This window comes from Fringilla coelebs (genome assembly GCF_963513975.1).
Source record: "Fringilla coelebs genome assembly, chromosome: 5".
Taxonomy (NCBI): Eukaryota; Metazoa; Chordata; class Aves; order Passeriformes; family Fringillidae; genus Fringilla; species Fringilla coelebs.
Window position 1 is genome coordinate 6,291,628 of NC_140033.1, and position 210,823 is coordinate 6,502,450.

General features: G+C 41.3%; 6 protein-coding genes across 9 annotated transcripts; 4 read left to right on the top strand and 2 right to left on the bottom strand.

Moving 5' to 3' along the window:
- Positions 1-9,231: 9,231 nt before the first annotated feature.
- PROSER2 (proline and serine rich 2) lies at positions 9,232-32,657 on the top strand. The gene is made up of 4 exons (XM_084206238.1): positions 9,232-9,350; positions 18,672-18,887; positions 28,701-28,953; positions 29,864-32,657. The coding sequence occupies exons 2-4, from the start codon at positions 18,708-18,710 to the stop codon at positions 30,847-30,849; spliced, it is 1,419 nt and encodes a 472-aa protein (XP_084062364.1). The 5' UTR covers positions 9,232-9,350; positions 18,672-18,707; the 3' UTR covers positions 30,850-32,657.
- Positions 32,658-42,641: 9,984 nt separating this feature from the next.
- Positions 42,642-96,324, bottom strand: UPF2 (UPF2 regulator of nonsense mediated mRNA decay; the record flags this gene model as incomplete). 3 transcript variants are annotated; one of them, XM_084206057.1, is made up of 22 exons in its annotated part: positions 96,218-96,324; positions 91,105-91,484; positions 88,758-89,537; positions 84,821-84,981; positions 83,627-83,824; positions 82,250-82,399; positions 81,741-81,844; positions 81,343-81,428; positions 74,808-74,916; positions 73,505-73,618; positions 72,160-72,276; positions 67,089-67,274; positions 66,345-66,548; positions 65,367-65,642; positions 63,790-63,973; positions 61,611-61,750; positions 60,483-60,587; positions 59,480-59,578; positions 58,628-58,795; positions 54,068-54,209; positions 50,355-50,475; positions 42,642-43,861 (listed from the first exon to the last, which is right to left on the bottom strand). In XM_084206057.1, the coding sequence occupies exons 2-22, from the start codon at positions 91,464-91,466 to the stop codon at positions 43,852-43,854; spliced, it is 3,816 nt and encodes a 1,271-aa protein (XP_084062183.1). In that variant the 5' UTR covers positions 91,467-91,484; positions 96,218-96,324. The 3 variants fall into 3 exon arrangements, with proteins under 3 accessions (XP_084062183.1, XP_084062184.1, XP_084062185.1); XM_084206058.1 differs by lacking the exon at positions 96,218-96,324 and adding an exon at positions 95,615-95,720; XM_084206059.1 differs by lacking the exon at positions 42,642-43,861 and having other exon boundaries at positions 50,351-50,475.
- Positions 96,325-101,405: 5,081 nt separating this feature from the next.
- On the top strand, positions 101,406-120,128 carry DHTKD1 (dehydrogenase E1 and transketolase domain containing 1). The gene is made up of 17 exons (XM_084205697.1): positions 101,406-101,568; positions 103,252-103,407; positions 103,846-104,057; positions 105,681-105,875; positions 106,871-107,140; positions 109,925-110,096; positions 111,628-111,826; positions 112,656-112,968; positions 114,034-114,118; positions 114,729-114,868; positions 115,237-115,387; positions 116,302-116,408; positions 116,682-116,846; positions 117,221-117,303; positions 118,788-118,957; positions 119,475-119,560; positions 119,911-120,128. Exons 1-17 carry the CDS (start codon positions 101,409-101,411, stop codon positions 120,010-120,012), a joined length of 2,766 nt encoding a protein of 921 aa, XP_084061823.1. The 5' UTR covers positions 101,406-101,408; the 3' UTR covers positions 120,013-120,128.
- Positions 120,129-123,767: 3,639 nt separating this feature from the next.
- Positions 123,768-138,191, top strand: SEC61A2 (SEC61 translocon subunit alpha 2). Its single transcript, XM_084205709.1, has 12 exons — positions 123,768-124,012; positions 125,605-125,672; positions 129,448-129,513; positions 130,960-131,038; positions 132,669-132,800; positions 132,940-133,049; positions 133,663-133,816; positions 134,834-134,994; positions 136,009-136,206; positions 136,419-136,610; positions 136,750-136,826; positions 137,131-138,191. The coding sequence occupies exons 1-12, from the start codon at positions 124,006-124,008 to the stop codon at positions 137,315-137,317; spliced, it is 1,431 nt and encodes a 476-aa protein (XP_084061835.1). The 5' UTR covers positions 123,768-124,005; the 3' UTR covers positions 137,318-138,191.
- A 1,982-nt stretch (positions 138,192-140,173) lies between these two features.
- Positions 140,174-150,388, bottom strand: NUDT5 (nudix hydrolase 5; the record flags this gene model as incomplete). Of its 2 annotated transcripts, XM_084205494.1 has the most annotated exons (9): positions 140,174-140,491; positions 140,746-140,799; positions 141,920-142,021; positions 142,965-143,060; positions 143,600-143,707; positions 144,344-144,396; positions 145,195-145,262; positions 147,276-147,365; positions 150,329-150,388. In XM_084205494.1, 9 exons carry the CDS (start codon positions 150,386-150,388, stop codon positions 140,382-140,384), a joined length of 741 nt encoding a protein of 246 aa, XP_084061620.1. In that variant the 3' UTR covers positions 140,174-140,381. The 2 variants fall into 2 exon arrangements, with proteins under 2 accessions (XP_084061620.1, XP_084061619.1); XM_084205493.1 differs by lacking the exons at positions 140,174-140,491; positions 140,746-140,799 and adding an exon at positions 141,405-141,528.
- A 1,462-nt stretch (positions 150,389-151,850) lies between these two features.
- On the top strand, positions 151,851-183,128 carry CDC123 (cell division cycle 123). The gene is made up of 13 exons (XM_084205492.1): positions 151,851-152,112; positions 153,953-154,024; positions 155,832-155,886; positions 156,696-156,728; positions 159,148-159,243; positions 160,165-160,271; positions 166,453-166,501; positions 168,115-168,190; positions 171,025-171,147; positions 173,978-174,006; positions 179,068-179,196; positions 180,984-181,121; positions 181,935-183,128. Exons 1-13 carry the CDS (start codon positions 152,039-152,041, stop codon positions 181,959-181,961), a joined length of 1,008 nt encoding a protein of 335 aa, XP_084061618.1. The 5' UTR covers positions 151,851-152,038; the 3' UTR covers positions 181,962-183,128.
- The last annotated feature ends 27,695 nt before the right edge of the window (positions 183,129-210,823 follow it).

The window sequence follows — 210,823 nt, forward strand, 5'->3', positions numbered from 1 at the left end:
AATATCAGTTTAAAGCAAAGGGGTTTTTTTCCTTCTTAATTACAAACAAATTTTAAAAGGTTTAAATGAAAGTTTATGCAAGTATTTCCATATAAATTAAAAAAAAACAAAAAAAAAACAAAAAAACAAAAAAAAAACAAAAGAAAAACCTCCACTAAAACACTCTTTCATGTGGACAGAGAGTTCCTGTTAAGGCGGTGGTTGGTTGCATGGAGGATACAAAAATAGCTGGTAATTTAAGTTTATACGGGATGCCATTAAGAAATCAGGGGCTAATGAGGCTGCTGGGACTGAATCACAACTGCCTGTGGCTATTCCATGACAGTTCTTCCAGGAGGTGTCTCCAGCAGCCATGAGTCAGATTCCTGCCTCTGCAGGAAACTCCCTACAGAGAAGCTGCCAGGTATGTCCTTAAAGGCAAAGGAACCAGGGTTTTCTCAGGCTTTAGCACTTCCAACTGCAAGAACAGGTCACAGAGGCAGCTTGGAGTGAGCGTGGATAACAGCAGCCTGAGAAGTCTCTGTGCACTGGCATGAGCAGGAACCAGCAGCACTGCAAAGGTACAACAGATGGCTGAGAGCCAGGTGTGTTCCTGTTGGTCCTTGAATTGATGTTGGCTCTGCCACTCTTGTGATCTTGAACACAGGCCTAGAGGACAGACTCTTCACTGCCTGAATTAAAATCTTACCCTCAGTTACCCTAGGCAAGGTTAATGACTATAATTTATTAAAAGGTCTATAATGACTTGTTAAATGGTGTTGAAAATGGTAGTTGCATGAAAACAAGTTACAAAGTGTCCTGACAAACAAAGCATTTGCCCTGTACTTTCTTTTTAATGGAACATAGCAGTTAAAAGAAATCCATTTGTCACTTTTGGGGATCAAGAACATATATTAACTCTATAGATTTGCATCTACTATACACATCCAGGTGCCCTATACTGTTCTGTTTGTTGGTACCTCAAATGCCACTGCGTGATGGTTTCCTTCCCATCATCTGCATTCCACGGACTTGACAAGAACAGCACGCACAGCAGAGTCTGCATGGAAAGCACCAAGTGAACCACCTCTCTCATTGCTGTGGCTCTCTGGCAATGTGCTCCCAGTGAAGCAGCACCCTTCCCTGTGAGAACCAGGAAAGGATCCATAGGCAGTGCCTCCCAAGAGGCAGGCAGGAGAGGAAGGTACACAGGTGATCTCATCTCTTCTGTCTGTACTGATGTTGTTCATAAAACAGTTTCATAGCTATTGAAGAAAAACTTGGTATGACAGACTGGCAATGTTTCTTTGGTATTTAGCATTTGCAAAGGCCCTGCATGACTGGGACTCTAAAAAGCCTCCAATGTTCAAATTATTTCTCCTGTTCCCAGGGTCATTCTCTCTCCCTACCCTGTTGCAAATCTCCTGATATCCTGTGTCTGAAGCTCATGTTGCCAGCCAAAAATGATATCCAAGTCCAGAGCTAATTGTCTAAGCTCCTTCTATAGTTATAAAGAGAAAGAAAAGCTTCAAAAGATCAAAATCCCCGAAATGGTGGGAGGTACAGATCTGCCTACCTGCAGCTGGTAGGGAATGGATATCTCAGAGCACTTGACCTTCATCAGGGAACTACTCAGGAGCTGAAGCCTGACATATTGTCCTAAGAATAGGAATATTTTCAAGAGTAGAACAGGGAGACTGTTGAAATCCATAGAAGTTTTTAGAATATTTTTTCTTCATGTTATTTGCATTTATATATAGTGACTTTGCACTAACTTAAGGGTCTGAATATTGCTTTTATCTTGATAAAAGTCTTATTTGAATACTTCTTTTTTTCCTAATTTGGGAAGGCCTCTCCCATTCCAGTCTGAGAGGTGCACGTGGTAGCAGTGTCCTGACCTCAGAACAGACCTGTTAGAGAAGGATCTGGTACTGGTTGTCCCACTGCCTCTTCCTCTGTCTTTGCACAGCATCAAGGAAGAAAAGGGACAAAAACCCAGCAGTAAAAAATGTGCTTTCATTCCTCACTTTTAAGGGTTTCCTTTTTATGGAGAGATCTCTCAAGTTATTTACTATTGCAGCCTGATATTTTTAATGGTACCTTCTTCCACCAAAAGAACAAGTTATTCTGTAAAAAAGCCAGTTCTTTGCTTCTGCCAACTGCATGCAAGTACAAAATTACAAAGCACTCACTTAGATGAAGTGAATACTTCATTAAACAATTAAGCAATAAGGCAGAACAAAGGCTGTGGTTTCCAGGCCTTGTTCTGTAATTGTATCCTGGAGCATTAGGAGAACCAGTACTCAAACACAGGGTTGCAATTTACGTTAGGATTATCCTCTAATAGCCTTGTCCTGTGGGATTAGGGGCTTGCCACGATGGGAAGTTATTTTATCCATCAATGGCAATGTAAAATACATTATTTGTCCCTGAAGATCTGGAAGTGAGGATTTCCATCCCTCTTTCTTCCTTTCACCTTCTTGTTGTAGTGCCTTGAGTAGAAGTAGAAGCTTTTATCTCTGCTTTTACTTTCTGAGCCATGATGAGTATCCTCCAATCCAGTTTTTATGGAGGTACAGTCACAGAACCCAAGTTCACAAGTAAATACCCCTGAGTGTCCCCAGACACACTGTGGATACTCTTGAGGGACACTTGAGGATGGAAAATGTGTGAGCCACTGTGTTGGACAAGGTTAAGCTTGTGCTGAAGTCTTCTGTTCACCTCATACAGCATGTGCAGCCACTGGACTGCCACAGAAAACTGAGATGCTCATGAAGAGATAAGGCAGAAATGGGTTTCGATGGCTGATAAGCAGAGACTGTTTGGATTGCAGATGAAATTTAAATGTCTAAAGTCCATCCACATTCTGTTACAGAAGTCTAAACCCCTTTCCTGATCTAGTAAAGGCCTGATTCAGCTCCTAATGAAATTACTGGGATTTATTGCACTGACTTGAAGTTGACCCTGGGCAGAGTCCACAAGCCCACCAGAATTCCTTTCCAGAATGACAGTGGCAAGTCCTTCCCTCAAACATTATCTACAGGGAACCCCTCCATCCTGCTCTCCTCCTCCATAAACCATTCAGTCCTGCTGAAACAGAAAACACAGCTCAGAAAAAATGCAAAATACAGCTTGCTGTATCGCAGGACACCCTGTCCTTGGGAACTGCAATTAAGATCATTCAGGCACATATCATGGGCCAATAGAATACCATTAGAAGAATTAACTTTCAGTTCTAAAAGAAATCAAATCAGAAATTAAAATTTTTTAAAAGGAAAAAACAAAGAGTAAATAAAAGAAAAAGAAAAAAAGCACAAACCTCAATACCCCACAGCAATTTAAAAATACAGGTTTATTTCCAAGTATATATATTTTGTGCTCTCTTGGAACAAAGAGTTTTCTATATTTCTTTGATTCTAGTTGCACTTCTCCCTTTTGGAAATAATACTATTAATATTTAATTCAATTCAGTGACATATGTCCCTGTTCCCCACAGGAAAATAAGCTGCATTAATTCAAACTCACTGACACTGGAAAAAAAACAGTTGTTCATAGTCATTGGGACTTATGGGAGAACAAACATCATTAAATGTCAGAAAACATATGTTTTAAATAGCAGAAGCCAAGGAACAGCTATTAAAATCGGGCCACCTTTAACCAGATACTGCAACACCAGGAGAAAACTGTTCCATCCCCCTATAAACAAAACACAGGCAAAGGGAAGTATTTGCTCTCAGAGTAGGATCTGCTGAAGGAAAAGATGATAGATTAGATCTAATAGAAGATTTAGGAGCCAAAACTAGAATTTAAATGAAAGTGAGATACTAAGTGCCAAAAATACAACCCAGCTCTCCTTTCTCCCCCCCCCAAGTGAACTGCAGACAAAGCCTGAAGGCAGCACAACTCCTTAGGGAATTTCCTCTTCCTCTGCAGCCTTCTCCTCGTACCTGCAAATCTTGTCTCACCAGTGACGTGCACTAACACCAGAAGCAAGAAGAGGAGAGAAATTAGGCCTGAGTTTCTAGATAACTCACTAGTATGCCAGTGAGATCAGGCAACAAAGAAGGACATGGCTTCATGGAGAGGGAGAAGCAGTAAGAAAGCACAGCAGCAATAGAGAGAGTTCTGGGGAACGAGAGTAGGTCCCAAGGCATGGATGGGGTGGGGGTGCTGGCAGAGGGGACTGGGGACAGTGAGCTGGCCACCACAGTGCAGGGAGGAGATAAGGTACTGAAGAGGGAAGGGACAGTGGGCAATCTGCATATCCAGAGGGCAGAAGGAAGACTGTGGAGGTTGGCTGGAGAGATGTTAATAAATACAGCCCACAATGCCTCCAGCTCTCCTTCTGTACAAGCAAAGAACCACAGCTGCCTCAGGGCCATTTCTCAATTAACTTATAACATAACCTGGAAATTAGATATTCTTCTGGCTTAATCACAAACAGGGCTAAACTTAAAGGCGTTCCTAAAGAGTACCAAATAAATACTGACTGTATCTGATCTCCATAGATGCTATCTTGACTGTTTTTCACAGCAAGTGATGGTATCTCAAGTACTTGTCTAGGAAGGGCCCATCTAGAAGACTCTGTTGCCTCTGAACCACCAGACTGTTCAAACTCATCTCCCATTCTCCACACACGTACCCTGATCATCAAGGGGAGGGATGGATATTGCTCTGTGCAGCTCAAAGATATTCCTGTCCCTACAGCAGTGGATCTGGTTTCAGATCTGTCTCCCTCATCCTAACGTTTTTGTCCCACAGCAGTCAGTCCAAATCAAATGCAAAAACATCTGGGTAAAAAAAAAGATATGAACACTTCCCCAAAATAATCACTGAATCATAGAACAGCCCAGGTTGGAAGTGACCTCAAAACATCATCAAGTCAAGTCTTTCATGGAGAAGGGAACCTTGATGAGATTATGCAGCACCCTGTCCAGGCACATCTTGAAAACCTCCAGCTTTACTTGGTTCCTTGGGGAGTTTGTTCCACTGAGTGACTGTTCTCACCATAAAAAATATTTTTCATATAAAGATGAAACCTCTCCTTGAGCAATTTGTACTTATTGCCACTTCTTTTCTCCATGTGGCTCCTTGAGAAGAGAGAGCCTCCACTCTCTTTGTAGTCACCCTTTAAGTGCTGGAATACTCTGATAAGGTCTCCCCAAAATCTTCTCCAGGCAGAAAAGACCTAACTGGTTCTGTCTTTCTTCACAGGGCAGGCTCTCCAGCCTTTTGATCATCTTGGTGGCCCTTCTTTGGACCCTCTCCAATCTGTGTGTTGAATTGCATAGACCAGGACCAAACACAGTACTCCAGATGTGGCCTGGCCTCTAATGGGTTCTTGGGTTATGTTGTCCCAGGTGCAGGACCTTGCCTCTTGTCTTGCTAAATAAATCTCACACAGCTCTTGCTAGTCCACTCTTCCAGCCCTTCCAGGTGTCTTTGCAAGACTGCTGTCACTTCCCACATGTTCACCTCACTACCCAGTTTAGTGTCATCAGCAAACTTGGGGAGGGAGCTTTCAATCTTGTCTTGTTTGTTTTAAGCTGTTTCACTACACGAACCTGCCTGACCACAAAACAAAAGCCACAGAGCTGGCAAGAGGGAGGCAGTAGTGACATCTGGGCTGGGATATTTGACTGCTACTGAGTCACAGGCCAAGCACCAAGTTTTGGTTACTCTAAGTTTATCTCATTGCTTGGAAATGTATTCTGCCAGCTGGGCACTGAAAAGCAAGCACTGCTGTGACACTGAAGCCTACCTTTGGCTCTGGCTGTAAGTGCCAAGCCAAAAAAAAGGAAGTGGTCATTCAAGGGGAAAAGTTGTATGAATCAGTCCTGGAGCACATTTCATGTGGGATTACTGATTGTAAACAATAATAGTGACCTGCTGTTGGTACAGTACTTTGTACAACAAGCCATGCTCTTGTCTGGAGGTTTCCTATGGCCACTCTTAGGCAAATAACAAGTCATGATAATACCATGTTTATCACAACACTAAGTCAACCATAATGACTGTAAATGTAACCTGACCTTCACTTTGGCTAAACCCTGTTTCTTTCATGGTTATCTCATATCTCAGTACATATTTATTTCCCTATTTTGTCTATCTGTTGCTGTTATTTTACTTTGCATACACTGCCTCATACAAGGGGCTCTGAACTTTAACCATGGGGATTTCTAAGCCTACTGAAATTCAAGTAAAAACCAGATAGCTTCCCATCAGTCTGTTTTCTTTCCGACTGCTCCATTCTATCAATTCTTATCAAATCCAGGTCACATACAGAGAAAAAGAAAAGAGAGACCCAAAATGAAAACTGTTTGTGAAAAAAGTCCAAACCAGGTGAATAACATCCTCTTTGATCACAGTTGCTTAGTTCAATGTGTCTGCTCTCAGCTATTTGCAGTAGCAAATACAATAAGCACATTCTGTGCAAAGAAACACAAATTTTGGACTGTAACACGAGGCAAAGGAGTCAGATTGGCAAGAGGAGTTTTATGAGCATGGGCTTGTTCTTGTTGCTCTGTTTTGGGCAGCATTAGCAGCGTAGTGACACTGACAGCTGCATGTGTCACCCTCCACTGAGGCTGCAGGATGATAGAAGAAATTAGAAACGCACATAAAATACTGTTTTGCTACATTAAGTAGCAACCAGAAATGTCAGTATCACATGTTAATTAATGATTAATGCTGGAGGAAGGAGAGGCATACCTGACATATTTTTGAACTGGTATAACGAGTTTTTACCAAGCAGAGGAGGGAAGTTCTCTATAATACACAGTAATGGGCTGTGTACTTGGAACTGTGCTCCATAAATTTCCCCACCTTCAGGACAGAATGTGTCAACACACAGCTGGTCTCCTAGAATAAACTCAGTGCCAGGACTAGTAATCAGTAATGCTGAAGAACGAGGAAAGAGGGGAAAAAAACATACAAATGATGATCAAAAGCACAAAAAAACTCTTTTGGACTCACCTGGGGTAGAAAAATGTTGACAGGGTACATTTTTAATGTGAGACTACACCTGATATTACAAGGTGATGAGAGTAAATCAAGAAATAAAGAAAATTTCTCCACAGAAACACTGTGGAGCTGATAAAGCCATGGAACAGTAAAATCTTCCTCAGAATGATGTCCTACTTACTAAGGAGAACTTTAGCTCAGGCAGGTTGAATTAGCATATAATACATTGCAAAAATAATACATTGAAGTTATCTAACATTCCACCTTGATGAATCTCAAAGCACTCTCCCTCTGTGTATTGATGCTCCCTCACTGGAAATCTGTAAAGTACATGCTTGCCTTTAAGTATATTCTTGAATTAAATGTTCCCAGAACAGAGATGCTCTCCTTAGCTGGGGTGTCCATGCTGTATGCAATAGACACCACTCCCATTTTGCTCCTTGATGAAATAAGGAGCTTTCCTCTACTGTGCTGTTGTGTAACAGGTATTACACAGGACAGGCATATGATCCTGTACAGCGAGCTGCTGCCTGAGCCAAGAATAAAAGAGAATAAAAGAGAAAGATGGGACTCATTTAGTCTATCATCAGCAAGCTCTGAACTGGGTCCTCAGTCAAGAGAGACACACAGGACTGTGGTCAGGCTTCACCACTACAACTACTAGAGACAGGTTTCCTCTCAATGTGATTTGTCCAGCCTCTCCAACTGGTGGAAAGTCTCTCTCTCTCAGCTGTAGAATGACCAAACAGCTTAGATTAGACATCAGTTTTAACATAACCAAAATTACATAACTAGAGTCTTAATCATTTGCTTTCCTCCTGGACACTGCTCCTGTAGCTTTGGAGAACACTTGGAAAAAGAAGTTACAGACTGGGAATGGTCTTACCTTGTCAACCTTCACTGACCCACACTGTACAGCTCCCCTTTGCTATTCTGTAATGTCATTTATTTGGGTAAGCCCACATCTTTTTGAAACATTTCCATCTTCCACACTTTGAGGTGCTTCTTGCGTTAGGAATATTCCAGCCACCACAGCATGGGTGAAAAATAATGACTTCTGAAAGCAGCTTGAAATTTTTACAGTGTAATATAAGTCAAACTGTTAATTTGCTGGCTGCCATGGCCTTGCACAATGAAGACAAGAGAGGGCACAATCACCTGATAAACACCTGTGACTGTGACAATATATTAGTAATAAATAAGAGCACAAATAGGCAATATTTGTTATTGAGCTCTTAAATATATGGGTGGCACAGATTAACAAGTCATGTAAACCTTTTCCCCACTGAGGAGGCAGATTCAGGCAGTTGTGACAGTGATTTTCTCTTTTACCTTCACCATTTCCCAGTAGTTTAGTGGAGGGAAAAGCCCCTCAGACACCAGATCCAACACAATTTATGCCTCACAGAATCATAGAATGGGTTGGAAGGAAGTCTTGAAGATCATCCAGTTCCAACTCCCTGCCACAGGCAGGGACACCTTCAACTAGACCAGGTTGCTCAGAGTCCCATCCAGCCTGGCCTTGAACGCTTCCAGGGATGGGGCTTCCACAACCTCCCTGAGCATGAGCGGGGCAGGTTTCACCTCAGGGTTCTCTGAGGCAGCCAAAGGTGTCCCTGTCCCCTCTCCCACTGTCCCCACCATGGCTCCCAGCTCTCTGCCCTCACAGGGCGGCTCTGGAGACCCACATCCCCCACACACAGGAGGGGGACACAATCACAGAATCGTCCAGGTCGGGAGCAACCTCAGCAGTGAAGCACCAGGCTTTGTCCAGACAGTTCTGGAATATCTCCGGTGAGGGAGACTCCACACCCTCTCTGGGCAACCTGTTCCAGTGCTTGGTCACTGCACAGGACAGAAATTCTTCCTCATGTTCAGGTGGAACTTCCAGGGAATCAGTTTCTGCCCTTTGCTCTACTGGGTGGCACTACCGAGCAGAGCCTGATCCATCGTCTGACACCCTCCCTTTAGATGCTGATACACATTGATGAGGTCCCATCTGAATCAGCTCTTCCCGAAGCTGATCAGGCCCATCTCCCTCTTTCCTCACAAGTGAGATTCTCCAGACCCTTGACGAACTTCGTAGCTTCAACAGACTGGCTCCACTCCAGGGACAGCACAGCCCCAACCACACGACAGCCGCCTTTCGGGAGGGCAGACTCCCTCCCTCACGCCCTGCCCCGAGCGCCGGGACAAAGGCGGCGGTCCCGCCCGGGCGAGGCGGAGCCGGGCTGGGCTGAGCCACCGCCCGGCCGCTTTATCCGCCCGCCGTGGGTGGCGGCCGGCGCAGTGCGCATGAGTTCGGGGCGGCAGCTTGGCGGAGCCCGCGGCGCTGCTCCGACCACCTGCCCGTCCTTTGCCGGGACTCGTTCCGCCCTCGGCTGGGAGAGGCGCGGACCCCAAAGCCGGTGAGTGCCGCCCCTCCTCGGGGGGGCTCCCCTGGCACTGCGCGGGTCCCTGGCTGAGGGGGTCGTCGCTCCCCCGGGCTCGTTCCCGCCGGCTCTCGGGTCGCTGGCGTGAGGGGGCGAGCTCGCGCCGCTCCGCCTGCCCCCCGCTCGGTCTCGCTGCGGGGAGAGGCCGCGGAGCTACGAGCCCCTGCCAGCCCGCCGCGGGAATGGTTCGGCGTTGCTCTTATTACTCACTAATGGATTTTTAATTATTCTTTCCTCCTGTTCCAAGAGCAGCGGCGGCCGGGACGCCGGGTGCTCCGTGCGCTGCGCGGGCTCTGGGCGGCGGGCGGGACCGGGGACAGGGACCGGCACAGCCCCGTAGAGCAGCTTTGGGTTTGGGTTAGTTTTGGTACACAGGCGGGAAGGAGAAAAACTATCAGCAAACTGCTGCCCTGCCGTGTGTGAGGCTTGGCTTCCCACTGCTGAGCTTGTAAGAATTTTTTACCCTTGTGGATTTCTTGTTCTTCCCTAGCATAACATCAAATTTGCTTCTATTATCGGCAACTTAAAGAAAATATGTTGAAGTGCAGGTTTCATACCTGTAAAACTTTGATGTGTGCTGTTCCTGCCTGACTAAGGGTGATGAGGAACAGCTGCCTTGTGCCTCCTCTTTGCTTTCCGACTGTCTGCAGTTTAGGATTTCCATTGGAAAAGCTGTTGGTGTAAACAGTCGCAGATTCTCAGGATACTTTTTTTCCCCTTCCGCCTGTCAGGTGCCTTTTCCATCTGGAGGAGGTAAGCATGAGAAGGCTGGTGCTTCTTAAGATCTTAATCTTAGGTGGTTCGGGTGAGGTTTAGTGCGTGTAAAGAGAAAGCACAGCCTTAAAAACACTCTTGGGATTTTCAGTAATCCAGGATCTCAAGGGCATGTTTCCTGAATAGTTTTTGTTTTAGTGTGGCAGTGAGAGGAGGTTGCTGCAAGTGGAGCTCTCTTGTGCTTGGTCTTGTGCATGGGTGTAGCAAGAGATGATTCCTGTGGTAACAAGCATGCAGATGAAATCGGAAAAAGATAAGACAGACTCTTCCGAATTTTTCTAAACATTTCCCAAGGATTTTAAGCTGTAGCAAGTATCAGAAATATAACAGTTACTTCCTTTCCCCTCCCTTTTTATGAAAGACTTCTTTCTAAACCCTAAAGCATAAGTCTTAGCTTTAAAAGCTTTTGCAATTTCTGGCTTATGCTAATAAAAAGGTATTATTTTAAGACTTTGATACAGATCCTTGACCAATGCAGCATTGTAGATGGCCTTCCTTGTACAGGCACTACTTTAAAAAATATAATTGTGGCTTTCCTCCTTCCTTTGCAGGAATTACTGTTGTATAAGGGGGGGGCTAATGTTTCAACAATAAAAGGGGGAAAAAATGCTGCTTGCTTGGGTCTCTAAGAAATGAAGATATTACTTATTTCTCAGAAATTGAATAGATTTTCCCAGCAGTGTCTTTCTTATCAAGGATTTGTTTGGGGGCTTTACTATAGGGAGTGAACGAGTAGAATTAAGTTTTATGACTAGAAGTGCAAGTAATGCCTGGCATTAGAAAGGAGCAAGGAGATTTCTATATTGCATCTCTGTTTTGTCAGTAGTAAAACTCCTCTCATCCTGTTAGTTATAGCTGCTTTTTCTCTGCATGCCTCTGAGAGAAATATTAACCAAGAATGTTGGCAGACGGATTGCTGGTTGGATATAGTAACTGGAACAACTTAACTCCTGAGCAGTTGACAAGTCTCAGGCTTACTGACCTTCTGAAATACTGGAGCATGAAAATAAATGAGCATATGAATGTGGCTTTCAAAGCCGGCCAGACAGGCTGTTACTGTTACCAAATCCTACCTCCTCCTTTTTTTTAATTAAAAAATAAAAGCAGGTGATTTTAATTTCCAGTATAACTAACTGCTTAAATATATTCTTTTCAATTGGGTGTGTATGGATGATCCCTGTACCAAGTAAAGTCCAGGGCCAAGACTCTACTGCTCTTTTTTTTGCCAGTGCTGTTTTCAGCTTTGTTTACCTTGGGCAGGCAGACCTTTATGTACTTACATAGGAATGAAACGTCCAAAATTAGTTAATTTTTAAAGTAAACACCCATGCTTTGTGCTTCAGACGTCCTCTGCTTTCTTCCCCACACCAGCACAGCAGTCACAAAAAGAAACATAGGAGAACAGCCTAAAATCCAGTTGCGAGACTGTGACTCTGCTGTACTGAGGCTGAAAATTGTCTTGCTATCCTAAATACTGTGTAAAACAGGATTTGCCTCACCATTGCTATGACTGTAGCAGCAGTTACATAATGAAACCCTAAACCCCAGCAATGCTGCACCTGTAACAAGACAGAAGTTGACTAATTACAGAGGCGTCTGTGCTTGAAATTGTTTATGTACACTTCATGGTTCTAAAGTGTTGGCTGTCACAGATAGCACCACCCTGATGTTAACAGGGGAGATTTAAAAAGAGTAACTTGAAAAGAATGGGATGCTTTCCTTGTTGAAATTTGCATAAGGCAAATTGAAATCAGAGGAGAGCTCAGCCATCACCTGGATGTGTTCAAAGGCCCATATAGGAGTGGAGAGGCACTCTGGGTATCACATGTAGTTCTCCCACTGAGCAGCTGCTGGTCATCAAATCTCAACTGGAGAGTCCCAGTGAGACCCTTATCGTTATCCTTAGGTAAAACCTTAATCTACAGAAAAGTAACTGCTTGTCACTGGCTGTAGTTTTATTTTCAGTTGGGGCAGGAAGCAATGCTGTCACTCTAAATGAGTGGGAAGTGTGAGCAATTCAGGGATCTTTGGTGGTTTAATCCACAGTGTTGTGTAGGAGCCGTTGCCGCTGGCCTTCATTTTGGGCAGCAAGATTCAGCTGATGTTGTTGCTGATGTAGTGAACTGAACAGAGTTTATTTGCAAGGGAAAAGGCAAAGATGTGTGGGCACACCTTTTCCCATCTTGAGGGTGGACCAACGTGCTTAGCATCATCAAAGCCTGCCCTGGTATTTCACTACCTTAAAAGGAGGAGCATTTCCCAAATACTGCGGAGAGCAGTATGAAGTAGCAATGAGCTGTGCTCTTGTGCTGGCTTGGTTCTATGTAACAAAGTCTCTGAACTATATGGTCTCAAAGCAGTAAAAAGGATGCTCTTGAAAATCTAGAAGGACCAGTTAAGAATGAAGCACAGTATGGATTCCTCATTTTCTGGTATCATCAGGCTTGGATTAATGTGGTCAAAGGTGTGACCTTAGGCGTTGTTTCTGAGCAAAGCATGATTTGGAGAATTCAGTGTAGTAATTGAATTATTACTTGGGTGATGAAAATGTTGGTTTGTGATTGTTTCCTTTCTTTTTAAGTGGTTGCTACATTTAATTTGAGATCCAATTCACAGAACCATTTAAGCGTGTGATGGAATGTCCTAGTGAAGTCAGACAGATTTAAGTTTACTGAATTGGTGCCTTGCCCATCTAGTTCTTTCAAAAGTGTATGTACACAGGATTAGTTATTTCACTGTTGGCAGCTCTCACAAATTCTGGTGCGAGTTGTATGAATGACATTCAGTGTGTTTCTTGAGGCTCCAACTTCCAGATTTAGAAGACTGAGAGAATCTTTGTTTTTAGCTCCAAAACTAACGGATTTTTTAGCTCCCCAGCCTGTAAAGGAAAGTTTGAATTGTTACAAGTGTGCCACAGAAACCAGAAAGTTTAAAACAAAATATTGGGGTTACATACATTGAATTCTGGGAGACTTGCATGGTGGTTGTCACTCTATAATTACTTCGATGTAGTTGTTTATCTGTCATGGGCTGCCATGAGAGCCCCCTGTGTTCACACTTGGCTAAACATTGTTCAGTCCTACTTGTCACTTGTTCTGCAAATCAATATTGATGTCCAAGGAAGTGTCTATAAAAATGCTGTTGGCCTCGCTGTCATTTAGTAGAGTTTACTGTCATGGATTCTTTGTATGTGTATTTTCTTTTTCTTTTCTTTTTCCATTAATGGTCAGCATTTCTATTTGTCTGGCCATACTGTGGTGACAGTCCCCTTCTAAACAAGGGCAGGAATGTTTCCGGGTTACTGGATGTGAAATAGCCATGACTGTTTCCAACACATGGGACTTTTCATGAGCAGATCAAGACTGTGAATCATACTCAGTCTTACCACAAGCTTCTACGCTTATGAATGGAGAAGAAAAGTCCGAATTTAACCATGTTGGCCAGTTTTGGTTTACCCTGGTTCCTAAACATCAGCTGTTGTTTGTTGTTACTTCTGTTTTGTTTTGTTTCTTTCTGTAAGAACAGCTTATAAATTTACTGTCTGATTCTGTGGGATTTTTGTGTGTTCAGCAAAACCTCATCAGTTTATCCTGTGTACTCCTGGAATAGTCAGCTTGCCTGTGAGGTTTGGTGTCTGTAGGCAGTGCTGTTACTTAGTCTATTCTTTTACCAGAAAGCTTCAGTCCTACTGTATATCCCAAGAGTGGGGTTGCCCCTAAAGCTCAAGGATTTACTCAGTATTTCACATCCTGAAGGAGGTAAGAAGAATTCAGTTGCTGATAGCCCCGTTCAGGAGGAGGAAATGTGTCCACTGTAACTAACCATCAGTTAGTTTTGAGGAGTTTGGAACAGCAGGGGCTCAGTGAAGACATGTTATGGGTCAGCTGGTTTTGTTCAGCTCTGGTCTTGTACAGCTGGTTCAGAGGTATGTTGCAGGAGCACTTAATACAAGGAAAAATTCATGAGGTTATTAGACACAAATACCTGACCTGTTTTGGGAAGCCCTGTGGTCTCCTGACCACAGCAGGCAGGAATCTGAATAAATTCCTGCTCTCCTTTGCCTTGTTTTACTGCTCTGTTGCCAACTGTCAGAGGCTGATAAAGGTCTCCAGTCTGCTCCTGTACCATCATTTTTATAAAACCCATCCCATGGTAACACTTCTAATGACCACAGAGTGTTTCCAGATGTTTTTTTCCAGATGCTTAGCTCTCCAAACTCAACTACCACCATGGAGCGCAAGGTGACTGACAGTGTGTGCCTTGCTATGTCTGTGCACAGCTGACAGATTAAACCAACCTTGAAGTTCACTGGCCACTTCTTCTGTTTCAGTTGAATCACTGAGAAAGAGGTGGTTAAGAACAAAGGCAAAAGTCTGTGTGATGCTCCGAGTGCAACAAGGCTTAGAAATCTATCTTCAGAAATGTTTCATGCAGAGAGTGTTCTAGAAATTGTATGTATAGGGAAAGGGACAGACTGATCTTGTGCCCTTTTAAAAATGCATGATAATTTTCTAAAAATTGTCAACTCACCTTAAGTATATTGTGCAGTTAATGGCCTGGTGCTGTCTGCTGACTTTTGGCTCCTGGCTTATGTAGCGGTTGATTTTTAGCATTTAAATGTCTTGCACTTTTGTGGGATTGATCTTTTTGCCTATTAAGCTAGTCTTCAAACAGGATTGTTAATAAAAAATTCTTTCAATCTCCTGCTACTATAGAAACAGTCCCTTGTAAATGCTAACATTGAGCTTCAGTGAAGAAGCAACCTTAGTCAGCAAAACTGTAAAAATATCCTTTTTGAAAGGACAGACCACACCTTATCTTTGATGGGAACTTAATACATTCTGTCTGAATTATTTGCCTCTGTCAAAGCAAAATTAAATCTTTGGAGGTGAAATTCAGTGCTAACTTCAGAATCTTTCAATTTCCTCCTTCTACTCTCTGAAAAATGTGCATGATATGTGACTTATATTGTTTTAAATATCTCGTGAAAGCTATCTCTAGTGTAACCAAGAAGTGATCACTTCAGATGATAAAATCACATCTGCCCTAAGATGCATTTCTGGTTTAATATCTGGGATCCTCTCTCCAAATAGTACTGTTCCAGTCATGCTTCTGTGCTCCTGTGTCAAGATCTGATTTTTTTATTATTAATCCCTAATGGTACAGGCACACATCTCTTAAGCCAAGCTAAAAAATACTCAGCTACAATGACTGAACAACAAATCCCATTGTGAGCAACTTTCATATTTAATGCATCTCTGAAGGTCAGGAGGAACAGCTGCCTGTCATCCTGCTGTTCCTTCTCCCTGAGCAAGGTTACCTTAATTTTGAACCCTGCTTGTTACCTTAGCAATCCTACTGAAACAGTGGGGTTGAAAAAATTCACTAGGTTCTTGACTATTTCTACCTTAAACTTATAAAGTCTTTCCCTTAATAGAGATGACATACAGAAGGTGAAGGGACTTTAGTCTTAAGCATGATTAGGAGCAGAATTTGTCTTTAAAACATGCTGTATGTATTGCAGCGGTGCCAGGCAGCCTCACGTCAGCTCTAACTGCTCTAGACGCTGTACAAATGTGGAGGAGTTTCTCAAAGCATAAAGAACACAGCAAAGGGGAGAAGAAATAATGTATATGAGTGGATTATGATTTTATTGACATGTACCTTTGATGTGGTAAAGATGGTGTAAAAGGTAGAAGAGGAAAAAATCTTCCCCCACACCTTTTCTGCAGGCTCACAGACCATTCATTGCACAGCTCCCCAGCTTTTCTGAAATGAGTAAAACTCCCAAAGAAGCCGGAGCTTCTAACACAAAAGCAGGACCAGTGCTGTAATGTTTGGTACTGGCTCTTGTGTGGGCGGCTCTCTGAACCAGTTGCACTCACTGCCTTCAGTCATTGTTCAGGAGCTTTGTGAAACATCTGAACTGCAGCCCCAGAATGAGTAATGGGAGCTTGCTGGGAGCAGAGGTATTTGTTGTTATTTATAATTCGTGGCTTTAATGTTTATTGCTGCTGAATCTGGGTGTTCCCCCTGTCCTGAATACAGATAGCCTACCATGAACTTAGTCCTGGTTAAACTGAGGTATTGCTGTTGGAGAAAGCATGAAAATACTCTTAAGTACTTCTCCCTCAAAATCTGGCCCTCTTGATTTGTTTCTTGGTCACATCAGTAATATCTTCTCCTGGTTAGTCTTTAATTGTGGGTTTTATTTGTAATATCTATTGTAATCTGTAATTGTAATTTGATAGCTATTGTAATTTGCAGCAGTGACCTCTCATAATACAGTCCATAAAATGTTCATAGTTTTGAGTGTAGTTCTAGAAATCTCACAGTTGTCTATAGCATCACTGAGGGACTGAACAAACATGGCCTATTCAGTTTATATTGGGGACACCTGGATAAAAAATTTGATGCTGCAACTTAAAATTGCTGAAAAGAAATAACATTTGCCTTGTGTTGAATGTCAGTAGAAGTATTCACCTTCAGTAGAAGTACTCACGTCTTGCTAGTCTCGCTTTTCCATCTGAACATCATCTTGACAGTCATAGGATGGAATCTGAAGTCAGTGGGAGTTTTCTGTGAATTTCAGTGATGTCAAGATGCTCTGATTAGACCTGCCTTCTAAAAATTTGGTATGTATTTGTGTGTGTTGTTCAGGTGTAGGTTTTCAGAGGAGTCAAGATTTTCAAGATTGATAACGTTGGCTTCCAAAAATTGCATATGCTTTCCTGTGTGGATGTGTTTGTGTGTGGCTTTTCAGCACCATGGGGTTTGTTGTAGATGGAGCTGCTGTTGTTCCGCGCTTGGGCTGTTGCTGTTTTCCTGTTTAGCTTTCTGCAGCAGCCATAAGTACAGCAGCTGCCTCAGTGCTCCTGTGCCTGCCTGTCCTGAGAGTTTGAAAACCAGGACTGTGAGCGTGCTTCTACCTCTCTGGGCATCACTTAAAGCCCACTATCCTGAGGATGCAGTGTATCATTGATAGCTAAAGTTCTTAATAGAAAAAAAGGAAGAATGTTCTTTTCGTGTAAAAGTAAGGCTAAATTTGATTGTTAGACCTAGTGTTCATGAGAAGGGCTATGAGATGTTTTTGTTGAGGCAACCCAGTGCTCTGGATTGTGGATGTGCTTCCAAGACTTGCTGGACTGCAGCCTAACTGCATTGTGTGGGAGCTTTCCCACAGGACACGTTGGTGCTGCGGCACAGGCGAGGCACCTCTGGTAATGTCATAGCCCTCTCCTGGGAGGAGGGATCAGCGGGATGGAATTGTTGCTCAGTATTGGCAGATGTTATCTCCCTGCTATGAAACACTAATCAGCTTACCAGAAGGCTCTGGTTTCTCAGCCCTCAGCCCACAGCTGTGGGGAGCAAGGAGAAGTAAGCCGATTGAATTGGAAATGCAGGCTTGACTTTGCTTCTCGTGTCGCCTCTTGTGCCATAATAAAGGGAGAAGCACTTGGGAAGCAGGAGCATCTCATTTAATTTGTGCAGTGTCAGGGGAATGGTGTCCATTTCCCAGCTGGCTGCATAAAACATGGCACCTCAGAACCAGCTGTTTTGAGGAATGTGTCACTGCTGTCCACGGGTCATAGGCTGGGTGAAAGGATGGACTGTTAGCAAGCAAGGCAATTTCTCATTGCAAAGGGTGCTTTAATGTATCACATCCAGAAATGAGCTAGGTTCTATGTTTTGCCTACCCCCTGCTCATGCTGTTAGTGCTCTAAGATGACTTTTTTGTTTGTGTCCTTGAGAATCAAAGAAAAAGTTCTGCCAGAGTGTTTTGGGAGATGACGACAATTCAATTACAGAACTGGGCATTGGGAAAGCTTAAAAAACTGGGGACTTTTCCTCTAGTGAGTGCTGGTGCATATGTCTGTTTCAGTAAGCGTCTTCCAAATGTACAAGTACTGTTTCTTCATGGCTGAGTGAAATAAAAGCTCTTGAAGCTTTAAAACACAATTTGTAATGTGTTGATGCAAAAATGGCACCAAGTTCTGCTCATGGATCTTTCACCAGAGGCAGGTGGCATAGAGCTGCTTCAGTAGCACGAGTTAACTGCAGCAGTGTTAGGAAATGAATGGGGTTCTGTTTCCCCATTCTGTGATCCCATAAATAGAATTCTTGTTTAAAACCAAATAAAGATAAAAGTACTTGAGCTGTGCCAGTTGGTATCTCAGCCAGTGGGATTTTATTACTGTTAATGATCTGCCATAATGGAAAACACAAACTGAATTTGTAGGACAAGGATATATGCAGGATCCTTGCTTCTAACTGTCCATAGACATCTGGTTTGGAAGCACAAGAGATGGGGTACAGAACCTTTCTAATTTGAATTTTAGTCATCTTTTTGAACAAAACCAGTGTTTTAAAAGATGCCCATAATGCAATAGATGTGTTTCAGGACATAAAGATATGCCCTTTATTAACTTGTGTGGGATCTTTTTTTGCCATTTATTTTCCATTCCTTTTCAGATGCTTTAACCAGCAGATTTAACCCCGTACCACATTGTTCTCTATTTCCAGACATGAATCAAGTGAACAGCCCCACGTAATACACTGATGGCATTCTGTGCTGCGTCGGGATCAATAGGTCAAGAAGGTGTGATGCCTAGGAATCTCCTGGTGGGTTCTCCTGAAATGGCATCTGAAATCTCTCCAGAGCACACACATGGGAGCATGGAAAGGGCTGGCAATGTGGAGAACCATGGCAGCCAAGCTAGGTGCAGAAATCTTGCCTTGGTAAGTGTTTAATGAGCCTTGTGCTTAGTGATACAGATTACATTAATAGCTCTATGCCACATCACACGATTTTTGTTTTATTAAGATTGATTTCTGCCATTTCTAATCCTAAGTGGTTGCTGGTGTTGTCTCAGTTTTTAAACTTAAAGGCCAGAAATAACTTCTCAGCTTTTGTGTAACAGCTTGTTATTCTGGTCTGATTGTCTCTGAGAGCTTGGAGAGTGCTTCTCTCCAGCCCTTCCTCTCAGAGAGCCAGGAATGGCAGTAAGGGCTGCTCTGCCCTTGCTTTGTTAAATAGCTCATAAAGAAACTTAAGGATAGTGGTGGCTCTACACACTGCTTTTGCTTAATCTCTTTGTTGACGCTCCTGAATAAAGGTCTCAGCTTATTCCACCTTAATTAGATGAGTAACAAATATGTCACCATAAACAAAGCTGTGCTCGCATTAGTGAGCATGAGTGTGTGGCCATTTAAATTGTGAGTGAGTAACTGAGGGAGTAGGATGCACTTCTGCATTCTTCCCAATTAGCAGGGTGAATCAGGCAGTGAACTCAACAGTACGCTTTGTACTGTGACAGGCTAAGCCTAGAAAGCACAGGTATGGTTCCTTCCATATTTTTTTTATCATCCCAACCGTTTGAAAAGCATCCATTTTTAATTGAGGAAAGAGCACACTGGTGAACGTGCTTGCTTGGAAATCTAAATCTCTGTCTTGCCTTAAATATGGAATTAGGCTTTCTGTCTCCTTCCCTCTGCTCTCCCTGATAATTTCCTTTTAATGTGGTAGTTTTCTGTGAAAGAGTAAGTGGCAAACCCTGTATTTATCTATATACCTCAGACACACTCATGGTTTTGTGCTACTTTGTGAGCTTTCTGGCACCTGGAGGCAATTCAAATGCAGGTCCTTTTTTTGTTGTTTCTACTGAAAATACTTACTGTTAATATGACGCTGCATCCTTCAGCTTGTGTTGCTAGTTAAAACACAAAACAAGCATGGTGAAATTTAGTTCCTTAACTGTTTCTGATCTGCTCTAGAAAAAAGTTGTAAAGGGTCAGAGTGGGAGAGGTTAAGTACATCATTTGGACTCAGGAAGTTAGTGTATGTTGTTTTCTGAAAGTTGGCTGAATTTTAGAGAATTATGGTGGAAGTAGTACTTTGCTAAAGAATTACAACTTAATTTTACACAGAATTGTAAGTTAATTTTGCTTAGTACTCTACCACTAGTTTCCAGGTTAACAATAATAATAGTCAATCACATTTCCTTGGGTTTTATTCTTAGCTGCAGTAGCAGGCATAAGACTAGACATTTGAAAAAATCAGTATTGAATAATAAAGCTATGTATAAATCAGTCTGTACAGTCTCATCCTGGGTCTGCTGTGTCAGTAAATTCCCTTAGTCCAACGAGATCCTGCCATGTGATAACCCATATGATGATGCATCAGCTAGAATTGGAATCCCTTCCTACTCTGTAATGCAGTAATTTATAGATGGAGTAAAAGTTAGCTGCAGGCTTAGGCAATTCCCATCAGACCCGGGAATTAGCAGTTCACAGAGCCTTTCATTTGTCTTGTTTGAGTTTGTGCATGAAGACAGTGAATTGTGTACCAGCAAATTCGATTGGGATGCCACAGATCCCCTTCCATGATTTTTCTTCCAGCAGTGTAGTAGGTGGCATGTCCAGTAAGGCTGACAACTTGCATGTGTGGAGTAACAGGCTGGACAATATAAACTCTTCAATACAGGCATAGTTTCAGTTTCTGAATTTGAGAAGGGGTCTCTGTTAAACTGAACATGAAGGAAATTCTGCCTAATTGCTGGAACATGCTCCTGGAGAAATTATCTTCTTGCTTCAGTAGTTTTGCTATAAAAGTTCAGAAGATGCAGAAGCTTTGATGGCCTAATGAGAAGAAAGGGGTAGATAACTTTGTGTAGACAAAGAATTTCTATTATGCCAGTTCTTAGAAAAGTGGGGAAGTATTTTCAGGCATGCTGGACCTTCACTGGATCCTGAAACAGAAGCAACTAAAGACCTAACTGCCTCTTCATTTATCACTTTCCTGGGTCTGTTCACCTAGAGACATGGCAAGAAAGATCAGGGTTGGCTTTGATATTTTGGGTTTTTGTAATGGCATTGCAGAAGGACAGAAGTGTTACAGTGCTTCTTATGACATAGTGCTGAAGGTTTCTTCCTACTTGATTGTGAAAAAAGCAGGCTCTTAAGCTTCTCAGTGTCAAACTGCATTACTTACTAAATACAACCTTTGTATTGCATCTGTGGAATTCAAACAAACCCAGGGATGTGATAATAGGGACAAACACTTGGACTGGCTTTAGCCTTTGCTGACTGCTCACAGCTGGTTTAGCTGACTCCTGGCTGGTCCTGCATCCTGTGTGTCTGTGCTGGCACTGCTTGCTGGGAACTGGTTGTCAGTTTAGGAATGACTAGGAGATGGACATCAATTACCATGTGCTAAAAAGGTCTTAAAATTCTGTATGTGGGATCCTTCCCACAGCTGTTGTCACTTCAGTTTAATTTTGCCAAATTTCTCAGCTTCTCTTACTTATATAGTGATGCTTCCGGTTATCTTTGACAGCTGCCTCTAAGGCCTCTAAGCCAAATTAATTTTTTTAAATGGAAAGCAAGGTGCTGCCTTGATTTTATGAGTATTTCCATAGAAATTATAAATGTTCAGGTCTGGACTTATTCTGCCAAATCTGTCATAGCAGATTGAGTTGAGATGGGAGAAATGTATGCCTTGATATCTTCATCTCACATGAACGCTAGTAGCCATAAAAGCTGTTATATATGAGGACTAACTTGCACATATATTTTGGTTTCTTTGTTAAAAGAGGTGTCCATACATCTGCTTGAGAGATGTGTATTCTCTCAATGCATGGAATCAGTTGCACTTACCCAAGGGTGAGGGCAAACAAAAACACTCTGTTCTTGGCAATTCTAGCTTCCAAAACCAAGTCTGTAATGACACTGCCAGACATGTGGTATAAGAATTAACTTCCCATGAAATACAGTTGCAGCAATTTAAGGACACTTAATTCAAAGATAAAACTAGGTCTTGGAGGTTTTTTTGAAGCAATTTGCCTTGTTCCATTGACTGAATAGGCACAGACCAGCTTCTTAAAGCCAATCCTTCTTTCAGTGCTTGTCTCTGGTAATTGGACTGGGTATCTATTCTCAGCCATGAGTAACTGCTTTAGTTTCTAAGTGTGAATAATGTGCTAGGACAATTGTGCTACCTGTGAAAACTGTGGCAGAGGTGCTGGTTGTACCTGAAGTGAGCTGTGCTAATTGGAACTGCACTAATAATAAACTGTGTCAGTGCCTCAGATCTGTTGCTACAGCTTCAGTACTTTACCTTCTGTATCTGAACATGTTTAACTGAGTGGTAGCTTTGAGGGATAGTGAGTTCTTGTTATTCTTGGTTGATCACACTGTGTTTTTTATTTTTTGCCGTCGGATCAGACAGATCTTTGGTTAATGCCACAGTTCACCACCACTCTTTTTGGGGCAGTGGTGACCTCTAGAATTTGTTCAAGTGACTGTTTCATTTGATCACTAATCGAATGGCTTAAAGTGGGAGAGGCCATGACTCTGAAGAGATTTTGCTTGTTCTGATTGTTATTTCTTCAAACAAGCTTCCTCTCTGGCTCTAACAAGACTTCATAGCCAGTCACTGAAGATGGTTTGTCACTCCTGGATCCCTTGTATAGTACAGGTGACATTCTGAACATAGACATGAAGAGCAGCTATGCTGTGACTCGTCTGAGCTGGCTCAGTGTTTTGTTTCACACACTCAGCCATTTAACTCAGGGGTGATGTGGTTGTTTTGTAGTTATGGTGTCTCTTGTAGCCTAAAAATTTTTTGTTATGATCTTTGTCCTTTTTTGGATTAGTACAGATAATTCAGATGCAATAGATCTGGTATTCTAAGTGCACCATGTTGGTATGTCTTTACCTCAACCTCCCTAAACAGAATCCACTGGGAATCCAGTGTGGATTTTAGGGGTTCTGGAAAAGGATAGATCATGTGTCTGTTAGCCCACTCCCACCTTTTTTCCTCACAATTTGAATGAGTCTTGTGATGCTGAGCTGCACTTCAGGTACATTCAAGGGAAAGTCCTGAGAAAGACACCTGTTGTTAAAATTGTGGCTTTCCCCCTTGACGCTGATACTCCACAGGCTTTACTGTACTACAAGACCTTTCACTGTGTCCAAGGGCTTTGCCAAATAACAATACACAAAAAATGAGAAGAATTTTTGACTGTTTGCTTTGTATGGATACAGCTGCCTTGGGGCAGGTGGAAGCCATTCCTTACAGGGTGTGGAGAGAGCTATGCTATGCTTCATCCACTTTAAGCTGGTGTTAGTATGACCTGGAAGCAGTGTGCCTTGGGAAAATAAGAGCCTGACTCCTCCCAAGGAATGATCTTGCTGTAAAATGTGCTAGTGAGAATACAGATCCTGAAGGCAGTTTGGGCTCTGTGCACAAACTGTATCATTGTGCTTAAAAAGCAGGATCTGGTAGATAGAGATTATTCCAGCAGGTGAGCGAATCTGCTTTTTAAACCTTTCTGATAGACGTTCCTGAACTTCCAGAGTGTATTCATCGTATATTCCACTACTTTTCACTGAATACTTGCATTAAAGTTTCTGTAACGTGAAAGCTAACTTCTACTTTTCTCACCTTCAGTGCATGTAGAGATCTGTTGCAATTAGGTGGGTGGTCAACTTTCTATATCTTAAAATACACTCAGGGACACAGGGCTGCATCTGCCCACCCCCCATTCATTCTCCCCTGTTTTGAATGTAATGTGTTCCATTATTTGAGCCTTCCTGTGCAGCTAAGCTCACAGCACTCCGTGCTTTGTTCTGGACTCTGTCCAGCTTGGCTGCATCCTTTCCAAAGTTCAGCAACTGAATCTGAACTCTGTGTTCCGAATGAGGATGTGCTGTCATGTCATCACCCTGGTTAATATATCCCAGAATGAGATCTGCATCCCTGAACAGCAGATTTTTTCCCTATCTATGGCACTTAAACTGACAGAATCACAGATTGCACAGGTACCTTGCAGTAACTTCATCTCAGCATCATTTTTTGTTCATCTGTGAGTTCATTTTGTGGGGCCATGTCATAAAGGCTTCAAATGTCATAAAGGTTTCAAATCAAGGTATGTGACATCTTGTGCTTGCACCTATTGGTCAAGTCAAGAACCCTCTCATGAGAAGTGAGCTTGATGTGAAATTACTTGATGTTTTTATAAAAATTATTTAGTGGCTTTTGCCTGAAATGTCTCCCTGTTTTTCTCAATGTTGTTCTAACAATTTCTTTTTCCCTTTAATTTCTATAGGCTGATCAGCCTAATTTTGTTTATCAAAGAGATGTCTTCAGAGTTTAAGTAGATATTCAGCTTGCTTTCTTTAAAAGTAGGTTAGGAGTAATTTAGTCAGTTTATGACTTTAACTCATCTAATTTATCTTTTAAGTACTTGCAGATAATTTGTTTCCTCACTTAGGACCTATTGATTATATGCTTTGCTACCTCTTATGAAGCACACAGTACAATTATGCTCATAAACTGAAGAAAACAACACTCAATATTATAGTCTTCTTCACCAAATGAAATGGTATTATCAAAACCTTCAGATAGTGGGTTATAGAGGAAGCACTTTTTGACACAGCACACAATTACACTCTGGAACTCCCTGCTACAGAATGCTCTGCATGCCTGTCATTTCCATGGCTCAAACAATAAGACAAATTCATGCTAGAAAAGCTCATTAAGGGCTATTAAATACACAGATGCCAATGCATCTGGGAAATCTTTAAGCCATGTGTTACTGGAAACTGGAAGGATTTAGGGGAGGAAAAAATATACCCATCCAATATACAGCAACACCTCCCACATCCTCTGATGCTCCTGTGTGTTCATAGCTGCTGGAGGCTACTGAGCTAAATGGGTTTTTTGTGATCCTGTGTAGTAGTTCATGTTCTTAGCTGTAATTCACATGCTTCCAGCTTCAGGAGCACAGCAGTACAATCCATTCCATTTCCCTTTCCTGTAAATCAGAGGTACTTGACTTCTTCTGTGCTAAAGCTTTTATGTGTGTTCTGATACAGTTCCTGCACACAGGGCTTTCCTTTTCACCCCTTCTAACAAGTAGAACTGCCTTGTTACAACAGGCTGTGGCCCAAGTGGTGCTACAATGACCTTTGAACTACACCTTAGAATAGTTTGCTCCCTTCATGGTTCTTTTGAGAAGCACCCAGTCACTTCTTTCTCATGGAATTGTGCCTGTTAATTCTTCAGTGCTGTCAAGTGATTGATAAATCAGTTGAGTCTGGCATTTTCCTGGTATTTTGCTAATTGAAGTGTGGTTCCTTAGCAAGTTTTAGAAGATTTTTTTTAAGCACTGCAGATGTCTTGGGGTTTCCTGTGGTGTTCTGTTTCTGTCAAAGCTGTGCTTGTCTTAGGATTTTAGATCTGGATGTGATGTTCAGAATTTCTTCAGATGTGTATGAAACATTGTGGGCCTCTGGATATTAAGTCATTATATTAAACAGGTAGGAAAGGAATCAACGAATCTTTTCTGTAAAATAGATCCTATTAGTCTTTTCTTTCTCTTATTTCTTTATTTTTCCTCTTTTATACCAAACAGTGTTAACAGACTCTTTCCTGTTTGGTGTAAGCAGGAAATGTTTGGCTGCATAGGGATCTAAAATATTAATGCCAGCTGAGCATACTCAGCTATTTCAGCTGTTTTCATCCCTAATTTCTTCTGTCTGAGCAGTCTTTTTAATCCTCCTAATTTAATGTAATTTTAAGCTGAAGCACAATATTCAAGTTTCAAATTCAGGCTGACCTTTGACAGTAGTTTTAAAGTTTGTAGTGTTAGGTGTATGTGAGATTTAGTTTAGGGAGATGTGTTTGTGTATCAAGAGCAGGGAGTAGATGGAAACTATGAGGTAAATAACTCAAGTAGCTGAAAAGACTTTTCATCTATTAAAAAGCACAGCTTCATTTAGAAAAAAGGAGGCCTGGAAAGAATATTAACTGTTCCAGTACTTGGAATATATGGAAAATTGCAAATAGACTTGGTAGCCTTAGTTAAAACTGGCACCTTTAAGTTACAAAAATTCCTCCCATCTTTCTGAAGGCTTTGCTATAATACAGGTAATACAGGTGGGAATAAAGCAAGTCAGTGCCTGCTTTACATCTGAGTTCCTTTGGTTTGACCAGCCTGAGTAGGTTTTTTTTTTTTTCCACTGTGATTGTGTGTCTAAAATGGGATTGTTTCCTTGGCTGGCAAACTGAAACATATCTGGCCTGAGGGAGTTTCTATCCAGACTGGATGCCTTGCATCTCAGTACAGTGCCCTGACCTAACACTGCCTATTCTCCAGAGCTGTTGGTTTTGGTTTTTTTTTTGTTTTTCCTGATGAAATGTGACATTGATCATCTTGAAGGGAAGCTGCATGAGGAAACAGATTGAAGTGCTAACAGATGAAGTTGGCCTTTCACATCTTGGTATGCTATTTATTACAAATGTATTTGCAAAGGGATGGTTACTCAACTTAGATCCTTTACCTAAAGGGACACAGCAAGATCCATGAGAGATGGTTAAATCAGGTAAAACTCTCCTGCAAATCTAACCTGTCATGGAAAAATGCTCAGTCTTGCAGCACAGAAAAAGATGCAAGGAAGTGCATTTGGAAGTCTTTGCTTCCTTGCTTTATTCTTTGCTCAGCTCTTAATCAAACAAGTTAAGCTAATGTGGGAGCAGTTTTTTTTAGGTGCATACAGTAATTCCTGTACCACACTCTGGATTTGTTGCCTCTATGAATTTCTTAAACACAACCCCCTCTTCTTTTCCTTTGCCTTGTAAGTCTGGCTCTTGCAATGAGCTCACCCTCAACAAAAGGCTCTTGGAGCCCCGTTCAGCTCCAGCTCAGGGCTACCTAACAAGGGCTCCTTTCCTGTCATTCTCTCGCCTACTAGACATAGCAGCCCTATGAGTATTTGGGTGGGGAAGGAAGGAGATTGCAACATCCATTAAGGAAAAAAAAACACACACAAAAAAATAAAAAAATAAAAAAAAAAAAAAAAAAGGAAGGCTTGTCTGTCTCTTGCTTTTCAAGTGCAGCTGTAAAACTTTCCTTGGCCTTTGAAAACTGACATGTGATGGGTGCGAGCTGTGGACTACGTCAGCCTTTGAAGTTCATCTTTTAAACCAGCACTGGCAAATAGCATCCAAATTTTAGCTTTTGTAGCAGCTTTGCTGCAAGCTGAAATAAGTTACTTATTCTGACAGTACACTGTGGACATTAAGACTAAGTTAGAAATAACCACACTTCTGTACATCTTTCCCTCCCACCAAATGTTCTATTGGCCACACAGGCGAAGAGCCTCAAACCATTTATTTTCTCATCTGTTACCTTCTGAGTGCTTGGAGATCAACTGCCACTGGGTACAAAGCAGCACATTATATTTCTTAATCTATAGGCATTATTTTGGTACAGAGCTATGTCATTCTTATTTTTAGTTCTGAGAATGGGGATAAAAGCTTTGTTTGTGCAAGGAGTTAACAGGTAGAGCTGCACACAGGTTTTTTTAGTCTAATCTAATGTAAGATGATCTGAACAGGCAAGGTGAGTTTGAAGCAAGTTGTGCTGCCCTAGCAAGAACGTGCTACCTCTTGAATATTTGTACTGCATACCTTTATGTATTTACCTAAATTCTCCCAGCCCTCCACTGAGAAGTAGCCTTTTTACCCTGTCTGCACGTGCAGTGAGGTGTCCTTGGTGCTTCTTGTTGAGTTACTGACAGCAAGGTTTCCAGTATGTGTTTGGCAGGGGAGAAATTCAATCCAGAAAAGGGAAAACCTCACTTGCTTTTCAACAATATATACTTGCATTCCAGAACTTACACAGGTCTCTTGGGAAATGTCTTTCCTGTATCCATTGTCTTAATGCAGTGGCTTTCTTAATCATTCTTTGTCATCTCCAAGCTTCTGGAAAAGTGAGTGTTTCCCAGGGTGGAGGGAAAAGAGTTAGAGCATTGCTGCCCAGCTTTGCATAGTGATAATGTGTTAATCAAGTTAATTAAGAGCAATGACTCAGAGAAAATGAAGACTGGATAATCCAAGTGATTATTTATCACTTCTGTGGTCTACAGGATTATTTCCTGCTGAAGAAAATAGCCTAAGGCACTATACTGCTAAGGAACAGGTCTTCATATTTGTTCTTGGGTTTTCCTTTCTGTAACTCAAAGGTAAAATCTTTAGAAGTCCTCTCCCTCCTTACTGTTACCTCTTTGTAATCTCTTATGTACCTCTGGATAATTTATAGTTTGTAGTGGCAGAGACACTTCTCAGTCCAGCTTTGCTTCTGGAAGTTAAGTCACCCTTTGGACTTGAGCAAAAAGAGAATCAAGCCGTTTCTGGGGCTGTCCTGAGTGCACCCTTTCCCTCCCATGTTTGTTCCCCAAGTCCCTGAATCTGACACAGAACACAGTTTGCCCCAGTTTGGAAATCATAAGAAGCCATCCTAACAAAGGCACAGGTGGTGTAGGGCTTTTTATTTTGGCCTTTTATTTTTTTAGTAGCTCTTATGGCTTTTATGATCTTTTAGTAATTTGCTCTGTACAGCTCAAACGAAGACTTCTTTGCTAAACTAAAGGTTGTAATACCAATTGATGTTTTTTCGATTTTTAAATTTTTTTTGTCCTCTAACATTGTAATGTCTAAATGTCTCTTTGGGAAGGCATCAATCTTTGTTTTTTCTTTTTTCCCCATAGGATGATGAAAGTTTGAAATACTTAACTCATGAAGAACAGGATGTTCTCATGTTCTTTGAGGAAACCATAGATGCCTTAGAAGATGACTTGGAGGAGATGGCCCTACGTGACAGTGGCATCCACTGTCAGTCCCCAAGGTCAACAGAAGAAAATGTGTCCAGTCATTCAGAGACTGAAGATATCATTGACTTAGTGCAGTCAACACCTGAGGGCAGTGACCATGAGGGCCCTTCCAGCAGAGATACAGAACCAGGTATTTGGGTTTCTTGCAAGTGTGGGTTTTCCCTTTGATCCAGCCCTGACCTACTCCAGTTCTCTGTAGAAACTGCTGAAGAAATTCTGTACCTTCCTTACTACCTCAAGATAAATTTGTTACTCATAAGGAGCTCTAAAGACTGTGATTTTAATTTGCCGTGGGGTTTTTGAAATTCTTGCTGTTACTGTAACTTTTTTTTTTATTTTCCTTTTCCCTCATGGGAATCATGCATCTGATGAAGTTGTTGGTTTGCTGTCTCAGTCCTCTGCCTGGAGACTGAGTTGCCACTGTTGTGCCACTGTGTTGTCACAGTCATTGCAACAAGGCTGTATTCACCAACTTGTTCATGCTCTGCTCTTCCCCAAGACTTTTTAAGATTTTTCCCAGGAGTTTTAAGAGAGCAGATTGTTTTCAGTGTTACTCTGTGGGACTGAAAGGCATACGATCCTGTCAGTGAGTTTGTGACAAGATAGCATATGGCATGTTGTTTTTGTCACCCCTAGAGTGTGTTCTCTCTGTGTTTGGACAATGAATCTATCAGCTAGTACCCACAGTGGGACATAATGTGTCCTCTCCTGGCTGTTTTAATAAAAAATAAGAACTGCAAAACTCTTATGAAAGAGCAGCCATTGAAGCACAGTGAAGCAACACGCAGACTATGAGTGAAAGGCAGAGAGAGGGCTGTGATAGTGGCACATTGCAGACATGGTGATTTGAGCTATAGCATTGCCTGAGAGATGCCATTGCTGGGACTTCTCTTACAGTTTCTTCTGGCTGTGTGGGCTGAGGTTGAGTTACAAAAGGTAGGGAGAGGGGAGAGATGCTGCTAAAAGGAAAAAGAAGCATTTTAGCTTGCATTCTGCTCTGTGGGAAGAGTTAATGACATCTCTGCTGCTTTGCCTTTTAGTGTTGGACGTCCCTCGGAGAGCTGAGAGCCCTCAGCTGGCTGTACCTGCTGACCTTCCCTCACACCCCCCTGCACCGCCACCAACGGTGTCTGAGCCACTCCCCCCTCCACCCCCTCCTCCAGTGCAGCATCCCAAGTTGCTCCGCTCTGTCCCCACTCCTCTCATCATGGCACAGAAGATCTCGGAGCAGCAGGTGGAGAGCCGGGCGCGCTTCCCCGGCGCCCTCAAGGAAGGGAATTCCGACAGGAAGAAAGCCCTGGTAGCCAACGGTGATTATTCCACAGCACCCAAGCACCCTCCTGCCCCCGCCCCCAAACTGCACCGGTTCCCAAGCAACATCAACATAACAAATGTCAGTGGCAAGGAATTCAGCGAGACCATTTCCAAAGCAGCGGTTAACGTCCAGGAGCGGCGGGCTCAGGTGCTGGCCAACATCAATGGGGGAGCTCTTCTGGCAGCTGAACTGGAGGAGAAGCTGCACAAAAACGATTTCTTGTCACGTAGCAGAAGTTCTTCCTTACGGGATCTCTCCTCTGAGCAAACACGCTATGAAGCCCTGACAAAACTCGGCCTAGTTAAGGGAAAGCCAGCTCAGGACCAAGTGGACCATGCCCCAAGCACTCAGCAGCCTGATGTGCAGCCCAAGCAGTCAGAGGCTGTTACCAATGGACACCAAAACATCCATGAGATTTTAAAAAGTGAGCCCAGCCCTTTCCTTCCTATGGGCAAAACTGTAACAATCAGACCAGAGGTGGCTCTTCCCACTAACAAAGCCAGCAGCCCACAGCAGAGCACAGAAAAAAGTTGCAGTGATTATAAACAAGCTGGTGTAGGCCTGGACATGAGGAGGAGGTCGGGTTCTCTGCCTAGACCTTCAGGGTTTCGATCCCAAGGGATAACAGTGAAGTTTTCTGGCCGTGGCTCAACTGAAGAAGCCAGGAGAGAGGCACTCCGGAAATTGGGACTGCTGAAAGAGACTGCCTAACTTGGATGGGAATGTTGTGGCAGTAGGGGGAAAGTCAAAGCATGGCTTTGTGCTGGAACAGTCCCAACAGGTGGATTGGAAGAAAAAAGGGAAAGTTCTCTGCTTGGGACAAGCCAGGAAGGTATTAGACACTGTGGAATGGCCACTTGTGTTTATCCCAGAAGGACTGGCACACGTAGGGTCATGTACAGCAGTGGGGTTTGGCTGTCCTTCCCCCAGAGATACTCATCTGTTGCTCTTTGTGACTAAGAGGAATTTTATTTAATTAATGCTGGACTATAGCAGGCAGCATCTTGTTAATGAAGTGTACAGTGCAGTATTGTTGTACATAGCAAATTGAATGGCAAATCTTGCTTTTGCTCTTTCTGAAGCCAAAACAAAGAGCTCTGTCTGTCCTGCCCATATGTCTGTCTGTCCGTCCATGGGAGCTCGAGAAAATGTCACAGCTGAAATTTCTGACAGTGTGACACCCTTCTGTGACTTTTTGTTGTCTGTGTTATCTGGCTTGGCTTCTTTCCCTGCCAGTAGTGGAGTCTTCTGCTCCCTTACTTTCCCCTTGACTCAAAACTGTGCACAGGATGGCTTCTGCTTCAACCTTCTCCTGGGCAGAGCAGCCCAAGGTTTGACTGGGTGACTGCCTCACTCTGCTGCTGCACCTGGAGTCTGCCCTCCCCTCCCACCACCTGCTTCTCTGTCACGCCCCAGGGGCCCACGTGTCCAGGGAAAGGCACCTGGAGAGCCTCAAGGAAATTCACTGACAGCCAAAGAGTCTCCTGACAATCTGTGACCCCAACTGCTCTGTCCCAGGGAGGATCTCACAGCAGAGAAGCCATAGGAACAAGTTAACGTTGTACCAAAAGCGAGACCTGTATGTTAAAAGTCTTCTCTTTTACGTTGGGGTTCCTGGGAAGGAGCTGCTACTCTTTGAACAGTAGCTATACTACACAAATTATAAGTTCTGTTACTTCTAAAACTGTCATTTGGTCTTCCTGTAGTTTGACAGCCCTAATAATTCTCTGTTCACAGCCTTATTTGATTCTGCCCTGCCAATGCATAACAGAAGTTACAGCCAAAATTCTTGCAGGCTATGTGGAGTTTCAGGAGAGCTGCACCTTTCCTGAATGGTCCAAGTTGGTGGTATTTTGCCTTTGTTCAGTAGACAAACTGGTAAAGATGGTCCTAAAATATATTTTGTGTGTTATGTTTTTGGAGTTTTTTTAATATGGCAAAGCTGCCCTTCCACATTGAAACTCCTTCCCTTTTTGTATTACCTGAAAACATCAAGAATAGCCACTTTAAAATCAAATGCCAAACTCTCCATTTTTTTTGTTGTTATTCCTTCACGTTTGATTTCTCAGTGTTTTGGATTTTTTTCTAAAGGGAAAAACTGACTTAACTCTGCACTTTCTGAAGCCTCGACCAAGGCACTCCCTCTCCAGAGTAGCTGAGCAATAAACCTTGGAGAAGAGGAGGGGTGGCTACAGCAGAAACTGACACACCCTTTGGCGAGGAGCTCTGACATAACTGTGATAAACAAGTTTGTAGTTCTTGTGATAAAGTATTTCAAACTTGCTGAGCTGTACTTGTAAACGAAGCTGTTGTGAAGGAAAAACCTTTGTGTCATTCTCAACCTGCCTCATAAGTTAAGGGGTTTTTTGGGGGTTTTTTTTGTTTGTTTTTTTTTTTTTCCTTAATTATCTGCTTGCTGCTTAAATTTTTAATTGCGTTGTTACGGTATCTGGCTGGTTCTGTTATGTAGTTATTCTTTTCAGCGTTTTCACTGGGTAAGTGATCATGTTCCTCATTGTGACACTCTTGCTATACATAAGCAATCAGTAATTAAAATATGTGGCCGTTCCTGGGCTGGCAGAGCACTTGGGCATGCATAATCAAACGTGAGAGGTGCTGCTGAAGCAAAAAAGGCTGCTTGTGTGCTGCAAGTAAAGCACAGGCTTGTTCTGCTGGGCTCTGAGTCTGCAGTGCTAAATCAGAAAGACTGGGGAACACAGAAAATACACCCAAGCACGTGCTGCAGTGCAGGCTGGAATGCAGGCTGACATGTGAATGATGCATAATAATTTATTAACATAACCTGATAAGTACATTTAAATGTTTCATGGCCTTTGTGCTTTTAAATCCTGGTAAAGCAAATTCTTCATTATGAATGTGAAGTGTGTATGAAGCAATCTCCACATCTAATCATTTCTTGCCAGCTCTTCAAGTTGTTTACAGCTGAGAGTCCTTGCTAAGCAAACGAGGGGGAAAAAACCCTGACACTGTTTCATTGAAATTCAGTCTAGTTCAATAACTCTGTAATGTCACCCTACTTAAAAATACCCCAGATATTTAATATCTAAAGTTGCTGTATGCTGAATTAGCTGGATCATGTTCTCTTATCCTTTGTGCAGGGCTGTGTCCTCAACTGGTTGGAAGTGAGAGGTAGATCTTCATTAGGTAAAGCAGTTTCTGCCCAGGGAGGACTTGGAACGAGGTATTCATTGTGGCCCTTCATCATAGCAGTTAAATTCTTCTCTGTGCCTAAAACTGTAGTGAGTAAAGCCATGTACTAAATGAAGTTAAGTCTAGCTGCTAATAACCTGTATATAAATTTAGCTCTATTTTGTGTATCTTGTTTTGTGTGTATATGTTGCTGTGATTTTACTTTCTTTCCCTCTGTGCTAGAGGTAACTGTCTTGCACATATCTGATAAATCATCTATTAAACTAGAATAAACCAAATGAAATGATGGCTCATGGGAGGTGCCATTGTGTTCTTTGCCACCAGTAGCATGACTCTTTTTTGGAGAAGGGAGGTGACTTTTTTTCTTAATGGCTAATACTGATTTAATAACCTTTCATTTTGCAACTGTGGATATGTGTGAGCCAGAGCCCAACCCTGTCATGGCAGGTGCTGGAGGAGGGACAAAAAAAAGGCTGTGTCTGACAAGAGCAGCATATTCTCACTGCTGGGCTCCAGCAGCTGTGATCAGTGTCCTTGCCAGAGTGAAGTTCATCCTGAACAGTGTTTGAATTAGACAAAAGCCTCTCTCTCACAATGTTTTGCATTATTAAAATGACCTTTCCAAGAGGAAAATTTTATATTTGAAAGAAGAATAACATCTTTGTTTCTAAGGCTGTTAACCATAAGTGAGTATGGTCCTGTTGAGTGTTGAAGTCTTCCTTGTTGCACAGGTCAAAGTTCCCTGTCAGAGAACATTCCTACCCATCACTTCTACATCTGTTTGCTGCTTTTCTGTCTTTTGAAGGAGGATTTCTATGTAAGTATTCAGGTGTTGTTGAGCATTTGTCCAAACATCGTGTGTCATAAAAGAGAGAATAGAAATCACTTCAGAAAAAAAAATACTTCCATTTGCTTGAGCTACTTTTTTTATCCCTGAGGCTGGTTGTGGTGGTAGCCAGAAAGCAGCAGCAGGTGCAGCAGCCTTGTCTCCAAGCTCTGCAGGGCTGCCTCGGGGCTCAGCTCCATGTCTCAGTCATGGCAGGGCAGGTGGCCTTTTGTAATTGTGTCCAGCTCCAGCCTGGAGCCAGAGGCAGAGAATTTAACTTGGCTGGATCTGTAATGAAACTTAAAAGGAGGTTCCAGTGCCTCACCCGTGCTGGAGGTGAAGCCTCACAGCTGCCCCAGCACCTGCAGCCTTTCAAGTGGCTGCAGCCTGGGGAGAAGCTTTTGATATTTTGACTCCTGTTTTATACACACATATATGGAATTTAGTTTCTCCCTTTAGAACAGACATCTTCAGGAAGTGTTATCTATAGAGGGATCAGGGGAGGCAGGAGGCTGAGGGGAGGTGATGGTTTTAACCCAGCAGCTTGGGCAGGTTTTCAGTCTTGTTTGTGCCTCAGCAGAGAGTAACTTCCAGCTCTGCTGAGCTCAGAGTGTTGTGTAGCTGAACCCACCAAAGTAAAAATCACAGCCCTTCCTTAGCTGGCTGCTCACTGTCCTTCCTGGCACAGGGGCAGCCAGGGAAGCACAGCTCAGGCACAGCAGCACCTGCTCCAGTGGGATTGCTCTGGAGGCAGCTACAAAGGAAGGGCCTTGGAGCAGGGAGGCAGCACTGGGACAGTTCAGAGCCCATCCCAGGCACCCCCAGCTGCCTTTCTACTGGCCACTTTTCCAGTCACTCATCCCCCAGCCTGGAGGGATCCATGGGGTTGTTGTGACCCAAGGGCAGGACCTGGCACTTGGTGGTGTTGAACCTCCTTCCCTTGGCCCATGGATCCAGCCTGTCCCAACTCTTGTGCAAAGCCTTCCTGCTGATCAACACTCCAGGGCACCAGCAGACTCCTTGATTCCCCCTCTCCAGTTCATCAGTAATGATGTTAACCAGGGCTGGCCCAGCACGGAGCCCTGGGGGACACCACAGTGACCCGATGCCACCTGGGTGCAGCAGCATTCCCCACCCCTCCCTGGGCCCTGCCCTGGCAGGATTAACCCAGCCACAAGAGCCACTGCCCAGCCCTGGGCTGACAGCTTTTCCAGGAGAGTGATGTGGGAGATGGTGTCAGAGGCTTGCTGGAGTGCAGGGAGCCACGTCCACAGCCTTGCCCTCATCCCCAGGTGGGCACAGAAGGAGATCAGGTTGGTCAGGCAGCACCTGCCTGTCACGAGGCCCTGCTGGCTGGGCCTGATCCCGGGGTTGTCCTGCATGGGCTGTGTGTGGCACTGGGGATGATCTGCTCTGTGACCTTCCCTGGCACTGAGGTCAGGCTGACCAGCCTCTACTTCCATGGATTTTGCTTCCAGCTCTTCTGGTAGAGGGGTGTCACATTGGCCAATTTACAACCCAGACCTTGCCAGGACGGGTGGTGTAAAGGATGATGGAAGGGGGCTTGGGGAGCACTTCAGTGGCACCCACAAGGACAATGGGTGATGGATCCCACCTGCCCCATGGACTGCTGTGTGTCCAAGTGCTGTAGCAGCTCACTGACCATTTCCACTTGGATTATGAGGTCTCTCTGCTTCCCATCCCTCTCTCTGGAGATGTGTACCCAGAGAACAACTGCTCTTGCCATTATACACTGAAGCAAAGAGGGCAGGAAGTACCTCAGCCTCTCCTCATCCTTTGTCACTGTGCTTCCCCCTGCATCCTTCTCAGCCATCCTGTTGTTCCTGCTGTATTTATAGAAATTTTTTTTTTTTGGCTTTTACAGCAGTAGCCAGATTAAATTCCAGTTAAGCTTTAGTCCTGCATAACCCTGGTAACTCAGAAGAAATTCAAGGGTATCTGCCCCTTTTTCCAAAGGTCACATGCTCTTTTTTCCCCCTGAGCTCCAGCCAAAGCTCTCTGTTCAGCCAGGCTGGTCTCCTTCCTTGCTGGAACATTTTTCAGCTTGTGGGATCATCTGCTCCTGTGCCTTTAAAATTTCCTTCTTAGAAGCACATCCAGCCTTCCTGAACTCCTTTGCCTTCCAGTGTTGCCTCCCAAGAGACTCTGACAACCTTTTTAATGAGAGGAGGCCTTTAATTCATCAGCCCTCCTCCACCTGCTCTTGCTTTCAGAGAATTCCTGCATCCCATAGAGGCAAAGGGAGACAAGTCTTCATCCCAATGCTGATTTCCAAACTATAAATATCTTTTCCTCTGTAGTAAGGAGGGTCCTTAGACTGGATGGAGCCAACCCTTCCAAGGGACCACACCCTTGTCTTGTGTGTTTTGTTTTTATTTGGTCTTTTTTCTTCCCCAGAACAGGGCTTCTCTTCCCATGTTAGGTGACTCCTCCCAGATGAGGAAATGCCTTCCCTGAAAAGTCCTTGGTGCATCCCTGACTACATCACCAAATGTAGAGATGTGTTCTTACTTCAAGGGAACTGCCAGGAAAGATTATTTTCCACTGGGCCATAATTACCTGCTGCTACTTCCAACTGGCCAAAAAAAGAACACCAGGAGAGGCTTCAGTACCTTTGGGATTAAACTGAGCAGGCACAAGGAGTGGTAGATAAACCAGCTGGCAGGCTTGAAGGAGCGACTCAGCTTCATTTTCTCCTTTGTTCATGGTTCTTTGCACCTGGCCCTGAGCTTTAATGAATGTTTCACAGAGCCCCAGGAACCACAAACTAATTCTGAGTGGTTCCCAAAGCTGCTGAGACACTCTTACCCAGGCCCATTATTTTCCTCTCAGAGGGGTGTCTCTGTATCATAAAGAAATGCAGCTGCTACACTATCCTCACCTGAAGGGCAAAGTTTTTTGGGTTTGGGGGGTTTCCCCCTGTCATTAAAAAAAAAAAAAAAATCCAACAACACCAACAAAAAAACTACATTGAAGGTTTGAATTTAAAAGAAAATAAATACATAAAATCCTTTGCTTGACCACTGAGCTGCTGCTCCAGGTCTGTCAGAGATCCCACAGCAGTGTCACCCTGTCCAGCCTCCCCACCAGCTCAGCCCCTGCCACGTGCCCCAGCAGCCACCTGAGCATGGAACCTGCAGCAGGCCCAAGGGAAGGGTTCTCTCACCTCATCTATTGCAGAATCCTCCTGCTTTGTTTGCTGTCAGCCCCGTGTGGAGCTCGGAGGCAGCTGGAGCAGGTGGGGCTGGGAAGTGCAGCTCAGCAGTGCCTTTCATCCCACTGAAGAGTGAATCCAGCAGGACATCCTTCCTCTCCCTTTCCTGCTTTGCAAATGGAAGATCACAGGAGTTACTGGAAAAGCATCTGGGCACAGGGCTGGGGCAGCCAAGGGAAGTTCACCCAGCACCAGCCAGAGCCAGGGGAAGGCTGCCTCAGTGGTGACTGCTGAACATCACACAGAACCGTGTCCCTGCTCTCCCAGTAATGCACACCCCCCTCCCAGCGTCCCCACTCTCCCTGCCAAAGCCCCACACAGACCTTGGGAGGTCCCATGGCCTTGAGCCGGGGCTTTGTCCAGCCCAGGAGGGATTCAGGAGCTCAGTGCAGCTGTGGCAGCATCCATGAGCATCCTCCCAGAGCCTGGAGAGCCAGCACAGAGCCCTGGAGCCCCCAGCCCTTGCTGGGCACAGCCCAACTGGTGCCCAGGGCAGCTGTGACAGCATCCCCCTCTCACTGCTGGCTGGGGCTTCTCGTGCAAGTCCCTTCCCTGCCTGATTCAGCCTCAGAGCTCTCTGTTAGGAAAGGATTGCTCATTTCCTTACAGGGTTGGGGAGGTCAACTTCACCCTCAAAAGTTCATGATGGTTTTTTTCCCATAATTTCAAAGGAAGCTCTTAATTCCCTAAGATTCTGTTATTGTCTGCATCAGAATATGGTGTAACTTTTTTATCTGTTCTCTGTGTGCTTATCCATTCCTACAAGGAAGGGCAAGGGCTGCATTTCTCAGCTGGGAAACAAGGGCAGTGACGTTAAGCCAAGGAAAAAGAGCAGAGATGAGCCTGACCTTCAGGTTTCCAGGCTTATGGAGTAATCCTGAATCACCCTTCCTCTCCCACCACCACACCTGCCCCTTTGGTAGCATTCCCTTGGCAGCCCAGGAGAAAATCCAGGAGCCTGGAAGCTCAGCCTCACATGTGCCAGGAGTTGTTCATACTCTGATTAATGAAGATAAGTCACCCATTGTACCGATGCTCAGAGGGTGGAATGACACCAAAAGGAAAACAGGATCCCTACAAGCTGCTGTGGCAGGAGGGGAGACAACTTCTTCATACTTAAACATCTATTAGGAAACAGTTATCAGCACATTTCTATTTCCAATATCCAGCCCTGCACAAGAGCAGAGGATCCACAGGGTCTTCAGGCTTCACAACACAAACTTCATTACTGTGGAACATTTCCTGCCTCCTAAATGGATCTTAGTTTGCCTGATCAGGTTTAATTTTTATTTATGGCATGAGTTTTCCAGTGAGCTCAAGCCCAGGAAATGGGCACTGTGTGCAATTCCTGGTGCATCCTGTAACAAAGCCCTCAGCCCTGTGCTGAGAGCAGAGACTTTTCTCTGCAGTTTGTCACCCTGCAGCAACAGTGAGGCCCTCTCTGGAACCAAAAGCTGCTCTGATTTTATATTAGCTAAGACTCACAGCTAGTAATAAGCCCCTGGTTTTCATGGGTGTGGGATTTGGGACCAACCTGAATAATAAACTTGGCTTTATTTACCCCTCTCAGGCATTTCAGTAGGAAAGGGAGGGTTAGACTGTGTAAGTTCTGCTGCTGTGTCCATCTTTCTCCTGGAGAAAGAGAGTCTGCCACGGGAGGGGTGAGGAACGGTGTCTGCTGGGAACAGCTCAGCTGGATTCCCGGACAGGAGTGGACTGAAGCTGTGTCTTCCTCCAGGAAAAGGCTCTTCCTGCCCTGAGCCCAAAGAGGAAGCCAAGCTCCCATCAGCACTTGAAAAACCGCTCAGAGCAGAGACAAGAACAGCCAAAGCTGCCTCTGAGCTCCCTCTCAGGACTTGGTTATCTTCACTTCCATCACCCCAGGGAGGCAACTCCCAGCAACTTGTAGAATTCAATTTGGGGTCAATACAGCAGCGAGCCCAAAGCTCCCTCCAGGTGGGTTCTCCAAGCCTCACTGACACATTCAAGTCTTGCTTCCCAGGAGAGCTTCTGATTTTTAGTTCACCATGAACAGATAGATGTGTGTGCATACGTACATAATACATAAATAGTGTAAATAAATTAAAAATTGAAAAAAAACCACCCCCGAAACAATTAAGGGGTAAATACAGCTAAGTTTTCAAGCTCTTGGGCAGTTAACTGACTCATTCTCAACAGCAAACATCAGTCCCCTTTATCCCCTGCACAACAGAGACTTTCTTCCTGCAGGTAAATGTCAAAGAACAAATAAACATTAGCAATAGCTAAATGTCTTCCTCCTTTTTAAGTGTCCCAACCATTTTTTTATTTGCCTGACCACTTGGATCCAGGTAATGGAGGGCAGGAAGGAGGGAGGGAGAGAGGCTTTTTGCAGAACACTGTTTGCTCTTCTAACAAGGATCATAAACACAAAGTGTTTTAAGGGCACAATCACACCCCAACAATAATAACTTAAAAGCAAAGTTTATAGTTCAAACAATGCAAGTAAATATTTTGACATTTGCTCATTTGTTTGATTCCTGCTCAAATAGTTTCCTGTTCCCAGTAGACTGGGATTTCCTTAGGGGTAGCTGGAAAAAACCCTATTTATAGTGGACCTCTGAGAAGAGACAGCAAAGTGTCACCTCAGAGGAGCACTTTCAACAGGGCAGAAAATGCATGGCTGAGGAAAACCTCAGCGTGAAGCAAATTAGTGATGAAGCTCAAAGAAAGGAAAAAATGGGGAAAAAATGGATGTATTTATCAGGGGGTAACAGCAGGCTCGTGGTATCATTATGGATGGAGTGAGTTTGAAAACATCCACTCAACCTGGTGAGGATACACGGCGCCTGAGCTCCTCACAGCCCATCCTGCTGCCCTGCCAAGCACACAGTGACTGCTCTGCTGGAACAGCCAAAGGAAAAATGCTGAGAGCTTGAGGAAAGCAGGCAGACTCCACAATAGAAGTGGTTTTCTAAGCCTGAATTTACATGAAATTGTGTGTGCTGTAGCACATGTGCATGGATGTGCTTTATATTTGTATCTACATAACAGAAACAGCCCAAGAGCTTTCTTAGGCTGAAGGCCTGGGAAGCTGAGATTACAGCAAGTCTGCAAACTCAGCAATTAATGAAAAAAGATTTATAGCTTTTTTTATCACATTACATTATTGTGGGTAGAGAAAGATGCCCCATACCATCAGCTGGAGTTCAAGGTGCTGCCTGTGAGTACTGACATTCCTGGGTCAAATTCCAATTTCAGAGCTTCCCAGACACCCTGGCTCCATCCTAGAGCAAGGGCCAACACAGCACCTCGGCCCCAACAGGCTTTCGAGTGATGCACCATAAATCATGGAATGGTTTGGGTTGGAAGGACCTTAAAAGCTCATCCAGTTCCACCCCTGCCATGGGCAGGGAGCCCTTCCACCAGGCCAGGTTGCTCAGAGTCCCCTCACAGGAGCCTGGGGTGGCCTCAGACCCTCCTGCCAGGTCAAGTGGACTCAGGCACATTCAGATTCCTCAGGTAGTCACAAACCTGTCCCCCTATGAAAAGGACTTCATTCCCCCACGTCCCTGGCTTGGGCTTTGGAGGCTTGAGAGATGTGGGAAGAAAAGCTACCATCAAAACTGAGGCACAATTGTTGAGTGCAAACCTACACAAACAAAAGTACACTTTGTACAAACCTTTGCACAGCACACTTTGTCTGTCAGCTCAAGGAGCCTCACATCAGTGAAGACAACTCCAGGGCCTGACTTTCGCCCAAATTCTTTCACAGAATGATAAGATAACAGAAATCTTTTACGTAATCAAAGCCATGAGACAGTTTCTCCTTCATCTACATATGTTCTCCCACACTTAACTCCTTGCTTGCAGGGTCAGGAGCACTGCAGAAATGCTCTTTGCAAGGGCACCTTCAACCAGTATCCTGTGAGAAAGGCTCCCAGGGAACATCCAACAGTGCCACTGGCTGGATTTGGGATGACTTCCCCAGTGACCAGATACACCTGTGGGTCACTGCACTGCAGGGAAAGAGAAGCAATGACATTAAACACAATTTCATTAATTAAAACAAACATCTTGTAATCTGGGTAAAGCAGCAATCTTCATAGGTGACAGACACTGACCAAAACAGAGGCAAAACAAAATTCCCCATTCTGTATCAATCCCAGGCTGCTCACCCAACAATTTTAATCAAACACCCTCTAAAGGAAAGCAAAATTTTCTGAAGACATGAGAGGGAGCCATGCAATCCCTGCAGCAAGGACCTGCACGTGGATCAGGTGGTGAAACTGCTGTGCAAGCAGCAGGACCAGCATCCAGCCACGAGATGTGGGGTCAGCACATGGCAAGGTGAGGAATAAAGTGGATGCAAACTGGGGTTTTTCTGTGTATCATAGAATGGTTTGGGTTGGAAGGGAAGGGATTTCTAAAAATCACCCAGCTCAACACCCCTGCAATGAGAGGGACAGCTTCAAATACATCAGGGTGAAATCTTGCCTGTTTCCAGGGATGGGGCATCCACCACCTCTCTGGGAAACCTGTGCCAGTGTCTCATCACCCTCACTGTAAAATTTTCCTCCTTATATCTAATTTAGTTTACAACCATCACTCCTTGTCCTACTGCAACAGGCCCTGCTAAAAGGTTTGTCCCTGTACATTCAACCCTGATTATTTCACTCACAATGATCTTTGAGGTTCTTATTTGGTACAATATTAGAATAATTAATTTTAAAATTAAACTTCAGAAGGTTTCACTGAACTGTTTTTTTGATTTCAGACCAAGTCAGGAAAACCCCCAGCTGACTCTAACCTATCTTTAGTAAATAATTTATAAAGACATTCCCATTGATCCCAATGCCATCCAGGGCATTGGATTGACACATATAAAACAGAGCTAATATTTTATTTTTATGCAGTTACTCAATTTGAATCAATTAAATGCTTTTGAAACCAAGCAACATGGTGAGAAAAGGCAGTTGACTCTAGTCTGAACCACAATTAGATGCTTAATTTGCAATTAGCAATTGGTAGGCATTGTTGTTTGGGGAAGTAGAACTTGACCAGGGGATACAGTCATACTGGCACAGGAGACGTTCCTGGAGGAGCTCAGAGTTACAAATATGATTAATGAACATACCCATGAAATTCATGTGAAAAGAGAACTATATGAAAAAATCACATAAGACTTGAAGATCTGGAATTCCTGTCCAAACTACAGCCCACAATACACCACAAACCCTCCAAAACATCATTTCCAAAGAACAAAGTGAATGTCAAGAGGCAGACACTGACTCTAAATTACAACACTTTATTGCAGCATTGGCAAAGGTCAGATTTCTGAAGCTGGTGAAGATCGGGCGGCATTTCTGTATGAAATGTTACAATTTTACAAGTCTCTCTTCCTACATGCAGAAACCAAAACCAGTGGTAAAAAGGATTTTAAAAGAGCTAGAAAAAAGAATTAGTAGTAACATACAGATGGGCTCTTGAACTCAATGAACTACCTCTACCTGAAAGCAAACAAAACCCTATGCTAATAAATAACAGATTGTCAGAAACAGACCAAGAAACCTCATTTCTACTTAGAAAAAAATAAAAATTCTACTTGTTTCCAGACTTAAATCTTTTTTTTTTTTTAAACTTTTTGTTTGTTTCAATAGACACAGAGGCTTATCAACCCATGAAGATCAACAAAATATTTGGATCCACTCCTTGACATCCTCCTGTTATGCTGACTGGCACATTTTGGTTTTCAATGATACATACAATGGGCTTAACTATATCCCTGTCCTTAGGCTGGTGTCAGGCTGTTCCAAGCAGTACGAGTCAACACCACGTGTTCATCAACTTCACTTTCTATTTTAAACCTTAACAGACATTTTACCTCCTTGGCTCTTTCAGTTTTTCACCCCTCCCCACCCCCTTTCTGGCACATCTGGCAGCAAAAGGCTCTTCCTTAACCAAGAACATTCTGGCTGAGGAGTGTTTGAGAAGTTATCCTACTCGGCAGGGTTTTCTTCTGGATTTTGCTGTTTGCTCTATGTGTTTCTACTGTAGATTTGCAGCCCCAAAGAACATCCTTCCAACACCAAGTGCTCGAGTCGGAGACAACGTAACTTGTGGCGAGTTCAGAGCTTTATTTCCCTGCAGGCTGAGCTGCCAAAGGCCTTTCCCGTTCCAGTGCCATCGGCTGAACTCCAGGCTGCTCCCGGCTCTCGCCGAGCTGCTCGCAGGTCAAGTTCCCCATCTCGCTCGTTTGCTTCTGCTCCTATGAGAAGATTAACCCTCAACACGGTTCCCATAACAAAAAGCTTTTTTTGGGGGGGTGGGGGGGGAGAGGGGAGGCTGCTCTTCGTGCCCCACGGCCCCAGCCTGTCCCAGGTTTCGGTTCTGAACGCTCTAGGCTGACATGCTGAGATGTGTCCACTGCTCTCGTTTAATCGCTGGAGGACTCCACAACACCAGAGATACAGGACCTAATGAAATGACACTGGCGGCTGGATCAACGTCTCCTGCAGGAAGAGCAGAGACAGCAATCAGAGCAGCCTGATCAGAGGGGCCCAGAACTCTGCAGGTGAGCGGCCCCAAGAGCAGCTGCCACTCATTCTGATACTCTCTGACCCTCAAAGTTACACATTTCTCTGCACAACCATTTCAAAAGGCACACCAGACAAAAGCAGGGGGATAATCTGCATGTGATAGATGAGTGATGCGATGATTGACCCTCACAATTAACAGACAAATATCATGGATATAGGTTAAGAACAGTTTTACAGGTTTATAGTTCTGTTGTTCCCCCTCACATGGGTATCAAGGGCCAGCTGGGAGGGCTGGCTGTCACTGTGGAACACCTGACCTCCAGTCAGGGTTTGAGGCAGAGATCTCCACCACTGGGCAGCGAAGAAGGGGTTGATGGACAGAACTTTGGGAGGGGTTAAAGGGTTAAAAAGAGAAAACCTCCATTGTGAGGGGGCTGAGCACATGGCAGGGAAAATATTTTGCTCCCTTTTTTCTCTATTCAGTCTTCTGTTGTATTTTAGACAAGGTTTAATAAACCTTCCTAAACTATGAAAAGTGAGTAGCTGTTTCTCACATCAACCTTATCATTGCAGATGAGATGTTCAACTACTGAAGCACAGCCATGAATTTGCTGAAAAAAAAGTTTTTGTAAATAGTTTTCATCTTTCTGTGCAGTTTCTTAATGCTTACAAGTTGTGCAGAAATGTTACAAAGGGTTTTCTAGAGGCAAATAATTGGTTAGAACTTTTTTTAGAGTTGATAGGTGCATTTAAATCTTCCACCATCCCTTGTTCAAGAACACATCCCTACCCACAAAAAAGTCACATTTAATTCTCTTAAGAACATAGAAATGCACTGAAGAATGTCAGCAGTTTGTAGGCAGGGGATTCAACAAGACCAGGGCAATGCAGCAGAAAGGCCACCCCAGTGTCACTAACTTCAGCACAATGCAGTTCCTGCATCCGGGCTCCTTTTCAGCTGATTTTAGGCTGCACATTAAAATTAATAATAGACATCAAAATAAAATTTCAACATTTACAATTCCAAGAAAACTTCAGGGCCACACACCCAGATTTTCTACCATGTAGCCACAACAGTTCAGATTTCTTTATATCAGTGTTTGATGTAAAGATGTTTACAACATCTTCCAGTGTTTGTTCAACAGTCATATGATCTAAACCTGGTTTTTACTGCAGATCTTGCAAGAAAAATGTTACAGATATCTTATCTGGACATAGCAACTTCTGAAGCTTTCACACTAATTCTGTATTTGTATGCATTGCTTTGTTCTAATATCCAGTATTTGTTTATATAAAAATGCTGTGTATTTTTGCCAGGAAGTCCTGAGCTGATGCATCATTAGAACTCACTGCAGCACTCCTCCTATTATTTGGTTTTAACCACTTGTTAGTGTTACATAATTTAATATTCCAATTCTTTGGAACTCAACATCAGAACACTGGCTATGTGCTTTCAATAGAAAAGAACTTTAATTTTTATTTATTTAGTAGACTGACATCTCACTTGCAGAAGGGCACAACTGAGGGCAGACATCACTGAATTGCAGGATCACGCTTTTAACTCTCCATCTCCTCTTAAGGAATAATTCTACTGATGGGGAGGGAAGGAAAAAGGCTGGGACTGGCTGCATGTCTCCAACTTGGTCAAAATGACTGTCACTCAAAGCAGCAGCTGCCAGTACACATCTGCTGCTGGCAGATCCCTGTTTCAGGGGATCACAGCAATGTGCTGCTGCCAAAAATAGCAACAGTAGTTTTTCCCAAACCAGGTATTTCACATTTGTGTCCAACCTAGTAAACTTGATCCAAACCTGTGTTTGGCAAGGTCAAACTCAGTACACAGATGTAATTAATACCATCTTGAGCTCTATGCGTAAAAGGCATCAATTCTTTGTAGTCTCCTCCCACATTCCCCTTCCTGCCACTGACACATTGTTAATTTGTATGAAATTCACACAGTCAGCTTCTCGAGCATTAGCACTGCCTGCCTGTGACAAGGAAACACACAAAACCTCTGACACAAACCACGGCTGGAGCAGAAAGCTGGAAGCCATGAAAACACACAGAACCATCACACCACAGGCTATGGAATAATCACAAAGCCTTGGCATGGGTGAAGCTGGGAGAGCTCAGTCAGCAGGACAACTTTACAGCTTAAACTGAGAAGTGCCCAGGAGAATATCAATAACCAACTCCTTTCTGCACGTTGCAGACATCACAAGATCACAAAAATCTCTCTATTTCTTGACATGTGAGACCTCTGAATTTGGATTTCACACTTATCCCTAATGCACTCATGTCCTCCAATCCATAACACTCTGCATTTCTGCAGTGCTGCATTTCTTCACAAATCTCCTCACAAACTTCCAGCTCCAAACACCTCCTCTCCCCGTTCACTCTCTGCTTTCCTTTCTCTACTAATCTCAGCTTCCATGCTCTTGGTTCTCTCTCTCCCCTAATCACCCAAAACCACAAGTAAAAAACAGAAAACACCAAGGTGCCCATTAAAAACCAATCCAATTTGACTTATCACATTCCATATTGTGGAACATCAAAATTCAAATAAACCACACAAGCTGGACTCCCCTAAGTAAGAGAATCTTAACTTCTATGAGTTATTTTATATTCTCATCTATCCATCAAAAATAAAATGCTCTGACAAAGTGAAATCAAAGTCAGTGTGTACAGTGGGTTGGGAAGGTTTTGGGGATTGGTAGCTGCTTTCCAGAGGGCCACAGAGCTGCAGGGATTTTTGGTAGGTAGTTGTTATTATTTATATTGAAAGAACCTTTTCAAACACAGGAGTCTGTCTAACTGAGCATGGCTTATAAATACAATTTTGCCTTCCATTCCCTCTGAACTGAACTGTGATCAGGTGTCTCTCCAACTTTGCTGTCTGGGTTAGACTCTCACCCTGCCTGCAGAGCTCAACAAGCACCATCCTGCCAAGGCAAGCACCTGAGGCTTTTCTGTTCTTTTTTGCTCAGCTCCAGTGCAGTCCACCAGAAGCAGCTGCAGGATTTGGAGCCCCTCTCCCATATTCCTCCCTTTGCTTCCTTCCCATGAAACAGCTGAAAAGGGGTTTGGAATTTCTTAGCTGTGTTTGAAAAGCTCCTCTCAGTAAGAAATGAATTCAAAGCTTCATAAAGAAGTACTGTCAATGCATCAACTTAAGACAGGTGATGTATGAATTGTGTTGGTCCAGCAGCTGAAACAGGAAATCATGTTAAATTCACATTTCTCCTTATTATCTGAACTCTGATTTTTCAGCATTAATGCAATATTCTTTATGATGAGAATATTTAGCTAATAAAATCCCAGCATCCTGTTATTACTGTTATGCTTAATTTTTCTTTATTAAATGGGTTAAAGAGAAATAAGAGTCAGATGTAAACAGGAGACCTGAGATCACCATTTAACTTGAATATGATTTGGTTTGCCAGTATGTACCAGCATCCCTAGGGGCACTTTGGACACAGGCAGGCCCTATACTATACTTTCAAAACAGCAACAAATTTTGAAGCTACTTCTTTTAATAAGGAGAGGTTTAACAAGATAAAATCCTTGGTAAGGCCCTGCTTCTCAACAGAAGAGTTACAGGGAGAAATCTGACTTTCTTGGTAATCAATGTTTTTAAAAATATTTTATATAATGTGCTTAATTTCATTTCACTTTTAAAACCAAGCCATTTAATGGATCTCAATCCTCTTAAACAAAAGAAAACCGCTTTATATTTCAAGAAGCTGGTCCTAATGGTACAAGTCTATTTTTATGATAATCTCATCACCAAAAAAAATGACTTTAGTAAATTTTGTGTTTCCTGAAGGTAGCAGTTTAATAGCCTGAGAGCCAAAGGCCTCTCTTACCACAAAATGCTACAGAACCAGAGGCAAGAGAGAAAATTGTTTTCTTCCCAGTTCTGCTGAAGCAAATCAAGGAACTCTACTTTTAATGGAGTCACAGTAAATTATCTTTAAGGCCAGTCAGCCTTAAATGTACAAGTCCCAGAAAGAATCTCCTCCTTACAGGACCAGCAGGTCTCAAAACCTGAGGCAATACAAGCAGGCAATTCCAAACAAACAGAAAAACACCAATTTTTGATCCAGCATTTTGCACATGCTAAATAATAATAAATCTGACAAAGCTTGTAAATCTCACTGCATTTCCTTTAGTACAGAACAAGGATATTAACAGAGAAGAAATAAAGTAAAAAACTGCAGAAGATTTATCATTTTTCAAAAAAGTATAGAGGGCTAATTGCTTAGTGAGATCCAGTTGTTCAAGGCCAAAAACATATGGAAGAACCCAATGCTCCCTTCATTAATTTCTGACATGAACTGCTACAATAGGTAGATTTGGATTTAACTTCCTAAAACAGTGCTTAGGGCATGTTTAACAACACAAAAGCAAAGGTAAAAACAACAAATCAATTTTTCTACTCTTGGCACTCCCTGAAATGCAAGAAAGGCCTCCTTCCTACCTCAGCTATCAGAACCTGTACATTACATGGAATCAAGCAGATTTATTTGCTTAGATTACCCCTAACCTCAGGAGTTTTACTACAATAAGTTGTATACCTTAAAGAAAGCAGCAAACTATTATTGCCAGTAAGTTTGAGTTATTTTGCAAGAAAACAACATTTCAGTTGTGTTCATGTACAAAGAAGCAGCAACAACACAACACAGTGTCCTCACGGAAGTGACAACGTCTGTGTTACACCATTGGTTCCACCAGGCAGGAATGTGAAACCTTCTCTAGACAGAGATTAAAATTTACAGCTCAGTTCCTATCTGCTCAGTGAGACCCTGCAGTATCCTCAGAAATCACAGGGTAACTTTTTAACAAATCATGAGGGGGTCTTGGCAGAGACTGCAGTGCAACATTCAAAGTCAGAAGACAATTTTCAATACATCCTACAAATCAGAGGCTCTGAGAATGTAGGCAACAGACAACCTGTGCCAGTGGGAAGCCACTGGTGGATCCACAGTCTCAAAGAAAGAAATGGAGTTAGGAAAAGTACTGGTTCCTTACTGCAGGCTGAGATGGCTCAACTGATGCATGACTGCCAGGCAGAGCACTGCAGTACACAACAAATAAAATATACCTGCTCAAACAAACCTCCTGGTCTCTGTTCCAAGCAGCTTATGGATTTAAAGGAACAAAGAGTAAACTCCATAATACAAAACTGCATCAGAACTGCAAGTGCATGGCACTTGAATAAGCAAACACTATTCAAACTCTTTGCTGGATAACATCTGACCTACTTGACTCAAGTCCTAAATTATATTTTCCCTACAACATCACAATATAAAAAGTTTTCTAAAGAAAATAATTTAAAAGATATCACCTCTACTGGTCTGGCTGTTGAATTTAAAGAATAACTGCAGCATACAGGTCATGTCTGAAAGAGCAGGATGCTGCACCAGTTAATGAAACACCAGCAAATATTGTGGCAATTCAGTATCTGAGAACTTTGTATTCCTACAACAGCATTAGGTCACAGTGATATGAAATTGCTAAATGGAAAGGACTACTCATTTTATTGAGTTACATCTAGTTCATTTTTAAAAAACATTTCTTTTAAACTGCAATCTTTTAAAAATTTTTTTTTCTTTACAAGCAGTGTCTGTATGAGGTCTCAATGGAGTGAGTGATCATCAGGACATTCAAATGATCATAAATATGTTCCATGACAAAGTTGCAAATGCTACTGGAACACAGGAATAGTACATTACATTAACTTATTTGCAGTTTACAAAGACAGACCCATTAGGACGTAAACTGTCCCTTCCCAGCTGCTGCTCCTATCAATCCACCTTCAAAATGAATTTGCAAAGAAAAGAGAAACTTGAAATCAAGTCTGCATTTCACCGAAACTCTATCTATTCAAATGTGTGCTGCAGGGCTAATTTAAGGTTTATTTGCCAGCTTACTCTGAGTGAAAAAAGACACACACTAAAGCCTCAGAACAACTATTAAGCAATCAGGAATGACTCTTTTCATGTTAATGCTGGTTTTGGCAAGCTCTTGCACACCATAAATTGAAAATTCTGCTCAGTCTTCCCCACCTTTACTATACTTACTTTCCATTCAGGGCATCAAATACACAGGAATAGCTGTCAAATTCACCCCACAGAAAGAGCATGAGAATTTCTGCAGACACTAAAAAAAAACCAATCCTCTCCCCCTCTCATGGAGAAAGACATGCATCTTGTGCCCTACAAATAGAGGCTCAGATTCAAGCAGCCATTTCACAACTGAAAAATAATCTTTTGGCTTCCAAACTGTCACAGAGGTACAGACACTGTGTTAGAAACACAAAACACTGCTTGGCATTTTAAGAGAATGCTTTAGAATGGAAACGACTGCCCAAGCGCTCACTACAGAGATCATTATCTCTTTCAATTATGAAGATAATTACTTGCCTAGAACCAGAATTACCACATTTAAAGGAAGATTGTCCTACCTCCCACCGGTTTTAAAGATTAGATCTGCATTAGGTGCTCCCTTCGGATGCTGGTAACGAGGCCGCCGCTCACGATTCGTATTTGCTGGAGCTGGACGCTGTGCCAGAGACTGCAACATTTCTGCGATTTCAGGCAGAAGAAAAGGAAATAGAAGAAAGTTCAATATATTTTCTATGGATCATTTTTCCATAGGAGTTTACACATGCACATTTCACTGCCATTTACACTTACACTTTGCTGTAGAGTTAACACTCAAGTTATTCCAGATAAATCAATTACAAAAAGTTACAAATTGCATCCACAGCTTTGATAAACCCAAGCTACCCCACAATATGAACTTGCATTTCCAGATGTTCCTGCAGAAGGAACTGCCAGCAATGGTTTTCATCACAGATGCTCAAGAGAAGACCTGCAACCTTTTCTTTCTCAACACATCAGCCACCACTTTCTTCATCAATGATTGGGAACAAAGACTCACAGCAGGCACGAGTGGCCTCCACATTAAACCTCCCTGGAATAGCAACAACTGGACAATGCTGCTGCCAATTCAAGACTCAGCAAGAAACCTGTCCTAAAATTAGGCCTTGCTAGTCAGGTATTTAAGTCTAAGCTTGGCATAATTGGATCATTTTCCAGGGAAGACAGGCACCTGAAGAAGGTGACTCAGCTGACCTACATTGCACCAGCTGTCCCACGGATGGAGTTTTTCACTTTATCATCAGTGGAAATTAAAAAAAAAAAAGTGCAGAAGTGCAGCCCACACTACCCAGTTTAGCCCTGGACAGCCAATTTATGGGCAATATAAACTAGGATAGTATTGTATTTGGACATTTGGTAAAACTTAATTTCTAAAACTTTATTTCATATTTTAATGATTAAAAAAAATGTTTCTTTATCAGGTTAAGTTAATGCTTAATAAGTAGCCAATATAATGACAGATTGATCATAGGAGGTAACCTCTGCCAATCTGTTAATACACCTAATGGAAAGTATTTCTACAGTCCACCTGAGCAGGGATCTACATTACTCAGCAAACAGACAGATGGGATAAATGAAGGGGAAAAGTGGAATAAGCTGTTAAACAGATTATGGTTGAAAGTCTGCTCTGTCTGGTTCTCCAATCTCTGGTAATCTCATTGGAAACACACACCCATCACCTGCTGCACAGGTGCTCTCAGTGGGGCTAAACTAGAGACTCTAATGAGGTTCCCTCACCATTTACAGAATGCAGGTGAAACGTTCAGTGAAGTTATCCACCCAGTCTTGGAGAAACTGGGAAACTGTGACTGATTCAGTATCTGTGTCAACAGTCAGTGACCTCTGTATCCATGTTCTGTACACTGAATTCAGCACCTGGCAAAGGCAGCCACTCAACACTGAGAGCCCATGCTGGCAAACACCGTGAAACATCAGCCTTCCCAAGAGCCCCTGTGCCAGGAGAGAGCTCTGGGGGCAATGAGGAGACTCAGGAGGAAAAGCAGATGAGGGAACCCTGCCAGGCAGGTGTGAGCAGCAAGCAGTGAATGAACAAGCACATGCACATCTGCCTCTTCTGTTTGCCACACAGCAGGTGAAAGGAAATATGGGACTGGGAGGTTCAGAACTGGAGAATGTAACTGAAGGCAAATATGGCAGGGGAGCACAGTGTGTTTTCTAAGCTTAAGGAACATCAAACCACCTTGGTTCTTCAGTGAAGAAAAACAATAATCTGCACAGAAAAGTCCCAGTCTAAACTAGAGAACCACCCAAGTTTCTAATAGTTCTTTAAATTAAAAATCTTTGTAATATAATAAGCCTTGCTGAAACATTAAATCTTTATCTGATACTACTTTGAAGTACACTGGTGAATTTCCATCTATTAGCTACCCTGTGCAGATGAAAAGAACAAGTACATGTGCAAACGTTGGGACAACCCTGAGGCATTCTTCCAGAAACTGAGAATTCTTTCTCCCTTGGTAACTTCAAACAGAAATTTAAACCCAACACTTTCATTCAATGAGTAGGTACCAACTTGTCACAGACAGGATGACTCTTCAAAAGTAACAATCAACTGCACAAAATCTAAATAAAAAACTGTTCCAAAGGTGAATGTAATTTGGTCTGTTTAATTTAGCCTGATTAAAAGGTCCTTCTTAGTTTGGTTTTACTCTGCATATTACCCAGGTTAAGATGCATCAACACCTGTTTTAAAAAGGGATGTCAATTATGGAAAAACCTTTTGCTTTTGTGTTGACTTCCTTCCTGTACTGTTTTATGCACAGCAACTAAATAAAAATCTATGAGAAAATTTTAAAAAGCCTATTTCCCATTATCAATTTGTATCAGCTTTCTGATTTTGTCCAACAGAAATAAATCACTGTGATCCTTTTTTGGATATAAAGCACAACTGCTCACAATAGAGTCTTAGATTAAACAGGATCATTTTAGATATCAACAAAGTCATAGAATGGTATGAAAACCAAATGCCTTGGCCAGTAGAAATATTAGAAGTATCTAATGAGGCAAAACCCACAAAAAGTCTGAGAGAAGCAATAAAATGTCTAATTCTAGAGTCTCTCACTACCATTTTAACAAGTGGGCTTTCTAAGAGCAGTGTCTCAGGAAAGTTTCTGAGCTAATTACCATGTTTTACACTAAGAATATATTGTGTTACCACGTCAGAGCTCTGCAGACACTCACTTTGGCAGATACTCCTTTTTACAATTACAAGTTTAGTTCTGGTACTATAGAAGTTCTGCAAGTAGTACTGGATTCCATAGTGTTTTACAATTAAACCTGCTTTAATTTCCCATTTCTTGATGAACAATGACCTTTCACTAAATGCCTTAAATGAGATTTCCTGCTAATTAACTACTTACACTGTGATTACTACCAGACTACAACATCTTTATAAAAAAGAGCAGAGAAAAAACTTCTGAGATGTTAAATGAAAACAGTAACAGAAGACATCAGCTTTATTGGCCTGGCTTTGTTTACCATCTGAGTAAGCCAAGGGAAGTTGAATCTGAAAAAAAACACAACTCAAAACAAACCACCCAAGAACTAAACACATGAAGTGCACCTGTCTGGGGACTCTATGATCTGCTGTATTAACTGTTTGCTTCAATCTGCCCAGGTTCCAAAGTGCCTGACTTGCACGTCTTCAAACAGAAATTAATCACGTAATCTGTACAAAACCCTCACTTTGTTAATATATGCTTATGCTCCAGATTTGAGGACTCCTAGAACCTTTACAATATGAAGCTGAGGTAACATTTTATATTTCTCTGCTGAAGGTTACCTCAGGACTTGCAAAGCTAAGGAGTCTAAATATTATTAATATCTAAAACACCTATTAATAGCTTAAAAGCAGAGCTTAAATTGCCCAGAATTCATCTTGTATCCAACTCAACTGTCTTGCAGTAAACATCACATTGATTTTGTATTACCTTAATTTTAAAAGAACAATCTCTTCCCCTTTCCCAAAATAATGGAAATGCTGACATTTGAGACCTGCTTGAAAATTCCTTTTCATGGAACAAGTACAGAAACTTCTTCAAGTATAAAGACCAGGGAGGAAACAATAAATGACTAAAACGAAAATACAGGTTTCCTATAAGTACTGCAAATCAATATTTAGAACTTCAGCTGCTAATCATCACAAATAATGCTTTCTGCAGATCCACAAAGGCTCACCTGAAAATCAAAACTAAACCCTTGGTGATTTTCTTACCCTGATAGTCCTCTTGTTCCTGCCGTTCATTGATATCCAAAGTGAGCTTTTTCATCCTCATTCTCTCCTCCTGTTCTGCTTGCTGTTGGTTCCAATGGTTTGCAGCAAGTTGGGAAGACATTGGTACATTTAGGATCTTAAACTGCAAATGAAAATAAGTTTTTAAGTGCCCATCAGAGAAAAAAACCCAACCAATACAAAACAATCCAAAAATACAGAAATGCTATGGTTATTTCTAGGTTATTTCAATGAGGTAGTGAATTGTGTTGGTGGTTTGTTTTGAACCTCTATTTCACTTAAAGCAGCATGAGAAAATGCAAGACCTGCTAAAGACACAGAGAACACACAAAAAAGCTGAGTTGAAAACCTATTACACACAGTATTCATGTGAACAAAACTGACTGCCCTTCCCTAGGAAGGCACAGCCATATGCTTTATTGCTTGTTTCCATACCAGCTGATTTGCTCACAGGGAATTGCCCTGGTCTTGAGGTAAAAGCACCACAGCTGGTTCAGAAAGCTGCATCTCCCTCTTCAGGTCTCTTCCTTCCAAAGAGATGAAGCCCCCTGTGCAGAGTATCTACTACTATCTCTTGTGATAACAGAGAAAAAACATTTCAGATATTCCCTGGCTGGTACTTTTCTTTTTAAGAATAATTCTGGCTCCCCACTGCTTCTTCTTAGTCTAGAGACAACCATGGTATCAGATTGATCTTTTCCTTCTCCTCCATACCCAAATGTGCCCACCACACATTTTGATTGAAACCCCCATTACCTGATTTGCCATAAAGCACACCAGGTAAGCTTGGCACTCCCATAGAAGTACCCTTTCTCTGGAAATCCAGCTGATATTCTGAGGAAGGTGTAGTGAAGGTGATTTCTTTTTCCCCAGACTCAGAAAATCCAATTTGTTACTTTTACATATCTATTTTTTTTTACAACTGTTCCAGAACAGAGAAATAATTCTTAATCTTATCCACAACTGAAACAACAGTTCTAAGAAAATCTTTAATGCTAAAGTTTGCAAACATTTAGAAAAACTTCTCTTCCTCCTTCAATTCCATGTCCATTAGAAACACGTATTTCTGTGCCATAAGAAGGGTAATGCATCTAAGGATAATCACTCTCAATATTCCATGAACTACTTTGAATCCTGCTCCTTGTTACTCATCATGGGAGATCTATTTCCAAAGAAACAGAAGTAAATTCCTAAGTGTTCTTTTCTGTTACACTGTCAAAAGCTGCAAAGAGATAAATTATCAAAACCTCTGCTGAGAAGATTTAGAGTAAAAGCAAAATCCTCACCACCTGTGGCTGGTATTTAATGCAATAATCACTAAACAGTCTCAAGGTATCTCAGAGAGTAAAGCCCCACTTAGCAGCAGTGATGAATGTGAGAAGACTCAGCTGAAGCACTGGAAAATAAACTGTCTTTGAAACAGTAAAGAGACTCTTGCAAATATCTGAGAAAAACTTGGGTACAGTAAATCCCTAAACCCTATCAGCTACAAGATGTATTTAGATAAGATTTTTTGGGGGGTTGGGATGAGGGTAATAGCATATTATACTGAATATAAATATGAGCTTGTTATTAAGGTGTGCAGGGAAGAATAGAAATGAAAGCTGAAATTCCAAGAGCAAAATAAGCTCTGGTTACTTATTGCTGAGCAGGCTGTGCAAGTTCCCAGATATCATCAAATGAACTTTACGTAAACTACACAAATAACTAATCCACTAGCAGCATTTCATGATAAAAATCATTCCTCAGCTTCACCATTAAGCTCCTCATCCATTTTAGTATGTCCTTTATATTTTCTCTGTTCCATGGATTTACCAGCTAAATGGGATTGGTGTTTTCAGACAGGATGCTTAAAGCAGAAAAAGAAAACTGAACTATAGAAGGGTGGAAATGAGAGAAACAGATACAGAAAAACAACAGCCTGGCAATTAACAAAACACCACTGAGTCACTATCTCAAGGCAATCAGCTGCCACCTGAAATCAAGTCACTGATGACAATTACTACAGGATATGATGATTAATGAACAATTGAAACATTTCCAATTTGCAAATAGTGAATAGGTGTATCAAAAAACTCTTCTCAAATCTGTGAGACGTGGGCAGGACAGAGGATTTCACTTTAAGGATGTCAAACTGAAGAAAGATCAAAGATCATTATTCAGAAGACCAGACCACAGATTTTACAAGAATGCCATGAGATAAAGACATGAAGATATAAATGAGATGATAAATTCCACATTCAGGGAGAGATTTGACCATTCCATGGATATAATTCTTTTATGGAGCCTTGCTAAAAGTCTTTCAAAGGGAAGGTAATATTTTGTCTTAGGCAGTAACCAAATTTCTTGACTTTCTTTCTACTGTCTATATCTCATTTTAGTTCATACCTACCTGGCATAAAACTTCCTGGTTCAGAAACACCAAATGGTATTAGATACAGCTCAGCTCTGATCCCTTATGATGCCAACTTTATTTCCCCTTGCTCTCTCATGGCTTATGGATAAATCACAATGCCATCATTTAATTTCAAACAACCATGTTAGATTCTACTGCTACTAGTTTTCTAAGTTTTGAGGATAAAACATGGTGTCTTGACACTATCAGCCTGCAATGACCACTAATTTGGATATATGCAGCTGATAAATACCAATCAGTTGCTCTGGTGTTATTTCAAACAAACTATTGTTAATGCTGCACTAAAATCTGGGTGGACACTGACATCTCAACTGAGTGTTTGGCAACTGGACCTCCACTACCAAATGTTAACTTCCTTGGGAAGGAAGCACAGCACATTCCATTTTTCCAGCTCTTGTTTCAGGAGCACCACTGACAAAGAACACAGAGACTGAAATCATTACTAGCAGAGCAAGCAGGCTGATGTCATTTATCACTCTGGTGACTGTGCAGATGAAGTTACTTACAGCTTCCCAGGCTGCTGCAAACTTCTTTTGACTGTTTTAAAAATCTGAAAGTTTACAGCTATAACTTAACAGTGAATCACTTCAAAACTCACTGCACATTCTGCTCATGCAGATTTAAAATAAAGCACCGTAAGAAGGAATAATTATTTTCTTTTCAACTCCACCTCTTCTTTCCTGCTTATTTTTCTATTAAAACTCTGCACTAAAACACATTTTTTTCCTGAATACAGAACTATGGACAAAGAAGCCTTTCATTAATTCAAGAGCTGAAGTAGTCTATAAAGCAACTGTTTTCTACATTTCTAGAAACACTGAGAGGAGTTTTGGCAGGAAGAGCCTACTCCAAAAACCAAATATTGGGGGAGGAGCAGGGAAAACTCCTGAACAAGTTCTGCTTTCTTTCTAAGTCACATTTCTGCAATACTTTCCCCTTTACATGGAATATGAAGATCCCAAAATTCTTTGTAAGTACAGATACTCCTAGTAAATTATCTTGAAAAAGTTAAACAACATTTTTTTAAAAACTGTGTCCTCTTAAATCCCTTCTCAGACAAATGACCGCAGTCAAAAATCTCCCCCTCAGAGCTTCTGTAGAACTTTGTATGCCACACTGAAGTTCTAGGAAAACAGAAGAACCACTTCCTACATGGATTTTTGAAATGTGTTTCATATGAATGAAGAGAAGGAGCCTACTCCAGGTTTATACACCCCAACAGCACATATTGTCACAATTTAGGTAACAAATGTAAAAACCTAGCAATGACATGGATCTAAACACTTGAAAGGCTCAGATAGATGGTATGAAACAATTCCTTAGGTATGCTTTCCATATAAATTCAGAGTAATTTATTTTCATCAAATTATACAACCAAAATGAAAAGATTTCTTTTAAAGCCCTAAACCATGACAAGAAATACATGTGGAATGTGTTAGGTAAAGATTTGTGTACTGTGCATTTGCTGAGCTAGGAAAATTCAAACATACACTGGAGAAAAGAGCCAAGACTAACATACAGTGTAGCTGCATGAAGCAAGGAGTTAGTTTGTTTTATCAACCTGATTTTAATTTAAGTTTCTCCAAGAGATTCACTCCATGCATTCTGGAATAGTCTCCTAACAGCGTCTTCAGGGATAACGATTTTTTTTCTTTTTGCAAGTTGAATAAATTCAGCCAAATTGCAGTTACTAAGGAAATGGAATTTAGCAATGACCATATATCTTGATTTAAAGCTGAAAGTGTTTTCAGGAAAAGCTGTAGAATCTTAAAGATTCTGAAATATTCCTTTTTCTTCCTAGTCCTTTCAATGTTCAGTGGCAGTCCACCAACCACATCTCTTCATCTTCCACAATTATGTCTAAAATACATGTAAGATATACCACTGACCTACTGGTAGAATCACCAAATGTAAATAGTCATGGTATAGTCTGACCACAGAATTTTTCTACATCATTTCCATTAATGACCAATAATTCCAAGAAATTATATCTGGTATTTTCTATGTGTCAAAATGAAGTTGTCTATATCTGATTTTGAGAAATAAAGGAATAAATAAAAAAAATCCTGTGTTACTTTTTTTGAAGTGAAAGATCTTTATTTATTTAAACAGTATCTATACCTTACCTGCTGTTTGTTGCCTTTTCTTGTTAACATGACAAATGGCATTGTGTCCCCAGATTCTGACTCTCCTTCCCCACCTCCAAGTGGGGGGCCCTTCTTCAGCTGACTTTTGAGATGCAGAGGAATAGCAACATCCAACTGATGCACTTTAACAGATTCACCACTTCTTTGCTATGAAAAAAAAAGTGAATTCTATAAATGATCAGATGCTGACACAGTCAGTCAGGCTGGCAACATTCATATTTTCACAACTGAGAAAGGGTTTTAACCTTGCAGGAAAATGAAGAAATATATAACTACATTTATTAGGCTTACTATATTCTCCTTTTGTTTTCCTTGCTTGTGAAGAAAAAAGTTACAGGGCAATCTCTTAGGGAAAAATCAGAAGACCTTATGAGACAGACTGTAGAATGTACATTCTTAGTTCAAGATTTTTTTTTTGTACATCTTATTAATACATTTATTATACAGAGTTTGCTATACTCAATACTGAAATATTTACCAGATGTGACTAAGAAAACAAAGTACTAAAAGCTTATGCAAATTTAAATGTATCTGCATTTTAAGCCTATTAAAATCTAAAATAGTCAGAAGTTTTGCACAGTATCTGATGCATTCATTACTCATTCTGTAAAATATATGTCAGTATGTCATGTATTCACTGGGTAAACAATACAAGTAACAGCTATTTTACTAAAAGCCAAACAAGTCAACTGCAGAGAAGAGGCCAAAACAAAGAAAAAAAAATCTTCATTCCTTTAGTATGGTAACATAAGCATTAATCACTTATTTACTTTAAGAAAGAAATCAACTACACTTAGCTGTACATCAAATCCAGAAAATAACTATTTATACCTGAAGATTTTCCAGCATCATTTTATCCAAGGCCTGAATGAAGTCCTCATCCTCTGCACAAGGGACATGCTTCAGTCCTCCTCCTTTAATCATTACTTCCTATTGCAATGGGAAAAAATCATCCATTACATTAATTTCAGAAATAAGAACATTCAGCCTAGAAAAAAGTGGAAAATATCCTTATTGCCTCTATATCATACACAACCAAAATGTTTATAGAACCAAATTGTTCAAAAAAAGAAGTTTTCAGCCTTGATGATTTTCTTGAAAGGCATATTCTGATTTATGGTCACTCATAACATTCTGCCAGACTCGTGTGTGTGTGTGTGTGTGTATGTGCAGGTGCAGAGACACATTCAAGATCTGGCAGCAATAAAAAAAAAAGTCTCTATCCTCAACACACCTATTCTAATTCAATTTTCCATTAAGTCCATAAAGTTAGATGATGTTTTCAGGGCAAAGGCCTGAAATTACTTGGGAAGCACAACATGACAACAAAAATGTAACAATTTAGCACTATAACACATTGTTCATTATTTCCTTACTATGTAACTGTAATTCAGGCTCAACCATGTGGGTTCTTCAGCTGCAAACATTATAATCTGTCAATCCCAAATTTGTATTGTAGGAATTTCACATTTCTTGGCTTGTATCCTTTTCTGTTTTGAGATCTAGTGGAGTGTAACTGGTTACCTTCTTATATCCTACCAGTTTGCTACTATTGCTGGCATTGCAAAACCATTATTTACACAATATTTTCCAGTCTAGCTACCTGTGAAAGCTAACAGTCTTAAGAAATCAACCTGTAGCAAATTTGACAGCATAAAATTTTTCAAAAGTAATAACCAAAGTATGCATACATGAAAATAAGCTATAAAATGTATTTGAAAGAATAGCAGCAAGTGTCTTTGCTGTATTTTTCCAGATATGTTATGAGCAGCACTGGCAAAAAACACTGAATAACGAAAAAATTCAATTCACTTATCTCCAGCTCAATACATACTGTATTCTCCTCATCAGTTTCATTTTCCTTATTGGAGTCTGTAAGATAATCAGTGTTCTCTTCCTCCTCTTCTTCACCCTCTTCTTCCTCATTGTCAGAGCCCTCCTGAAATATTCAATTTTAAATGCTGACTATTTTATACAAGGAGGACAGCTGGTTCCTCAAACATTTTCCTAAACTCTTCATGCTGCTTAGTTAAGTCTTTGTAAATTTGTTTTTTATTTAATCTTTCAATATGAACTCAGCTTCATTACTAATTTCACAAATGTACAGCAGAAAACTGGGACTGGTGGCTGATACATGCTGCCACTCAGAGGGAACTCCACAAGCTGGAGGAATGGACTGCAAGAACTCATGAAGTTCAAAGAAGGGAAATGCAAATATCTCCAGAGGTGCCTTCCCCATGCTGCAACTGTTTCTGATTCTATTGATACTAATTTATGGGGGAAGGCACAAACCCAGCCAAACTTCAGGTCTTTAATGCTGAGAGACATCTGTTGAAAGCAAGCTTATTAATAAATCAACCAGCCCAAGCATATGGAGAAAAACTGTTCTGTATTTCCTTGATGAACTCATTTTCTTGTAACAATACCATTATCACGTCAGCTTTGCTGTGTCATAATGACAAATCAGGATTTCTACGTACTTGTGGGTTTTTTTATTGGCTCCACCACTTTTGATTGAAAATATTATTAGCACAGTAAACAAGGAAGGTTTTATGCTCCATAAATCTTTTATTTATTCATATTGCATAGACATACCCTGAACACCTGTTATTTTTTCCTAATGACTGCTTTGACATTTAGTCAATACATTTACTTCTAAAACAGATAAAGTCATCTGAAAGTGAGTGTCTTTCATGCCAAAAGCTGAAGGTATCTTCTTGCTGAGAAGCAGCACATACCCTGAGCAAAGCTGTCAGGTTCAAGTTTCTGCCAAAATAAGGAATAAGCCTCAGACCCTCAGTTTTCCACATACATGGAACTGGGATGGGAATATCCTCACAGTACTGACTGGGCTGTGCACACCCAGATTTCACCTGCTAACTCTGACTTACAAGGGCTTCAGAAAGTAACAAGCAATCAAAATCACTTCTTTTACATGAGGCAAGGTAATGATTCAGCTCACCTCTTCTTCAGGCTCATTTACTTCACTTTCATTTCCAGACTGTTCCTCTGTCTCTGCTCCACCTTCCTCCTCTTCTTCATCCTCTTCCAGATTCTCTCCTTCTGTAATGGAATCCTTGGAATCTTTGTCATTTACAATTCCTAAAATTTGGAGAAAGAGAAAGATTTAGAACATTAGAACACATATAACCACTCAAGCTATATGTGGAAGATCACATCAAAAGTCCATTGTTACTGAGCACTAAAACTAATAATCAGAATGAAACATTTCCTATACAGTTAGCTTAGACATAAAGGGTAATAATGTCCTGTCAGAAAAGAAGGAAAACCTTAGAGAGAATGTTTAAAATCTCACAGAGAACAGAAGAAGCTGTGCAAACTGCCTCAAAACATCCTCAAACTAAATGTGGACCCTACTGAAACACGCAACAAAATCTGAGTACTAAACCACAGAGACTGCACAAAACCAGCAGAACCAGAGACACGAAGCCCCTGCGGTCTTTGCTGCAGTAATTCCCTCTACTGTCAATTAACAGTTTTGAAACAACAATTTTCTCAGCCTATAATAAACCTTTATGACTCTCTCCTAATGCTCTGAGGCTGTACTTGAACCTATGAGGATGGAGGTGCCTATCTGAGAGATCTCTGGGAGAGCAAAGTCTCTTCCACAAGTACTATGTGGTGTGCTCATCCTCCTTGCAGACAGGTCTGACATTCTTACACTGTGTTTCTCTTGCTGATCTGTTTGCCTTCTGTCCTTCATGATGTTTTAGTTTACTCTGTGTGTAAAATATCAAACATAAATATATCCTTTCTTTCAGTAAGGCATCCTTCAATCTAATACCATTATCTGTACCATTTCCATAGAAGTGAAAAATTAGTCTTAGCTTTATCCAGTGTTTCAGCGTCCAGCTTAGTCTTAGATATAAATTTCAATCAGAATGTATTCAAGAATTGAGCATGGTTCTGATCAGGAAAAAAATCAAGATCTGTTTTTAGAGAATAACTACTGCAATGTTTAAGTCATCCAGTGCAAAATCCCCAAACTTCCAGCATACACTATTCTTCTCTCTTTTTTTTTTTCCTTAATTTACAAAGCCACTTAATCTTCCAAAGGACTGCTGATGTCAGACTTCTACACCACTAGTTTCCCTAGGAATTTACTGAGGAGTCAACACGTCACTATTCAAGTTGTCATTCCTTTTTTGACATTAGACCAACTGAACTTAGGGTCAGCCATCAGAGTAAAGTTTTGTGAAGCTCCTGTTATTTGTAGGAAGGAAGTGCTGAATACCTTTCAAAAGAATATTACAGTTTAACTCATTGTATATTTCTTCTTGGTTATCATTTTGAGAGCATGAAAACCATGAGTTTAGATGACACCATAGGGGAATTCACATCTCCTTTTCAGTTACTACACAGGGAATTTCAAGGCATGTCAATTAAATAAACAGCATTATTTTAAAAAAGTTCCTCCTAAAACAGAAGCTGCAACCTTATATGTGGCTATCAGACATACTCATCTCACTGAATGAAAGGAGTATTCTTAAAAATTGAATGTGTCCCCGTAGGTGAAGTGCTCTAATTAACACTTTAAAAGTGTAAAATTGACATATAAACTCTTTTAATGAACAAGCTTGTTTTCAAATAAAAATGGAAGATTAGAAAACAACCCCATTTAACAATGAGCACAGTAGTATCCAACATTTTCTAAGAACAGATATGTACAAGAGGTTTAGAGGTTAATATGATGATAACTGTTTAAATACTCACTAATCAGTATATTTTCAACTGAACTGTGCTGCCAGCTCAACTGTTTTCTCCTGAAATTAGTGTGATTACTACATTTTTCTGTTTAAATTAATGATTTCCTTCCTCATTTCTTGCACCATGTGACTCCATAAATCAATATACATACACACACTTGTGCTCTCCAAATACTATTATATTAAGACTATTCATACTATTTTTTACAACATCTATTACTTTAGAGTTATGGAGATTCTATATGGTATCTATGAGGATTAGAAAGAAACATGCAGAAAAGGTACAAAAATGTTTCTATCATCAGAATAAATGATCATAACAATAACAAGTTACCTATTACCAACATAAAGAGACAATTTTAACAACTTCAGGAACTGCCAAAAATACCTTACTTCCCTTGCATATTTTCTTACCCAATTTTATTAAGAATTCTCGTTCCAAGTCTTGCACCTGTCTGACAGCTTCTTCCAGAGAATTGCAGAGCTTTATCTTTGGTCTCAGCAGTTCCAGTGTATCACTGATCATATAGTCTATGTCTATAGGAAAAGGGTGGTCTTTTGTCCAAACATCCAGACTTTTTTTCCACCACACATAGCGCTAGAATACCAAATATTGAAATCAATTATATGCACAATGATATTTATAAGCCATTTAAGTTACAAAGTTTAAAATGCCATTTTTGTGCAGTAAAAAATGTAAAAGCTTTCATGTCACAGCTCTCCTGTTTCATACAACTATTAGATATTTTGATATCACTACAACTGGTTTGATAACACTGGATATCACAAGCATTAAGAATCCTAACTACTCTTATAAGTGTGAAGACTCAACAAAAAAGCCCTGTCAAGAAAGTGCCTTCCCATGGCAAACTCTTTCTACAAGAGATGACCATTAACCAACCAGCCAGCTTTCAATTCCTTCCCCCAAATATTTTCAAGAAAATCAATTTCCCCAAAGGCATATTATGGGGAAAAGGGAGAAAACATCATAAAAAAATCTTAAGACTGCAGCCAGCTTCAACTGCCTTACACAGTTTGCTTTACAATAAATTCACATAAACCTCTTACAGTGACACTGTAAAAAATTAATGTTGATTTTAAGTGAACCTAACAGCAGAACTTGAGAACCAAGGTGCTGCAAAAACTGCATCTAAAAATGAAGTATGAATAACAGAATAATACTTAAAAGATGACATACTCAAGGGGAAGGCTTGCTGAAATTATTATGTGTAACAGAAATATAATGATGTCTTCCCCAAAACATTTCTTTTTGCATTTAAAAATCAGATCATATCATAATGTGAGCAGACTGGTCCAGTGGGAGGTGTCCCTGCCCATGGCAGGGGATTGAACAAGGTGATCCTTGAGGTGCCTTCCAACTCAAACCATTCTGAGGTTCTATACTTCCAAACACCATTTTGCACCTTTCATGCATGTGAGTGATTTGTATCCTTAAGGTTTGAAATAAATTATTATCTTAATTTTAGTTTTTTAATGCCCTTGTTTTTGTATAAATTATAGAGAAAAGGAAAAGGAAAAAGAAATAAAATCCAGCAAGTTTTAGCAAGAATTTCATGGTCTGGAATTCCTCATTTCAGTGTTTAAACATTCATTATGGAATCTTTTCCCCATTTCATTACATTTATTGAGTCAGAACTTTTCTTGCTGCAACTTGTGCCAATTACCTCTCATCCTTTCACCGTGAATGCCTGAGAAGTATCTGACTCCTCCTTCTCTACAAAAACCATTAGCTGAGGACAGCAGCCCAAATAATCTCCTCTTCAAGTTCAGCAAACCCCGACGTGAGCACTGAGTGCCTCCAGATCATTTTGGCATAACTCAGTATAACATATCACTTGAAACTAAAACTGCTACCAGACTGACAAGATTCTACAAATACAGCGCTAGAGAACAATGAGATAAATACATACCAGACTGATTTATATTAGCCTGTTAAAGAACTTTACAGATCTGCATAAAATTTAGAATACCTGAAAATATACAAGGAAGCAATCAAGTTTTCGCTTGCTGGATCCTCTGTCAAAATACTGCCCACAGGTATCGAGGATAGTACACACAAGTCTGATTCTGAAAAGATGTTCTGGAGGGTCCAGTGGACTAGGACTGCCATCAGGGTTCACACCAAATGAAGTGAAGGAATACAGAGTTCTAAATATTACAGCTGACTCCACCATACGATAATTGTAAAGCTCCCCCAAAAACTTGGCACTGCTGATCCGCCGTTGGTTGAACTTTGGTTGATTAACCTTTATTAAAAAAGAACAAGAAAATTCACTCTTATGCAGACACAACAGAAAACTTAAAAAACCAAACCAACACTTTACAAAGGAATAAAGTATATAAAAATGTTGACAGAATTTCTTAGGAAAAAACCAACCAAACAAAAAAATCTCAAACCCAACCAACCTTTTACAAATGAAAAAAGTGTATAATAAAGTTGACAGAATTTCTTATAATAAAAGATGGTTATTTGTGGCTACATACATTACATGAAAGTAAACATTAAAATGTAGTTATGAAAGCTGGGCAGCTAGTAAGTTCCAATACTTTTAGCATACACTCCATCTTAAATCTATGATGACTTTTCAGTCAGAGAAATCTTTAATTATAACAGCTTTTAAAATATGGGCTGGTCTCCAAAGTTACTGGAAGTTGTGTCAATCTGTCTACACTGTCAAAGAATAAATTCTATGGCCTTACTATGATAAGGGAGGCAAAACAATTGTCTTAAATAATGTTAGTTGGTTTTGTTGGGGTTTTTTTGGTACAGTTATTCTATTAATTTAAATAAATGTATACAAAGCAAGTAACTGAGGTAGAAAAGTCACCACACCAAAAAAAAAAAAAAAGAGAGAATCCAAGGATTCCTTTCTTTAAGCACAATTATTTTAGCTTTCCTTTCAACATAAGTAGATGAGTATAGCTTAGCAAGTATACTGATTGTTTACCTCCATTCCTAGTCGAATATCCTCTAGCACTCCATCCACAACATGAATTCCCACATCTTCCTGGTAAAGGACCAACCCTGCTAAGAGGTTGGCTACACAGTGAATACTATTATATTTCACATTCCAGATGTTGATCATACAGCATATAACATAGTCCTTAACTTCTGCATCCTGCCAAGGCAGCTTGCGCATCTGTCTCAGGACCTAAACCAAATTTTAAGACAAGCTTCACATTTTAGCAGGTAAAATATCAAGATGCTCCCTGCCATCCCCCCTCTCTCCTGGCTGGGATGAAATCCCTGTAAGCACCTGCAAACAACCTCGTTCCCCTTTCCAGGCATCCTCCAGGCCTGCAGTGGCTATGGAAGACTTTATGTACATAACCCAGCTGCTGTCCTTGAGCTACTGATCAAGTTGTCCAAGGCTGTTCCATCATTTCCTTGCTCTTACAGTGTGTATTTAGCTGAAGCCCTTTGTCCCTTACTCTCCTAACACAATGTACAGAACACAATGATTCTCATCTCACTCTCCGTTTCTTCAGCATGTGATGCTGTTGAGAATACAGGTCCACAACTGGAGCTTCTACATGTTCCAATAAAAGAAATTAACCATTTTATTCATGAATACAAAAATGATCCCTCTTCCCTGCAACTGAAAAAAATATAGCTCTCCCCAAATCTTTTCCAAAGTTACTACTACACCACTTTCAGTAAAAACTGTATTAAAGATTTTGAAAGGATTTACCTTCTCTGTGGTGACCTTGGAGAGATCCTTGTAAAGAAGCTTACGGATATATTCCTGCAGAGGAGGACGTTTTTTCTTCACAGTTTTTTCAGCTGGAGGGGGATTACAGTAGTAATAGGCATTTTCTACCATTGTAACATAGCGTGCATCAAGATGCATTGCTTGTTTTTTCCTCATCATTTGTTCCTGGAAACAAATGCAAATCACCTGTTAGAGATGCTGACATGCCACATTTTCAAGCCAAAGGCTTTTAGAGTTACATTTGGGATACAGTAAATATGAAGGTTTGCAGAAAAGTAAGTTAAAAGCCTGGGTAGAGAGAAAAAAAGACAAAGTACATATATATGGTTCTGTGTTGCTCTTTCCATGGTCATTTATTTTTATGATCCCTATTTTTATAATGGCTCACCTGTGGTAAGAACGGTTTCAGAAAAGTATTTAAGATTTAACTCAAAATCTTAATGCTACTGTTCAGATAGATGGTTCATAAGACTACTAGGAACTCTGTTTAAAACATTATTTAACCAGATTTTATTCAACTAAAGTAGCTACAATATTGATGTCTTAACACAAACACAGTGAATTATCATGATTGGCAATCTACTTTTTACATCAGTATGTAATTTAATAGAATTTTTGATATTTTCATATGAATTTCCAAAGGTTTAGACAATAGAATTTTCCTTACTCCATGCTCCATTAGTGCTGTTTACCCAAGCAGAATCGACTGCAAGAAAAACAGTATCTATCATAAAGTAATGTTTCAGGAAAAATCAGACAAGTAAGACTTTGCACTAATTACTGTGCTTAATTGTCATTATTGTCCTGATTGTCCTCACTTAAAAGCTTTTCTCCATACTTCACTTCAGATATGTAAGTTAAGGTTTATTTTGTGGGGTTTAATTTCTTTTATCTAAAAATTCTGTACAATAATGAAAAAAGCAGTTCTAAGCTGCTGATTTTTACAGTTAAAGATGAGCTTAATTACTTTATTAAATACTTTTTAGTATGTATCTGTGTAATTATATCCATATAGGTGTAATTCTCTAAGTGATCCTATGTATTCTAAATCACTCTATGGTGGTTCACCAGGAAACTGGACCTGTGTAAACTTCATTAGCTACTAGAGGCTGGCTACACAGTAATTTATAACTCCTAATAGATAAACAAAATTAACATGTAAGTACTCTTTCACACACACAAATGTTAGTATATCCATTCATGCAGTCCAGTAAGCCAACCAAGAGTTTAAACTTCCTTTGATTATTGGTGAGAAAGCACTATTTTTCATGCTGGTGGCCTTTCCACTAAACCTGAAGAATTTAAAATTTCTTTTACAAGGCAGACATTTCAGTTCAAATGAAATGTCAATGCACTCAAGCAGCTCCATAACCCCGAGTTTCAGCTGCTAATTCAATGAGGAACAGTAGCTTTGTGTAACATAGTAACCCAACAAATAAAATAAGTTTCCTCCTGGATTTAGTCATCTATCACCAGGAAGGTCTCCATCTGACACCAACCCTAAGGCATTTCATTCTTAACCTTTTCCACAACACAAATGGTCTTTCCTTTGATTCCCTGTGAGACTGTTCCTTTCCAAATGGGAAACTTCTGTCAGGAGCAGCACATTTTCCTACAAGCACCTAACAGATGCACAGTACTTAAAAACTGAGTACATAAATTGTTTTATGTGGGGGAAAAAAACAGAGTAGAAAATTCCCAAACTTTGCCATGTCATATATGTTAATGTTACCTTTGAAAATGTTTCACCTTTTCTAGATAGATCAAGAGAAAATAGACCTTTGCTGCCTTAAAAGCTTTTATCATGCTATATTATGAACTGAAAAATGAAGTGGGTCAAAGTGAAGCAGAACAGAGAAAATGGCAAAAGGGCTGCAGATAACATTTAAAACCCCCTAAACCTACACAATTTGTGTATTTTCCTGTTATAAAAAGTTGTACATTATACTGTAAATAATAGTTTATAATTAAAATGTTTCCTCCCAGAAGAGACAATATGCACTACCTGAAGTCTCAACATCATTGTCATTTATTGGATTTTGAGCAGTCCTGAGTGTGTGTTCCAACTCTAAGTGGATTGTATTAGTCTTAAACTCTACTTATTAAAAATATTCAGCATTTCAAGAAACTGTTTCAGTCTTTTTTCAGCTAAGGCATCAAATGGACAGGTAGGAAAGAGAAATCATAACACTACACTGTTTGGAGTAACAAAACCTTGATGCAATTCAGAAGAAAAAAGCAAAATCTGTGGTCCAAAGTGCTTTAAGCCCATCAGCTATTTAGGGTCCTCATTTTTCTAGGCTAAAATGAAGAACTACACAGGTAAAGCACTACATTTGAAAACTAGGTTTCTCTTTTTCCTTTGATAAAAACAGACCACAAACAACATTAAAGGATCCATGTTAAAATATTAGAACTGTTTTGATTTTTCTTATTGGTGAATAGCACAATCTTTCTGCATGTAGCATACATTGCAGAAGCATTTCAAAAGAAAATCTGGTGACCATTGCGGGGAAAAAAAATAAATAAAGAAGTAACTAATCAAAACCTAAGCATCATGAGAATTTCAATTTTGGAAAGCATTTCAGCATAACTGACATTTAAACATCAGATTATAGCAAGATACTGAAACTGTTCAGCTCCTGCTTCCCTTTAATACCTGCTCTGCCCTGCCCTGCTACTCGTTCTGACAGTTCCAAATGGAAATTTTTAATTTCCTGGAAGCATGTTACTGCTACAGTGAATTAACACAGCTCTCCATGAACTGCATTTACTTTGCCACAGCCTCCTCCTCTACAAACAACATCTCCCAGTTTTAACAGCAGCAGTAAAAGCAGCCACACCAAGGAGGAAGGCACCGTGCACCTAAAGTTTTGTATATTTATTAACACAAGTGATCTGGCCCTAAAGCTTAAGACAATTGTCTAAGTTAAATGATTAAAAGTGCATCAGGAAGCTTTTAATACCAGAATTTCAAATATTCTTTCAGCAAGACTACAACAGTATAATACAATAATTTGACATTTAAACTCAATTATGTTACAGGAACATAGATCAAGATGAAGCTGATCTTCCTTTCAAAGCTCCAATTCAAATAATCCAATTCACATAATTCATTTATCAACTGATCAATCCTAAAGCCAATCTAGTTTTACATTAGTATTTTAAATTACATAAAGGACACTGAATTTGAAAGATTTGCCAAGAAGACCATTACTAGAAATAAACATTATCCTAATAAAAGAAGAATCTCTAAATAATCTGCAAAACCAGGATATGATCACTAGAATAAGTTACTTAGTGCCACCAAATTTGCAATGTACTTACAGAACACTTTACTTCTCAATAAATATTTTTTCCTTAATTACTTTTAAAATCTATTCTTAACTATGACTTTCTTCTACACCAGGACAAAGCAACATTGTCTTTAATAGGAGACATGCAGCCTGTTTGGAATCTTATTAAAAAATACATCAGCAGCAGTAAAGATTAGGACCAATAATTATTTAGAGGATCAACAGTCCTTAATTCTACCCATAAGAGTAGATCAGCTTAACAGTTGCTTAGATTTTTACTAAAAGATTGTTATCAGTTTTCTTTTCCACAGTTCACACTTGTGACTATGATTCAATTTGTATAAGACTATTTAGGTCAAAATTAATCTCTGCAGGTTTTTAGGGGAATGTTAGAAAATGCAGTTATTAAGATGGATACAAAATACAATTCCATTTAGCCTATTTTACATCTTAATAGATAGTCCAAACTTATTTGCCATCTTTTTCCTTCTCCTGGCTCCTCAATGAATAAGAAAAGACCACTTATCCAAAACCTTGTGAAGCTTTAAGCTTCAGTAATTCAAACTGTGTTTGTGGTTTGCCTTGCACTTCACAGTTAAGCCATGTTTAGCATTCATCCAGCAGATTCCAGCAATCCAGCTAACAGTCAGCATTTTTATAGTGCATAACACTAAAAGCAGTCAGTTACAAAAACTAGCTCTGGTATAAGTATTTAATTTTTCCTGACTTCTAAAACTTTTATTAACTACCATAAAGTGACAGCAGTGAGTAAAATGTCTTTTAAAGATAATGGAACTGAGTTTTCAAGGGAAAAATCCGTGATTATGGAAAGGAATATATTTCACAATACAACACATCAGCTGGCAAACCTTTAGAAAACTGAGATTCAAACCTTTCAAGATACAAAGTACACTGCTACAAAAAGCAAGAGCCAAGGAACTGACAGTTAATTTGCCCATCTCTTTCCTCTCATGACTGCACCACCTCAACAAATGTTCTAACATCCAAAGAGGTTCAGAAAAAAATAGTATTTTGTGGAAAAGAAATTGTACAACAATATACCCAAGTATGCAATAGCTTCTCCATTAACTAGAGCAGAAGAAGAGAGATACTGGTTTAAGGGAAAGTGAATGTATCTTTGAAGGTCTTCTTCAACCATGTCTGACTCAGCGTCTTGCCCTGGACAGAGAGTTTTAGGATTGTCTCCCAACTCAGTAAATATATTTTTCAGTTCTTGTTATTATTTATTCAGTTCTTGTTATTTTAAGTCTTTGCCAGTACTTCTTCAGACTTACAGATCCCAATTCTAATCTTAATTCTCAATCTCTACTTCTAGGACTGTTTCTCTTAGTGTCTTGAACATTTTCTTTTTTTTTTACATTTAGAGCCCCAGATCATTATACAGGGCATAGAAACCACCTCTTGCACAAATGTCTTCACTTCCAGTTGAAACCATGTCTGGTTCTATTCACCACTATTTTTCCCCTCAAACACTATTTCAGGCATGTTCAGGTATAGCTACAATATTCTTTCAACCTCATCCTCTGGGTCTGCCCTGTCTCTGAATTACCAGTAGTTCAACAGCAATAGCTTTTAACTTCAGAAATTCTTTTTTTTTTTTTTTTACATTTTCTTTCAAGTCATGAAGAGGTTTTTAGGTCAACTGGAGCTCTTGAGAATAGCTTCAAAAAGAAATAATTGCTTTAAGTCAGAACATGGCACCCTCCCCCATAAGACAACAAGTTTCCTCTTACCAAAAGAACACTGGTTCTTAGGTGAGATTCTGGTGATCTGAAGAGGAATCTTCCACAGGTTTCCAGCAAGGTACATGCCATTTCAATATGGTGATGAGAGAAGTCTGACAGAAGCATCTGGTATGTATTTATATAAAAGCACAGCTTGTTAAACATCTTTTTCAGCTGCAGAAAACATTAAGTCATATCTACCAGACTGGACACTATGCTGGGGTACAAAATTCTTTATGGAATAAATGCCAATGGATTTCAGTGATCAGATGTTAGGACTGGGAAGGCCCTGGCACAGGATGCCCAAAGCAATTGTAGATGCCCCATCCCTGGAAGTGCTCAAGGTCACTGGATGGAGTCCTGAGAAACCAAGTCTAGGAGGAAGGAGTCCCTGTCCAAGACAGGAGGCTGGAACCAGATGATCTTTAAGGTCACATCCAACCCAAACCATTCTATGAATATTCAAAAGATAATTCTCATTTTAAAATTAAGAACAGTCTATGGACCCCAAATTTAGGCTTCAGAAGAACACGATCTTTTGAAAGACCAGCATAAAAACTCCCCCCAAACTACCCAATAACACTGCACGAGGGCACAGTGACCTCAGAGCACACCTAACTGCACTGTTTTCAGTTAAGCAATAACTATAATTAACACAGCTTTGCATTTTACAGCATTTTATAGACAAGTGAGGTGAAATCATGAGTGATTATGATTTCTTTAGGAAATCAGCTTTGATATCTAGCAGGTCAATGAATAGAAACTATCCATATAGAAAGTGATGTTAAGCTGTGAGTCTCAAGCATCTTTTATTAAAGGCACTTTTATTTTTTAAAACCTATTTTTAATTTGGGACTTGACATCAAGGTTTGAATGTTTATCAGATTAATGCTTTCCAGAGATGTTTTGCTCCTCAACAAAGAAAAGCTCCTGCTTAAATGGCATAAAAGCCTCTCCTTGCATTACTGAAATGCTTTTTGCCTCCTGTCCCTCTCCCTTATTGTTATTTTCTCCACAAAAACATTAATTGAAATCAACAATATGGAAATTTTACAATGTACAGAAGATTAATAAGTAGCAAAGTCTGCCATACTTCCAAGGAAGACAATGAGCAGTTTGGTTATGTTCAAATGTAGAAGTTTATTTTAATATATTCCTCTCATTAGAAGAGGAAAAACCTTCTAACTTCTACAGCAGCTATAGAAGTCTCCTCATACACAGCAGGCACTGACACCAGGGTTTAAAACTTCCCATATAATGAATTCAGGTAACATCAGCAGCAGGTAAGTAAGGGGAATAGGATAGGGACACAATGTCAGCATACCCAGGAGTACAGGACTATCACAATACCAACCTTTAAACAGTGGAGAGTATCATTTTTGGAGAACATCTTAAACTTGGTAAGCTCACCAATAAATCTCACAGTTTTATTCTTTGTTTCAATGTTGATCTGGTCCTTTTTTCTTACCTAAAAAACAACCAAAAATTGATTGTAGGCCCTCAAAAATACCCACTTCTTCTAAATTACTTGGATCTGAACATGCACAAAACACACCGGGAATTCAGCAGTGTTTGGTATCACTTTGGTTCCTCAAGCTCCACCTTTACTTCTCATTGGGTTTCCTGAAACCCTCCCTACAACCTTGTTTCTTCAGTAGATTTTCAATTCTTTTCCCCATCTCCACACCTCCCAAAACAATTAATTCCTCTAACATACCTATTCCAAATTACTCTAACATCCTCCTCCTTTGCCACAGTGAAGTGGTGATAAAGAATTTTAGATTCTATATTTTCAGAATCAATAAGAAGTCTCTATGTGAATATGGCCACTTGTACTGTCCTCAAGGAAATATTAAATATTGATGGCTTTTTCAAGTCAGATTTAGTAATGTGCAGACTTTTAAAATAACTGAGATTCAGCATAAATTTAGGAACCAAACACAAATAGATATCTCCATCTAAACATAACCCACAAAACAGAAAACTGTATTTCCCCAACAGAAAGAGGTTTTTCTGAGAAAGTCAACATTGTTAAGATTCAAGTCTGAGCAATTTATACACATTTTTAATGTCAATATTAGAAAAAAAAATTGAAATCTGTGCCACAGAGCTCAGAAAATGGTGAAGGAATCATCACTGTGCACCATAACATGTTTGGTTATAACACTTAAAAAGAAAGCAAAGGAAACAACACTGAAAAATACATTTGTGGAAAATTTTGATAGATGAAAATTGTAAAATCTAATTTGAATTAAATACTATATGATAATAGTGATCACTACAATAGTAGCCTTGTAGTGGAAACGTTAGAATAGGTCAGGTCTCGTTTGAAAAGCAAGTCATTAATTTACAGAAAACTCCTAACAGAGATGGAGAAGAGTATCTAATTTTTGTAACTTCTGTTGTAACAGTTGTACAATTCATTTATATAATTATGTAAGCATATATTGAAAGTTGCAAAACCTTATCTTTTACAAAGACTTACAAAGTTACAAAACTTTCTCTTCTTTTATCTAGAACTGCTGAGATGACAGAAAAATATTCACTGAATTTCAGAAGTAGTATCTACACAACACAAAGTGGGTTTTTTCCCCAAAGGTCAACTTATAAGACTAGTTAATCTGGTTTTAATAAAAATATAAATCACCAAAACATACATGGAACCTGAAATCCCCTTTCAGCATGGAACAGAGATCCTCTGCTACATCAGACATACAGGGATGCAATGTGGCAACCAGTCTTGCATAAAATGGTAGCAAATCCAATCTGCAAACAAAGGAGAGAATAAAATAGACAATTTATAGACATAAATGTATTTATGTGTACAAATATGGGTACCATTTCACTTGTGAAAAGAATCCATGCACTGACAGAACTACATACATGCAATTTTTTTGGCCCACTTCAGAATGGAGTATGATTTAAAAATAATACAAGAAAGCAAACCCCCATAGCCTGTTGGAATATTTCATAGTTCATTTCCTTTTCAACTCCTGCCATGGGTAAAACGCTGAATACCATCAACTACAGAATGTGACCTTCAATAAATTACCAAACAGAAAGAAAATTCAGATCCATCTTAACATGCAGGAAAAGGCTCTTACAGACAAGGCCATGGGCTATGGCAAGGGATTAATATTTTTTCTGAAAAGCAGCAGATATAGCTAGGAAGGTAGAGAACATCTTTACTTTTAAGGTGGAAAACTCCTAAATGAATAGCAGTTATTACATAAAACAAAGCTGAGCAGATGTGATGTGGCCACTCTTTTCCCAAAAACTCTGCTAGCACTCCCACAAATGGTAATATTTCCAAGTTTTCTATCGCATTTCCTTATTTCCTTCTCTCTTGCTTTAATTACATGCCTTCACACACATTTCCTTTGCACATTTATGCAAACCAGCTGTGTATATATCAGTTTTAAATGCAGAGAAACCAACTGCACTCTGAGGCCTCATAATATCATTTAACAAGCTGAGGGAAGTATTTTCAGTTTATTTTCAGAATGTTAAGTTAATGCAGTAAACAGATGAACTCTAGAACAAGCCAAAGTAAGTGGAGAGGAACATCCTAAATTTGCATGCTTCTACTGAGAAATTGCCTGTAAGGGAAAATGCATCTTGAGTTTACACTTTATGAAGGATTAAGGTTTTCCCTAGTGCTCAGGAAAGGAAAACAAAAAGAAAAAAATATGCTAACAAAAAAAAAAAAAAAAAAAAAAAAAAAAAAAAAAAAAAAAAAAAAAAAAAAAAATCTAAAAGCACAGCTGATACACAGAGCTTGTCCTGGCACAAAGCATCAAGACAGAAACTCCAAAACAAAGAAAACAAAGCCATCACAACTGCCTCCTTTCTCATTATATGTCACTGGAGCCCATTTCCAAGATCTTTAATACCCACTTGCAGGAAAAGAGACAATTACGTATTTAAATTGTGGGTTAAAAGCATCAGAATATACTCCCCCCAAAAACATAACCAGGCAGCCTGCTGGTAACACACAAGACTCCTGGTGAAACATTGTGGGTATCTCAGTTACCTATTTAACAGGGTTTATCTCTTCTGTTAATCAATAACTGAAGCAGTATTTACATTTTTCAAGCTTGTTGGAACACACAGTCAAGGCTGACTACCCACAGCAAATTACTACCATGTTATTAAGCATTTAGCCATTAACTTTGAGAGAAGTGAAAGTCTCACTACTTCACACACACCCACAAAAGCTAAACTAAGAGAGGACTGTGGCTGAACTAAGAGGGTGTATTTAACTGAGGGGATTTTTGTATGGCAACTCTTTTAAAACAAATATTACAAAGTTTTATTCTGGTCTCAATAAGTACCTGCCTGCTGAGAGCTAATAATTTCACCTCTGTAAACTGAGTATACCCAGGGGAAAATTAAAGTCTTAGAGCACATTGTTATTATTCCCTTGCAGGACACAAAAGGTTTCTTCATGAGGAAGCATACTAAGACTGGGTATTTCTAAATAGGTGAAATATAATAAGGAATAGTCTTGGGTTAATTATGCTGAAATTGGTAATCGGAGATAGAGTTTATTCCCTCTCAGGGGAAACAAAATTTCATGTTCAGCAGTGGAGACATTCCAGTATCAGTGGCACCATCTACTGGTACATGCAGTGCTTGCTTTCTTTCTCTTGAGAAGGAGGGGGAGAACTTAACTAAACCCCCACAAACCCCACATTGCTTTCCCTTCCTGCTTTTCTGGTTATAAAGTAAGATCTGGCATCAGGGATGGGTCAGTCACTCTCTGAAGTCCATGCTGAGCACCCTGAATATTCAGCACCACAGTAAAAAGCACCACTTTGGCCACTGTCATTTAGACCACATAATATGGACTGATATCCAGCCAACTCTGGATCTCAGGCTCACATGAGCTACGCATCAGTAAAATATTGAAGAGCACATCTTTTTTCCACCATTTCAAATGTCAGTTTCTTTTAAAAAGCCCAAACAAACAAAGCCAATCATAAACCAACTTACAGAAAAACTTATCTCTAAGTCCTAACTGCAATCTCTCTAAAATGGATACATCCAAAATTTTATGCCCAGGAAGAGTGAAGGGGGCATTTTGTACATTTCCTAATTTCTGTGATTCTACAAGACAGCCTAAAGAATAAAGCAATGGAGCCAGAACTCCTGCCTCACAAGCATAATGATAATGGATAAAAGCAGTGCATTCACAGGGCCTGAACAGGTACTAAGTGCCACCCACACTGCTCAGTGGCAAGAGAAGGATGATGTGGAATTGGAATGTTACCAGGGAAGCACTTTTGGCTTTTATTTCTTCATCGGGACGTAAAACTCCTTGATCTCAAGCACATCCCTCAATTTTATCCTCAACTGAAAAAGGCCATGCAAACACTGGTAAGTCAAGTTAAATTGAATAAGAAGAATCTTACTACAGAGAAGTCTCAGGATGAAAAGCTGACAGGAAATATACAGGAGGCTTGCAGCTTTTGAATTAAAATTTTAACAATTATTTAACACTTAAGAAGCAGCTAACTTCTGAATGAAGAACAACCAATAATAACACTAAATACTTACATGTGAAAAAGAGATCTCTTGCTGCAGGTAAACTTGCAACACAGATCACCATAGATTAGAACATCAAAAAATACCATAAGCCACACCAGCCCCTATATACTGCTTAATATTTATTTAGAATTGTTTAGAATTTAAAGCCTAAGAAAGGATTTCAGACTTCTCATATTGAAGAAAATCACTTACAGAATTGCAATATTCTGGTAAATCTAAATAATTCTGTGTACAGGAAGATAATTCAGCAAAGAACCACACAAAAAGGTCCTAAAGCTGTGAGCAGTATGGGTTAAATCACTGCCTGCAGTCCTGGATTAAAAGGCTAATATTTAGTTTTAAATCAATCCTCCAATGCAAATGTGAAAGCCACTCGTATACTGGCATTGAAAAATCTTTTTAAAAGGCCTTCTGTTCTGTTGGTTGGAGGTTCAAATCACAGCTGAAAATGTAAATGTGATCCATTCATCAGTATTCAACAGAGCAGGGCAAAGATGCATTCTAACACTGATTTACAGTGAGTTGAGAAAGAAATGGCCTTTTTTGTCAAATTAAGTTTTCTATCCTGAAGAATCCTGATTTGTCCCAATCTATCCAACCCCAGTGGTAGCAAGAAAGCTCCCTGGCAACACTACATAATGACTTTGATTTCACAGTGTCTGTTTTACACATCAAACAAAAAACCAGTTTTACACTTGATGAAACTGTTGTGCCTGCACATTTCCCAAAAGTGATCTCAGGAGAAGAAAGAGAACTTTTTCTGTCATTGAAATACCTCACTATGGCTGCAAATAAAGCAGCTAAACTTAAACAGCATTAACTGATATGCCTGGAAACGAAATGCTTTTTGAAAACATACTGCTTTATCTGTATCCTCAAGGACGCTGCTCCTCTGAAGCTTTCACAAAAAACCCTCCTCAAAAACATTAGCATAACAAGCACTCTTCTCCCACAGTATCCCAAAGAGATATTGCAAAAATTCTTGGACTAGTAAAAACAAGAATGGAACAACAATAATGGAAGGTAAAGCCATATCATTATGGCTCAGTGAAGAGATACACTGAGCAAACTCATCATTAACGCACAGTACACAAAGCCTCAAAGCAGTGTGTTACAGCACGTACAGAATTTTCTACATCAGAAAGGATTATGAATGCTGATTTGAAGACACAGAGCAGAATTGCTCTTTTACCAACTGCAGCAATACAGTTGGTAAAAGTTACTTAAATATTGGGGTAGGTTGCCATTTCAAATTGTCTGCATCTATGGGCAGTTCAGCTGGTATTTACAATCCAGCTGCTTGTGCTCAGAATAAGCAGCTCAGTCAACATCCTGTTTCTTCAGCTGAGAAGCCCAGAGATGGGCTCACCAATGCAGGCACATAAACACAACTGAACTTAAGATCTTGAAAGAATCAAGGTAGCTGGAATATTTATTAGTCAAGTAGGTCCCCGAGCAGACAGCAAGAAAAGGAATTATAAAACAATTGTACATCAAATGTTAGTACTTCTTAATATTAGTTAATAATTTAATTAGTACTTCTTAGTATTATAATCAAAGACCAACAGTGAAAATATCAGCTGAGCCATTCACTTTAGTGTTAGCTCCAACTACTGGAGACCAGAACCATCACAACAGCAGCAGCTCCTCGAGGCTATCCCACCATCTATCCTGCTCTATTGAGGTCTATGAGAAAAGTTAATATTTTTTAAATTATTATTACTTTTAATAGAAATCTGCAGGACAATGGAATTACCACTGGGAAGATGACAAATCAATGGCAATGAGGAAACTATGTATGTTTCCAGGAGTTTATTAACTCTGTTCACAGTACAGCCTGATCACAGAAACATTTTTTAACAGTGCAATATATCAGGAATTTAACTTTTGCTTTCATGCCATCTATGAAATCACACTGCTGAATTTACAAGCCTTATCATGCTGTTCCTGTTTGAAAGTACCTCCTTTCACTGTGCACATCTCCAAGTTCCTCCAGATCACTGTCACCTAGCACAATTTAGCCGATTATGTAAAGACAATAAAGAATTTTCAAAGAGGTTCCAAGAGTTAATAATCAATTTCAGCAATCTGGAACTTACAGCACTAGGAAACAATACAGGGCAGTGGCACAAACATTTCTGTATGGTCAGAGACCAGCCAAAAAGCCACTTCCATTTTACAAGTATGGAAAAGTTCTCTATTATGGCAGAGCTGAAGGCAAAAGTCTAAGTGCTGCTGCTGATTTTCTTTGCTGTAGATGTTCTAAGCTGTGAAAAAGAAATTCTGCTCACATTGTGTTTTGATGCATTTCATGATTACCAGCAGGCTGATAAACAGAAATGTTATTTCCTCTGCAACCTACATTTGGGCTGAAGAGCACCTTGTTACATCTAACACAGAAGATAACCAGTTGCCTGCCTCCTCTGTCATTAATTAATTAATTAATATGTTAGGCACAATCAGGCCTCTATCAAAATTTCCAAACACTAAGGTCAAACCTGTAAGTTTTAGAGGCAAGAACACATGAGTGAATGCAAGATCATGTGCACTGCTTCACTGTGGAGTCAGGTTAATACTTCAGTCAGCAAACAAACCATTGGTTTGCACACAGCAAGAGAACAGGGTTATTAGCACAGCAGATGCTTATTACAGATGGGATGTAGAAATAGGCTGAATTAGGGTTGAAAACACAGCACAAGCATGATTAAACTTAAAGAAAACAAAGCACCAACGTCTGTTTGTTCAAAGCCAGTCTACACATGTGCTGACACAAAACAGATACTTAAGCTATGTTTTTTCCCCCAGGGTTAAAAGGTAATGGAATCAAAGCAGTGTAAACTCTTAACAAGAATTCCAAGATGATCATGTTCACTTTATATTAAATTCAGCATCAAAACAGCTTATCATGAGAAACAGGGCAAGGTGAAGCAAGAAAAGCAACTTCTTCATAATTTCACCTATTTAAGGCTCAAGTTTACCAGAGAACAGAGAAATATATTTTCCCTCCAGTTAATTCAATGTTTTTATTTGAATGTTTGCAAACATTTTTGGAAGCATGGCTCTTCCTGTAAGTGCAGGAAATCTGCTTACACAGAGACAAGGAGGAAGAGCAAGAGCTTTACACAGGCAGATGTACACAGACAAAAGAGGCCAGGCTCAAAGTGGCTGGCCTACAACTGGCTGTTGCAGAAGGCACAAGGCTGTTACAACGGCCATGTACTGCATCAGAATTAACACATCACAAGAACCCTCCTTCCAAATAATACTGTGCTCTAACTGTCAACAGGCTCTAAAAAAAAGTGCAAGATATCCTGAATGAAATAAAACCTCCCTTTTTGGTATCAGGTAGGTTTTGCTGTTATTTTCACAAAAATTAAAGTAATTTTTAAAAAAGGATGAAAAGAAATCTACTGGACACACCAAGTTTACAGGGGAAAAAATTCCTTATTAAAAACCTTAATTTTTTAGAAAATATCATGGATCATTGATTCTAAATATTTCTTTGGTGCTTCAGCATAAGCCACTCCAAAAGTGCAGATCAGAAATAAACAAATGTAATATACACTGGTTTTAAAAAATACATGCACATGCTAAATTAAATAATAAATGGATGGATCCAGCTTGTTCCCCTTCTGTTCTTACCTTTGTCTAGGAACTATGAAAAGTGCTCGTACCAGTTTTCTTCTGTTGGCTTTTGTATTCATATTCATGCAAAAATCCATTGCTGCCTATAAAGAGCACAGTTAATGCAATGCTTCACTTTAATGCAGTGAGAAAGCAACAGAAAAAGGTGTTTAAACATGGCTTTTACAGAGACATTCCTACTACATACTACTGCTTTAAAAATAACCATTTAAAAAAATCTTCAGTTTTGGCTAGAGCTGACATAGTCAGAAAATATGTCCACTCAGAGGAATACAGACTGATTAAAAATTAATTCAGCTACTGTCAGACTCCAAAGCTTGAAATCTTTATTTCCTATCTATCTGATCTAGCATTATGGCTTTTAAGAGTGCAAATAACTGAAACTATGACGGTACCTTGTCTATGAGGTCTCTGTTGACACAGTTTGGAAGCTGCTGAAGAAAAGCATCTACTATGAGTTTTAAATGAGATCCAGTACTGGCTTCTTCATCCTCTTGTTCTAACAATGGGAAATAAACAAGCAGCAGACATCTTTAAGCTATGAAATACAGTAATTTACCAACACATTCCCCAAAAGGTGCATTTATAACGTTTAGTTGTTAAGTATTCATTCCTCTTTGTAGATCACTCTTCAGACAACCACCTTTTCATTTGCTTACTTTTAAAAGCTTTGTGAAGGAATTGGTAACTTTCACTACATAAACATCTTTAAAATAATTTTCACTTTTATCTGAATGACTTGCTATAAAAACATTTATCACAATCCTAGCAGTTTCTAGCTGCTAGTTTCATAAGTAAATAAATTGCCCTGAATGCACTCTACAAATTCACAAACTAAAACAACCAAGTTAAAAAAACACCAAATCACAAAGAAAAACCAATTCTTAAAACCAATTCTTTTTACCTTGCTCATCAAGAAGCTTCTTTGTGAGATCTTCTGCCTCATCTCCACAGTCCAACTCCAGTGCATCATCATTAATATCCAGGTTCTCCAGCTCCAATTCCAGATCCTCATTCCCAGCTGCTTCCTTATTATCTTTGGCATCTTTTGAATCTATTTACAAGTTAAGTAGAAATACCAAATAAATACAAACTGTTATACACACACAGTCATTAGTAGAATATGGGAAGACTATTGCTGCTAAACAATCTCTACTGTCTTAATGCAAAATCTTTTATATAGATGAAGAAAAAAAAAGGAAAAAACAGAACAGGAGGAAAGTGTTAATGAAATAACATGCTGTATCAAAGGTCAAATAAAGATTATTAGTTTCCTTGAAAACAATATCTGAATCTGAAAGATTCAGAAAAGAGCAGTTAATATTTTTCTTGGACCACAACACTGGTCCAACACTGAGAATTTTTCCAAGAGATTACAATCTACAGAATTTTACTGTTTTCTCAGGCCTCCTTCCAATTGCATTTGCAGACTCTGCTTCATTTAAAAAAATTAATTTCAATGCAGATAACCTTATTAAAATTCTAAAATTTTTCAAAGCCAAGTGTGAAAACTTCTAAACAGTGCACACACCATATGGAGATATAGACTCACAAACAAGTAACATGTTCAGAATCACACACAAAATTAGTCTGAAATGGACTTTGGTGATATCTCCAGTTCAACCTTTTGGTCAAAGTGGATGAACACTATTCACACCAGATTTCTCAGGTATTTTCCCAGTTGTTTTAAAACAGTAAGACAGAGATTGCAGTCTCCCTAGGCAAGGTGCTCCAATATCTAAAAATCCTTACAGGGAAATGTCAGGATTCTCCTATCATGCATCTCCTGTTATACTCTGAGCCAGGGATGGTGAGTTTTTATCCCATTGCACCTCAAGTCTGCATGTACCTGGTTGTGAACTGAGAGCTGTGTCAGAAGTGAGGAACCCCCCAGGCCTTCTAACCTAGTGAAATCTTATGCTGACAATATCACCTACCATTGATAATTTAATAAGAAAATAACAATGAGAAAAACCCCAAACACTAACATCTGCAAAGAAGGGAAAACTCTTCCCCATTTCTCACAGAAAAGTTAGTATTTACTCACTGGTTAACTTCCAATTTCTTGAAATTTACAATTCTAACAATATTAAAATGCATTTACTTTTTTTCTTCCTTAATAACCAGATGTAATCCCTATCCCACCTAGTTTATTCCCTAAAAATTCACCCAAACTGGTATACTGTCCTGATAACACCATTAGAGACTCATTACTTCCATCAAGTTTGTTTATCTGTTGGACAAGATATGTTGAAGAAAATAACTTATCTAAGCATCCTACCTCTTGATTCATCTTTGCTGGAATCCTTGTTCTGGGAATATTTTTCATTATCTTTAAACAAAATTGCTGGCACAAAAGCCTTCAAGTCAATGAGATTCTCATAGAAGTTTCTAGCATCTTCATCTTCCCAGATACCCCCCTCCAGGTCATATTCTCCAGGCTTTCCTGGTGTGAAAATATCAATACCAGGCCCGTGTTCTGCAAAAACAGTGAAACCATAAGAAAGTTATTTACACAAATTTACAATCTTCCATGGGGAGGCACCTATAAGACTCTTTTTAGGAAAGTTAAACTATTCTTTACTACATCTGTTTTCACCTGAATATTTCAATGCACATTTTAAAGTGTTTTTAGCAATTCAATCTTAGCATTAGACACACCTAGAAATTATCTTAAAATCATACATTTCATTTTGATTAAAAATACAGACAGAATCAGAGAAAGTCAAAACAAGAAAAACTAGCGGCACATTATGTGGTATTAGAAAGTTATAACAGACTTTAACAACATTAGCATTAGAAGTAATCACTTTGAGTATGATGAACTGTATACCCCACTGAGTTTTAAGGATGAAGTTTAAAAAGAACAACTTAACACTTAAAGGTATTAAAAAAATACAGCATTTTAAAGTTCAAGATAATTTAAAGCAAAAGATACTCATGATTTCAACAACATCTCAACAAATCTCAAAGTTCAGATTCAAAGGCATTGAAAGCTACACTCCTGCTTAGGAGGCCAGACAGCCACACCTAGTGACTTATCTGGCTTATAAACATGTTCCTGCCCACAACATCATCACCCAAAATAGACTTCAAACATATTTTTTAACAGTATCAGCTTTTAAAACTCTGACACAGTTTTTCAATACTAAAACCTGCATAATATTAAAGGAAAGGATCAGGTTAAAAACATTTCTATTTTTCCATTTATTATTCTACCCCCAGAAACAAACCTAAAGAGATATTATTTAGGTTTCCATAACTACACAGAATATACAATAGCTATGGCTACATATTAGGCATAATAAATTTTAAAAAATAAATGTATTATTCATTAACTGATATCTTTAGGGGGAAAGGCTGAATGAAATAAAACCAGCAGAAACAACACACTGCTAAGAGGGTTTGGTTAGTTTTTCCACCACATCCAAGCTGAGTCCAGGGTTCTGTTGACCTGCTTTAGAATGTGGCTTACCCTCAGGTGTTGGCTTCTCTTGGGGGAGGTCAGGCATGTTCTCATCCAAAAGATCAGCCAGAGACTGAGAACTTGCCAACAGCTTCTGATACGACATTGCAAATTCCTCATACTGCTTGTGTCGATCTTCACTCAGCTCTCCTTTGGAGTGGAGAATGCGTCTACAAAAACCAAATTCACAGTAAAACCACTTTTTCCCTTCAAATATATTTAAACTATGCTGAACCATTAGGAATTTCTCTGAGCAAAGCTAACTTGCCCTCTTTGAGGGAACGGTAACAATTCTAGTTTAGACTGCAATAGCAAACATTTAAGTGACACTATTATTTTTCCAAACCACACTGAATTTCCAACTTCGATCCTACTGAGGACAGTAGAGTCACAGAAGCTCCAGCTTCCATCTCAAAGAGAAAGGCCCACTTACTCTTTGCCACAATCAGGCTGTAAAAGTCCTAAAAAGACTTACATAGTAAAATAAAATACTCAAATTTATCAATATGCTAGATAAAAGTTGCTTTGCACCTGTAACAATCCATTTCCACATTGTTTAAATGATTTCATGAACTATTATCACCAGGAGGGTCAAAAAATTTGCAAGCAGCCCACTGACTTTCCAACACAACAAGTTATTTTAAGGCTATCAGTCCAAATTATGAGCAGCTATATATGTTTCTTCAGGTGCTCTTTATTTTCTTCTACAAAACTATTCATATTTTAACATAATTTTTAACATTGAAGTCTGTTGTCAAAAGTAACTTGCACTTGAAGAAACCTAATCACTGCTTACAAGTGCTGGCATCACTGAGCAGGCATCCTGCACCGAGATGAAACCATCAGAAGTCTGAAAAAAGGTGCAAATGCCACAATTCCCAAAGCAGGTTGTATCATTACATTATCATCTGTAGGATTCCATTACCATTAGGCTTTTATTATGCAATAGGCAAAGTCACAGTCTTGCCAAAGCATTTTGTGGCATAAGAATTCTGAAATAGTTAAGGCAATGTAAGTTGATGGATATCAGTCTTCTTGTTCCAGATTAATTGTAAAACAAAAGTCTTTTTGTACACATTCACAGGGTGAGCAACAAAATCCCTTATCCCTGCTCAGAACCGAAAGTGGACACAGGTGTCTGGCAAGAGAGCAAGAAGCATTAATGCTGGCATAAGTTCTATTTCTCTGACAAAACACACTTACTTAACATGTATTGCCTGCTCCTGCAAAGTACAGCAAAGAAAAATTAAATTAAATAACCACTGATTATTTGTGAAGTGCAGCAGTTCAGTTTGGATTCAGAAAAGACATTAAGTGTCAATTCACAGCTTTTCCATGGAGACCGCTGTCTATTGCATACGTATTTTAAACCAGCAGCTTTCTAAACATGAGCATTGAAGCTCTCTGCTATTATTAAAATACAAAAAAAGCAAAATGCTGCAACAATAGTACAAGACTTTCAGTTCTCAATTTCAGTATTTCAGTTTCAAGAAGACAAGTGATAACAAATTCAAAGCAGTTAAAGCAAATGAAGCAAACTTTAAAAAGCAAGGTTCACCTCTGAATACAAGTACAGCACATAGTACTTGTCTTACTTTATGTCTCTTCAAAGCACAAGACAAGTTCAGCACATTTTAAAAACATCCTTCATTTAGACAAAAGCTAACACTTTTCTTTGAAAACTCTCTTCAGACTCTGGGAATCAAGGTGTTTCCTTCCAGTTTTGTTGTGCCCTCAGCTGTGTAAACAAATGACCACCAGGTTCTATGTTAAATTAAAGTCAAAGAGAAACTCAAGGTACTTTTCCTAACCATCCACTTAACCAGCAACACTTGAGTCTGCTTTAATTTTACCTAAATGATTCCACAGGTAACACAGCACTAAAGCACTGTTAATTTAGCATAGCAATTTTCAATTAATTCAACCAAATTGTACAGCTTAAATTACTTCACAGTCATTCTCCTGACAGAGATAAATTGATGAGTTATTTATCTGACAAAATATCATAATCTTAATATGTGACACAGTTAATGCACAAAGGGGAACAGTTCACTCCCTATTCACTTCATTGATTGTGGAATAACACTGTGAATAAAAACTACAGCAAAATGGATCAGATTTTGAATACACAGAGAACTGCTTTATCCAATAGGATTATTGGGGTTTTTAAAAACAAAAAAACTAAACCAACCCAACCAAAGAAAAACACCCGAAAAAACTACAACCCATTAAAAAAAGAATTCAAAAGCAAGTAAGGAATCAAATGCACAATCACTTTCCCACAATCTACACTTCAGGAAGATTTCTGTAACACTCATAGACTTCTTACTTGGCAAATCTGTCTTGCCCTCCTCATGCCCTGCACTTCCCTAGCAAGCAAATGCCACAAATCTGTTACAGATTTTGTAAACAAATAAAATCTGGTAGGAAAGATTTTGATGTCTTATTTAATAAAACTTACTCCTCAACTTCCATTAAGGACTTAAAATAGACACCTTAAAGTTCAGAAAGAGTAATAATGGAGTTCTCTTAATCCAGTGATAAATGATAGCTCTTCACATTCCTTCCCCAAAACAAAGCCTTGCACCCAAGTTGACAGGGACAACTGAGATCACAGGGTGCCCAAATAGGTCCCTCATCTGCCCTTGTCTGATCTACTCAAAGCAGGCTCAGTGATGAGGTCAGACCAGCTGCTCAGGCTCTGTCCAGTCATTTTTATGCAGTTGTACAAGTAAATATTAAAGTATATTTCCTTCTCCCAGATCAGTTACATTCTTTCTGCTCCTCGCTTTCTTAACATATTTTATATCTCTCAGAAAATTTTTTCACTCTATTTTCTGTCATACAGACTTTGTAACATCTACTCATTGAAACGCCAGCCAGAACCAACGTGCCCAGAACTAATGATAATTGTGAAAATATAAAGGTTCCTATTCATTCACTTTGAAAAAATTACACCTTAGTCAGTAATGTACTTTGAATTAGTGAGGTACTTGTAGAAATAATGGTACCTCAAAAGTCAGTTTATGATCCTGTGAAATTCAACACTTGGCTGAGACCAGATAGGAGTGCAGCACAAAACTCATCAGCACAAAGGAGTCTTGCTTTGGAAACATAAAAATTTAATGCATTCCAAGCATACATTTGGTTCTGGATGGATGTCTAACCTTTTAGCTGAAATGTGTCTATAAACAGTAACGTGTTCATTTCTATCTGACTGGAATGCTTCCAGAAGAAATTAAGAATGACTGTTTTAAGAATAGCATTTGGGTTAGGCTGGCTCCAATAATGAGAATTCAGGATGCTTTAAAGCAAACAGTTATTAAAAAATGTGAACATGGCAGAAATAAAATTATTCAGATCTCAAAGTCTGCATATTCATACCCTGCAATACTAGTACTACATATAAATATTTAGGAGGACTTTTATCAAATTATCTATGCCCTCCAACATTTTAATACATTTATAAAATATATATTTGTCCACCTTGGAGTGGAACAGATACCTTCTTAACTTAACCTATTTTTTCCTTCATCCTGCTACACTAAAAAAAGTAAACAAGCCAAAGCAATTGTGGCATATGCTTCGTTTGATACATGTGGGTGGAAAGGGAGAAATCAGATTGTGCCAACTGGAAAAGGACAGTACCAGCTGGGAAAGCAGCATTGCTCTCATGCTGATAAGGAAACAGCACCAAACAGAGGAAAGAGAATTATAGCTAAAGGTCAACCTCCCTTTCCTTTAAGAGATATTCAAAGAATCTGTTTTGTCTCTGCTTTTTAAGTATTTAGAACAAATTTAGAACTTTTTTTTAGAAACACTGCAGAACACACTTATCTTGTACACACTGGTAACAGACTTTGTTCATAAATACTGCAACAAATCTAGGCATTTCATAAATAAACTAATTTTTATTCATAAGTAAAAAGCAACATTCAATTGTCACCTGTTTTGTCTTTCAATATTTTGTAGCTCCCTGTGGTCCCTTTTCAGGTGTTTGGTCAAAGATGTAAAGTATTCCTTCAACAAATTCTGGAAGGGCTGTTGTTTCTCTGGGCTAATTATCTCACTAGGAGGAAAGCTCAAGTTAAACTTCTCTGCAACAGTTTTTACCTTCCTTGGTACCAAACCAGCAATGTCATCTCCACAGTGCCGACAAAAGCTGATCACCACAGAAACATGAGTGTGGGATTCTCGATCAGCATTAATAATATTTTTAAGTTGCTCATAGATTAAAGACAAACCTTCCTTGTCAGTGAAAATCCCAACTATTGTCAATTCTGCAATGAAACGCAAATCAGTTCTTAACTTGGTAATGTTGGGAGTCTTCTCTTCTTTCCTTGCTTCAAAATGTTTTTTCCAAGCCTGAAGTAATGAAGGAGCAAAATCAGCGTATCGCTGGTGAAAGAGGGAACACAAGTGCACAGCGCAGTTCACGTCTGATATTTTCAGTTTGGCCTCCACAATAGAAGCTACTGCTTCTGCAATGTATTTGCTTAAATTCAGGCTATTAAAGTCATGGGACAAGGAGTCCCTTTGTTGCTCTGTAATGGTTTTTAGCTTCTTAACAAAAGCTGTGTTCTTCTTCAGACTGGAGTCCAGTCTGCTGAAGAAGTTTTCCTCCGGACGACTCTCCGGTGCGTTCTGGTTTTTGCTGCGGAGCTCTTTTCTTGCCTGATGGCGCTCCCAAGCCTCCTGATGGAGCTGATGTGCTTCCTCCTTCTCCCTATGCAACATAAAAATTAGTCATTTGTGTTATGGAGCCTTCATCTCAGAGTATCAGTAAAAAGGAAAAAAGGTTACAGTTGGAAAACCTTCAAGAGTTCTTACACAATTTCACCTTACTCTCTTCTTTAATATCTACTAAGTTAATCCTAGAAAGCCAAAGCATCTGCTTCAGAAACTCTGTTTAATTTTTGTGTTGCAAATGACAAGTAGTACTGGTTACAAACAAAATTTCTCAAATATTTCTATGCAGAACATATTAATCCCAACAGACTTGGAAAATATAAACACAAAACTTCATTTATTACTGATGAAGTTCCCACAGAAGAGGAAACAGCCTTTCAAAAGGTTACTGTATTACACATTTAAGGAAAATCTTTTATTGCCAGACTACTGAAATTACACAGAAAATTTGGAATAGGTGAAATATATCTGTCCCAGCTAAATTTGGCTATGACATTACCTCAATCTTAAAAGGGAACTATTTCAGACCTATAAAGATGCCACCTTCAACACTGTACTATGGTTGGATAACACTAAGAAACATGGTCTTGGTAATATCACATATTAAACTGCCAGGTTACACTCTGAGTTTGCCATCCAGGTATCAGTTGTCTGTGACTGATTAAAAGTCATTCCTCACATCAGAACTGTTCCTGTTATGTATGATCTGTAGACCTGCTAAGTCTGTATTCCCAACTTTTGGACGATAACACTTCACCTTAAATGCATCTGTGCTTCTTTATTGTTCTGGTTTGGGCTGGGACAGAATTAATTTTCTTCAGAGTATCCTGTATGGGGCTTTGGATTTGTGCTGCAATCAGTGCTGATTACACAAGGGTGTTTTCACTATTGCTGGGATGAGCTTACACGATCAAGACCTTTTCCGCTCCACACCCCACCCAGGAGGAGTCTGGGGCTGCACAAGGAGTTGGGAGGGAACACAGCCAGGACAGCTGACCCCAACTGACCCAAGGGATATCCCAGTCCATATGATACCATGGCAATTACATAAATCTGGGGGAAGAAGGAAGGGGAGGGATGAGAGGAGTGATGGTGTTTGTCTTCCCAAGTCACTGTTAACATACGATGGAGCTCTGCTGTCCTGGGGATTGCCGGGAAAGTGGGGAATTAATTCCTTGTTTTGGTTTGCTTGCCTGCACAGCTTCTGCTTTACCCATTAAACTCTCCTTATGTCAACCCATAAGATTCCTCACTTTTCTGATTCTCTTCCCCATCCTGTTGAGGGGAGGGAGCGGCTGTGTGGGGCTGATGCAAGCTGGGGTTAAATCAAAACATTTACTCAAGCACAGTTGTGCTCCCCATGGTCATCACATGCAGAACACTATCAAACCCCCATAACAGAGACCAAAGTAACACAGGTTACAAGTGAAAACTCAAAACCTCTTAGAAGTCATAAAGCACAATCAAACAGGCATGTAAAATTTATAGCACTATTTGCAACTTATTAAAAGTAACTCCAACACTCATCTTTTATAACTCTGACCACAATCCTGATAACAGAACTCCGGCATTTGGCCCAATTAAACCTTTAAAAGATAACTTACTTCAGTTGGGCAGCTTCTTCTTCTTGTTTCTTTTTTTCTTCCTCTTCTTGTTTCTTTTTCTCCTCTTCTTCAAGTTTCTTTTTTTCTTCTTCTTCTTTCTTCTTTTGCTCCTCTTCTGCCTTTACTTTATCCTCCTCTTTTTTCTTCCGCTCCTTGTCTTCCTTCTTTCTTTTATCCTCTTCCATTTTTTTCTTTTTATCTTCAGGAACCTTTAAAGTCTCTCTCTTCATACCAACCTTCACATCTTCTTTTGGCTTCTCCCTGGTGCTCACTGGTCGCCTTTCACTAAATTCTTTTTCTTTATTATTCAACTGAGATTCTTTTTCTTCCATATTTGTTGGCTTTTTGCGCTCAGCTGGCATTGTGTTACCCAGGCAAACCTGCAGAACCACAGGAAAACAAGTACTTTTAAATTGCTGTTGATATTTTAGTCATTTTTCACAGCCCACCCATATTCACTTAACTCACAAATGCATGACTCATCAAAATAAAGGTTTTCTTGAACTAAGGAATGGACCTGACAAGTAAAAACAAATCATTTTGTAAGCATGTTGTTCTGCAAAGTTGTTCTTCAGCACGAACTGTGAAATAAAAGCATCTTGAAGTTTCTACAACCCAAGGAATTTAAGATCTTGAACATAAACAAGTCCATCTGAAAGAAAAATAATTCAAGGCTGATGAAAACAAAGTACCCCAAATTTAAAAATACATATATGCTTGAAACATCAGCATGCATCTGCACCTCACCGACCTCTCTACACATCTCCCAAGAATACTCCCCCTTCCACTACCACTACTTAGGATCATAGGATAATGCAGGTTAGATAGGATCTCAAGTAATTCATCCCCCTGCTCAAAGCAGGGTCAGTAATCAGTTCAGACAAGACTCTTCCAGTCCTGAAAAGTGTCAAGGAAAGAAACTGCACAACTCCACAACTCCTCTGGCCCACCTGCCCCAGTACTGGATTATCCTCACTGTGAAAAGGCATCAACGTGCTTCCTTATTTCCTCACCTCCCCCAGATGTCCCCAGCATCTCCAGCACTCAGCACAAGTAGCAGCTGAAGAGCGAGCAGTGCTGACTAAGCTGGATGCACAAACCTCCCTGCCAGCACAGCAAACGGAAATAATATCACAAAGGCTGCAATTATCAAGACTTATCAAATGCTACAATTTCTCTCTCCTTCTACTCAACCAACATTTTTGTAGGTGCTTTAGCCTCTTTGGGGTTTCCATCCCTCCAAGCTTTGGTTTCATTTGGCTAAGGACACAAAAGGTAACACATATTGAACACAAAAGGGTAAAATCACAGGACAGTTTTGATTAGGAGGAAACTGTGACGAGCACCTAGTTCAGGCCCCTGCTCCAAACAGATCAGAGGCTTGGCTAAGGTTTTATTATCTCCAGGAACACAGAAGCAATGGTCCCCTCTGGGTTCACAGAGAAAAAGCTGTTCCTGATACCAACCTGGAAACTGCTATGCACCATACTGTGCTTGTTTCTTCTCATCCTGTCCCTGCACAGCTTGGGGGAGAAGCCAGCTTCATCTTCACTATGCTCTCCCATTAGATTGTTTTAAGACAATAATAAGATTTCCCCCTCTCTTCTTACAGATCAAGAACCCAGTTCTCTCTGCTTCTCTCCAGCTATCATGTCCTCCAGCCTCCCTGTGTTCTTGGTGATCTTCAAACAAACTTATTTCAGTGTGTCAATGCCTTTGTTGGGAACAGAGAACCCACACCTGGATGTGGTAAGTACTGAGCAGAGGGGGAAGACTCACCTTCAGCCTTATGGTCAACTCCTGGTGCTACAGCCTAGAATGCAAGGGCATCCTGCTGACTCATGTCAGGTGGGCCAGGCAGGACCACAAGAGGCAATTGTGGTCTTTTTGTTGCAACCATCTAGGCTTTTACTTCAGGCTAAATAAATTTCTTAACATCAAAAATAATTTTCACATACATACATGCTTCAAGTTAAATGCATGCATAGGTGGGATTGACAGGACACCACTGCATGTGATGCCTTTTGAAGAGCCATCACTTTGTTATTATTAGTAACACCAGTATGATTCCCAATGGCCACCCCTACTTTTGCCTTTCTAACATTTTACTCTGGATTATGAAAACATGCTAGTTCACCAATTCCCTGCTTCTACTCAGAGTGGATAATGAGACACCTGCATTCCAATATAATGTAGAGTGCTTCTGGTATTAATTTTAACTATTTTGAAATATGTTTATAAATAAAACTTGACAATAAAGAAGATATGTTTCTTAAGAAGCATTGCACATTCCCTCTGCCATCTCCCAAACAATAAAATTACATATTTGTATACTGTCTATCCCACCCAGATGAAACTGTATTACAATATTTAAGGCTCATCCAGGACTTCTGAAGAAAAAATGGTGTGCAAAAATTTACAGTATCAGTGTTCACACCTGGGCAGTGACAACTTAGCAATGGGGAACCTATTCATGACTTGGCCTCTGCAGCAACTGGCAACGGCACCAAGAGGGAAATGTCTCTGACACTGACTTATGGAAATCAAATCAGCATTGCTTAAACAAGCAGTAGCACCTAATGCATGTCTACAACTATAAAATTTCAGAACTACTTAAATTCCAAAACCACTGATCTTAAAACAGTATTATTATGAAATCAGTACTTAACCACAGAGGGAAGGGGGTTGCCTATGTTTAAAGAAATGCTGGAACAGCATGCCACAATTCCAATACTCTGAACAAAATATCCAGCTACACAAGTAACTTTTAACAACAGGGTCATTTACCAATAGGGTCATTCATCCTCTTACGAAACTTAGGAACTCTGAATTCTGTTTTAAAGATGTATCTGATGCTTCCTTCTACAAAAGCAAACCTGAGAAGATGGGATAAAAAGAAAAGGGAAGGAGCATAATTTGGCACATTATGGTTTTGACCACAAGGCAGTATTGTCCCAGTAAACAATGGAGTCCAAAAAACCCCAAAAATCTCGTTTCACAGTAGGATTCTGTTCTGTATCCTAGAACAGGTATGTTGCAATACTTCTCACTACCTACTACGTGTACAGCTCCTTATCTCCCAAAGCTTTCCGATGGCTCTGCCAGCTCGTTTGTGCCGACACCAAACGCCCGGGGGCAGCAGGAGGCGGTGCTGCCGCCGCCTCCAGCTACACCCGGGCTGATCCAGCGCGGAGCTCCAGCCAGGCGGAGCTCCCAGCCGGCACAGAGCCCCTCTGACAGGCAGAGTAGAATTGTCTCACAAGCAACTTTCCCAAAAGCTATGGGAAGCAGGGAAAAACGGGAACTGGCTCACCTGGGCCTCATCTCCACAGCTAACAAGGCTGAAGATGGCACAGAAACATTTATTCTATTTAATATCTCACATTTACATTAATAAACTGATGAAAAGGCATAATAATGGAATGAACTTCATAAGGCAACAGACAGGACTCACACCAGAAAATTAGGAAGGACAGAGAAAACAGAGACAAGACAAACATCCCTGTGCTTTTGGACTCCTGGCAGCCCATTTCTGTACTGACACTTACATGCTTTAACACTCCTTCTCAGTTTCAGCACCTACAGACAAAATGTTTTTAGAGGGAACCATTTTTCCTAATTTTTCGATATTTGATGTACAGTGACTCATGCAGTTAAGTCAATTTTTATTGTACTTATGTTTCTACTTTTTTTAACAATAATCTTGGAATTTGAAAGAATGGGACTGGTGGGGGGGACTCATGATACTCTGAGCTCAGAGACTTAAAAAACAGTTTTGAAATACTGAAGTAACATTTCAGAAAACCCCTCTACATATTTACTCTCAAGGAAAGCAGAGAGTAATATAAGCTATTCAGGATCATAAATCTACTCACAATTCAGAATAAAAGAATAAACAGCAACACCTTGGCCCTCAAAGCAATACTCTCAACTCAATAAAAACAGTATACTCCCAAAGCCTGTAGTAATATGATCCAGAATCCCTATCCTTGCAACCACAAGTATGAGAGAAGGAAATACACCACTATTAAACTAAACACAATGAAATTTTTCACTAGAAATTAAATGGATTACATAAACAGTCCTTTCTGCAGCTACTCTTATTACAAAAGAGATAAGGGAGGTAACGAATGTAGGCAAGATGTCCCACCTCTGACTGGCTGAAAAATCTCAAAGAGCAACAAACTCCTCCATCACTAGTTATCACACCACTAGAAGGTTGTAAATTTAAAAAACTGAAATGCAATTAAAGTTCTCTTAATGCAAGGGAAGGTGGTTAAGAAAAATACCCAGGTCAGCGAGGAGAAAATAAATTTACAGGTTTTGGAAAATGAGACACAGAACACAGAAAAAAAAAACAACAAAGTAGTGCAGAGAGGAATCCCCCACACAGTTGGAAGGGAGGGTTCACAGAATCACAGAATATCCTGACTTGGAAACGGCCCACAAGGATCATCAAAGTCCAACTACTGTCACTGCACAGGACATCCTGAAGAGTCACACCATGTACCTGAGAACATTGTCCAAACACTTCTGGAGTTCTGACAGGCTCGATGCTGTGACCACTTCCCTGGGGAACCTGTTCCAGAGCACAGCCACCCTCTGGGAGAAGAATATTTTCCTGATATCCCACCTAAACATCCCCTGACACAGCTTAAGGCCACTGACACATCTTCTGGCCGGCCTGCCGAACAGCCAGGCACTTTTACTTTCGCTTCTATACCTCTCGGGGAGAATGTTTGCTGCCAAACTTGCAGGAAGGCGCTTCCCACCGTGAAACAGAGGCCTAGAGACAAGGCGCTAAGTATAAAAAGACTCCTTCGCTACCACCCCAATCCCCGCTCGCAGCTCTCCCGCAGCCCGGGCCCTTTCCCGGATGGGACGAGCAGCTCGGGAACAGCAGCTTCCGGTTCTCTCCCGGCCTCCCTCTCCCAGTGCCCTCAGGCACCGCCACCCGAGCCGTCCCTACTCCGAGCCCCACGGCCCCTCCGCCTCCGGAACCCCCCTCCCCTTGCCCCCGCCAGGCCCCAGTGCCCTCCTCCCCCCGCCCCCGAGACCCCTTCCCCACACACGCCCCGGCACCGCCCTCCCGTCCCGTCGGTGCCCGCGGTACCTGTGCCCGGTGCCGACATGGGCCCGCCCGGCGCCGCCGCCGCCGCCGCCGCCGCCTCCTTCTCCTCCGCCCCTCCGAGGCCCCCGAGCGCTTCTCCCCTCACGGCGACCGGGCCGCCGCCGCGCTGCCTGACCCACGGCGCTGCCCCGACCGAGCCCGCCGCGCCCGCCCCGCCACGCCCGGGCGCGAAGGGAGGAGCGGCGCCGCTTCTCGGCGGCGGAGCCGCGGCTGCGGGCGGCGCGGAGCGGCGCTTCCCGAGGGGCGGGGGTTAGGCAGCGCGGAGGGCAGCCCCGCGCGGGGTCCTGGCGACGGACGGGTTACCGGGAGTGCGGAGGCGGAAGGGGAAGAGGAACGGGAACGAGAAAGGGAATGGAAGAGGAAAAGGGTTCGGCCCCGCGTCCCTCACAGCGGCGGGGAAGGGGGAAATCGCCTCTGAATGTCGCTTCCTTGGTGCCTCAGCGCACGACTCGGCTTGTGGAGCCGCGTGACGTCACTGCGGTGACGTGTCTGTGCCCGCCAGGCGTCACGGCAGCCGTCATATCGCGGGTGGGGCCCTCCGGTGTCACCGTGATAAAACATTGGGGTGACAGTGTCCGAACACCAACTTGCTGCCTCAGGGGTGGTTTCACGGCGTCCATTACTGTGCCCAGTTCTGGGCTCCTCAGCACAAGGGAGACGAGGAGCTGCTGCAGAGGGTCCAGCGGAGCCACAGGGATGAGGAGGCCTCTGGAGCATCTCTCCTGTGAGGAGAGACTGCGGGAGCTGGGCCTGTTCAGTCTGGAGAAGAGAAGACTGAGAGGGCATTTCATTAATGCAACTAAATGTCTCCAAGGCAGGTGCCAAGAGCCTGGTGCTCGGCTCATCTCGGTGCTGAGTTGACAGAGCAGTGGTCATAAAATATGAGATTTCACTTCCAATGAGGAAGAACTTGTTTACATTGATGGTGGCAATAGGATAGGCTGCTCTCAGAGGTTCCCTCTGGAGACATTCACAACCCACGTGAATGTGTTCCTGCATCACCTGCTCCCGGTGACCCTCCCTTGGCAGGGGGGTTGGACTGGATGATCTCCAGAGGTCCCATTCAAACCCACACATTCTGTCATTCTGTGATTCTGTCATTACTTTTTAGTATAAATTTGGTCTCTCTGCCCTCTAGTCCAGTCCCTGTCTCCACATGGACATCTCAGGATATTTTACAGCGGTGAATTTAGTGCAACTCCCAGATTTGTTGGAAAGGCTCTCTGCCTGCAGTTCTGGGCACAGCATCACCTCTTAGGCAACTCTAAAGCTGCCTAAGCTGGAAAAAGCTGGCACAGCCCAGAGTTGCAGAGTGAGAATCTGGTGTTTATTTTACATTTTGATCCAGGTTCTGACAGAAGCTTTTAGGTTGGGAAAGCCTTTACACCCCTCTGGGCTTAGGACAAGCCTTCAGCAATATTGGACTTTGACAGCAGGCACAGGCCTGGGTGTACATAATGAGGTTATTCAACTGTTAAAGTTGCTTTTTATTCAGAGGCAAGACTCAGCCCCAACAGAAGACACTGTTTACTGATGCAGAGCTTTAGGTGTGTTCTGCCAGCTAGTACAGGACTAGACAGGTTGTTTTGGTTTTTTCTTCCAGGGAAGAGCTCTCCTCCCTGCTGTTTTCACTTCACTGCTCATTTTGCAAACTTTCTGGACAAGTTTGAAAGGATGGAGTCGTGCTTGTTATTGGCACAGATCATGCACATGTCCCTGCTCACAAAGATCTCAGTTGCTTGCCAAAATATCTTAAACTACCAAGTTGGTTCAACTGAATCAATGGAGTGGAGAAGATCCATGGCAGAACATAGTAAAAACAGGGAAAGAAAATCCATGTTAGTGCTTGCACTTTATTTTCCAAAGGCACCAATCCTTTGGCTTGTCAGTGGGTGCCTTTGGATTACTCTTTTTAGGGGGAATTGGGTTATACTTGGGTTAAGTATCAGTGGCACTGGCATAACTTCAAGAGATGTTGGCTTATTTCCTTCTGAAGCACAATGTTGCTGCCCTTTCCAACATGAATAAAAAGCACAATCACTAGAGTTTTGAAAGGAAAGCAAAATCTCCTTTTGTGTTTATACCACACTCCCACATCTACAATTATGTTGGAGCTCTCTCTTGTAAAGGCCATGCAAGCAATCTTCAGAAAACTTTTCATTCTAAAGTACCTGTTTCATTTATGCACTTACTGACCAAGCTTTTGTACTGATTTACCAAAACCAGGTAGATGTTTCCTGAATCTCAGACAAAATGCATGTCTTTTTTTTTAAAATTCCTGAAGCTCTTCTTTCCAAATTTTTATATATGTTTCCTCAATTACTGGCACAAAACATGCACACAGTATGTAAATTGTGCCAAATACTGGCCTAATGTAGAATATGTAGGTGTCCTCTATATTTCCTTGCAGCCAAATCCAGCAAAGTATCTTCTTTTCTGAGTGAGTGGATATTCACATAATTTTTTTAGACCCACCTGCTTTTTTCTCGTGAATTTTGGAGATTATTTATAGCCACTGTTTCCTGGAAAGGAGCTACATTTTAGTGCACATACTCTTTCAATGTGTGCAAGCTTTCACCTCATCCTGTTAAAATAAGTTGTCTTTGCTTATCTCCATCTTGACTCTCAGATTCAAGGTAACCTCTCCTCACCACTTACCTCCAGCTGACAAACTTGATCAGCACTCAAGGTGTGGGCAGCTTTTTTGGGTTGATCTAACTACTGAAGTGGCAAGGGGCATAATTCCTTTAGAAATATTCCCAGTGCTGCTGATTTGCTATGCTGCTAGGTAGTCAGACACTTACTATTTAGGATGTACAGCCTTGCTTTTGGGCATTTCTAGTTTTTTTTAGTGAGAGCATTGTGTAGTACTGAATGATCTCAGGAATCTTCTCTAGGACAGGCTTTGTGCCAGAAGAGCCAGGCTGGGAGAGTCACTTTGCCTACGCCCTCAGCAGTGGTGTTTCTGCTGGCACAGGTACCACCTTCTCACATTTAGACATGAATCAAAGTCAACAAAACCTTTCCTTGACCTAGATAAAGCTACAGCAATGCTTTTGTCACGTGTAATCATGTCCTACACAAGATGATTATGTTGGCAAATCTGTAAAGTACTTTAAATCTTTATTAACTGGATTTTGATTCACATAAAAACCCTAACAAGTTGATTTGATGAGATATATATTTATAAACACCTGCTTAGACTTTATTAAACTTCTACTAAGTGAACTTATATACACACAAATATTCAGTTAGTTCTCTGAAATCCATTGTGTGTCTGAAATCCACATTGTGTGTCTGAAACATCTCATTGGAGAAACTGGAAAATTTTTAATGTTCAAACCTATCCCTATCAGTGCTAATTGGGAAATATTCAGCTAACTGCCTATATGATTCAAAGCAAAAGCACAGTGATATCTGCTGTTTGACTGGTATTTGTTTAAGAATTGTGGAAAAGTATTTCATCATCCTGCAATCTGCCTACAACATTTGTCTTTTTCCCCAAGCACAGAATGGAAATATTTAACTACATCAACATTTTCTCCCTCTCCACTGTCAGCTTCAAAAAAATCACATAATCTTGCAACATTACTTTTAAGGTTCCTTCATTCTAATTGAAAAAAATATGAATATTCACAGCCACATTTTACTACACTTCACTGTATGGACCACATGTCCACTCTCCTTCGGTCACTGTATCCTTTTGCCTTCCTTGCAGCATTAAAGGTCATTTATTTTTATATTTTTCTCCCACATTGGGTTTTATAAATATGCATAAACCCAACCATGCAGGCCTCAAGGAACACAAGTGGCCCCTCTCAAGAACTGTGAATATCATAAAATCCCAGACCAACTGGAACTGATTCAGTTCTGAAATCCAGTTCCACCTGTTCCAAAGGCAAATACCATGGTTTGATTTGGACGAAAAATGCTCTTTGATTTCCTCATTGTGAAGGCTACAGGAGGAAAACCAAGCCTACGGACAGGGAACTTGCCAGTATCCCAGACTTGCATTCACACAAAGTTTGCAGAATTACAGAAAAGTTGAGATTGGAAGTGACATTTAAAGATCATCTGGTGCAAGCCCCTGCCACAGGCAAGGACACCTTCCACTATTCCAGGTTGATCAGAGCTCCATGCAACCTGTCCTTGGACATATCCACAGGTGAGGCATCCACAACTTCCCTGCACAACCTGTTCTGGTACCTTGCCCTGCTCATAGCAAAGAACATCCTCCCAATACCTAATCTAAACCTACACTCTCTTGGTTTGAAGCCATTCCTCCTTGTCCTGTCACAACATGCTCTTGTAAAAAATCCGTCTCCATCTTTTCTTGAAGACTCCCTTCAGGTACTAGAAGGCTGCAATTAAGTCACCAAGAAGCCTTCTCTTCTGCAGTCTGAACAATCCCAATTCTCAGCCTTTCCTCATAGGAATGGTGCTCCAACTCTCTCATCATCTGGGTGGCCTCCTCTGGATTTCCTCCAACAGGGCCATGTTCCTCCTATGCTGAGGACCCCAGAGCTGGATGCAGCACTGCGGGTTGGGTCTCACCAGTGTAGAGTTGGAAGGGAGCTCTGCAGATCATCCAGTCCAACCCCACTGCCAAGGCAGCGTCACCTGGAGCAGGTGATGCAGGAACACATCCAGGTGGGTTGTGAGTGTCTCCACAGAGGGAGACTCCACAATATCCCAGAGCAGCCTGTCCCAGTGCTCTGCCACCCTCAATGAAAAGTTCTTCCTCATGTTGCAGTGGAACTTCTTGGGTTTTATTTTATGGCCATTGCTCCTAGTCCTATTGCTGGGAACTACTGCAAAGAGTCTGGCACCAACTTCTTGGCACCCACCTTTGAGACATTTATTGCATTCATGAAATCTCCAGACTGAACAGGCCCAGCTCCCGCAGTCTCTCCTCACAGGAGAGATGCTCCAGAGCCCTCCTCATCCCTGTGGCTCCGCTGGACCCTCTGCAGCAGCTCCCCGTCTCCCTTGCGCTGAGGAGCCCAGAACTGGCACAGCACTCCAGATTGCCTCGCTGGAGCCCAGAACATCATGGGCTTTCTCGTTCCGTTCGGCACCGCTGGAGCCCCAGAGCGCCCCCGGAGCTGCGGGCGCCGCCCCCGGGTGTCGGGGCGGGTCCGGGGGCGGTGGCGGCGGCGGGGGCAGCGCGGCCATGGCCATGGCGGCCGCGGCGGGGGCTCGGGCCGTGCGCTGCGCGCTCTGCCGGGGCGGCCCGAGGCGCTGGTACCGCACCGAGCGCGGCGTCTACGGCTACAAACCGCGGAAGGCGGCGGGCGGGCGGGCGGAGGAGCAGCGCGGCGCCGGCAGAGCAGGTCGGACACCCCCGGGGCCGCGGCGGGGGCTGCCCCGGAGCGAGGCCCGGGCGGAGCGGGCGCTGTGGGATGCGGCGTGTGTTGTTCCCGGCGGGCAGAGCGCGGAGCAGATCCGCTCCGAGAGCTCCTGGCTGTGCTTTCTGCAAGCCTGGGGTGCCGGCTCCGCTCCACGGGCTGAAGCGGCTGTGCGAGCACCGATTGCTGAAGTTTGCTCAGCGATGGGCTCTCGGAGAGTTCTGCTGCTCGTACAAGTACCGCTGCCACGCGCTGTCATTTTCCTTTTGTATCATGGGGCTTGAACTAGGCGCACTGAGGGTGGTGACAATGAACAGGTTGTCCAGGGAGGTTGTGGATGCCCCAAGCCTGACGGCGTTCAAAGCCAGATGGGATTTGAGGAGCCTGGTTTAGTGGGAGGTGTCCCTGCCCACGGCAGGGGCGTTGGGACAGGGTGGTCTATAAGGTCCCTTCCAACCCCTTAACATTCTAGGATTCCATTATTAACTACAGGTAACTTTCTCCTGTAGCAATCCTGTGTTGCTTTTAGCTCCGTTTTACAGTGCAGAAAGGTGATTTCAAGCAGAAAACTCTTCTAGGTAGGAGTGTGGTGCTTGCATTAACTTTACTCTGGCTACTGGTAGGAGTTAAACCCTTTGCCCAGGAGCAGGAGTGAAACCAGCTTGTAGCTCCTGGACACTGAGGCTTGTCACAAAGTAGCCTCCTTGTTAATGATTAACATATTTTTATGTAACATTTTAAAAATTGTGTTTGAACGGCCTCCTTGATGAGAGCATTGTGGGCACTGTAAGCCTTATGTCTGGGTTCTGTCCCTTTGTTGTAGAACCCAGTAGAGAAAAGGGGCTGTTTTGAATGGGTTGACAAGTGTCAGAGAAATAACATTCTGCTATGGTCTGAGAATTGCATTGTTTTGGAAAACAAAAGCCTTCAGACCTGACTACTGTCAGTGCTGCGTTTTTACCAGGATGAATGCTTTATCAACTGGTTCATGTCATACATTTGTAGCAGGTTGTGCTTGCAGTGTGTTTTATTGTTTGCAGTTCATCAGCCTGGTCTCTGGCTGTGCTCAGTGACAGTAACGTGTGTGTGACCTCTCAGCTGGTCAAATTCTGCCCATGTCTATAAATTTTACCTCATTTGGCTCAGCACATGCTCTTGGCTACTGCAGACAGACTTTGTGGGGTTTTTTTTGAAGTCATGGGACCTGAATTATTGTTAAGACCCAATCCTCCTGTCATTCCAGCAAGGAACAAGGAAGCATAAGTGATAGGATTGAGTTGGCTTGGGAAATAAGACTATACACTGGTAATGTGCTGATCTTTGCTTGGACGTACCTGTTTGTAGTGGTTTTGGTTCACTACTGTTGTAGAGAGATTCGAAGCAAAATGAAGTAGCTTTGCATATGTTTACAGGAGCATAACCTATGAGGGGAACTGTGGGGGAACTCTAGAGTGTACTTGCTTGAAAATTGCTTTGGGGAGCAGATTTAGCAGTTTGCTGATGGGAGCTGTTGTGGGGTAATAAGGTAGAAATAACTGCATAGAAAAGCTCTCTTTCCAGCCAGAACCTTGATGGTTGCCAGCAGACAAAACATTCCTGTGTTGATGCCGTAAGTGGATTTAATCTGAGCATGTGTGTGATGCTGTTCTGCTTTCTTTTTGGTTTTAGTTGACCATGCTCTTGCTCGTTTAATAACTGCCTATGCTGAACATGGCCACAAAGCAGCCAAAATAAACCCACTGTTTGCTGGCCGAGCTGTTATGAACATGGTACCTGAAATCCAAGAGCTGGCTGAAGTTCTTCAGGGTCCTCTTGTTACTACAGGTGAGTTCACAGCCTAACCACAGCAAATTCTGTTCATGGGTGATTTTTTGAGGGCCTGTGGCCTTTGTGGAAGAGTCAGAAAATTGTCAACTTCAGCATATATATGTCTTGCAGAAATCATAGTGCAGTGAGAGGCTGCCTTCTAGCATCTTCGGAAATCATGAAAATTTGTGCTTGTTCTTACAGCTACTGAGGTTAAACATTAATTTCTTGTGTTACTGTAACATTGTATGATTTACCACAATACTTAACACTGTGGTGAAGGTTTGAAAATTCAGGGGCAGAAGTCAAGAATTGTCTTTTCTTGTCTCTCTTAGAGCCTTGCTGCAGCCTTAGACAAAGGAGGGAGGTCTCTTTTATTGCTTTTTTTTCTCCAAAACAGGCCTTAGTGCTTCTCCTCCTCCCCCAAAGTGACTAATAACATTTATTTCCCACCAGGACTTATAAACATGGGAAAAGAGGAGGCTTCTGTAGAGGATGTGATGGCTTATCTTGACCATATATACTGCGGGCATATTTCCATAGAAACAAGCCAGCTTCCAACTTTGGAGGAGAGAGAATGGTTTGCTAAAAGGTTTGAAGAGCTAAAGCAAGAAGCATTTACACCTGAAGAGAAAAAGCACTTGTGCAAACTGATGCTGGAGTCCCAGGTACTTTGTTCCCTGTTACTGGATTGTAATATTTCATGGAGGCTGTCATGGATCCTTTATTATTTTGGACATGATTCATGCAGAAAAAGAACAATCACTGTCCTGAAAGGCTTTGACAGTGTGCAGGAGGAAGAACTACAAGGTTTTGCCTGAAGCAGTGCAATGCAGGAATCTCATTGGAGTTTGTTGCTGAATTAACTTACCAACCATTACTGAAATTATGATGCTGTAAACCCATGAATAATCAGTCTTCAAAAGTGATATACTCTTAGATTAATGATCTGACAGCTCATATTAAATGTTACTGATGGGACCACAAGGTTGAGCAGAGCTCTGTGAAATCTTGTGCTCTGGCTTAGCTGTTCTGTGTTTTCCTCTCAGCCTCATGCTGATCTCTTTTACTGTCCTTAAAGTATGCTGTCCCTCAAGGTTTTGGAAGAACAAATCAGAGTTGGACTGAGGGTGCTATCATATAGCACTGGCAGATGTGGTGCTTTTCACCAAGGAACCTTTGTTCAATGCCTTCTATAAGGAAGTGAAATATTTATGCATTTTTGAAATGTATAGAGAAAATTTATTCCAATACTTCTGTACTGTTAAAAGTTTTAATTTTTTCCCGTTTTCTTCCCATGTTATCCAGAATGATTGAAAGGTAGAAGAGCTGTGAAGGTTGGAAAGGTAGAAGAGCAGGATCTGTGAAAGTGTCCCTGTTTCCAGTTTTCCAAGTGGAAGGAGTGTTAATGTAACATTTACCAATGACTGAACGGAAGTATATGGCCCACTTTGTATTTTTATAGCCTCTTTGGCAGTTAGAGGAATTTCATGGTGACACAGGAGGGTGATACTGGGACCCTGATGTGCTCTACTTTAATTTCAGTATGACCAGAACTATACTAAGAGTATATCATTTAACCCTGTCAGAAAAAGCTGCTTTTATATGTGACCAGTTTTGTACACATTGTTCCTTAGAACTGAATATTGCTCAACTAGCAGTTGATTCAGATCTTTGGGTGTGGCCTAGTGTTCCCTTCTCAGTTACAGACTTCATTTAGTTTCTGTCTTCAGTTGCAAAAACTAAAGAAATTTCCAGTGCTTCCAAAACTTGGTCACTTAGAACTTTCTAGGAGGTGAATGGAGTGAAGTGAGAAGAAAATGAAGTAAATACAGATTCATTTATTTTTCTTCTCCCAAGCATTCTACCTATGTAATAAGGACTGTGTCTAATGTAAATCAAAATGAAACACTGCTTTGCTAGCACTTTGTCTCTCAAGATCATTATGGTTTATACTGTAAAAGAACACCATTCCTGAATTTCCACCTAAAACGGGTAAACTACCAGGGAATTTGTGAATTGATCTGGTGTTAGAATTCTTGAAGCACCTTCCATGTGAGACAGAGAAAGTTTGGTCCTCAATGCAACATTTTTCTAGTTAGAGCTGATTTTTTATAGTCATCATAGCTTCTGGTCTCAGACTGTGTGGGTGGAGAGTGAGCTGAGACTTTCCAGGGGTATGTTTAGATTTATAAGCCTCAAGAGTATAAACATAAATTATATTTCAATTTTATAAACAGAAGGCTGCTGCTTAAAATAGCCTAATACTGAAATTGTCCTGTTTTTACCAGGAGTTTGATCACTTCTTGGCCACCAAGTTTGCCACAGTGAAACGATACGGTGGTGAAGGAGCAGAGAGCATGATGGGCTTCTTCCACGAGCTGTTCAGGATGTGTGCGTACAGCGGGGTGACGGATATCATCATCGGAATGCCTCACCGAGGGAGGCTGAACCTGCTCGCAGGCTTACTTCAGCTTCCTCCTGAGGTACGTGCCATGGTTTGAGAACACAGCTGTCTGCTAAGGAAAGCAGGAGCCTCTCTTGAAATGGAAAATGTAAACCCCCTCCCTGTGAATTATTTTAATTTTGAAGTTAAGGGACTCTAAGACAGAGATATGGGAGTAGGAATAACAGTTCTTTTATTGGAAAAATTAAAAGTAAAAATGCAGTAATACAAAACAGCACTGACAGAGTCAGAATAGGGCCTGACACCCTGTGGGTCAGGGTGGTGGCAGCAGTCCCATTAAATGGTGGCTGCAGCCCTCCTGCAGTGCCAGCTGTGGCTCTGTTGGAGCAGTGATCCTGTAGCAGGGTGGAGTTTTCCTCTGGAGGTCCAGGGGTGGTGGAGATGGGCCTGGTCTTCTTCTGGGTATCCAGTGGAGAAGAAAGCTGCTCCTCTGGGAATGCAGCGGGAAAAGGCTGCCTGTGTTGTTCCAAATCCCAGATTATATCCAGGTAGGAACTCTTGGCTCCTCCCCCTGGACGGAGCATCTCCCAGTGGGATGATGTAATTTTATCAGCCATGCAGGGACACTCAATGGCCCATGAACAGAAGATAACTCCCTGGAGGATTGGTTGTGGAAGAGATAAAGAAACTGCCCAATTAACAGAAGATAACTGCCCCACCTCTAACAGTTGGCAATAGAATAGACACCTCCAGCTACATCTTGCAACCTAAGACACTAAGAGATTTATAATCTCACAGACAGCTGCCTGGTTTGCTTGCAGCAAAATAAGCCCCCAAAAGTTTGCCAAAGTTGTAAATGCTGGAGCAATAAAATGTTACCTGTGTGAGAGTGTTCTCCCTTCCTATCAACACTTCAGTGAACTGTCTGCAGGAGACTGTTAAAAGAACTCTAATGAAGGGGTTTATGTTCTGCTACTTAGAAACATCCTTGCAATTTCAGGAGTAGGAGAGAGTTTTTCTTTCAACCTGTCAGTGAATCAGAAAAGGGTTTTAACCAAATCCGTTTCCCTGCAGCTCATGTTCCGCAAGATGCGTGGTTTGAGCGAGTTTCCAGAGAATTCAGCAGCCATTGGGGACGTTCTCTCCCATCTGACATCCTCTGTAGATCTGGACTTTGGCTCCCACAGACCTGTGCATGTCACCTTGCTCCCCAACCCCTCACACTTAGAAGCCATCAACCCAGTGGCCGTGGGCAAGACGCGAGCCAGGCAGCAGACTCTGCTCGATGGCGATTACTCCCCAGAGAGTTCTGCACAGCCTGGGGACAAAGTTATTTGCCTGCAGGTATTTTGCTCACATATTGTAATTTATATTTGTAAGACTTGCTAGACTAGAATGTGAACAGGAGTGTACATAGAAATATGAAACAAAACTGAGTTAATGTATGATGTCAAGAGCTGGAATCTTCTTTATGGAGAAAGAGGAGTGCTAGGAAGATCTCCAGGTGGCATTTGTGATGATGCTGGCATTTAAATAATTGCACTTCTAAGATTTCTGGATACTGATTCTGATACCTCCCTTTATTTTGATAATATTCTGCTTGAGAGCCATGTGTGCCTTTCCTCACTTTTGCATTTAAACTGCCACTGGAAGCTTTTTTCAAATTAATGGGTTTGGAGAAGAGCTGTCAACAAGGCTGCAAAATGTTCAGGAGGATTTAGAATTTTGTCATTTTGTCGTGGTACTGTTGAAGACTTTGCTGGAATTAGTTTTTACTCCTTGAACTGACTTGTATAGCTGTAGAAGCAATCCTAAATAGTTCTTGGTAAATTTTCTTCTCTTGCATTGAGTTCAACTTGGAAAAACAAGTGAACTGAACTCTTTTAACATTTTAAAGCCAAGAGTAAAAACAAGTTGGGTAGAAATGTTCTGTAAAGTATAACAAACATGAGGAAGTTACATGTAGGAGTGAAAACATATTTCAGTTAAAAAAATATTTTGCTTTTTTCTGGAAGGATGGGATATTGTGAAAAATCAGACATGAGAATGCAAAATATTCTAAATTGGGGTTCTTAGTTTTTTATTAAAGGAAAGTCTTTAGAGCTTGCAAGTGTAGCAAACATTTGCTGCTCAATGTGCAGCAAAAAAAAAAAAGATGTCTCCATCTTTCAGTGCAGGTATTTCTTAGTTTGAGAAGATACTCTTGTTTCTTTCTCATAATGGTAGATCTTCACCAGATAGTAATGAAAGTACTATGAGTCTTTAAACAACAATTCTTCAGGATAAATGGATCCTCCCTATCCAAGAAAAATCTCAGAATTTGTGGGGGTAAGTGATAGGGAGGACTGCATAGCAAAGAAGAGATACATTTGATTCTGTGCTAAACTCCTCCATGTTAGTCAACTGCTTCAAAGTATTCCTAAAAGGAAGAAAATGTATCAGCATTACTTGTGATAGTGTCTTTAATAGGTACACAAGTGAGATTGAAAACAGGCAAATTTTTAGTTCCAACTGTTAACTGCTTTCATTCAGCTAATTAGGAAGAAAGATGAAAGCAGGCACCTTGTGTTTCAGAATCTTAGTTTGGGAGTTTGACTTTGAACTCTCTGGTTTTACAGTGCTTTCTCTGAGAAATATAAGTGTAGACACTCTGAACTGAGGTTTATACTGGCATTTTCTCTCTTCTTCCACAAGCCTCAGTACCAGAGCTTGAGGGGAGAATGACTAAAGATCAGTTAAGGTGCCACTGTCAGTGGTGAGCTTCATAGTCCAGGGTCTCAAGGTCTTCTTTTAGCTTTTTGCTAATGCAGCCCAGAGAAAAATGTGCCCTAGCAAAAACTGTTTCCATTTTTTTGGTAGAATAAGTAAAATCCTACCTGCATCACAGGAATTGAATCCTCTGGGGTTGGAGATCCATATGAACAGTCTTGTGTAGTTGGATAGTCACTGCATTCAGGCTTTAATACTTTGGGATGTGCTAAAAGCCATAAAGTTTTCTCAGATGTTTTAGGATCTTCACTCAAATGCTATCACTGAAATATTTAGCCTTCTTAGGCAGCAGAAGAAGCCAGGAGGGAAAGGTGAAAACCCAACACTTCAGGAGCAAGTGTAGCATGGTAAGGGATAGAGTGGGGATGCTGGCTTGTCTCTCTTACAGTAGTTACCTTTGTTTTGCTGTGATATATCTTAAAAATCTGTATTGGAATGGTATAAAAAACCCAGTGCTGCCAGATAAATGGTTGATTGCACCTCTGTTTTCTTGGTGTACTTGCAGAAGTCTCTTAAGGCTTGAAACCACTATTCCATAGCTAAAAAGCAGAACTGTCATCTGGTTGCAATAAGGAAGTACATCAGTCTGCATAGTGACTTTAATCTGCAAATGATTGAGTCTGCATTCTGAGGAAACTGTCATCATATTCATCAAAGGAGAACTGTCTCCAATTTCAAAACATTGAAATGTTAGATGGTACTCACTCCAGTACCTCTAGCCTTTGTTGGAAACCTGGCTTGGCTATCACAGTATTCTCTCTTCCCCTTCTGAACTATTTTTTTATTTGCAGCATTTATTTGCTATTGCTATTTAGAAATGTAACTAAGAACTTAGGTTTTATTTCCTTTTGAAAGTTTTTGGTTTGGAGTGCTTTCATGAGGGTAATTTTCCACTTGTTTTTCTGTTCTTGTCTGTTTGGTAAGGTGGAAATGGGCCCAAGTCCCAGTTCACCAGCATTCAACCTCAGCAGAGGTGTAGTGAATGCTGTGGTGAGTGGCTCCCTTTGTTCAGGGGTCACTGGCTTGCCTCTGCTGCAGCTTTGCCATAGCCAGGAAGCTTGCAGCCACCTGGACACTGGTGGGTCACTTTTAAGGGATTATAGGTCAGTTCCAGGTAGGGATTACATCAGGCATTCATGTACATATGTTGGCTGCTATGACCTTGTGTTAGTGATAAGGCTGCATAAACTCTCAAGTCATGGAAACAGTATTCTGAGAGGGATTAAGAAGTGAGTCCAGCTGGAACTGTCTGTTCCATGCACCCAATTTAGGAGGTCTTACTTAATGAGTTATGATTTTGATTTTGCTGTTCCTCCAGTGTTTCCTAATGAGACTTTTCCATCTTCTTTCCTGATGTAGGTTCATGGTGATGCTGCTTTCTCTGGGCAAGGGATTGTTCCTGAAACACTGACCCTCTCTAATCTACCACATTTCAGAGTTGGTGGGAGCATCCACTTGATTGTTAATAACCAGCTGGGCTATACCACTCCTCCAGAGCGAGGAAGGTCATCTCTGTACTGCAGTGACATTGGTAGGTAGGGTTGAATCACAAGGAAGATTGCCAGTTGTGTCAGAAAGGATTGTTAACTGCAGTGTAAGCTGTGCAATGAACTTTTTTATAGCAACTGCCTGTCAGCTCGAGGGAGAGATTCTCTCCCTAGAGAGAAACTCCAGTTTCATGGTAGAGTAGGAATTAAAATTATTATTATTATTCTCTCCTACTAGCAACAATTCAGATGCTAAAAATATGCCCTCCTCTATCTGCTTTATGGCAAAGACTAAATATCAAGGGAAAATCTTGTCACATTTTTACAGGATGTGATAAAATAATTGCAAAATTTCTGTGAAGTGTTTATAATTCAGTTTCTGTCATATTATTGACAGCTTTTGAAAAGGTATTGCAGTGGAGTATAAAACAGATCTATTTTAAATATATCTTGTTAAATTTCATAAAAATCATATGTGTGTTTTCTGAGCAAGATTTTTACATCACATACTCCTCCATTTGTTCTGTTTGTTATCATGTGTGCCTGTTGAGCTTTCAATTTAAAGATGAAGCTCGAGACCTTTCAATGCCTGAACCAGAAGCTTTGTTTTGGACTGATCTTTCTTCATGATGAACAGATGTATTACCAGGAAGATCAGAGACATAGTAGTTATCTTGTATATGTTTCCTATAAGTAAAAATATACTTTTATGTGCTTTTGACCTAACATCAAGTGTTTGTCTTATGGGTTCATCAAACCAAACAAGTAGATTCATTAAATCTGGTAAGGTAGATAGCATATGCTATTACTGTTTTACCTGGACTGGTTTTGTGTTATGGATTGGTTTTGTTTGGGTTTATTTTTTGCCTCCATCCTTAGTTTTCCTTTCTTCTTACCTGTCAGTGAGGAGGGGCTGTTATGTAGTTGAGCTTTAGTATTTTGCTAGGGAGGAAAACTTGACGTGAGCCAGGAATGGCTGAAGTATCTTAGTTCCCAGAATTCGGACAGATAAAGTACAAAAGCAGCACTGTTGCTTGCAGCCAAATTGTCATACACAAAAGGGTGTTAAGATATTGAAATTTTACAGTGTTCTCTTTAATGAAGAGATTTTTCTGCCTGGAGGAGCAGTGGACAGAATAATACTCCCCACTAATAATGGAGAAAGTTGCTTTTGGCTTGTATGAATTCCTAGTAGAGACCACTTAGGATAAGAAGGAAATAAAACTCAGTTTCTGTTTGAAAGAGAAGCAATCAAGTAGTTCTCTCCCACTTTCTGTACACTACCAGATTAATGTGATGCAGGAACTGTGTATAGAAAGTCCTCTGGGAACAAAGTGCTCGTAAGGAAGTTGTGCTCAAACTGACAAATACAACAGGTTGGGCTAATTGCAGGTTCTCTCAGGCAAGACTCCTTTCCTTACCCCAGCTCTCATCACAAAGAACATCTTTTTTTGATTTGTTTTTAATATACTTACTTCCCATGGGTTGTCTGTAGTTTCAGCAGAGCAGGTGTGTGTGTGCTTTCTTTGGAAGGGGTTGAGTGTGATTGCTGTTGTGTTTTGAATCCCTGGGCAGGTAAAATCGTTGGAAGTGCAGTCATCCATGTGAACGGGGATGATCCTGAGGAAGTTGTCCGTGCCACACGGCTGGCTGTGGAGTACCAGCGCCACTTCCGCAGGGACGTCATTGTGGACTTGCTGTGCTACAGACAGTGGGGCCACAATGAGCTTGATGAGCCCTTCTTCACCAACCCCAGCATGTACAAAATCATCAGGTAAGGGTTGCACCACCAAAATATGTCTGCACCACCTCAAGTCTTGCTGCTGCAGCAGAAGTCTCTGTGTGAGATCCTTTGACATACCCACAGGTCTTTATGTAAGGTGCAGCTGGACTGTCAGCAGCCCTTGACTACAGTGTGAGTCTGATAATAAGATGTTTATGGGCAATCATTACTGTTGGCTCTTGAATGTGTGGCTTGGTGCTTTTTGGAGAACAATCTTGGACATAGCTCTTGGATTTCAAATTTGTGACCACTGGTAATCAGAGGGCAAAGTTGCCTTCTGTGTGCCAAGGGGAAGTGTGCATGTTGTGGGAGAATGGGCAAGAAGCCACTGTGATACTTGTCTTGTCTTTGCCTCGTCCTGATGCTTCCAGTGGGAATCATCTTTATCAGCATTTAAATGTATACAAATTCCATCCTTATCCCTGAAGCAAAACACACAAAAATTCACTTGCCAGTGAATTCTGGTATTTTAGGTGAAGAATTTATGGAATGGTTGCCTTGATTCTCTCCAATGCAGAAATCCTACTGTGAATTTCTCTGAAGAATATATGCATGGTAGCACAGAGGGTATTTTGACTTGTTTTTACCTGTAACTGCCAACTACAGCACTTTCACTTTTTTAATAAAGGGCTATAAAACTATTATCTTTTTGAAAATGCCAGGAAATTGAACTTCATGTGAGTAAGAATAATACACCAGGACACCATTTATATGATTTTTCCATGGTACCTGATGACTGTAGTAAGGTGGTATTTCCTTGTTCCCCTGTGACACTGCTTTGAGGCTGAATATCTGTGGGGTTTGATTCCCTCCCTGGCAGATCCCGTAAGAGTATCCCGGACACGTACGCAGAACACCTCACGGCTGCTGGGCTCATGACTGAGGCTGAAGTGGCTGAGATCAAGACCACGTGCTATTCCAAGCTGAATGATCACCTTGCCAACATGACTTCGTACAGCCCACCCCCTACCAACCTGCAGGCTCACTGGAAAGGCCTTGTGGAGCCTTCTGCCACAATCACCACCTGGGACACGGGCATGCCTGTGCCTCTGCTGCAGTTCATTGGGGCCAAGTCTGTGGAGGTGCCCCAAGAGCTCCAGATGCACAGCCATCTCCTGAAGACCTATGCTCAGGTGAGTAGAGCATCATGATACTTCTGATGCCATGGCTCAAACCTGTTACAGGAAAAAGTCTAAACACAGCAGGGTAGCCAGTTCAAGAATAGCATGGGTATTCTCTAGGAAAAACAGCTCACTCTGTTTCAAGGCTGAGATGATGCCATTTTTCTCCAGTTTGGAAGAAAGATTTTTCCCCCAAGTCTGACCATGTACTTTAGTTTGTTATTTCAACAATATTTTATTGCAACGAAGAGAAAAGCTTATAGAAAATACAGTTTATTATTCTTACAAATAGAAAGAAACTATTATGATGAGTTACTAACATTTATATAGTTGGTAATTAGAATGAGTACTTTGTAAAGGAATGACTCAGAAACCTGGCAATAGTGTACACAGTTTCTAAAACCAGTAGTGAGTGTTTTATTATTTATATATATAAACACTACACAACATGTGGCCTAGTTTGACAGTCTGGGTTTGATAGCTCCTAAGCTGGTGTTTGGTTTGGATCAGTTTGGGGCTTGTGAATGTTTCCCTTTGATGGATGATGAGTGTGTGCAGGTGTCTGCTTGGCAGCCAGAGAGAGACTGTGAGTATTTCAAAAGACTGATGTTTTTGTCTTCCCAGCCCAAGGCAAGAACTCTACTGCTCAGTTTGATCATTTGTCTGCAGTTCTGCAGGCCAGAACAGGGAAGAGTTCTGGAGACTGAAATACTTACATCTGGTATCTTTCATCACTGCTAACCAGACAGACCAGAAGTCTGTCAAGACTACACTCTGTGCTGTGCTAAGATTTTAAATATTTTCCAACTAGGATTACTTAATCAGTGCACAGATTGTTGACTGGGAGGTGAACACATGGATCACCTATGGTTCTGTGGTCCTCAGGCAACCTTCTTTAGGAGGTGCTGAAATAAGAGTCTGTGTTTTAATGCAGCCTAAGCTGGCTGCAGGAATATAGCATTTCTCTCCATAGTGTGTTGCTTTTTTCCTAGCTTCTAATATTAGTCTGTGCCACTAAAAAAGCTACAGATGGAAAAAGACAAAACAGTAATTTTTTCTTCTTCTTTATTTGCTTAGTCAAGAGTTCAAAAAATGGAGGAAGGAAAAAAGCTGGACTGGGCAACAGCTGAAGCTTTAGCATTTGGTTCTCTGCTGAGCCAAGGTAAGAGGCAAGTAGACAGGAGACAGTAAACTGTTTTTGCTTTAATGTCAATAAAGGATAACATTAGATTTCGTAGGCGTTTCTAAGTAAAAAGATTGCTATGATTTATAAATTTGACAATTTGCATGGTCTAAGAGAAGGTAAATATGAATCCTATGTGTCACTAATACACTAATATTTGTAGACTGAGTCTTAAATATCTTCAAAGAGCTGTAGCTCCCTCTCACTTCCCAAAAACATTTGTGCATAGAGCTGAGCAGAAGCAGTGCAGCTGACATCAGTGTGTCTCCCAAGTACTTTGTGTGCTTTATGCTATTATTTCTTCTCCCTCCTCTCTAGCCTGAATTCAAATCCCCATTTACATATGATACAGAATGCACAGTTTTTTTGCAGTTTGCTTCAGTAAATTGAACCATTTTACCTAAAATAATGTTAGAGCATCTGTGTGCTTGACAGTTGGAGCTGTTGCTGGTTAAGAATTGCATCTCAGATTTGATGTTGCTGATGAGGGGAAATACAAAAAGAGATATTATAAGAGATAAAATTATGTCCTGCATGTTTTCTTTTTACATAACTTGCTGATCTGGTGTTGTATTTATTGCTTGGCAAGGGTTTAATATCAGACTAAGTGGACAAGATGTTGGCAGAGGAACCTTCAGCCAACGACACGCGATGTTGGTTTGCCAAGAGACAGATGATACTTACATTCCTCTGAATCACATGTCCCCAGACCAGAAGGGTTTCCTAGAGGTAGGTTCTGTAGCCCACAAGACCACCTTCTTCAAATTGTGCTGAAACAATGCATTTTTGAAAGCTGCTGAGACATATGTAGGCCTAGTGTATGTTCTGGCACACCCCAGATACAGGGACATAAAAACTGTCAGGGCATTGCTATTCTTTGTCATAAATTACAACTTTGATAAGGGGGTTTGCTTTTCCTTGAGAGATCAAATGTTATTCTTTTCCCTTCAGTGCCTTCATTCAAAAGCAAAAAATCAGTGCCTATCAACTGCCTTTAGGAGTGTGTGTTGTCAGCACTGTTTTTCTGGTTCTGATGCTTCTTAACCCTTGGTTGTCTTCTTCCTCACCCACCTCTCCCAACAATTTCCTTTTGTTAGGTGAGTAACAGTCCCTTGTCTGAAGAAGCTGTGCTTGGTTTTGAATATGGAATGAGTATTGAGAGCCCTAAGTTACTGCCAATTTGGGAAGCTCAATTTGGAGACTTCTTTAATGGAGCTCAGATAATATTTGACACTTTCATCTCTGGAGGTGAGTGTACAAGGAACTAATATATTTAAGAATTAATTATTTGTATTATATACATTTTTAGAAAATCCTTCCTCTTTCAAGTAAAAAGACATGTTGTGCAAAGAATTGTTTTTTCAATGAAACATATGAGCTTGCATTTGAGGTCCTAACTTCTGTGCAGCTTTTCTCTAAAGATAGTACATCTAAAATGAAAGACTCCTTGGCAGAGTACAGTCATTACAAAAGGACAATTAATTATACTAATGGCCTTTCTTCCCCCACATGTATTTTACTGTGTGTATATATGCCTGGTACCTTTACAGGCATATATACACAGGCTGTACCTTTCCTTTGTGAAGCATCTGAAAAATTCCTGAAGCAATAGAGAAGAAAAATAGTGATTATTTAAAAGAAACAAACAAAAAACCCCACAACACCTTACTAAGTGTGACTCTTAACACGTTTTTTGAGTGTTCAGATATAAAACCTCTGTAGTCATAGATGGAAATTCAGAGGCCCTCATATCCCACCCAAATTCTGGATTTGATTGTAGTCTCTTGTATAGTGCAGGAGGTTTGGCAGAGCTCAGGGGAACGAGCACTGCTGTGTTAACCAGGATTGGCTCACAGGATGCTGCTGGGATCACACCTGCAGAGATGAAGTTTTAAAATTTCACTGAGCCATTTGCTCCATGTGGAGACTTAAGTCTTCTGGGAGCCCAGAGCTACCTGATGATTTCAGAAACTTCAGATCACCTAACGTGTTATTTCACTGTAAGGAACCTCAGGACAAAATGCCAGCAGCATGTTTCAGACTTGTATTTAATGACCTGGAAATTGGTTATTCTTTTTCCTGAGCAGTTTGTGCAAATATGTTCTGTGGCTTTATGTTCTGTGGAAATCATCCTTTCCTTCCTCCTCATTCTGTGTTTCTAGGTGAGGCTAAATGGCTTCTGCAGAGTGGGATAGTAATTCTTCTTCCCCATGGCTATGATGGTGCAGGCCCTGAGCACTCATCCTGCCGGATGGAACGGTTCCTACAGGTACCCCCACAGCTCCCAGGGTCACACATCCCAGCACAGCACTGGCAGTCAGTGCTCTGGGAGCTGAGTGTGCTCCAAGGAGGCACTTCAGACACAATCTTACCAGTTCAATGCTAAACCCATTTCTTCTCTGAAGTTGTTGCTCTCTTGAATTTGGATATTTACTAATCTGTTCCTGCACAGGTCAGTGTGCCTCGTGTGCCTGGATTCTTTCTTGTGTTTTAGTCTCACTGCTTGCATTTGACCAGGTATTGCTGTGTTCCCCCTGTACAGATGTGTGACAGCTCAGAAGAGGGTGTTGATGGTGACCAGGTCAACATGTCAGTTGTGCATCCCACCACCCCTGCACAGTATTTCCATTTACTCCGGAGGCAAATGGTCCGAAATTTCAGGAAACCTCTCATTGTTGCTTCTCCCAAAGTGTTACTCAGGCTTCCAGTAAGCTGAAAAATGTCCTTCCTCTTTATTTTTTTTCCTGTTTATCCTCTTCTGTGTTTCTTCCCCCTTTTTTTTCTTCTCTTCTGTGTTTTCTGATTGCTGTTTTGGGGTCAAATCAGTGAAATTTTGCCTGTTTGGGGTCAAACAGGTTGAGGATTAAAGCTGGGTGGAGGTGAGCTAGAAGTAGGGTTCATTCCTGGCCTGATGGTGTTCTTGGGAAGTTTATCATCCCACTTTTCACTGGGAATAGGAATATGAGGGAGAGGGAAGACTGTGTATTTTGTACTACCAAACTCTGTCTCAGTATTCTTTCTGACTCTGGCCTGAGGGAAAAGCAGCAAGATTTGGTAACTTCCAACTCTTCCCCCATGTAGGCTGCTGTATCAAGTTTTGAAGAAATGGCCCCAGGGACAACATTCAAGCCTGTCATTGGTGACTCCTCAGTAGATCCTAAAAGGTAGCTCTGCTTTCTTAGAGAAGAAGCTCAAAAGAGATGTCCTGTCCCTTTCTCCTACCCAACAGCTCAAATTTGAGGTGATATGAAAGAGGTGAATTTGAGGGGAAAATGTTTTATGATAGGTTAGTTTTACTTCCTCTCCTTTTCCTCTGGTAGCTGTTGGTAGTTACCACATCTGTCTGCAAAGCAGTGAAGTATTTAGGCTGTCACCCCCTGGCCTCACAGGGAGTTTGTGACTGTAGTTACCAACCTGATGGGGCCAATTCTGCACTATGCCCATTAGCTGACAGTCACTGGAGCAGCTGTGACATGATTCACAGAATCATAGATTTGTTAAGTTGAAAAAGACCCTTAAGATCATCAAGTCCAATCTTAGCCCAGTACTGCCAAGTCCACCACTAAACCATATCCCGAGTGTCACATCTAAACATTTAAATACCTCCAAGATGGTGACTCCACCACTGCCCTGGGAGGCCTGTTTGAGTGCTTGGCCCTTTCAGTGAAGAAATTTTCCTAGAGTCCAATCTAAACCTCCTCTGATGCAACTTGAAGCTGATTCCTCTTGTCCTATTGTGTGTTACCTGAGAGAAGAGACAAACTCCCACCTGGCTATGACCTGTCAGGGAGTTGTAGAGAGTGAAAAGGCACCTCCTGAGCCTCCTTTTCCCCCGGCTGAGGCCCCTCAGCTGCTTCTCACCGGACTTGTGCTCCAAACCCTTCACCAGCTCCGTTCCTTGTCTGCATGGGCTCCAGCTCCTCAATGCTTTTCTTGTCATGATTGGCCCAAAACTGAATCCAGAATTTTTGTTCTGGGGCTGGAACGCCTGAGCTGATGAGGTGAGGCAATAACAAAGTGTGTGTACATCTCTCTACCTTCAGATGTTACAGTGAATCCTGTTCACAACAACCAATTCAGCCTTAATATTTTTTCTCCTTATCTGCTGCTTGCCCCAGTAGTACCCAAGTCTGAGCCTCCTTCCTCTTTGCTTCCTGACCCCCAAACAAAATGCTGGAAGTACCTTAGCATCTTGGGTTTTTTAAGTGGAATGGCGAGGCACAAAGGGTGTAGTTTATCTTGTTGCTTTTTCCAGTCAGATTAGGCAGCCAAGACCTCTGTGATTGCAAGAGGGTGAAGAGTCTCTCCAGCAGGCAGTCCTGCTCTGGCATGGCAGAGAATTGTCCTCTAGCTTTGACTGGGTGTTTGATTTTTACTAGTCAGAGCTAAGAGAGAGCAATCCCATTGTAAGGTAACTTTCCCAGAATTACTGAAGAAACAGGACTCAAAGGTTAATTTGCCAGCTGTTGGAGGGAGTGGGAGAAGGGAGTGGGGAAGGGAAGGCAAGGAAGAAAAAAGATGGTCTAGGGAAGCAATTTAGCTCTTTGAAGTTGTCTAGTTTTTTTGGTTGGATGTGTTCTCCCAAGCTGTTCTGCATTAAGTTTCTGTAAAATACTAAACTTGGAAACATTATTTTTTATTTTTTTAGTGTCACCCAAGTGGTGCTGTGTTCTGGAAAGCATTTCTATGCTCTGGTGAAGCAAAGAGAAACAATGGGAGAGAAGCAGCACAGCACAGCTATTCTGAGACTTGAAGAGCTCTGTCCTTTCCCCCTGGAAGCTCTACAGCAAGAGTTGAGCAAGTACAGCCATGCAAAAGGTCAACCCAGCTTCTACCTTTGTGTTTCTAGTCTCTTTGAAGTACTGAACTAAATCTGTTGCCTTTTAAGATGAAGAGCTGTAGTGGCTTTTTCCTCTTTGTTCTCCCCCTCATACATCCAAGTGTTTCTGGAGTGGGATGTTTCAGAAATGTTTATCACTTGTGTTAAAAGAACTCTTTTCTCTGCTATTGTTAGCTTCCAAGAAGCAGCACTGAAAATCAGAGCAAACCATTTGAGATATTTTTTGCATTGGTTTTTGCAGTCCAGTCTTTTTAGTAGCTTTTGAAAACAGCAGTAGAAAAGCAGAATATACACACAGTATACCCTAATGGTGGACACACTTTGGTTTTGAATTCAGTACTGAGCTGCAAGGGAATTAAGTCTGGCATGCCTTCATTTCAAAGGTAGTGCCAAGACAAAAAAACTAGAGGTGCTATAAAAACAAAAAACTGTCTTTCTTTCTCTGCTGAAAAGATAAATATGTATGTTTGTTATGTACCCTTATCCTTCCTTTAGTCTTCATCTGGAGTCAGGAAGAACCACAGAACATGGGTCCATGGTCCTTTGTGTCTCCACGGTTTGAAAAGCAGCTGGGGCTTAAGGTAAGATGTCCCCAGGGTGTTTTAGTCTTTAAAATGAAGCTTGAAATTCTCCTTGAATGTAGAATTTTATGGTGTTTAACAAAAAACCTAATCTTGATTCCTGAACCAAATGTGTGTTCTAATTTCAGCTACTTCTGCTCTTTATAGCACCATTGGTGAAGAGCAGGACTGGAGCTTTATTTTACATGGTGTTCAGTCAAAGTAGGCAGGATAATGAAAGATCCCAAGTAGGGGAGTAGGAGGAGAATGCAAAGGTGCCATTTGTTCTGGCAGATCATGCACTGTGGCATCAGGACCTCGAGATGTGATTCTGTTCTTCATTAATCATTTCTCCACAATTTAAATTTCAGCTCCGTCTTGTGAGCAGACCTCCTCTACCAGCCCCAGCAGTTGGCATTGGAACCCTTCACAACAAGCAGCAGGAAGATGTTCTGACCCACACATTTATCTGAGTTTTCAATGGATGCACTGCTCCTGATGTCAGTCATGTTAAGTGCCTCCTGCTGTGAAGAACAAAAGTCAGATCCTGAAGACTCTTAGTTCTCCAAAATGAAAAAAAAAAATGGAATATGTTGGGGAATACCTAACAATGAGAAGTGCCTGTTACTCCTGATACTTTTTCTCTTATACAATTTTCTACAAAATGTCTTCATAAAGTTAAAAATCCAGTCCAGGGGACAGATTAGTGAGGTGACTGTGGAATACCTTAAATCATGCTGCTTATTTGCACTTGACAGTTTCCTGGGATGGTGCATGTGTGGAAACAGGTTCTGTTTCTTCTCTTTCTACAGAAATGTTAGTACTGCTTGATCAAATAAATGTTTCCCCATGCCTGGGAATGAGCCATTTCTATAGCAGAATGTTGTGGATTATCTCTTTTTTCTTTCCTTGAGGACCAGGAATGCAATGTTGTGGCTGTTGGTGCTCTTCTCAGTGTATGAGTTGTTAAAGCAGGATTTCTGTTGGGGAGACCATGCAGGACGGCTCCTGAAGGCTTCAGGCACCACTGTTTTTCTCACCCTAGGGTGAGAAATCCCAAGGAATGGTTTCAGCACAGCTGTCATCTGGAGAAAGGAAAGAAATCAGTCTTTATTGAGAAGCAAAGGATAAAGGACCAAAACATTGAGGTTAAGTGGGAGACTAATGAAACCAAATGGAAGACGGGCATCAGGCTGACCCCAGTGTTGACTGCCCCACAGCAGCATTCCCACCACCACAGGATTTCTGCCAGTATTTTTCCTTTCCTGGTTTCAGGGTGAAGTTGGTACCTCCTTGCTCTTCTCAGTTACCTGTGCAAGTAATGCTTAAGTAATCCAAGCTCACTGTGAGCTAGAGACATTTCTGGAAAGAAACAAGTGGGGTTTAACCAGACCCAGCACTTGTAGATGGAAAGTCATGGTAGGTGAGAAAAAGCAGATCACAGGCAGGGTGTGCATTCACTTGGGGAGACAGCTCCCAAATGAATCTCTGAAGCCTGCTTTAGTATTTCATCCTAGTTAATTGACATATTCATTAACCCCATATGACCCAGAAGTTACCTCTGTTTTGTGATGTTTCACATCACTGCTTTAGCACGTCCATCACATCACATCCTGCTTTGCTCTAGCGAACTTCACAACCTCCTGCACATCCTGAACAGCTTTATCTAATCAAGGCATATTCTGCTTTAAATTTCTGCTGATAGCTAGAAAAAGGAGGCTGAAGAGTAACGTTGCTTTGGCTGCAGCTGTAGCCAAGGAAGCTGTAGAGCGCAATCACCAGCCTTGACTGCACACTGATGATTACATAAACCCACAGTTTTAGTGCACACAAGGGAAGAGCAGACCCCATGTTTTGAGTTTCACGTGGCCCAAACCTGACCTTGTTACACACCATTCCCTCACAGGCTGTGCAGGTCTGGTTATCCAACCAAATAAAGGATGCTCAAGTGTTCTGACCCTGTTTGATCCTCCTGGTGGGAGATGAAGCTATTTCTGTAGTGCTGCTTGGCTCCATGCCCCCTGCCCCATTGCTGTGCCACAGAGCTCCCCAGGGATCCTGGGGTAGGAAGGGAGAGCTTGAGCATTTCCTCAGTCAGCTGACACAGACTGCCTGCAGAACACTGCTCTTGCATGATGGACAACAGCTCCCAGGATCAAGGCAAAGCACATGCTGACTGAGGGGCTGACACTGCAGTCCTGCACACTGCTGGATTGCTTTTGCTTTGGGGAAAAGAAAAGCAGAAATTAGAATAGAACCATAGGATATCCTGAGTTGGGAAGGACCCACAAGGATTGAGTCCAGCTCCTGGCCCTGCACAGGACATCCCAAGAGTCACACCATGTGCCTGAGCTGCTACACAGGCTGAGTGAGTGGGTAACAGAGCAGGTCCCAGTCCTTTGTCAGGAAATTCAGTGGGTCATGAGCACAAAGAGAAATGAGCCTTTATCTGCTGTTAGATAGCAAGGAGCTAACTAGAGAGAGAGAGAGAGAGTTACAGCATTTGTTCATTATGGTGCGTCAGGATTTTCAGAGAGAAGTGCAAGACTAGAAGGAAAAAAATAAAGATGGAGGAATGAGCTCTTAGGTTGAGCAGTTCATTAAAGGCAGCAAAGCTCTCAGAAAGAAAACACACCAGGAAAACGTATTAAAACAAGTATTTTAGTACCTGTGATGTGAATTTAGATTGAAAAAATACAGTCTGAACTTTGAAAAGTTCTGAACACAGTGGTATTTTGAATAAGCAAAGAAAACAATACTGCATTTTTATTTTTTTGCTTCTGTCAGTGAAGAAGGTGACATAGAAACATTTGTTCAGCACACCTGAAGTGATGTATCTGTGCCAGTATGGACTGAAGAAACCTCCTGGACCTTTTATCAATCACCAGTGGGCAACAGAGCTGGGAAAAGTGAGCAGCGGCCAGTGACTTAGAGACTGGAGGGTTTGCTAACAAAACCTGTAATTTAATGAACTTCTCAAATAAGTATGGCTAAAAACCTGGACAAAGAGTGATTACAAGAAACTTCCTGAAGCTTAGCTACTAACCCAGCTATTATTTGGAGATGATGATCTACAAGTACACTGCCAAGGACGGTAATCATGGGCATTTCTCAGACTGTAAAAGAACTCTAGGTGAAAGTAATTGCTATGGAGTTGCTCATTAGTATTTGTTAAATTATGAGTATATAAAACTATATGAGTATAAAAAACTTTTCTAAGTGATTTCAGATAAGGGAAGCTACGGAACAAAGTTGTTTGGTATTGTAGCAAGGTCTTAGTTAAGAGGATTTCTTAGGGAATGCAGAGTGCAATCCAAAATATAGATTCAAAAGTTTTGGAGGAGCCCTAATGCTTCACACACTTTGTGTTCTCTTTTGGTAACTAAGCCTAATACAGGAAAAATTCAAGCTTGTGTATCAGATCAGGTATTCAGAAGGAATAAATACTATTTTTAATGGTCATATCTAAATCTTGCAGTAAATTCTGATGATCCTAATTTTATATACTACTGGCTATTGTAACTGAGAGCTCTGTAGGTGTGATACCTGTTTTGGTGATTGTGGGATGATATTGGAATAGGTTTTCAAGTTCACATCAGAGAATCACAGAATCACAAAATCAATTAGATTGGAAAAGACCTTCAAAGCAATTGAGTCCAACCTATACTGGTCACCACCTTGTCAAGCAGACCATGGCACTGAGTGCCACATCCAGGTTTCCTTAAACACCCACAAGGACAGTGACTCCACCAGCTCCCTGGGCAGCCCATTCCAATGTCTGATCAACCTTCTGTGAAGGAATTCCTACCAAGCGGCACACGGCTACACCCTCCTGTCAGGGAGTTGTAGGGAATGATAAAGGCAGCCCAAGCCTCTTTTTCTCCAGGATGAACAATCCCAATTCCCTCAGCTGATCCTCATGGGACTTGTGCTTCAGACCCTTTCCCAGCTCTGTTGCCCATCTTTGGACATGCTCCAACGTCCCCGTTAAATGATCACATCCATCTGTCAATACGGGCGGATCGGGCTGTTAACAAAACACTTCGGTACCAAACCGCTCAGCCTGTGCTTTCCACCTGGTACCGCTGTACCGGCACCGCCGCGGAACCGCCCCAGCGCCCGGGGCAGAGCGAGTGAGGGGCGGGCAGCTTCCCGCGCTCGCCGGGCCGAGCTGTGCCCGCCGGGCCGTGCCCGCCCCTCACGCCGCGCGGAGCACTCCGGGAGCGCGGTCCTTCGCCGCCGCGGCTGCCCGCCCTCAGCCTGATCCCGCCGCGGCGGCCGCCGCTCCGCGCCCATCCCGCCGCTGCGGCTCCCCTCGCCTGGGGAAGGGCGCGGTGCGCTCCGTGAGGGCGGTACCGCCGTGTCCCCCCCGGGCGGGGAGGGACGGCCCGTCCGCAGCGCGCGTCACGTGACGGCGGCGACAGCGACGGTGACAGCGCTGGGACCGCGGCCGGGCCGCCACCGCCATGGGCAGTGAGTGCGGACAGAGCCGGGAGGGAGCGGGCCGGGGCCCGGGGCGGGGAACGGCGGCCCCGGGCAGCGCGGGGAGGACGTGGCCGGTGGCCCGTGGCCGGTGATGCGGCCCCGTGCTCCGGGTGCCGCCTCAGGCAGGGCCGGCGGTGCCGAGCACCCGCTCCCCGCACAGGGTCGGTGCTGCCGGGCACGGCGTGAGGCCGGGCACTGCTTCGTGGTGCGGTGACGTGTTCCACTCTAGCCCTATTATATATATATATAAATATATATATGCACTGTATACACTGTATACATGTATAGAGCATATATGTCCTATGTACGCATACATATGTGTGTATAAGTGTCGAAAGGGCGGGTGTCGAGAGGATGGATCAGGCTCTGCTCAGTGATGCCCCCCGATAAAACGAGGCAAAGGGCAGAAACTGATGCCCAGGAACTTCCACCTGAACATGAGGAAGAATTTCTGTCCTGTGCAGTGACCGAGCACTGGAACAGATTGTGTAGAGAGGCTGTGGAGTCTCCCTCACCGGAGATATTCCAGAAGTGTCTGGACACATCCCTGTGCCCTGTGCTCTGGGGTGGCCCTGCTTGAGCAGGGAGGTCGGAGCAGGTGAGCCCTGTGCTCCCTGCCAGCCTGACCCATTCCATGATGCTCTGATAGGTTGTTCACCGTGGAGCTGTGCCACCCTCTGTGGACTGAGGGTGGCTGTGTGAGGGCTTGGGATACCCAGTGGAGACGTATGTCACATCAGAGTATACATGTAAAACGTGGCCCTACAACCAAAATGTTACTTACAGTGCAATAAAGTGCACTTTATAAAATAAAGTGCACTTTAATAAAAATGCACTTACAGTGCAGTCTCCAATGTAATAAATGCATTCTCTTTGATAATGCATTTGAAAAGGAACCAGTGGTGGTTTTTTATGTCTGCCCCAGTGTGCTGGGGCTGGAAATAATGTTCAGGTTTTGAAGGCAAATTCCCTACCAAGCACATGTGCTTTTTTTTTTCCCCTTAATTGATTTCATTTTTTCCCCAGAAAAATAGCTCAAACTGTTGATCTTTTCTGTGTTTCTAAAGGGGAAACTGTGAAGAGAGATGTATTAAAAGTAAAACAAAATCCCCTGAAGTTCCAATCAGAAGAAGTGTTGCACTCATTTAAGTTACGATTTCTAAACATTTTTTAATGTTTAATGAATTATTTTTTCAGCTAAATACTTGAATAAACACAAGATTCTAATCTCTGCATGGATACCTTTTGATGTCAGTCTCTTTCTGTGTTTAACTAGCACAGACTGATACTAGGTCATTTATTTTTAGATGGAATACAATTCAGTTCACTTCTGGTGATACATACAGCACCACTTCTCTAAAATTATTCCAGCTGTGGGAAAAAGAATGGGCCAAATCTGGTTAGAACAAGAATTCTATTTCACATTTTTGCCCTGTTTTCAGCTGTTTTAAGAAGAGGGTATTAGTTTTCAGACAGTTTTGGAAGCTAAATTAAGTTCTGTGAAGTTTTATAAGTTCATAAATGTTCATTAATATATTTTTCTGTCTTCTTTTGTGTGTATGTTTGTTTTTCTTGAACAGTAAAATTTTTAGAAGTTATTAAGCCATTCTGTGCAGTGTTACCTGAAATCCAGAAGCCGGAAAGAAAAGTGAGTGCCACATTATGTTCTTACTTTTATTAGTTCACAGGGGACGGAATGTTGTGATATTCTAGTCCAGGCTCCAATATAGATACAGACAGGGGGCCCTAAAGTAGAACTTATTCTTTGGATCGGGGGGGGACACATATTAAGGTAAAACATTACTGTGATGATGAATTCTGAGCACCCTTGTGGTAAGTTGTTCCCTTTGGTAATGATGCTAATTCATTTTTTAAAAAAATCTCAATTCTAGACTTAAGTTTATTTAGTTTCAGCTCCATGTATCTATTTTAACATACTAGGACAGAGTCTTCAAGTTTTGTTTTCCTGTGGATCCCACTGTTGGCTTTGAGCTGGCTTGTGTATTACTTGGAAAAGGATTGTTCTGTAGATCAGGAAGCACAAATTTAATTCTCCCCTTCCCACAAGGTATTTCCTACACCCATAACTGTGATGGACCTTGCTGAGGTGGGAGAGTGATCTGTGGTACAGTTCAGGTAATTGCCCTGTTCAGCTTCTGGATGTGACATTTCTCTCTGATCTGAAGTCAGTGAACTCAGTTCATTTACAGCTGATCTCTCTCATCCTCTAGCCCTTGAAACTCCTCCCATTTGAAACTCCTCCTCCTCCATTCTTGGCACATTTTCTAGATTAAAAATAGGTAATTTCTACAGGTCAGAAAGAGACCTGCCTTGTCCAAGAAAACTCCAACCAAACACCATTTTTGCTTTCAAAACTCAAGCAAGCACATATTGCCCATGTGACAATCTAATTAAAGTAACAAATTGACTTGTCATGACTATTGTCATGACTTCCATGAAAATTCCTTAAGAGCTAAATGTTGGGTTTTATATTCTTAAAAGGGAAAGCTTAACTGGGAACATGACACCATCTCAGAGAATCCTCTTTGATTAATGAGAGGTTCCCAAAGGTTAGACCTGGATGTAGAGGTGTTTGTGCCAGTGACCATAGCTGAGCCTGCTCAGTTGAATGGAGAAGATACAGTGCAAAAATATGATTATGGCCCTCTGGAATTGATTTTTTCAAAAGACTGGGATTAACCCCCTGGCTCTTTGCTCCATCTAGTTGCTTTCCAGCATCCTTCAGCTTTGGGACAGGTATCTAAACAAATTATTTGGGGCAGACAAATTTGGGGCAGAGTTTTCAGAGCAGGAATCTCCAGAGCCAGACTCCCATGCTAAGGCTTGGATGCACCAGGTCTGGTTGGCAGGTGCCCATCTTTGTTTCTTGCAGTGGGGAGCTGTGGTGCAGTCATTTGGTGCTGATTTATGGCACATCTGTGATTAGTTGGTTACAGCCATCCCATTTTTGTCTTGTGAGATGAGTGAGAAGAGAAAGCTGACACAAACCTACAGATACTGATGTTTCTGTAAAGCTCACTGGCAGATGTTATTTGCCAGAGAGGAAGAGGGGTTTGGTCTGTCCTTGTTGCCCATCATCAAATAAAGGATGCCCAGAGAGGTGCCAAGATTCCTGTCCTGTCTATTTGGGTCACTTTGTCTTTACTGCTATTTTGGTCTCTGTCTAGACAATGGCTGCCAGTTGCCAGCTTTATACATATTTAAAGTGAAAATGTAATTGGGAACATCTTTCCTAGGCTGGAGAGCCCTTTGACCATTTTCACTCATGTTCCTTGCTTCTGTGTAGTTTATCAACAGATTTAGGTCATTCCATGTAACTCTGATTCTCTGTAATTTATTGTTTTCTTGCAAGCTGTCACAGGCAGATATGACCAGTAATGGTTTTAGTGGATTGGTTTAAGGCCAGAACAAGAAATTTAGATAACCAAATAGAAAAAGAGATTAATTTTCATTAAACATGTATTGATTATTAAATGAAGATGATGTTTTGATTCACTTGGGCTCTCACTGAATAATTTTGCTGTTCTTGTTGATGAGGAAAGTGGTTTCTTCTGTCTCTAGGGAGTGTTGCCTTTGTGTTTTGGCCAACTTGATAGCAAAAGTGATTGCTACTTTTGTAGTTAGTAGAATGGGCTCATGTTTCCCTCATGCATAGATTTGTTAAGTAGAACACACTGTTCAGAGCACCAAGATGATAATGCTCAAGTCCCTTCATTTTCACATGATTTAAGAAAAATGTCAAAGGAAGAAAATGTTCAATTGAATCAGATCAGATGGTGAAATTTACTGTCCCTGTGCTTGTTAGCATTTGTGGCTGGAATATTTTGGTACCACTCTGTATTTTGCCATTCCTGACATATGGGTTTGGATGACTCCTTTTTCCTTTTGTTGTCTTGACTCATAGAGACTGTTTTCCTTGTGAATAACTGTGATTTGGGTGATGCAGAATTCCTCTAATGCTCATATTGACCACAGTTAGAGAGAGAACCAGAGCAGTTTTAGACCTTCACCGATGCCTCTGAAGCCAAGTTTAACTGTGAGGCTGCAGAGGTAATTTGGCTGAGAGCATTTTTGGTTCTAGAAGTCTGTGCTTAAAGTCTAAATTGTGGAGTTCAGACTTGGTAAAATGGGTCAGCACTGCATAGTCTAACACATGGTATTGTTTGGATTTATTTGCTGCTGTCACTATTTTTCTTTTTATAACTCTGTGCTGTAAGTATTTTTAGCATCTGTCCTCTTTTAAGAGTGAGGCAGTAGCAGGAAATAAATTAAATTACCTGAATTATTTTGCTTCTAAGTGCATGGTTTCACTCATAAAAATGTAGACTATATTCTGGGCTTTCTTTGCTTGAGGACCTGTGGTGCTGCTGCACTGGTTTCTAGTTCCTCATTTGTGAGTGTTCTGTACCTATTAAACCAGGCACTAATCCTTTTTCTTGTTACTTCTCCACAGGCAGATTCAGTGGTTGGAGGCAGAGAGCTCCAACCATTTCTGCTGTTTCTCTCTTATGTGTTAGTTCATGTCATGTTTTAGTAGCTGCTCTACACTTGTCTGCAGTGAACACACTTAACTCTCAGGTTTACAGTCCCTGGAGGAGAGGTGGGAACTTGAACATAACCCTGCATCTTAGCTCTCTCTGCTCTCAAGTGCATTTCTTTCTGTCTCATGGTTTGAGTAATCCTCTGATTCAAACCTAAATCTTGTGATTCTTCTCTTCTTGCACCTGGCACTAATTACAGGCACCTCAAATGTTGTGACTCTCAGATTCTCTTCAGTGAAATAATGACTAGTGATCATTGGTCTGGCATTCTTTTTAAAGTAATATATAACCTACATCAATAAAAATATTTTGGAGGAAAACAGAGAATATTTAAAAATCATTTTGTGGTGTATGTCCATGAACATAATGATGAATTTAAAGCTTCCTCTAACACCCTTTGAAAAACTTAATTCGAAATATCTTGAATTGCTGTCGAAAACTCATGGTTCTTCTAGTTTTAATCACGTGTCTTCCCAACAGTTCAATCCCTCTGAAAACTGTATAGTGCTTTAGTTTAATAATTTCCAGCCTTACAATACTTCTGTTGAAGCCTAGAGCACTAAGTACTGAAGATAAGTTTTTTGCATTAGTCTTTCATGTTTGCTCTGGTAAGTCCATGGTTTTAGCTATGCTGTTGCTCTTCTGTAAATACCTACTAGTCTGCCAGTCCCACATAAGTTACCTTTGTCTTTCTCTAAAATCTGAAATCATATTAAAATACATTCCAATGAGGAGTGATGCTTTCTGGTTCAATATCTTTCCATTGAATTCTGAATGATAACAGCATCTAGTACTGTTGTGAAAGTGCAGTGAAAGTTCTACCTACAGTGAACATGTTTGTGTGTCCACTCTGTCCTGTAGATCCAGTTCAGAGAGAAGGTACTATGGACAGCCATCACACTCTTCATTTTCTTAGTGTGCTGCCAGGTAGGTATTGATGTCATCTGTCGTCACCAAATGTGTGTTCTGTACATAAAAACTACCCTAAAAGTATGAGATGGTCTTGTTTCATGTTGACCTACCAGTTTCAGCTTTTGTTTTTATGTTAAACTATTTTAAATTCAGTTCAAAAAACCTGGTTCTCTGAAATAGTCTTTAGTGTTGATCATAGATGTTTTTAGAAACTAAAGCTTTATATTTAGTCAGAAATACATAGTGGTTTTTTTCTTGTTACAAAGATCCTATCAAATGATGATAGTGGCTGCAGGGTAAACAACCAAGGTAATTATTTATTGAGCAGCACAAACAAGCCAAGCAATTCAATGCATTGTTTACCCTCTGTTCATAGTTGCATTTAAATTTTAGCACTCACAAGGGTGAAAACTAAATCAAAGTGACTTTTTACCAAATTCCTCTTCAGCAAGCTGATGGATTGTAAAGATTGCAGGAAAATATTTTTGTGAAGTGTTTGAAGTTGACATGTAGAACTTGTTTTTTGTGAATATCCTGGTAAAGTTGTGAGCTAAAGCCCTTTCAAAATACCTGTCTTTGTAAACATTTATGTGATCTTTATTAGTTGTAGGCATTCCTAAAATCTGTGCTTGGCTTGTAAACAGTGGAGCCTTTTTTGTTTTTCTTTAAAAACGTTTTTTTAAAAAAATCTGGATCCTGAAGAAAATGAGAATCCATGTATTACTTAATATACATTTTTAGGACCTTATAGACCTCTTGGAAGATTCAGAATGAACTGTACATTTCAGAATTAGGTGCTTTAGCTTATGTTTATTAATGCAGCCGTTTCAGACTGCAGAGCAGTAGTTCAATAGTTTTTGTTCTCAGCTCTGAAGGATTGTTTAAAGGCTAAAACACAGCTCTTGTAACTATGTGTTTTTGGAAGAACAAAGTGGGAATGATAGTAGAGCTAGAAGAACACATAGTTTATCTGGGTTTACTAGCAGCTGGATGTATGCTTAATTAGAATTTTGCATCTGTATGAAAGATCATAGTAGTTGAATAAGGAAAACAGATGGTTCAGACTAGAGTTCAGAAATTGATCCCTAAGATTGCCTGGATTGTTATTCTACTGTTTTGGTGATTAGGAAGGGTTTTAAAGAGCTCAAAATCCCTCAATATTGACATACAGAATATTGGAAGTTTATGAACATGTTTAGTATTGACAGTTCCATGTGGGATATTTCAAAACATGTGTAAACTACTCCTTTTTAGGGGTTTCTGCTTTTTCCTGTGGGAGGGTCTTAGTTTAGTCCTCTGAGTTATGCCCCAGTTGGAGGATTAAAAGAGATGGTGTCAATACTTCTGGTTTAATAAAAAAAAAATTAAACAATGTAGCAGTTGAATCATTACATGTTAACATTTTGTATGAATGCATGCTAATTGTGTGTATCTGTTTCATGCTGTTTTGCCCTTTGACAGATCCCTTTGTTTGGAATCATGTCATCAGATTCTGCAGACCCCTTCTATTGGATGCGAGTCATTCTTGCATCAAACAGAGGTTGGTGCTCACTCCTTTCTTTGTTTTCTGTTGGGATAAACAGCCCAGGAGGAAAACAGTTGGCTGTTAAATTCCACCCAGATGTCAGGTTGGAACACTTTGTGAAGTTCTTAACGCAGATGGAATCAAAACTGGTACTTGAGCAGTGCTTCATGTTAGGAATGGGATTTCTTTGAGATGCAGATGAGATTAATATTGATTCACAAGTTCTGGGATGATTCCATTGAGGATTTTAGAGCTGTCTCTTTCTAACTAGTATATGGGACAGGGAATCTTCTGACTTACCATTTAGGAACTGCACTAATGTGCAGTGCAAGGGTGTTGATTAGGAAATGCCTCACCTGTGCAAGTCAGTTACACTTCATAATAGTTTGGCAATGTTATGGGTGAGTAGTTTTCTAGGTAGGAAAGCTGAAGGCAGAGATGATTAGGCATAAACTTGAGCAAAACTAAACTAACACATTCAGGAAGAATGAAGTGGAACACAACCAAATGTATAAGATTCAAACTAATGCTAGAAGTCTGAAACTTAAGATGGGTGACCAGTCATGCCTGACTCTAAATGAGGACACTGATCTCATCTGTAGCTTGGAAAATTGGCTGGAAGTAAGAAAATCACTGGAACCCTCTAATATGAAGGTACTTCTTACTTAGGAATAGCCAATTTTGTTACCAGTGAGGATAGTGAGGTAAAGAAGTTCTCTACTTCGAATTCTCCTGCAGAGTTTGCAGAATTTGGTGTGTCCCTAGAAGTGTATGATACTAAATATGCTGTCCACTACCCAAACAGAATGGTAACAGTGGCCAAGAAAAGGCTAGAGAAACTGAAAGCAATGAAAAGCAGGAGTGGGAAAGTGAATTTTCATTTAAGTCAACTGACTAGAAATCATTGGAGGTTGTGAGGTGGATCCTAAAGTTTTTGACATCCTAAGTTTCTGGCTGATGGAGGAATAGAGATTTCCATGACAGGTGATGTACTATTTAACATGGAAACCCCAGGATACAAGTGTGAAGGAACCAAATGATAATAATTAATTTAATGCTTTCCCTCTTTGAATTGTATACATTTGGGAGTTGGTACCTCAGTGGCACAGTCCCAGTCAGTTGGCAGAGTTAAGAGCAGCTTAATGATGGTCTTTGTTTTGTTAAGAACTAATCCTAAACTGTCAGCTGGAGACAGGGATTCAAAGGGCAGTGTTCTCAGAAACTGTGGATCTGCAGCATATTTTTGAGGTCTGCAAAATTAAACTGTTGGAAAATGTGACATTGAAGCACTGGCAGAGTAAACAACCAGGGACAAGATGCTGTCCAGGGAAAGGTTCCTTGAGGATATGCCAAAAAAGCTGAGCTTCAGTGTGCATTGGCCTTCAGTGTTAGCATAGTTCCACAAAAATATTTGTAATTAAAAGCTACCTGTGTTTTCCATGCTGCTTTCAAATTACACTACAGGTTCTAACACAGCAGCCTTTGTGAGGCCATAACTGTCTTTGTTTTGTCATACCTGTACAGGAATATACATATTGGAAGAATTATTAGAAATATTTGTTATAGGTCAGGAACCTTTGAAGAGACCTAATGCTTTAGGAGAAGTGCTGGAATGGCAGTTGTTTTAGTTTTTCTTCTTTTCTAGGTACTTTGATGGAACTGGGTATCTCACCCATTGTGACATCAGGTTTGATCATGCAGCTGCTGGCAGGAGCAAAGATCATTGAAGTTGGTGATACTCCAAAAGACAGAGCCTTGTTCAATGGAGCTCAGAAATGTAAGCACTGTTCCAATTGAAATTACTGAGTGTATTTTTAATCTTGGGAAAGCAACCTGCCTAAGTGACACTAGATATGAGATTTCTTTGGTAGGTGACTTCAGATTTTTTTAAAGGATTTGCTTTCTCTCTGTTTTAGTATTTGGAATGATTATTACCATTGGGCAAGCCATTGTGTATGTTATGACTGGAATGTATGGAGATCCTGCTGAAATGGGTGCTGGAATTTGTCTTCTTATTATAATTCAGGTTTGTAAAGAGCTATTTTGTGTGTAACTGAGACTGGTTAGGGACAGTATAGCTGGAAGGAAAAATCTTTCTGGGTCTGGGTGACTTCATGTTATTTATTTTTAATGCTGCAAAGCATAATTATTTGTATCTGTCTAGATATGAGAAATTCTAAATACTCCATAAAGGAGGAGAATGCTGGGATAGTTAATATCAAATGTATTTCAGGTAGGAGGGGTGCTTAATTGAAAATACAGGAATTGGTGGACTTGGGAAATAGTGTCTGCTCTTTAATACTGTGGAGGAGTTCTGACTAAATGGCACAGCTCCAGCTTTGAGACATTCTCCTGCAGCACAGAACAGTAAATGCACAAACTTTAACATTTTTTTTAGAAAAAAAGTTATTACTGAGTAATTTGTTTGCTGTGTCTGCCTTGAAAAACGGCACAGAGGTCATTGCCAGGTGAGATGTGCAGGCATTGGTATGTGAGGGGTCAGAAACTCTGCATGAATGACATTTAGACAAAACACTTTATGATCACTCTCCAACATTATGAAAATACTGAAGCAGGGAATTAATACACAACTCTTGATTTATTCTTGTTTCTGCTCAGTTTTGTTTCTTTTCTCGCAGCTGTTTGTGGCTGGTTTGATTGTGTTGCTGCTAGATGAGTTGCTACAGAAAGGTTATGGATTGGGGTCTGGTATTTCCCTGTTTATTGCTACCAACATCTGTGAAACCATTGTCTGGAAAGCTTTCAGTCCCACTACCATCAACACTGGCAGAGGTATGTGTGCTGTTACAGTCAGTCACAACATGTTTCAGTTTTTGTGCATACTACACATAAACGATCAGGTTTTTATTGGATGGCATTTTTAAAAAGTTCTAATGTGTGGTGATTGGCTTCTGAAGCCAGTTGTCCAGTTAACATTGAATATGAAAATGTTACGTGGAGATTAATACGTTTGCCTTTGCTGATTTGAAGTGCAGCAGTTGAAATGGGACTTCAGGCCCCTTGAAGGAAAATTTTTGGGTTTCCAAACTGAAGTTATCTTGTTTTAGCATCACTTAGTCCATGGAAATAGAGAAGACAGGAGATACTGTACACTCAGAGGAGTTGTTTGTGATCCTGCTGTTGTTTGTGGCTATAGGATGCTTTTGTAGTTGGTGCCTCTGAATTACTTTGAGCTGGTTTGATTCTTCAGAGGCTGCAGTCTCTTCATTCCACAGCCAGTCTTTGACAACATCTGGTTGTTCTGAGATCCCTGAAATAGCACCTTAAGATACAGCATCAGGATATTAACTCATTTACTGCATTCATTTGAAATCATGAGCCATGTTTTTAGTTTGCAAGAATTTAATTCTTAATAGTTCTGTAACATTTTTAGTACTGTTCTTCTTGTTTATTATTTCTTCCTTCTGAACAACCTCCTACTCCCAGAAAGAAAGGAACAGAGTATTCTTTCATGTGTGTGACTTTGATGGTTTGTTGTTTGTTGCGGGTTTTTTTGTTTTGTTTTTGTTTGGTTTTGTTGATTCATTTTTTTGTTTGTCTGTGTGGGGTTCTTTGGTTTTTTTGTTTTTTTCTAACCAGGAATAATATTTTTTTAGCTCATTCTACATTCCATAACCTAAAAAAAGAGTGTTTTGTTGTGACATATTTGTTATGACAGGATCCGTGTCCTGTTGTATCCTATTGTATTTTCTGTGTGTCATACATAAAATTTCCAGAAGAAAGGTACTTTTTAAAACAATGTGTTTAATTTGGAGATTAACCTTTCTTTCCCTTTCTTGCTTCATGCAGGAACAGAGTTTGAGGGTGCTGTGATTGCATTGTTCCATCTCCTGGCCACACGAACCGACAAGGTCCGGGCTTTGCGGGAGGCCTTTTACCGACAGAACCTGCCCAATCTCATGAACCTGATTGCTACAGTGTTTGTGTTTGCTGTAGTCATCTATTTCCAGGTAAAACTCCTCAGAGCAGCTCTGCACAGGTGGAAGTGCCTGTGCACCCTGGACACTGCAGGCATTGGGAAAAGATGGGAAGGTTTAAGCCAGAGTAACTGAAGTGTCTTAGCTTTGAGTAATGAACTCTTTCTATTCCAATGCTGTTATTTCATTAACAATTACCTCTGTGACAGTAAACCTGTAAAATTCTACAGCTAGGCCTAGTTGCACTCAGTGTAACCTCACATTCCATTAAATGCCATACACACTATGAGAATATTTTAAATAAAATGGATTCTGGTACTGCAGTGGTTGCATCACACCAATAATATTTTTAATATTCATCATTGACTGAAAAGAATACTTTTGAACAGAGCTGGAGAATTTTGCTTTTTGGTTGTGTGTAGTTTATTGGTTTTTCCCTAATTTTCTTGAAACATTTAATTAGTGTTTCTTTTTAAATCTAAGTATCTACTAAAATGGACTCTAAAGGAGGATCCGTGTTGAGATAATGGGGATGAGGGCAGCTAAAATGCAATTTTTAAAAATTTTTTTAAAGTTGTTGAATCAGAGTTTTTGGGGGAAAAAACAACCAAAAAACCCCCAAAACCAGGTTTTCAAATTCATGTGGCTTCCCTTGGGTCTACTCAGAAAAGGTCCTGCCCCAGAAAACTACACAAGACCCTGGGCTTACAGACAAGAGCCTGCTGCTAACTGGCTAGTTCATTTGGAGGCCATGACAGGCTTTTATCAACCCCTAAGCTATAAAATGTATTTTACAGGAGTACCAGTTAGCAGATGAGAAACCATGTTTATGTGAAAACAATGTAGTACAACCCAACCAAGCAGTAACACTTTTAAATCCTTAAAATCTGTAATCCAGACTGTAGCAGAAAGCCTTTGGGCTTTACTATCTCAGACCTTGCAGTCCTTGTTTATCTAGCAGGAACTGCATGGTCAGGAACAGCTTTGGGGCATTGTGGGAATGAATACCTTGTGTCTTGGAAGTGACATTTGTGTTCTTTCCCACAGGGGTTCCGAGTGGATTTACCCATCAAGTCTGCCCGGTACCGTGGGCAGTACAGCAGCTATCCCATCAAGCTGTTCTATACCTCCAACATTCCCATCATTCTGCAGTCTGCCTTAGTGTCAAACCTCTATGTTATTTCCCAGATGTTGTCTGTTCGTTTCAGTGGCAACTTCTTGGTGAACTTACTGGGACAGTGGGCAGTGAGTATTTTATCATGTTTTAGCTGTGTAGAATTATTTACATTTTTACTTTGATGTGACTCCTTGGTATTTAACCACTGGAATACTTTATTTTTTTACATTTGTATGTAAAATCTGTTTCAAACATCAAAGAGGAATTCTTCTATTAATACAGGATAGGAATGTGGGAAATCTGTGAAAAATAACATAATGCCTTTTTCTTCCCCTCTCAGGATGTCAGTGGAGGTGGCCCTGCTCGCTCTTACCCTGTTGGTGGCCTGTGCTACTACTTGTCTCCTCCAGAATCCATGGGTGCAATATTTGAGGATCCTGTCCATGTAATAGTTTATATAATATTTATGTTGGGATCCTGTGCATTCTTCTCCAAGACTTGGATTGAGGTGTCTGGCTCATCAGCAAAAGATGTAGGTGTTCTACCTTAATGGTTTTCAAACAGTGCTTCTGGTTTAGAACTGACCAGCTACTGACTGATCAGTTTATCCCAATAAACATCAAGTGACTGTGAAACACTGCAGCAGTTTCATAAAATCATGTTTTGTGCAGGTTGCCAAGCAACTCAAAGAACAGCAAATGGTGATGAGAGGCCACAGGGATACATCAATGGTTCATGAGCTTAACAGGTAAGGAAATGCTGACTTCCAGCTGGATGGTGAAGAGTGCTGGGGAAGTGTCAACTAGAGCAGGGATTGCTGGAAAAATCTGATACCCATTTCCACTGCAAAAGGGAAGATTCTTCCCATTCAGCTGTTGCCTTAATTATCCTAAAGAAGTTACAGCAGCAGATTAGAGATTAACCTGTAGTGTCTTTTTTTTTTTTTAATGACATAATGAGGGATTTTTAGTTTGATCTCTTCCATATTTGTAAAAGAAAGATAACTTGGTTTATACCTTCTTCTTCCCTTTTTTTTTTTCCCTTTCTTACAGATACATCCCTACAGCAGCTGCATTTGGTGGTTTGTGCATCGGTGCCCTTTCAGTACTGGCTGACTTTCTAGGTGCCATTGGCTCTGGCACTGGCATTCTGCTTGCAGTCACTATTATTTATCAGTATTTTGAAATATTTGTAAAAGAACAGGCTGAAGTTGGAGGAGTAGGTGCATTATTTTTCTAGATGTCCAAATATTTCATGGTTTGTGTGAAAGGGAAGGTATTTTGACAACATGCGTCATTTAGTCCAATAATGCTATTTTCTTTTTACTTGTTTTCAAGTGCTACGTGTCCCATTACTGTAATGGGCATTGAGCAATGCCTGTGTGCAGCATTAGTACCAGCTGCCTTAAGAATAAAGTTTACATTATCTTGTTTAAGTATTATCTAGTGTTGCCTGTAATGCTGGAAACAATTCATCTACCTTGCTGTTCAGACACTACAGTGAGATTGTAAAATGTATCAGTTTGAAAACCGTAAATGTCTTTGCACAGAGCAGTAAAGTGTTAAATTAATTTCCCTGTCCCTAATAGAAAAAAAACCCAAACCCCTGAGTTCAGATTGCCACGTGCCAGTATTCCTGACAAAATTTATTTGTATCTGTATTTTACATTAATTTTTTATACTTTTTTAAATCGCATTTCCCCATCACTGAACTCAGCGCTCCTTCCTTTGCCGTGCCTCCACCCAGGCACCTTTCTCTGAGCTCTGAGGGTGGCAAGCAAACATTTCCCAGCGGCTGATACTCATCTCACCTGTGAGATCCCTCTGTCTGTGGGGGATCTGCTGTGCCCCGGGCCTGCTGTGGGGCAGCCTGGCAGCCTCTGTCACACCGGCAGGGCAGCCCGGCCCAGCAGCTCTGTTCAACCATGTACTTGTGAAAACTGTGCCACTGAAACTTCATGTCCACTTCGCTTTTGTGAGTCTAAAGAACGAGGCCTGGTTCCTAAAGCAGTTCATAGGAGGGAAAAGGGGGAACGGGGAGTTCCTGCTGAAAATTTGTCGCACTTTACAGCGGCGATGTAACAAATGTAAGCGTTAGACAATAAACTTATTTAATTAAACTCTCTCCTGTGTCTTGGGTGTGCCACGTGTAATTCATGTGCAGTCTTTGGTGATTTCTACAATGCCTTGATAGGGAGGTGTGGGGGTCCCAGTTGTCAGTTTCTCTGTGTCTGGATTGAAGGCACTTGAGACAGGATTTCATGTTGGGACTCAGGTGTTTATTATTTCTTATCAGTAAAACAGTCTCACTACTGTGAGTTTGGCAGCTTTTCATTAGAAGGCACAAAATGGCCAACAATCTCTGTTGTTACAAGGTCTTTTAAGACTAAACTATATCCAATTAAGTACTGACACCTAGATTATTTTCCCTTTTAACCCAATGACTGATCCCTAGGAGCCCACAATGGGGACTTCTGCCCAATTACAAAATGCCACCCAAACCATGAAGAAGAAACCCAGGATGACACCCTGTGCCCTCCATCTTGCTTCCATCCACAACATACTAAAAATCCCCAAACCTCAATTTCTCACCAAGTGATGTACCTATACTACTCTATTATCTATTTCACACTTCTGTGGATTCTAGTTTATCTTGAAGTCTACAAAACTTTCTCCATGGATGAGGGTCAAAGTCAGTGCTCCCCTGGGGGTCAGGGCATCCCAGAGCAGACAGGGAAATATTCCCGGTGCCCTGGGTTTACACAAGGAGATAGGTCTAGAAGGCTCCCTTTCTTCCTCTTTATTTTTTTCTTTCTAGAATATAATTCTGATTAATTTTTAGCTGCCACAATTAAAAAAAAAAATCCCAAGATTCCTCCCCTTAAAGTCATTGAGCTTTTCTGCTCTGCTGTAATCACTTTTTCCCTTTGATGTCACATTTCTTCTGTCTTCTCCCTCTTAATTTGAAAGTAACTTTGTGTTGTCTGTGAAGGTAAGAAACTCTTAAGCAATTTTCTGTTTCAGAAAGTCCCTAATTATGCACACTCATTCTCATCTATTTCAGAGGCAAGACTAATTTTGATGTGTGTTTATTAAACTCAGATCCTGACCTTTCAGCCATGGTGGCTGTTTACATAATTAGTAGCAGCCCGCTGTGTGCAGATGCACTGAAGGTTTATTTGGGATAAGATGTACCTAGAAGTGATTTGACTGAATAAAGGTGCAGCCTGGGTACACACATGTGTCCTCAGGAGAGGGAAAACTGCAAGGCTGTGCCCTCTCAGTGCACATAAGTGACCTCATACCTTCAGCAGGATCCCCTGGGCCTGCACAGGTCTGGTTTGCACCGGTAGATGGAGGCGTCGTAATCATTATTTTAGATCAGACAAACCAGTTTTCTCTTTCTGCATAGTTTAGTTAGGGCTGGGAGAAGGAAACATCATCTTCATGTCTAAATTACAATAGGAAGTTCTTGAAATTGCCATTTCTATGACTTCAGCCAGAGAAGGCACGCAGTGTTCCTGTGCTGCTGTCCCTGCTCCTGTCACAGAGAATTACTTCTTAACTGGATATTCTACAATTCTATGATTTTTGAGATGGAAGGAACCTGCAAGACTCACTGAGTCCAACTCCTGGCCTTGTGCAGGACATCCCAAGAATCTCACCATGTGCCCAAGAGTGTTGTCCAAAAACATCTTGAACTGTCAGGCTCAGTGCTGTGCCCTGAGGAGCCTGTTCCAGCGCCCAGCCACCCTCTGGGTGAAGACTCCTTTCCTGATATCCAACTTAAAATGCCCCTGACACAGCTTCAGGCCATTCCCTTGGGTCCTGTCTCTGGTCACCAGAGAGAAGAAATCAGTGCCAGCCCCTCTGCTGCCCATCATAAAGAAGCTGTAGCCCATCATGAGCTCTTCCCTCTCCAGGTGTTAGGAGTGAGTGCTCTGAGACTGAGAGACCTGCAGTCTCCTGCCTCTGCCTCCTTTGGAACCATGGTGTTACAACATCAACCACAGTTACACAAGCATCTTACTGAACTGTAAGTGCAGAGAGGAACCTAGAGAGAAATAAGCCATTCTGAAAATTAAACAGTATTTTTATTATGGATATTCTGTCAAGGCTGGACAGAGCAGTTAGAAGAAATGTTTTTTGTCAGTTACATAATTCGAAATAAAAATACCAGAATCATTACTACAAACATTTTTTTTGTTCTACAAGTAAAGCAAATGACCTTGATTACAAGAAGAGTTGTACTTCTAAGCCATCCTGCTTGGGCAGTTTTGAATTCAATTTCTCATTGTCCAGTTCTAGAACTTCATGAAAGGAACTTGGAGCGGTTTTTCTGCTGCGCTCTTCAGAGCCAACGCGTAAGTGTAAACCCTGGCATCGACTGCCAGGTGTTCCTCTGCTACCAGTTCTGAAATTAAAACATATATGAGATCCTGTTAAAACCTCACCTTTACAGAAATGTAAGTCCTTGCTGAAATGAAGATGTGTAGCATTCCAGACGCTGCAAACTCCTCCTGCTATCACCTGCCAGGTCTCTCACAGCTTTTTGCTTAGCGTATTATATAACATACTGTATTTTAGGGTGAGAGATGACAAGAGGAGCCCTAAGAAGGGATTCTTAAGGCTCATGTTAGTGCATTTAATGTGTCAGAAAGCTCTTACCATCAATTCTTTGCAGTAGATCATTCTTTGGAAGTGAAACAACTTCCACAAATTCTAGGAGAGAAGAAAAAGGTTTACACATCCTTCAATTAGTGAACAGTAGAGAAATTTAAGTCCATCTTCTGTTTCTTGCAATTTAGAAGGGGAAAGAGACTGATTTAATGCTCATCACCATCCAAAAGTTGTGAGCTTCCATATATCAAAAAAAGGTCAATTAAATAGGGAAAGGCAGTGACTGGGCTCACTAAAAAATGTTGGCAGAATAAAGCTGGAAAAACAGTTGGGAAAAAAGTGGAGCTGGTAGCTATGAAGGATAAGAATGCCCAAAAGAGAAACCTCCCTTCTGAGAATGAAAAATACACTGTTGAAGAAAACTTGTTTGGCTTCTCATGGTACAGGAAGGGATTGGAGATGCATTTCAAGACCAAACCATCTCAAAGGGTTTGTTAATGGTGAATTTATGCTGGCTTACCCCTCCCCTGTGTCTCTGAATTACTTGTCTTCAGAGCTTGACCTAAAGCTGGTGGGGGGCAGTAATTTGTATTTCCTGAAATACTGGTGCTATAGGTGCAACACTGGGAAAGATAATTGACGCAATAATGCCCCACAGGAATTTGCATCTAGGCCAAAGTCAACCTCAGGCACATTTGATTAGGGTCAGGAGATTATCCAAGCACAAATAAAAACCAGTTTTAACTGACTTTTTCTAAGTAAAACTTGCCATATGAAGACTCATGACCTTATTGTCGATGAGATCACAGTCACATTACGTACCTCCATCATCTGCAAGTGAAAAGAGCAGTAGGTTAAGGGGTTGAAATACACCAGAGTTTGCAATTAAAAAGCATTTAATGGCTAACTGTGAGTGACTCTGCAATTCCAGAGTGAAGCTACAACTGAGAGCAGTATCTAGGTTCACAAGTGCTCATGGCCCTCACTGAAATTTGGCACTGAAATATTTTATTCTGAATGTGCCAACAACTGACACTTCACATCTGGGCTTCCCTAGTGGATTCAGCAGAGACAGACTCATCTAGACTGCAGGATGTGATTGGAAGGATGTGCAGTATCCAAATCAGCTAGGACAGAAGAGATGAAGTGGTGGGGTTAATTGTTTTAAACCCATTATTTTGTTATCTTCTCAACATTTTCAAATAAATGATCCAAAACTCACCAAGGTTTTGCTTAGGTCTTGTGTTCTCAGCCTCATCTCCATTAATGATGACGCTCACGATGTGTGTTGTGCTGTTTGACATTCCTGGGTCCAAGCACAGAGCTGCCAACAAGCACATGGAGAAGTTCATTTTTCAGAGCAGGAGTCAGGCACCTTGACATTTTAACAAAAGCTGTCACAGAAATGTATCTGATACAATAGGAGAATATATATTTGGCAGACATTTGTGCTGTAAGAGTAGCAAAAACTTTGTCTTCACATATTCTTAGAAGTAATGTTTCTGTAACTCTCAGGTCTTTAACAGATCCCTGGGAAGACTTGTTTTCACAGCCAAATTTACTTTCCATTCCATAGACTAAAGATTTACTGTGAACTATCCCTTATAGACTTCCTCAGTCTGTTGGAGACTAATTTTGCCATCACCTGTCTCCAGCCTCTCCCAATCTCCAGCATGCAGTTGTACCCAACAACTGAGACTCAAGACTCAACTGCAATGACATTTCCTCAAAATCCTACGTTGCCTCACCCACCTTCTCAAGTTTGATTTATGATCCTCATTTTGCCTTCATTTTATCTTATGTAGGAAGCATAGGATTGGAACAATCATTCCTGAACTTACTCCAATTACTCTCCTTTCTTCTTTTCATCTGGAGAACCCAAGTACTGTCACCTTCCCACAGCTGACATAAGGGTGACCTCTGCTTCATGCAGCTTTTTTTTTTCTAAGTTCACAGATGCTGTTCACAGAAGTCCAGCAATTTAGCCCTTTACACTAAAATGCCAAATCACAGCTTAAACAATTGGGTTCTGTGTAAAGGATCTTAATTAATAGCAATTTCCTCCCTACAGACATCAAATTTACTTCAGACAGAAGTTCAGCAACTGATTCACATCAAGGACTAAAGTTTCACTTTTACAGCCATGAGATGCTACCCTGCTAATCTGCATAGGCTTTCCCTTTGGTTTAGAGCATTTCAGACATTTAAAGTAGCCATCAAGACAGAATTAGCTTTAGTGGGAAAAAATAAAAAAAAAAAGCAAAGACCTGGAGTACATTCAATGACTTCCCCCTTGTACCCAGTCTCTTCCTTCAGCTCTCGAAGTGCAGCACTTTCTGCTGACTCGTTTTCCTCAATGAGGCCTGGGAGATACATAACACACAAAAACAATTAAAAGCTTCCCACTTAACTGCAATATCCATCCTGAGATCTAATCAAGCTTTCTGGAAGATGAGAAACATCCTCAATACTCTGTCTTGACAGAGGGGTAAGTGCTAGGATGGATTCCAATCCCTGGATTCATTATGCTGTGCCCACATCCTTAACCAATTACCTACAGAATCATGATGCCTTCCCCAGAAATGGCATTAATAGTCTCATGAGGAAAAGAAGCCAAATGCTTTGACTCTTAAAGAAAGGAGAAGTGGAGGGAATTTTCTCCAATCTGCTAAAACAACCTTATTTTGTTTTTGCATTATCAGATATTCCTATTTTGGAATAGCAGGTGGAGCTCAGCATGGTTTTTCAGCTAGAGCTTCATTAAGAGCACAAAATCAACGAAGTTGGAAAAGACCTTGGAGATCATCAAGTCTATCCTATAAAATACATAAAGATTGGCACTCCAAGCACATCTAAACACACTGAACCATATGTGACTCATCCCAATGTTTCAGCCACTTACCTGCAGGAAATTCCAAGCAGTAGCCATTGATTGGGGGCCTGAACTGTTTCACCAGAACAATGCAGTCGTAGTGCAGGGTTCTCTGCAGCACTGCTATCACTGCTACACCTACCACAGCCATGGGAGACACAAGGACATGGAATGTGAGCATAGCAGGAGATTTTACTGCCAGATCTGGAAAGGAACCCACACACTGCTACTCTGAGCATTAAACATCTAGATGCCTGCTCCAGAATTCTGAATGATGAATTTAAGCTCTTTATAACATGCATGGCGAGAGATCTTCAAAGCTCCCCAGCAAGCCAGAGGCACACAAACCAAGCAAGACTGAGCCTCAGGGAAGGGCTCTCCTGCCTACAAAAACTGCTTGAAAGCCTTCCTCTGTAGGGAACTCTATACTTAATTTCTAAATCATGTCCCAAAGAGCCCCTTGGCCCCTAACTGCAAACCCAATCACCACTTTGTGAGCTACTCTGTGTCAGGGCACCCCTGATGTCTTAGGAAGTGCTCCATCATTTTAAAGTGAACACAGTGACCTTGGGAAAGCACTCCCACCAGTAGGTTCTGATTCTTCAGCACTTCAGTTAGCCTTTCACTAGCTCAGGGTATAGCCAGCTCTGCCAAGCCACCTGTTCCACATCCTCACTCATTCAGGAACAGATCAGCTTGAAATCTGCATTGTCAGCTTATCAGAAGAACTTTCACAGGAAAAAAATGCAAACAGAAAAAGCAACCAATTCTTACCATCAGCTGTAACTCCCTTTTTGTTGCCAGTACGCTTTACAGTTTCCCAAGTTCTGTTTAAACAGAGAAAAGAACAAATGAATACATAAATCATCTTCTACACTTGCTACTTTCACTTCAAGCAAGATGCACCATCACACAGTGAGGTCTTGTAGGAAGCAGCAGGCCATAGGCAGGCCCTGTCATACCCTGCCACTATATAATGTCTATAGTATAATTTTCTTTTGCTTACTTAGGGTGGAAAGAGAGAAAATAGTTAATTTTAGTTACACAAAAGATTCAATCTTGCTAATTTTAAGAGGACACTTTGCTGATGAACTGGGAGGCACAGAGAGAGCAATCAGTACAGAATCTAACACATTAAGGGGAGGGAACTGAAGCTGTGTGGTAACCCCTACATAAACACAGCAAAACTAAAGAGTACAGAAGAACTGGACAGAAATTATAACATATAAGAGGACATTTGATTTGTCAACAATATGGAGGATCCAGCTCCACCAGCAAGGAAAAAGGAGCCTGCAATGAAGAACCAGAAAAGCCACAGGATGGACTCTGATTGTCCCAGAGTAGTTGCACAGCTGGAACTTGCTTCCCAGTAGCATCTTTCCAAAGAACTGGAAATGCAGCACAATGCAAGACCAATGTGCCCAAGAGGATTTAGGAGCCAAATTCAATCCCAATGCTTGCACATAGCCAGAGTAAGATTCTCTCCTCTGAACAGCAGGAACTCTGAAGGAATCTCACAATGAATAGCACTCATCTTGTATGGAGTGATGTGTTTGTAATGCTCAAGCTCTCTAGCCTGGGGCCAGTCTGTGCAATTGGGAATCTGGAATACCAGAGGCAATTACCTGGTTTTCCCAAAGGGATCAGTGTAAGTTGTTTCTGCAAGCTTCAACCATTGTCTTTCTACAATTACCTAAAATAAAGAATTCTTTGTTAAATACATTCTAAAATTAATCTCAAAGAACTTGGACAAACAACACAGCTATTTTTAAGTTCTTTTGAAGACAAATTTCAGCATCACACCACATGCAGAAATGTGCAACAGCATTCCTGTTGCTAATACAGAAAAAAAATTACTCTAAATTCTTGAATATGAATAGAAATATAACCCCAAGACAGTAGCTTTTCTTAACATGAGTTTTATAACCAAGTTTTGATGAATTCAGTGGGATTTTATGTGCTGCAAAGTCCTCATTTTTTAGTAGGATTTTGCAAGGGTAATATATCAGCTGCAAAAGAGTCTCTGAGCAGCCCAGAGACTTTAGCTACACTGGTGCTCACGAGTGCCCTGTTAGCAGAGAGCACAGCCCAAAAGCTGAGCATGCAAGACTGAAAACCAAACTACCCTGAAATTTTCTTGCCCTGATGCCAGACTGTGGCCTTGTGTAACTGCTGTATTCTGCAGCTGTGAGAGTGATACATATCTGCCCCTTTAGGGTTCTGAGAGCTGCTGAGTGAGTGCTTGGCATGAACACTATGACCAAATGTCTTTTCTGGGCTAAGTGAGTTTATTTTCCCTATGATGTTTCCTCATCTTTTATGAAATTCATTTAAAAGAGAAAAATCCCTAGATATTAACCTAGCAGTTTGATTCTTTTACTGTAACTTGATTTAAAATGAGTTATTTTTATTTCTTTGTCCATTACTTTGATGGGCAAAACCCATCTGCTTATACCAGCCTGAATGTGCCTTCCCAGAAAAAGGAAGAATGAAGTAAGATCAGCTCCCACTTTCAGAAGATAATCTAGCATCAGACCACACTGTTACTGCACAGTTACAGAACCACTTCTGATATAACAGCCACTGACAGAAAAAAGGTAAATACTTCTCTGTATTAAGCCCACAAAATGATTGAAAAAGGTAAATTACTTAAAATATGTAAGATCTAATTATACATTTCCAGTGATATCAAAGAGCACATTGTTTAAAAAAAGAGAATAACCAAGAAACATTACAAAAAAACCCCAAACAACAACAAACTAAACAAAGAAAACCATAAAACAACTACACAAAACCAAACCAAAATAGGATAAAATGAAAATGTTGCTTGCAAAATACCCAGCTCTTAGTAGAAAACCCAAAAAGATTACAAAAATTAAATTCTTTATGTTTGTGAAACATTCATATTAAAAAAAATGCCTAAGAGAAAAGACATAATATAAACAAATCTCTTCTTTCCTTGTGCCCTGAAACTGGAAGAAATTCCAAGAATGTGTTCACTCCATGAAGAACAAATAAAAGAAACCACATTTGTGTTATAGCAAGAGCAGGACACTGCCAAACCTGCCTTAACACCAAAGACTAACTTTAAAGAGTTCACTTTAAAGGGAACAGAAACAAATATAGGCAGTTTAGGGTGAAAGTGCTTCTAATAAGAATGAAGTACCTCCAGAATCCTTTCTTAGGACTGCTATTATTCTTCCTACTTCCTTACTGATGTCTTTGAAACAGCAATTATCTAAATTCAAATCCTTTCAGCAAACATAAAACATGATACAATCCTAAATGTTAAAGCAACCCTTGGTGGTTTGCCACCTTAAAGGAACAGAAACTGTTTGAAAGAGAAAATTGTTGCTGAGCTTCATAACCCACCAATTTTTAAAGTCTCTCAGAGATATCAGAATTATTTCTGAACATTGAAAAACCTCCTGAAGAGACAATACAAGAAACAGATGCAAAATCTGAAAAAAAAGAGAAGCAGCTTAAAAATAATGCAACACTGTAGATTTCTCTCTCCTCATTGATAATTTGTATAATTATTTCAATAAAGTGGAATGTCACATCTTTTAAACTCTCTGATGATCAGGAAGAAATTTTTTGTCTTTTTATGACCATCAGCCTCTCTAGCATTTTGCACTCTGCATTCACAAACTCACAAATAATTGTTATTCAACAACAAAAAGAGCCAAAGCCAAGCATGCTGTACCTCTTCCTTAAGGACAAATTGTTTGGCTGTTTCTGCAACTTCTGTGGATGTCTCAGCTGCCATTTTCAGGAATGTCAGGTTTTCCTCCTCCTGTGCAAAGTCCAGATATATATGAAACAAAATCAATATTTGCTTTCAGTGTAAAGTTAAAAGGTTCATTTCTGCACCGTAAATTAACAAATATAGCTTGTTGGAGAAAGTCAGGGACGTGTGATAGCAAGTTCAATTCATGTTTTCAGCTCCACCCAGTGATTTCAGAGCCAAATCATTCAAAGGAGGGGTGTAAATTTGGGTCAAATCCCTGATTTGTATAATTTTAATAGTCCTATCAGCTATCAGGGAGCTATGCCAGCTGAAGACACTTTTCTTAACTATTCAAATGTCAGACACACATACAGACAATCCACTTCAAATAGTGTCATTCTGATCTGGGTGAAATGCTCTGTCAACAGTGTCTGGACAACAGGACTGTGCACTCCACTGTGAAAGTCCAAAAAAAAAACCTTACACCAAGAAGATTTCAGTGGTAAAAACTGTCTGCTATAAAAAATAAGAACTAGAACCTACCTCCAGCTTACATCATAAATAAACATGTAAATGACTCAATCCTTCCACTAAAAACTAGGTCAAAAAACTACACATTGCAAGTCTGTGCAGCACATGGGGCAGGTGTGATGGTGTGACCATGGCATGAGTCTCTTATTGGGAATGATGTGTCCAACACCATGCAAAAGGCAGCATTTCATTAAAAACGTGTCCAAAGCAAGGCTCTGCACCTGCAGCTCATGCCTCAGCCTGCATTCCCAGGAAAGGGAGATTATGCACTCCCCCCATCCACTTCCAGCATAAAGACACAGCAGGCAGCAGGAAAAAAAAATGTATTAGAGACTGACCCTGTGTCACTGTGGAACTATGGGGCACTTCCAGCACAGAAACTTATATCAGGGAAACCATCTCTGCTAGTAACTTAATAGTAAAGTCCTGAAAATAATAATGAATCATAAGGAAAAGCCAGTGAAAAGAAACAAATCATTTTAAACACTAGGAGAGATGAGATAAAATGAGATAATCTTAAAGATCTCAGTCATCCATAGCATTGATGGTCATAATCTTTCCAAAAAGTCAAAAAGAATCTTTCCATGAATTCCACTATGGATTAATAAGGCTCTGTGTGGTCTCTAGCAAAGAACAGTACCACAGTGTGTGAAAAGCTTCTCTGTCACACCCAACTTCAGCACTTCCATTTTTTACTTCATCTTTATCCTTTCTGTGGTAACATCTGTTGCACACTAGTGAAACATGAAAGGGCAACAATCAGCTTTCTTACATAGTGTATTGATATGTACTTGCAGTAAGTAGTTAAAAGGAACAGGTAGGATTAAATATTTCTGTTTATCAGCAGGAGTAAAACTAAAGTACATGAGACCATTTCCTTGGTCTGTACACAGGGCAGGCTCTCTCTTAAGTTTTAAGAAAGTGGTTTTGGATGAAGTAGGTGCTAGAGGTCAAATGTGCAGATTGGTTTTATGTAACATAAGTCTTGAAAAGAAACTCTGACCTGTTAAACCAAATTCTGTTCCTTCAAAAAAAAAAAAAATCTATAATATTCTTTTAAGGCAATGAAGCTCCTTTTCAAAACTACATAATTTTATTATCTACCTTACCACTATTTGTAACACAAACTGTTCACTTGCTTGTGTCCCAGTTTCTACCCCTCTTCAGTTCAGTCAGCTGCTCCAATGAACAGCTGACTCTCTTCTCTTCTCTTAGGATTGAAGAGCTTTATCTGGCCAATGGCCATGGTCTCATGCCGTGGCTCTCAAATACAAGATGAAGCTTTCCACCAAACATAGGCCAAAGAAGCACAGCCCAGGAGAAACAGTCAAAGGAGGCTCTGTGTGATGTCTTTAAAAACACAAAAACCTTACAGCTACAGCAAATTCATCTCCTACATTTGGAAAGAATTATAGCCTTTTGCATTGTCAATATAAATATATCAAAGGAGTAGAGAGTGAACCATAGCCTTGTTAAAGTTGACTTTGGATTGGGCTAAGTCTTCCTCTTTTACTGTCCCCTCACAGGAAATCCTGTTCCATTGATCACCCTAATCCTTCTCACAAATATCAGTGTATCCTTCTCAAATGTGGATTACCACAGCTGTATCACAAAAAAAATTACTAGAACCTCATCTCATGGCAGAACCAGCTTTCCAAACAGCTTGTTTTCTTCTGAGAGATTCAGCAGTGACTTGCTACTTAAAACAACAACAACAAAAAAATTACACAGTTTCAGTGGTTTGAATTATCACTAAAACCTAAAATGGGTGAACACCTCAAAGAGAGGGGAATGCTGATCTAGCCCAGCTTCTGTAGTTTGGGTCTCCTCCACAAGTGGGTGCAGTGACTCTATGTAGAGGGACATTTTTAGAAGTTCCACCAAAACACTATTTTTGTCCAGATTCAGTTGGCAGTACAGAAGTGAGAATTTCTGCTGTTAGAAAGCTGAAATACTGTTTGGTTAAATGAAGGCTGCAATTCTGGCATCTCATGTTAGTCATGCTGTCAAAGATGGCAACATGTCTTGTTCATAAACAAAATTAGCTGCAACTGAAAGTTAAATTTAACACTAAAATGTGAAGTTTCTAAAGGCCTATTTAGCTTTCAGAACATGCCTTGTCTTGCAGATCTTCTACCTCAAAATTCCCTCTGCATATAAATATGAGTTCATTTGAGTTAAAAATTCAATGCAGCTGATACAGCAGCCTGGCTACCTGACTTAGGATTACATGTGCTCCAAGAATACACATTTTTAATTGTTATAAATGCAATCTTAGGAATATGTCAAAGTGCCTACATTTATCAGCTGTCTTAACATGAATCAACAGCATTCAACCTATCAATTGTGGGGAAAAATAAATGTTTTCTACTTTGTCTGGTAGTTTTTGTGCCCAATGTTAGAGTGTACTGCTGGCAAATCATGTTACTTCTTCCATTTATTTCAAACTGTGTGAAATTCTGTCCTGAAAAAGCCATGCCATTTATAAAACACGTAACTTTATTCCCATTGCTTATTCCTTTATTGAGTGGCTTCCTTTCAAGGCAGCATCCAGCCATTCTACAGTTCCCAAATTCTCCTTCCCAGCAGTTAAAATCTTAAGCCAACCGAGGTCTGTGAATCAGTTGGAGAGAGAAGTCAAGATATCAGAACTAAACTTCAATATTAATACTTAGATGGATTAGCTTTCCTAAATCACTTTTCAGAAGACATTCTTGGATCCAAACACACATTCCAGCTGACAGCAACCAGATTTAATGGAAACTCAGCAAGGGGGGGTCCCATGGCAAATTCAAGGTCAAAGTCAAACGAAATACAGATTTTCTTACAAAGAATGTGCAAAGGAGACACTGGCAACATTTTATGCACGATTTAACCAACAGCAATCTGAGATACCTAGGCTGAAGATAAACATCATTAAAAACTCCTAAGGCACTTTAAACTTGTTACTTGCACTTTCGTGCTATGAATCTAGAAACAAAATCAATTTAGCAGCAATTACGTTGAAGGGAGGGAGAAAAGTAGGGGGAGAACGTTTCATTTTTATCACGGTATCTAGAAGCATGGGTGACCCACTGAGTGCCAAATAAAACATGGGCAACTAACTGCAAAGCAAGCAAGGATTATCTCACAGAAGCAGAAGAGGGTGAGAGGCAGCTCCCATGGTGTTATCAAACTTCCCAACAGCTGAGGTGTCACACAGCTGGAGAGACATCCCCAGACTGCAGATGGGAGAGCACAGGAGGAAACACCACGTGGAAACAACGCCATGCAGGGGACACGACAGCTGAACCACGGGGCTTAAATATCCCCCATGCTGCTCTGGTAATGCTGGACTTGGGACTGAGCAAAATGAAATAGTGGTGGATAGAAAACTTAACACAAGCTGACAATGCCAGCTCACAGCCCAGGGCTGCATCCAGAGGTTCTGCCCTCTCCCCTGTCCCTGTGAGAGCCCACTGGAGCTCTGTGCACAGCTCCGTGTCCCGAACACTGCAAGGACACAGAGCTGTCAGAGCAAGTCCAGAGGGGGCCACGAACCTGATAAAAGGACTGGAACACCTCCCCTCCAAAGACAGGCTGAGAAACTGGAGAAGGTTGTGTGGAGACTTCAGAGCACTTTCCAGCACCTGAAGGAGCTAGAGGGAAGCTGGAGAGGGCCTATTCATCGGAACTGCAGTGACAGAACAAGGGGTAATGGGTATAAATTGAAAGAGAGGAAATCTAGGTAAGATATTAGGAAGAAATCCTTTACTGTGAGGGTGATGAGGCATCAGAACAGATTGCCCAGGGAGCTGTGGATGCCAGGCCGGATAAAGCCTTGAGCAACCCCGTCTAAGGGGAGGTGTCCCTGCCCGTGGCAGGGGGGTGACTGGAACTGGATGATCTTTAAGATCCCTTCCAGCCCCTTAACATCCCACAAGTCTATGAAACAGCTCCATGCAGGGCACACACGGGCACAGGGAGGACAGCAGAACCTACAAGGATAACGCGTTACTCAGCCATTCCTCGGCTCGGGCAGGGCAGAGCGAAGGCAGCGCCGCGGGACGCTCCGGGCTCCGCGGGCTCCGGGCAGCGCGGAGGCGGCGGGGCGGGGCCGGGCCCTGTGCGCCGGCGATGGCGCCGGGCGGCGCCCGGAGCTGCGCGGGAGGTTCCGGGCGGAGCGGGAGCTTCCGGGAGCGGCCGGGCTGAGGAGGAGGAAGAGGAGGATGAAGAAGGAGCAGGTGGCGCACTGCCAGTTCTCCGTGTGGTACCCGCTCTTCAAGGCAGTGACCATCCGCAGGTGTGGGCGGTGAGGGGCGGCGGGGGCTGGGAGAGGCGGTGCGGGCATTCGGGGAGCGTGTGGGGAGGCGTGTGCGGCCGGGTGGGAGCGGCTGGGAGGAGTGTGGGGCGAGGGAGGGTGTCCTGCTCCTCCCCTCAGCCCTGCTGAGGCTCGCCTGGAGTGCTGTGTCCGGTTCTGGGCTGCTCAGAGCAGGAGGGACATGGAGCTCCTGGAACGGCTCCAGTGCAGGGCTACGAGCGTGGTTGCGGGACTGGAAAAGCTGAGGGAGCTGGGCCTGTTCAGCCTCGGGAGTCACAGAATGGTTTGGGTTAGGAGGGACCTTAAAGATCTGGTTCCAATCCCCTGCCATGGGCAAGGACACCTCCCTCTAGACCAGGTTGCTCCAAGCTCCTTCCAACCTCCAGGGATGGGGCAGCCACAGCCTCTCTGGGCAACCCGTGCCAGGGCCTCACCACCCTCACAAGAAAGAATTTATAACTAATGTTTATCTAAACTGACTCTCTCAATTTGAACCGGTTCCCCCATGTGCTGTCACTTCAAGCTCTTTAAATAGTCTTGCTCCATCTTTCCTGCAAGTTCCCTTCAGGTATTGGAAGGAAAAAGAGATTACTGAGAGGGGTCTTCATTAATGGATATAAATATCTAAAGAGGGGGTGCCAAAGGATGGACCAGGCTCTGCTTGGTGTTGCCCAGCAATAGAAGGCAAAGGGAAGATAGTGATGTCCAGGAAATTCCACCTGAACATGAGGAAAAAATTTTGTAGTGAGCAGTAACTGAGCACTGGAACATACTGTCTAGAGAGGCTGTGGAGTCTCCCTCACTGGAGATATTCCAGAAGTGTCTGGACACATCCCTGTGCTCTGGGATGGCTCTGCTTGAGCAGGGAGGTTGGAGCAGGTGAGCCCTGTGGTCCCTGCCAACCTGACCCATTCTGGGATTCTCTGGGGCTGCGTGAGGTAGAGGGGACCTGTGTGGAGCAGAGCTGGGCTAGAGGTGGTACAGGATTGATTGAGCCATCAGCTGCAGTCCAGGGAGCTGGGGTCTTGTCTCTACATCCCAAGGGAAGCCCTGGGGCAGGCCAGGTACCCCTGTGCTCCCTGCTCTCCTGGTGGGACTCCATGCTGAGCATCAGAATATATCCACACTCTTCTTATTATCCACATCCTGCTATCCACACTGCTGTTCCTACTTGCCTACTTAAACTATGACTGAGTAGATCCAACCCAAGTGGCCGGCTTGGTGTTTGTGTGTATTTCTGGAAGCCACAGTAAATTCTGCAGTTTCTAGGATGCTGCTGCAGGTCATGAGATGATTACACGAACTACCAGTAGCTCAGGAAAGTCGAGATAGCTGTCCTGCTGGATCAAAAAGTGCTGACATCATGCTTTTAGTAATCAAAGCATTTGATCTTTTATCTTTCTTAGTGTTTACACAGGTTTTTTTTTGGTAAGTTTGGTGATAGTCTTGCATTTTTGGAATGTTAAGATAGCATAGGCAAGTTTTATTTGGATTTCAGAAGGAAAACCTTTAGTTTGAGCAACATGTTGTCTCCTCACAAGCTGCACACAATTCTACTAGTAATTTCTTAGCACTTTGAAAGAGTGGGGCAGTTTTGTGTATTTCATCTAAAATTTTTGTCCTATGCATCCATGGCATGGGCATTGGTTTTTTGGGTGAGGGATAAGATGGGTGAAAGAGAATTTTCTTCCATAATGTTAGGGGATAAAACATAGTGCTGTTGGGGTATGTGCTATGAACAAAACAAATTATTTTATTCCACTAGGATTTTATTAGAACAAATAGCAATAAGGTATTAAAGAGATTTTCACATTTCTTCCAGTGTTATACTTCCCCTGCCAGAGAATGTGAAAGAGTATTTGCTGGATGATGGAACACTGGTGGTTTCTGGAAGGTAAAGTGTGTTTTCTCCCCATTCCAAGTATTAATGCCATTTTTTATTCACAGCACCATTTTGTATATACATATTGTATTGAGCATAATGAGTTTTTCAATTTGACCAGTGTGACTGCAGTAAACCTCACACTGTGTGACCACGTGAATGGGCTGACTGTTGTTAGTGCAGCTGGATTTGCTGGTGCCTGAAGCAGATCCTAAAATCCACAAACTACAGTTTCTTCTAGACCAAGTGGACAAAGTCCTTTCATTTTTTCCTCCACCCTTCTTTGGGGAGTGTACCAGTCTCTGGGATGCTCAGCTGCTGGTTTGTGTTTGCTTCTTTGGATCTGGTTGGGTCCAGTTTACAGGCTTGACCTGTCCCATGCCAGTCCAATTCTCAATAAAATAATCTCTATACAGACTCAATAATTAGTAACATTTTATATAGTCACTTGCAATCCATGCATATGACAAAGCTGAATGTCCTGTATGAACACCCATGCCAGGATTTTGGATGCAGAAGGATGAGGTGGAGAGGTAGCAGGAGCAGTTGGTCAGAACACAGGCCTTGCTCTTTGTTTCTGTGTAGGATCTCACTGTGTGGTTTCCTTGTGGAATGGTTGCTGCATGCATCTTGTTAATGATCAAACTCAGAAATCAGTCCTCACTCCATGATTCCCTAACTGGTAGTTTGCCCCTTGCAGAGCAACCAGTGAGGTTGTGTGTGAAAGGGAGCTTGGTTTGATTTATCAGCTATCAATTTATATTAAAATTGAAGCTGTTTAAATGCCTTGTAAACATTAAAGGCTTTAATTTTGAATTTCTAAATTTTTTTTCTTATTAAAGGATATCCAGAAAATTAGAATTGTTTTTTAAACTATTTTGGATCAGAAATAGTATTGTCACCTGCTTCTGCAGAATTGTGCAATTTATTTAGCAGCAGCTGTTTATTTTAATAAGCCTTCAGAAAAGCTGAAATTGAAGGTTTGACTTAACAGCTGTGTTCTACAATTTTGCTGTCTTCAGTGAAGTAATGGACAGCTGTATGATTGATTTAAATTACATTTTTAAGATGTTTACAGTTAAAATCCCTTTTAGAAACCATTTTTTTTCTGAGTTGAATTTCCTTAGCTATAAGTGAATGTGATCTTCCCGCACTCAAGTCCAAGATTGCTTCTAACCTTCAGTGCACCTTTATCTGACCTCTAGATCTCAAAAACTGGATTGATGGTTTAGTCCCTGTGGAAGTGCATTGAGGGACTGCAGAGACTCAGCTTGTCTAAGAATTGACTTTTGGCAGGGATGTGCATTTGACCTTGCCCTGTTTGCTACATTCTCCACTTTCCCTAGGATCTTCTTTTGTCTGTGTGCTGAGTGTGAGGACCTTTTCTTTTCAGAGCCAGAAATTCACAGGTCAACATTTGAAACTCAAGGTTTCTGAATTTTTACTTGGAAAGGGAGTATGGAGGCAAAAATTTAAATTGAACTTATTTTAAAAAAAAATTAAATTTGTGTTTATGTCAGAGTACAGTAAAAGAATAATTGGCAGGGTGTTGGAAAGCTTCAGTTATGGTGTTTTAGAGCAAAAACTGATCTGCTAATTTGAAAGAAACAAAGTGTTCAGGGTGGGTCCTAGGCCTAATGCCAGCTATTCAGTCTTTAGTTTTCAGTACTGGCATCTCTGATTTTTCTCTGTCAGGGTTCTGAGGTTTAATCTTGAAACCATTTTGACACCAAGAGCTGGAAGTGCTGTGGAAAGGTAATATACATGGTCAGGTCAAACTCCAGTGCTTAATTTTTTTCCTGTTAATTTTTTCTTTCAGAGAAGATCCACCAAGTCATGCTCATGAGGGGGGTGATGATGCAGAGGAGATACAGGTCAGCATAAAATGCAAATTAATGTCAAGTCTCTTGAGAAAAATATGAGTGTATAACTTTTTCTGCATGATTTATAGATATGTAGAGTCCTTCACAGAAATAATTATCATGTGGTAGTTGCCATGAAAAACATAGAAATATGATCACTTATTCTGTGAAGTCAGGGAAAGTTTAAGATATTTCTATGCTCTGTCACAGAAGACTTTTTTTATTTTTCATTTCTTGATAATTGCATTTGTAATAATGATTAGGGAATGTTGAAACTGAACTTAGTGCTGTTTCATGCCCTGAATAATTAGGAGTACGTTTGGAGTAGTTACTTCAAGAAACAGTGAAAGTTTCTGAGGTCATAATGACTCAGAAGGCCCTTCTAGAGGGAAAGAGGGAAAACACTGAAAGATGTTGTAATTACAAGGTGAGAGAAGGTACAAAAAGGAGAAGAAAAAGAAATAAATGTGGAACTAATGGATCATGGGTCTAAGGATGGAAGTGCTGGAGCTGGAGGCAAGCTGTAGATAGGGAAGACTGAGTTCTGAAATGTCCATCTTTCTGACATCAATCAGAATTGAAATATATACAGGCATATTTTTATCAATACTTTAGAGTAGTACTTCTCCTGAGTATACACTGTTTTTCCTGTCTTTCTTACTTTACAACCAAAATAATTGCAGGATGGTGATGTTATGCTGTCTGGGGCAATGATTTTATCTACATTGTTGTAAGAGGCTGCATGAATTCTGATGTTTTCATAAATTATAAAGGATGGCTCAGGAAGCTGGTAACCTTTGGTTTGTTCTTATTTTGAACAGTGGTCAGATGATGAGAACACTACAACCCTTAAGGTAAGGTCCTGTAAAAGCCCACTCTGGGTTTGTCAGCAGTTTCCTTTCTGCAGCCACGTGATACAAACTTGTTGCTGGTTAGATATAGCTCTTGCTGTATTTAACATTTTTCAGACCATTTTAGATGGATGGCAGTATAGATGTAACTTCAAAAAGTTTTTGCTGGCTTAATTTTATTTAACTAAAATAAAACACTTATCTTCATCCCTGACAATCATACACTTGTTAGACCCTAGGAAATGAACTGCAGTACAGCTCTAAATATAGCTGTCTTTCATTTTCACCACTTTGAGTATCTCCAAATTATTTAATCAGACTGGATGCAGAAGAAACCAAACCCCTGCAGCTCAATGTTCACAGCTTTTCTCTTGTTATGCCATTATTTTTTCTAAGTACATCTCTCTATCATGTTTTTTTTTCTTTTCCTGTCTTTATGGTTTCCTTGCACGTGGAATCAAGATCATAATGGATGCAAGCCAGTCTTTCTTGATGTTTTTTGTACATCTTTTTTTGAAATTTGCTGTTGCCCTGTCACTGTCAGAGTTAAAGTACTCATGGCACTTGTCTGCCATCAATGCTGTGACTTAAATCCTTTAGCTCCCTGATGTTCATCAGGAGTTGCTCATGTTGGATTAGGTGCCCTATAATCACAGCCCTGCTTTGAGTGATGCTTCTGCTAGCACAGAATTTATAGCCTTGAGTTGAAAACTAATACATTTGTGCACAGTGGTTAATCTTCAGTTCAAATATTTAACCTTTGATAACGTAGATTTCTTAAATTGTAAATTATTTAAAACAAGGATTTTAGGATCCATCATATGGTTTGCAAAGCCCATGGTGATGATGCTACATAAGTAAAACCAGAGTTTTGAGTCAGGTTCTGTTATAACGTAGAACACAATAAGAAAATACATAATTAAGAGGTATTTACCTGTCAGAAGAGCACAGGGCAAATGACTCTAGTATATCTAGGTAAGTCTGCAGCTTCCTCATGAGGGGAGTAGAGGGGCACAAAGTTCTGTTTCTAGAATAATGGTTACAAAGCCAGACATTCAAAATTCAGGAAATGATGGAGTCCAGCTTGTTTATGCAGTTGCAGAACTTTCCACTCGTGTGTGTATTTATCCTCTTGTGTTAATCAAATAACACATTGGTAACATTTTCCTGAGGAGGCTTAGTATGTGCTGGTATTACATATATAGTAGGACTCCTGATTCCTGTCAAAACAAGAGAAGCTTGGATCAGAATGCAGTGGATGAAGAGTTTTACTTCTTGCAGGAGCAGTTTCTAGAATCAACTGAAAGTCTAAAAATAAAATTAGATAAGTGGGGTTTTTTCTGTTTTCTGAGTGTAGTTTCCCATGGAGACTAGGTAATGTATGAAGGAAAGGTTCAGAATGCTTGAAGCTCAGTCTAGGTCGCTGCACTAAAATGTGAGAAGGTTTTTTTAAATGTTTGCATTTGGGGAAGCTGTAGTGAAGAGATGCCAGCATGTATGAGTTTTCTTATTCACTTGTATGGCTGTGAGGGTTTTGTTGTTTAAGAGGCATCAATTAGCTTTAGCCTAGGAGTTACTTTTTAATTGAGTTTCAAAATGAGTAGAAATAGTGTTCCTATATACTTCTTGCTATAAATCCTGTAACATGAAAAATCTTTGACATATGCTTCAAATCCTTTCATATTATTTTAAAGGTCAGCAACCTGTTTTGGTTTTTTTTTACTGTTGCACCACATTCAGAGTAGAGTTTGGAGCAACCTAAAGAGTTGGGGTTTTTTTTTACCTCAGTCTTACCTTTTCCATGTTCTTTACAAGTCAAGGTTTTCTAGTCCAACCTTTGCAGTGTGTCCTCTACTTTGAATCAATATATTGTTAAGCACCTACTTTAAGACCTAATTGAAGAGCTGATTAGTTAAAGTATTACTAACATTTTATAAAACTAGAGCCTAAATGAGCAGCTGTCACTCAAATTGCCTGTGAATTGATAAAGATATGTTTAATTCTAAAATCACTCTTTAGGAGTTTAAATATTACTGGGTCTTATTTGTATACAATAATCTACCATAGGTTATAAACCAACAGGTAAGGATTTAAGGTTTGGTTATTTGACTTGTGTTTTTGCCAGCTGTTGCAGATTTCATGGTGGCTCTTACGATGTTTTGGATTTTCTCCTGAAGTTCATGATACTTGCTAGCAATGAGAGTGAGAACTGGGAGCATTTTCAGTTTTCTCTGATTGAAAAAATTACAGATTTGATAAAGTGATTTCTTTAAGTGATTTTATTGTGCACTGTGTTTCTGAGGTTCATACTGATTTTGGACTTATTTCTAATGCAATATGTATTTTTGATAGTATTTAGAAGATGGCTACACTTCAATTAAATGTATTGAAATTTATATTTTTGCTGTTGTCCTTTGTTTAGGCACCAGAATTTCCTGAGTTCACAGCTAAAGTTCAAGAAGCAATAAGTTCCTTGGGTGGCAGTGTTTTTCCTAAACTCAACTGGAGTGCTCCAAGGGTAAGAATGCTGGCTCCCAAAACTTGTAACAGACGTTGTCATACAAAATGTTTTGTGTTTGTTTTCTCTCAATGCTTTGGAAAGAAGAGGAGACTAGTGGTTCTGATGAAGAAAGAAGTGATACACAAGGTATCAGTGAAGTGGTGGATTCTTTAAGTGGAGTCCACCACTTCACTGATACCTTGTCTATCACTAGGTGGTGATGGTGCATTTTTAGGGAGGCTGATGCATGGCAGCACTGACTTTCCTATCTAAAACTAGTTCAGGATACTAGTTGCAACCTTTACCTGGTATAAAGATTAAAAGCACCACAGTTTCAAAAAAAAAAAGGCAGTAAATTTTCCCCTAGTTAATTTTAGGTACTCATATTTTGTCTGTCATTAGATAGTGATTTTTAGGGAGACTGATGCATGGCAGCAGTGACTTCCCTATCTAAAACCTATATCCTGGTCACAGATGGTTGTGTGATGGGCAGGCTCTTGTTCAGGATCCTAGTTGAAAACTTTACCTGGTATAAAGATGAAAAGCACCACAGTTTCAAAAAAAAGGCAATAAATTTTCTTCTAGTTAATTTTAAGTACTCTTAACTATACTGTAAGGATGAGTGCATCCAAATATTGTTGTTTTGTGTTCTCAAGAGACATTGTGTTCAATCAAGCATTCCAAGAAAATTCCTGGAAGCAGTAAGGCAAAAACCTAATTTTGCAAATGAATTTGCACTGCTTTCATCAGAGTATTCATAAGAAAATCAAGCACTTGTCTATCTTGTCTCTTTTAACCACTAATTAAGTTTTCCTCAAAATAAAAAGAAATACTTTTCTGCATGTATTTCAAACCTTGCATAATATTTAGATAGACTTGAAGTTTGCAGTCCCTCCTGCTAATATAAGTGTGTTTCAGGTAATGTCTGTGTTTCTTTAGGATGCCTACTGGATAGCAATGAACAGCTCTCTGAAATGTAAAGCTCTCAGTGACATCTTCCTCCTCTTCAAGAGTTCAGACTTCATCACTCGTGACCTCACTCAGCCGTAAGTCCATTTCCAGCAGACAGTCTTAGTTATACACAGCCAGGAAAAGCCAAAAGCAAACCAGAAAGACATTAAAGTAGCACATACAACCAGTGTGCCTTGACAGTATGGACTAAGAACATATTTTTTTGTCTACCTTTCCAGAGCAAGTCATGTTGTATTCTTGAGACTTTTTGCCTTCCCACCCCTCTTGGTGTTTACTTGTTGCTATCCTCCTTATTGGTGCCAGTTCTTATGGTAATACAGTGTGACTTTACCATGTCCTCTTATTTTAAAGCTGTTGAGGTTTGTGTGGCTGCCTGGAAATGCTTGAGACTTCTGCTAACATATTTCACATATTTCTAGAGCTTGTTCTGAACCCAAGTTCTTGTAGCTCTTGAAACAAATACATTACAGGTGACTAAGGATAGCAATTAGAGATGAAATTAAAAATATGATGTGCTTGGGGTTGATTTTTATCTGCTCACATGAAGGGAGTATTTAATTGTATAGGAACAGTTTCCTCCTGTAGTACCTGCATCTCATTGATTTATGTCACTCATTTCTAAAATACAGCATTTTTCTGAAAGAAAATGAGATTACTGGAGTTGATATTTCTGTTACTATGGTTACTTTTTTGGTTTTTTCCTAGACAAGCAGAATTTCAAAGAAAAGGGGCAATCCGTCCTTGGCATCTGACAGATTATTTTCCAGTAATTATTCAATGCTTATTTACAGTACAGGATCTTTCAGGAGACCCAGTCAAATGCAGAGCCATTGTCCTAGGTGCCTTATAGGGGGTTAACATGTGTAAGTTTCATGTCAAGTGGCTTATGTCTTGATAAAAATTTTCTTTTTAAAGTGTGAAACCTGTTAGATTAATGCTGTGCAGCTGCCTTCTTTTTTATTCCTGCAACTCTAATGAGACTGTCTTTCCTCAGCTTTTGGTATATGAGAAAAAAAAAAGGGGCTCTTGGCAGCAAGGCTGTAAGTCCAGTTCTGATTATATATTTATATCATGCCTAACCTGCAATGAGAGCAGGTGCTGGGGAAGAGACTGAGGAGGAGGGGAGAAGATATTGGAGAGATAAAAGAATTTGAAAAGTATGTTGGGCTTGGGAAACAATTGTGAAGAATGAGAATTCATGATTTTGGGGTCACAGAGAATGAAAGGAATGGGGAAGATGAGAAATCTATAGTTTACATGTCAGAGGCTAGTGAATTCTCAGAAGCCTTTGGTGCCTTCTCAAGGAGCTGCTTTTCATGGTTTCCCCTAATGAGAGATGGGGTGTCTGGAGGATGGCTTGTTCACAGAGTTGAGCAGTAAAATTTTTGTTGCAATGGTTTTCAGGACTGATTCTCGTAGGTCTGAAAAGGACTGCACACTTTGCATCATCCCTTTGTGAATGTTTAATAGTATGGAGTTTATATTTACTGTCTTCATGCATAAAGAGATCCAGCAAAAAGTACCCAGAGCTCTTTGCAGAATTCCTGTTTGATTCACTGTTTTCTAGTGAGTCTTGGCAACAAGCAAGTGTTCAGCAAGTGCCACTTGATTTAGATGTGGCAACTCTTTGTGTGGTACAATGAATTGGCTCAACCACCTTCACTGATACTGAAATCAGTTTATTTTCTCTCTGGATTAATCTTGTATCAGTTCCAGTCAGTGCCTCAGCTCTTCACTTCACCCCTGCAGTCAGCGCTGGCTTGGTGGGAGGGGCAGTGAGGACATTCTGGCTGTGGTGTGAGGTTTCTCAGCATGGCTGTTGACTTGAAGCATCAGTGATTTCATCTGAAGCTCACACAAGAGCAGTGGTGACTGAGCAGCCCATAGCAGACACATTTCTCTTCTCCTGATCCTGCTGTGGGAGAATAACCTCTGGCAGAAAGGCAGCACCTCAAACTCCACTGCTCCATTCCATTTATGCTTTTTTCCCAATGTGTTAAGACCACCAGATAGCACAACTAAGGTGGTAAAAAAGTAAAGCTTATGACATGACTGTGGGAAATCACCTTGGTCTCTGTGTATATCTTGTAATTTATGAGTATGTCATACTCGATTAAAGCATATATTATTGTCCAGTCTCTGCTTGGTATTTCTAAATTACAAAATTATTTGTACAGAATGTCCCCAAACAGTGCAATGATTATTGCTAAATCAGTGGTCGTCCTTAATTATACTATTGATTAGCTGCCAGTTCACTAGTCCTTAGCAAGCAGAAATTAAAAATGTAGCTGGCAGAAGGACCTGAAGTGCTGAACAAATGAAAATTACATACATAATGCATCCAAATCCCTTGGAAGGACTGCTTGGAGAGAGGAGAAATGCACTATATTTCTTCTTTGTCAATAATGCTTGGTATGGTCTAAAGGTTTCTTGCCCTACCTAAGTAACAGCTGAAATGCTGAATACCCTTTTTTTGGTGTTGTTGTTTTGTTTCCTGTGCAATTGTATAAACTTAAATATCCACTTCATGGGTCATAATATGGTAAATGTGTTGCAATGGCAATTTGTAGATCTGGGGTTTAACCTAGAAATTTAAGCCAGTGATGTGGGGCTTAAGGCAAACCACTTTCTTTGCCTTTTTCTTCCTCTCCCATTTCCTGTCTGCCTCTAAACATTGATCAGCTCAGGGAATGCCCTTGTTGTAATTCTCAACTGTCTCAAGTTCCGAGAAAACTTCAATCAATTAATGCTTCAATACAAATGATTAAAAAATATGGACTCAGTGCAAATATACCAAGCATGATTAAATTGCTGTGACTGTTTTAAAAGTTTGGATTCTCTCATGATGCTGACACCTTGGTTGAAGAGTTCAGACTAATAAATTACCTTTTCCAGCATGTTTATTTTAAATAAATTATCAAAGACTTCAGAGCGATGTACTCATTAATGCAGTTGATGTTGTTTCTGCTTCAAAGTCAGCATTATATTTTTCTTAGCTGAGTTCACAAAAAATCTTGTGGGTGGTGTGATCTTAATTTTTCAGGAATTAATGTAGGCTTTCAGAAGTTTAGTGTTGAGTATATGTGATAAAAAAAATCCCTTTCTAACTGGGATTTCTGTTAAGTGATTAAAACTCCTCTTTTGAGCAGAAAGCTCTGTGTAGCCCTGGTGGCTGTATTGGTGTAAAATACAGTTTTCTTCCTTATTGTTGGAATGGGTGGACTATGTTTTAACAAAACATGATTGACTGCTCACCTTGAGACTGGTAGAAATATTAGCAGTACTTCTAATGATGTGATAATGCCTCTGCATTCTGACAACCTTTCTGATGCCAGACTTAATGCTTTTAATATTCCAAATTGTAGGGAAATTTCAAAGTTTTTTGAGATATGGAGGAATAACAGCCTGTGTTCTTCTAACAGAACATAGGAGGCAGTGTTGGACCATTAAAAAATGTGCCTTAGCACTCCAGTATCTTTTTGCAGGAGCTGGTAGTTTAGGCTTTAATATAAACTGTTTCAAGGTAGGCAGTTGCACATGAGAGGATGTGGAAAATGAGGCCTTTGATGGCGATTTTTTTTATCTTGAGGTTTTACTCTTGCCCATTTTTCCTAGCAATTTACAGTGTGGTGCAAGATTTTCTTTTCAGTGGTGTATGAATTTTCTATTTCTTTTAGGCCTCAGAGTTCCAGCAAGGTTTAATATTAAAGGAATAATGATACAGTTCTAAGGCTGTTAAAAACTTTTCCTTGTTCTTTTTTTAAATAAGATTTTAAAATAAACCATGAGATAATAACAGGGAAGTATCAGGTACAGAATAAATTTTACAATTCTCATCATATTCGTAACAGTTCCTAATTCTCTCAGTGATTCACAGATGAGTTCATGACTTTCTTAGCAGGGTAGGTACCAACCTTATTAAATTGCTTTTCTTAGTGTTGAAAACTGACCTGCATAATGACTTTTTGTAGCATGTCCTGTGGTCAAGTATTTACATTTGGAGTTTGACACAGAGCTGCAAATATAAAGAGATCTTGATCCTTCTGGTCTTGACTTTTAAGTGTAACTCTGTAAAAAAGCTGTTGACTACAACACAACAGAAGAGCTTGATCCTTTCACCCATAGCATTCAAAATGACAATTTTCAGAGGCTTCAGAAAATACAGCCCAGGCATGTCTCAGTTTGGGGTTCCTGACATCTTTCCTGATTGTTCTTTCAAGTATGTCCAAACCTGAATAGGATGTGGGTTGAAGACACTCCACTTAGCATTGTGCCTCTAGAGATCAAAAGCCCATCTGTAATACACAAGTTCAGATGGGTCTCAGCAATAAATGCTACAATGAGCTGGTAAAAACTACGAAATTGCAACCTCAAATTGCCTAGTATTTACTCCCTGAACAAAGGTGGCCTTTTGTCAATGAAAACTCATGATAATATTAAGAAAGAAAATTAGATTACAAAAACATGAGTTTATTTTGTCTTGTGCTGTGTTCACCCATTTGTTCGTCATTTGTACTTAGTCCTGTGTCATTGAGGCTCAAAAAAAAAAAAAAAAGTCCTTACCATGTCTTGCAGTATTTTTGCCTGTTTGCTTGATTTGGCAGTGATACCTGCAGTCTGTAGGGCTTGGGATGGCACCCAAGGATTTAATTTTCTGACTTACTAGGGAAGAGGAACCATCCTTTCCCACATAGCTCTTACCCAAAATATTTGAGGCTTGAGTTAGGGAATAATTTTGATTATAAGGCTGGGTTTTTTTGGCTGCTGGAAAAGACTGTAATTGGAGTGAAGTGGATTGCAGGTACCCCAATCTCATATGGAGGCTGTGAGAGGTAATACAGGTCCTCATGTGCAGGCACTGTTAAACTCCACATGCGGGACTTCAGCTGCCTTTGTAGATAAGTTTATTATTGGCTTTGTGTGTATGGGGGGATATTTTCTTCAGCATGATAGGTATATACACTACTAAGGGAGGAATTCTGACTCTAGCAAAACTGTGAGCTCTCATGGGTTTGTTTCTGTTGCCTTGACAGATCTTAAATTGTGGGGAATCTAAACTGTAGCTGAAGGATGTTATCTGTTTGCACAGCCTTACAGATATATATATATGATGTGTTTGATCACTGTGCTTTTGGAAAGCCTGCCTGTATTGCCCTACTTTTCTGTGTGTTGTGGATATTAAAGTCTAAACTAAAATGTGTGAAATTTATTTCTGCTGGCAGCATACAGAATGAACTCTTACAATAGCTCTTCACTTCAAACCAAAGGCTGGGAAGCCATGTCCTACAAATGCAATGTTTATGTGAGACTTTTGGGTTGCTGAATGAAGTTCACTGCCAAAAGGAGATCCTATAAATATTGTATTTAGGACTATTGCTCAGCAGTGACCCTTAACACAGTTCTGTGCTTCCAAGTAGTTTGTTGCCAATAAGGTCAGGGAGTAGAAATGGAAGAAAAACACATGTTCTTCTGGGAATACCTTTTGAATGTTACAGAATCTATTGCAAAGTTTACTGTAAAATGGCAAAAAGGTACATGGAAGCTGACTTGGCTTATAACTGCCTCCATTCTTGCTAGTTCCTGAAAGGAGACAGACAGAGTCAGCTCCTCAAAAGGGACAAAACCTTGACATCTGCTTGGAGTTGTGGAAATAGTTTTGTTTATTCCCACTCTCAAGGGAATTGTAAGAGTATTTCTTAAGGCTCTTAATGTAGAAAATACCATGCTATGGAATCAGGAGTGCTGAGCAGCAGCACTGTTTTGCATCCTTTATTCATGGAAATGAACTGCTGTAAGGCATGATGATGTGTCTCTGTTGTGTGGTTTGGGAAGTTAAACATTAAAAGTACTTGGCAAAACATGCTGCAGTGAAACTGGATTAGATTGCTCAAGTTTATTGGGTTTTTTGAGAATTCAGTTATGCCAACATAACAATACAAGGGGAAAAGAGCAGCACTGTTGATTCAAACAGAAATAAATCAACAGTGAATAAACACTGATGTTTTGGACACGTCCCTGTCCAGATTTAAGTGCTTCCAAATTGCACTAGAATAAAAGAGGTGATGATTCTGGTTTTTCCCCATAATAATTGTCAAAAGGAGAGTTGTTGTTTACGTATTGTGTTTACTTGCTTTGTACATATTGGGAATAATTTAAAAGTAGTTCTTATGTTTCACAGTTTGGGGTTATTTTTCACACTACGGCTAAAATCTTACATGTAAAGCAGATTTTGAGGCCTGTGCCTTACTTTTCCAGATTCATTCACTGTACTGATGATTCCCCTGATCCTTCCTTGAACTATGAGGTAGGACTCCTTGCATGATTTCTAAGTAATTTAAAAGAGTTGCTCACAGGCTGGGTGACATTTGTGACTGGGTTTCTGTCCAATAAATGTGTTATGCTTGTTTTATTCATGTTGCTTTTGATATGAAGGGAAGTCTGGTTCACCACTGCAGGTCAAAAGAAGTTCATTTAATTGCAGATCAGGTGGGCTGAAGTGCAGACTTGAGAAGCTTCCTTGCAATGTCCTCTCATGTCTGTCAGGTGGTGACAGGAAGGACAAGTTCAGTAGCTCAAATAAATGTATTCTTGATGGTGAGCTGCTTGTGAACATCACACTGAGGTTACCAAGGGTGAGGTTTGCTGCAGTGGCTGGGAACATCCTGAACTGGTCTGTCACATCTTCTTTCCTATGTTTGTTACCAGATCAAAATGTTCAGCTAGAGATGCTTTAAACTGTTAATGTGGAGCTACTGCTCTTATGGTAACATCTAGTCATCTCTCTAATAATAGTTTTTATGTAAATATAACATTTGTCATCATGAAGTGGGCTTAAAGGGCTTTTCAAAAGTGAATGAACCTTGTTTTATTTTAAAGCACTATCAAGTGTGCTTTAAAGATACAGGACATCTAAAAGTTGGAACAAAGAGTTTAATGTTAACACCATAGTTAGGAATGTTATCTCTGGTTACTGAAGCTTTCTGCCGTAGTTTAAAGGTTTGGGAGTTTCCAGCATCCAGTAGCAGTAACTGGGGCCTTCAAAAGCATCAATCCTTCAGAATATTTCAGCTTAGGAAATACAGAAACTTGAGAAAGTGCCAGAAAGATGCTTTAATTCCCAGGCAGTCTGTCCTATTGACTATAATAGTTTGCTTTCTATTTCTGTCCTGTGTCCTTATTTTAACTGGTTTGCGCCTTCAAAGGCGTCACAGAATTCTGCTTGGGTGTGTACCAGAATAGAGGTTGATTTGGATAAATTTAATTCTGCTCATCAGCTCCTTTGACTAGGGAGCAACTTTCTGCCAATTCCATGACAGATTTGTTGTGTTGTACCAGCAGGGTTTTTATTTTCCATGCTTTATCATTAATGTAACTTGGAAGTTGTTTCATAAATGAGTTCATAGTTATAAATTCTGTACAAAGTGGAAGAGCACAAGATAATTAAGGTGGGTAGGGAATAAAGGAGGTGTCTCATCCATCCTCCTGCTGAAAGCTGGGTAAGGAATGAGATCATATTGTCTTGCTGGGCATTTTATAAAATCTGTCTTGAAGACCTCAGTGGGTAGAGGCTGCCCAGCCTCTGTGAGGGAGCTCTTCCAATGCTCACCAGTCCTCATGGTTTCTCATGCCCAATCTGAACCTTTCTGCTTTAAGCTAGTTTATACTATGTGGTCTTTAGAGATCCCATCCAACTGAAAGCATTCTGTGATTCTCTTGAAATTAATATCAAATCTAATTGCTTTAAAATATTTTCAATAATGATTATGTGAACTGCAAATTTAAGATTGTTTTGTTTTCTAGTGTCAGTGGTCATCTTATCATTACAGCAAAACTGTAGCTCTAAAAGGCAGACCTGTTGACAAAAGGATGCTGTTACTTTTCTGAAGCAATGCTTTATCGTTTGTTTTTCCTGCACAGCTTGTTCTTCGCAAATGGTGTGAACTAATCCCTGGTGCAGAATTCAGATGCTTTGTCAAGGAAAACAAGCTTTTAGGTAAGGAATTTCTTAAAAACTAAATTATTGGATGAAATTTTGAGGAGTTTCTTTGACTCCATGAATGAGAGCTAAGGCTGAAGAAAGCTCTTTCTTTTCACACCTCATTTCTGAAATCAATGGTTTATTCTTTCTGTAATTTAAAATGTGGTTTACCACATCTCACTTTCCACTGTATTTGAAAGCCTGACAGCACGGCATGCTTGCCATTACAGTGGGAATATTCTTAATTTTATTGTTAATTCAGAAACATCACCCAAAGGCAGAGTCTTTTCTATTCAGGAGCAAATTGCATCGACTCCAACTTGCAGAATGAATACAGAGGCAGTTGTGTGTTGTGCTGTAAATACATGACCCCATGTGGATATTATAGATAGAAAGTTGGGGAGGTCAGAACATCTCCACAGGTGTAAGAGGTGTCTTGAGTCCATATTAAATTCAGTGTAGCTTTGTTAGAGCCTATTGTTCTGCTCCTCAAGTGCAGAATCCTGAATGTCAAACATTTCAAGTAGCACTGAAGAGCCAGGGCATCCATCCACAGCATGCACAGAGCTGGTGGGTGCATGGGGAGACCCCTGGCAGCTGGAGAACAGGCAGATAGTGCTAGAGCATGTGTTGTAGGCAGCTGAGTAGGGTAAATTTAGGGTAATTTAGGGTAAATTTAGCTCAATTTTACTCCTCTGGTTGTATTGACTATTCTCTGCTGACTGTAGCAGGAAATTAGATACTCAGTGCACATACAGGTGCTTGAATTGAGGGGTTTAATTTCAGGCTAATTGCTACTCTGAAGTTTGATTTTGGTGTGGTCTACCATGAAACCTTTAGAGATGAACAGAAACTCAAATAGCACAGGATTAGTGCACATTTGTTCTGAACAAGGTTGAATCATTCTGCCTAAACTCTTCTAACAAGGAAGTGTTATAGCAGTGATGGAGCAAGTACAGGAAGGAAGGTGATTTTTTTTTTTGCTTTAAGATAAAACTAGGTTTGCCCACTTTGCCTCTCTCATGCCTACATACATATACACAAGCACCAAGCTCCATATCCACAAGTGGTCTGTCCAGTGTTCCTTGTGATGAAATGGAAGGCCAGGGACATTGGCTTTGTAGTTCTCACTGTTCCTCTGTCTTAGCATGGTGAGTTTTGGCTGTGCCTTTTTGTACCTGTTGGGAGCTGTCAGCAGTTTGTTGCTCCATCCAGTCCCACCTCTGTAAACCTTTAGGAGCACACTCCCTGTTATTAATTTCCTGATTTGGGTTTCCTGTGGAGCTGCACACAGGTATTTCAGCTGTGCTAATCCAGGTGCTGTCAACACACACCATTCTCCTAAGCCCTTTTATTTGGCTGTTCTGTCTGGTGTTCCTATGCTCATCTTCTCATTTTCTCTCCATTTATGCCAGTTGCAAGTGTATTACAGCTCTCTGTAACAGAGTTTATCTTCCTAATAGCAGAGATTTCCCATTAAGTCTGTATTGCTTAATGGCTCCTGACAGAGATTTTTGGAGGGAGGAGAGCTGAATCCTGTCCTGTCTTGTGATGCTGGAACACCATAACTGCCAGAGATACAAAGCATTTGTACACTGGCTAATTAAGCACTCTGTACATTTCATGGCCAGGTTTTGAAACCTAGTGTATCTGCCAGTATGGGATTTTTTTTAGCTAGCACTCCAGCTGCATTTCTTAAGATAGTTCCAAGATTTTTCACAATATGTTCCCATACTCTTAAAATTAATAAGCCTGTCAGTCAAACTAAGGAATGATACTTGCACTGTAGTGAATGATTTTCCAGTTACACATCTGCATCCTCTTAGATGTCATAATCTTTTGGGTTTTGTTTTTTAGACTCAAGTTAAACTTTGCAGTGGTATTAAAAATTAAAAGTTCCACTGGCATCACAAACTTTTTATATGAACTTTTTAAAAAAGAGCACATCTTCAGCAGTAGCCAAAGTCTTATTTTGTGTAAAGTTTTGTAAAACTCTATGTTTTGTATATGGTTAAAAAAACAAACTGAGGTCATTGATACATCTTCCTTGGGGAATTCTGTCTTTTTTTGTATGTAAATAGCCTGAATTACTCATTCTGCAGTGATGGGACAGGTCTTGGGATTTGACATTTGTCAAGCAGGGTATTGCAATGTTTTATGTTGACACATATCCTGTATGAGAACTCTTGTCAGTCAAGAGTTATAATCATGTTGATGTCATTTAAACTTGTAGACAAATGAATGAAATAAGGAACTTGTAGGAAGGGTGGTTTGTCTACATAGGCAGGAAAACCCTTGAGGGAGCAAATGGGAGCACTAAGGTACTGGCCTGCATGCCATCCCACTGATTTGGGGATTTAGGGATGCCTTATCAAACAGGCACATGTTATTCCACACTTAAAAAAATCAGTTAAATGAGAATCTGTGGTATCCAAGGATCATCTTTGCTAATGTGCAAGCTTAGCCTCCACCCCTGGCATTTCATGGTTCCAAATTGTGGTGTGCAGAACAAGTTTTTTGACCAGAGTAACCAAAGGGAATAAACATGAAAGGAAAAGAGAGAGCTGGAAACTTAACCAGAGGCAAAGTTTCCTTCTGAAATTCACTTTAAAATAGTCAAAGTGTGTACATATAAAATGAAGTTTACAAAATTCTGGACAGAGCTGTTCAAGGAAGAGATTCCTAATGGAAGTACTTAAAGTATAGCCGAATAAAGCCAAATAGTATGTCACTAATAATGGTAGAAACTTGGGAAAATCCAATCTCCTGTGTCTGATAACTGCTTTTTTTTTCTGGTTGGGTTTTTTGCATGCCTAGACCTCTTTATAATTACCTGAAATTATTGACAGGTATCTCACAGAGGGACTACACCCAGTACTACGATCATATCTCCAAGCAGCACGAGGAGATCTGTAGGTCCATACAGGAGTTTTTCAAGAAACACATACAATACAAATTCTTGGATGAAGACTGTAAGTATCTTCATGTGGGTATGCATCTCTCTCTTCATTGCTCTTGCTTTCACAGGGCTTGCTTCTCTTTAGCTTGGGAGAGTCTGAAAGCTCTTGTGGCTACAGCATGTAGTTACAAAGGTTTGGAATTATAATAGCAACAAAAAAACACTGAAGGAATAGGCTGGAGCTCTCCAAGAAAACACAAGAAATGAGTGAAAGATCCCTTCAGAATGCAAATAATTTTTTTTAAGGCTTTCCCCCTTATACTTGAAAATATTTTTTATGTCAGAAAAGCGGGGAAAAAGATCTTAAAAAAGATCCTTGACAAAGGGCATTCAGTAGTGAGAAGAATACTTGTTTATAAAGGTGTTGTCAGATGTTTGCTGCTAAATTATTGATGTATTCCTTGAATAAAGGATTTTAAAGTTTCTTTTCAAGAAGTTTTAATTATTTCTTCTAGAATATCAACCTGCACACCAGGTTAGGTGCCAAAATGGACTCATGGACTGCTGCTTAGAGAAGACCAGTAAAATAGTACATTAATTTAATAAGTCCATTACATTTTGAAGCAAGATCAGTAATATAGATCTGGCATTCTGATTGCTGCCTTTTAATTTTCCTCTGTGTTTCAATGTAATTTTAGCTGGTATGTAATCAACTGATAGATAAGATAAGAATTCAGGGCACTATTTTTGGAAATTGATGCCTAGATTTAGGCTCTGAAATGGCTGGCTGGTGAACTGAAAGGTCTGAAATGTCATCTTATGTAAAGAGTGCCATCTGAGTTGCCTTCAGGGAAAAGGAGGTTTCAGGGCAACCTTCTGGGATGAAGGTTTGTTAACCTTTTATTCTTAGGCACTAAATGCTGGACCATCTGCAGAGCAATGCCATGCAGATAATGTTTTCTGTGTTTTTGTGGGTGGTTTTTTTTTAATCACATTGCATTTATCCCCCACCATCTCCCTTGATCCACTGCCTGGTAGCATATGTGTTGTTAACAATAAAAATCTGGGTTTGCTTGTTTGTTTGCTTTTAAAAGGAAAGGTATTACAGCTTTTTTCCTGACTTCTTGTTTCATTGGGGATTTTGATGCTGTTTGCTCTGCTTTTTCCAGTTGGTCTGGTAGCATCTCCAGATGGAAGAGTTGAGTCAGAGCAGCTGAAGCATTGCAGAGTCAGAGCAGTAGGATAACAGATGGGTGAATGCTTTATAAATACTTCTAAATTATGTTAGAACCTTCTAAATACCTTTGATAAGAGCCCAGTAAGAGCAGTGCTCTGGAGGTGTCGATAGTGCAGAGCTGGGCTTTGGCTTTCCCTCTGTTTAGAACAGGTTCTGGTGAAGTTTAACTACAGTCTCACTGGCACAGAACACTCCTGCTCTGAGAGTGGGAATAATTCAGATTTTCTTCTTGTTCAGTGTTTGTGACTGTCCTGTACCAGTCACCAGAGTGCAATCAGTCTGAATTCCAGCTGTGTGAATCCCAATAAATTCCATTAGCCTCAGTGATTGCCATGGGCTTGCTTTAGGCTGACAGGCCTCACTACAGAAACCCTCAGATGCAAGGGAAATCTTTTGGCTGTGACTAAGGAGAGGATGTGGTGCAGGCACTAAGTTCAGTTGAACAGCTGGAGAAGAAATCCTGAGGTTCCTGTACCCCCCCTTTGCATTGACGACTGGCTTAGCCACTGAGGGCTTGTCTTCCTGGAAAGACAGAGCACTTAATCCTGGAGTGCCTTTGGCATTGACACAGCCCAGCTTGTGCAAAAGCTGTGAGGATTTTTAGGCTGCATGGTAAAAACCAGCTACGTGACTGGCTTTGGCTTTGTGGAGTTGTGGTTTGCCCTTAGCCCAGCCAACTTCACATGAAATGTCAGATTAAGCTTTACATGCATGGATGTGATCAGTCAACATCCCTGTTCCTGACAGGCAGCTTCCTGAGACTCAAGTGTTCTGCAGTCATATCCTGAGTTTAGTTTATCCACATGTATTGGGAAATCTCTTAGCTGAAATATTCCCTTATTAGTGACGGAAGTAACAATATAGCACTTGTCTGAGGCTTTTCTAAAGCTTTTCTTTTTCCTTTCTTCCTGCTAAACTGGTATAACTTTTGCATGTAGCCATGCCTGAGTGCTTCCCTGTTGATTTGCCTAGTTCAACAGAAAGACAGCTCAAAGGTTTGTTTAACCATACAGACCAGGAGCTGATGGGAAGCTGCATATACAGAGCCATGTTTAATTAAGCCAGGGGAGGATCAACAGTAGAGCCAGGCAAGGCAGCTTTGAGTCAGTCACTGAGTGGCAAGGGGGCTGTTTGAAGGATTTGTTGATATTAATTAGGTGTGCTGTGTCTGCTCTGGGTGACATCAAACATGACCATTTCACTGCCACCGACCCCTTTGTTCCTACAACCTGTTTGTCTTGCTGGTGCTGAAATCCTAATGTCTGTGGAGCAGGAACCTTCTCTTATTAAATGTTTGTGCAATGTCCAACACAATGAAGTCTTGATCTTTCCCTGAAACGTCTCTGTTCTGCTGTAAACAAAACAGCAATAATGTCAAAGATAAGTTCTCTGGGCTAAGAGTTTATCAAATATTCTTCATGGAAGAAAAATCAACAGAAGAAACCAGCATTAAATGGAAAAACCCAGCAGCTGATTTCCCAGTGCATTAACAATAGTTCTTGAAATATTTCAGCTCCCTCTTAGAAGTATACCCAATTCTGGCTTGCAGTTCATTAGACATATTGACTTTGCAGATTGTGCTGTGTACTCAAGTATCTATTCACATTTAGACATCTTCTGTAAAATTATATATCTTTTACAATTAACATTTTTTTCTCCTTTTCAGTTGTTTTTGATGTGTACAGAGACAGCAGGGTAAGTGAACAATAGGTTGTATATAATTGTTTCTTCTGTGAAAACTTAAAATGTTACAAAGATCAAGCAAGTAATAGCTTTGTCTTCCTAGAAGTGGTCCTGGAAAAAACCAAACAAACAAACAAACAAAAAAATACCACTGATGTAAAAACCCCAACCAAACAAAAAAGCACCAAACAAAATCTACTTGATGTTGTTCTGTTCCACAGGTCTTTTTTTATGATAAATGCTGTCTACAGTAGGAGGATAATATGATTAGGGGTGTAAATATGTCTGTGCCAGTGATGTAATTATGTAGTTAATATCTTCTAGAGAAGTTATCTGTTCTAAAGCACAGAACTTAGGCTTTGACTGCAATTTTCTCAGTTTTGTGAATCTACAAGAGGCAACTTTGTTTTTGTTATGACATGAGAGTCCCTGCTGCAGTAATTTAGAATAGAATAGACTGTTTCAGTTGGAAGGGACCTGCAATGGTCATCAAGTCCTACTGCTTGACCACTTCAGGGCTGACTGAAAATTGAAAGCATGTGGTTATGAGTGGTGTTCCTAGGCACATGGTGGGATTTGTGGGGCTGTCCTGTGCAGGGCCAGTGGCCTTGTGGATCCCTTCCAACTCAGGATATTCTGTGACTCTCATTAAGGGCATGGTCCAAATAGCTTTCAAACACACAAATGGGTTTGGGGCATTTTCTTTTAAGACAGATATTTCCTTGGGCTTTATTTCTTTTCCCCTGTGTTTGTTTTTTCACTACAGCATTTGAAATCATCAAAATTATCCTTAATATTTCTTCAGATTGTCTTTGTGAGATTGGAAAATGGTTCATATCTGCAAGTTCAGGATAGGAAGGGATGATTCTCAAAAGGGGGTATGAATATTTGTGACAGATGGAACCCAGTTTTTTCTTTTCAAGCTGCTCCAGCTGTGGTTCTGAGAGTTGGGCAGATCAGAACCCTCAACATCCAGGCAGTGATGGAGATGGGGAGAAGCATCCCACCTCAACTATTTGAAAAACATAGGCAGGTGTAGTGCTTAGGGGTGTGGTTTAGGGATGAACACAGAGGTGCTGGGCTAAGGGTTGGACTTGATGATCTTAAAGGACTTTTACAACCTAAATAATTCTATGAAGGTGCCAGTATTAGAGTTAGTAACCTTGACTTCTCCTATTGTGAGTGGGGAGAAATTTTGGTCAGATGAATTGTGCTTGAAAGGCTTGATTGGAGAAAGTCTTTATTACAGTTGAGTGTATTGGAAGTAAGTCCTGATTCTCATTTTGAATGTTGCTGAACTTTTTTGCAATTTTGTAACAGTAAATCATGCCATAGTTTACAAAACAGGAACGTGTCTCACGTGGAAAACAACGACTGTACCATTTCTCAGCTCAGCTTTTAATGTAGGTACCTAAAACGAGACTGTGGGCTAGAGCAGCTCTGCTGTAATTGAAATTACCTGCCCAGGCTCAGATTGACAGACATGAGGATGCTGTCAGGGAAAATGAGGAGCAACACTTGAGCATTGAACCAGATTCTGCCGTTGGGTGCTCTGCCTCATAGCTGAGGCATGAAGAGAAATTATTTAAGTAAAAGGTTTCAGCCCGTGGTATCTCAAATGAGCAGTGTTTCTTCATCTGTCAAGATAAAATATATCTGTTTGTAGATTTCTCTCTGTGCCTTCTACCCTCAGGTCTTGTAAACTGCCAGCTAGCCCTTTGTGTGTCAGATGCTTCTCCTTTCACACGTACTATTGTGGTTTGCAACTGTGTTATTCATCGCTCCCTTGGCGTGTGAGTTACAGGCAGCAAAAGAATATTGTGAGCATGATTAATTTCCAGAGCCCGTGCTCCTCATCAGGCTGGTTGCACAGCAACCTCACCTACAGAAGGAAAGAAATGTTCACTGTCTGCTTGTTTTAAATCCTTTCAACTCTAAATATCCAGCTTGGAGAAGCAAGTTGTTGTTACCGTTGTAAATGACAGCAGTCTCTCCCCGTGCTCACTCAGTTGCTTTAGAGACTGTCTGGAGTTGGCTCCACAGGTCCTGCTCACTGAATTGGAGGGGGGAGTTCACAAAAGCCTGAGAGTTGGCTGTGCTGTTGCTCTTTGCTGTCCCCCAGGTGTGAACAACAAACCAAGTTCAAGACAAGTCACTGTGGTAAGACAGAGCAATGCAAGGAGTGGCTCCAGAGCACTGCTGGCTCCCAGCTCTTGTTAAGGAGCAGCCCAGTCTTGTGTCTGTGCCTTGTGAGAGTTGTCACTGTGCAAGAAGGTGCAGCTGGAGTCAGGGAGATGTAACAGTTAAGTTTGCATTTTATGTGTCTGTAACTTCCTTTAACCAACAGGCTTTGTCGTGGGCACTTCCTTTAAGTGCCCTGCTGCTTAATGCCTTAGCAAAAAAAGGCATGAAGCTGACAGGCTGTGGTAGCTCTATTGATTCCTTCTTTTAGGATGAGAAGAAAACACCCTGTAGTACAAGTAGAGGAATTTTTTTTCCCCCTCCACTTATGCACAACTTTTTTTCTCGTGGCTTGTGCATTTCTCTGCTCTTGTATGGCAAAGATTACTAATAGCAGGCAAAAGACAGCAGACAAATAGCCTTAGTATTGCTTTTAGATACACAGTGCAAGTTATCTGAAACTGTATTTAAATCATGACATTGCATGTAAGGCTTGAGAGAGAGAATTGAATCTTAAGAAAAAGCAGTTTGGTTACTGACCCAGGGTTATATACACTCCTTTTAATGAGCCCTGAAAAGAGATATTGAGTTTTTGCCGCTTGTCATCAATTTGCAGCTAGCAAAGCTCAGTGCAGATTTAAGACCATCTCAAGGAAACAACTGTTGCACTGCTGTCTGCAGGGGTGGAGGAACACTGCTGGGTGCTCACAAAAAAACATGTTGCTTTCAGTAGTCTCAAAATCAATTTTCAGTTTTTTCCAGGGTACATTTATTCTCTAGAGAAACAATCTTGATGTTCCTGAGAAAAAGCTGAGCTGGATGTATTTGGGGTGAAGAGGAATTTCTGTGAAAGCATTTCATAGGGAACTACTAGGTATAAAGATTTCTGATTCAAGGAAAGATTCTCCGAACTGCTGAATGAACTTTGCCAGCCATTGCTCCTGTCTGTGATTAAATTGGTTCACTAGCTTGTTTTTCTAGAGTGATAGAATGAATCTAAACCCACAGATTCCTCCTCGTGCTGCCTTGGAACTGACAAGACACCCCCATTAGCAAAAGTAAAAGATTGCTTATCATGAGAATTTGTGACAGCCTTTTGAGGAGGACTGGGGATGGGAAATGACGGCAGAGCTTGCCCCATTGGCTCTCTGCTCTGGTGGTGCCAATATTAGTGCAGAGGTGTTGCAACTCAGCCATGCAGATCTGAGCTTGCTCACTCTTCCAGAACAAATAAGAAACCACTCAGGTCTGTCCCCCCCCAATTTGTAGTTTCTTTTGTAGCTGTCTGGTTTCAGCACTGTTGTTTCTGTGCTTTGGCTTCTTAAAATGTGCTCTGTGAGAGCTGTTTCCCTTGGACCTGCCCTGAGACAGACACCTGTGAAAGCCTGTGTGCAACCACACGCTCCCTGCTGGGCTGCTGGCCCAGCTCCAGCGTGCAAGTCATAACCACTGGTTTCATCTCTGCTGGGACTCCCCACACCTGCAGCAGGAGCTCGCTGGGGATGGTAACAGAGGCACCAGCACAGTTCTGCTCACAGGTTTCCATCACTCGCAGTCCCACAGTGTGTCAGTGCCTGTGGGACGGCTCAGGGGCCGTGGGTGGGAGAGGCAGTCTCCATGTTACTCTCTGCCGACGCTTGGAAAGCATCTTTGTGTGTTACAAACCAGATGGCTGTAGTGTAAATAATTGAATGTATTTGCTGCTTGAATCAAGATAGGCAAGATCTTTTAAAGCAAGAAGATCCTTCAGAAATGAAGGAAAAAGGAGAAGGCAAAATGAATGTTAAGTAGCTACACAGTCTTGAGGTTTGTTTTCCAATTCCAGTTGATCTTTATAATAAACACAATAAAACTCTTCAGCCCTGCCTATGTTACTGTAACTTTTCCCTTCCCTATTTGATAGAACTGATTTCTTCCAGATGTAATACTGGTTTTACAAATTTTCACTAGCAGCTGTAGTCATATTTTCTTATAATTTATTACAATGTTTTGTTTTATTAGAATAGTTGATACTTCCTTGGGCAAGAGAAAATGGCCCAGTGCTGGGGGTTCTCTCTTGAAGTGCCTTGAGGAACACACACTTCTTCCTCCCCCACATGTCTGTTACTTCTAATACATCTTGTTAGTCTCTGCTTTCACTTTTCAGTTGTAAAGCAGTTGTGTTGTTGTGCACCCTGCCACAACTGTTTGGACCACACATGTATTGAAATTGAGATAGAAACTAGTGTGGACTACTAGTAATGGCTATATTAAAAATGCCTTTAAGTTATTCTTTATTTATCTGTCTGTACAGCATCTTTGAGGTTTCATGAGACCTCCACCAGCATTTTGCAGACCCTGCTCTCTGGTTTTAGGGTCCCTTCTAAGACCAAGAACAGCAATTTTTGTAGACTGCTGGTTGGTGCAGTGTTGCTGAGGTGGTTTTTCATGGAAAGCAAAATCCCTGTGTGAGCAGTTTGGAGTTTTTTTGTTTGTTTTGGGTTTGGTTGTGTTTTGGCTTTGGGCTTTTTTTGTGTTTTTTGATTAGTGCTCTCCCCTATTCCTTGTTCATTCTCTCTGGGGATCTTGGTGGATCATGGGGATTAGCCAGAACTTCGGTGGGCTTATCTGAAAACATTCTGGCATAGAACTAAATTCAGTTTATTTGAGCTCTGTCTGATCTTCCGTTTAAAAAAAATCAAAGTAAATTAATACATGATAGCTTGCTGTGATATAAAACTCCATGAGGTAAGGATCTTAGAATATTTTAAATATTTAAACCCAGGTAATTTCAATTTTGACATCTTTTTATCTAAAGACCAAGCGTACTACAATAATCTGAGTATATGTGTATTTTGATTTTTTTTCTCTCTTTTTTTGCTTTGTTTTAATTCATCTGTGGTTCCTTTGCAGGGTAAGATTTGGTTAATAGATTTTAACCCATTTGGTGAAGTAACAGACTCCCTGCTCTTTACATGGGAAGAACTCACCTCTGGAAAAAACTTGAAAGGAGACCAGAGTGAAGGGGAAGCAACAGAACAGGTGAGGGAGGCTGAATAGCATCCAACAAGATTTATGGCCTTATTTTTGCTTTCTTTTGCTGTTGCAATCAAGTTGTGATGCAAATCCCATTGAAGTAAATGAAGCTCCTGTGAAATGTAAACTCTTTGTAAGTAGAATCTACCTTATAGTTAATCTCAACAAGTATCACTTGCTAGTTTTAGATGCCTGGAAGGGAGTTTTTAGTTCAAACAGTACAAGTCTGTATTAGTCTGTACTGCAGCTTTGACCCCATTGCAAAGAAGATGCCCTGAAACTTGCTTTTTCACAGTTTTGATGCATTCCTTCCAGTTTTTCTTAAAATCTATTACTTTTCTATATAGTCACTTAAATTTCTACTTGGTTCTGTATATCTGTCATGTAGTTTCCCACATCTCCAGTTTTATGCTTGGGGGAAGACAAGCAGAAGCTTAACTTCTGTCTCTTCATCATCTGGAATACCCTTAGCAAAGCCTTGTCCTCTGGTTGAGCTCCCAGGACTTGCAGAACAAGGCTTTTCCATCCCTCTTCCAAGCAGCATTTCCTCTGTAAAAACAAGAAACTTCCCATTAATACAGGGAGGGAGGAATGGTCTTTATTTTTTGTATTCCAGCTTTTTTTTCTCACTGCATCTTGAGACAGAGTCCTCACATCCTAACAAGTCCTTGGGCAGCTGGGTAGGAGATAGGAAGAGGTGTGTTGATGGATCTTGGGAAACACTTGGTTATTTTCTGAGGAGAGGTGGCTGGCCAGTGTGGGCTTTTCTTTACTTCCTAGCTGTTTTACTGCATTACAGGTCACTGAAATGACAAACTTCATTGAGCTAATTTTAACATCTGGGAGTTTTAGTCCTGTGGCCCTTTCCACAACGCATTGACAGGGACACCCCACTCCAGTTTGTCCTTCAGGCCATTACCTCTGTCTCACCCTGGGGCTGTTGCTGTATGAAAACCCATTCCATGAACCCTCCTGTTAAAATCTGTCTCCTTTGTTAGAACACGCTCCCAATTCAGAGCTGTCTGTGGGACATGTGAATTTTCATTTTGGGATTTCTTTTTCTCGTTGCCAGATGATTTGCACAGTGTTCTGTAGTTCAGTCCTGGATGAAAAGTTGAATAACTTGTCTTCATGTTTCATCTGACATCCAGTCACATAATCTGGTGCAAAGTTGCTGATTTTTCTTAAAATGAAGCTGTTTATTTCAGTACAGCTGGCAATTCCATGGCATGTCAATGTGTTGAAATGAAAGTTATATCACTCTCCAAAACCTGTTGCTGCAATTCAGCATTTAGAGATCTTTTTGGCCCTTTTATAGAGGTATTTTTTCTTTCAGTAAGTAAATTGGTTGAAAAGCTTAAATTATAATTTCAGTAAGGTTATAATTACAAATGTGTTTAAACAAGGAAACTGTGAAGACAAGTTTAGGGATTCTATCAAAAAGATTTTTCTCTATCCAGATATGTATCTAGATACTATTGCCCAAAGTTCCTTATAGCTCCATTATTACAGCACTGTCACAAGCATGAATTTATTAAATGCATTAATAACTGATACACTGTAGAAACTTTAAAGTGAGGTAATGAAAGCCATTATTTGACTGTTTAACATGTTTGACATTTCAAATTGCTCCTAAGTGGGCAGAGGTTTTATAAGAAAGCTACAATTTTTAGAAAGCGCAAGTTTAGTTGAGTGAGTGCCAAATAAACTCATTGGCAGTGTGAGTCAGTCTCAGGAGGAGTCCCAGAAACATTTCATATTCATGTTGACTGTTCTTATCTCCTTTTCCAAAGGATTATCCAGTGTTCCGTTGTACCAACAGCAAAGTCACCGTCCAGCCCAGTCCCTACCTGAGCTACCGACTGCCCAAGGACTTTGTGGACCTTTCCACAGGAGAGGATGTTCACAAATTGATTGACTTTCTAAAACTGGTAAGAAGTAGCAGAAGAAAAAATCCCTGACCTTCTACCTTTGTCATATGGAAACACTAAAGTCCTTGGATCTCTGCTTTTGTTGCTAACAAAGTGTGCAAAATTACAGAAAAAGCAATGTATGAAACCATCACACAATGTTGGGTTGATTGTTTCTGAAGTGATGAAGTGCAAGCTCTTTACTGCTCTCACTTCACTTAATTAATTTTATTTTTTATGGAAAGCAATGAATGTAGTTTGACAAATCTTACTGAAGGACTGAGCTGTTTCCTTTCTTACTGAAGCATAAATATGAATGTAGTGTGAATGGAAATGTGTTTTTTGAATGCCTGGAGCTAATGCTTTTAACTTCTAATGTTTTAAACTTTTTTCTTTAAAAGTTACAAGACAAATATATTAGGAAAAACCATGATGAGTTGTTCCTTTTTCAGTCGGTTTTCTTTGGTCTTTTAATGCACAGTGACATGAAGACATGAGTAAGTTAGGGAAGGGAGGGTAGGTTACCTTCACCTGCATCACTGACTCTTGGTACCACCAGGGTGGTTTTTGGTTCTTGTATATTCCATGAGTTAATGGACTAGGCAAATCTTACTCTTTACTGGAAATAAAATCCTATAGTTTGGGATGAGAGAGAGGGTTGATATTGCTCTGTTCCATTTGCTGGAAAAATGATCTCTTACTGTTCCAAAAAATGACTTAGAAATGCAGTCACTGTCTAATCCATTGTATCTGGAACACTTGACATGATTTATTAGTGCTGTTACTTCAGATAACTGTGTCCTAACATTCTGAACTCTCCTGTTCTGTTGACAGAAAAGAAATCAGCAAGAGGATGACTGAGGTACCCAGAAGCATTACATTGAATTACAAGCAAGAAACGTGGCAAAAGCTGTATTTAGCATCACTATTAAACTATTGATTTAAAGAAAACCTGCTTTTTATAGTCAATGAAAGACCTGAAGAGCTGTTCATCCCCAGTGCCTGTTGGTTTATAGAAAAGTGTAGGGAAGCTTTTTCAGGGAAAACATGAAAGGTCAGGGTGAGTTCTCACTGGATTCCAGGTGCAAAGAAGCAACAGCCTGAGTGCAGCTGAACAAGCGCTTTCCATTTCTCATAATGTGAGGATTGATGCCACTGAGCTACGCCTTGGGACTCCCCAGTGTAAATATGGCAACACCCAATGCTTGTGCAGTAACAACATGGAGCATTCTCTGCAGTTAGGCATTGTCTTGCTTAATATGTAGTCACAAAGAAAAAGGAATGTACATTTGTATCTGTAGTAAGCTTTTAAAATTGTAAATTGATTTTGTTTTGGGAGCACTTCTCATCCTTTATGTAAAAAAAAAAAAAATTAAAAATGGAGAAGGGTTTTTTTTCTTTGTTACAAGGCCTAATATTTCATTTCAGAGAACAGCTATAGCTGTAGTAAACTACTTAAAGTTTGAAAATTTTGCATAGTGGGAATTTGAAATTCTGAATGCATTTAAAGTAAAGTAATATTTTCACAGTTGCTAAAGTGAAACGAAATTCATTTAAATTCACCAAATTTCATTTCATTTTCATAGTAAAGCTTTCTTAAAACCTGTTTTTTAACATGATTACATACTAGACATCATCTGTGACTTTAATCTACATAATTAACATCAACCTATAATTTTATATACAGACTTAGTCTTGTTTCATTTGTGTCACATCTCTGAGTTTCTTATGGAAGCAATTATTCTTTCAGCTCTTAAAATTCTGTATTCATTTGATACTTCATGTTTTTTGTATAAAGGGAAGCTTGGCTAAATCTGGGGAAACAGAAGCTCTTGTTACCAATTGCTGTTGTTTGGGAGGTGGGGGAGGACAGTTTTAGGTGAATCACCAGCTGACTTCTGGATATAGGTGTTTGTATGGCATCAGTACTTTATTAACAGTGTGCAGATGCCCATTGAAACAAAAGGACATTTGAAGAAGCTCATAACCCCTGGAAACTGGTTCCTATTTCAAACCAGTTATGTGATACTGTGTGTGTGTGTGTGTATAAAGCTGTTTGTGTTTCTTTGCCTTGCTTTTGCTGTCAGATTGGAATGGTGCTTGGTTACAATCTGTTCTTGGATGTTAAATCTGAGCTAAATTGTTAAATTATTACCCAATGTCTTTATTTTGCTTCCCTTTTGAGTGAAAACTTATGAGTTAAAGATTATGCAGATTAAGAATCCACACATTGATGAAACATCACAAATGAAAGCTCCTGGAGTCAGAACAGTCTGCCCTGAATTGAAGCATTGTTTGAAGCATTGGAACCTGCTTCTCAGTAGCTTTTTGTATTCAAATTAGATGATCATTAACTCAGGGCTGGGCTATACCTAATTCTCCCATACTGCAGGATTTTGGGTGAGTGCTTCTCACCTTCACCAGAGGGATAATTTGAGTATAAATGTCTCTAAATTGGATGGCAACCTCAAAGTGTCAAAAAATTACCAAAGCTTTCCTCTTTGTTTTAAAGTGTCTAGCCATAACTTTAACAGTTGTGATGATCTAACCACACTTCCTTCCTTTACAAAGATGATGCCCTGAACTTCCAATAGATCCATAATGCTTCTAAACTACAGATCACTGTCTTTAAAAACAATGTCTATAAACAAAGTTTAAAGCTGGAAGATAGTTTCCCACCTCTTCCATGTGGGCTCCACAAGTTAATTTACCACTTTCTCAGCTTTCTTTGCTGAATGTTCACCAGAACACAATTGGTGATGGGACCAGTTTGCTGGGAGCCTGTGCACTCTGGAGTGTCCCTTTAGGTGGGTAGGCTGGAGTTTTTCTCCTCTGTGAAATGCTGACATGGGCTGCTCAGCCAAGCTGAACTGCAGTTTAGAGTTGCAGGAACTTGTCCTGCTTCCTTTGAGCCAACTCCTAGTGAGGAGCCTTAAAAGGCAGCAGAGCAAAAATACTGGTCCCATGTTCAGAACTGGTACAGAAACAATCCCCAATATAAAAATATGATCTACAGGATCAGAATACCATGTCCTTACAGTTTAAATACATACTTTAGATGTACTTTGCTTTTTTCCCCAACTTCAGGTAACCAAACAGTGAATTTTATTTGGCTATTAAATTAAAGATTCCTCTTCTGAAAGAATTTTCACTCTATATGTCCTTTTGATCTCCTAGGATAATTAACAAACATATTCCCTTTGGGGAGCTGAGGGAGCTAATGTTGGTAGATTAAAAATGCTTCAGATCAATTTTACACTGAATAGTACATGACACTTTTCTATTCCATCATAAAAGCAGTTTCTGCCTCTAGCCATCATATACAGAAATTTGAAAATACAAATTTCCAGTTGTTCAGGTCCTTGTTCATAGGATTTAATTCTCACCATTTGCTGAGTAAGGGCCAACTGTATACTATATATTCTTAATTATATGCTTAAAACACAGTGTGAAGATGCTTGCAGTCTCATCTAGATGACAAACAGATGTTTTAGAGGGTGGTAACATGCAGTCATTTTATACAGATCCTGTGCCTGCCAAACCCTGCAGAAGTCTGGCTGTGTCTGATGGCTCCAGCAGTGAGATTCAGTTCTTGGGCTGCAGCTCTGCCAGGAGTGCCAAGGAAGAGTCCTCCCTGTTTCACAGCCAATGATGGATAGTGGGGATCAGGATTCCTGTCACCCCATAAGCAGCAGTTGTGAACATGTCCTGCCTTAGTTCAGGATTTGAAGTCATGCTCCTGTCCCTCTGGGCTTCAGACTGTCCATGCTGTTTGTTCTCTTTTGACTCTTCTTTCTCCAGTGTTGTCCATGTCTTTCCTCATTCCTCAGCCTCTTATTTGAATAAATATTAAGATGAGAATTGGTAGCAGCAGCAGCATGGATAATACTGATCTGAATTTTAAAACCTCTCTCTATTCACTTTTCCCTCCCTCTTACAAAGGCACTTTTTTGAGTGGTGCTCTATAATACCTAAAAAAACCCCTTAACTCTTAAAGTAGGGGAGAAATATCCAGGTCTGGGTCTCAGTAAAATCAGAAGCTCTTGTTGAATGCTGATCACAGATTGTAAAAATCCACATAACCGCATCTGACACCCTTGGCTAGAAATTTCATCTGTCTCATTGTTCCATACTCACCTGCTGCTCATGTCCAGGATGCACAGAAAAGGTGCCCTGTGAGATGCAGTTCAGGTGCTCATTTGAGCAATAGAGACCCTTAGACACTCCTGGTTTCAGGCTTTCAGGTGAGCATTGCAAGGTGAAATGACCCCAAAACAGATCAGGGACACTATGGAGATGGGTACTGGCATGGCACAAACCTTTGTAAAAATCCTTCTGTACCTTTGTGCATGGCTGAGTTCAGCTTTCACAAACTGTTCCAAATGTGAAGTGTCAGATAGCCAGAGAGGAGCACAGGGTGTTTGTCAGTGAGCATAAACAGGCAAATCAGCTTGGCAACTGATAATTGATTTCACCCTTAGAGGCCAGAAGTATCAATTCTGGTTGTTTTTGGGCACATGTTACATTTTGTACATTAGTTCAAGAAATAATACTGAACTAAAATATATATTTTTGGCCAAGAGAACACAGAAACAGACCATGGTGCTTTGGAGTCCTGAAACACATTTGGTTACACTGATGCTTAATAAATCTACCTTAGGAAAAGCTTGTCTGGATGTTGAATTAACAGTGTCTTCTATTTGATGACTTCTGTAAAAAGACAATCTCCAACTTGTGGTCATCCTGACATTATACAGAGCTAAAATAAGACTTGTTGCCATAACTGCTATATTTTGTGTAAGCTTGAAGCTTTCTCAAAGATACAGAGCCCTTAAGCAGTTTTGTGTGATTTCAGGATTTTGTAATAATAATGACATTGGTACTGCAGTAAGTCTGGTTTTGGGTTTTTTGTTCTTTCTTTTGGGGAGGGCAGACTGGGGGAGGGAGGTATCACTTGTTACATTTCTTATTGCAGCAGTGGATATCCTACCTGGCTATCAATTGTGTTCTGATTTCTTATTGCAGCAGTGGATATCCTACCTGGCTATCAATAGTGTTCTGACTTCTCTAAGGCCCTCTGAACACCTGGCCAGGCTTCAGCCAAGGATGTGTTTTGGCAGCTTGTAGGGAAAGGTTGCTTGGCTGGTTGGTCATAAACACTGACTGCTCAGGGCCTTTCTTCAGGGGAGGTTGCTAGTTACAGCTGAACTTCCAGGAAAGATTTGTGGCTGTTAAACAGCACTACTGTCCAAAAGACAAAAAATAATCAATTCTTATTTCTAGTCTTCAGGGCTCAGATCCAGCTGGTGAAGGGGCTTGAAATTTTGGGTTCTGTCTTGGCTTCTGCTATGAAACTGTGTCCTGACAGACTGTAGCACTTCATTGATGTAAATGAATTATTCATGGGAGCTGGGACTGTAATATCCAGGAGAGAGAAGGAACATGTGAAGCTAAAACGTCTGTAAGCAGTGTGAGGAATACACAGGAGGAGCTCAGCGTCAGGATGTGTCAGAAGTGATTGATGTGCATTTCAGTGACTTTGGAGATGAATGGCAGCCCTGCATCACAGACCTGTCTGTTGCTCAGGAAAGGCTGGGGGCACTATGCTGAGCACTAGCAGTGTATTTCCAAAGCTTGGGAATCACAGAATGCTTTGGGTTGGAAAGGAATGTTCAATGTCCTCTAGTCCTTCAACACCTCCAGGAATGGGGTACCCACAACTTCTCTGGGCACCCTATTCCTGTGTCTCACCAACTTCATCATGAAAAATTTCTTCCTTAATGTCAGTCTGAACTGATCCTCTTTCAGTTTAAAGCTGGTGCCCTTCGTCCTGTCACTACAGTCCCTGGTAAAAGTCTGTGTTTACTATAAGCCCCTGTTAAGTACTGAAAGGCTGCAATATGGTCTACCCAGAGCTTTGCCCAGCTTTGCCCACCTCCCTCAGCCTTCCCTCAAAGGATAGGTGTTCCAGCCATGGGATCATTCTTGTGGCCTTCCTCTGGATTTGCTCCAGCAGGTCCTAGAGCTGGATGCAGCCCTGCAGGTGGGGTCTCAGCAGAGCAGAGCAGAGGGGCAGAACCCCCTGCCTTGATCTGCTGCCCACGGTGCTGGGGATGCAGCCCAGGACACGTTTGGCTTTCTGGGCTGGAAGTGCACATGGCTGGCTTGTGCCCAGTTTTTCTTCCACCAGTATTAACAAACAATACTTGAGAATCTGTTGGGAAAGTGCCTAACATGGGAAGATTTGAAAAGACAGAGAGTTAATAGATTTTTTCCAGAGGACTGTTTGTATTTCAGGAGGTACAGGGTGTTGTTATTCTGGAGTTAACTGTTCTGGGTTGCAGTCAGGTTTATTTGAAGCTTAAAACTTTAAAAAGTCAGAAGTAATTCAGGTGAAAGTGGCCGTGGAGTTGGCATTTGGTGCTCTGAAGACAGCAGGGAGATGAGAGAAGCAGAATAAGGACCTCAAAAGGCAGTTTTGGTAAGTGTGGGTGTTGATTCCTGGATCCATTTGGGAGAGGTGGGTGGGATAACTGAAGAGAGGTGCTTTTTTAATGGCCCATCAGCTGTGTCCTAATGTGAAGGGAAAATGGCACAGCAAGGGCTTGTAAGGATCAATCAAAATGAAAACTGCGGAAATCTGAAGGAAAGACACATGATTAAGTGAGAAAAAATGAGAGGATGGGGAAAAAATGACAGATGATTCAGAGAAAACTGATGCTGTTAAATGTTTTCTTTGCCTCGCTATACTTTTTTTCCTTTTTTCAAGGAAAAGAAGAAATGAAGCAAATTAACACAATTTAGCAGAGAAATTGCTATTGGTATAAAGCCAGAGAGGGCATTGTGAGACCACTACACATTTTATTTCAGGGTCTATTTTTCTGTATCCTTGTTAATGGCTGGATCAGTGAAATAAATAGCCTGTATAAAAATCCATGGTTGGCAGTGACTTGAGAATACACTCAGGCACTTTGGAGGTTTGTATCAGAATTTGAAATGGCCATAATACACAGGGAAAATGGCCTGAAATAACGAGAAGAAATTTGATAAAGGCGAGTGCAAAGAGCTGTAGTTAGGAGGAGAAATCAGACATTCGAGTATAAATGGGTGAGAGCTGGCAGAGCAGCAGTGCAGTGGGAGTGGATAAGTTACAGTAGAGACCATTAAATGCAAGGTGATAATAAGCTGCTGGGGGAGGATAAAGGCAGGTGTCATTCTGGGCTAGCAGGAGAGAGGGATGGAAAAAATGAGAGATTATTTTGTTTGATGAGAGGATGGTGCAGTGAGATGTGTCGCTTTAGGCACAATGTTGCAAGAGATACATCGGTCATTGGAGAGTGGCCAAGAGTGAATAAAAAAATCACAGAATAATTCAAGTCAGAAGGGATTCATAAGGATCATTGAGTCTGGCTCCCTGCTCCTCACAGGACTGCCTAAAACTAAACTGTGGGACTGCAGACCCTCCTTGAATGCTGTCAGGCTTGGTGCTGTGACCACTTGCCCAGGGAGTCTCTTCCAGTGCCCAGCCACCTGCTCAGTGGAGAATCTTCCACTGAGTTCAGGCTGGACAGCATCCCCAGTGCAGCTTCTTTCCAGTGCTTCATGTCCTGCTGCTGGCCACCAGAGAGGGGACACCAGCACCTCCACCTTCCCCCTTGAGAGAGGTGCAGACCTTGAGTTCCCTGCTCAGTCTCCTCCAGGCTGGACAAACCAAGTGACCTCAGCTGCTCCTCATAAGTGTTGCCCTTGAGACCCTTCCCCATCTTGGTCACCCTCCTCTGGACACACTTGGATAGTTTGATGTCCTTCTTACATTGTGGTGCCCAAAACTGCCCCCAGGACTGGAAGTGAGGCTGTCCCAGTTCAGAGCAGAGCAGGACAATCCCCTCCCTCACCTGACTGGTGATGCTGTGCCTGATGTATCCCAGGACATGGCTGGCCCTCCTGGCTGCCAGACCTCATTGTTGACTCCTATTTCACTTTCCATAGTTGTGTAGATTCAGAAGATCCCCCTGAGCCTTCTCTTTTGTACATGGATCCCTCCCAGCTCTCTCTGCCTTTCCTCACAGGAGAGTTGCTGCAGTCTCAGACATTTCTCCAAGGAGCACCCTAGAAATGGTGGAACAACTTTGAACTCAAATTGCTTAGAAAAAACTTCTGTAATCATGAAACATGTTTTTGTAACTGCACTGGTAACAGCTCTAACCCCAGAAGGAACAACATGGCCTGTGATACCATCTTTGGAGGCCTATGCAGGGCAGAAAGGGGCAAACCTGCTTTCTCTGGCTGTGTTCTCCAAGTTATTGCCTGCTGCTTCTGCGACAGCAAGATGTCCCTTGTGTCCTGGTTTTGGGGTCAGGAATGTACTAAGAGCTACCTCTAGTCCCTGCTGTTCCACAAATTCATGTCTCTTCCCATCCAGGACTGCTTAGGCACTTGAATGGGTGTTTTGGCTAATTACTGCCTGCTGCTCTTTCAGCATGCTCCTGCCACGTGTAGCCTGGGCCCAGGGTCAGGAAGGACTCTTTTCTCTGTGAGTTTTTTGCTCATGGGATAGTTCATTGTTATCACAAGAAAATGGGATTTATTAGAAAAGGCAAAATCAGGCTTCTTCCCTGTGGGAAAAGGGGCTGTGCTCTGTGCTTGCTCCTAAAAGAAATCAGCCACTACATAGCAAAGGTGGGCAGGGAGTGCCCTCAGAGGAGAAAATAATCCCAGCCCTAAGACAAGCTACAAAGAGAGTCTGGGGAATTTGCAGGAATAATGCTGATTATGCTCAGTCTGACTTGAGACCCTTCCTCATCCAATTCCCTCACTTTCCATGTGGTGTGAAAATTTTGGCTTTATCCAGTGAGATAACCCTCCCCCAGTTTCAGATCTCACCTGGGGATGCCACATGCCCTTTCAAAGTGGTTTCCAGGCTTGATTTCACTGACTCCAGGTGAAGCCCTCGGTGCTTTCCTGTCTCTTTTTGGGGTTGTGAAGGCTCAGCCCTTCTCAGCACACAGGGCTGAAGAGGAAAGGAAATTCAGCTCCAGCCCTGGGTTTGGATTTGGGTTTTCTCCCTTTTCCAGGAGGCAATGATCCACAGCAAGAAGTCAGCCAGAGTCCAGGAATAGCAGTTTGTGTCTCATAGAAACCATTTGATTGGCAGCACTGAGCTGCAAAAAGACCCGGTGGGCTTGGTGACAGATTCTGATCGCCTGGAGACAGGTTTTTCTCTCTCATCTCACAGCAAGGGGAAGAAAGCTCATCTGGTATCCTTTGTGCTCCCATCCACCTGGGAAAGGGGTAGCAGATCTTTTGAAAAGGAGATGCAGAATGGGATCATGCACATAGAGGGAGGGAAATGTCCTGCTGAAAGGGCTCTGTGTCAGTGTTTGCCCTTTGGGATTTGGAGTGTGAACACCCCCAGAAAGGAGCAACAGCAACAAAAAAAAAAGTGTGATGGACTCATACACCATAGATCTTTGTTTATAACCTAATTTGATCAAGAGCTTTCTTAAACATTTTCAATATTTTCAAACAGGCAGCTCGATGGGGAGAGATGCTCTGAAAGCCCCTTCCCCAAGGAAAAGCTGCAGCAGTGGTTTCTGCAGCAGTGGGTAATGAACCCACGAGAAATGAGTATTGCAAATGCTCTGAGGGCAGGAACACCCTCAGCACAAATTTCTTTTATGAGTCACTACAGAAATTAACCCCCAAACCCAAGCCTGCCCAAGCCCTGCCTACATTCTGCTACCTTGCAGGTAAACTGCAACTGAGTTTGAGTCAGAAACATTAAACTGTCGGAGAACTTCAACACTGGACACTTTTAATTTGCTTTAGATGATCCTTTTTCATGGAGAAGACTTGGAAATAAGTGCTAATGAATGCTAATTGCTGCTTTTTCACCAGTCAGGCCTGTATAGCCCTAAGCAGTGATTGATGATGGCTCCTTCCAGTGCCTGTGATTTATTTACCGGCTAAGACATTAGAGAAGCATCTTGGGTTTCTAAATAAAATATTCGACATCTTAAATACCTTGGCAATCAGTAACAGAAGCAGTTTTTTACATCTGGCTCCTCAGATCATGCTCAGCATTTCTCCTGGTATTTTAGGAAAAAGGGTTTTCATCGACATTTTTCCTAAAATAGAATTTTTTCATAAATGCATGAACATCTGAGACCCTCACTGCACACAGCCTCTGCCATGTGCATTCGAGGAGGAAATTGGAGCACTGCCCAAGGATGGAGTTTGCTCCACACTGGGGTTTCAAGGTGGAGAACACAAACTGGTATGTATAATATCTGGGCATCTGGTACCCATCTTTCTTATTCAGCATGAGATTCTTCCAGATATGGAAACAGTTACTGCAGGTGCTGTTAATTTCCTAAGTAAAAGATTCTCTGCTTCTCTTTAATATGGACACACAATCTTTAATTATTTTGTTTTAATACATATAGCAAAGATAATTCTCCTTAATTATTACCTTGAGCACATGGCTGTAAATGCTGTTCACATATTTTTTTTTATTTTTTTCAGCAGAAAATCTGCATTAGTCCTAAATATTGAAGTGTTTTTCATTATTGAGGGTGCTAATAAGTTATTCAGCCTACAGCTTTCATGTGTCAGGAGATCAGGGCTGTATTGACTTCATGGTTGCAATGCCTTCTTTAAATTTAAGATAGGGAAAAAACAGGACTCAACCCTGGAATTAATTAACCTGGGTTGTTCCAGACACCTGCAGCTTCCACGTGTAAGCATCAGTCTGGTGTCTGACATTTATGGCTGGAGAAGCAGATTTCTGTTTGGAATGGCATTATCCATCTGCTGGCAACCTCTGGAGCTGGGAACAGCATCGTGGGCTGCTCCTGCTGCTGAGGCATCTCCAGCAAGGACTTCTGACTGCAGAAGGTCCTCCCTGGGCAGGAGCTTCTCCCTGGAGCTCTGTGCCCACTGCAGGGCTCTCCTGTCACTACAGGACACAAATAACACGACATGCACACACTGTTGTTCTGCAGGTGGAAAAGGGGAGTTTATTTTTTGGCTCTAACATTTATAGATTTTTAAAAGTGACAGGGGATTGGAGGGTGAAAGTGTCTCCTCTCCAATGACACTGGACAAACCAACAGTTTATAAAAATTCTCTTTTTCTGTTAAAAAATGTAAACAATAAGTTATTTTTTTGAAATCTATAAGTTATATATTTCTCACACACAGAAAGTGTGTGAGAAAGTTTGTTACAAGAATGTAAACATCAGATAGTTTGAAAAATCTTTAAAAATTAGGGTGACAGTCTCCCTCAGCAGCAGGAGCCTCCTCACCACCTTTTTCAAGGCTGGAAGGAGCGTAGAGAAAGGGAGGAGGCACAGTGACAGGATGAGTGTGTTACTCAGAGATTCAGGCTGGAAAAGGCTGCTGTAAAACATGGGGAAATAGTGACTTTCAGCCTTCCTCAATCACAGAAGCTTTTCCAGCAGAAGTGCAGCAGCTCAGATGAGAAATTGGTGCCGCTTGCCTTGGTCACCCCTTCCAGGTGCCTGAGATTGCATCCATGACCTCCAGGGACTCTGGGGTGATGGGCTGAAAACCACAGCTAAAACCAGGGAAAAGGAGGTCTTCCCTAATGGGATATTCCTTTGTAGCTTGCTTTTATCTGCTGTGGTATCCCTTTGTGGGAGTCAGAACTTGCAGCACACGCCTTGCACCCCGAGAAACCAGACTGAGCAGGGAGAGCATCTTCATGGGCAAGAACTGCAGGGCTGAGTGTCCCTGTAGGAAAGGGACCAGAAGGAGGCAAAACAGAGGCTAAACCAAATAATTCCAGTAAATTGTTTTGCAAATAGCAGGAAAACTATGGTGGTGTCCACAGGGGTCCCAGGATGAGGGAAGAGACGAGAATCTGACTCCATGTTTCAGAAGGCTGATTTATTATTTTATTATATATATTATATTAAAACTATACTAAAACAATAGAAGAAAGGATTTCATCAGAAGGCAGGCAAGCAAGGAGAGAAAGAATGGAAGCAGTAACAAAATCCTGTGTCTGACCAGAGAGAGACATAGCTGGACTGTGATTGGCCATTAATTAGAGACAACCACATGAGACCAATCCCAGATCCACCTGTTGCATTCCACAGCAGCAGATAATCACTGTTTACATTTTGTTCCTGAGGCCTCTCATCTTCTCAGGAGAAAAAATCCTAAGGAAAGGATTTTTTCATAAAACATGTCTGTGAGAGGAAAACAAATTCTGGTTTCCAAACTTTGCATCCTCTGTAGCTACACAGAGTCCCTTGCATTGAGCTCATCCTCAGACTCCTCTCTGTGTCCCTCAGCCATGGGCAAGGCACAACCTCCTGTGGATAATTTGGAGCCTCTCCAGGGCTCTCTGGTCAGTTGGAAGGACAAGCAGAACCTGCTGCCCTTACACTGATGCCACACTCTCCTTTTCCTCTACCCAACCACTGTTTGTCACAAAGCGTGCAGCTCTTCAATGCATTTGATTTTTAGCTGTCCAAATGGATAGGAGTGGGCCACTTGTGGGCACAGATGGAGACAGAGCAGGCACAAAAACCCCTGAGGTTAAAATGTGGGGTGTATTTTGCATCTCAAGATGTGGACACACCTTTCTCCCATCCCTGCCTCCCACTGGAGTTGCATCCATCATTCTGTGGGCACAGAGCTGCTGCTCAGCCCATAACATTTCACAGCGTTTTCCATAGGATAATCCTGGCTGCACGCTTCCTACAAATGCTTCCATTCATAGATCCAGCACTTGCTTCTCCTAATTAAAGGCAAATCTCCAAGTTTGGATACGTTTTGCCATCAATAAAGTGAAAGACATCTCTAAGAAACCCAAAATACTATAAGAGGAGATAAGGAGATAATATCATACCTGCTATCTTCAGAATGTTGGGTTTCCACACTAATTAAAGTACAATTTATGACATTTAGATCCTAGCCTATACAATTTTCTTCCTATTTGATGATTTTTCTTTCAATAACATTCAGGTCTAATAATTTTTTTTTTTTTGGTACCATAAGACCATCTTTTGGCAAAAATGAATATAATGAATTTGGGGAAAATTAGGACAATTATATAGTGCTTCAGTAACTACAGGGTGAATTTTGTGAAATGTCACATTTCAGTAAATTCCTATAGTTTGATATTCTGATGATGTTTATTAGGTTTAAGAGGGATTGTAGAGGAGAAATGAAAGTAAGGGACAGAGAGTTACTAGAATGGAATATAAGGGTAAAAATGAAGGGTGAAAGTAGAGAGATGGTTAACTCAGTCCAAGCAATGTTTGTGTGTAGTTTGACCTTGCTGAGGATTTTTATTGAACTGGATCTTGTTGTAGACAATGACACCGTGCATTTTGCAGTGATGAATTTCTAATTACTGAGCTGAGCTTTTCCAACAGCCACATTTCCTGCAAGTTGGATATAAACCTAATTATTCCAGGTTTGGTACTCTGACATGAAAAAATTAAAAAGCAAGCATAAAATATGCATTATTGCCTATATCCTTGCAGTTATGTACCCCTAGGGTAGTGTGAGGTGGCTCTTTGTTGCAGCCTGTGTGTTTTAGCTGTGCCTGGGGTGTGTGGGAGGAGATGGTTTATGAATGTGTGCAGGGCTTCATGCACAGTTATGCAAGAGCTTGGTTCTGAAATAGAGGAATCCCAGGAAACACAGAGAGAACACAGCCCACCCACCCTGGAGAGCCACAACCCCCTGCAGGAACCTCACAGCTTCTCCAGGATTCATTCCCAAGGGAAAATGAGGAGTATTGTGTTTGTGGGGTGTTCCATGGTAGGGAGGAAGGAATGATGGCTCTGACTCCATGCTCTCAGAGGCCAATTTATTATTTTATGATACTATATTATATTAAAGAATACTATACTATACTAAAGAATACAGAAAGGACACTTACAGAAGCTAAAAAGATAATAATGAAAACTCCTGACTCTTTCCAGAGTCTGACACAGCCCTGATTGGCCAAAGAGTCAAAATAATTTACAGCAGAAACCACTGAAACGATCACAGCTGGATAAACAATCTCTAAACACATTTTACAAGTGAGCACAACACAGGAGAAGCAAATGAGATAAGAATTTGTTTTCCTTTTTCTCTGAGGCTTCTCAGCTTCCCAAGAGCAAATCCTAAGCAAAAGGATTTTTCAGAAAATATGAATGTAACAGAGGAGAAGGGAGCAGATTGACATGGTACTGTGCTATATAATGTAAATGAATGCTGCAATAATCCAATTTATTTCCACAGCTGGAGGTCCAAAAGACTCTGGGAACTGACCTGTCCTCGAGGTTGAGGGTGAACATGCTAGAAAGGTGATTCCTGGAGAAGTGATATATAAGACAAAAAAAAAAACCAAAACCAAAACCAAAAACCAAAAAAAACCCCAAAAAACCAAAGAACCCCCCAAAAAACCCCACCATAAACCACAAAGGAAAAAAAAGACAGGAAAAGCAAGAAAACAAAACATATTTTCAGTCTAAAGTGATTGATTTGGTCCTCTGTGCTTGATCAGGCAAGTTAGGTGTGTGTGGAGCCAACTTCTGCCCTGCAGAGGGATGAGAAAGGAAGCAGAGGGAGCCAGAAGTCCCCATGCCCAGAAATGCCCGTGCCCAGGTTACAGTAATGAAGGCCAGCTAAGCAATGGCCACATCCCAGAAATTGGTGCTGTGCTGGAAGAGGCTGCCAAAGCAAATTTGCCAAGGGGATGTGATTTGGAGCTCTTTTGCAGCCCTCAACAGCAGTGTCAGAGCTTCTGGCTTGGGCTGGCCCCAGGCACAGGGTTTTGGGAGCACATGAGTGTCTGGCTCTGAGCTTGCTCCATGCTGTGATGCTTGCCTGGCATCTTGGGCATCTCACAGAGGTTTGTCTCTCCCACAGGCTCAGGTGTGGGCTGAGCCCCTCACTTTGGGCTGTTGCAGTGGCTGCTCTCCAGAGCAAGGGCAGCCACACCATTCTGGAGAAAAGGCTCACCCTTGGCACTGCTGCTTCTCTGGGGCTTCTTCAGCAGCCCCAAACCTGTTTGCAAAGGTCTCAGGTGTGTCAGAGCAGCTTTTCACCTCTACCATTCCTGTCACAGCTCCTGCAGCCTGTTTGGGAGCAATAACTTAGCAGTTTAATATTAGCTAATAACCTAACAATTCCCAAAACCTGACTGGGAGAAGCAGATATTCTCTTCTGGAGAAGTCTGAAACCTCTGCAAGTTCTTACCATTTTGTCTTTGGCTTTTTCATGCTCTGAGGCCGTGGGCTGTGCACCTCTGTGCCTTCCTTCCCCTTTCCCACACTTCCCTCATTGCCTTCCACAGAACCATTGCTGCCCTATCAACTGAGCTTTACTAAATTGCATTTACAGCTCATTAGGGCCTGCCAGTCCATCCATGGGAGCACAAAAGCCAATATTTCTGGTGAAAAACCATTAAAGCCAGAATGGTGAAGAAGAAGGACACCCCCAGACCTGCTCACAAGGCTGGTGCTGGGCTGCAGAACAGAACCCTGTTTGAATCTAAGAGACTCCTTCATTTAGCACAGCTTTGAGCAGCCAGTGTGTGGGGCTGGATCCCCACCCTGGGGAGAAACCTCAGCATGGCAGGAGGGCCCAATGAACAGGCTGTGAAAATGGAGATTTCAGGTTTATTTCACAAACTTGTTCTCAGATCTTATGGGAGCATGAAAGTTTTCAGATGGGTGTGTTTTTTCTGTCTTTCTGATATAAATTAATATAAGTATAATGATGTTGCACCATTGCACCAGCTGTGCTGCTTTTCTCTCTGAAGAAAAACTAAATCATTAAAGCAGCCACAGGTTTTAGATATCCAGAATCCAATGATTTTTTAATAAATGCTCTTGGTTGTGTCATTTCTAATAGAACAGCTATTCTGCATCAGCCCTGTTGGAGCCTGCATCAGGTACAGCCCTTGAGGTCCTAAAGCATCACCATCCCTTAGAAATGTTCTAAAACATTGGGAAAACTTGATGGGGTCCATAAAGAAATACTGATCCTTGCTGAGCCAAACCCCAGCACAGTTTCCTGGGGCTGTAGGGACAATAATTCCAGAGTTCTGGAATTATATATGGCAGCAGCAGCAGCAGGACTTTTCCTGTGGTGTGAATAAATGAGTGCATGGGCAGCACTTGCAGCCCTGCCTCCCTTAGGGAGCAGATCATGGGGGATGCCATTTAATTGTCCCTGCTGTGACAGCTGGACACTCAGGACAAAGCAAAAAAACCCCCAACTTTTGGACTTTTCAGTCAAGAGAGCAGGAAACAAGTCATTAATTCACATTTTCAGTTGTGAGGAGAAAGTGGAAAAAAAAAAACATTTTCTTATAATTAGAAAAAGAAATTGTTATTTTATGCAGTAGGAGAGAGCTGCCAACAGGGCTTTAGACTTTCTCCCCAAACAAGAATAGTTGTCTTTCAGATACAGAAGTGGAAACAAATGTGCTTCTTAGCACGTATCTTCTCTCATTCATAAACCCCTAAAGAACCATGTTCTCTGCTGATAGAAATCAGCCCAGCTCCAGAGTTAAACCCTCTGAGATGCTGACCACAGCCTTACAGGCAGAAGTGATTCAAAGAGGAGCACTGTGGCTCTTTTAACACCAGCTGAAGGCCAGTGGGGAACAGGGAAGGTGCAGGAAATGGTTTTGGGAAGCAGCTCATATTTATCTTGGTGCCACCTGGGGCAGCTCTCCATGCAAACCAGGATGTTTGCATAAAAAATAAACCTCAGGCTCTCATGCTGATCTACCAGGCACTCAAAGCCAACCCTGTGCTGCACTGAAACAATCTGCTCAGGATGCATCCTTCCCCAGCCCTGTGACAGAGCTCTGCCCCTGGCTGGCTCTGCCATCATCTCCTCCATGGATGCTGTGCCTGGCTGCTCGTGCTTGGTGCCAGGGCATGGTCAGAGGGATGCTGGGACCACAGCTGTTGGTTCATGCTTTCAATTTATCTATGTAAAGTTTGAAAAAACAAACCAACAAAATAATTCTCTTTTTTATTATTTCTGTGCAATGCCACCTACTGTGTATAAAAAAGCCCTTGGTCCCTGACTTTCCTCCTTCTATTATGTGATGATCAAAAAGGTGATGTTTTTACTCCAAGGTATTTCCAGGGGATAAGAGGAGCGTGCAGCCAGTTCATATAAAGCAATCCTGGTTGGAGAGGCTGCAAAATTAGGATGATGTTTGTTGTAGCTTTGGCAGCAAAGGAGGCCTGGAGGCAGAATTTCAGAATTTCGAGGAAACTGCTGTGTGAGGAACGTTTTTGGGAGCGCAGGGTGAAGCAGAGCAAGTCCTTGATTTCTCAGTTCAGCACAGGGCACATCAAGGCACAAACAGGCTGTGTGAGAGCCTTTTGCTGTGGTTAATGTTGGTTTAGCATCAATAAGTAACAGGGTGGCAGAGCATCCCTAGCAAGGCCACGCTGCCAAGACATTAAGCAGAAAAGATGCTTCCTTGGATGTAAATTCATTTTACCGAGGCTGAAAATAGCCCAACCAAAGAAGCTCATAATGGTGAATATGTCCATTGCTAGAAAAGGGGGGAAATGGGTAGAAAAGTGTTTATCTTAAAGATTACAGAGCAAGAAAGCAGAGTCCTTTCTGCCATGCTGAACAGCAGGACTGGGAAGGTGTGAAAGCCCTTTGGGTGCCCACAGCTACTTCACCAGGACTGAGCAGCCAAGGATGGAAGAACCACTGAGTTCTGCCCCAAGAATTGTTTTCTTACTAAATTTTAATTAACTTTCCCAAAATGTCCCTTGTTCCTGTACAGTGTGTAAAAGGCAGTGCCAATTACAAATATCTCTATAATTTCTCTTTAGTTAGGTCCTTGCACTTCTACAGTTTCCACCACACCAAACTGGGAATAGCTGAATTTTGAATTCTCCACTGGAATTTTACCATGATCTTGCTGCACTGGCTGGAAACTGACATTGTAGAGGGGTTGATGATGGTGATGTGCCACCTTCAGACCTGCTGCTGGTCACTGCTTGGCACTTGGAATGCTGAAATTGGGAACCATCTGGATAAAATCAGGATGTGAAGTTGCCTGGTATTAAACTGCCTCAGCCACAGCCTCTACCATATATAGCATATATACCATAAGGAGAAGCAGTCCCAAACTGACACCCACAAGACCTGCACCCACTGTCCCCAAACCACAGCCACCCCTTGGGGTTTTTTTAATAAAAAATGCCCCTAACAGGAAAATATTCCCCCTGCTCATACACATGCATGCCCACATGAATATCAGCTTGTTTTTTCCAAATTAATCCAGACTTCTCTTATGGGAGAAGGCAAGGAGAACTTGTTTTTCTTATGACAGTGTAGAGGCAGATAAAGGAGGAATATTAAGAGGAGTAACAAAAAGATAGGAAAGAAGTAAAACCAGCCCCTTTTCCCCCTCACATAGTATATATTCTGAAGGCAACCATTCTGTGCCAAAAAGGAACCTTTTTTTCCTGTCTGGGAGGTGCTTTTTAAGGAGAGCAAGGTGCTGTGTGTGTGTTAGTGCAGAGGATCCTCCTGGAAGAAGAAGTGGCACAGAGCTGGGGGATGGGAAGCAGAGGCAGGGCAGATGGGGCTGTTGTGCTGGGAGGTAACAGGAAAAATAAATGAGCCTGTGTTGGTTCAAAAACAGCACAGATGTGGCTATTCCAGGCTTGCTGGTGCAGCGGGTTCCTGGAACTGTTTGTCTGAACCTCCACCCTGTGTGCTCAGCCCCTGACAAACACAGAGTAGCCCAGGGTACAAGAAGACCCATGTCACAGTGCTATAATAAGACATGTGGCATCATCAAGCTGCATCCCTCTCCAGGAGAATGGCAGGCATTTCTGGAACAGCCCTTTTCTTGAAATTCTTGGTGAAAGAAACCCCCCCCTGCTCTAAACTTAATTTTCCCATTTGGTGCATAAGTCAAATAAGTTGGGTCAAACAGACTCTGATATTTAAGGTTTTTAAGGAAGAGGCAGCAGCAGGTATAGCACAGGGTCTAGCTCAGATGCATTTTGTTTTTTCCAGGCCTTCATCCCATGATTTCCAGTTGTTCCACTCTGACAGGGAACAATGGTTTCATCTGCACAGCAGATACACCCAAAACTAAGGCAGAACGTGAGCAGTGCATGCACAATCTCAAAGAAGTCTGAAATCTGAATCTTTCCAGACAGACCCTGCATGTTTGGGGTGTTTGTTTTCCCAAGTCAGCAGAAAGCTGGAAGCAGGTGTACAAGGGTAGGATGAGCTCACCCAAATTCCAAGGCTTTTCTCACACTGGTGAAGTCATCTGCCCATAGATCTGTGATTATCTGTGTTCAGGTGTCTCTGTCAGATACAGACCCTCCTGTCAGCTCCTTATCATTTGACCCTGGCCCAGCATTCTTAGTCAAGGCTGATTGTACTGTGAAAACCAGTTGTATGACATTCCTGTGGTGCACACAATCCAGCTGGATGAGGCAGGATAATGTTTCCAAGGGTCAGCAGTCTGGGCCATCATCAGTCTTGAAATGACCGGGCTTTGAGCGTGACAGCTTCCATGGGAGATCAGCTGGTGGACACTAGCACTTTTCTCTGTGATTTTTTAAAACACAGAAGTAGCTGACCCCAGTAGCTGACAGCTGGATTGCTGACATCCAAAACCCAACCTGATCATTGGCTTCTGAGGATGGAAATGATTTAAGTCAAACCACAACTGCAAATGACACCAAAGTGTCCTGGACTGCCAGGCAAATTGTGTTCTATTTGCCATTGGTATGTCTTCTGTTAAGTGGGCAGTTTTCCTTATCTCTTCCACAACCAATCCTTCCTCCAGGGGGGCACCTGCTGATAGCAGGCTATTGAATGTCACTGCCTGGCTGGTAAGAACTGCAGCATCCCATTGGGAGATGCTCCACCCAGAGGGAGGAGCCTAGCATTCCTAGCTGGATATAATCTGGAGATTCTGGAACACCAGCACAGCTTTTCTCCACTGGATTTCCCCAGAGGAACAGCAACTGTCTCTTCCACTGGATCTTCAGAGGAAGACCACACCTTTCTACAGGATCCTTGTTCCAAGAGAACCACACATGACACTGCAGGAGGACTGCAGCCACAATTTCAATTGGACTGCTGACCAACAGGGTGTCAGGTTGTGTTCTGACTCTGTCAGTGTTGTTTTAGTTTACTGCATTGTTCATTTTATCTTTTTATCTTTTTTATTTTCTTCCCTAGTAAAGAACTGTTATTCCTGCTCCCATATCTTTTTGCCTGAGAGCCCCTTAATTTAAAATTTACAGCAATTTGGAGGGAGTGGGTTTACATTTTCCCTTTCAGGGGAGGCTCCTGCCTTCCTTAGCAGACACCTGGCTTTCCAAACCAAGACATGAAGCTAGCAGACCCCGATACCTTTGGAAGTTGGACAGGTGAGGTTTATGCTTCAGTTCTCCTACAGAATGCCCACCAAGGTCCATTTTGTAAGGGAAACTTTTGCTCAAGTACTTGAAGTCTTATCATGAAGATGAAACCAGGACAAAACTTGCTCTCCAGCAGGCCAGCTCTGAAGTGTGGTTAAACAAGGACAAAACAAAGGTGACATAGGACAGAAAGCTGGAGATCTTTTCACAGTCTGCTCACATCCCAGCATGCATGGATTTGCACAGTTGGAAGAATCTCACCAGCTGACACTGGCCATGGCACCCTGAAAGTCAGGAATTCCAGTAAAACTTCCCAAAATTGGTTGATTTTGCTAGACACGGGCAACTTCTCTTTTCAGATCTGGCAGTGAATGAGGCTTTTGGCTACAATTGCAATGCTGGACCTCTTCTTTGCTTGGCAGCTCATCTGGTAATTATGTTGTGTAAATGGAGTATGGCTTGCAAAAAGTAGAGGGCACAGCTTTAACCCTCGAGCAGCTTCGGCTGAGCTCCATCACTTGTCTGCTGATGGGGATGTTTGCCCTGTGCAGAGCAAGACAGTGATTAAGCCTGGATCCAAAATTTATCCCATATTTCCAGCTAGCCCATGAGTAATGCCTGGTCCTGTGAACAGGATTACCCCTGCGTTAGCTGTCCCCTGTCAATGCAGGTCTGAGCTCAGGTATTTCCTTTCCATGGAGGAAGAGCTGAGCTCCAGGCACAGCCCAGGGCAGTCCTGATGTCCCTGCTCTGGAGAAGTTCCCATGCTTTTTCTGAAGCACCCACTGAATTTGGGGTCTGTCTGCCAGGGAGTGCTATGACATGGCCTGAACCCATTGCAAAATCATGTTTTCTGTAAAGAACAGAAATTCAGATTTGAATAAGCTCATGCTTATGTAAAACTCTACTTTTCCCTTCCAAGCCAGTGGCTCCCCTCTCTCACGTAGGTCCTCTTTACACATCAACATTTTTTCCCCAACCTCTTCATGAGCTTTTAATTGGTCCCATCCCAGATTTGAGGATCTCCAGCTTCCCATGGCCTGCCAAGATCCACCCAGCTTTTTGATGCTGGAAGAGGACAGGATATACCCAGGAACATTTCTGTCACATTTCCATTGTCAGCCCTGCAACGTAACCCTGTTGCAGCCCTAAATAATATATTGGGATGGGGAATCTGCCCATTACTGAAAACTAAACCACTTCTTTTGGGTTGATTTGGGCAACAGGACTCTGTTTTGGCTCTTGTCCCATGTGCCCATCACTGGCTGTTGGCACTATGCTGCTCCTTGCATGTGAGTGTCAGCCGGGACTTAATGTGGTGACTAAAGTTAATTAGCAAAGCTCCTTCTCCCGTCATTATTCAGCAACATTAATGTCTATGGAAGGAAAGAACAAAATGAGCCAAGTTCATTTCTCTCCTGTGAAAACCCCGGAAAAATAGCCATGTTCACCAAATGGGAAAAAGAGAAAATGAGGAGATAAAAAAAATTTAATTTCCAGCTTCTAAGAGGACCTCACCAATAACAATATAAAAGATAGCTGAGTGTTCTGCTTAAATGAAAAAAATGATTACTTCACAGGCAAGTGAGTGGTTTTCCATATCTGCTTCCCCTGCCTCTGTCATTTAATTTTTTTTCCCTCCACTTTTATTATTTGACTCCATTGGTGGGGTGAGATTGTGCTGGAGGCTATTGACATTTCTCCTCCGTGCAAATGGAGGTGACATCCAGAATAAGTCACCTCCTTTGGAGGGCATGAGTCTGGCCTGTGACCCCTGGAAGTGAGTTGTGTTGATGAAACATTCACATGGCTCAGATAAACACACCAAGCTCAGGAAGATGAGAACTCATAGCGCAATTTCAGCCTTGACAGTGAAATCACACAAAGCTAAGGAGGTGTGTGTGGTGCATCCTCAGGGTGCATGTGGACCCAGTGCAATCATGGGACAGGCTGGAGAGGGAAGAGAGGCTCTTCCATGGTTCCAGTCTGAGACTTCCATAACTGAGACATCTGAGTGCTTCACAGGCAGTAGTATCTGGCCTCTAAGTACTATTTTGGGGTTCACAAGCCAAGTTCCTTGATGGATAATCCATTGGGCAGAAGAACAGTGCAGTGGGCAGCTAAACCAGCTGAGCCCCACATCCTACACACTTGAGTCCTCTCGTGCACTTGCAGCCTCGCCAGGCTCCCTGATGTCCAAACAAGGAAACATGTCTTTCCAGGGAAGAATAACTGGATCTCTTCTTTCTACTCTGACTTCTCATTTTCGGCAGACTCCTCTTTTTGAGCTGGTCTGTGACGGAAATGGGTACAAAAGAGGAATCTGATCACACCTTGAAATTTGTTGGGGGTGGAGAGGCCCAAGAGGCAGAGGCACAGAGATGGTACAGAGAGAGGAGTGATCAGATAATCCTCCCTTCCTGAGGGCACGGGCTATTAACCCCACTTGTAGAAGAGACTCAGGTTGTAAAGCCAAACTCCCGGGAGCCAGGAAACCCCAGAATTAACAGCCTGCACAGCCACAATGTGAGCCTTTCTGCACATCAGATGTGAGGCATCCTTTAATTATCTGACCACCTATCATTTGGGGTTATTTTAATCTGGCGAGTTGCTCCAGGCCACGTCGACACGCGCTGCTCCAGCCGCGCGCCGCGCTCAGCATTAATTTCCTCGCGCAGCCCCGGCGCCTGATCAATATTAATGCCTTTATCTGCACAGCACTCCTGCCCTATCTCCAGCTGGGGAGCTGAGCCACAGAGAGATTAAGGCCAAAATGATCAAACACACTTGCTAATTTGGGGTGCTCGGTCGGCAGCAGCGGGGATCTGATCTTGCCGAGCGTTTCGCGGCACTCGGCGCGCCTGAAGCTCCTGCTGGTGTGTTCCTGTCCCCCAGGGCTGATCCATCCTGACTGCCCTGCCTGGGCCAGCAGGAATAGGAAGAAGGAGAATTTTTTGGGCAGCTCCTTTGCTGTGCAGATGAATTTTCTGTGCTGAACTGTTCAGAGCAAGGGAGAAATCCTGGGGAAAAAAAAAAACAAACAAAAACCAAGCGAACCTGTACTGGCCATGTGTGGACCCAGGTGGCCAAGAAGGCCAAGGGTATCCTGGCCTGTATCAGCAACAGTGTGGTCAGCAAGACCAGGACAGGATTGTCTTCCTGTACTCAGCACTGGTGAGGCCACACCTCAAATCCTGGGGCCAGTCCTGGGCTCCTCATGACAAGAGCGGCATTGAGATGCTGGAGAGGTCCAGAGAAAGGCACCAGAGCTGGGGAAGGGTCTGGAGCACAAATCTGATGAGGAGCAGCTGAGGGGGTGTTTATCCTGGAGGAAAGGAGGCAAAGGGATGATCTTATCACTCTCTACAGCTCCCTGATGGGAGGTTGTAGCCAAGTGGGGGTTTGTCACTTCCCCCAAGTAACAAGGGACAGGACAAGAGGAAACGGCCTCAACTTGTGCCAGGGGAGGTTTAGATTGGATATTAGAAGAAATATTTTTTACTAGAAGGGTTGTCAAGCACTGGCACAGGCTGCCCAGGAAAGTGGCTGAATCACCAGCCCTGGAGGTATTTAAAAGACATGTAGATGTGGCATTTGGGGACATTAGTAGTGGCCTTGAGAATGCTGATCTTAAAGATCTTTTCCAATTTAACTGATTTTACAGGGTCAAATTGGAAGTCTTTGGGAAACTTGTTTTTTTGATATTTTTGCAGCTTTTCAGTCCTTGCTTCATCACCCAAAATTCTTTCAATATAAATTTCGGAGATGCAGAGTCCCCAAGTATTCCCCTCAAAGCCCAAGCGTGCAAAGCCAATTCTGCCAAATTAACTAGAGAAAGATCCAGTTCTCACTTTTACCAGTACTGATCTCATTACATTTCACTGATCCCAACAGGTGCAGCCCGTTGGATCCCGAGCCAAACCTCCACCTTCACAGCCCAGGGACTGAGAGAGGAGCTGTGGAGCAGGGGTTGTGTTGGCCATGCAGCTCTGTGAGGTTGTGAAATATCCAGTGACTTCACACTGGGTGCTTGGCATCGGGGAAACACCAAGATTTGGGACCCCAGAGCTCAACATCAGGAACTGAGTGGGGTGTGTGGTTTTGCCCTTTCTAACTTTTGTCCCTGGGAACATTTCCTGCCCCTCCTCCCTCTGTCCCACCCATCTCTCATGCATTCCCTGCTCCCTGTCTGTCCTGCCAGCTCTCCCATTGCCCACATCCATCTACACCCCCTTGTTGCTCCTCTCTCTCCTGCTTTGGCAGTGATAGGGTATTTTTTTTCCTCCCACTACACTTTTATATGACCATGATTTACGACCCTGGGTTTAAAGATTTATTGCAATGCACACATGGCACAGCAGCCTCTAAGTGATGTATTTAGCCTGGTTATTATTCTCTTATACAGCAATTTTTCCAAAGTGAAACAAGCAGCCTCATGTTGTCAAAATTATTGTCCTCTAACTTCTGAGGTTTATTCTGAAGAGAATAAAACCAGGGTAGAGAAGCAACTTAAAGAGGTTGGCTGGCATCTGTAAACCTCACAAGTAATAAAAGCACTCGGGAGCTTAACCAGGCACCAGATGGTCTTCAGGCAATTAATTGCAGGTTGAGGATCCACACCTACATCAGCTCTTGTTCATTCCTTTTTACAGAAATGGTTAAAAACCTGACAGAAATTTAAACTCTCTCTGAGAAAAGCAGCAATGGCAACAACCATCTATCACCTCCTCTCCCTTGCTTTTGCATGTTTTAGGACAGTGTTTCACCTAGGATGAGCAAGGGCCTTAGGTCATCTTAGAGAGCTTAAACTGATCTAAGGCTTTAATGTGCTTAAAGGTGGTGGAAGGACATTGATTATATTTAACCCTAAAAACCCACAGACAACCATGTGCCTAAGAGAGGCAGAAGTCTTTTGTTTGGCATGGATTTGTGTTCCTTTCTTCACATGCATCTTCTTGATGTACAGACCAAGTCAAAGTCCCCTAAAATCACTGAGAAGTCTTAAATTAGCTCAAAGGAGCACTGCTTTGGCATTAGCAGCAGCAGGTTCAGCTCTCTGTTGTGGACATTCTTGGAGCCAAATTTATCTTTTTCTGTGCTGAACTTGTGGTGTCAAAACTGATCTGGAAAACATTAAAACCCAACCATATCCACTAGTTTCACCTGTGGTGAAAATCCAAAATCTGCGGCTCCCCATCAAATTGCATCTTTCCAACTTCAGTTTTTAAAATTACTATCCAATTGAAGAAATAGGAGTGATTTTTTTTTTTTTAAATAAGCAACTTTCTCACTTAAATAAACATTTGAAATTGACATTTAAGGGAAGCAATTTTGTCTCTCTCTTTTACGCAAGAAAAGCTTGTCATAATTTTATTTTTTCATGACTAAGCATACTACCCAAGAGAATTTCCTCCAAATTTCCAAATGGGGCACAGGCTGGAGCTGCAGCATCCCCACCATTGGAAATGCCAAGGAATGCTGTGAGTTTGGATGGAATTATTACCATGCTAGTCAGACCTGGCATCTCAAAAAATTAAGACCTGTGCTGCCAGATTTGAAGATGCCTTGCCCCAGGATTTTACTTCATCTCAGGCTTGTCTCAGAGGCTATGAAGCATCCAAGATGTAATTTCGTTTTGAGTTTCTTGCCAAGGTCTACACCTGTGTATGACAGCATTGCTATCACTGCCCATGGGAGCAGACCAGCACTAAAAACCTGGCTCCTCCTATGTGTGTGTGACACCAATAATCCACCTTCTCACTGGGATTGGCCCAATTTTTCTCTATCAGAAGAAGAAAACCCACTCTCTGTGGTTGCTGCGTGGTAGGGAAGGCAGCAGGGAACAGCTGTGGGCTTGAGTGCTGTTTGCTTTACACTGATGCTGCTCCAGAGCTTGAACAGGAGATTTTAACCCTAAACATGGCCATGGATGTGGGGGTGCTCATCTCCTGAGCTGGGACCCCAGCAGCTGAGCCACAGCCACGTTTCTGATGCGCTTGCAGAAAAGCATCAATGGTGCTGATTTGTAATTGGAAAGGCAGATTATATTGTATGACTCAGACATGATGCTGGGGAAGAGGTCTGATATGATGATATTTAGGCACAGGGAAAACCAGGTTGTCAGTGGAAAAGCTGGAAAAACAGACATGGCACCTTTATTTATGCTCATGCTAAACTGATTTGCACAGTGCCCAAATGAAGGGTCAGCAGGGAACGTGGCCAAGCACAGCCATACCACACATGAGCAACCCCCTCCAACCTGATCACTTGGAGGGACCAAGCACTAAAACCACAATTTCAAATACTACTCCAAAAATCCTATCGCTTTATCCTGAAATAAAATATCTCATATAGAAGTCAGTGTTGAATTTCTCCCCTAAATTCACAGTATTTCCAGAGAAGGCCTTAAAAAACAGTTGGAACTTGTCCATCTGCAGTGTCAGGGTTTGGTGTTCTGATGTGTGGAGTGGTTTTTGGGGGCATGTGGCAGCCCGTGCAGCTGTTTCAAACACATGTCAGCCATGCCTGCTCATTAGCTGATGTCTGATACAGCCCTTGGCAGAGCTGCAGAGCAGGCCCAGGTAATGAGAGATGGCCTCTGTGCAGCCACTTAAAAGGGCTTGAGTTATGTTTTATTGTCAGTCTCAGTGCTGGCATTTCTGTGCATTTCATTTTACCTCTCTTGTAATCGGGTTGTGGTAATTAAACATTGAATGCAGCCCTGCAGATCCCCACAGCTGCAGCACTCCCTGCTACTCACAGCCACTCCAGAGAGGACTTTCCACATAAGATCTTAATTTTTTTAGAAATACCTGCTCTTCAAATAGCTACAATAGCTCTGCAGGAGCCTGTCAGTCAAGCAAGATTACAGACTCCCTAAATTCAGGCTGACATGACAGACTGTAATGACTTTGAAGGGGCTTTTATGGTCTATTGTGCCAGTGGTCCCTGCCTAACAGAAGCATCTCAAACACTTCTCATGAAAGCTGTAATAGCTCCAGAGACTTCTAAACTATCAGTTAATTCAAATATGATTTATTTCACAAAGGCACATTAATGGGATACTAACTGTGTAGGATAAATAAGGAAAATAGAATTTAGATTTAAATTCTAGAATTAAAGCAATTTTGATGCTGAGAAATTGCAGCATTGGCAAGGATTTGAGCAATTTTAAGTAAAATTTTTGCTTGCTGAAAGCCAAAATGGAGAAGTGGATGGCACTGTCCGTGCAATGAGACTTTAATGTGATGCCAGAGGGACCAATGTGGTGTCATAAATAAAAGTGGTGGATGATTTTGGGATGCCATAGCCCCAAGGTAAATCACAATGCTCATCTTCTGGAGGGATGAAGCTCCTTGGCCTCCACCATGCTGGAGGTCAGGGCAGACCATCACACTTGCCCTTCCTGGCTTCACACTCTCTCAATCTTCTCCTGAAGGCAGGAGCATGGCATTTCTAATACCACATGATTTACGTTGTGAAAGAGAGAGAAAATGTCACAGTGGTGCTGTTTGAAGGGCAACCTGGCTTTTGGTATGTCAGCTGCATGTTTTTAGGTCAGTCACATCTCTCATTTCCCAGGCATGCAGTGGGGTTGTGAGGCTCCCTGGGGACTCCTGGTGACACTTCCTTGGAGTAACTGCAGATCCTGAGGGCGGTGAGAAGATGGAAGAAAGTCAGGAGCAGAAGGAAACCCATTCCAAAGTTCATCCTGTGGCAGCACACAAACGTCCACGGCAGGAAATCCCAAGATGTTTGGGCTGTCCATGGGGCTGGACAGCCACCAAAGCATCAGAGGGCTGTAGTAAAAACCACAGGAGCCGGCACACACGGAGTGGCTCTGGCCCAGCAGAGGGTAGCATTGCCCAAACACCCCAACCTGAGCTCCAGGTTTTCACCTTCACCCCCTACGAATGCCCACCTCTGCCACAGCCCCCTTTGAGATACGAGGCACAGCTTAGCCCACATCAGGGAAAGCCTCATAGGCTGACACTGTGCAAATTCTGCTCAGAAATTATAAGAAATCTGGAGAATCAGCTTCCAGAACAGAATTTTAAGGAATCTGTTAAAAGACACAATACATGTTAAACAGTCACGTTTGTTTTAAAGTAAATGTTATTTAGCCCCTTGTATTTGGATTTATTTTCAGGTCCTGATTTGATGATCAAGTTTGGAGTTGGTCAGGTTGGAGCCGCCCCTGAAGCACCAGAGTGCCTCTGGTTTGGTCACCTAACTTGGGTGTCCAAAAGAATTACACTTTTTTAGTGCCTTACATATTCCAAAACTGAAGTCCAAAGATCTTAACTATAAGCATCTCTCAGTTAGTGCAGACTATCATTTTCTCTGCTGTCTGACGAATCCTGCCTGTCACCCCGCATCAGAGCTCAGCCCATGCCCGATGTGACGACGCTAGAGGTCTCAGTGTCGCTGAGAAAAAGCTGCTTTTAGCAATAATCCCGGCCACGCGTGTGTGTGACCGTGCGAGAGGCCGGTGCGGTGCCGGGCTCGGACGGCGCTGCCGGCGGGGCGGGAGCGGTGCCAGGGCCGGACCCCGGCCGTGCCCATCCCCGGCCCCGGGCTGCCCGACCCCTCTCGGGGTGCCCCTGGCTTCGAGGGCCGTGCTGGGTGAGGGTGGTCCTTGCCGAGGGATGGGTTTCATATCCCAGGACTGTGTGTGCGTCGTGCGGGGCAGGTGGGCACCGCCGCCCCCGCGGATCCCGCGCAGAGCCCGTCCAGGCAGCGCGGCCGCTTGTGGTGTGCCTTTCTAATTTCCTTTTTCTTTTTTTTTTTTCTTCCTGGCTTTCCTTTTTTATTTTTTTTTTTCCTCGCCGCTTTCCCTCCCCTCCGTTTGACGTGCGTGGTTTTGGTGCAATGCGAATTATCTTCATTCAGTCAGGAGGGGCAGCGCCAGGCAGCAGAGCAGCGGCGGGGCTGCCTCCTCCTTCTTCCTCCTCCTCCTCCGCTTTCTCCTCTTCCTCCTCCTCCTTCTCCCATTGCCATAACAACCACGCACAGCCGCTGCGCCCCGCGGGGCCGCTCCGCACCGCACCCGCACCGCGCCCCGCAGGCTGAGCATCCCATGGGGGCCCCGCACGGGGGTGGGGGAAGAGAAAGAGTGACCTCCCTCCAAAAGAGAAAAAAAAAGAAAAAAAGAAAGAAAGAAAAGAAAAACAAACAAACAAACAAAAGAAAACAAAAAAAAAAAAAAAAAAAGGAAAGAGGGACTTTTCGGCGGGGCGGGTCAGTCAGGGAGCAAAGTGACCCCGGGACGCGGGTGCGCGCAGCTGCTGCGCGGGGCGCAGGGGGACGGAGA

What these genes read in the sequence shown, in the direction of transcription:
- PROSER2 (XM_084206238.1), top strand. Translation starts at nt 18,708, where the DNA reads ATGGCATTCTGTGCTGCGTCGGGATCAATAGGTCAAGAAGGTGTGATG. An exon ending in GGTGCAGAAATCTTGCCTTG is followed by an intron (nt 18,888 to 28,700) that starts GTAAGTGTTTAA and finishes TTTTCCCCATAG; the next exon opens with GATGATGAAAGTTTGAAATA. An exon ending in CAGCAGAGATACAGAACCAG is followed by an intron (nt 28,954 to 29,863) that starts GTATTTGGGTTT and finishes TTTGCCTTTTAG; the next exon opens with TGTTGGACGTCCCTCGGAGA.
- DHTKD1 (XM_084205697.1), top strand. Translation starts at nt 101,409, where the DNA reads ATGGCCATGGCGGCCGCGGCGGGGGCTCGGGCCGTGCGCTGCGCGCTC. An exon ending in TGGTTCTCTGCTGAGCCAAG is followed by an intron (nt 114,119 to 114,728) that starts GTAAGAGGCAAG and finishes TTGCTTGGCAAG; the next exon opens with GGTTTAATATCAGACTAAGT. An exon ending in TGACACTTTCATCTCTGGAG is followed by an intron (nt 115,388 to 116,301) that starts GTGAGTGTACAA and finishes CTGTGTTTCTAG; the next exon opens with GTGAGGCTAAATGGCTTCTG.
- SEC61A2 (XM_084205709.1), top strand. An exon ending in GTCTTCTTATTATAATTCAG is followed by an intron (nt 133,050 to 133,662) that starts GTTTGTAAAGAG and finishes CTTTTCTCGCAG; the next exon opens with CTGTTTGTGGCTGGTTTGAT. An exon ending in ACTTACTGGGACAGTGGGCA is followed by an intron (nt 136,207 to 136,418) that starts GTGAGTATTTTA and finishes TTCCCCTCTCAG; the next exon opens with GATGTCAGTGGAGGTGGCCC.
- CDC123 (XM_084205492.1), top strand. Translation starts at nt 152,039, where the DNA reads ATGAAGAAGGAGCAGGTGGCGCACTGCCAGTTCTCCGTGTGGTACCCG. An exon ending in ACACTGGTGGTTTCTGGAAG is followed by an intron (nt 154,025 to 155,831) that starts GTAAAGTGTGTT and finishes TTTTTCTTTCAG; the next exon opens with AGAAGATCCACCAAGTCATG. An exon ending in AGAACACTACAACCCTTAAG is followed by an intron (nt 156,729 to 159,147) that starts GTAAGGTCCTGT and finishes TCCTTTGTTTAG; the next exon opens with GCACCAGAATTTCCTGAGTT.